The 288,358-nt window shown below is 39.9% G+C and overlaps 13 protein-coding genes, 2 long non-coding RNA genes and 10 other non-coding genes across 39 annotated transcripts in view; 15 read left to right on the top strand and 10 right to left on the bottom strand.

The window, feature by feature from the left end:
- mgat3b (beta-1,4-mannosyl-glycoprotein 4-beta-N-acetylglucosaminyltransferase b) overlaps positions 1–39,876 on the top strand; it is a 74,992-nt gene extending 35,116 nt beyond the window's left edge. For 3 of the 6 annotated variants that reach the window (XM_056372985.1, XM_056372984.1, XM_056372982.1), the window contains 4 exons: positions 22,012–22,462; positions 25,317–25,984; positions 27,610–27,892; positions 28,030–39,876. In XM_056372985.1, coding sequence (XP_056228960.1) covers positions 22,013–22,462; positions 25,317–25,984; positions 27,610–27,892; positions 28,030–28,527 — 1,899 coding nt within the window. In that variant the 5' untranslated portion in view covers position 22,012 and the 3' untranslated portion in view covers positions 28,528–39,876. Of the gene's footprint in view, positions 1–11,512; positions 11,673–15,622; positions 15,785–22,011; positions 22,463–25,316; positions 25,985–27,609; positions 27,893–28,029 lie in introns of those variants that run through there. The other 3 variants (XR_008827220.1, XM_056372979.1, XM_056372983.1) reach the window with 3 other exon arrangements.
- A 29,431-nt stretch (positions 39,877–69,307) lies between these two features.
- c1qtnf6b (C1q and TNF related 6b) lies at positions 69,308–83,088 on the bottom strand. 3 transcript variants are annotated; one of them, XM_056367032.1, is made up of 3 exons: positions 82,943–83,088; positions 79,176–79,368; positions 69,308–71,862 (listed from the first exon to the last, which is right to left on the bottom strand). In XM_056367032.1, the coding sequence occupies exons 2-3, from the start codon at positions 79,354–79,356 to the stop codon at positions 71,315–71,317; spliced, it is 729 nt and encodes a 242-aa protein (XP_056223007.1). In that variant the 5' UTR covers positions 79,357–79,368; positions 82,943–83,088; the 3' UTR covers positions 69,308–71,314. The 3 variants fall into 3 exon arrangements, with proteins under 3 accessions (XP_056223007.1, XP_056223023.1, XP_056223018.1); XM_056367048.1 differs by lacking the exon at positions 82,943–83,088 and adding an exon at positions 82,815–82,931; XM_056367043.1 differs by lacking the exon at positions 82,943–83,088 and adding an exon at positions 82,501–82,615.
- A 20,796-nt stretch (positions 83,089–103,884) lies between these two features.
- Positions 103,885–103,957, top strand: trnar-ccg (transfer RNA arginine (anticodon CCG)). The gene has a single exon. It is a non-coding gene; the product is annotated as a tRNA-Arg (tRNA).
- Positions 103,958–105,743: 1,786 nt separating this feature from the next.
- Positions 105,744–121,153, bottom strand: LOC130167062 (transmembrane protease serine 6). Its single transcript, XM_056373031.1, has 18 exons — positions 120,931–121,153; positions 119,850–119,982; positions 119,211–119,353; positions 118,938–119,005; positions 118,160–118,347; positions 117,919–117,960; positions 115,843–116,047; positions 115,513–115,649; positions 114,581–114,693; positions 114,312–114,421; positions 113,141–113,283; positions 112,907–113,005; positions 112,129–112,242; positions 111,859–111,975; positions 111,190–111,358; positions 110,462–110,739; positions 108,449–108,585; positions 105,744–106,409 (listed from the first exon to the last, which is right to left on the bottom strand). The coding sequence occupies exons 1-18, from the start codon at positions 121,024–121,026 to the stop codon at positions 106,245–106,247; spliced, it is 2,457 nt and encodes an 818-aa protein (XP_056229006.1). The 5' UTR covers positions 121,027–121,153; the 3' UTR covers positions 105,744–106,244.
- A 1,426-nt stretch (positions 121,154–122,579) lies between these two features.
- On the bottom strand, positions 122,580–137,540 carry LOC130166008 (interleukin-2 receptor subunit beta-like). 2 transcript variants are annotated; one of them, XM_056371266.1, is made up of 11 exons: positions 137,425–137,540; positions 130,558–130,616; positions 128,820–129,043; positions 128,567–128,678; positions 128,351–128,447; positions 128,106–128,193; positions 127,878–128,011; positions 126,680–126,899; positions 126,265–126,358; positions 126,091–126,163; positions 122,580–125,396 (listed from the first exon to the last, which is right to left on the bottom strand). In XM_056371266.1, the coding sequence occupies exons 3-11, from the start codon at positions 128,923–128,925 to the stop codon at positions 124,356–124,358; spliced, it is 1,965 nt and encodes a 654-aa protein (XP_056227241.1). In that variant the 5' UTR covers positions 128,926–129,043; positions 130,558–130,616; positions 137,425–137,540; the 3' UTR covers positions 122,580–124,355. The 2 variants fall into 2 exon arrangements, with proteins under 2 accessions (XP_056227241.1, XP_056227240.1); XM_056371265.1 differs by lacking the exon at positions 137,425–137,540 and adding an exon at positions 136,958–137,047.
- LOC130166014 (uncharacterized) lies at positions 126,274–126,801 on the top strand. Its single transcript, XR_008827092.1, has 3 exons — positions 126,274–126,402; positions 126,551–126,591; positions 126,716–126,801. It is a non-coding gene; the product is annotated as an uncharacterized LOC130166014 (long non-coding RNA).
- Positions 137,541–142,399: 4,859 nt separating the features above from the next.
- LOC130166013 (uncharacterized) lies at positions 142,400–156,223 on the top strand. The gene is made up of 4 exons (XR_008827091.1): positions 142,400–142,537; positions 143,277–143,453; positions 146,588–146,722; positions 156,091–156,223. It is a non-coding gene; the product is annotated as an uncharacterized LOC130166013 (long non-coding RNA).
- Positions 144,295–154,785, bottom strand: LOC130166009 (interleukin-2 receptor subunit beta-like). Its single transcript, XM_056371268.1, has 11 exons — positions 154,458–154,785; positions 149,679–149,737; positions 148,824–149,060; positions 148,190–148,301; positions 147,959–148,055; positions 147,564–147,651; positions 147,350–147,474; positions 147,000–147,207; positions 146,585–146,678; positions 146,411–146,483; positions 144,295–145,828 (listed from the first exon to the last, which is right to left on the bottom strand). The coding sequence occupies exons 3-11, from the start codon at positions 148,927–148,929 to the stop codon at positions 144,872–144,874; spliced, it is 1,860 nt and encodes a 619-aa protein (XP_056227243.1). The 5' UTR covers positions 148,930–149,060; positions 149,679–149,737; positions 154,458–154,785; the 3' UTR covers positions 144,295–144,871.
- LOC130166011 (3-mercaptopyruvate sulfurtransferase-like) lies at positions 155,395–160,933 on the bottom strand. Its single transcript, XM_056371270.1, has 2 exons — positions 160,226–160,933; positions 155,395–156,363 (listed from the first exon to the last, which is right to left on the bottom strand). The coding sequence occupies exons 1-2, from the start codon at positions 160,803–160,805 to the stop codon at positions 156,065–156,067; spliced, it is 879 nt and encodes a 292-aa protein (XP_056227245.1). The 5' UTR covers positions 160,806–160,933; the 3' UTR covers positions 155,395–156,064.
- Positions 160,934–162,404: 1,471 nt separating this feature from the next.
- On the top strand, positions 162,405–165,247 carry rps19bp1 (ribosomal protein S19 binding protein 1). The gene is made up of 4 exons (XM_056371271.1): positions 162,405–162,584; positions 162,871–163,050; positions 163,509–163,606; positions 163,791–165,247. Exons 1-4 carry the CDS (start codon positions 162,530–162,532, stop codon positions 163,938–163,940), a joined length of 483 nt encoding a protein of 160 aa, XP_056227246.1. The 5' UTR covers positions 162,405–162,529; the 3' UTR covers positions 163,941–165,247.
- LOC130166010 (apolipoprotein L3-like) lies at positions 164,956–170,887 on the top strand. Its single transcript, XM_056371269.1, has 9 exons — positions 164,956–165,030; positions 166,308–166,391; positions 166,816–166,917; positions 167,874–167,975; positions 168,076–168,115; positions 168,205–168,241; positions 168,834–168,963; positions 169,062–169,250; positions 169,987–170,887. Exons 1-9 carry the CDS (start codon positions 165,022–165,024, stop codon positions 170,416–170,418), a joined length of 1,125 nt encoding a protein of 374 aa, XP_056227244.1. The 5' UTR covers positions 164,956–165,021; the 3' UTR covers positions 170,419–170,887.
- Positions 170,888–171,797: 910 nt separating this feature from the next.
- atf4a (activating transcription factor 4a) lies at positions 171,798–176,567 on the top strand. Of its 2 annotated transcripts, none has more exons than XM_056372344.1 (4): positions 171,798–171,961; positions 173,002–173,181; positions 173,428–173,745; positions 174,716–176,567. In XM_056372344.1, the coding sequence occupies exons 2-4, from the start codon at positions 173,133–173,135 to the stop codon at positions 175,732–175,734; spliced, it is 1,386 nt and encodes a 461-aa protein (XP_056228319.1). In that variant the 5' UTR covers positions 171,798–171,961; positions 173,002–173,132; the 3' UTR covers positions 175,735–176,567. The 2 variants fall into 2 exon arrangements, with proteins under 2 accessions (XP_056228319.1, XP_056228318.1); XM_056372343.1 differs by having other exon boundaries at positions 174,713–176,567.
- Positions 176,568–184,665: 8,098 nt separating this feature from the next.
- LOC130166997 (uncharacterized) lies at positions 184,666–189,485 on the top strand. 3 transcript variants are annotated; one of them, XM_056372889.1, is made up of 3 exons: positions 184,666–185,115; positions 186,569–186,833; positions 187,622–189,485. In XM_056372889.1, exons 1-3 carry the CDS (start codon positions 185,015–185,017, stop codon positions 188,291–188,293), a joined length of 1,038 nt encoding a protein of 345 aa, XP_056228864.1. In that variant the 5' UTR covers positions 184,666–185,014; the 3' UTR covers positions 188,294–189,485. The 3 variants fall into 3 exon arrangements, with proteins under 3 accessions (XP_056228864.1, XP_056228865.1, XP_056228866.1); XM_056372890.1 differs by having other exon boundaries at positions 184,666–185,176; XM_056372891.1 differs by lacking the exon at positions 184,666–185,115 and adding an exon at positions 185,203–185,300.
- A 137-nt stretch (positions 189,486–189,622) lies between these two features.
- LOC130166998 (G-protein coupled receptor 4-like) lies at positions 189,623–196,803 on the bottom strand. Of its 2 annotated transcripts, XM_056372893.1 has the most exons (3): positions 192,261–196,803; positions 191,662–192,079; positions 189,623–191,196 (listed from the first exon to the last, which is right to left on the bottom strand). In XM_056372893.1, the coding sequence occupies exons 2-3, from the start codon at positions 192,040–192,042 to the stop codon at positions 190,666–190,668; spliced, it is 912 nt and encodes a 303-aa protein (XP_056228868.1). In that variant the 5' UTR covers positions 192,043–192,079; positions 192,261–196,803; the 3' UTR covers positions 189,623–190,665. The 2 variants fall into 2 exon arrangements, with proteins under 2 accessions (XP_056228868.1, XP_056228867.1); XM_056372892.1 differs by having other exon boundaries at positions 191,662–196,803.
- A 14,820-nt stretch (positions 196,804–211,623) lies between these two features.
- Positions 211,624–227,861, bottom strand: LOC130166685 (SUN domain-containing protein 1-like). 3 transcript variants are annotated; one of them, XM_056372392.1, is made up of 16 exons: positions 227,567–227,861; positions 220,763–220,871; positions 220,491–220,606; positions 219,311–219,688; positions 219,169–219,222; positions 218,868–218,939; positions 218,079–218,227; positions 217,682–217,732; positions 217,453–217,491; positions 216,785–216,979; positions 216,499–216,636; positions 216,149–216,245; positions 215,899–216,014; positions 215,596–215,769; positions 215,063–215,152; positions 211,624–214,801 (listed from the first exon to the last, which is right to left on the bottom strand). In XM_056372392.1, the coding sequence occupies exons 2-16, from the start codon at positions 220,867–220,869 to the stop codon at positions 214,685–214,687; spliced, it is 1,893 nt and encodes a 630-aa protein (XP_056228367.1). In that variant the 5' UTR covers positions 220,870–220,871; positions 227,567–227,861; the 3' UTR covers positions 211,624–214,684. The 3 variants fall into 3 exon arrangements, with proteins under 3 accessions (XP_056228367.1, XP_056228368.1, XP_056228369.1); XM_056372393.1 differs by lacking the exon at positions 227,567–227,861 and adding an exon at positions 223,023–223,279; XM_056372394.1 differs by lacking the exon at positions 219,169–219,222.
- A 20,739-nt stretch (positions 227,862–248,600) lies between these two features.
- trnac-gca (transfer RNA cysteine (anticodon GCA)) lies at positions 248,601–248,672 on the top strand. The gene has a single exon. It is a non-coding gene; the product is annotated as a tRNA-Cys (tRNA).
- A 409-nt stretch (positions 248,673–249,081) lies between these two features.
- On the top strand, positions 249,082–249,153 carry trnac-gca (transfer RNA cysteine (anticodon GCA)). Its single transcript has one exon. It is a non-coding gene; the product is annotated as a tRNA-Cys (tRNA).
- A 549-nt stretch (positions 249,154–249,702) lies between these two features.
- On the top strand, positions 249,703–249,774 carry trnac-gca (transfer RNA cysteine (anticodon GCA)). The gene has a single exon. It is a non-coding gene; the product is annotated as a tRNA-Cys (tRNA).
- Positions 249,775–250,457: 683 nt separating this feature from the next.
- trnac-gca (transfer RNA cysteine (anticodon GCA)) lies at positions 250,458–250,529 on the top strand. The gene has a single exon. It is a non-coding gene; the product is annotated as a tRNA-Cys (tRNA).
- A 260-nt stretch (positions 250,530–250,789) lies between these two features.
- On the top strand, positions 250,790–250,861 carry trnac-gca (transfer RNA cysteine (anticodon GCA)). Its single transcript has one exon. It is a non-coding gene; the product is annotated as a tRNA-Cys (tRNA).
- A 261-nt stretch (positions 250,862–251,122) lies between these two features.
- Positions 251,123–251,194, top strand: trnac-gca (transfer RNA cysteine (anticodon GCA)). Its single transcript has one exon. It is a non-coding gene; the product is annotated as a tRNA-Cys (tRNA).
- Positions 251,195–251,611: 417 nt separating this feature from the next.
- trnac-gca (transfer RNA cysteine (anticodon GCA)) lies at positions 251,612–251,683 on the bottom strand. Its single transcript has one exon. It is a non-coding gene; the product is annotated as a tRNA-Cys (tRNA).
- Positions 251,684–252,094: 411 nt separating this feature from the next.
- Positions 252,095–252,166, bottom strand: trnac-gca (transfer RNA cysteine (anticodon GCA)). The gene has a single exon. It is a non-coding gene; the product is annotated as a tRNA-Cys (tRNA).
- Positions 252,167–252,604: 438 nt separating this feature from the next.
- trnac-gca (transfer RNA cysteine (anticodon GCA)) lies at positions 252,605–252,676 on the bottom strand. Its single transcript has one exon. It is a non-coding gene; the product is annotated as a tRNA-Cys (tRNA).
- Positions 252,677–262,410: 9,734 nt separating this feature from the next.
- si:ch211-79m20.1 (bromodomain-containing protein 4B) lies at positions 262,411–279,429 on the top strand. Its single transcript, XM_056372537.1, has 7 exons — positions 262,411–263,320; positions 271,953–272,055; positions 273,985–274,050; positions 274,203–274,399; positions 275,570–276,674; positions 277,857–277,992; positions 278,343–279,429. The coding sequence occupies exons 1-6, from the start codon at positions 263,249–263,251 to the stop codon at positions 277,982–277,984; spliced, it is 1,671 nt and encodes a 556-aa protein (XP_056228512.1). The 5' UTR covers positions 262,411–263,248; the 3' UTR covers positions 277,985–277,992; positions 278,343–279,429.
- The last annotated feature ends 8,929 nt before the right edge of the window (positions 279,430–288,358 follow it).

Raw genomic sequence — 288,358 nt, 5'->3', positions numbered from 1 at the left:
CAACATGTACTTCTTACTGAAAGGACATGCATCGGCAGTGTATACAGATGATAATTTACCCTGAAATCATGCATGCACTATTCAGTTACTGTAATTATCTGCCTCTTTCTTTCACACCCCCTCTCTCTGCAGCCTTTTGGGTTATTATGTAACAGCGCTGAGGTCAAGGACATCAGCATCCTTTTTTTTTTTTCTGCACAGTTCTGCAATTAACTAAAGCTCTTCACCCAAACTGCAAAAAATCCACAGCTGTGCTCAGGTCAGTTCAGGCTGCACAGCTCTTACACCCCGACCAGGTGAAAGCTGTGAATCCCAAGTCTGTTTAAAATAGGGAACGGATGTACGTCATCGGCTGAATGGGAGGCTTCTATGGCAACACTGCAGGAAGCAGATCTGAGGCTTCATCTAAGTGGCACTTGAGCCGCATCACCACAGTGGATAATATTGCATGATCTTTCTCTGCATTTCACAAACTCTTTTTCACCCAGCTCGCACAATGGCAAGAGGTGTCTGAGCGGTGTGTTGTCAAACAGGGCATCTCCGGGTATTTGTGGATTTACTTTAATAGCATTTCCTCCAACTGTGCGTCTCAGTCTGCACAGAACGGTGCCTGACTGAAAAACACTGAAGAAGGTTATTTGAGTGGAAATAGGTTGGCGGTCAGTGCATTCCCAATTCTTTTTAGATCCACTTTTGATTCTCCAATATTAAGACCAGAGCTGACGCCTCATGGTGTATTGCTGTTGCTATTGGAAGCAACAAAAATTTATGTGGCCTTGAGCTAGTTCCCAAGCAGATGTCTTTAAAGTGACGCATCCATTTTTATCCTTCCGACGGGTCACAGGGAGGTTAAAGGAGGATTTTAAGCCGCAGGGGAGTCGTGGATCGTGGAAAAAGGGAGTGAAGTTCGGTTTTAAGAAGTTATATTTCCTGACATTTTTATTTGCTTTCCATCTGCTTTGCTTCCCTGTTCTGTTCTGTTCTGTTCTGTTCTGTGCTGCTGCTAAAATTAACTTCCTAAATGTCAAGCCTGAACGTGAGAGAGAGGGTGTGGTGTGCAGGCTCAGTGTTATGGTGATAACAGTAACACACACACACACACACACAAAAAGCTAGTCTCTTGTTCACTCTTGCAGCAAAAAGGCACACACAACACCCCCCCCCCCCCCCCCCCTTACACACACATACACACTTCACAAATGCACACAGTCAGAGCCAACAACTCTGAATTCCCAGCGTGCACGGCGCCTCCTGAACTGTGCCTGTAGCAGATAAGTGAGCAGTGTGGTGCAGAGACGAGCCTTGTGATCGCACAGTTGGCACAGTCCGGACAGCGCCACGGCAGCACAAATGTGCCAGACCCGATCGGACGTCTCCGCTCTCACACGTGCAGCAGCGACTACAGATCAATCTGTCACACGGCTTGAAAAAAAAACTCACCCTGAGACAGGAAAAGATCTGTGCAGGGGGCGGCGGGAAAAGGGGGAAGTTTGTGTGAAGGCCCCTCTGTGCTTGTGTCTGAACGTGTTTTTCGGGGGGTTATGTGAGGTGAGGTACGTGGTTGTGGTATGAGTCAACAAATGGGTCGCCTGGCCATTTGCAGCTTGGACAGTGTGTGTTGACTCAAAGTAACTCTGACGTGAGTTGACAACCAATAATATCACAAGAAATAAAAAAAGGACTTAACTTTAAACTAATTAAGTCACAATTACAAAGGCAGTTTCACAGGAGGGTTATTATGATTATGTAGCTGAATGTTAATCAGCAGCATGTGTCAACTTTCAGAACAGGATTCTTCATTAAATACTTTTTATGCGAGTTTTCAAAGCTGCGCACAGCAACTGAAAAGTTCAAAGCAGTCTGTGACTAAATTACAGGTGCAGAGACGGAGCCAAAAATGAGATGAAAATCATAAGAGAACTTGGCTTAAAGGAAGAGCTTCTTGATTTTCAAATTTCAAACAGCCAAAGCCTGAACCTTAGCAGAGCTGAAGTCTGGATTACACTCTTTTTTTTTTTTTTTTTTTTCTTTTTTTTCTTCCTGAATCAGCTGAAGAAAGCCAAAGATTCTTCAGCTGTTGCCAATTCTTTAATACCCTGTATTGGTTTGTGCAGCTATCTTAAGGCCACATCAACTCTAATTATTGCTCTGCATGGTCAACAATCAAGCAATGTTACAGGAATGGGTGTTCCCCTATGCCACGATAATGGTCCCGTTAAAAACAGAACACTTGAACAAGTTCAGACTTTCAGCCTTTAATTGGACCCACCAGTGGTTCATCACTTATATATCCAAAGTTTTCCTCTTCCTTTTATCCCACAATGAACTCCAGTATCTTTCCACGCACATTTCAGACCTTCAGACTCTGCTCTCATCGTGACTTTGGCCTTTGACCTCCATGGTTGCTTGAGCTTTTCTTCTCTTGCAGTTATTCTCAGTTGTTATAAATAAGGATGGCGCTAACGGCTAAATTATACATTCAGCACTGATGAGCAGAGAGACACCTGCCTGTCAAGTCAAGCAACAAACTCATTCACTTTCACTTTCATCCGAAACCTCCTCAGCTTCCTTCTGTTCTCACACAACTGCACTTTTCGTACTTCTTGTTTTCAGAGGCCTTTGTGTTATTTCCTGATTAAAAGAAATCGGCCTTAATCAGGACAGAAAAGTAAAATATGGTGATATGATCCAGATACAGTAGATATAGTTAGTGAAATATTAACTGCACATGTTTGTGAAGGCTCAAATATGAGGCTGTTGTTGCTGTTTTCAGGATTAAAGGTTAGATTTTAGGTTAGAGATCCTTCTGCATAACTTCTGAATTTTGACTCAAGTTCTACATACTGAGAGCTGTGTTATGTTGAAGTTGAAAATGAAGCTTGAAGCTTAAATGGGCCATTTTGTAAGTTTCCTCTGCTGCTGAATGTGGTTTTTTGCCTGGAGTGGGCGGTGGTGATCGAAGCTTCGTTGTCTTAGCAGCGCCACGTCTTACGGGCAGATTGTGAGTCGCTATCGGAAAGTGATGAGATGGGCCAGGGCTAGCTGTTTAGCATGCTAACTACAGTCGAAGAAAAGACGTGATATAAACAAGAGTTAACATTGCCGTTGCTCTCCACCTCTGGACACAGCTGTTGGTGAGTAAAGGAATTATGTTTGAGGCTGAATTCTCAAAGTTTCTGCTAGACTGGTAAGAAAACATCTGTTAATGCTAACGTTAGCTATGTAGCAGTAGCTAATTCTGGAATCTGACATTTTCATTAACATCTTTGACCTCTGATGCTAAGAATCAGAATGTTTGGCTTTCGGTTTGAGGTTGAGGCCATGATCACCGCTGTTGTGGTTTCTGTTTATTCCAAATAAATCAAATTTTCCCCTGAAACATAAAATGGAAACTAACTGAATCCCTAAAATGAAGAAATTGTGAATTACTGCACTGTTGTAAAGAGTTGGCTGATTGAAAGGAGCATATTATACATTTGTTTGGAGAAAAATATTGCAGATGACCTACATTCAGACCTCGTATCTCACCTCTCCCACCCCTCTACTCCCCGTGTCTCCCGCATGAAAACACAGATTTTGTGTGAACTTTTTGTCTGGAGAGCACATCGGAGGCGAAGGGGGAGACTGGTGGCGTGTGCCAAGTGCTCTCAGGCCTTCGACTGGTTGTCTTTTGCAGTAAGTGAAGAGAAGATGACAACGGAGCCCGGGAAGAGACGAGCTGAAAGCAGTTTTACCCCGGCTCCCTGCTTTTGCAAGATCACATAGCTGACAGGAATCACCTGATTCCTTCTTTCATCTCGCTTTGTGGGCGTCTGTTACTGCATCTCTCTCCAACTTCACTTCTGTAATGCGCCACTCTGCCTCCACCCTACCCTCACCCTCCATCTTTTACTCTGTCACTCTCTGTGTTTACATGCACTCGAATAATTTGATTAGAGCCAGCAGGGTAATATTGCAACTGTCAGATAAACCCCTTTAGAGTTATCTTACTCGCATTAAGGTTGTAATCGCAGAAGCAGAACTCGATTAACCCAGCTGGATTACTCAAATTCCTCTTGGCACCTATCAGCTTAGTGATTTCCTTCTCTTGAATAAAAAAAAAAATGTCATTGCTAGCAGCTAGCATTTTTTTTTAGCAGGTGACAGCAATAACAGCTTTAGTTTTTAACACTGTAAATAACTCGGCTTGTGCTAAGGTGCTATTTCGTCATCTATCTGCAGTGTACAGTGTATGTACAGTGTACTCTCCCACACATTAAACCAGCAGTCACCACCGGTGGATAGAACCAATATTATCAGCTGATTTTAGCTTATTATACACATAGTTTTTCAATGCACACGTCAGCTAATAAGAAACAAGAAACTGCAGTAGAAAAGATGGAAAACTTCCTATTAGCATCGCAGAAAGGCAAAAACAAGAGAATGAAGGCTTAATTATTATTAACTCATAATAATGATTATTTTCATTATCCATTAGTCCAACTGTCATTTCTTTATAAATGTCAGAATAATGTCTTTAGATGTTTGGATGTCCGTTTCTTGGACAAGCAATAAATTACAAAAGCAGCAAAACCTCACATTTAAGAAGCTGGAATCTTGCTAGTGATTATTCGATTAAATTTAATGTTTATGTTTAATGTTTAAAATGTAATCTTATGTAGGTCTTTATCAGTTGTAAGGGATCCATATCACGCACACTGCTCTTGTTTTACTTACAAAGTGATCTTAATGCTCCACCCATGTCGTGTCCCCAGGTGAGGAACAATTATTCTCTCGCGGGATCATTATCATTAACGGTGATTTGTGTGCACCCTGTCGTGTTGTATTCCACATATACATAATATAAAAGGAAGGGGAAAAAAAAACATAATCAAGTCTACTTTATTATTTTATTAATAAATTATTTACAGAAATTACCATGAATTCAAACATCAGTGATTAAAAAGCAACTGATGTCTCATTGGAGATAAATCGAGCTGCTAAGCCAGAGCAGTGTTCATGACCCCCCCCCCCCCCCCCCCCCCCTCTGGTTCCCCTCCTCTCTGTGATCCCGTCGACAGTCTCCATCACACACTCGCAGCTACACACACAGCGCTTCCACTGCGTCTCTCCCACACATCTCTCTCTCTCTCTATTCCTATTTCTTTCCCTTCCTCCCTCCTTCCTTCCCTCGCTCACATCTCCAGTCACACATCCCTCTGTTGCACCGGCGTTCGCACTGACGTTCCTCTTCTCTTCTCCCACTTCCCCTTTAAAACTGCCCTTTTTTGCCTCCTCTTCCTCCCTCTAGCCGTTCTTTTTTTTTTTTTTGATTTTTCATTCTCTACATTCCTCTCTCTAATCAGTGTCTATCCCCTCTCTTCCCTCCCTCTGATCACACTTTCTCCTCGAGTGCCTCCATCGACCTGTAATTAAAAACAGTTGCAGAGGCCGAATGAGCTGCGTTCAAGTGTAATGCCCGTCTCCTGTTGTCCTCCTGTTTCTCAGCGTGGAGCTGCAGAAAACATTACCAGCATCAAAATGCCTGTTTGCCACTGCAAGAATTCAATGTATGGTTGTCAATTTCACAACTGTGTGTTCATGTTTTTTTGTTTTTTTTCTCAACTTCTCAGTGTTCAATATCCTGTTATGCATAACACAGCAACAATACTGGACACAATGGCACCATTCTCCGGGTCCATCAGGCCTGATTCCACTCATTCAGCAATTACCGCCTGGCTGGTAGACTAATGCAAAGACCATAAGGCTTAACAAGAGCCAAAATGGAACCTTTCTAATGGCTTCCATCTTCCTGTTTCCGCAATAACAATGGTGGCCACACAGACAATAGGAATGTGTCAGCGAATCTCTGTGTTATTTGGGTGTTGGCCTACTTTAGCTAATCCCAGGACTGTGTGTATGCCTGTAGTTTTGTGTGTTGCTCGGTTTACAAGTAAACCATTGTGATTGGAGCGTCACTGACATGGACTATAGACTGGTGGCCTGACCTTGGTGATTGACCGGATCGTTAGCCGGCTGCCTGGTTTTGTGAAATGCAATGCTTTCAACTTGAGATGATGTAGTGGATTGAAGTGGGGGGGGGCAGCAGCAGAAAGAATAAAAAATAGATGAAAGGATGCTGCGAGTACAAGCAGGTGCGCTCCTCACAAAGGCCGGCTCGTGCTGGGGATGTGTGCTCATATGGACAAACAAACAGACACGGAGAAGCGGAGGTAAACTCCGCCACTGTCTGCTGCCATTTCGTTTTTTCTCCCGCACAGAGAGACACAGTGACGCCTGTCGAGCTCATACCCCCACAGATCCACTGCAGGAGACCACTGTCAACCCTCTAACATGCTCCCATCCTCTCTCTCACACACACACACACACACACACACACACGCACGCACGCAAACAAAACTAATGACTTCAATAGTTCAGGCACAAATAGAAGAGGTAGTCCTCGCAGCAAACAATTCTCAGTTCAGCAGGCACCCGAGAGGAAGAGAGGGAGGATGGGAAGGTTGGGAAAAAACAAAAAAAAACACAGAGAGAATTGGTGTTTTCATCCTGTCTTGAAAATAATGACACACCTGGGGAAAGCATTGCAACACAGAAAAGCATCTTTGTTTACTGTCAAGATGATCTGCGGAGCCCTGTCATTACCACTGATGTTACACAAACGCTAGCATGAGTCAGCTCGGGCCGCCGTACAGTCACCACGCAGAGCGATGACGAGCTAATCGTATAGCCGAGATGTAGCTGCTGGCCTTTTACCTTTCTAATGGAGTTCGAAGTGAGTGGGCGTGGCCAAAAGGAGGAGGATGGATGCTGCAATTGATTTAAAAAGAGAGTGAATCACCACAGTGAAGATTGCTCTTTAAGCGAGCTGTGTTCATTAGCCGAGCTGCACAGTGATGTACGACGGTGCAGGGGGATTGTCGGAAATTAGGAAGATCGATGTTGTAGCCTTTTGTAGCCGAGGGACGTGTTCCCTTCGGCCACAGATGTATAATTGGCTTATCTTTTTAATTTGGTGTTCAGTCAACATGGAGTGTGGCAGCTGAACCGGGATGAGCGGGGTGGGAGCTGCAGGGACTCGTGTCAGCTTTTCAGGACAGAGAATATTCTGGAGACGCAGGGTGGGAAGAAGAAGAAGGTGATGATGATGATGATGATGAAATTCACTGTATGGTGCGACTGGTTCTCTGTGGATGAGACGGTAACACTCTCAGTCTTAAACTGCAGGCCTCATTAGCTGTTTCTTCATGAGCCCTTTTAACTGAAAAATATCATTTCAGTCCTCGGCCTTTCAATCACGGCCGCCTTCATCAAATATGTAACATACCTTACATAAGTCCTCTAACATTAGCTGACAAGGCTGCACAAGTGAATTATGGGAAGTCCTGCTTTTCAAATTCAAAACACAGGAATGAAATCTGATTTTACCCTGTAGCTCATTCTAATTAAAGTATTAAACTTTAGTCACCGATGAACTAGTAGTTTGACAAAATAAGAGCATTTTCTAGAGCTTTCAACTACTTCCCATGGTCTTTATCAGCAGATGGTGGTTTGTACAGGGTAGTTAAAATTAAGGATTTTATATTATTAAAGGTTAAGTTTGTTAAAAATCTCTAATTGCTTTGTTCAGATACAATAAACAGTCTGATATTTTCAATTATGAGCATGATCTACAAGTGAAATGCTTCTGTTATATGTGAATAAACAGGTTACTGAAACCGTAAAATAGAGAAAATGGATTTCTCCTTTCACGACTGACTACAACTGATTAGAACTACAACTAGAAAAAATGCTTTATTTTGGCCACAGTTTGGCTTTTAACCAGTTTGTACAGTCACAGTCACACGTCAGCTTTTTTTCCCCACAACTTTTTTTTGTTTTTGCTGAGGTGGCCGTTATTTTGTATTTGTGAAAGACGTAGATTTGTGGATGTATTTGGAGAATGTTTCACAGTGAGAACAAAGTGATGTGACGAACAAAATGAAAGCACATAAAAAGTCACAAACTGCTGCCCACGCACGGAGTGGACCCACAACATCATCACCTGCAACAGCACAACATCTGCGCTGACTGACACAGTTACAACTATTATTGTTGCAGCTAAAAATAACAGGCTCGATGAGAAATCATAGCAGTAACGTGACAGGTTTCTGAGCTGCAGGTGAAGCGCTCAGTAAAAATAAGTGAAACTGTTGTGAGTGACTGAGAGCAGGAGAGGAGGAGGACAGTGTGCCATCACAGTAAGAGCCACATTCTCTACCACCGGTAGACACTGCAGAGAAAAAATTAAACTAATAACAGAGGAATTATTAGCGCGAAGCTGAGACGAGATGAGGATCTGAGCATGTGTTCACTGCGCCTGTGAGCTGCTGGTGTCAGAGCGTTTTCAGCAAGAGAGAGTTGGATTGAAAGAAAGGAAGGAAGGATGTGAATGAAGAGAAGAGCTGAATCAGCCTCGACAGAGGAAAAGAGAAAGTTCAGCTGAGCGAGGCTTTATTGTCCCTGAGGTACGCTGACTGTGCAGCTTTCACAGTTACAAACAAAAATATACAAGTACACAAAATCAAAACACCAGACCATCACTACTACTACAGCTGGAGCTCCATGTGCACCTCAGCTCCTGATACCAATGTAAGATAAACTGCTGCTGCTGATAATATTAATGGATTTATTTCTAATGATATGAATATGATGAGAGTGATAAGAACATGTTTTCTGTGATATTGTGATGTTGGGTTTAGTTTGGAGGCAATATTGTCTTAATAGGTGGAGATTGCTGATATCTGATGCTGATAAAGGTGCGTTCCACCAATTCTATGTCAAAGTGATTTATGTCAGCCTGTAAAAAAGCTGTTGTATTGTATGTAAAGTATTTTATGGCTCTGGTGGAGCTTTGTCAAGTCTGAGAGTCAACCAAGGATGCCAATGAGTTGCATTATGGGAAGTGTAGGATCCAGCGTTGTTGGAGCTTGAGCCATAAAACCAGAGAAAAATCTAGTTATTTGCTGCTTCAATTTTGACCTTTTTCCCCCTTAAATCTGTCTCTGAAATTATCCAGCCTTCCCAGTATAACATTTAAAATCAATATAAAAATGACCAGAATAGAGTGGTAATATTCATCATTTGCTTTCTTTAAAAAATTCCAAAAATGTGCGTTTTGTGACAGATAGAGGGATGAATGGATGAAAAGCTCATGGGCAAGATTCAAAGCTTAGTCATCATGGCATGTCAAGCTTAATTATATAACAGATTTTATTCAAAAACATGGTGCTTTACATAATGCATTAGTATTAAAATGAGAAATACAACATCAGACACCAAAAGTAGTTTAAATGACATGATTTTAGAAGAAATGAAAAAGATAAAACCAGTAATAAATGCACAGTACTTCAGGATTTAAGCAACATTAATGCTTGGGTCAAAAGCGATGGGCGATGTATATGTTTTAAACCTGGGTTTAAAGCTCTTGTTGCCCATTTCAACAGATTCTCTATGTTCACATCTTCATTCAGTGAAATTCTCTGAGCTGCTGCTCAAAGCTGCTCTGCCTCTGGAGAGGTAGCGGTAGATGTGGATGGACAGATTCGGAGAGACAATGAAATGTACCGTGGAACACTTGTCTCCAGCGTCAGTGCAGAGAGAGAGAACAGGGGGGGAACGAGAGAAAGACCTCACGGACCGCTACAGCTGAATTATAGATGAGGCCGAAGGAATGGAGGCACTCCACCGGCTTTTCCCGTCCTCCCACCTCAATCCATACACACACACACACACACACACACACACACACACACACACACACACACAGACCCAAATCACGCCTACTACACCCAAACAATATTCTTCGCACGCACCAAATCTCGAGGCAGAACACATTCTCACTGCAGCTCCAGCTCTCCACGTCTCATGTTCACCTAAACCCTGGTTCTGTCTTAACATACAGTTTCACACATGTGCACACACACACACACACACACACACACACACACACACACACACACACACACACACATTGTCTGAGGCCCTCACCATGGCTGCATTATTGAAACCCACTTAGCACGCTGGCTTTCTCCTGACATCTGACTCACCGAACCAGTGACCTGTGAGCCCAGAGAAGAAGAGCTTGAATTCCCCGAAACTGCCACAAAAGCGACAAGAGAAGAAGTGGTGCGTTTGATCTGATCTGGCCTCTGACGCTACAGTTGGAAGGAAAAGAAGGGATGAATTGCTATTTATGGTGAAATGAAAGAAGTCTTCAAATCTACTAATATCAGCTGAGTTTTAACACTCGTCAAGTGCCAAAAAACACCTGGTGTTTGCGTGAGATATCTAATGCCAACAATGCAACCACACAAAAAAATGTCCCCAATGGAAACTTTAGGCAAATAAGGGTTTGTGGCATGAATCCGTAAGCATCAGATGCATTCAAAAAACAGCTTGTGAAATTTTGAACTGATATAACAGGTGCAATGTGATTTAAAAGCTGCCAGTCAAGAGTGGCATGTGGCCAAGTGCAACTAGAGAGAGACGCTAATGGACTGACATTAAGGGCCTGAAAGTAAGAAAGCAATATAAAGTTGTTTTTTTTCAGTCATTGGCATGAACAAGCTGACATCTTATACTGTGTTAAACACACCCATGGAAGTTAATTACAGCTGCATAATAGAACATATTAAAACTGTCAGTGCATGCTAAAATCCACTTTTGAGTGTGATACTTATGGAAGCTTTTATCCCATAAATCAATCACCACAACAACAACAACAACAACAACAACAACAACAACAAAAAAAGGAGCTAACAAGCCTTTAGTTTGTGTGGTGGCTAAAGTGTTAGCTTCAGGTCACATGATGCACTCAGACCTAGAAAGGCTGTGCGGCATCCATCCAAACGCAGCAGCTCAACACATCACTTCTATTCAAAAACAGCTTGTCCAGATTTGAACCCATACAGTGCGTCCAATATGGCGCACAAGCCGCCAATCAAGCATGGCAGTCGGCCAAACAAACAAACAAAAACAAACTCTAATGCACATGCATGATGGGCACAGGGGCCAAGCAAACCTTTTCAGCATGTACATATTAAACCACCTGAGCACCTCAGCGTTACGCCATTCAATTTTTTTTTAACTATGCCAGTTCAAATTTAGCTCACTAACATAGGAAATGTAAACAAGTGTAAGGAAGGACAGAAGAAAAAGTGATGTAGTGAAACTCTTTGTCTGTAGTGAAGTGAAGGCAGCAGGAGGAACAGCAGAAGAGCCAGCAAGTGTAAAGCATTACTGGAAACTTTAAGTGAACTTCCTTAATAACTCAAGTGTGTATACACTACATGCATTTGGCACATTTGGGGGAAAGGAGGGGGTGAAACGCAAACGAGGAAGTGCAGGGATTCCAGTCAGAGTGAGCTGTGGAGTTTTCACGGTCTCACAATCTGTCTAGTGAAAAGTGTTTGTTTGCTAACGACGGGAACCACCTATGAGAGGTTTAGCCGAGTCGGCATTAAAAGCAGGAACCAGAGAGGAAACTGTGATTAGTGGGGCATGGTGAGAGATTTACTCTTATATTCTGGCACTGGAAGGATCAGGCCAATAAAACTTTATGGTTTCATTCTTAAACTCGTCCATCTCAGGAGGAAGTTGCAGCCTGATGCTCAAGATTTAATATAAAAAAAGTAAGTTTTTTTTTTTCATATTCAGTGAGCTTCAATTTAATGTCAGTGCTTGTTTATCAGATAAGAAGTTGCACTTTTCAAATAGATTTTGGAACAAGAACGGAATAAAGCCTGTATCAACATGTTAATGGGATTTTAGATTGTAGCCCGTATTTTTAATGAAATGCTTGTGGCTGCAGCTGCTGATTATTTTGATTATGGATTAGTCCATTAACTGAATTTTGTGTTTAAGAGAAATAATAATACCCCCTAAATGGATTATTGTGACTGACCAGTGGTCAAACCCTTTCATCACAAACAAAAGGAAGTATTGTAGAATAAATACAAGATTCGATTTTTCCAAGAAGTCCAGCACTTTGCTTCCAGTCATGTTCTGCATGGACTTTATCTGATTTGTCCTGAGATGAAGTGATGGACATTAAAGTGAGTTAAACTGTGGCCTCATCCCATCAACCTACCACCTTATATACTGTTGGTTTTCAATTACAGAGCGTGCTTTTCTCTTTCTGACCAACAGCATGTAAAGGCCTTTGAGACTACGGGCTGTGGCTGTGAATGTATACTCCCCCTTTGTGTCCATGTCAACCCATAATTCACCCCTGACCCCACCGCAGGGTGCTGACACTTCCCCTACCTTTCTGCATTTTCCAGTTTGTGTTTTACTCTGTGGTTCACAAGGGTGGCGAAGTGAAGACAATCGGGGGAAGTGCAAGGACAGTGTTTGAGGAGTTTGTGGCTGATTTTTTTTTTTTTTAGAGTTTCACTTGCTTTGCTGCTCGCATTGCAATTAAGAGTTTGTTTCGTTTGTCTGTGAGAGAAACACTTCTCCAGCTGAAAGTTCAGGGCCTTAACTAAAGGACGTTTTGATTAGGCTGCATCTTGTGATTGTTTGGTGGGAAGTTGGTCTCACTAACTGCTGCACCCAAGGTGCTTTGTTTTGTTTCGATATCCCCTCTGGGTGCTTGTTAGGTGAAATCAACAGACTGGTCAGAGACTGTGGGTGGTGCTGGAAAAGCAGAGAGACACTTTGTAGTCCAGATGAGACGATACCAAAACCTTTTCCCATGTGGAAAAATGTTTGTGAGTTTTCTTTGTGCTAAAGAAGAAGAAAGGGGGATTTAGAGCATCATCTCTTTCTCTCTCTCTCTCTCACTCTCTCTCACACACACACACACACACACACACACACATACACACATACATGCACACACAGAAAGACACACTGTGCAGAGCTTTACTGGAGTTCTTATAAAACAAAGGCCTTTAAGCACTTTGGAGAGGCAGTGCATCATTTATCATTCCACCTATGAAACACAGTTTAGCTGATGTGGCAAACTTTTTAGACCCACACACCACTCGGTGTGAGATTGTGTGTGCTGAAGTGTGTCTGCCCATGTTGGTGTGTATAAATGCTTGTACTTGTGCTCATATTAGGGTTGTGCAGTTTGTCTGTAAACTGGAACTGACCTCTGTTTATCTTACAGTACTGACACAGTTAAGGTCCGAGTGCGATTCCATCCGTCATGCATATAGTGCAGGTGCGGTGCCCGCTGTCGGTAGGTAAATCCCTCGGTAGCTGTGCAGCAGCGTCAGTGCATGAAGGAAAAGCCCGAGGCAGGTTGATGAGTTCAGAACTCAGCAAAAACGTAGGAGATTCGTGTTAATGTGTCCTCCGTGTGAACAAGTCAGCATTGTGAGTTATTCAAATGCTACTACAGTACAAGGCTGCACGAGTGGAGCCAATGCCTTCAACAGCGTTAAATTGTTCATATAACATGAAACGGCGCACTCGGTAACTAAGTGCTGTTCACTTCATGGGTGTCTGGCTGAGCTGATTTACATCAGCTCACATCTGTGACTCCAAATGTTTATATATTTATATAATACTTTTGTAAATTTGAGTGTGTGTGTGCCTGTACTAACACACACACACAAAACCAGATACAAGCATTATTAGGCCCTTGTGTATTAGCCCCAATAGACCTCCGCCGTGTCTTCCCACCGCTGCCATGACAACAGACAGACTGAACCCCCCCCCCCCGCCCCCCTCTGCCTGTCAGCCCCAAATAAGACCAACAAAGTTCAATGTAAAATTGGTTCAACAGGTCAGCTGTGGCTACACACACACACACACACACACACACACACAGATGAAATTAGGAGCAGCTAACTGGCAGAACCCCTCCTGCTGGCACGTACTCTGTCTCTAGTTGTTTATCACTCGGATCGGCCTCCGTGTCTCCAAACCAAATGTTTGTGCTGCGTTTGTCAACCAGCGGCTGGGGCTTTTCTAAACTCTCCAGGGGTTCATAAAAACTTAAAAAAATTCCCAGAGAGAGAGAGAGCGAAAGAGTGTGGGGGGAGTCGTATTCTGAAGGAGTGAAATCTACAAGTAATAGCAGTCTGATAAGGTAAACAAACTGTGTTAGGGCAGAGCAGCCATCTCTCTGCTCTCCACCTCCTCTGATAACGCTGTGCCCATAAATAAAAGCTTTCAGTTGTATAAACACAGGAACTCAAGTTGCCCTGAATTAACACACAAAAAGTAGATTTCAGAAAATATCCTCTTCCTTCGATTCAATGCATTCCAGTGCTGAACACATGCCCTGCTTTGATTGGCCGGCCTATCACCGTAGAAATGGGTGTTGCTCCCCATTGGCTGGCCAGATTTTAGAAGAGAGATTTTAGAAAGAGTTTTCACCAGACAGGTTTGTCCCACAGTGAAGTTAAAGAATGTGAATTTAGATTAGAATAAAGATAGGAAGAATAAAGGTAGAGAGGTGTGGCTCTGGTGTGTGTGTGTGTGTGTGTGTGTGTGTGTGTGTGTGTGTGTGTGTGTGTGTGTGTGTGTGTTTACTGTAATATTTTTGTGCCTTTGAGCTTCTCTCTATGTATTACAATAATAATCATACTGCAGTAAATGTCAAAACCACAATAATGCACTTAAAAAAACCAAAACTGTACATACACTGAAATGTTTTTACAATTAATAAAATTGAAATCATGCTAAGCAAAACATACAATTTAAAATTATATTGAAATAATAAAATACATAAAGAGCTACAGAAAACACCTCATAAAGAGTGACCGGACCACAACAAACCAAACCCTGAGTCTTCTGCCTAGACCCAGTTAAAAGGGTTCTAGTAGTGTGTGCTGTCATGTTATGTTATCACTTATTTAGCTTTGTCTTGCTTCACCAAAAAAAAAAAAAAAGATTAGCAGAAAATTAAATGACAAATAATGAATTAATCATTTAAGTAATCTTTTAAAGAAAATGTCACTGGTTCCAGCTTCTGAAATGTGAATATTCACTGGTTTTCCTCGTCTTCTGTGATAATAAAACTCAATATCTTTGGGTTCTGGTAGGTGGCTGATTAAAATGAGCAATAATGACCTTTTGTTTAGACATCCATGTGGTCTGATGCTGCCCCTCCGTCACATATTCATTAGGCAGTTGTTTGTTTCAACAGATAATCTACTTGTCATGGGCAGCAGCGCTCAGCCTGTAAAAACAGCTGTATAATGTCTACTGTTGTTTTAGAAGAAGTCTGCTTAGAAAGTTCCCTGATTATGTCACAGTGATGTCCTCAGGGTTATCTCAGCTGGGCTCGGACACGACAGAAAACCTTCGTAGTAAACTGAGCCACGAGTTTGAAAGAAGTGGTCGTGGTGTTTACAGACGGAAGAAGTCTAACAAAAGATGCTATTGTTTTTCATTATGGGAAAAACGCTTTTGAAACTTGACCAATGTTAAGCAATAAAAATCTTGGCCTGGTAAGAATCCAAACCAGAATTGTGCAAACATGCTAAAGTTGACTTAAACTTGAAAAACCAGAAAGACATGCTTCCCCCCACCTGTGTTACCCCCCAACCACCAGAGAGCTACAGTATGTGTAAAATTTCAGCTATTTGACCTTAAAAACTCCCTTATGTGCGTTACCTGACAGGCAGCGTCGCAGGCAAGAGGAAGGTTGCAACAGTAGACTGGCAACAACTGGTGACATGAGCACTGGAATAATTTCTACAAGCATGTCTTGGCTCAGAGGCACCTGGGTACCGGGGCACTTGGAAGAGAAAAGACCCACACGATGCCTGCAGTTTCTCTGTTTGTAAGTGCTTTTGTATTTGGATTGGTGGTGGGATGACTGGATTGGAGTTTGGTAGATTTAGTTGTAAATTTCCCACCTTTTACCCTTCCTGTGGTTTTTCTCTGTTTCTATATTCAAGACATTTTCAGCAGGAAATAAAAAATGTTCTTCAGAGCCTTAAATGGCAGGCAGGTAGGTACAGGCGACAAGCAAATGAACTGCAGGTAGCAGGTCAACAGAAAAAACAACAATGAAGAGAAAGATGAGCGGACGATCTGACAATCAAAAGAATCTCCTTTCCTCGCCTGTTTTCTTTGACCTCGAAAAGATGTGAAGGAGATTTCATAAAGACTTGGGAAAAGACAACTGCAGTGCTGAGAGAGTCTGAATGCACTTAGGCAAACTTATTTATAACACATGAAAGATAAACACATTGGCAAACTGAGTGTTGTTAGGTCAACAATTCAAGTAAGGTTTCCCGTCCAAAACAAAACATTCGCACCTCGCAAGAGACTAAAGGATGTTTTTCAGTTTATGCAAGATACATTCAACCATCAAATACTCGTAGGGCGTGACAACAAATTAGATGTTGAAAATAAAAAACAAACAGGATTGAAATGTTGAAACAACATCAATAAGTACACTTGAGCCATTAAAATAATAATTACATGAAAATAAGAGACTGAGCAAAGGACCAGAATGAATTGTAGTCAGACATTTAAATGTATAGAGTTTAGTGAAACAACATTTATGTATAGTATTTTGTCATGATGATATTTGTTCGTCAAGATGAATCTTAATTGGATTTAAAAGAAATCTGGAGCTCAGCCAATCAAGTTTCGTGTCTCAATCATAAAACAGGCGCTCTGCTGTTTCTACATTGACATGGGGGAGCAATGGTGAAACTGCAGCGGTGCGTCGCTTTAAATGTTGCTGCTGCAAAGACTCGTAGGACGGCGTTATCTCCTTTCCTTTAGTAAAGGAAGGTCCAGTGTATCCTCCGCTGAAGGAGATAAGATAGGAAGCATTGAAGCTCCTTTCCTCAGCGTTTAGAGAATTCAACCAGCTCTTATCACGGCTGACACTTAGATACCTCCAGGTCGTTTCACTCAGTTCAGCCACTGAGTGTGGACAAAGTGCTGGTAGAGAAAATGAGGAACTGGGAACAGGTGTGTGTGTGTGTGTGTGTGTGTGTGTGTGTGTGTGTGTGTGTGAGAGAGAGAGAGTGAGTGAGTGGGCGGGACATTCAGGTGAGTGAAGACAGGGAGGAAAGTCTGAGCATATCTAAAAAATATGTTTGTACACAACTAAACTGCAACAGCAAATACATTTTGTATGAAAAGTAACTGCGACCAGATGACATGTTTTTATTAACATAAGGATATGATGTTTATGTGGGGAAGCAGCAAATACATTTACACTGAACATATTTCAATCAGGAGAAGACAAATAACAGGAACAATAGTGTGAGAAAAGCGAAACAGAATAGAATTTATTGTGAGCAGAAGGAATAGACTTTGGCGCTTCGACCCCAGCAGGAAGCACGTCACCGTGGGAAACGGCCCATAGGAGGGAGGTGCTTCCTATTAGAGGAAAATTCCCCCGGAGCCAAGACACTGGTGGTGGTGATGAGGACTGCAGCTCGAGGACGGGAACGTCTTCATCAGACGGAGACTTCTGATTGGACTGGTTTGATTGGAGATGGGGTGAGAGGAACACTTTAGTTTGACAGCTTGCGGGTGATTGGCTTGAAGGCCACCGTGTAAGGCTGTGATTGGATGAGGACGAGACTGAGCTGGTAGCTTGTGAATTGAGAGGAGATTCTGTTCAAGGCTGAACTTTCGCTAAGCTTTGTTAGTAAAATGTTCACGGACAGTGTATTTGTTTTCCGCCGAAATATCCAACCTTGCAGTGCGACATCCTCTTCTAGTGACAACACTATTATTAAACTGTTTAATGGTTATGTTTAGACACTCACAGCACTTGGTTAAGGTTCACACTGACTTCAGATTTACATTTAACCAAATCCCGATCTTCTCCCTAACTTTAACCAAAGTCCTTTTGTTGCCTAAACATAACCACATATGAGACTCATAAAATCATAAAAATAAATGTACAAAAAAACAATTTATAGCATCTGATCATGATCCAGCCAAGGTTTCCTACAAGACGTATTTTCTGCTGCAGTTCATTTGTATAGAAACATAAAGGATTCTGCAGAAAAAGATGCTTCACCTGCACATATCTGATATCATCATGTGTTTTCTTTGAACTTTTGATCCAGTTATTTTCCATTTTGGCATCAAACACATGTGGGCTGAACTGTATGTCATTTATCATTTATAGGCAAGTGCAAATAGTTGTTTTACGGTCACATGTTTTCCTTGTACTTTTCCCTCATATATTTCCATGACTTGTCTCATTCAGCTAGGCAGTCCATGAAAATCAAATGTGTGATCTTTCGTTTTGCATATACTCTGTATATGCTCACACTGTACCTCAGTGCTCTCTCTGTCACTACCTGCTGCTTTTGCAAATGGACTTCCTCTTTCTGGTTTTGGGAGATTTCTTTGTGTGTTCACACTCTAAACGTTCATTCAAATATTATGTGTCTCAAGGGTTGTTCTTTGTCAAGCTCGCTCAGATTTATTACAGCACATCCCACAGAGCAGATCCATAGTGTCAAATTGAAAACCATATCATGTTTCCAGAGTGTTTTTATAAGGTCACACTGATTAATAAAAAAGCAGCCATTGAAAATTTAGCGGCCTCTAGAAGCTCCTTTGTCGCTGTATCCTGATTCCTCCTGAATCAGTGGTTCTCTAAGGTTTTCCCCCACTGTTGTGGCATCCCAAATCTGACTGATCTGATCTCCGAACATGCTTGAGTGAAATTTATTAAACTATTTTTAGGGAAGAAGAAAGTAAACCCCCTTTTTTTGCTTTCCCTCTCTGCAACAGTTTCTTTCCATTTCTCTTTGTGTCGGGGGAGAAAGAGAGACGAGTCTTTTATTCACCTCTCGCTTCCTCCTCTTTGTCTTCTGTGGCGAGCTGCGTGGGAGACGGAGAAGAGTGGAGTGAAGGAGTGAACGTGAAGGGGAATTAGAGATGACAGATGATAGTGGGGAACTGAGAGAATTGCAGAGAGGATGTGACAGTGGGAGATGAGGTGGCACAGTGCTCCAGTAATACACCAAACGCCACCAGCTTCCACCTCATCTCCCTTTTTCCTTTGACCTCTTATTCTCTCGTCTCTTTTCTCCCATTTATGATTGTGTTCACGTCAACGGAGGTATTGTGTGTGCTTCATTTGTATTCTGCAAGAGCAGCAAAGCATCTGAGTGAGGAGATGGAGTAACACAATATAACACATCTCTATCCGAAAATGTCTCTTATTTCCGCCCTAAGTGCAGTGTTAGCGCCTGTTGACTGAAGACGAGGAGAGTGTGGGACAGGTTACTTCCCACAACATGGCCAGAAACACCACTAACACATCATTTTGGATTGCTTCTATCTTCTTTTTCTTTTTCTTTTTTTTTATTCTAGGACTTTTTCAATTATTTTTTTTTCCCAGAATGAGATCTGGGGGAAAGTGGGCTCTGAAGGCAGCTCTGGTGTGTTATAGTGATAGATTTCAACCTAAGCTTCCCAAATATTTCACGTCAAGGTCCAAGCACCTGTGATGGCAATTTTATTCCAGTTCCAGACTGATTAGGCCTACCTTACCTCTGTCAGAGAGTTAAAGGTCCCATATTGTATAACATGTGATTTCCATGTCTTCTTTGATTAGAAATCAGATCTAGGTTCTATATTAACTCTGTGAGGAGAGAGAGGATCAGAGCCTCCTCTCTTCTGATTGGCTCACTGACCTGTTGTTACCAGAGCTCCAGAGAAACGCATGAGAGAGGAGATGTAAAACTACACTGAAATGGTTTTTGGTAATTAAACCCATAAATATATCTTCTTATGGATCAACACTTCAAATAAAACACTGGAAAATGTAAATTATGGGACCTTTAATGATTGTATTTGTCTGTGCTTCTGTCACTTATCAGGACATCTCTAAAACTTAATATCACGTCAGTTGAATTTGATGAAAGTTTAGGCAGATGGCAGTTTTTATATATTTTTTTTTGTTCATTAACTTAATGAGCGACAAAAGTTTGTTGCTTATCAGCCATTATTTTAGTTTCTTTAATTTGCCTTTTGAGGCAGATGTGAATACAGATGCAGATGAAACATTTCCGAACGTATTCTATTATTAAAGAAACAAAATTGCATACTGTAAGCCTTCTGAGATGCGGTAGTGTCAGTGAAATGTTTGTTGTTATCGATGCTTTCATGTAGTGAAACAGTCGCACCATGTGGCTGTTCCTCATTTAGCCTTAGGTTGAGCCCCCCTTGTGTAGAGATTAGTGTTTGTGAATGAGGAAAGTGGTGATGATTAGCAGAGGTGTGGAATCGTGTAACCGGACCTTGACTTCAGTCACATTCAATTCACAAATCTGGTGACTTTAGACTCAATAACAAAGTCAAAAAACACTCGCAACTTGACTTAGACTTAAACTTTATTTGGACTTTTATCAGGAGTTGGGATTACCCAATATTACCCAAGGGATTGGGATTGGTTTTGACCTGAAACTTACTTACTTTGTCGTACTAGGTTTAGGATTCAAGTGCAGACGACTGTGGTTACTCTGTTTAAAACCTCATCTATGTTAAGCTGTTAACACGAACCTTTCTCGAGCCTGTGGTCGAGTTTCACAACATGCCGTTGAAGCCGCACATGAATGTAAAATGTTTCATCCCCACAGAGGGACTCTCACTCTCCCTCCTCTCTTCTCATCTCTGCTTTCACATTCGCTCTCATGCCTCATTCATCCCTCTCCTCCTCCTTCCACTGGTCCACATCTCTCCATCATACCTCCTCTGAACCTCTCTCTTCCTCTTCCTCTTTCTCCTCCCCATCTTCAGATGGACCTCTCCCTCTCCTGCCCTTCTTCACACTCCTCTTCCCTCTTAACTGTTTGTTTCGTGTCCAGTAGCCGAGACTCTTACGGTTAGGCTTAGGTTCACGCGGTGCAACTCAGAATCATGCAGAGCATTGCTGGGAGGTCACTGGCAGGATTTTCCCCCTCACCTCAGTGTTTTGTTTTTTATTAGTGTGCTCAGATGTTTGTGAAGATGGACTAGAGCGCAAGAATAAATCTCGCTGCGTAAGCACCGAGTGTCCCCGTTCCTTGACCGTATACTGCCTGTGCTTAGCTAAAAAGGAAATCCCGCTCAAAAGCCAAGACAGATGCTCATATTCAGATGCTTTGAGTCCACTTTTATGCTTTATATCAATCCCTTTTTTATTGTAACTGAGAGAAAATGAAGATCAAAGGCATCCGGCAGATGTGTACAAATGGGACCAGATTAGGATTATCTGTGATTCGTCAGTGTCACGTTATATTTTTGAACATTATGATAATCCCTTAGTAATGAGTACATCTTATGTCATTTTTCTCATCTCGATGCAAATTTAGCAACTCTCTCAATGAGAAGCTAAAAGTCGGCATGAATCATGACATTGTACATTTTTCTCCTCCTCCAGTTCACTCTTTCCCGTATACATACATGCCTCCGTCTCGTCGTCTTTCATGTATCTTCCTTAATAAAAAGCTACAGGATGGAAATGAAATGAAATCATTTAATCAGCATGATCATCAGAATGAATTATATACACTTGGCTGGGCAGAGCCAGGCCATCGCACAGCCACAGAACAGGCCCTTGATTGTCAATGTGGCTAATTATGCTTGTAGGGGAGCTGCGGAGGGGAGCTGCAGAGTCCGGTGATCTCTGTTGGTTTGTCACTAAGAGCAACTCCTTTTATGTTACACAGAGTCATTTCATATCACATCATCATTAATATAAAGATGTTGACTTGTTGTGCCATACAATTTTACTCCTAACTGTCAAATAATTATAATCAAATCAAGCTAATTTCATTATCTTTGTACAAAGAATAAAAAGCCTGTTTCCCTGAGGTTCTTTACTTCTGAAAAATCTAATTAATTCAACGTCTTTATAGTTCTCCCTTTATTTCCTTTTAATAAATATTTCTTATAATTAAAGCAGAAAACAACAGACTTAGTGGAAAAACGGTGACCTGTGTACTTGAGGCAGTTTTTTGATCTTATTAGTCTGACTCATGTTTCGTCATATCTCTCCATCCCCCACCCGCCCCCTCCCTTCTCTTTTTCCAGGATGAAAATGCGGCGGCACAGGGTGTTCTTGCTGTGCACGGTGGGCCTGTGCGTCATCTCCTTCCTCCACTACTACAAGGCCCTCCACTATGTCTCCCTGCTGCGCGAGCTCTCCGCCCCCTACCCCAACATCAAGTCCTTCATTATGGTCACCGGCTTCTTCTGGAGGGAGAAGGGTGTGGCCGCCACCCCGCTCAGCCCCGCCTCCCCCGAAGAAGCCCCTCCCCTACCCGGTCTCCGCCAATCGGACAGCAAAGCTAGAAGCGTGGCGGGTGCGGTGGGAGGAGGAGGCGGAGGAGGCGGGATGGGTATGGGGATACAGGGGGTCGTGGTTGGAGGTCCTGGGATTGTTGGCAGTGCAGGGTTGGAGATGAGGCAGAGGGAGGATCCGGCAGCGCCTCACCCCTGGGAGAAACCAGAGGAGAATCAGCGGGGAGAGTCTCCGAATGAAGTAAGATGGGTAAACTTTTACTGTGACCTTAAGTTCTCAGTATGTTTGTTTAAATTCTATGGCGTGATTTTAAAGCTTTATGTTGTGGTGTTGTTTTGGACTTTTGCCTCCCAAGGACTCGCAAAGTCCAAATTGGTTTTGATCAGGTGCAGAGGAATCACAGTACTGCCGAACGAGGGTTCTTCTGCACCTGATGAAGAGCCAATTTCAACTCACAACATCGCAATATTTGTAAAATAGAAATTTTACATTGAGCATTCATCAGTGCTGGGACTCCTTGGGAAGCATAAATCACAATGACAGTCTTTATTTGGACTGAGCACCTGGACAAGAAAGATGTACGTGCATTTTTCACACTGATTGGTTGTACTGAACGGCAAATATAGCAAACAGTATTTTCATTGCATATACAATGAAATATATTAAACACTCCCCTGCAGGCATGCAGCTGGCCACCAGCTTGTGATGCCGGGTGACCAAAATTCAATGTCAGGACGTCTCGTGTTTAATGTTGGTTTCAAGATGTGTTTTTAAGTAACCAAAATCCAGTGTCTTCCAAATGGCTCATGCCAACTCCCATCTAGACGTGTAAGATGCCGACATTGTGGTCATGAGCAAAAACCCAACATATACTAAACGTCAGCGGTGTCAGTTAGCCACTGTTGGGTTCTGACGTCAACTCGGTTTTCATTTCCAACATCTGTTCGATGTTAGTCACTAAGAGTCAAACATTACATTGATGTTCAGTACCAGCTGGGTCTTAACAACACATTATCTGAATGGATTTTAGAGATGGAGAATGACAAAATATTACCACATGCATTCTATACATAGTGTAATTCACAGCATCTGAAATTCCTAAAGGAGCTACTTGAACATTTTAACTAAATCAAGTGGCATTTGTCTTTAAGACCATGTCTCAGTTGTATATGGTGATATAAAGGCCTTTAAAAAACAAAACGGCCTATAGCAGGACTGGATAATCAGCAGCTTATCTCAGTTACTGAATAAAACATGGTAGAGTAAAAACACAGATGTAAAATTCTTTTTCTAAACTTGGGTTGAAGCTGCTCCGTGTTGATGTCAAGATTCTGTGATTTAGTGGAGGCAAAATAAGTGATGCTTGAAAAAGAAACTGAGCCGACTGCATATGATCTACGTGAATTCAGCCTACATACCCTGGGGGGTCAGTGTAAACACTATTTCAGTTGTAAAAACCTTCCTACAGTATCCATTTACCTTCCAATGTACCACTGGCCCTTTTTGAGGTTTTGTGTTCCTGTCTTTTCCGTCATTCTCTGTCTGCTGGTGCATATCAAGGATCATTTTCCTCGACAACACTGAAAGCCTTGAGTTGAATAAGTCATCATAATAAACATTTTCTAGTGTCATACGTTGTTGTTTTAGTTAAAAGTGTTAACATAAGTGGGTTTTTTTTCACTGAACAAGACAATATTGTGTCCAGGTCCCACTCAGGTACTTTATGATCACATTAGGCTTTTGACTGTCGCTCACTTGGCTCCTGCAAAAAGAAAATTAATACGTCACAATCCCTGTGAGATCATTCATCTTAGTTGTTTATTCGGAAAACTATAAACTCCACACTTTATTCTGATGAATTAAAGTGTGTTAAAGCAACAAAAATATAGTTTCACACTCTTAAGCATTTATGAAATGTCAGGAGAAAATGTAAACAAGGAAGAGAAAGTAATAAATGGTGTCCTATTTGTGAAAAGATATTTCATAACCCTCTTGAGGTAATCCTAATGTAATATTACCTCACATAATTTATTGCATATTGTGTTTCATCTTTCCCTAAAATCATTGCATTTTATCCAAGTGTTTGTATTACTCTGTCACCTTTTGTTTAATCACTGTGCAAATAACCTCCAACATTCACCAAGTGCCCATGTGTTTTTTCATGGAGTCTTTGACGAGTGATTACAGAGCAGTTTTCTTTGTCTCAAAGGTCACAAGGCCGTACAATACAGTTTCCTGTCAACACTAAAGCTATTACTCAAGGAATAATGGCTTCTATATTGAAGGGAGCACACTTGTAGTTGCTGCACTTTTATTGGTTCAGATAAAGCTAACAAGCTTACCAGTTTGTCAAAGGTGTTATATCCAAAGTTAAGGTCTGCTATACATTAATATACACTTAGTATAAAAGGCCAATTATGAAGACAGACTTTGGTTTAGGCCATGATGTAATCAATAAAGGCCAAATTGTTTTCTGAAAGAGCTACAACCTGAATTTGGCCAGTCTTTACATAGTAGTTGGCTTGGGTTTACTAAGTTTCTAATTTCGTGGACCATAAATACAGGTACATCATCAAATTTTGATGTGATATTTCTGTTTCATGTAACCTCACTTTTATTATGCAGTTAATTAAAATTCTGCCCTTTGTTGGCTGTTGGTTGATTTTTGTATTTGAACAATTTTAAAGTGTAGGCATGTGGACCACGAACATGGAGCTCCTTCAGTTGTCAGACCAATAAAACTCAAGTGTATCCATAGCTTTGGTCTTTTGATCTAGGACACGGAGCTGTTGCTTCATCAACTTGTCTTTCAAACTGCTCAGTGTCAGTATCAGATTCATTGCAATAAGTGCAAGACACAACAGCTTGATATAAACTTTTGTTACATGATTACTTTTTATATGAACCTTTATAAGTCAAAAACGACCTCCCTCCTTCATTATGACCCTTTTTTTTGGCAGTTTGTAGCCCTAAATATCAAGTGGTTTCTTGGTGTGCACTTCAGTTAATTAATTACAATGAAATCTACAGTAGTAGGTGTGAATTTTAAGTGGAAGTTGACTCAACACTTTCAAATATCTGTCTCTTTTTCCAGGAGAGAGCCGAAGACCATTTAAAGCCACGGAACCCCAGCCACCAAGCTCAACCTGCTGGGCCTGACCTCCCAGAGGTCCCATTGAATGGGAAAGAACACCGGGTGGTGTTCCCCAAGGAACAATTGCCGGACCCCTTAGAATCCTTGGGAGACCACCACACTCGCACTCACCAGCTTCAAGATGACAAAACACCTTACTTTGTTCGAACCAAAGCTGGAGCTCTTTGCTTCAGGCAGGGGACTGAGGTGGCTACCCCAAAGGAGTACTCTGGGAAATCAGGGGGGGCTGCGGCCAATGGAGCTGGAGAAGGTGCTCGGGCTGGGGCTGCTGGGCAACGGAAACCTCTGCAAGTCCAGCAGCAGCCCTCAGTAGCGCCAAAAGCCAAGGCGAGGTCCAGGGGCAATGGGAAGCGGCTAGTCAAGTGTGTGTGTCGGCCAGGGTGGCACGGACCTTACTGTGGGGTTCCCACCATGGTGTACCACTCCAATCTGCCAACCAAGGAGAGGCTGACACCCAGAGAGACCCCACGTAGGGTGATCAATGCTATCAACGTCAACCACGAGTTTGACCTGTTGCACGTGCGCTTTCACGAGCTTGCCCAAGCCGTTGATCTGTTCCTTGTATGTGAATCCAACTTTACTGCCTATGGAGAGAAACGGCCTCTGAGGTAAGACCCACAATTCTGGACTGGTGTATGTGTGGAAAGGTCAAGGTGTATTTAAGCAAGATGTGTAATCCGCTGCTGAGCTGCTCTGTGGCCATCAGCAGATCACTCTCTTTGTGCCTTACAGAACCACATTGTAAAACAGCAGACATACTCAGCAACAACTGGATTAAAGACTATGACACTATGGTGGGACAACTTATTAGAGTTGTATAAATATTATAAAACCATGGTCAAATCATACCAATCCTTTAATACAGATAAGAGTTCATTTGAGGTTCCAGTGTACTCTTGGGATGTATTATTTTTCCTCATAAATATTTATGGTAGAAAATTCAAAAGTTAAGCAAAATCCCAACTTTTTGCCAAATTTCGACACTTCCGTATGCATTGAGTAGTTACCGTTTACAGCTCACAGTCTTTGTTTACCGCCAACCTTCACGGTTTCTGAATGCTGAATAACAATTACGATGAATTTCCTTTGGCATCAACATGAAATGCCTCCATAGCAATTTTACACCAGATTAGGACAAGAGCAACATGACTGACTCTGCGTGCAGCCTTGAAGGGAGAGATTGGTGTGTTCAATCATAGGATGTGACACTGCATGAAAGTAGATAAATTCAGTAGCTATACGTATCAACAGGTTAATTGAGTTGTTCTTCCAGTCGGTTTAGTGAGGGTTTGTGTACCGAAAGGAATCATTTCTCAGACAAGGATCTTTGTCAGCTGTTGTTCCTTATGATGTACTTTAACTTCCTGCCAATACATATGAAATGCATATGACTACACTTTGGATTTATTTTTCCTTACAGTTCGAGGCAACCTTTGGTTTTCATTCTGTTGTGTGCAGTAGGAAAATCAATTAACTTTTTAAACTAGCTTGAGTTGTGTAATCCATAACAATAACATCAAGTCTGCATTAATTTTTGTCACAGTCACATTATGGTCTCATTGCAATGGATTTTAAAGGTTCCATGGAGTTTTTCTGTAAACAAACACATTTTGCTCAGTGTTTTTCTCACCAAAAAATGTGCCGAATGTGTTGAATGCATATCTTACCTCACAATAACAATTTATTTTAGACATCTTAAAGCCTGCACTGTTTCCGGCGGCTTGCAGTCTCCGTCTTTCCTGCCTTTTGCAAGTGTATCGGCATGTTTCTTGGCACGTTACTGCCAAGTTCTGTCAATCAATGCAAGCCAATGAGATACAAATCAAAGTTGGTTCTACTCATCAAAGCAGTGCTCAATTTGAAAGACGAGTTGATGTCAGTGCCACCAGTGGTCTAAGCTTTAAGTACCTTTGAGTGCAGATTGATTTGAAGTATGAACTGTATTACCGTGTAAATAATGCAACATTAACAAAAATAATGCAAACTTAATTTTAACTCCCAAGTCCCAAGACTTTATACATTCAAGTTTCCACTATATGGAAAGGAATGGAATCCAATGGCTACCTGGAAGGGTAATGATGGCATGTCGTATATGTACTGGTAGTAAATGGGCTAAAACCTGCAAAACCATGGGTATTTTCCGTGAATATAACAACGCATGAACTAATGGCACTGTGAGGTTCTTATGAGATAATCCACTAAATAGCAAGTGTAACGTCTGAATTCTCCCCAGTTTCCTGCGGCTCCTCCTCAATGGCACGTACGACTACATACGTCACAAGATCCTGTACGTGTTCCTCGACCACTTCCCAGATGGTGGTCGGCAGGACGGCTGGATCGCTGATGACTACTTACGCACCTTCTTGACACGCAATGGCATGTCCAGGGTGGTGGGCGCCAGGTCAGATGATGTCTTTGTCATCAATGACGCAGATGAAATCCCAGCACACGAGGGCCTCCTTTTTCTCAAGCTATTTGATGGCTGGACAGAACCTTTCGCCATCCACATGCGCAAGGTAGCAGCAATATGTCAGCTTGTGTATTTTTTGTAGCAGCTTTCTCACTCACCTCTAAGATTTTGACAGCAGGAACAAATGAATCATGTTTCAAATTTTTATAATTCAGTTGTCTTCTCTCCTCTCTCCACATCCAGTCACTGTATGGATTTTTCTGGAAGCAGTTTGGCTCTCTAGAGGTGGTATCAGGCTGTACAGTGGGGATGCTCCGTGACGTGTACGACGGTGACGGTATCAAACTGCGTCGCCGCGAATACTACACCATGCCAGGTTTCCGCAAGTACGAGAACGACACAGGTCACATCCTGGTGCAGTGGTCGGTGGGCAGCCCCTTCCACTTCGCTGGGTGGCACTGCTCCTGGTGCTTCACGCCGGAGGGGATCTACTTCAAGCTGGTGTCGGCGCAGAACGGAGACTTCCCGCGTTGGGGTGACTACGAGGACAAGCGCGACCTCAACTACATCCGTGATCTGATCCGGACGGGGGGTTGGTTCGATGGCTCCCTGCAGGAATATCCTCCGGTGGAACCCAAAGAGCACATGTACGCCCCCAAGTACATGTTAGAGCACTATGACAGATACCGCTACCTCCTGGAGAACCCTTACAACAAAGTGTCCAGACTAAGTGAGGGCTAGGAGTTCAGCTGGGCACAAATAAGTGAAATAACTAGTAGGGCCCGACTAAGGCCTCAGCACTGAGTTGGGGGGGTGGAACGGTACTGATGAACTACATCTCTCATTCGGGTGATACTACATGTATCTCCACCAGGCAGCACTGATGTTGCAGGGATTTAAAATCTCTTAAAAATCATTATTTTGGGGTCAAAAAAGGGAACACTGAATCATATCCACCATGGATTTACAGAGAGGATACAACCACTGGATAAACAAAATCATAGTTTTCCTCATCCTTCCCTTTTTGGGGGAGAAGCCAAGCTATTTCTTTTTTTTGTCACCCCCACCCCTGTCCTCCCTGTCCTCACCCAAACCGATTTGATGCGCCTGCTGTCTGAAAGGAAGGGGTCGCTCAGAAGAAAACCAAGGGATATTTCGCAGGTATGTGAAACCTGTGGAGAGGAGAAACTTGGGAGTGAAGAACTGTTTGTTTTTGTTTTTTTGTTTCTGTCTGTGTTTACTAAAGTTTACGGACCGGCTGATGTTCCTGCTTCCCTCTCCGCCTTCAGATGTCTTCCTGTCATATTTGGTGACCTCCTTCCAGAGGCAGAAACACCTTCAGATATTATGTTTTTCCTGGGTGTCAGTAGAAAATTATAAATCGTATTTAAACCCTGCTGGAGTGCCCATCGCCAAATGAAAAAGGAATGACTCCATGGAGATGTTTCAGCTCATTCATGTACTCACACATCCACATGCACCTTAGACCTGTCTGTGTGTTTGTTACAAAGAAAAAAGTGTGTGTGGTCTGTCTTCGTATCATATTGTGTGGTTGTGGGCTGTGAAGGGGCGACAAGATCAGCGAGAGGAAAAAGAAAGCGAAAGAGAAACATCGGGGGGGGGGCAGCGAGATGGGAAAAGCAGCACGAGTGAGACAGGAGGCAGGAAAGAAAGGAGGATAATGAGGGAGGAAGAGAGCGGTGATGAAAAGGAGACTCTCTTGACATTCCCTTCCCCACAGCGTCTGCTGACGCACGAGGGGTGTTGCAGGGATGAGTGTGCAGAATGTGTGTGTGTGTGTGTGTGTGTCCCGAGCTTACAAATAGCTCTGAATAAATCACGCGCCTGTCAATGGCATCTGAGACAGATGAAACTCGCCATTAGTTTGTCAGATGAGAACAATCGAGACTAGTTGGGGAGACATCACTCTTCCGTTTTGTCTCACTGTCTATCCAGCAGCTGAGAAGACTTTGTTTCCTTGGAAACTAAAATATGTGAATATGGGAGACGGGATGGGTGTTGTTAAGATGAGTAGGTGGGTTCACATCAGGCGAGGAGCTGCAGCACTCAGACGAGGTCAGCGCCGACTCTAGGTCCCCCCAGGTTAAATATTCCTCTTTCTCCTGAGCCGTCACTCGCCCACTCTCTTCCAGACTTTCTCTCTTTCTCCTGGAGCCTCTTTCTTTTTCTGTTGCTGTATTTTTTGTTTCTGTCTTTTTTTGTGTGTGTGTGTGTGTGTGTGTGTGTGTGTGTGTGTGTGTGTCTGTGTCCTCTTAATCCTCATTAACAAGGCAAATTCTTTTTTTTTCAATTATTCTCTCTTTCACACATTCCCCTGTCTGTCAAAAACTTTGAAATCATTCTTCCTCTAACTTTCCTCCACCTACACACACACACACACACACACACACACATTTACACTGGCTCTCACACTCCATTTCGGGTGTGTATCTATTTCCTCTTAATCCTCACAAGAATTCGCCATTTCAACAATAGGGGTGTATTTATCTTCACTCTGCCTCAATCCCCACCCCCACCACCGCCCCTCGCAAGTCTCTACAGGACAGGGCAGCCGTTACCACGGCGATGCCTTCCCTCTGCCCACAGATCACTATCATCTCAACATTTAGGCATGAGCGCTCACGCCTCCTATCTTCTCCCCGTCGTGGACGGCTGTCGACATGGCTACGTGCCCAAATCCCTGCCCTGAATTGTCTACGACTTGGCGAGCATGCTTTTCTCTGTGGGTGCGTGTCATGTGGGCTGAGGTCAGTGGGGAGCTGGGTTACATTCTTGTCAAGGGCAAGGAAATCATAGCAGCAATATTTACAGTGCTAGGGAGCAGTTACGGAAGCTAAACATGTAGCAGACGAGCACTAATCAAAACCAGTAAACAAAATGGCTTTTTCTTTTTAAATCAGCCATCTGCTTCTGTATTGGCTTTACAGATACTGTTTACCTCAGCCTCACACTAGACGTTGTTTCAAGGTGAACGGCTCCTCAAGATGAATAACAAGTTTTGGGGAGGAAACTTGAGAAGTTGCTGAGAATATTTTAAAACCTAAAGGCAAAATGTTGTAGCTTGTAGCAATGCAGAAGGTTTCAAATCCTCTATTTTCCACCTGCTTCACGTTGCTTAAAGCATCGTTGAGTAAGACATTGAACCTCCTCACTTATCATTTGCATTACGTTGTTACAAAACCCCCCAAAACGCATAATGAAAGCTTCTAGATTATTGAATCAGTAGTGATACAGAGAATTAGCAAAACTGGCATTAGTGTGTGTGTGTGTGTGTGTGTGTGTGTGTGTGTGTGTGTGTGTGTGTGTGTGTACCTTGGTCCATCACCACACTGGCTCTTCATGGCTGTAAACTCATGGTGGGAAAATCAGATTAGCCAACAGGCCGCTGACAGTTGTGTTGGGTCTGCGCTGCTGCCTCGATGGCAGCGTGGTCTGCGGTGGCAGCTGTTACGGGTTTGGTACTGCTGTCGAGAGCCAAACCCCCCGATCCAAAACCCAGAGGGGGCTGCAGAGAAACGAGCTTTAAATAGGATTTGACATGAGACGGCAGAAGGGATGACAACAGTGCTCGATGTTTCCCTTTTTGTTCCTAAATTCGATGCTCTACCTTTTTTAAAAGGTAATGATTGATAGGACTACACGGAGGCGGAAGGCAATTTGACACTTAAAGAGTAGCTCTTTCATATTTTCGAGATGCTGAATCATGAATTCAGGCAGTTATCCAAAAAAGATGAATGTGGACCATTTAGCAGTAAATCACTTATCTGCTATTTTCTGGTGTTTGTTGGCAACTGTTCAAGCTGATTTAACTACAGTACTACTGCTGAGTGTTTTTCTGATCTCAGTAGAAATTGACCAAAGTATCTAATTTGATTTACAAAAAGAAAACTACATCCATCTGACTTCAGGGCGTGAAACCACATCCGTGCACAGATTCTCTCTGTCTGTCAGTGTGGTGAAAATTATGCTTATCTGCTCATTTATACACTGCTTTATGCAAAAAAAAAACAAACAAAAAAAAATGCTTTAGAGCTATACGTCATCTCAAAAATGTGACCAAAGGGGTGAAGGTTCAATCCCATCAGGGGTTGGGGTGTGAGTTTGTGTTTAAGCTCTGCCAAGAGGCGTTTAACCATTGATTACTCCCAACTCTCAGCCTGCTGCAGTCAGACTGCACATCTGGTGAACAGCCATTTGTGTGTGTGTGTGTGTGTGTGTGTGTGTGTGTGTGTTTGCATATCAGTATGTATGCTGTGCACTGTTAGAATCGTGTGTGTGTGAGAGAAAAAGAGAGAGAGAGAGAGAGTGAGTGACAGACAGTGACTCATAACAGATAAGGAAGTCTGGCCTGCCGAAAGACAGGTCAGGGTTGCTTCACTCGGCCTGTTGCCCTGTTATTGCCATGGCAACGATCCTCTTGATGAATTCCTGAGATCCCTAGCAGCCTGAGGTCATCAACCAAGATAGCGGACCAATAGAGGAAGAGAGCAGAGGGAGGATGATTAGAGGAATCAAAACTTGTTTCCACTTTTCTACTTGCATAACCTGGCTCAGGTTAAAAAAAAAAAAAAAAAAAACAACTGCAAAACTTGTCATTGCTCAGTCACTTTCTGTAAATGTCACACCACAGCAGAGCTGAGGATAGTGACACATACATGCTGCGTGCGCCATTACCGAACACACACCTCTTTTTTTTCTTTCTACAGTTTGTGTTTTTCATTGATTTGACTGACTCATTTGCATCAGGAGCAGAGCAGCAAGAAAAACACCTTTTTTTTTTTTAAACATAAGCCAGGAATAAAACATGAATGGAAAACATTTTTTGGTCTGAAGAAAGACAGGAAAACACACAAAAAAAAGAGATAGAGAGAGAGAGTCCTGGTTCAAACAAAGCCAAGGCTTGATGAATGGGGACTCAAATCCAAAAAGAGACGGTTCCGAAATAATCCCTCCACTGCCGTTCCCAGAGCCGGTCTTATTGGATGAAGCGTGGTCATGACACCGGGGAGAGGAGGGAGATAATAAGCTTGACCAAACAGCTTGGATTTTTCTCTTTGATGGGGGGGAAAGTCATCGCGGCAATGAAATGAAAATAGTCCAAATGAAGAGAGGGGCTCATCGTCCCTGTAAAAGAGGAAATCTATAAACCAGTGACAGCTTGAGTGGAAACGAGGCTGTGATGTTGAACGACTGAGGCGGGGTTTGTGCCACCTCGCTGCGCTTGTAATGGATTTAAAGCGTCTCATATCCATATGATATGATAGGATAGGAGGGGTTATGTCTTGCTCAAGGACACTTCAGCAGATTGTGGCTCGCAGACGTTATAAAACCTTCAACATTTATGTTAGTGGACAATCGATCTGGTGCATCAGTCACATAAAGTAATAAAGCAGTAACCTATGAGAAAGGAAATAAATGAAGTCTATAACCACAATGTAGCCTGACTGCAACGTGATCAGGTTTTCTGTCAACAAATGATCTGCAGTAAACATGACAGCACGCTTCAGGTGATTGGAACAGAGGGAATAAATTAGGTGTAAATTCAAAAACTGTAGACGAGATAGAGCGATGCCGCTGCAGACGGCGGTTTGGAGTTGTGTTGCTAGGATACAGCTCGTTGCCGTCTTTATTTCCTTTCAGTTATTGATATTGGCAATAGGAAACTAACCTGGGACCCATTTAGAAAGTTGGAAGTGCTGTCAAGGTGTTTTTACTAAAGAAATATTTGCATCGCTCTCTGTGGAGGTCGTCTGCTGCAGTATGCTTAGCTTTGGATGACTGTTGGATTTCAGCCAAGCACGCAGTTATTCCCTGACTTAACACAACACATGTTCTTTGCAGAAATTATCAATGTATTGAGTTGTTTAGGATTCTTGCACATGATTTATGTCCCTAAGGCTTAATGCGGCGCCTCCGACATGTCCTCCTTTGAAGATATTGAGTCAAAAAAAATCACATACATGTCTAAAATAATCACTATTAGCCTTTGAATCTCCCATTGTCCATCCCACCCTCCCCTCAGCACATTTGTAGCGTTCAGCACGTGTGTACTTCCTGTACAGATGTGTTTCTGCAGGGCTGAGTGCCCCCACCACCACCAGCATCACCCCCCAGCTGTTGTTGTGCTTGCAGAGCGGCTGACTGGCTGCCTGTCTACAGGGTTTACATGCCTTCACAACTCCGGCCCCCCGCCAGCCCTGTGGCTTCCACCGATTGATCTTTTCCAAGAAACATTAGCGGGAGGCAGGAAATCAAGGAGAGGAGGGTGCAGGGGTGCAGAGAAAAGAGTGTCATTTCACCGGTCATTTTCACACTATTGCTGAGGTCATTTTCTTTCTTTTCTTTTTTTTTTTTTTTGGGATGGAACATTACTGCGAAATCACACTGAACGCTTTAAAGCCTCATATCAAATCAAGAAATTAAGTTCTTAGGATGGAACCAGCACACGCCTCCTGTCAGGCCGCAGCAACAGAAAAGCTGCTGTTGTTGTCGTCTTGGCTGTAAACATGTTGTTATTCTCTGCGTATAAGCCACGGAAAGCATTCGCATTCCACAAGCTGAGCAATCACATTAACTCCGACAGCTGCAACGATGTGTCACCACTGATTGGAAAGTACTTGTGCTGCTAACCACAGGCATTGCCCAAACAAGTGCAAGTCTTTAACCTACTTTTTTTTGTGCTCAGTTTCTGATACTTTCAAGCAGTATTAAAGGGGACAGTCCACCCAAATAAAAAAAAAGAAAGATTTTCCCTTGAGTGCAACAGTATCTGGCCATGCAGTCATCACTAGAGGTAAATGTTTTTTCAGCTTGTAGGCCTGAAAGACCTTAAAGAGTTTTACTCCCTGCAATTCTGTGACAACCAGGAAAACTGCATATGCTGATGAGGAACATGTGATATGATCAAAAGTTCAGAACAGCTACTAAAATGGACCCTGTGGTTTTCCCAACTGTTGTTCCCAAGGTCAAGAATGAACCTATTTTGTTTTGAAATTTGATGATCCGACCCTTTAAAGCATTTAAGAGTGTTGAACAGGAAGCCTCACAATGTTGGATTCTTACACTGAGAACTAAAACCTCCCTTTTGTTTATGGGTCTTCTTAATGAGTGAATCAATTGGGTGCAGTTCTGTTCTGCTCAGAAAAGCAGCCAAGTCGTGTAAAAGTTGCACTGAACAAATATTTGCCCAATCAAACACTGAATTGAGCTTCAATCCTGCAAAGGAACACATCAAATCAAACAGGCAGTGAAGAATACGAAACAGCGGAGACATTCCTGATGATGATTGGAAAATTCCTCCTCCTGTAAACATGTCACACGTTTTGTCTGATGAACGCGTCTGGTATTTAAAACAGCATACAATAGGAGACACGTGTGTGTCTGTACGTCAGGAGTCATAACATGTCTGAATGCGTTTCAGGGCAGATTGTTGGCTTCGGGTTGGCTGTGGGACGAGTCCGTTCCATGAGTCCATATGTTGTGACACCGCAGATCAAAAAGATGAAAGTCGGTGTGGCACTGCACAGACAGATGGACTCAGTGACACGTACATACACAAAAAGTCGGGTAAGCAGACAGGCCAACACCTGGCAGCTTATCAAATGCCATCAGAAACTGGAGGGAAGGGACAAGTGTTGAATGAGTGTCTCTCTACTATGTGGCTGTTGTTTATGGTTTGGGGTAAACCACATTCCAATTACAGGCAATGAGGCCACTGAATAATTGGCTTTGAATTTTAAGTATTTCTCTGTGATATGTAACTGACTATCGGTAGACACTATAATTTACTGATGCTCCCTAAATGCCTAAACATGCAAGGTACTGCCTGTGTATGGGAAACGCCGTCATTGCAAATTATTGAAGCACTGACTCAGTTACTTTGGTTGCACCAGTTGAGGTCGGTGGTAACTGCGGTGTGTGAACGAGAAAGAGTTGAGAGGGATCTGCTTGTTTCACATTAGCTGTCGGCTTCTCCGTTAGCTGTACATCAAATTGGCATCTTGCTAAGTGCGCGCTGAGATTCCTTGCATTTCCTGAGTATTTGTTTTGGCATGGCACATCTTGCATCCAGCAGCTAGGTCTGCCGATGCTAACGCTAGGAGGGCACCCTTACGCTACTAAGAGTCAAATAGCTGAAGACAGATTGCAACACTGTCATCTAGTGGTCAGGGGTTTAAACAACACAAAATGATCCGCCGTCTGCCACAAATCTTTGCATGGAAACTGTTAATTAAAGATTGATAGTGTTTTTGAGGATTGATACATTATCTCAAAACCTACTCAAGTGTATTGGTATTTTCTTACACCCCTAACAGTTTGGGAAGGGCCTCTCTTGTTTCAACATGACAATGCACCCATTGGCCAGCGTCAGTGCCCCACCTCGCGAGCAAGTCCCGGCAGCCAGGTTCCAAAATCCTTTGAAAAGCCTTCCCAGAAAAAGGGAGGCTGTTACAGCAGCAAATCAATGCCCACAGTTCTGCAGTATCACATAAAAGACGTCCACATACTCTTGGCCATTCAGTGTGCGTGCATCTGTGTGTGACTTTGTAACTCAAGCCTATACCTGCAATTCCCAGAAACTTTCTGTCCCTAAGCCGCCCGACCTGAACTGAGACAGAGGCAGAGAAAGAGAGGGCGACGGGGTTAGAAAGAGGCAAATGAAGGGGAGGGAAGAGTGAGGGAAAGAGGGCGAGGGCGAGCCTCCAGAGGGGTTTGAATTCCCTGCAATCAGAAACAGAGACGGAGATGGAAAGAGGGAGCGACTGATCCTTACAATCACAGACTCCACACATTTGTAGTCTCTACCCATTTTTTTTAAATTTTGTTTTGTTTTGCACTCATACTTTTATGTGAAGTCAATCGATGTGTCTTTCCTTCTGGAGTTTTGTTTTAAAAGTTTTAATATTGTTTTTGGTGGAAGGTTGAGAAACAGAGAGTGCGGGGCGATGCGTGTCTCTGGCTCTCTGTTTTTCTATTTAACTTTGTTTTTGTACTTCTTTTTGTAACTTTATCCACTTGGCAGCTTGATATTTAATGTCTTTTTAAGGCGGCGTGCGTGTGTGTATGTGAGTGTGTGTGTGTATGTGTGTGTTAGCTCATAAGCACCATCTCAGCCTACTGCTAGAACAGACTTCCACTCCACCTCACGGATCTTTTACCTCCTTTGATGCCGCAAAGGGAGACTTCATACTGTGGCGGCCACCTTGTTTTCTCTCTTTGACTCTTTTGTTGTTTTGATGACATCATCTTTTCCTCGTGACCTTAACAGCATCACGTAACCTTTTGATTCATGGGTTAGTTTTTGTTTGAATTAATTTTTAATTTTTTGTTTTTCTTCATAACTCATTTCCAACCTTAACACATGGCAGATACACACACTGGTGACTTCAACACACACATATGCATACATGCACACTAAGACCCAACACACACACACACACACACACATAGTACAGCCTCTGTTTTTTCTGTTTTTTCGTTTTTTTTACTGTGGTGTCATTGTGGCCGTGTCCTCTACTGGTCAAACAGTCAGACTACTGTAGCCGCTCTGTTTGTGCCCTCGCTGTTATGTGATCGCTATGAAGGCTCGCCATTGTGTGACCAAAAACCATTTTTGTCATCGCTCAGCCACTCAGAACCAGTTTGGGCCAGAGCCCCAACCCGAGAGGAACCCAGGAAAAAAAAAAAAGAAAAAAAAAGAAATAAAATGTCCACTTTTGCCGTCATCTTTTATTCAATGTTCTGTGTCTGTCACTCAGCAGAGTGGTACTGCTTTAATGCTTTATGTGTCACCTTCCTTTTTTTTCTTCTCTTTTATCACTGATAACCCTGTTTCCTCCAAAAAAACAAAGATGTCAAAACACACACACACACAAAAGAAAGTTTTTTTTTAATTTTATTTTTTCCTTTGAGTTGAAAACTGAAACGCCAGACGGAACTTTCTTCTGCCTGTAAAACTATGAATCGCACCTTTATTGGAGGGATGTGTTTTTTTGTTTTGTCTTATTCATACATAAATATAAATGGGGGATGTATAATATTTTTGTTTATTTTTAATTTTGATGAAAGATGTAACTGTTGGGTGGTCAGGCAATGCATGTATCTTAAACAGGGTTATGATTGATTTTATTTTTTTTTTAACGCTTATAAACGCTGGGTTTCATCATAATTGGTTCAGTCACTGGTGTTTGTTTTGGGACGGCTTCATCAAGCAGCATCGGGAAATACGCCGGAGACTGGTGAGCTTGCAAAAGTCCAACAGATTTCCAAAAAGAGATTGTGACACTAAAATAAATGTGAGTCATAACTCCATATATATAACAAGACTTAACACCTCTTGTGTTCATTTGTGGTTTTCGCTTCAGTATTCTTCTCATCAAACACCCTTCAAGGGAGATGATCATGTAGGAAAACTGATCATAAATTCACATAAAATTGGCAGAAACATTTTCTCCCACTGGTCCAGACTGAGCAGATCTGCGATAAAGACAAGTGTGACGTGACTGCCTGGCTAATTGCTGCTGCTTAGTGAAGCCTTGTCTACAAATACACAGACGCACACACACTGGCCTGTCCTCACACAGTGACCACTAGGAGGTGTCCTGCCTTTCCTCTTGCATATCACACATAACAAAACCACTTCCTCTGCCTTCCGTCCATCTTGTCCTTGAAAAAGGACAAATGACTAACTGACACAAGACACCATGTTGCTCACACATTTTCTCACACAAACACAAACACAAACACACATATCAACAATAAGGCCTTGGCAGATGACTGGCACTAGGCATGGTGCAGCCACCCGGTCTCATGTCCCTAGGGCAAAGTGCTGTCTGCAGCAAATTAACCAGCAGGGCCGGTTGCCAGGTCCATATCCATCTAATCCTCTCTACCGTCCCGCCGGGTTGCCAGATTTAGCCCTTCACTCCTTACACAGACTTTGTTGTGTTTAAAAAAAAAAAAAAAAAAAAAAAGGATAAATAAAATAAGTTTTACAATGTGAGAGGGATAATGAAAGTAGGTTAGATGACTTGGTTCGGGTGTGTTTATTATTGGATTAAGTCCTTTTGAGAGTAAGCGGGTTGTAGCACTTTTTGGGTTTTTTTTAATTTTTTTTAGTTGACCTAAATGAGAATGGAGAGATTACAGGAAACCGGTCCATTTTGGTCTAACACACACAAACACCCCTACCTGATTAGCTTTCAGCCTCGTTCACATGTAGCCTGTAAAAAGTCAAAACCAGATGCTGTTTATGGAGCATTTGAAAAGTGTTTGCAGAGGCTGTCGGCAGAGGACAAAGGAAGGAAATTACATTTTTTCCTTTTCATTATTGACAAAATGGCTACATATGAGCATATCCCATTACATATTGTGACATTGTACATTAACACAACCTGTATCCCCCTGCCTCCCTCTGTCCCCATGCACTGATAATGATTGTATATGGTTGCATAGTTTTATTTTTTATATCATTGTTGGGGCTTCATTTTGTTTCCTGGGGTTGTTTTTATTATTTTGTGGTGTCATTTTGAAATTTTGTTTCGATGGGTCTCTGTAATCGGTGTGTGAAAAAGTGTGTGTGTGTGTGTGTGTGTGTGTGTGTGTGTGTGTGTGTGTATGCACTGTAGCTGAATGTGTGTGTGTGGGTGTGGGTGTGAGAAAGAGAGAAGAGAACGAGATTGGGTGTGTTGTTCTGTGGCTCTGTGTTCAGCTCCCAATGCACATCAGCCCTTTGCTTGTGTTCATCATTGTGCCAGTGTGTTCAGGTGTTCCCTCGCTTCATCCAAAATGAAAGAGAGAGAGAATGGGAGATGAGGACGAGGAGGAGGAAGCAGAGGGCCTTTTCCCTCAGGGGGGGAGGGAAACACAAATGAGAAAAGATACTTTTGAAAAAAGGATATTTTTCTCCTCTTCGGGTCACAAAGAAGAGTGTACATTTCTAAGTTAATTGAAAATGATGAATAAAAAAAACTCATTTGTTCTCTATATGAATGGCTGTATGTTAACCATGAACAAAAAGTAATGAGTTCTATGACAAAGACATATAATAAATTAATTTTAAAATTTTAACACTGCTGCCTGTTTGTTTCTCGTGTGTGTGTGTGTGTGTGTGTGTGTGTGTGTGTGTGTTTGTTTGTGTGTGCGCGCAGATGTTACTAGATTGCGGTGATTTGCATCATCCATCCCTCATCTCACTAGAGGGCAGCACTGCAGCACACATCATTACAGCTCATTAGGATGCATCGCTCTGCACACTTCACATTACTCTGGATTTATTTTAACAGCAGACTTAATGTCCAAAACTCCTAATGGAAAGGGAAGTGTTTTATTACACTAACAGCTGTACACACAAAATACCGCCATCACTCTAAAAAACAAACTGAAAGTGAAACATCCCTGCTGATCACTACTTTAATTCAACATTGCAGAATTAAGCATGTGTTTTCACCTACTTTGCACAGGTTAGTAGCCTAATAAACTAACAATTAATAAACTAATTGGCTCCATAGTGTGTCAATTCATTTGAGATAATTTGATGTAACGTGGGAATATGCAAAATATAAACTAAAATAATCTCTTAAAACTTTATTTTGACACTACCCTTCTAAAAGGCAAGGCCAGAAATATGGAGCTACAACCAGAAAATGGTTAGCTTAGCCTAGCATAAAGACTGGAAACGGGGAAACAGCATGCCTTGCTCTGTCAATAACCAAAGTGTAAAGAATTGTGGTTTTAATAGTTGTAGTTTCAGTTTTCTTTTTTTTCCAGAAGCAATGACCTCATGGAGTTAGGCAACCAGTGGATCACTGCACCTGCCCAAGAAACAGTTATTTTCCCTGAGAAAACCAACCATATGTATTTCTCTTAACCCGAATTAACCAAATGAGATACGACTCACTTCAGTGAGCTTTAGAGGTGTTCGTATGAGCATGTTTGAACTTTGGCCAAACCCCTGCTTCCTGACTTTGGTGCTAAGCTAAGCTAAAGCATTTGTCATAGCTTCATGCTTAACATACATGCTATTGCTTCTCATCTAACTCCCAGCAATGTGATTAAGCATATTTCCCATTATTCCTCAATGGTGCAAATTCCATTAACAATTTCTAATCAAGCAAAATAGCAAAACAAGGTTACATGCATGGAACCAATACTGTAGCTTTTTGGGTGGGGCCCCAGGACACTTGCCCATTTTGCTCTTTTTGCTTGTTTTGCCCAGTTGATAATCCAGCTTTACTTTTAGCAGCTAAAGTTCAGTTATAAAAATTGGCCCAAGGTGACTTCCAGGAACACATCAGCACCAGACCAAACCAGATGCTCAGGTCAGGAATTACCAACCAGCACTGAGAACAGGACGTGATATTACGGTCTGTGTAGTACAATGTAAGTACAATGTAAAAAAAATGAAAATAAAATAACACACTTACTACCCTCAAATATCTCGATATGCAACCACAAGTCCATCTGTGGAAAACCGAAAGAACAAAAGTGCCATTTGAGGCCACGACACCACTATGACACATCCAACTAGGAGGAGCGAACAACTGCATCTGAACATCCAGTTAATGTCCAGTTTAAGTGCCAAGATCAGCCACAGTGGACCAGGGTGTAACAGCTCCCAGCCCAGCTACACAGACCGAAGAATGCACTGCTGTTGTTTTTCTGAGTCTGTTGAGACAATGAGCCACTAACAAAAGGTCTTTAAATATCTGGAGACTCACACACATCCAGTAAATGGCAAACACCATGCACTGAACAGATATCAAATATACATAGATGCAGGCAGGCGGTGAGATAGATGTGCACACTGACAGAAACAGATGTGAATATTAGTGGCGCGTGGTACCCATGAAAAAACATGTAATTTAATGGATACACTGGTTGTATTTATGCCCCATTAGAGGCAAAGACTAAGACTAGCTGTTTTAATATCTCAGCAGATTGTCATAAAATCTGTTGTGAATATTCATGATTGCTAGAAGTTGCTTTTTGATAATTTTAGACAAATTCTTAGAAACACATAAGGCCAACATTTCTCCTTCACTGACTCTTCAATCTACAACAAAAGTGAAAATGGCTAACCAAATTGTAAAGACTGCTCCTAATGGGTTTAGTCCCTACCTCAACCTTAACCTTCGTGCCACCATCAGGCCAAAATTTCAACTTGACAGCAAGAGATAGCCACATCTAATTGTTCTTTGTTTTGGATTTTTAGACTTTCTTCACTCCGTACTGAGCCCTCAAGTAAGTACATGGATATTCTACTACCTCAAAGAAAACCTAAAAGAAATCAACATAATGTACACATACACCTGTCGTAAGACAATGATATTCTCTTTTGTACCACCCTCAGGCCAAAAGACTTTATTTATACATAGAATATGAAACATAATTCATGTATAATTCATTTATGTTCTTAAAGAGAAATACCCTTGTCATTTTAATGACCCCATTACTGGGGCTGAATTTACCCACCACTACCAACCCACTCACACACATTTCTGCCCAGACTTCCAGAAAGCAATAAGTATTTCCATGCAGGAATACTACCAAGTCCCTTGTTTGCTGTATGACAGAGAAATGGTGATCATTTGATTAAACCAAAACTGCTTTAAGGAAATGCATCTTAGGACACTCAGTTTTATTGTGTTTATTGTATTGCTTTTGCGGTGCATATTACCAAACAAATTTGTATTTAATTAAATTACCATAAAGAAATTACCACACAGACAAGTCTGAGGCATTTTACTTCTTTGCCGAATTGTTTATCCATCTTTCCGGTGACTTTGTAATCCATATTCTTTACAGAATGTTTAAGTAACTTAAATAATGGAGACTGGATTACCAAGTCTACAAGTTACTTTTTAAAGGAGCTATTTGTTTTGCTATTGCTACATAGCCAGCGAGTGTTAGCATAAACTGTTGTTTATTTACCAGTCTCTCCGAGAGGCATCATCAGCTATCGTTGTGTTTATAATACAAGAGATTATAAAAGCCATCTGAGCAGCTCTACTTCTTCGGGGCAGACTGGACGCTGACTCTGTATCGGAAAGTGACAGGATGGGCCAACCAGAGTGGGGCTAGCTGGTTAGCATGCTAACTTCAGTAGAAGAAAAGAAGTGATAGAAATAGAAGCAAAACAAGAGGGTTGCTTTCCACTGCTGGAGACAGCTCTTGGTGAGTAAAGGAATTAAGATTGATGCTGAACTAGCAACATTTCCTATAGACTGCTAATCAAGTAACGGTAGACAGGTAATCACCTGTTAATGCTAACGTTGGCTATGTAGCAATAGCAAAACTGACGAATAGCTCCTTTAAACTTACATTTTTCATCCAGTCCTGCTGTATGATCGAACACAACTCCTGGAGTCTTAATAAGACTTAAGAATAATGATTTAGTGCTGAACATGAACCAGAATCATTTTGATTTAGATTTGGAATATAATCAGAGGTCTTTAGTCGGGTCTTTCACATCATCAGACACACCATGTGCTTTTTCTGAGATCTTAGCAGCACCACTGTTAAGTTCACTCTGTACTTACACACCTATTAAAAGATCCCTTGTTTGTACAATATGTCATGAGGTGTACTGAATAAATCAAAGTTGCATTACTTTCTTTGAATTTTTAGGAGCCTGTTTAGTTTGAAAAGCTCTGTCAAACAGTCGGCTGACAGACGTCCTCATCGTTCCAGAGCTACAATCCCTCATGCAGAGCTGCTTTGTTCGTCGACACTTTGCTTTCCTTCTGGAGAATAACTGTGATAACTGACAGCAAGTTCCTTCGCAAGTAGCATTTGAATAATAGTCCAATGCAACAATAGTACATTATTAAAACTGATATTAGAGGCTGTTACAGTAGCTGATAATATGATAATATGATAACATATATATATATTTTCTGATGCACAATTGTAAATCCAGATGCTGTTTGCAATTATACATTTGTAAATCTGCAAGACTGAAAAATGTAAATGTAAAAAAAACAACACTTATTCAAGTCTTTTTATAGGCACAGTATATCCATTTTAACTTTATACCAGGTTTGTCCTCTTTTTAATTTATTCTCCAGTTTAAATCTGGAGTTTCTGTCCTAGAGCCTCGAGTTTCCAGTCAGCATTAATAAATAAAGTTAATCTCATCTCCTTGTAATATCCTCTTTGTGTTTTTTCCCCTAATTGCTGCTGACTTACACCACCATCTCAGCAGCTAATTACCATTCAATTAAAAAGCTTTTCTCTAAAATTACAGTAACGAAGCGATGTATGGGGAACGGAGATAGAAAATTAAGTGTACTGTGGTGCTGAATTGAATTATGAAGGAGGAAATGGCTCCAAAGTGGCAAGGAAACACAGATAATGTTCCCTACAGGAACTGGTAAACTGACTGGTAAATCACAGAGGAACAGTGTGTAATACTCTTGGTGTGAGTGAGTATGAGTATTGTCTGTAACACCAAATAATCTTCAGTCACAAACATTGATGTCTTTAAAGTAACAAAATGAACAATGCAAAGTGTAATGACACTCTATCTGTATTAGAATTTGATAAAAAAAAATTGCACACTCAATCCTTATCTTAAAAACGGAGTTGAGAAATGACCAAGACAGTTGGTGCTATAGACTACAGACTCCAATATGCATTTTGTACTAATTTGTCTAATCTGAGTGAGAAACCCATTGACATTGCTGCTGAGTATTGAATACACTTTACATTTGTATGCAAAGTAAGATGCTACGTGATTTGCAAAAAATGTTTCACTTATTGCTGGCTTTAAAAATGTGTCAACTTAATGTGATGCAAAGATGAGCTGCAAATAACTTTAACTATATTTTACATATATCAGGTGTTGGACAGTAATGTGCTACTTTTTCTTTTTCTGTAATAGAAGGGATTACAGTTTGAAATGTGGTACTTACATGACAGTTTTATTCATTTTAGAGGAGTTGGACTGTTTGCTTTTGCTGGAGGCGAGTAGAGACAGCTGGTTCCATAAAAAAGGAAGAATATTCCCTCCTCTGATAGCTTCTGATAGCACAGAGATCACTTTATTTATATGCCTTATCATCTTAGCTTGTCCTTCAACATACCTTTCTTCAGAGTTGATGGTTTGATGGTCAGTCAAGATGACCGATAATAATTTTTTTTAAAAAGTGTCACCTTGAAATTGCAATCCTATGATTGTCATGATGTGATTTTACTTCCTGTCTTTGTGGGGGGTTTTTTTCCCGCTGTTTTTCTGTTCCACCTGTGTCTCATCAGTTAATTAGTTCCCTGTGTGTTTATAGCCTTGTGTTGCACATCTTCAGTTGCCAGTATGTTATGTTCAGTTACTGCTTGAACAAATGAAGAAATTGCGCATCTGAAATCAAATCTCTGCTGCTTCTCGCTTGTTGCTGTGGGCCTGTCAACACTCTCAACCACAGGAAGTAGATTGCTCGTTATCAAGCACTGTGTAAACAAGCAACCCATTCCTTTCCCCAACAATTTATGTGACTGAGGCAGCACTTGGTTTTTGTATGCATCTGTAATCTTGGAGCCAAGGGTCATACAAATGCAACACCAGTGCAACACTAATGATCTTCAGACATTTTTTCAAAGGTGGAAAAGAAAGAAAATGAAATTTCCCATCTCTCACTACTGCATCTCTCACACTGCTGGTCAATCCCATGTTGCTTGCTATCCCACAGCGCCTTGAGAGGGAATTTACTCTTATCTCTTCGAAAATTAAGAGCGGAAATTCTAATATTCCACACAGCGTTCGCTTCCTCTCTTTCCTCCAGTACATGTCCCACAGATATCCACAGTTTGCTATCAAATTGAGCAGAAATGCCACAAAAAGGAAAGGAAATGCCCTCTGTGTGTCAGCATTAATGATAATAACTCATATAAACCTTCTGCAGATGGAAAACTCTGGATAACTGCTGCAGAGCTGGATGGCAGAGATTACAGAGGGCCCTCAGGCTGCATGGTTGGGTGTTGCTCCTGTATTGCATGGCGCTGTGTGTGTGTGTGTGTGTGTGTGTGCGTTGTGCGTGTGCATGTGCGAGTGCATGTGTGTGTCTGGTTGAGTCAAGCTGCCTCTAAGAAAAGCACGGAGTGGGTTTAGGCTAACTAGGGCAAACCACTCTGTAATTTGCAACCCAAAAAAAAAAAATGGAGCCAGACAGCCCATTATTTTCTGTGTGGATGTGAGTTTAAGTGTGAGCATGAGTAGTAAGTGAGTACCGGCACGTTGTACGTGTGTGTATATACTGTATGTGTGTGCGTCTTTGTTTATTGCGGACAATGCCATTCATGTGGGTGGTTCCACTTTGTAACTGCATCAACAGGACATTTGGGCAGCAGAGACAGAGCAGACTGAGCTACTCCTACCCACGAGATGGAGAAGGCACCAGAGGCCCAAACTGGCTGGATAACTGTTGTTGAGGCAAAGCTGAACTGGAAAAGCTAAGTTACATCTGAGGGCACTGTGGCCTCAACTCTGCCGGTCCTTGAGAGTGAACACTTAACATCTACGGGTAGGAATTCAAAAATGAAATCTGTAAATCTTTGCAAGCTGTTGACCTCTGTAGCAGCAAGAAGTCACTGAAAAATAATGAGAATAGAGATGTTTGTGAAAGCCTGCCATTTTTAGCCTCACTAGTGGCAAGACTCTGTGCGGATGGTAATGTCCCCGACTTGTTACAGACTGAAATATTTGGAAAACTATTTGATGTGTTGCCATGAAATTTTGTACAGACATCTATGTACCATACTGACTTTAGTGATCCCATTTCCCCTTTCTTCTAGCACCACCAGCAGTTTGACATCTTTGTTTTTCATCTAAGTATCTCAGTAACTATTGGATATAATGCCACAAAATCTTGTACAGAAATTCATGGTCCCAAGAGGATAAATTGTAAAAACTTAAATCCCCTGACCTTTAGTTTAGTGCCATTATCAGGTCAGAATTTCTGTTCAAAACTTGGGTTTGTGGCCAAACATCTGCAAAATGACGATTCCCATCAGCCTCAGCTGCACTTTGTGTTTCTGCAAAGCAGCGCACAGTATTCAGGTCAGTTGACACAACTGGCTGTGTGCATCTGAAGATGTGCTGTTAAAGGAGCTTTTTGAAAGTTTTGCTATTGCTACATAGCCAGCATTAGCATTAACACCTGTTTACTTACCAGTCAAGTTCAGTATCAAACGTTAGCACACTAGCCAGCTAGCCCCAGCCCGTCTCATTACTTTCTGATAGCGATTCGATGTAGCCTCCAATGAAAAAGTACTTAAACAGTTAACCTTACGCTTAACCTCTTGTCTTGTAAATGCAATGATGACTGAAGCTCCTCTTGAGTGACAATCACAATCACCACCACCTGCTCCCAGCAAGAAACCACATTTGCCTGCAGATAAAAGTTACGAATAGCCCCTTTAATCTGGTCATTGCGAAGATACAGTCAGCTTTTGATATATTTCATGTATGTATGTTACTGCAGAAAGAGGCAGAGGTTGAAACAGCAAGGATATATAGTTATAGACATATACTGTATATACTCTATGGATATTCAAAAGAAATCTATCCATCAGCACAGACTAAGTTTGGTCACAACACTGACATCAGTGTTGCTGTACTCTTACATCAGCTTCACCCTCTGCTTCTTCAGTGCCTATTGCCTCGCAGATAACAGTTACCTTCAGGCTAGATGCCATTTCTAAAGAGAAACCTAATCAAGATTAGTGACAAGCGTTGGATTGGAAAAGAAGGGAACTAGTGTGGGGAATAAACCATACTCTTCCTCTCAAGTTGAGTGTTTTGTGACAATTAGCTAGTGTAACGCACCTACAGTCAAGCCACACATTGTTTGGCATGAACAAAAACTTTTGCTTTGCCCCCATTTCCTAAATAAAATATTCCTTTCCAGCTGTGTGTCCTTATATTTATCACCACCTTTCACTCCTAAAGCAACAGCTCAGGGTGACAGTTTGCTAGATGTCTGTCATGGTCATAAATTGCCTGGCCATGACAGACTTGTAGCAAACTTTGTTGCCTCAAGGCCCAGATGGCTTTTCACCAGCTGAAGCTCACTGAGCTGCCCGAAGCAGAAAAGCTGCTTTCTGTAGCTTTACATGAATCTTTATTCGTAGCTTTTCATATACAGCATGTGGAAGAATGCATTCCCCTCTATAAAGCTAATATAGTTACAGAATAGCAACATCTGGAGGGGTATGACCTACTAGGTCAGTGGAAAGTAATAGTGTGTTAAGAGTTAAGCCAGAGCACGAAAGTCTGAATGCCAGCATTTGTTCCATTCATGCCAAACAGTCTCTGGCTCATTCATTAGCTGTTTTGCAATCAGCTGACCAGTAACATCAAATCATAATCATGCAGGTATACAGCATAGCCATTATAACCTGGTACTTCTCATTTTGACTTTTGAGAAATAGAAATAAGAAATGGGAAATAGATCAACAAAGGAGAAATGTAAAAATAAACAATTAAAAAGGAAGTGCAGCAGGATGGTCTTCTGTCTGTCCCTTCCCCCTCCTTCTTGCTTGATCCACATCAGGTGTGGGCCCTTTGCTGATTTCGGGGCGGAGCCGCCAGCACTATAGCTGTATAACTGTTCAGGTGTTTCTTTGTTCAGTTTGATCTCGTTCATGTGTGGTATGGCGCTGTGTGTGGTCTGAACCGTGTGACGGTTGGCCTGGGCTGATGTGCTGGATCTTCTCCACCGCTCCAACATTTGGTTTGGTCTGCTGGCTGTGAGGAACCGGAGTTGTCCGTGCTGTTGGCCCGTCCTGTTTGGTTCACTCTCCTCAGCGTTTAACCGCGGCCTGCTGCTCTCCCTCTCCTCTCTGGCGGGAGCTGTGTTGATGCTCCGTGGCACATTTGGGCCTGGCCGTGCGCGCGGCGCTCCATTCACCGCGCGCTGCGGTGCGCCATTCCCTGGCTCTACGCCCTGGTGCACCGGGACTTTACTGCTGTCTTGTCTGTGTCTTGTGAAGTTTGCTCCTATCTAGTCCACGGGTCTGTTTTATCCCCCTGTCTCGTTGATGATCACCTTCAGTGACGCGCTATGATTTGCTGTTTTTCATTGTCACTGTATACTCGAACAAGTTATCAATCATCTGTGCCAATCATATGTAGTTGTGGATTTTGATTTCCTTTTGATTGAGTTTGCATGTTTCTTTTCTTTTTTTGAGTGCATTACTAAATGATTTGCTTTTGTTTTCTTGTGTTGGTTTTGTTCTTTTGTTCACATATTTTGATTTGCTTGATTTATTTGATTAATATTTTGTTTTTTATTTGTTAAATATTTTTGCTTGCTTGTTTTATTTGATAGATATTTTGTTTTGATTGTTTTATTTTTTTTCTTTTTCAAAACGTCCACCACTCGTGCTAAAGTACCTGTTGTGAAGAGTATCTGTAGTTAAAGTGTTGCAGCATTGAAAAAGCTAACGTCATTGTTGAATTGCTTAATCGTTTTTAAATAATTGAATATAAAATAAAAAAAATTTTATATCTTAAATTTACGTTCTGAGTGCATTCGGACCTGCGTCCTTAACTAATTTCCTGGGGGTGGAATTCCCCCAGGTGGAGTTGTCCTGTAGCACTAAAAAGTAACTTATTAATTCATTCTATTCCTTACTAAACCCCTTTTGCCACAGAAGCAACAGAACAAACAATATATGGGAAAATGTTGGACATGATATGCTATGGACATGAATAGAAAATGTTTATAACAAGAAATCAGAATCAACGTCTGAACTTGTAAGATTTAAGAACCATTAAGATGATCAAGAATTTTTTAATTACAGGTGTGAGGCGTATCGGCCTGATGGTGAATCTCACAAAAGAGGCAACTTTAATTATGAGCTGGGATCATGCATCAAAGAAAGAGGCCGAAGTGTCTCTCCTTGACATGTCTCTGACTGAACTGTTTCATATCCTAAAATACATTTGCAGGAAAATGTTTGTGTATCACTCAGTTTACAAATTTATTGAGCTCAGGTGTCAAGAAAGAACTCAGTATAACTTCTGCTTCTTCACATTGAAAGGAGACAGATATTGTAATTCAGGCATTTGATCATGATGCCTCCCGGATGCCTCCCTGTGGAGGTATTCATGTCACATCCAACTGGAGGAGGCTTGAGGTGGGCCAAGAACATTCTGGAGGGATTACATATCCAATCTGGTGTGGGATGCCCCAGGAAGAAGACCTTTGTGCTATCTAGCTTAGCCTCTTGCCTTCATGGCCCACAGCCAGATAGAGAATGGAAACTGGATGGACTGATTTAATGTTCCTTCTATGAACGGGTTTCTATGCTGACAACCGAGATGAGCATTAAGTCTTTCCACTGCAGCTTCTATTATCCTCAACATCAAAAGATTAAGAAGAAAAGAAATCTTTGCACTGAATAGCCGAGCTGTAGATTCATAGAGGAATATAAGATGACCTCAGGTGGGTAATTTCCAATGGGACTTTCACAGGACAGATTACAGACATACAGGTTTACCCAGGATTTAGAACCATCCTGTGTAAAATAATCTTTTGGTGTTTGAGAGATTAGATTTTTATTATTTTCAGCATAAACCCACATATACTGTAGTGCTTTGGCAGCACACATATGCAGATTCTGACACAGAAGATGTCTTCAAGTATCGACCAGAGAATCAGCTTATTCTTTCCCAGCTCAACACCGCACCCTGTGCAGGGAGAAGATAAGAGCTCTGACCTGGGGCGTGTGTTTAGGAATCGGCATTTTGTTCTTTAGCCCACAGAGAGCATCAGGGCAGATCAGGGCCTAGATCAGAAGAGAAACCTTTTCCATCTCCTCAAGGATTGCCCTGTCAGCTGCTCTAGCTTAGAAAATCAAACGACTAAATTAGCCCCTGATAAAAAGATAAGTCACAGAGAAGAGTCTCTTTTTTCTGACTACACATCTGCCTGAGGAGAAACTTTAGTCCTCCAGAAAACCTTGGCCTTGTTTTCACTCAAGGGCGTAGGTTTAGTCTCAACATTGGCATGAATGCAAAAAACCCTGCCTACTCTCCAAAACAAAGAGATTGGCTTTTTAATGCCATCAACCAAAAGGTTTATTAACATATAGGATCTGAATTTACATTTAGGAACAAATAGAATATATGTACATGTGTTGACTTTCCATACATAAAATATATGTACATGTAAAGTAAAATTATATATATTTATTTAAAGTGAGGCCTATATGTGTAAAAATTACAAACGAAACCTTTTCGGAATTGGAACAATATCATGTATTGACATTTACGTCTAGCTACATAAAGTTAGATAAATATATATACATCCTAAAGCCTGTCAGTATATGTTCATATTATGTATGTAAATAATAACATAGACGTGTAGGTTTAAATTTGAGTGACATTTGAATGTCTTGAAAATGACATAGTATAGTATGGCATAAAATGTCATGAAGTAATTATAGTTTATAAGGGCATAAAAAACGTCATAGTATACTAAGGCATAAAATGTCATAAAAATGTCATTGTAGGATGTAAAAACGTCATAGTATAGTCAGACATAAAAATGTAAAAAAATGTTATTACACATCATAGTATAGTAAGGCATAAAAAAAATCCTAAACATATCAGAATATACTAAGGCATGAAAATGTCAAAAAATGTCACAATATACTAAGGCATGAAAAAGCCATAGTATAGTAACACAATAAAAATTTCAAAAACATCATGGTGTGTATGTCATAAAAATGTCAAAAAACGTCATAGTATAGTATGGCATAAAAATGTCAAAAAACGTCATAGTATAGTATGGCATAAAAATTTCAAAAAACGTCATGGAATAGTATGGCATAAAAATGTCAAAAAACTTCATATTATAGTATGGTATAAAATGTCAAAAAACGAAATGGAATAGTATGGCATGAAAATGTAAAAAAAATGTCATAGTATAGTATGGCCTAAAAATGTCAAAAAAAACGTCATAGTATAGTATGGTATAAAATGTCAAAAAACGACATGGAATAGTATGGCATGAAAATGTCAAAAAAACGTCATAGTATAGTAAGGCTCAATAAAAGTCATAGTATAGTATGGCATAAAATGTCAGAAAACGTCATGGAATAGTATTGCATAAAATTGTCAAAAAAACGTCATAGTATAGTATGACATAAAAGTGTCAAAAAAACATCATAGTAAAGTATGGCATAAAAATGTCAAAAATGTCATAGTATAGTAAGGGACAAAAAACATCATAGTATAGTAAGGCATAAAAATGTGAAAAAATGTCATAGTATAGTAAGGCATAAAATGTCCAAAAACGTAATAGTATAGTATGGCATAAAAATGTCAAAAAACATCATAGTATAGTAATGCACAAAAAACATCATAGTACTGTATAGAATAAAAATGCCAAAAAAGCATCATAGTATAGTAAGGCATAAAATGTCAAAAAATGTCATAGTATAGTAAGGCACAAAAAACATCATAGTATACTATGGCAGAAAAATGCCAAAAAACTTCATGGTATATTAAGGCAGGATTTGAACCTACAATCTTTGTAGTGTGAAGCAACTGCTTTAACCACTTAACTATGGCATCAGCGCTTTAACTCATGGTGTTCTAAGCTGTAAAATCATCATATTATCGTAAGGCATAAAAAATGTCATAGTATATTAAGGCATAAAAGGTAATATGAACGTCATAGCATGGCATTGCATGAGACGAAATAATATAAATAGACATAAAAGTGCCAAAAAACGTCGAAGTATACTATGGCAGAAAAATGCCGAAAAATGTCATAGTATACTATGGCATAAAATGTCAAAAAAACATCATAGTATATTAAGGCATAAAAGGTAATATGAACGTCATAGTATGGCCAGGCATGAGACGAAATAATATAAATAGACATAAAAATGCCAAAAAACGTCAAAATATACTATGGCAGAAAAATGCCAAAAAACGTCATAGTATAGTATGGCATAAACGTCAAAAAAACATCACAGTATATTAAGGCATAAAAGGTAATATGAACGTCATAGCATGGCATCGCATTAGACAAAATACGATAATTAGGCATAAAAATGCCAAAAAACGTCATATTATACTATGGCAGAAAAATGCCAAAAAACGTCATAGTATATTATGGCATAAAATGTCAAAAAAACGTCATGGTATATTAAGGCATAAAAGGTAATATGGACGTCATAACATGGCAATGCATTAGACGAAATACTATAATTAGGCATAAAAACGTCAAAGTATACTATGTCAGAAAAATGCCAAAAAACGTCATAGTATACTATGGCAAAAAACGTCAAAAAAACATCATAGTATTTTAAGGCATAAAAGGTCATAAAAACCTCATAGTATGGTCAGGCATGAGACGAAATAATTTAAATAGACATAAAAGTGCAAAAAAAGGTCAAAGTATAGTATGGCAGAAAAATGCCAAAAAACGTCATAGTATACTATGGCAAAAAACGTAAAAAAAACATCATAGTATTTTAAGGCATTAAAGGTAATATGAACGTCATAGCATGGCATCGCATTAGACAAAATACGATAATTAGGCATAAAAATGCCAAAAAACGTCATATTATACTATGGCAGAAAAATGCCAAAAAACGTCATAGTATATTATGGCATAAAATGTCAAAAAAACGTCATGGTATATTAAGGCATAAAAGGTAATATGGACATCATAACATGGCAATGCATTAGACGAAATACTATAATTAGGCATAAAAACGCCAAAAAACGTCAAAGTATACTATGTCAGAAAAATGCCAAAAAACGTCATAGTATACTATGGCAAAAAACGTCAAAAAAACATCATAGTATTTTAAGGCATAAAAGGTCATAAAAACCTCATAGTATGGTCAGGCATGAGACGAAATAATTTAAATAGACATAAAAGTGCAAAAAAAGGTCAAAGTATAGTATGGCAGAAAAATGCCAAAAAACGTCATAGTATACTATGGCAAAAAACATAAAAAAAACATCATAGTATTTTAAGGCATTAAAGGTAATATGAACGTCATAGCATGGTATCGCATTAGACAAAATACGATAATTAGGCATAAAAATGCCAAAAAACATCATAGTATATTATGACAAAAAACGTAAAAAAAACATCATAGTATTTCAAAGGCATAAAAGGTCATAAAAACCTCATAGTATGGTCAGGCATGAGAAAAAATGATATAATTACGCATAAAAGTGCCAAAAAACGTCATAGTATACTATGGCATAAAATGTCAAAAAAACGTCATGGTATATTAAGGCATAAAAGGTAATATGAACGTCATAGCATGGCATTGCATGAGACAAAATAATATAAATAGACATAAAAGTGCCAAAAAACGTCAAAGTATACTATGGCAGAAAAATGCCAAAAAACGTCATAGTATACTATGGTATAAAATGTCAAAAAAACGACATGGTATATTAAGGCATAAAAGGTAATATGAACGTCATAACATGGCAATGCATTAGACAAAATACTATAATTAGGCATAAAAATGCCAAAAAAACGTCATATAATACAATAGCAAAAAACGTAAAAAAATGTCATAGTATATTAAGGCATAAAATGTCAAAAAAACGTCATGGTATATTAAGGCATAAAAGGTAATATGAACGTCATAGCATGGCATTGCATGAGACCAAATAATATAAATAGACATAAAAGTGCCAAAAAATGTCATAGTATACTACGGCAGAAAAATGCCAAAAAACGTCATAGTATACAATGGCAAAAAACGTCAAAAAATGTCATTGTATATTAAGGCATGAAAGGTCATAAAAACCTCATAGTATGGTCAGGCATGAGACGAAATGATAAAATTAGGCATAAAAATGCCAAAAAACGTCAAAGTATACTATGGCATAAAACGTCAAAAAAACGTCATAGTATATTAAGGCATAAAAGGTAATATGAACGTCATAGCATGGCATTGCATTAGACAAAATACGATAATTAGGCATAAAAATGCCAAAAAACGTCATAGTATACTATGGCATAAAATGTCAAAAAAACGTCATAGTATTTTAAGGCATAAAAGGTCATAAAAACCTCATAGTATGGTCATACATGAGACGAAATAATATAAATAGACATAAAAGTGCCAAAAAACCTCAAAGTATACTATGTCAGAAAAATGCCAAAAAACGTCATAGTATACTATGGCAAAAAACGTCAAAAAACATCATAGTATTTTAAGGCATTAAAGGTAATATGAACATCATAGCATGGCATTGCATTACACAAAATACGATAATTAGGCATAAAAATGCAAAAAAACGTCATAGTATACTATAGAAGAAAAATGCCAAAAAACGTCATAGTATACTATGGCAAAAAACGTCAAAAAAACATCATAGTATTTTAAGGCATAAAAGGTAATATGAACGTCATAGCATGGCATTGCATTAGACAAAATACGACAATTAGGCATAAAATTGCCAAAAAACATCATAGTATACTATGGCAGAAAAATGCCAAAAAAAGGCCTTAGTATACTATGGCAAAAAACGTCAAAAAAACATCATAGTATTTTAAGGCATAAAAGGTCATAAAAACCTCATAGTATGGTCAGGCATGAGACGAAATAATATAAATAGACATAAAAGTGCCAAAAAACGTCAAAGTATACCATGACATAAAATGTCAAGAAAATGTCATGGTATATTAAGGCATAAAAAGTAATATGAACGTCATAGCATGGCAATGCATTAGACAAAATACTATGATTAGGCATAAAAAAGGCCAAAAAACATCATAGTATACTATGGCAGAAAAATGCCAAAAAACGTCAAAAAAACATTATAGTATTTTAAGGCATAAAAGGTCATAAAAACCTCATAGTATGGTCAGGAATGAGACAAAATGATATAATTACACATAAAAGTGTCAAAAAACGTCAAATTATACTATGGCAGAAAAATGCCAAAAAACGTCATAGTATAGGATGGCATTAAAAAGTCAGAGTAAAGCATGGCATAAAAAAAATATCATAAAAATGTCATAGTATAATAAACTATAAGAAGCCAGAAGCTAGAGTCCCCAGAGAGAACAGACGCAGGTGAAAGGAAAACATCCAAGTTTTATACAAAAAGTGTCAAAGGTAGGACTCGAACCTACAATCTTTGTAGTGTGAAGCTACGGCTTTAACCACTTAACTATGGCATCAGCTCTTCAACTCATGGTGTTCTAAGCTCTAAAACCATCATATTATCGTAAGGCATAAAAAATGTCATAGTATATTAAGGCATAAAAGGTCATAAAAACCTCATAGTATGGTCAGGCATGAGACGAAATGATATAAATAGACATAAAAGTGCCAAAAAACGTCAAAGTATACTATGGCAGAAAAATGCCAAAAAACGTCATAGTATACTATGGCATAAAATGTCAAAAAAACGTCATGATATATTAAGGCATAAAAAAAGCATGGCATTATAAAGTCAGAGTAAAGCATGGCATAAAAAATGTCATAAAAATGTCATAGTATAATAAACTATAAGAAGCCAGAAGCTAGAGTGCCCAGACAGAACAGACTCAGGTGAAAGGAAACCTCCAAGTTTTATACAAAAAGGGTCAAAGGAAGGATTTGAACCTACAATCTTTGTAGTGTTAAGCAAGTGCTTTAACCACTTAACTATGGCATCAGCTCTTCAATTTATGGTTTTCTAATCTCTAAAACCATCATATTATCGTAAGGCATAAAAAGTGTCATGGTATATGAAGGCATAAAAGGTCATAAAAACCTCATAGTATGGTCAGGCATGAGACGAAATGATATAATTAGGCAGAAAAATGCCAAAAAACGTCATAGTATATTAAGGCATAAAAGGTAATATGAACGTCATAGAATGGCAATGCATTAGACAAAATACTATAATTAGGCATAAAAATGCCAAAAAACGTCATGGTATACTATGGCAGAAAAATGCCAAAAAACGTCATAGTATACTATGGCAAAAAACGTCAAAAAAACATCATAGTATTTTAAGGCATAAAAGGTCATAAAAACCTCATAGTATGGTCAGGCATGAGACGAAATAATATAAATAGACATAAAAGTGCCAAAAAACGTCATAGTATAGCATGGCATTAAAAAGTCAGAGTAAAGCATTGAATAAAAAATGTCATAAAAATGTCATAGTATAATAAACTATAAGAAGCCAGAAGCTAGAGTGCCAAGAGAGAACAGACGCAGGTGAAAGGAAACCTCCAAGTTTTATACAAAAAGGGTCAAAGGCAGGTTTTGAACCAACAATCTTTGTAGTGTGAAGCAAGTGCTTTAACCACTTAACTATGGCATCAGCTGTTCAATTTATTGTGTTCTAAGCTGTAAAAGCATCATATTATTGTAAGGGATAAAAAATGTCATAGTATATGAAGGCATAAAAGGTCATAAAAACCTGATAGTATATTAAGGCATAAAAGGTAATATGAACGTCATAGCATGGCAATGCATTAGACAAAATACTATAATTAGGCATAAAAATGCCAAAAAACGTAATAGTATACTATGGCAAAAAACATCAAAAAAACATCATAGTATTTTATAGCATAAAATGTCAAAAAAATCGTCATGGTATATTAAGGCAGGATTTGAACCTACAATCTTTGTAGTGTGAAGCAACTGCTTTAACCACTTAACTATGGCATCAGCTCTTCGGTTCATGGTGTTCTAACCTGTAAAACCATCATATTATCGTAAGGCATAAAAAATGTCATAGTATATTTTGGCATAAAATGTCAAAAAACATCATAGTATAGTAAGGCACAAAAAACATCATAGTATAGTAAGGCATAAAATGTCAAAAAAACATCATGGGATAATATAGCATAAAAATGTGAAAAACATCATAGTATAGTAAGGCACAAAAAACATCATAGTATAGTATGGCATAAAATATCAGAAAACGTCATGGAATAGTATGGCATAAAAATGTCAAAAAACGTCATGGATTAGTATGGCATAAAAATGTCAAAAAAACATCATAGTATAGTAATGCTCAATAAAAGTCATAGTATAGTATGGCATAAAATGTCAGAAAACGTCATGGAATAGTATGGCATAAAAATGTCAGAAAACGGCATGGAATAGTATGGCATAAAAATGTCAAAAAACGTCATGGAATAGTACGGCATAAAAATGTCAAAAAACATCATAGTATAGTAAGGCACAAAAAACATCATAGTATAGTAAGGCATAAAATGTCAAAAAAAACATCATGGGATAATATAGCATAAAATGTCAAAAAAACATCATGGGATAATATAGCATAAAAATGTGAAAAACATCATAGTATAGTAAGGCATAAAATGTCAAAAAACATCATGGAATAATTAGACATAAAAATTTCAAAAATTTCATAGTATAATTAGACACAAAAATGTCAAAAAAATGTTATAGTATAGTATGGCATAAAAAAATATAATAAGGCATAAAATGTCAAAAAACGTCATGGAATAGTTAGACATAAAAATGTCAAAATATTTCATAGTATAATTAGACGTAAAAATGTCAAAAAAACATCATAGTATAGTATGGAATAATAATGTCAAAAAATGTGATAGTATAGTAAGGCACAAAAAACATCATAGTACAGTAAGGCATGAAAATGTCAAAAAACGTCATAGTATAGTAAGGTTACAAAAAAACATAATAGTATAGTAAGGCATAAAATGTCAAAAAACCTCATGGAATAGTATGGCATAAAAATGTCAAAAAATGTCATAGTATAGTAAGACACAAAAAACATCATAGTAAAGTAAGGCATAAAATGTCAAAAAATGTAATGGAATAATATGGCATAAAAATGCGAAAAAACGTCATAGTATAGTAAGCTACAAAAAACATCATAGTATAGTATGGCATAAAATGTCAAAAAACGTCATGGAATAGTATGGCATAAAAATGTAAAAAAAAACGTGATAGTACAGTATGGCAAAACGTGATAGTACAGTATGGCATAAAAATGTCAAAAAAATATAGTATAGTAAGGCAAAACGTCATAGTATAATAAGGCATAAAAATGTAAAAAAAACGTCAAAGTACAATTAGACATAAAAATGTAAAAAAATGTCAAAGTATAGTAAGGCATTAAACGTCATATTATAGTATGGCATAAAAATCTCAAAAAAGTCATAGCATAGTTTGGCATAAAATGTCAAAAAACGTCATAGTATAGTATGGCATAAAAATGTCATAACGGTCAAAGTATAATAAGACATAACAATGTCAAAAAACATCATAGTAACCTTCTGAATATGAGGCATCAGCTCTAACCATTGTACTACCAAACCACAACATAGGAACATCATAGTATGTAAGCCATAAGAATGTCCAACAACTTCATAGTATAGTAGGGCACACAAATTACAAATAATTTAATTTTAAAGTATGACATGAAAACGCCTAATTAACCCTTTACACATTTCCTTGAACTTTGCGAGGACATAGCAAACTTCGCACAGTAATGTACCTGGTCCGGGGTTCGAACCCACAACCATTAGACTGTGAGGCGTCAGCTGCAACCATTGTACTACCAAATAACCACATGATGTTTGAGTAGATTATAATATGGCATGAATATGTCAAAAAACATCATAGTAAAGTAATGCATAAAAACACCATACAAATTAAAATGTAACAAATAAAATTACTAATTAACCTAATGCACATTTCCTTGGACGGGGGGAAAAGGACACAGTAAGGTAACAGGAATGGGAGTCGAACCTATAACCTTCTGAATGTGAGGGTCCAGCTCTATCCATTGTACTACCAAACTACCACATAGTAGCTGCATCGTATGTAGGCAATAAAAATGTCAAAAACAGTCAAGGTATACTAAAACATAAAATGTCAAAAAGTGTCATAGAATAGTAAGGCATAAAATGCCATAAAATTGTTATAGTATAGTAAGGCGTAAAAACATCAAAAAACATCATAGTATAGTGAGGCATAAAAAACCCCCACAGCAACCAATCAGATAACTGTGATGTTACCACAGAGACTGTTTGACCCACTCATTTGTTGATGTCATCATGGTGAGACCAACTGACATCTGAGTTGAAAGTTTTGATATTTTACAAGACGATTGATCGATCAGCTGATCAGCTACCTCACTAACACACTTTTAGCCTGTTAGCCTGTATCTGACGGGCATGTCATGTTACTGTCTGCACATGCTAAGTGAAAACACAAACATGTTTGTGGCTGTTTGATAATAAAACAGAGAAGTTAAATCATCAGACATCTGAGTCTGTTTCAGCATGAACACAAATGCGACAGATACATGGTTTTCCCCTCACACTGATAGTCTGTAACACTGTCGTTCAAAGGTTTCCTATGGTCATTTCACATGTTAAAATTTGACTGAAGATGTTAAAGTAAATTCCACACTGATGGTTTTACATTTTATTCATACGTTCTTTATTAAAGACAACAGACGTTAAAGCAGTGACATGTCTGTGATGTTATCATGGTGTGGGAGGAGCCAGGTGATGTGGGTGTTTCCCTGCAGCATTTCAGTCGTCATGGCAGAGCAGCAGACAGAGATCAGTGCATTACAGTTTTACCTCCATCTGATAACTCCATGATGGACGAGCGGTAACAATGGAGGTCTGCAGAGTCCACACACCTGTCCACTGAGCACACCTTTACACTCACTCAAACTTCATAGAATAATGATAGTGATCATAGTATAATAAGGCGTAAAATGTCATAAAAACGTCATAGAATAGTAAGGCATAAAGAAAATTGCAGTATAATGAGGAATAAAATGTCAGAAAAATATCATATTGTAGTAAGGCATAAAACCATCATAGTAAAATAAGGCATAAAATGTCATTAAAAAATCATAGTATAGTGAAGCATAAAAACATCATCGTATAGTAAGGCATAAAAATGTCATAGTATAGTAAGACATAAAAATGTCAAGAAAACATCATAGACATAGTAAGACATAAAAAAATCAAAAAAACATCATAGTATAGCAAGGCATAAAACATCATAGTATAGTAAGGCATAAAAATTAAAAAAAAACGTCATAGTATAGTAAGGCATAAAAACATTATACTATAGTGTGGCATAAAAACTTTAAAAAACAGTATAGTATAGTAAGGCATAAAACATCATAATATTGTAAGGCATAAAAACAAAAAAAATCATAGTATAGTAAGGCATAAAAACTTCATAAAACATCATATTATAGTAAGGAATAAAAACTTTAAAAAAACATCATAGTATAGTATGGCATGAAAACGTTGAAAATCATCATAGTATAGTATGGCATAAAAATGTCAAAAAACATCATAGCATAATAAGGCATTAAAATGTTTAAAAAACATCATAATGTAGGAAGGTATAAAAATTTAAAAACAGTCAAAGTATAATGAGATGAAGAAATGTCACAAAATGTAATTGTATACTAACGCAAATAATGTAAAAAAAACATCATGGAATAGTATGTCATAAAATTTCAAAAAACGTCATAGTAAGATGTAAAAATGTCAAAAAGTATCATGGAATAGTAAGGCATACAAAACATCATCGTATACTATGGTATAAAATGTCATAGCGTAGTAAGGCACAAAAAACATCATAATATAAAAGGCATAAAAACGTTAAAAAACGTCATTGTATATTATGTCATAAAATGTCAAAAAACGTCATGGAATAGTAAGGTATAAAAAACATCAAAGTATAGTAAGGCATAAAACATGTTATAGTAAGGCATAAAAATGTTAAAAAAACATCATAGTATAGTAAGGCATAAAAATGTCAAAAAACACCATAGTATAGTAGGGCATAAAAATGTCAAAAAACATCATAGTATAGCAAGGCATAAAATGTCATAGTATAGTAAAGCACAAAAACGTTCAAAAACCTCATAGTGTAATTAGGCATAAAAATGTCAAAAAACATCATAGTATAGTAAGGCATAAAAACGTTGAAAAACATCATAGTATATTAAGACTTAAAAATTAAAAAAAAAAAAACATTATAGTATAGTACGGCATAAAAATGTCAGAAAAACCATCATAGTATAGCAAGGCATAAAAACGTTTAAAAACGTCATTGTATGCTATGCCATAAAAATGTCAAAAAATGTCATGGAATGATAGCAAGGCATAAAAATTTCAAAAACAGTCAAAGTATAATAAGACATAAAAATGTGAAAAAACATTTTAGTATAATAACTCGCAAAAAACATCATAGTATAGTGAGACATTAAAATATCAAAAAACATCATAATATAATAAGGCATAAAAATGTCATAAAACGTCAAAATATAGAAAAAAGCATAAAACCGTCATAGTATAGCAAGGCATACAAATGGCAAAACACGTCAAAGTATAATAAGACAAAAATTGTCAAAAAATGTCATAGTATAGTAAGGTCCCCGGACTGGGGTTCAAACAAACAACCTTATGAATGTGAGGCATCAGTTCTAACCATCGTACTACAAAATCTCCACATAGTAAGTTCGTAGTTGTAATGCATAAAAATGTTACAAGATGTTAAAAATCATAGTATAGTAAATTAAAAACATTTCCAGAAACCTCATAGTATACTAACGCATAAAAATGTCAGAGTACAGTAAGGCATTAAAATGTCAAATAACGTCATATTATAGTATGACATAATAATGTCAAAAACCATCACAGTATAGTAAGGTATAAAAAGATATAAAGAAGTCATAATACAGTCAGGCATAAAAATGCCTTTGTATAGTAAAGCAAAAAAATCAAAAAAAACTTTATTGTATAGTAAGTAGTAAAAAACGTCATAGTATAGTCAGGCATAGAAATATCATAAAAACGTCACAGTATGATATGGTAAGGCATAAAAAGTCATATAAAAGTCATAGTATATTTATGCATAAAAAGGCATAAATATGTCATAGTATAGTAAGGCATAAAAAAACGTCATGATACATTAAGGCATAAAAAGGTATAAAAATTGACAGTATATTAAGGCATAAAAGGTATATAGAACTCATAGTATAGTAAGGCTTAAAAAGTCACAAAATGTCATAAGAATATCATAATATAGTAAGGTATAAAATGTCATGAAAATGTCAAAGAAAGGCAAAAAAAAGTAATAAAACTTCATAGTATAGTAAGGCATAAAAACATCATAGTATAATAAGGCATAAAAAGTCATAGTATAGTAAGGCATTTGAAATGCCAACAAACCTAATGTGTATGTGTTTGGACTGCGGGAGGAAGACAGAGTACTAAGAGAGAACCCTCGCAGGCACAGGGAGAACATGCAAACTCCACACAGAAGGGCCCCAGGACAGGGGTTAGAACCCAGAATCTTTGCATTTCTAAAGCGACAGTTCTACCCACTGCAGCACCATGCCACCCCATAAATAAATCATAGTATAGTAAGGCAAGTATACTAAGGCATAAATAATCCTAGTATAGTAAGGCATAAAACACCATAGTATAGTAAGGCATAGGCATCGGAGGCATTGGAATTTTTCAGCAGAAATAAACTTTTTTCAACAGTTTTGGTGTCTATAGCTAATTTCAACCTGTACAACTGTATGCGCTTGGATTTTTTTATAACACACCCATTTCAATTTTATTAAGGCTTAAATGTATGTATAATTGAGGACATGGCTAGACGTGCTAACAATGCTAACAGGAGCACATGCTTGCCACATTTATTAAAAGGGCATGCATCAAAGTCTCGACTCCACCCACCTCTTTGCCCATTTTTGGATTAGCTGCGAGTTAGGCGGAGTCAGGCGCTGCCAAGATGGCTATGGCCATATAAACCTACAGGTGATGTCACAGAGGCTACGTCCATCTTTATATACAGTCTATGGTTTACACCTAGAAATGTCATGATTGTGATCCTCAGAAATGTATCCAACTTTTCAGCAATTGAGCTGTATGTAAGCATTACTGGAGATTCGGTCGTTAAAAGTTTAACTTATGCTCTGAACAACTCTCGCTGCCTCTGTCCTCCATTGACCTGCTCTGCTGGCTCAAGACAAGATTTCACCCTGTTTGCACAGAACTGAATCTGCTTGTCTTTGCTCGACTCATGACCTTCACTGCGAGATGAAATAAAGCCAACGGAGCGTGGAGCAGTGTCTGGCAGTGCCATGGACCTCATTCCCCTCCCTCAGATCTGACTCTCCCAACAGCGCTCTGGCAGTGCTCTCCTTAGAGCCATTACCCAATTATTAGGTAGTGAGGGTTTTACAAGGGAAACAGAAAAGAGTGACCGATGAAGGAAAGACAAAGAGACACTGTGATGGAAAATGTGAAAAGGCGACAGTGAGAAAGCAGTTGAAACATGTAGTTTCTGTGAAGGATTAAATTTGACTTATTGAATGTAAAAACTTGGCATAATTTAAAAAAAAAATGTAATGATTAATGCATGCAGTATGAAATGCACACTGACAGTTTCTGTAAGCCCACATAATGTATTGGGATGTCTGATCATTTTCAAGTATAATCGACAACCGTGACCGTAAACCTCTAAGCTCGAGAATCACTGTATCTTAAAATGACTTCATTCACTTTACATAAGAGGTTACGAGGTGGCTGAAGCATTGTGGTGCCTGAGCTGCCAGTTTGAATGTTATGATCTTTTAAGGCTCTGAATGTGGACTCTGCTATTAATATCAGCAAATGCTACGACTGCTGTATCCTCCCTCTATCAGAGCCCCACACTTTAATACCAACACACTCTTACTTTGAAGCCATTTTGGTGGTGGATAACAGGATGTGTTACAGTGAATAACGAGAGCGAATATGAACATTTGTTATTCTTGTCTAATTTATACAGATTGCAAACAAATAACACATATGTTGAATATATATACATTGAGCATAGGCTACAGCATGGAAAGGAATACAGAGAGATTCAGCGGTATAATAACACAACGAGCAGCCAGCAGCACAACACCTGCAAGCCTGCAGAAGCCATTAGTGCCAAAAAGTTATTGCCTGAACTCACGCTATGTTTCATTTTCCATAAATTACAGGACTCCTTTAAAAACTGCAACACCCCTACACTTTTTTGTGCATGCTGTGTTGCCTTTGTTTTTTGCAATCTCTCTTCGTGCACTTAAATTCACAAGTGGTGACACACTCTTTTCTAACCAAATGTTTGGTCAGAAATCCACTTCCATCCAACACGCCAAGAAAGATATCCCTCACTGTCAGTCGCAAAGCAAAGAAAAAAAGACAGCTGCAGACTGTTGCCAACATAAATGTCCTCGTTGTGTCTCCATTAGCTAACACACACACACATACACACACACACACACACACACACACACACACACACACACACACACGTTGCCACTGGTCACTTTTGGGAACATGTTACCACAACTATAAGCACTACTTGCATCACCCTAACCCTTATGCTAACCTTAACCCAACCTGTGCCTTTACACTGACCCAATAATCAGCTTTTTGTCTTTTTTAGCCATTTAAACTTTTGGGATCGGGCCTGCAAATATAGTAAAACAAGGCCACACACACACACACACACACACACACACACACACACACACACACACACACACACACACACACACACACACACACACTGCAGCTCACTGGTATGTACACACCATCTAAAAGGGGCATAACTCTCCAGCTGTAGAAATGATGTTGCTTACTTTGGAGGGTATATGAAAGGTTAGTTGGCTCCGTCTCAACCTTCCTGTCTGCTCTGCTTATGCAGCACTGGTAGATTGCAGATCCCATAACTGTAGATTTATATCTTGGGGTTTTCTGTTTTAAAGAGTTGTAATTTTGTGATTTCAAGAAACTGTCAGGAACCATGTTGTGCCCTTTGATCTGCCATACATATTTTTATTCAACTTCCACTTTCGTTATATTTTTTTCTTTCCATAAACCTCCTTTCATTTGCTCCAACCTGTTTTCCTTTTCCATCTTGACATACTCCTTTTTTTTTGTCTCCATCTTATCCCTCAAAAACCCTGTCTACCACTGACAGATGAGTGTGGTCAGAGGTCATGTGGTTGTAATTAGGGGAGCGCTGCCTCGGAGCTTGGCCCTGCTTCCTGTTTCTAATCTACGAGACAACAGGCCTCAATTCAGTCAGCCCTGAAAACAGCTGTTAGCTTCAAGGTTCGGCCTCCACTCTCCCCAACCTAAATAAAACAGTCTTTAACCTGTCTTTGTAGTCTCATAACATCTATCATAACCTCCCCCCACCACACCAGCTCCACCCTTCAATTTCCCTTCTGCTTCATCAGTTACATAACTGCAGAGAAGCAGGAATGCAGAAGGCCTCACAGTGCAATTGATATTTCAAACACTAAAACCGTCTAGATCTGCTGAATTGTAAATCTTTTAATTATTTTTAACAGAGAAATGGTATTAGTCTGTTAGTTTTGGATCACTGGAAAAGGACAGAGGTTATGCTGCCATTTTCCCTTTTATCACTGTATTCAACATCTACTGGTCTGTTTTCAACTTGCGACTACTTTGGTTTACAGGTGGCTCTAGTTACCCGGGTTTAGTCTAGGAAATCCTCCATCCTGCAGCCTCTCAGCCCTTTTTCCAGTAGGTCTCTCAGTAATAAGAGCACTGCGCTTTAGTCCTGTGTTAGCAATGCGAGAACAACCTTGAAGAAGACAGAAGCAGAAGTTAATTAAAAGATCTGATGTCAACGTTTTGTGTTACAAACAACTGCAAAATGGACGAGAAATTTATTGCATCATTCGAACATCAGCTCATTCGAACATATCAGACCGTTTCTTTGTTTCCACTGATGATAAGCACTTAGCCACTCAGGAGCTACAGTATGTTAGCTTGTCAAAACAACGTCATACAGAGCAGTTATATGAAGTCATGTGTTTAAATGCTAATGCTAATGCTAATACGGCTGCACAGACGCAGCTGCAGCCTCTAGTGTTGCCTACAACCTGTCAAACACAAAGATCCATCATCAGAATTGCTTGCAGGTGAGAGTGGGAAGAAGCGACAGAAGAGACCACCTATGTGCTTCAGCATTCTTGGGGGGGTCAGGACCCTGATTTGGATGTTGGGAAAGAATTACTACCATACAAACTGTCTCTTACTTTTATTGTTCTATAATGTTTGTTTTTCTTGTGACATACTGTGTTCGGATTAGACTTTCTCTCATTTGTTCCCTGTGCTTGTCTGTTCCTGGTTTTGTCTGTCTCCCTGCCTGTGTGTATATGTCTGTCTCTGCTGGTTGTGGTTTCCTGGTCCCGGCTCCTGCCAATTCACCTGAGCACTTGTGACTCATCAGCCAACCAAGCTAGAGCCAAGCTCTTTAACCTGCTGCAGTATTTAAACACCGGTTCTAGCCTTTGGTCTTATGTTGCCAGATGGTTCAGTCTCCCTTGTGGCACAGACGCTACGGCGACCTCTCAAGTCTGGTTTCCTAGTATTGCTTCCTGTTTGGTTACCCCTTGGTTTCCTTTCCAGATTTTTCGCTCCCAGCCTCACCCAACCAAGACGCCCTCGCCACTTTCCACTTGGGCCCTCAGTGCGCTTCCATGTTCCACTCCTTCAGCTTACCAGCCATCTTCTCCACGCAAGCCTCAGTCTGGACCCCAGCCCCTCACCCCCCCCTAATCTTACTTAAGTGTAAAATAAAACTACCTTGCAGCTGTTAACCTGCCTCCTGGTCTGCGTTCTGCGTTTTGGATCTGAAATACATGAATCTAATCCAGAGTTAAGTCTCAAGTTTTTGCAAGTGATTTGTCAGTCACAAAGCAGGTTTGTCCAGCCCAGTAGTTTAATGTGAGAAGGGAAGGTTTAAGTAATGGCTCACACACCATGACACTTTACGTGCTGTTATATTTAATAGTACATAAAGCCTGGGGTTTTAATCTTCATACACCACTGCTTCATCTGCCCTGCACACCAGTAAAAATCCTCCACAAAGTGATAAGACGGAGTCTATGATCTGTGTCTTTTTATTCCCGTGTCTCGGATAAGTCCCGTTGTCTTTTCTCTGATTTAATATTATTATATAAAAATATATATTATATGGAAACTTTGATGTGTCCACTTCAGCCGCTCCTCAGTATTTCTTATTTAGCTGCGTAACAAATGCTCTAATGATTAGGCAGCATGATGCATGAGGAATGAAACTTACAAATGATGCACTTGTGAAAAAATAAACAAAACTGGAAGTGTAATCAAATCAATCAATATATAAACTGAATGTAATAACTCCCAAAAGGGAAGATAATTCACTGGTTGAATGGTGTCCATAAAATTGTGAGAATAAAACAAGTCAAAAACCAGAAAAGCCGACAACACGAGCCCTGCAGTTTTTCTGGTTGGACATGATGCTTATAAGTGACTCATACTTGTTGAATCGTACTTATTGAATCGAAACTGCGACTCTCAGCTCTTATGCGACTCCTTTTGGCTGAATCTGTCCTTGTAAAAGTAAATTATACAAAACTTACAAATATCGCCAGTGTTAACACTCGGCAGGGGTAGTTAGAAGTTTTACGATTTTACACCACTTGATTGTTTATTGTTTAATAGGACTGAGTGAAACAGGCTCAACTGGCCGGTTGTGTTCGACAGTCTTGTAAAAGTTGAGTTAATTGGGCCGATTGCTGCGACCGACTGTGAGGGTATTTAACTGAAGTGCTGTGTGCAGATATTTTTACTGGGCAACAAAGTGAGCGCAAATATAGGTTCTTTAAAATCACATGTCCAGTGGGTAATTATTATCATGTTCGATTTTAATTGATGTATTCCTCCTACCTGGCCTTAATGAAGCTTTGCTGTTGTTCTGCACCATTTTTCGACTCCACTGTTGCAATTCATGGTTCTTAATGGGGTTTTTTTTTTTCTTTTTTAATCACTTGCGGATTCACATTATTTTATTTCATGTTCCCTCTTTTCAGTGTGTAAATATTCTGTTCAATGACAAAACTAAGTCAGACAAACCTAAACTAGGCCAAATGAAACGCTAAAGTGAACTAAATCAACCAGTGCTCATTTTAACTACCTCCTGTGCACATTGGATCAGCCTCCACTAGTCTGGGCTGCCGATCCAGGAAACTGTTCTGATGTCCTGCTTTGTTTCCCAATAGAGCTTTTCAGATCTCCACTCGGGGCTTAAAGTATTTATAACACTGCAGCCTGCTTTTCCTCTAGCAAAGCCTCCCTGAGGACAGCATTACAGCTAATGGGAGGGATATGGCCAAACAGATGGAGCTGGCAAGCTGCAGAGACCCATCCACTGTCTCTGAAAGTTTCAGATGAGTTTTTTTCCTTAGTATTTTTTTTTTTTTTGGTTTATTTTTGGCTAGTTTTGGGGGTTAAATTCAAAAACCATTCCCCTCGTAGGATTGAGTGGATTAATTGTGAGCCAAGTCTTAAACGGGATCCTGTCTAATGTAAAAAAATGAAAAAAGTAAGGAAAGCTCTGTAGAAATGTGATGATGTGCTTTGTACTTAAAATAAAGTGACATGTTAATGGAAGATACAGGCGCCTGACTTCATTTGGAATTATGAAAATTTTTAATTTCTTTATAATCAAGTGTCTTTTTGCTGTTCACTGATACAGAACAAAGAGAGACTTGGTTAGTGAAGGAGGAAATATTGTTTACAAATAAAAACATACAAAGTCCAGCCCCAACAGCACAACTGGTAGCACAGATATGAGCTATAAAGACAGCTATTATACAGATATTTACATAAACTGCTCTGCAGTAAGAAGACATGATATTTAATCATTAAAAATCCTAATGCATTCCTGCATTTGATAATAAAGCACCTTTGTTTATTATTATTATTTTGATATGTTGGGATATGTTCTTGTTTAAAGGGTCAGTTCAGAAATAAAAAAATTCTAATATTTATTTTTCCACTTAGCCCTAGCGATGCAGATAATTGCAGTTTTATTTAAAGTGATTTTTAGAGCTTCCATTCTGGACAGTTTTAAAATAGCCTCAATGTAAAATTATAACAGTGATAATCCTGATTAACCACATCACTGTTTCTGGAAAGAGACATTGCTGATGAGGAATCTACATGTCATTTTAAAAAACTTTGAGAGCCACAAACAAAATTCCACCTGTCTCTAAATTAAGTCCTTTAGTTTTATAGTTTAGTTGTTTTGTAGGAAGAGATTCAAGGGTCAGAACTGTCGACACACTGTAATTATCCACTGTGACACATCTGTGAGACGGCACAAGAGAGAGATGTTGAGGTGTGCCATGTCCAGATGATATGGAATTAGACGATTCTGATCTCTGCCATCCAGTTACCCTTAAAATGAAAGATGAACAGCCTACAGCACATCGAGAGAAGAGAGGGCGGGCCAGAGCCAGAAGACGCCTCTCACCACTGATCTTTCCAGAGGAGGTTCAATAGGTGAGACCCTAACCCCCCACCCCACAAAATGTCCAAAATGTTGGGCTGGATGTGAAACACACCCCTGGAAAACCTTCCCAAATCATGTATGAACTCATTTTCAGAGCAGATTCTCAGTGGCTTCACATCGACCAGAAGATAATTAGACCCCAACTAAAATATGGTCACCAACACCGGCAGAAGCGTGGTGTGTTACAAAGTAACCGTTGTCAAAAAGAGCAACAATCTTTTAATAATATCATAGAATCTAATTGCAAAAAAATAATTAGTTTCAAATGCTAATTTATACAAATAATTGAAAGTCCTATTTCACACCGTGGCATTAAAATGTGACCCTTTCACATGCGATTAGACTGAGTATAATTCAGACCGGGTCATGGACTCTACCAGCCTCTTGTTGCGGGCCTGTCGGTAGAGAGCGCTTTCAAATTTCCTGCAGCAGCTTAATGTATTATGATGTAACATCATTACATCAGGTTGAAGGAGCTCTTAACTTCAGCAAATACAATTTGAACTATCGGCATGGTTACACACCATCAGAGTAAGTGGCAAAATGTGTTTGTTTTGTTTTGTTTTTTTGAGTGTTGTGAACTGACCCTTTAAAGTGTTCTTCTGAAAGGCAAGAAGTGAAAGGTATGACAGCACTCTGCCCGTGTTAAGAAGCATCATGGCACAAATATATAAATGATTGCACAGATTTATGATTCCTGATAAGTGATAAAACTTTTTACACAAAGTCCCTGAAAGGAGAAACCCAAGAGGAAAAACTAGCACAGCACAAAAAGAAGAAAAAAAAAAAAGTCTGGCTTTGTACAAAAGTGTATTTCTAGTGCAAAGGAAGTAATTCAACATTCTTTCCTAATTGTGTGCTGTGATACCTTTTCCCCTTTTTTTTATTGTTCCTTTTGATTCTAATATTTTTGGCAGGTCCACATTTAAGAGGGCACAGTATGTTCCTCTCCAGGCTGAGAGGAATATTTCAAAAGCACCAAAACTTGTAAATGTCTTCTAGTTAGTTCTTCTTCCTCGGCACAAAGCAGTATCCACGGCAATAAAAAAAAAAAAAAAAAAAGAAAAATATTTGACCCAGAGATTCTGCCAATCCTCCCATTATTCCCTCTGTCCTGTTCTCACTGGATGCTTGGTGCCACCAGGTATCCATTGAAGGTGATGTAAACATCCACGTCGTCACTGTAAACGGCGTTCTCCCTCTCCCTCTTGTAGAGCCGGACCCACACCTCGTCGTTCAGAGCCAGATCCAGCATGACGCTCTGACTCTGCATGATGGACCTCTCGCTGGGCTGAGCGTACAGGATCACCTGCTCGTTGTCGTTGTGCATCAGGTGGAGGTAGGTCTCCTTGAAGTTCCAGGTGTGGATGTTGATGTTGAAGAAATAGATCCCCGGCACGTAGCAGTAGAACTTGCCCTTGAACATGTTGAAGTGCTCGTGGAGGTTGACGAACACCGTGTCGAACACCAGTGCCTGGTAGTAGTCCACGCTGTGCAGGGACTTTCGACGTCCCACTGAGAAGGAAGAGTGAGGGATCTTGCAGGCGTCCCCGGGGGCACCCGCCTGGCCTTTGCTGCCTTTAGGGCCCATGGGTCCTCGGTAGCCGGAAGGGCCCTCCAGACCAGGTTTTCCAGGTGTGCCTTTGTCACCTCTGTCTCCTTTATCACCTGGGGGGGGCAAGAAGAAACACAGGTGAGCAGGTCAGACAGAAACATCAGGAGCTTAATCTGAACTTCTTTCATTTTCAGTGTTTATGTGAAACAGAAAGATTTTAGCTCTTAATATGTTTTTTCCTTGGGAAAACATTAGATGCAGCTCATTGAGATAAGACAGCTATCTTTGAAATGGAAATTAGTCCTCATTGTACCCCCGCTGTACCAAAGAAGAACATGAACAATATCCCAGAATTAGAGAGGTCGTCTTATCATTGAGCAAAGTGCAGCTTTTAGAGAGAAAGACTTGATCTGAGCGCTTGCTCCACAACAGACCGTCCATTTAGTCATGCAAACGATGCCAATTAAGCTTTTATTCATCTTGTTCTTGTGTTCATAATGGCTACAAATCCACAAATGGCAACAAAACTTTCAAATCAAAACATTTGGAACCCTGTTTATAAATCTGAAGGAATTTGGTTAAATTCTTCTTTGACTATAACACAAGAAATGTGTGAGGAGGGAAACATGTAAACTGTGGTCAGAATATAAACGATTTACGAGCCACACTTTGAACTTCATTAAAGTGAACCCTGACCTTTATTTACCTCTAATGAAGACCAGTTGGAACTGCAATAAAGTCGATATGATTTATCTCTGCTTACACACATTGCTTACAGGGAGAATATTTTAATGCCGACACATGTTCAAAAAACTAAACCAGTGGTTAAAACGTGGGTGAAAGAAAGTGAAGGAAAGAAAGAGATCAACACCTGGCTGACAAAAAGAAAACAGATGTTTAAACGCACCTTCTATTAAGAGGCAATTCAACAACACATATGTTCACCTTATACAAGAGATGTAGCAGTTTAGTTTAAATGTCGAGGCGCCAACTCTGTAAGAGACAAACTAGCCGGTTCTACTTGTTAAAATAGAAAATATAATCCAAGTACAACACACTGGAAATATCAACTGTCCTGTGAAAACCATCTCTAAATTTGGTGATTTTGGATTCACAAAGCTAAAACCAGACCTTTCCTTAGATCATAAAACGGTGTTTTGGAGTCACATGGCAGCAACACATTTGTACAACAGATGCTGATCTCGGGCCTGGGAGCCATTTCATCACACGTGTAGCTACAGACCAGAGCTGACGTGTGTCTCCTCATAAGGTGACCACACGTCAGGGCTACAGTGGCAAAGGTGGTACCACATGGGGACTGCAAGTACGTGACTGGTCAGGATGGCCTTCTTGTGCTTTCCTCTACAAGTTTCCGATGCTGGTGGAAATTGTTGCGAGGCAAAACAAGATTACAGAAGTTGAAGAAAGGCTCTGTTACATTCAAACATGAAGGAAAGGTACCTGCTCCCAGAGAGCCACTCTAAGAGAATAAAAGAATGTAAATATAGCGATTGCACCGACTTCCGCCTCACAAGGTAAACACAGTTACTGTTGGGGAAAACTATAATTAATGCACAACACGTGTGATGCATCTGTCCAGGGTTAGAGTGGTGATATCGACAGGACAAATCCAACCTATAGGACTGTCCTCCAGTAAAAAACCAGCCCAAAGGTCGTTTGTGCAGCAGGTTATTATGAGCCACAGTTCGGCGACGTGGGATAAGATCGTCTAATGTTGAGGAAGCAGCGAAACACGATCTTTTCCTAAACCTATCCAAGCCGTGACTGTTATTTTAGTAACCGTGGCGACAAAGGTAGGAGGTACGCCGCTGTCGGTACAGTCCGCGTGTTTATTATTGTAACCATGACAATCGAGGTCGTGTTGGTGTCCTGTTGTACAGCTGGGCTCGATTAGCATCAACTTTAAATCAAACTTTACACACATACAAACAAACACAGATGGGTAAAAGGAAAACCAGTATTAAGTGTTAGTGGTTAGTAAAGTGTTGATTTCCAGCTGCTAGAACAGTTTAATTACTCTTGGACGTCGATTCAAACTTCACTGGAGAGATGAACGACATTGTTCCAAAACATATTCCCCCATTTGGTGCTTCGATAAAGGTGGAGGAGAGCGCTGCCTGACGTGTCGGTCTAAAATCTCCTACAGGTGCTCGACTGTGTTGTGATGTCGTGACTGTGAAGGCCATAGGTGTCACATTCTCATCAGTCACCTGTAACCATTCTTCCTTTAATTTGTCACCTTTCTGTTCACACAAATTAGACCTTGTCCAAACCATTTACTTCATAAAGCCACCTGTGCTAATGTTAAAAATGTTAGCTGGATGTTTTCATGGACCTTATTTGCTCTACTCTTGTTTACAGTATATGTTTGCTTCTCTGTTGTATCCTGTTTTTTTTTGCTTCCTAAACAACAAGACACCGTTTCTCTCAGGATTTTATATTCATATGCGACCTGTCAACAAGCTCTGAAAGTGATTAATGAGCTTATGTATATCCTCCTGTCACCGCTGCTGACTGAAATGTCTCGGGTTAAGTGGACATTTTGAGTGTTGCTATTGTTTCCAGTACACAAAAACCTCTTTTGCTCTGAAATCAAGTGACACTGCTTATGGCCCCTTTTAAACTTCATCCTCATATCACCACGAAGCAGCTGTGAATATAAAGGCCTCTGAGCTAAGAAAACACTCCCACGACAATAAACAGAGGCAAATAAACTGAGGAACAGCACAGCCTGTTGAAATTTTTGGATGAAAAGTTGGTGACAGTTTGTGATTTTCACATTCAGTTGAAGGATGACATGCTTCTTTACTGGCTCTGCTACAGAGACCTTTCAAGTCATCTTGGCAGATTCAAAACTACATGCTTTTCAAGCTTTGAAATGCTGATATTTAAATACATGTGGGTCTATGAGGCTCTGGAGCTTGGGTGACATAAAGACAACCTTTGTAAAATCTTGCTGTGCTGCCTGTAGGACGCTGCTCTGCAGACATTTAGGCAGGTCATGAGTTAAGCACCTCTGGGCTGGGTAAACCACACAGGAAGAAGCCACAGCACTGCCCTCGCTCACCATGACCAAAACTTCCTGAAGACCGGAGGTAAACACAGCTCATCCTCTCCACACATCCACAAAGATCTGTCTGGCTATGACCAGTGTCCACAAAAAAAAAAAAAGCCCTGAGGAGAGTTACAGTAGTTTCCACAAACAGCAGCTTAGCAGCCACCTCTGCACTTGGTAACCATATATGGGACTGATCCTTCATCCTGAAATCAAATAACAACACGGCTACTTGGAACCCTGCATGTCTTTCTTTTTCCTGCTCAGTGTCAACAACAATAAAATCCTAGTATCCACTTCTAGATGCTAAATTACAGCATTTAGATTTCAGAAGTATTGTAAGTTGATTCTCTGGTTCACCCCTTTCCCCTTATCTTGGCTCATCTGCCTCATAACGGAGCTGCTCCACCCTGGAAAAGTGAAGTTAATATGTTGTTAACATGCAAAACGGCTTGTCTAGAAAAAATCTACTGTATGTTCCAGTACCATTCAAATTCTTTCCTGATACCAATACAAATACTTAGAATTATGCTAACAAGTAAATAGCTTGAACTCAGGCAACATCTGCCCAGTTTAAATCCAAAGTATGGGAGTATTTAGGATCTCACTTTTTAAGACACGAAGCTCCATATGACTGAAGCTGTTTGTGAACTGTGTCATGGTGAAGTCATCCACTGCAGAAGTGTGACAAGACATTTTATTTGGTTGCACCTAGAATTAAATACTGAAGGAAGAAAAAAGGCGAGTATCTGTGCGCCAGAAGTCTCTGAATATATCTGCTCCGATTCAAAAACAATAATAATTCTGTGTATACATATTTTTACTCTTTAACCTTGAACATTACAATGGAAAAAGAGAATGGACCCTGGACAAGAGACTGAATGAACATGGGAAACAGACAACATGCCAATGTGAACACCAGACCAAGAGTGGATGCAGCGCTGACTGGGAAGCGGTCAAAGTCGTCAGACAGGAGTCAGTGGACGTGGAACGACACCTGAGCAATTCGTTCTAATAAAATGCCAGATGGAGCTGAAAGCTCGCCAAAAAGCTAGTAAGTTTACCTTTACATCAAACTAAGTATATCGTTTCCCAACTGGTGTAGGCTTGCACATCAGCTCACAGTCCACACATGCATCACATTAACACCATTTCAGTTCATTTCCATCCATCAACTCCACGTGTCAGTGGATTTGAACTGAGGACCAACTTGCTGTGAGAACAACAATGCTAACCAATGCTAACCAATGCTAATCAGAAAAGATTCAAAGTACAAATAGCTGGGACTCAAAAAATGAGAAGCATTGCAGCAATTAAGGCTCAAAAACCAACATTTAAACGAACATCAAACGCATTGCAACAGTAGTTACATTACACCATGTAACAAAGGCTCTGGAAAGACTGTTAAAGTCAACAGGCATGTTGATATGAGAGACTGTACTTTAGAAATAAAACACTTGTGGAAAGTCAATACCCACTTTCCCCACAACCCACTCAGAATGGGCCGGCAGCCCACACCAGCTGGGAACCACTGACACATAACACATACTGACATCTTACCTTCAATGTTGAAAGATGAACACGTTCTGCAAGGTCTACAACTAAAATGTGATCAGTATTTAAATTTTACAGCTGACACTTAGGAAATCTGTATAACTTGAGATCTGAGGGTCCCTACTGATTAACATATCTCGTGACTTTAGGCTTTCAGACTGCAAAGGCAACATCGCAAAAATTTGAGATTTACATTTCATGTTTTCACCGTAATTAAGCCACCCTGAACGTCCTGAATATTTTAACGCAGTGTAAGACATAATTTAATCCTGTGAATGTTGATGCAGAAATGTGTGGGTGCAGAATCGCCTTTGTCCATGACTGAGGGTTCTTTTGAGAAATTTGGCTGGATGCTCCCCCCCAATTGAGATTGGCTGAGGAACTGATTGTGGGTTACACTGTTTAAATTCGATAACAGCGGCTTTGTGGGGGCAAAGCCAGACACACACATTAGTGCAGACACACACACACACACACACACACACACACACACACACACTGAAAGTAGGCGTTATTGTTTTCCAGCGAGTCACTGAAACACACAGAAGAAAAAGGAGTGTTTGTCTGTGGGTATTGTTTGTGCATATTGCATGTGGGCAACTATAATTGTCCATGGCTAAGTGTGTGTCTTTATGCATGGTTGTGCGCCTGTGTGTGTGTGTTAGTGTGTGTGTGTGTGTGTGTGTGTGTGTGTGTGTGTGTGTGTGTGTGTGTGTGTGTGTGTTAGTGTGTGTGTGTGCTTTCTTCCACATAAGCAGGTTCAGTGCCAGGTGAAAGCGCCTGCCGAGACCTCCCTCGCTGCACAGCTGCAATTCAGTGACACGGTTTTATTGCCTCATTTGAACACAGGAGCAACACTTTGACACAAAACACAGATTCAGGATTTGACAAAAAATGACAGGAAAGGATTTGTTCAAGCCTATTTTTCTAAAGTGAAAACCCTTTTTCCATTAAAAGCATCATGTATCCATCCAGAACCTGAACTTAAAATCAATAAATGAAAGAGCTCCAAGAGCGTTTTGTTTCGGTTTGTTTGCGACAAAGACATGATCCCTCTACTGCTTCCCACCAGTGAACAATTGGATCTGAATGTCAAATAACAGCCTTTGTCATCAATCATGAACTTTTTTATAGTGCATAGTCCAGGGAGTTTGTGGCCCCAGTGGAAAGTACTGCTCCGCTCAGAGTTTTTAAAGCACCAACCTGGTCCAAGAAATTAAAATTGGACCTAAGTTCTTACAATGGAAAAGTTCACGAGTTCTTCTGTGGTACAAAAGGGGCTTTAATTGCCCAGAAAGTATGTATGTGCATGTGTGTGTTTGTGTATGTGAGACAAGAGAGTGAGAAAAAGAAGAAAAGGAAGATTTTTCTTTTTTCTTGCTTCAGCAGTTGGACTGGTTTGGGGGTTGATTGCGGGTCAGAACAGACTTGGCGTGTCCAGTTATCAAAGGAGCAGCAGATAAAACAACAAAGTGATGACACATCGTTTGGACTGCTCTGGTGGAGTTGGCAGCTATGTCTCTGATATTAGACACACATGTTCTCACAAATCCCTCTCCAGCTGTGACAGTGTAGCTCTTGGACATTTGAAAAATCTTGTATTTTTAATCTCTCTTGTCATATTTCTCCATTTCTCTCTGTTTCCCCTCAGGATTTAAACACTTGCAAATACAAACAAAGCCACAAACACACAATTAATCACAGACACGCACACATCTTCACAGTTGGCCTTCCTCACTGTCTGACCTATAATAATAAGTCATACAAGCTTTTACAGATCGGGCTGTGACAGGACTCACTGTAACCATAAGGATTTGAGTCAGTCATGTGCAAGCCCAGGGTTTGCTGTTGATACTTTGCGGGTTATTTAACGACACACAAATTCATTTAAGAATACACACCTGGTATTCATGATATCACCTGAAATATTTAAGGTGGCAAAACTGGATTTTAACATAGAGCCACAAGTGAAGGTGCGAACTTGATGACCTTCACATTCCAGTTTAAAATGCACTATTGGTACACACACATTACCTGAGACCTTGTGGGCCCCCTGAGGGTCTGCAGCCCTGGGGCAGCTGCTTGCTTTACCAAGCTGGTTATTCAATTCATGCTCCGTTTTATGATTGTGGGTAATTATGTTCAAGTCTTCTTCAGCCCGAGTCTAACTGTGCGCAGAAGTTCAAGAAGGTATTTATGTTAGATTCATGTCCAGATTCAAAGACCATTCTGGACCAAATCCAAATTTTTGGATCCATTAAGACCTCTAGTAAAAAGTCAAATAAAGTTAAAAGACAAGCTTGTTTTTCTGACTCCTGTAAATACAGTGTATCTAAGATAAACTGACAACACGATGTGGTTGTGTTTGTAAATATATTTTGCCTAGTAAAATGTCATTTCCTCACTAAATCAATTTCTTCACTTCATATATTACATCAAGTCACATGTTGATACACATTTCCTTTGACAGACGCTGTCAAAAGCCGTTAAAGTCACTGTTTCTTGGAAGTCTGCTACTTTAAAGTGGTTCCTGTTTGTTTTTCTATCTGTGGCGTGTCTAATGTCTTTTTGGAAATCAGTCTCGATTTGTGTCTCAAATCCACTGAACCGTCACTGCACGGTCACACCTGAGTAGCACTGTTCCATTATAACATACATGATTATGCCTCCTATTAAATAGGAAGCTTGACGGAGACATGGACATCTGGAAAAAGCAGTGATCTGATTGAGGAAGTGCAGCATGAAGCAGACTCATGACGGCAGACCTGTCACGTTAATTCATGAGTTCATTGATACCTTTGAGGATGGTCATGTTGATGACAGTGCGGACCTCTGGCATCTGGTATTGGGCTGTGGCTTGTGGCGGCTCCTGGTGGTCGCAGCATCGTCTGCAGAGCCTGACAGGTGGTCTAGAGGGGGAGGGGACACAGCAAACCAGGGGGAGGAGCAAAAGCAGCCTCAAACACATCGCCAACATGGTTGACACAACCTGAGAGTGGAAGGAAAGACAAAAAGGAAAGAGAGTGGAAAAGTTATAAGTTGCTTGCTTTTCCTTCTTCTACAGGGAAACTTCCTACAAACTAAAATCAAAGTAAACATTAAAAAACCATCAAACCAAAACCAACATTTTTTGGTAGATTTTGTTAGGTGGTTTATATTTTTCACATTCCTGTGGACAAGTGTCAAGTTATGCTGATGATGACCAAAGTATTTTTGAAGGTTATCTCATCTAAAGAGTCAAAAACACTGACAGTAATCCTCAGGAATTCCTGGAAGGCCTTGACAATCTTTCCAGTCTCACCATTTTACAGCGATGTTTAGTCAGGGAAGTTAGTCACACAGGGGAAAATCCACTGTAAAAGTAGCAGAGATGCAAATTTCTCCAGCAACAGCTTGTCTCAATATACCAGATTGCAACGCAGCCAAGACTTGCTGTGGTTTGAGCAAGGGCCACGACCAAAATCATGGATATATTCCAGTGTTCACGGACTATTTATCCAGCTGTCATCATCCTTAATACGCAAAAGTTCTCCACATTTATTCTCTGGCAGTACTTGAAAGTTTTGTGGAAAATGTCGGAAATCACTAATTAGACAAGTCAAGATTAACAGAAAGCAAAAAAAAAAAAAGTAAATCACAACACATCATCATTCAATAACTCCTGACATACGGTGAACATCACAGGCTGAACTGTATCTGAGGGAGGTAACTTTCCTTTAACTTTGAAGAAAATGAAAAAAACTGAGGTATTAAGGTCAAATCCAGAGGAGGCACTTCATCCTTGTGAGTATGGAGTTCTCATATGGGATCCAGAGGTTTCGGATTTAGAGATACAAGCCCCGGAGAAAAACTATACAGTTGATAAAAGGGAAAGGGGCGAGTCACATGGCCTTCCATACGTACAAACAAACACACACACACACACGCACACACACACACACACACCTGGACTGAATTGGATTTGAAAACATGAGCAGTGATTTGATTCCTCTCACAGACGTAAACATTCACACACATTTCCAAGGACAAAATGTTCTGCTGAACCTGTTGCCCTTGGAGCGCCTCATCTGTGCAACACAAATGCACCAATTTCCCTCGCTCTCTCTGAATTTCATGCCCACATTTTAGAAGTCAGGAATATAAACCTGTCCAAAACTGTAAAAGTTGGCACAATATTTTCTCATTTGGCTCATTCATGTCTCCCCCATCCTTCCTGTCATCCGTCCCCACTTCCAGCCTCTGAACTCCACACGTGTGAAGAGCAAAATATGGAGAAGACAAAAAGCAAAAACAAAAGGCAGATGACAGAGCTAAGCTAAAACAAACATGAAAAAATAAACAAGGGAGAGAAAGATGAGAGAGATAACAGAGAGATTCTCGGGGGTTTTTTTTTGCAGTGATGGATGAACGTAGACAGGATCTCAGATGACGAATGGAGCGTGAGTCTGAGAAAATGAAACGACGAGATCTATGCCTCGATATTTCTATCCCACAATGATTAAAAAATATTATCATAACAGTTATTATCTGAGAGCGCTTCACTGTCACGGCCAGGCCGATGTCAGAGGATACATTTCCGCTCACTTCCGCAACATGGTGGAAAAATTGGTTCAGATTTATCATTTCTGTCATTTACTTGATCCGCATACCCCTGATGATTTGCAAAAACTGCAGCAAGAGAATGGCTTCAGTCGCCCTAAAAAAAAAATACAAAAATACAAACTAAAGCTTAAAAACCATGAGAGCAGGATGGTTGGTGCTGCCTGGAAGTGCTCACAATGGAAGAAGGATTGTACTAGTTTTGCAGAGCTCTCAACAGTGGATTCACTACAGTGATGCAAAAAATTTGATTTTGGAGGCTAGTACAGATTTCCCCACGAGTGATTCATCTCAGCGCAGCATACAGGTCTCAAAGCGCTACATCGCATCAGCTCCACATCCTGGTGAGTGAAGCTGGACTACTTCCTCTGTCTGCCTGCTGGGGCCGGTGTGTGTGTTGTACTGAGCGCTGGGATGTAGAATTGAATGAACAGATACAACCTGCACAGTCTCACAGATGCAGCCAGTTTTTTAAAGATTGCCATTATCATCCACACTCCATCAGTGCAAGTTTCTTTATTTTATAGGGATGGCAACGTCCGTTTGTCAGTCCACCACTTTGAACCAGACTGTCTCAACAACTAGCCTATTGACTGATGGCCAGATTTCAGCAAAACACACTCAGCTACTTTGTGTTTAGCTCAAATTAGCATATGTTAGCATGCTAATATGATGAACGTTACACCTATTAAATAGGCTATGAGCATGTTAGAATTGTCATTGTGAGCATGTTAGCATGCTGAAATTAGCCTTTAGCTCACAGAATTGCAGTGCGCTACAGCCTCAGTTAGCTGCTAGCATGGCTGTGCTCTTAGTCTTGTTCACATAGACCAGTGTGAAGCCTCACTAAGAAGTTTACTGTTACATAAGTTCATATTCCTATCACCAAACTGACACTGAAGTTCATAAACCTTACATTACATAACATTAAATTATGGACATTAAACTGTTTCTCTTGCTGATACGCCAAGAAATATTTGGCACAAAGTTTTTACTCTTAATTTCTAATGCAACATGCTGACACAGTGATTTTTTTGACATCTGTTCAGTGTACATGCTTAGACACAATTTTTGCTGTGCTCTGACATCACACAACGTGCATGTGCAACACGTGATGCATCAACCTGTTGGTTAGTTTGCTTATTTCCCACACTGCCCTGTCCTGCATCAGCAGTAACTGCTCTTCTTTGGAAACGCTTCTTGCTGCATGTAGCTATGTGCATATTGTGCAGAAAAGTAATGAGGATGATAAATAAAACTACTGGCTTGACATTTGAATACCAATGTAAAAGAAAAAAAAGAAAATTTTACAGCAGATTTCATCAGCTAATCTGACATTTTCTCACACTTTAGAGGAACTAAATTAATCTATTACATCATGAACTCAATTTACCTCATCACCACCACCACCACCCCCCCCCCCCCCCCGACCCCCACCCCCCACCACGCCTCCACCATCAGGACACCAATGACCATGTTGACAGCATGATGAATAATGAACTAATGCTGCTGGATTACTCACCCAACCGCAACACTCACGCAACAGTCATAATGAATTAATTTAGGGAGCCACGTCTACAACAGCCAGAGCATCAGTTTGGCACGCGGCTGCAGGAAACTATAAACTCACAACTCAAAACGCTCACAACACACAACACAACCGCCCGTGCACTGAAAGACACGTGTCAGTGAGCCGGCGCTTGAGAGCGTGCACGGCGATGTTAGGGGGGTAACTTCCAAATAAAAAAAAAAAAAGTAAGAATTACTGCTGCTGAGTTGGCAACTTGTGAATAACTTCCTTCAATCGTGCACGTCTCTGCGAGCACGCAAACGCACCGCCGGGTGTTTCCTCTTCTTCTCTCCCTCTTTTTTTTTTTTTCATTTGAAACTTCGCAGGATTGTTCTGCAGAACCGCGAGACGGGTTGTCACATAAAGTGTCAGAGTGTCTGGTCGCTTTTCTTACCTGGTGGAGTTTCACCACAGCGGAGGAGAAAAAGCAGACTGCCGGTGTCAGGCGGAGAGGAGGAACAACTAAGGAGAAACTCACTCACTTACTCTCTCTCTCTCTCTCTCTCTCTCTCTCTATCCCATACACACTCTCTCCCTCCCTCTCTGTCTTTACACACACACACACACACACACACACACACACACACACACACACACACAAGAACATCAAAAGTCAGTCTCTCTCCCTCAGCTCCCCCACAGTGTCCCCCTCCCCTCCTCACTTCTCTTTCTTTTTTCCTCCTGTGATCATCTCCTGTACTTCCCCCCCTCCTTCCCCATCCACCCTCTCCTCAAAACTCCACATCCATCACTCTTACTTAAGAGAGTGCCGACTGCTGCACCTTCATCCCAGAAGTTTTATGACGGAGAGCTGCATACATGTGGCACAGAGGAGCTGTCGCCACCCAAACACAAATTTAGGTCGACTCTCGCTCTTTTCTCAGCTTGGTCCACATTTTTTTTTTTACTTCACAGTGTCCATGACTCAGATTCTGGAAGAGGAACTAACTCCTTTTCCTTTCATTTGTCCCATGCCTTCCAAATCCTGCATGCCAGAAATAACCACATTATATCACTTTCTCATAAACTCCCACTGTAGTTCTTAAATCACACCGTGGAAGCTGCTTTTATATCTGCTGTCATTCACATAAACCTGCCACATTTTCTCCGCTCTGTGTCTCTCTGTTGTAGTGTAAAAGCACAAGAAAAATCTGCTTGTTAAAGTTAATGTTTCACTCAAATATCTCATCTGTAAATTGAAGGAACAATCCACTCTGAAAAAAAAAGAAAAGGAGTACATGCTCTTCTCCAGACGTTCTCGCAATGAATTCAGCAGCTGCGGCTCTAACATCTGGGTGTCACGGGTGCCCAGAGGACCAGCCTGCCAGTGGGGACATACATGAAATCATGGCTCCATGAACAAGCATTATCATTCTTTGGCAAAGCCTAGTTACTAACTGGTGTGAATTATAAAAACCAGCAGCACAGAAAACTGCCTGCATGCTCATTTTAATTAGTATATAAAATTAAAACTGAACAACTTTTGCGAAAATGACAGCTGTGATTGATTTATTGGTTAGAGCCCAGGTGCAAAGAGAGGGTGTGTAAATTCAGGTTCAGTATGAGAGGAGGAAAAAAACAAAAAAACAACATCTACTGAGAGGGATCACACAGCTTACAAGCTGCATGTTTGGGCAACTTTAGGACTAAAAATAGAAGGGCACAGAGAGGTCTTACTAAAACAGGAAGCGCTAACCACTTTTCTCAATGGACCATAGTGCATCGTAGCATTAAATAATTATCTTTCCCGTCTTTTTGTTATTTCTGTCTCAGCCCAAAACAAGCCCCCAGGAGCAGTCGTGCTGGGCTGCGAGCCTTATTGTATTATCAGAATTTGATGCACGAAGACCAACAAAGTTTCAGAAGTTATTGCATGGCATTCGAGTGTGCAGGGAGTCAGCAGGATGTTTGCTCACATCGATATGTTAAGATAAGATAAGATAAGATAATGGGACGCCATATTCATTTTGGGGGTTTTTTTCTATCTATCTGTGACGTAAACCAAAAACCTCAAATATGTAGGTAACAACTTCCTCTGACAATCTGTTGAAAGGCAAACTGGGGAAATGCAGTAGAGAGTTCTGCTGCAGGAATCATCAAAGTAAAAATCTTCCTACCCTAAGGTATATTATAGTTTAAGATAAACCGAGGGGGATTTCCATTCCTTACATCCATAAGCAGACGTCTGTGATCTTATGTCAGTCTGGAACAAAGTCACTCACTGCTTTTTGGTTGCCTTGGCCTGGAGCCACCTTGTACTTAGCACTCTCATTGGTTGAAACCCACACAGAAGGCCGGCTGTGATGGTTAAAACTGCATCGTAAAAATCATTTGTTACCAGCTGCACTTTAGCTGCCTCAGAGAATTCCTGCAGCATGCTTCAGCCTGGATACAAGTCCTCCAAGTCCATCCGCCTAATGGACTAAAGGATGTTGTCGAGGGTTGTTTGTGGCAGGAACTAACCACATTTCTGTCGTCTGTCTCTTCTAGCCTAGAAACAGCAGCAAGAGAGCAACAGGTCTATACATTTGTGGTTAAACACAAGTTTGCATGTCTGCATATACTTACACTTCCTCTCCCAAATTTCCCACTTCACCCTGCTTCCACATCCCTCCCGCTCTCCAGTCTAGCTATCCATCACCTGGGCTTTCCTCCTTTCACTCAGGGCTTTGGCTGTGTCCTGGCTGTGTTCTGCTTGTTCTGTTTCCTGTCGGCCTGCTCAGCTCGGTGAGCAGTCAGCCAGCCAGCCAGACGCCACAGAGGTGAAAAGACAAAATAGAGCAAACACTTGAAGAATAACAATGAAATCCCTGTGTGTGGTAGGAGCTTGTATTTCTCTAGTGAGGACAAAATGTCCTCACGGCACTTGAATTATTAGGAAAAACATCCAAAGAGAGGATATTTGTCTTCGTCTGCTTCTCACTGCTTTTATGGATTAGTGTGGAAGAAGCTGCCCGAGGCCTATAACCATCAAGAGCCCTACAATTTCTGCAAATTACTTTCTATACTGATGCAATGGCCCTCATATTATATATGCTATTAGCAACCCTGTAGATATGAGGGCCTGTATTGATGTAATATATCTAAAGTGACACAGTATTATAGGAGTTTTATGCATTACAAGATTACATACTTAAACTATATCATAGGGTACTAATTGCCATGATTTTCTCTTCTTTTTTGCAAGAGTTTTAGGGTTAGAATTTATTCAAGTGTTTCATCACTTGAAGCTCAGACCAGGTCAATTTCCAGGTCAATAAGGGGCCCGTCATTTGTTAATCAGGTTGTGTTTGAGACTTGGATTGGTGTACGAGTGGTGTTTAATTTAATGTGTGTGTAATGAATGTGCAGATCGAGGTAAAGATGTGTACATGTTTTGCAGAGCTTCAGTAACTCTACTCCTGTCAGTCGAACAGCAGTAGATGAAAACAGATGGTTTATATTAGACACATACACACACAGCCTTGTTTTACTGTAGTTGTGGGGACCTGGCATTGACATACTATATTCTCTAGCCCCTTGCCTTTACCTTAACTGTCACAACTGAACGTCTGACCCTAACACTAACCCTAAAACCAAACAGCCATTTAAACTTGTAGGGTCCAGTCTCCCTGTTTCTGGAACCCATGAATATAGTAAAACATGTCCCCACACAAACACATGAACGAGCACACACAAACATGTACTATTGATCGACAGGATCTGTATCTCTCTCTATGGGGGGTAAACCATGGAGGAGACCACCTATGAACATGGCCTTCAGTGAAACTTAACAACACAATACAGCTGACATATGCAATGACTATATTGACTGTGTGTGTGTGTTTGTGTGTGTGTGTGTGTGTGTCTCTGAGTGCGCAAAAAGAGTAGAAGTTGCAATAATTCAGAAAAGACTTTGGTCTCTTTTGTAAAATGAAATATAAGACGTGTCAAATTTCACACAGCAAATCACTAGACCTCACACACACACACACACACACACACACACACACACACACACACACACACACACACACACACACACACACACACACACACACACACACACACACACACAGATAGATAGAGGAAGTTAAAATCCAATAAAAACAGTGAGATACATCAAACACTAAATATAAAGTGCAGACAAAAAGTGAGGGCATGACATTAAAAGTCTGTCCGTCTCAGCCGAGCAGGTTTACAGCGCTTGGAAATGTGATTTTCACACCATTTGTTTTAGTTTGTGGTTGTCTGGGCCTTTGATGTGAAGGGAGTGGCTCGTGTTCTCCTCACAAAGGATGACCAGGGGAGAAACTCTGAGCTCTGGCAGTGGTCTTTCACATATACACAGTTTCTGATTCACTTTACAACCACATGTCTGCAGCTGCAGGCCACTCAGCAGCTGCACTGGTGCAGTTAGGGCTTACGCAGCATTTTATATCAACAGGGTTTGACAGAAAACAACCCGGCTTCATCGTCATGCTTCAGCCCCACTGGCAAGATGGGTACTTGATGAATTTTAATTTTTTATTAATGGAGCATAAGAGTTACTTTTTACTTTTTTATTTTATAGTAATGAAAAAAAAGATTAAATATTCATTTGTAACCCCTTAAAAAAGGAATAAATTTGATTCATTTCTGACACAAACAGGAACATTCAGTTCAGGAATTCAACAGCAACTCAAAAGTCACAAAACTTCAGATGCTTTTTTCCCCCACTGATGATTCAAAATGACAGGAGACTAAAACATCAGAACAACCATAACACAGCGTGCACAGGGTGTATTACTTAAAGGCAGCTCGGTGCCTTTTGAGGGAAGGAAGGCTGCACTCACTCACTCCTGATTTAGCCATCTAACTCTGCAGTCACTAATCTATTGGCTCACTGACCTGTTGTTACTAGAGCTCCAGAGAGAAGCCTGAGAGAAGAGATGTAAAACTACATTGTAATGAGTTTTGGTTCTTAAAACCACAAATATATCTTCTTATGCATCAACACTTCAAATGTTACACTGTAAAAGTGTAACATATGAGACCTTTAATGCAACAAAATGATCAAATAAACTAATAATTTCATGGGTTGATGAAACCTGGTGTACTTCTCCTTTAACATCCTGTCTTGTGCAGCTGTCCAGCTACAGTAGTAAAAATCATTACTGAGAAATATTCAATATTCACGTTGTAATATCAAGTTTCAGAGTGATGTGAGTGAGGCTGAATGTGTGTTCCCCGGAGCAACTCCACATGTCAAAAGTATTCACAGTTCATCTGGTACCTTGTTGAAGGAATATAAAACTTTCATAGTGCTTCCTGTCCCTCTGTCACATTGTCTTTTGTTCTGCGTCTCTGTCTCTCTGCTTGTCTTTGTCTCTTAACATCTTTACCAGAGTTTTTCTTTTTTTTCTTCTCTTTTTTTTTTCTTAAGTAGTTGTGTCATCTCCCAGCTCGGCGTGACACCGTTGGGTCCCATCTGTCGAAACTCAACACGGAAGAAGATGAGACAGATGGCGGGAGAGACCTGAGAGTGAGCAGTGTGTGTGTGATGAATACAACTCAAATTGTGTCTGCAGCCTCTCTCTCACTTTGTCTCTCTTACACATCTCTCTTGCCTGCATGTGTTTGTGTGTGAGAGAGTGTGTGTGCATGGCTGAGAGCAATATACTTGTTAAAAGCTAAGAAGTAATTCTGTGAATCCGAAAGCAACAGAGGAGCAGCGAGAGTGTAGCTATAGGTCTAACTTAAATACACACAAACACACACTTTATTTATTTAATTTTTTGGTTCCGCTTGACTTTATACCAACTCTCTAAAATGGTCTGTTACTTAAATTACATTCACAAGCTGAATTGTACTTGTATTTTGTTTGGATGATTTTGCAGCACGCAGCTTGAGTCCAATGCCAGTGCTCATTGTCAGTGCAGGAGGAAGTTGTGCCCTCCATTTAGCGAGATCACCTGTACTAAGTTCAGTCATTTTTATGTGCGTTTGGTGCCTAAATCGAAACCACAGATGGGAGTCTGGATGTGAACCCTGGTGTGACATTTGTGCGCTTTGTACAACAGCCAATACCCCGACCACCTCCTGGCAACACCTGCTGTTAATAAATGTAGCGTCGCATTCATTAAAAAAGAAAACCTTCCCTCTGGACACAATCCAGCCAGCGATTATGTTTCCAGCATGTATTTGCTGTTGCAGCTTAGTTGTATAAAAATATAATTTCTAGGCGATAAAGTTGGACACGGTGAGCGGGTATGAATAAGTGAGCCAACCAAGAACAATATCAGGGTAGCACATTTATACGGTGGGACAGACAGAACGTAAGTACCGCTGGGATCAATGGGGTAAGGCAGTTTTTTATTCAGATGCTGGGGTCTGCCGTACAGCTTACACTGACAAAGGGAGTGATGAAATCAAGGGCTTTGAAAAGGAGGAGGTAGGAAGCAGTTCCAAGATGAGACCTGATTATCACCTGGTAGAGAGAGAAGTGTTACTCTGGGGTAGAAAGGATAAACCAAAGATCTGGATTGTTGTTATCAAGTCTGTGTTGATTAAAAATGTGTTGTGATTCTTCATCATATACCTGCAACCGGTTCTCCCAAGATCCCTTGGACCGGCTGTTCTGTTAATATTTAAATACCCCTCGACCTGACATTGTAAGTGCTGTATAGATGAGAACAGACGGCAGATGGAATGAGGTCGTTTTTGCAGTGGAGCCTCACAGAATCATTGACTGTAATCCAGGGTTTTGCAGAATTATCCAAACTCAAAGTTGTGTCGAACAGTAGGCTTTCTCTCCGTACCTCAAACAGGTTGTTTCACAGCTAGAGTTTCGGTTTGCCACCATGACGCAATGAATGACTCTGATTAACTGCTACAGTCTCAGATTCAGCCCTAACTGTGTACTGTATCGTCTCGGTGACTCTGTTGGTTCTCATCTGTCCTCTGTTTGCTTCAGCAGCTTTATTGGTTCACATACCTGTGGTTTTCTGCAAATAGCCTCTCTTAAGTTGAAGTACGGCAGGATCTGCGTGATCAATGCATGAAAAAAGTGTGTCCACCATGACTGATCAGATATGCAAAACCTGCTGATCTCACCTGCCACTTCACAGCATGGAATAAAGTCAAAGAATAAACCTTTACTCAGGACAAATCATTAATTGAGGGAGTTTTGTTGTGCAGAAAGGTTTTTTTTGTGAATTTTTAATCTTCATTTGTGAAATGTGCTTGAAGGACAACACAAATGCATTACTCTTAAATCTCGTGTTGTGCTTTAAAAGATCATGAACGTTCTGTAGACATCATCCACACATCCATACTAAATACCTTCTACTATTTGTGGCTTAGAAACAGACTTTTTGCATTAGATTCTGTGTCTCATTTCATGTAAGCTCTGTGTCAGTGTCTGTCTATGTCTTATTCATAACGCTTCTCTCTCCCTCTCCCTCTCCCTCTCTCTCTCTCGCTCTCCCTGACGAGTTTCCATTGCATTGAACACGTTCTGAGGAAAGGGAAGTGTTTTGTATCCCCCCCGTCTCCAATAACTCTGCGTTTATGAGTCAGACACATAAACCTTGGAGCAACCTTCTGTGCACCGCTCTGCTAAAACTCCATTAGCTCAGGCCAAATTTGGATAGATACATGAAATTAAAATTTTATATACTTCACTTTTGCCCTTTCACTTTAGTTTTAATTAAACTGTAAGTCATAGAGGAATATACACTGAACTGGGAAATGTGAAAAGGGGGTTGAAACCATGCATAACTGCCCTGGCAATCTTCCCTGGATGAGTAGAGGTGAGATAACTTGATCACTTTAAATTACAGTTCTCATTTTGACATGCAGTATTTTCATTATTTAGCTTTCTATTAGAATTATCTTTAAGTTAAAGGTAGAGAGTAATGTCGTGTAGTCGTGGTTTGTTTTGTTCCCCTTCCAAATAAAACCTGTTAAAAACAGATTGATCAGTTGCATTGTAAACGCCAAAACTACAACAATAAGAATGAGGTTGCAAAAAGAAACAGACTTCTTTTTATTTCTCGACTGTTCTGAGGTCTCACTCAACACTGTGTAGCATGTAGCACTCTCTCATCCGGTCTCTCTCTCTTTTCACTGTCTTTTTACACCCGGCATTTTCCTTCTTCCTTCTCGTTCTCACTCTATTATCTTCCTCACTCTTTCAATCCAATTTTCTCCTCTTCCTTCCGTCTGTCATCTCATGTCCTCCCTGCTCTCCATCCCCACTCCCTCACATCATTTAGGTCTTTTCATCTCCCGGTCATGCTGTCTATTTGATTGGAGCTTGCCTTGATGGACTTTTTCCCATTCTGTGGCTTTGGGGTCATTTTCAGTCTATCTGTTTCATTCCCATATCCTCCTCTTATATTCCTAATTTTCAGCTTTTTTTTCAAGTAACTTTGAATCCTCTTTCCTCTAGGTCACCCTCTTCCTCCTCTTTCTCTCGGTTTTCCTGCCTTTTATTCTTTTTTGTGCGCTGCTATCTACCTTCTCCCTCTTGCTGTGCTGTCACCGTTTCTTTCTTCTCTTATTCCGACTCATATTTCTGTTCCCACAGCTTTCTACACTTTTTTGTGCTTTTGCCTGTTTTTGTATTCCTCAGCCTCCCACTGCTATTCTCTCCCATGACCAAATGCTCATATGTCACTCTCCCACTCATGTTCATATAGCCTACTCTTTGCATTTTATAATAAGAGACTTGTCAGTCAGTCTGTTTCACAACCGATGGCATCATCACTCTTCTTAAAATTGCAAACTGAAGATAATTTTATGAGTCCTGCAAGGGTAGGCAAGAAGCATATGTTGCATTAGCTTTAATTAGTGTCAAAAGAAGTGAGGAAATGATCTCATGTTGCAGTATGCCCCCTGTCTGCTGGTCTAAGACTTTGGTCTGGAGTGACTCAGCAACAGTTCCAGGTAACGGCAGCTCAGAGTTTCCACTCGTCAAAAACGAAGCATTTTTATCATATTAACACGCTAAATAAAAACATGTTAATGGGCTACTAGTATGTATCAAGGCCAGGTCTCTGAGGAGCGGTTTTGAAGCTCAGAGCGGGCTGCCCCGCCGTTGCCATTTTGGCAGTACCTGACTGCATCTAACTCTTGGGTAATCCAAATAGGGGCAAAGAGGTAGAGAAAGCATACACTCACACATGTCAGGCAAATGGGCACACCCTAAATTATGCATAACTTTAGGCCAGTGAGTTAGTTTAACCCCCCCCCCCCCCATACATTCGTCATGCAGAGGGAAATTAGTTGTAGAGACCAAAAACAGTTTTTTCTACCAGGCTGTAAACATGTTTATTTCTGCTGTAAAGTTGGGCATTTTACCATGAAAGTCTGTGGGGATTTACTTGGTTTTGGAGCCAGCCTCAAGCGGTCATTCAAGGAACTAAAGTTTTTGGCACTTACATGTTGGCTTCAGTTTTCATCCCCATATTGCCACATGGTGGGAAACTCCTCTTCTCTCTCTGGATTGTGGGACAACAGTATCTATAAACACAACACACACACACACACACACACACACACACACACACACACACACACACACACACACACACACACAACACACACACACACACACACACACACACACACACACACACACACACACACACACACACACACACACAGAACTAAAATGTTGTATTAGAACAAGAAAATTCAGAAGACTTGCTCTATTTTGTTTCTGTATTCATGTATTAATACTTTGTCTAAAGCTCAGTTATTATGATGCAGCACAGAGCTGGTACTCAGACGTATTCTTCCTTTTTCTAACCATCTGCAGCCTCATCTGTATATCCCACATAAGCCTCCAGTTTCTCTAAAGCCACGTCCACTGATGATTAACCTGACAACTGTTTTTTACTCCATGTATTTTTGCCTCCCATCCACTGTATACAAAGCTGAGCAACTTCAAACCCTTTGGATTGCCATGTAATTACACATATGTGATTATCATAAGATTTAGGATGTAGGACCAGTAAACATTTCAATAAATCCATTGTTATTGCTTTTAGAAAAAGTCTGAAAATGCTGCAGCCAATGGGAAAATGTTTGCCATGTAAAGTTCACTTACTAATTGATCCAAATTAGTGTGTCCAACTCCAAAACATCAAGTCCCTTTGCTTTTCCTCCTCCACTTACTTCCTCTTTATAGTGGTAAACAGCAGGCAGTTACCATGAGCTGCGGCTCTTCAAAGCCTTGATTAAATGTCAGTTTCAGAGGGAGTGGATGTGGGTCAAGCTAATCAGAGCTCTTCATGCATTCGTAAGAAAATATAATGAGGTTTCTCCATCTTTGCCTGTCTCTTATTATCTCTCACTCCTTCTCTTTTGTCGGCTTCTCTCTCCTCTGATGTCTCTTTTCCCTCTTCGTCTTTGTTTTGTTTTTCTTGTTGCACCAATTGGAAAAGAAAACGCTTCCCTAAATATAAACATAACAAAAAAAATGTGTTTACTTCCTTCAAATTTCTGACTTTCACTGCTGCACACAAACAAAATTACAGTGCTCTTTTTATGAGTCACCCATGTGCCTGTGTTTCTGAGTGTGTTCAGTGTTAGACTGTGATTTTCCGCTGGCTAGTTTGGGTCATGTATTTGATTTTTGCATGTGTGTCTGTGCTGTGGTTTGCTCAGGGCATAAAGCCCACGCAAGTACTTTAAAGATCTCTGGCAAAGTATCCATTCCTTCTTTTCTGTCGTCATTGTTCTCTCTGCTCACTCGCTGTTTGCGCTTTTATTATATTGGCATGACATGCATACATCAATAAACTCCCCTTTTCTTTTTCTAGGCAGTACAGGAAATTCAATGGCATCATGGTCACCACGGTGGGTCTCCAGTGCCAGTGAGTAGACGGAGACAGCTTGGGCAACGACTCACACCTGATCTCCATTAACCTGGGTATAAATACACAAGCTGTGTCCCGTTTGGGGGGGCTAGGCCTCCTCCTCCTTCAAAGTCTTCATTTCAAGCTGAAAATGTCATAATTGCTTTACAAGGTTATTCCATACACAAGGGTCCTCCAAATGGTTCTGAGAAATGCAGCCTTGTTTTGAACTTGTAGGAGACACCCAGAAGAGGCGCAGATCCAACTTATACTGGCCCTGAAACGCAGCTACAGTCTTATGTCACTTACTATTTAGGAAAGTTTTTAAGCTTTTTTAAGAAAAATGCACAGAGCAGCTCATCAGAAAACCATCCACAAAAATACTAGGGACACTAAACCCTGATTAAAAGAGCTGTAGTGGCTGAAGGTTTATGGTTTCACTTTACTTTCCTATGGTTACGCCATGTTCAGACCAATCATAGTGAAACATGCCTTCACCAACACGGCCCCTTATACTGATTTCATGCTGGACTGTTTTCTTTCTGACTGCGTGCTTGGCTTGTATCTTGATCTATGCTGAATACTTAACCATCTGAACGGCCTTCACTGTCACCTTCACTAAGCTGTTAATGACGTGTCGCTTGTGCTGATGAAGTTTCTATCAAGATTTCCTGCTTCTTCACATTTTTGTAGCTAGCTACGAACTTCAGTAACTTCAATGGGTTTCACCGCTCAGGGTTCATTTCTACAGAGCTACAACAAGATAATAACATATAACTATCGTATAGACATGTAGATATATTTTGGGGTTGTAAGCTACAGCTTCTAAGGCGATGGTGGCTACAGCATAGACTGTGTAGCTTTGCAGTGACCCCTTAGTGGACACTTAGAAATCCCCCTTTAGCTATTGGGACACTGTAAAAGCCTCAGGGGAAATGCAGTTATTTATTGCCAACAAAATTAGTGTTTTATCTTTGTGTTAAAATCTTATTTAAATACATTTCAAATTTAGTCTCATATTTTAGCTTTTCAGGGAAACAAAACTTTCCACCAAAACTTCTGATGCGTTGCAGGAATTTGTTGGAGGCTAGCTGAGACAGAAGGCATGACTTCAGGTCTTTATGAGCACAGATATTGTTCATAGCCTGTGGGAAATGCGTGCTTCAAAGTCCTGCCTCTTTCCCCATCCTGTCTTTAGTAATACTTTTGTTTCTCCTTCTGTTTTCGTATTTCCTGCTGGACCTCTGCACACACTCAACACCCTCCTCCCACATCCTCCCTCTCTCCTAGTGTAACCACTTCTCCCAAGATAAATCTCAACCACAATGAAAACACACAGCCTTCAGCTGTTTAACCCATCATTGCAAAGCAGGAGTGGGAGAGGAGCCCAAGGGAGCAGTGGAGAGATGGAGGAGGGGAAGGAAAAAAAAAAAAAAAAGCAGAAAAGTTTTTTCCCCCTTTGAAGAATTATATTAAAAAAAAAAAAGCTTCTTGGCTGTTTTTTTTTTTGTCATGGCACCACAACAGGCATTACAGTAGTGAGTCAAAAGTAATGTGATTTGACAACAATGGTAAGTCCAGTGGCCTAAAATCACAACATGGAGGTTGCAGCTGTTGAAGGTCTCTTATTCCTGAGTACACACAATCTTACAACATTTCATCTTTGTCAAAGATCATCTCAGTGATTCAGATAAAATACATCTCATGTAATGGTAAATTCCAGAAATGAAAGAGCAAATGAAAACTACCCCTGCATGATGGTGTTTATCTTTTCATCGCAGTCAGATTTGACCCTTCAGTAGATGTGGACAAAACTGGGGTCAAAGCCAAAAGTTTCCAAAAAAAAAAAAAGAAAAAAAAATGCAAGTAAAGTACACATACATGAAAAACATATAAGTACACTACTAGTACTAAGTAAAAGTACTTAGTTACTGTGCACCCCCGCCCATCAGGTTGTTTGTGTTCCATTAAATTAATCGAACTGCTTGTGTGCGCCATTGATCTTGAACAAAGCTTTCCATTTGACGTACAGTCTCTGTGTATCCCTGACAGAGTTATTAGGTTGTATGAAAGACTTAATAAGGCGGAATAATATGCCGACACTGGAGTTTCACAGCTGTCAGTTTTGGAGAGGGCCATTAACCTTAATCAATCCAGCGAAAGTTAAATGTCTATCTACTCCATGGATGGCAACGTCAGCTGGTTAGTTTGTTTTTTCCATTGCTGCTGTCCACAGTGTTACATCTTCACAAGTATCCGATTGATTGCCATGAAATTTGGCTCACACATTCTTCCCCAGGAAATGAGTCCATGTAAACATCAGAGGCTCTGGATTGATGCTGACATAGCATAGCAACATGCTAAATGTTTGCATAAACAGAAAGGAGGCCAGCAGCTCATGTTTTGCCCCAGGTAAACCCTGCACAGGTCACCAGTCTATTACTGGGCTAAATGACAAAAACACTCCCATAAAACTATGACCTTCTTGTGAACACAGCTGTATGAGCTGCTTTGTTGTGACTATGAATAACAAACAGGAAGTTCCGAGACGACCACAAACACAATCACACAGAGAAACAAGTAGGCCTACAGCGCAAACTGTTGATGAGTGGAAGAGAAGAAGAGGCAGCAAAGACAGATTTGACCTTCACCACTTCAGCAGCAGTAGTGGAAAAGAATACTGCAGACAATTAAATGATGCTTGTAAAGTGCACTTTACAGGAATTCTCTGCTCAACACCACAAATCTAAAACAGAAGACTGGTAATTCAATAACAGTAGTACTTATCAACAGTGTTAGAGAGGGGAAGAGCCTAGTCAGCATTGTGCTGGCACAGCCTGTCGCTTTGTTATGAAGTGCCTGGCCAAAAATGAAAAAACAAATACTTTCTGTTTGTTTTTTGATGCTTCAATACAAATCAAATTTTACGCTGGCACCTCCGAAACCATATGCTCACATGACATGAGCTCTTGCCTTCTACCACCCAATATGTTACCAGACTAACTACCAGCCGTATAAATGGAAACATATACAATCTTAAATAGTATTGCAAATTTACTTGATTAAACTGCATTAAAAAGTTTAGTTTGCTTTAAGCTGTATATGTACATGCACTTGTTCAGCTCTGTGTGTTTTTGTTTACTTTCCAGAAAACACAACCCTATGTGTCATGTCATTTGACTCAGTTACTTAATGGAGATTTGTTAATTGTCTTTTCTTCCCAGATAGCAAAATGAAACCTCTGGCCCAACATACACCTGGGGCCTCGGCCCGAGTCTGGCCCATATACTTCCACATCTGGGCAGACTGGCTATTTCTCTGTGTGTGCCTCAGAATTCTTCCAGATGTGGAAGTAGCATCTTACAATCATGCTGTATATGGGCCAGATTTGGGCCGTGGTACCAGGTGTATACTGGGCCAGAAGAAAACAATCATGTGGCACAAGTATGGGCCGGATTTATTTTGCTATCTGGGTTACGTTTCTTAGATGAGGTAACATCTTTGCTATGAAAAAAAAAAAGGAAATGAGTGCTATCTGCAATAAAGACAGGAGCACACTGCTGTACTGCATAGTACTGTTCCTCTGCTTATTAGCAGTGCTTTGCAAATGGCTGCAGACATTCTAGTAGAGAAATGATCACAGAATGTTTTCTGTACGGGATGAATGAAATGTGCCCCATTTAACCTGATATAAATGACCAAGCCATTGTTTGTACCCAGTGTCAGAACCTCAGTGAACTTATTTTTAATAATATGAGCTTACTTATAATAGTCGACTTAAATCGTGTTTATTCCCCTTTCTTTAGAAAGCCCTAAAGTTGCTACAACATTAAAAGGCCAAGTAATGAGATGCCTCTTTTCCATGAGTTGGAAGGGATGCAGAGTTTTACAGTGTTTTAAAATGTATCCATCACATCCTGGGCACTTGAACATCTTCTTAGTAGTGCTGCAATATTTGCATCTCTGCTGCTGTTGTGATCACCTTCTTGTTTTACCATTTAAAAATGTCTCGTGTTGTGTTGTGCACGTGCTTAAATTAATTGGTGATACATGACATCTATTCAGAAAATCTATTCAGATATATATATATATTCTGTATCACTGTAAAGTGCAAATTGTATGGTCAGATTTATTATATTTATAGGTTACATGCAGCCATGTAGAATTATTATGGAAAACGCAGCACCAGGATCCTTTGTACCGCATGTGCAAAGGTGTGGTGAATGTTGATCTAGGAGGTTTAAATTCCCATTTTGTAAGACCGTGTACTTAGGACTAGAAATGTTGCATTTACCCAGTGAACCCAAGGCTCTATTACAGACAGACTCCTATTCGAATCATTTATATATCTGCTCTTTCTATCTTTCTCTGCTCTTTTATTCTTCTGTTACTAAAGAAATCCTTGAAAAAAATGTTCTTCTTAGCTAAGTTTTTGTATCAAGCTGCACTTCAACCAGAGCATGTTGTTGTAATTCCTATTTGATTAGTGAAGGTGATGAATTACTTGATAAGATAATAAAACAAAATTTCCAAATAATTTAACAATGAATGCAACTTGTGCCACTTTCTCAAAAGCTTATGGTCATGGTCAAGTAAACAACAGCCTCCCTTTACGCTCCCGTGTCTTTCTTCGAGTTATGATGATAAATGCACTACATCTTAGCCTGCATCCATGGCATGTACTTAGTTGTTCCATGACTGTGAAAAATTTGTCTGTAAATCCTATTGTGCATGAGGACACTGCTTTACACTACTGCAAGGCCAGTGTTCACGGTTCAGCAAGTGCAGTGAAGATGTTTTAATCTAGCAGCCCCGAGGACAGCAAGTAAACTACTGGATGGAGATTAAGTGGATTTCATTTTGCTGTGGACAAAGTTATTACCACACACAAACACTCGCACACCCACACAAGCCATAGCTGTATCTGCAGCGTTAAGACTGGGCAGAATGTATTCTGTGGTCTGACCGTGTTGATGAAGACGCATGCGATGGGGTTAACCTCCGACTGTTTCTGAGCAGGTATAAAATGCACGTCGAGGTCAACACAGTTTATGCACTGGGCATTATTATATTTTGTGTCAATGTTCATTTATTCAAACCAATTATAAAAAAAAAAAAAAAAAAAAAAAAATCAGATTTGAATTCTTCCCCAAAAGCACTTAAGTGTGTTTGTTTACTTTGGACCAGCTGTTAAGAGTTTGATATCGCTATTTCAGTTGTGCAATGCAAAATATGTTTCAGTGTCCAAGACCTACTTGGTCGAGGTTTTGAGGTCAGAGAGGCTGTTTAGAATCGCCAAATACTTGAGGGCGTCTTAGGGCGTTTTCAGACTTGGCCTAAAAACTTGAATGTTTTCTTGGAAACGAGAGGTTTGTTCTCCATGCTGATTGGAAATTAATGTTCAGTCGTCCCCTTATCGGCAGCTATGATTCATACTGGGCAGAGTTATGCGTGACACATTCAAACAATCATGCTACACAGCTATGTAGTGGTAGTGTAGTTTGATTTGGTAAATGGATTGCACTTACGTAGTGCTTTTCTGGTCTCACTGGATGTGGACCCACAAAGCCGTCTGAGGTGAGGGTCAGGTTCAGAGGTTTAATCAGTCCAAAATCGATACACGGGTGATCAGTCAATCTGGCATGCAAAAATCTATGGTTAAAAAGCAGGCAATATCACATAAACACGAGGGACTACACGAGAGAATGCTGGGACGCTCACACGGGGGTAAAGACGATCTGGCTACTAATGAGGGAAAGACAAGGACTAATATACTCTTAAGGCAGGTGAGACAATGAGACACAGGTGAAACACATTAGGGCGGGGCAGGTAATCACACAGGAGGGAAACTTGACAGGATGTGGGATCTGAAACGAGACAAGACAATGGTTACCAAAATAAAACAGGAAACACAGGGAAACATTAAAGACAAGGAACCATGAACTCAAGTCACTTGACGGGTCATGACAATCGACCACTCAAAGCGCTTTACAATGGCAGCCACAAGTTCTTTATATTCATTCAACATGTTAGGTCTGTTGTGTGTGTATATAATAAATATTAAGGATAGATATGAACATGCTAAAATAAATACAGTATTAGGCAATGGATCCTGAACCCGCTGGTTCTGGAAAGAAAAACACAATGACGGGGGCATTCATCCGTGTTTTGCTTCTTTGCCGTTGAATGCGGTTTCTTGTCGGAGAGGTTCTTCAGGATGGAGATAAACTTCGCTTTCTAGGCGCTTCAGACGTCTCTGCATTTCTTTTTTTCTTTTTTTAAGTCGGGAGCTGTAGCGTAACCTCAAGCTCAGGAGGAAGTTCTTCTTCTCTGTGGGACTGAGGGCAGACTAGACGCGCCACTGACTCACACAGCATCTAGTGTGTGTAGGTGGTATTACAATACGGTCCGGGGTGCGGCTAGTTGGTTAGCATGCTCATTTCAGTAGATACCTCTGAAATACAAGAGATGGTGGTCTTGGTCATGACATCATAACTGCGGCTCCTTCACATACTCTTGATGGTGTTCGTTCATTTTTTTTTAACATTTTAAACCAAAATTCTGGGCAAATCTTATACGTTGCACTTTTAAATTGAATGCTGCAGCCAGTTCGTTCAAACACGCAACCTTTACTTTGAAGACGAGCTGTTTCTGTTTCCGGCTCACGCAAAGTGTTAACAGCGTTGAAGCAGCATCGGCTAATGAAGAACGAGCTCACAAATGTCAACATACATTTACATGAAGCATAAGTAGGACAATGAAATTAGGCAATAACCCCCCAAGCTGGCATTTTTCATTATAAAACGTGCAACTGTAACTGGTGACTTGTGCCTAAAATTGAAACTTTCTTGGTTTCCAGTCAAGAATAAATCACCTTCGTTTTATTTTACAAGTCAAATTAATACATGACAACTCAGTCTGCAATAAACTTTTAAGAAGCAGTCTATGAAACAAAACTGTCCTGTGGAACACTTAAAAGAAACATATAATTTTGGTAATACCAGCAAGTGCTTTACTGCCTACAATCATTTTCCAATCAATTCCTTCAGGCTACAATAATAGGTTAGGTTAAAATCACTATTTAACTACTTACTTAAGAATGTGAAATGTCAGAATAATTGTAGAGAGAATGATTTATTTCAGCTTTCATACAATCCCAGGGAGCAAGAAGTTTACAGACACTTTGTGATTATGGCATAGCCTTTAAATTGTTTAACTTGGGTCAAATGTCTCAGGTAGCTTTCCACAAGCTTCTCAGAATAAGTTGCTGAATTTTGGCCCATTCCTTCTGACAGAACTGGTGAACTGAGTTTGGGTTGTAGGCCTCCTTGCTTGCATAGGCCTTTTCAATTCTGCACAATTTTCTATTGGAATGAAGTCAGGGCTTTCTGATGGCCACTCCATTGCCTCCTGTTGTTCTCAAGCCATTTTGCCACACCTTTGGAAGCACGCTTGGAGTGATTGTCCATTTGAAAGAACCATTTCCGACCGCGCATTAACTTCCTGGCTGATGTTTTGAAATGTTGCTTCAATATATCCACATAATTGTCCTTCCTCATGATGCCATCTATATTTATGAAGTACACCAGTCCCTCAAACAAACAATTGTTGGAAAAATTACTTGTGTCAAACTATATGCCCAAAAATAGATGCCCTTACAGATGTGGCAAAACTATAGATAACACGAAATCTTCCAAGTGGTTACAAACGAGTTTTAAGTTTATGCAAACGTCTGACTTCAACTGTACATGAGGGGTTGAGTGTTTGCAGAGTGCTCTTTGTTTGCTCTGTCTGAGCTTAGTGTGAGATTTATGAATTTGTGAAACTAAAGGCTGGGATTGGAATAGATTGGGTTTAGTGTTTAGAGAGAACTCTTTTCGATTTCTCTGCCTGAGATCAAAAAGAGGCACAGAAGTTGAGAAAATCTAAGAATTATTTCAGAGCTTGACAGGAAGTCATTTGAAATTTAAAAGGAGAGTAATTTTTTTTGTGAGTCTTTTTCTCCTGGAGAAATAAAACTGAGGACAGGAGAAATAAGCTATGGCCTCATTTTAGGTTTCTCTCAGATCTCATAGCTGTCTAGGAGAAATAAATGAAACACCTTTAAGATCTCTTTTCTGATTTTCCTTTCCTCTGGGCAGTCTCCCCTTGTTATAATGAATCCAGTATTTTGATATTAGATAAAAAAAAGGTCTTACTTTCTGGACTTTAAACACCAAATGTACCAAAATGATTGGCCTTGTGTTGAGAAATGTATGGGTGTAGCTCAGTGGTAGAGCATTTGACTGCAGTTCAATAGATTCCCAGTTCATTTTCTAAAAACACGCTGTATAAGGCTTTCGTGGTTCCGACCTCTTTGACTTTTCTTTGACTGGACACTGAATGCCATAATTGCTCCCAATCAAGTGTTCAGCAAAAATTGAATTGCTTCAGACAGTAGCCTCTGTGGCGTAGGTTTAGTAACAACATTTGCCAATTGTGAGTCAGAAGACAAAACAAGTCTAATAAAGGTTCTCAGTCAAGACGGGATAGAGCTAACTAAAAGGTCAAAGTCAAATCTGATATAATTTTGAGCGCAGCAGAGAGGTGTAAAATCCAAGCAGAGTGCAGCATCTCAAGGTAGCACTGCTATAAGGTCCATCGTCTTTGCTTTCTCTGTTGGAAAACGATGACTCATGCAAAGTGATACTGCAGCTCATCATGTGTAAAGAGATGCTTGCTCAGCAAAAAGTATAAATTCTTGGCTTGGCCTGTTCTTGGCTTGCTGATATTTTCTGGGTGTTTCTCTAAACATGACAGGATTGGCCCCTATGTCTATTGTCTCATGCTGCACCACAGTTATCAGAGGACCAGTGGCTCCAAAGCTATTTATCAAGTCTTATCTTACATGGATAATCACAGTGATACATTACGCCTTCACCAAATGTTTCTGTTTGATACGTCTCTCGCGACTATAAAGATATAGTGGCGTTTTCTTCATAATCAACCTTCAACTAGTAGGTCACCTCATGTCCATTCATTTCCCAAACAGCTGACTGACCAGAGAAAAAACATCTGTGGACAATCATCAGTGTCTCTGGCCGAGAAAAGTCGGTCACAGCTTGTTTTTTTGCAGCTGGCAGTCACTTCTCCACTCTCCATAGTTTCCCTACTGATATAATGTTGTTTTTCACATAAAAATTCTGCCAGTTTAAAATGGAAGAGAAGTAGATTCCAGACTTCCAAAGACATCCTCAGATTTTTTTTTTTACTTCACAGTAATAAACATCTCAAAAACAATGTATGGAGATGGTTTCTGCCCATTACTGTAGTCAGCTGCAAGCTTTTTAAAGGATTTTTCCTTAATTTAGATTATAGCTACTTGATTTGTGCCTGTAACAGTAGCTCATCATGTTAACAAAAAAATGAAATATTGTGAAATCCAATGCAAAAAAGTCCCTCCAGCATGAGTTTTACTGTTCTTTGGTTTCAAATCATGTCACTCACACAACAAAACAAAGAATGTGGGGAAATATTGCTCTGGAAGGGCTTTTAGATGGCGATGATGCTCCAATGTTTCGTGTTTGTTCATATCGATTGTAAATATTGAGGTCACTGTCTAAAAAGATTTGAGTAAAGACAAGACATTATTGTGTTCTGTTGGCTGGAATGAAGTCCGCTCCATCTGTCATACTTACTGTTTTCATAGGAAAAGCAAAACATAAGGGCAGCAAGATGGCCGACGTCCATAATTTAATCAACATCCCACGCCAAGTCTGCCGCCCTTATTCCTTCTGGCTCTCTCCTCTGCACGATTTTTGTAATCCCTTCCCTGCTTTGGACTGCACTCATTTTCCTGATAAATGTACTGACTGATGGCTTTACTGGTCCACAGTAGCCTATATGTGGATGGATTGCCGAATTGTTTGACTATAACTGATTAGCTGACTGGAGAAGAAGAGATTAAGGAGGCTGCGGACCATCCCTCTGTATACATCTTCTTTCTGGCTCTCTCCTCTGCGCTGTCACTGGCTGTCAGTCAGTGACCTGAAAACTCCTCCAAGGCAGTGTGCGGAGACTCAGCTCATGATGCAGGGAAACAAACCGAGATACTGCATCGTTTCCTTTTACCTCCAAGGGAAATAATGTTTACGATCTTGCAGAGTTGATAGTGACACGTTTTCAGAGAGGCGTCATACTTTAAGAGGGTAAACAGACGGCAGAACCTTTTTTTAAGAGCTCTGGGGATATGTGAGTGTTGTCGTCTGGGAGGCAGAGAAAGTCTGAATTTTCTTTTCTTTTTTCTGTTTTTAAATACATCCTACGACTTCAGCTCAGTGGCCCAGTTTGATACACTTGTCATCTCTTATAGACACGCTGGAAAACCACATACAACCGCTTCATTCTTTGTACATCTCTGTGGACTGGATTACATTTGCAGGAATCAAAATGGGGCAGTCCTTTGGCACTTTGAAATTCTTTGTCTGACAATGTTTTTGTATATAATTCATCATTTTGATTTATGATTTCTGACCCAGTGGCCTAATGGATAAGGCATCAGCCTCCGGAGCTGGGGATTGTGGGTTCAAGTCCCACCTGGGTTGAAAAGCATCACATTTAATGTTTCGATCTCACATTAATATCAAAAAGTTGCCTTACTTGTCACTTACCATTTGTGTTCACCGGCGCCCTCAGATGGTTGCCAAAGGGAAGAAACCATTTGAATTTCAAGACCGAGCAATTTCATTTAATCCTTTGGATGTTTAAGAAATGAACCTGCTATTTTGGAATCTAAAATGTCGCTCACAACATTCTCCGTATAAAACTGTGAAGGTCATAATAAGCATTGAACATTACTAGGTGGGCTACTGCCATGATGGATGGTCTCTGTGGCCCCCAGAGGCCAGTTTGAGCACTGTAGTTATGCTTCATAGAGCAGAACTGTCATTATGGTTTACAGCCTAATAAAATATCAATTACAGTGAAAATGGGAACTTCCAAATATTGAAGAATCCCCTGAGGATTTGGGCTCATTTCCAGAGTGAAAAAGATGAGCAGGAGAGAGGAGAAGTTAATGAGACGCAGAGGAGAACAGGGAAGATTGAAAGGAATACTAGATAGATAGATAGATAGATAGATGGATGGATGGATAGATAGATAGATAGATAGATAGATAGATAGATAGATAGATAGATAGATAGATAGATAGATAGATAGATAGATAGATAGATAGATAGATAGAGCTAGTTTGTAATCTAATAGACTTCTAAGAATAAACCCTCTTTGCCCCATTTTTGTTTACAGATCACAATGACTCATGAGCATCCAGCCACAGGGAGGGATGCCAAGCTCTGGCACCTGCTCCCAGTCCCTTTGAGAATATTGCTGTTGATAATAAAATCAGCTGAAAAGAAAAATTGCCTCTCCTCGGACGTGGTGATTCATAGACCCCAAAAATAACCAGTTACACTCTGAAAAGCGGCTTTTGAACAAGAACATTAAACCTTATACCTGCAAACCTGCGAAGGTGTCTCCTGAAATCAGGTGCCAGAGGACGCAGCGTTACCTCGGCTGCAGCTACTTATATTTCCACAAGAGGGAGCTGTCAGTTAGAGATTGATGCACTGTGTAAATGGAGCAGTTTTTAAACATGCTGGGATTAATGGCACTGGTGATACAGACTGAAATAGCTCAGCAACCATTGGATAAACTGCCATGAAAGTTTGTAGAGACATTTATTGTCCCCAGACGTGCATCCAATTTTCCTCTAGTGCTACCTGCAGGTCAACTTTATCCCTTGTCCTCAGAAATTTCTTAACATGTACTTAATTTACTGGCACAAAATTTGGTGCAGACATTCATGGTTCCCAGATGATGCATCCTACTGATTTTGGTGATCTCCGACATTTGCTCTTATGCCACCAGTAGGTTGATATTTGTGTTTTTTGCTACATATCTAAGCAATTATTAAATGGATTGCAGTGACATTTGGTACAGATATTCATGCCAGGAAAAACTGTAATAACTTGGATGATCCCTGAACGTTTCATGGTGTCATTACCATTACCTAGTATCGTTTCAATTACTATGTAAAAACTACAAAAACTAACGACGTTCCCATCAGCCTTAGCTGCAAAGTTTTTAGTGCTAATTAGCACTAACGTGTTGAACTAAGATGGGGAATACAGTAAACATATAACAACTGTGAGACATCAGCAAGTGGGCATTGTCATTTTGAACATGTTAGCAGACTGACATTAGCATTTAGCTCAAAGCACTGCTGTGCCTAAGTAAAGTCTCAGACAGCTGCTAACATGGCTGTAGACTGGTCTTGGTGTATTTCATACTCACTCCCTGCCAAACATGCCAACGAACACTGTACATTGCAAATTTGATTATTAAAACAAATGCATATTTTATTATGGGAAAGTGCTTCAAGTTCAGTATCTTCAAAATTTAGATGATTCAATTTGAAAAAGGGTGGATTACATTCATTTTGTGCAAAGTACCTCCTATCATTACATTTCAGTCAATTCTGAAAACGGAGCTTTTCTTAATAATTTCTTAGAACATTTGAGCTTAATTCTTTTACTTGAGTCCTGTTATCATTATGACTAATATTTCATTTTTTATTTGTTATTTTGGCATGTTTCCTGTTACTGTATGCTGTATATCACTTTATAAAATCAGTTATGAAAGGTGCCACATAAATATTATTTACTGTATCACTTTATGACTTTAGAATGAAGCCTTTCCAACTTTACCATTTTGCTGTACGGCTGAGAAGCAATCTCCAATCATCTTCCAGTGCCTTTTATCCTCATTTGGATAATGTCTTGAGTTTGCACCAGGGTGACGAGGATATTGATGTAGCAGAAGATCCTCAATGACTCAGGGGGTGCTGATGACGTGCTTGATCCAGTCGGTGAGTCTGGTGATGCGAGTGTAGACGCCATAGTAGTCTGGACGCCCACAGCCTTTGCCCCAGCTCACCACTCCGGCCAGGAACCAGCGACCCGACGGCTCCTGGCAAACCAAGGGGCCACCGGAGTCTCCCTGACAGAGACAATCAATGTTAAAGGAGCAGGGAGTGAGACTCTAATGGCTCCACAGCAGAAAATGACCATAATAATTGACAAGGCTGATGGTCAATAATGGTGACTCAGCTATGACATCACCTGGTGCTTGGATGTCTGGCTTTCAAACTCATTCATGACCTTTTTCTGGGGAACATAAATTCACATTTACATTTAAATGCAATACCTGCCAGGGTCTGTTGGATGGTTTAAAATGTTAATTTCTTTCATTAAATCAGTTTTAATTTTGCCTTCTGGCAGATTTAAATCCAAAAAGATAAAGCGGGACACATATACCCTGAGTAGATCATTCTACTCATCACACACACTGACATTTAAATTTCAGTGCATTCATTTACTTTTTTTGGACACTTGGTGGCAGCACAACAACCTCTAAACACAACACTGACAGACAGTATTGTCACCTTACGGAGGTGAATGTGTTAGCAAACAGCTGCCTTTTTTAGGCACCTATCAGATACAGAGCAACATTAGCATATGGAGTTGTGTTTGTTTTCACCCAACAAATACAAGTCCAACACTCTCCATCTATTCAGCTCTATTTTGACTCCCAACTCCTGATGGAAATATCTGGCTGTTCAGCAGCTAAATACTCCACTATGTTCACCAAATGGTCTCTAATTTTTCCTGCTGGGTGCTCGTTTTGACAAGTGACTTTTTAGAGCTTTTTCACTGAAAGCAGGTGTCTGCTTCAGCTCCTGAGACCCTGCATCCTCATATGAGGACATGCTTCACCTGCACATCGCTGCACCTTGTACTTCATTCTGCTTAACTTAGACCTGTTGTCCTCATTCATAGACACTTCTGCTACCAACTAGTGGTAGCAAAAGCACAATACACTTATCAGTGAAAAAACAAGATGGCGGCCATCTCAGCCAAGTCACGCTACAGCCGATCCCGAAACAAAAAGTGAACAGAGTACAAAACCTCATCAAATTTTATGGTTAAAACTTCATTATTTATACTCAGTAATGTCTTTAGTTTGATATGGCATGGGAATTTGACAAATCTTAGCAATAGTAAGAAACTACAACGCTGTTAAACATGAAGTACTCGTTTGAGGACATTGGTAATTTATTACTGATCATTCAGATCGTTAGATGTAAAAGTAAGGAAACATAGCTCAAGATTTGTGAAGAAACCAACAGTTTACAAGAGTATAAATAGTTCTTGCATGTCCTACAAATTAGTATGACATTGATTTGTATTTTTCTTTATCTAATGTGATACATTTCCAGGGTATTATTTCATATTGATTCATTCATATTTCATATGACAAGAGCAGGACAGTTGCTGAATGCAATATTAGGTGACAACTTTGAGGTGGAGGATTTGTCTGATGGTGATGCTGATGATTGTGTTGTGGATGAAGATTACATTCCACCTGAATATATTCACCCTGACCCAGAATCTGATCAGCAGATGACAGTGACGGTGAGGCACAACTCCGTCCACATGCACCTAAACATGTACAGAGATCTAAAGGACGTATTCTCAAAGGCTGGGGTTTGGGAGCCTTGGTCGGCAAACGTCTAGCTAAAACTCTGGTTGCTGGTATAAAAGTATACTGTGACTGGTTCTTTACAAGCATGAAAGCTGTGGATTCTATCCTGAAGAAGCAGGTGTACCTGACCTACTAGTGGTGAGTTTTCCTTGCTCCATACTCCACACTAGGAATGTGCTTTTGTCTGTTACACCTATTGACTGTATGAATACGTCGTATAGATCTCTGTAAATGTTTAGATGCATGTGGACAGAGTTATGTCTCACTGTCACTATCATCTGCTGATCAGATTCTGGGAAATTAACTATTTTATCATTTGCTACACATTGGTGATTTTACTGTATTATACAGTACAATCAGTAAAACCATAACAATAGATGTGCAGGCTGGAAAAACAAAAAAGTGAGTTTTATGATGCTTAAAAAAAATGGGATGGAATAAAAGAGCATTATATGTTTTGTTTGTTGTATGTATTGTATGTGTTTTTTCTGTACCTGACAGGCATCTTTCTCTCCACTGCGGTAACCGGCGCAAAGCATTCTGGGAGTGACCAAGTGGCCATAGGAGCGAACACAGGCTTCCTCGCTGACCAGGTGAACATCCACCTTCTGAAGCACGTTACTGGCACTGCCTGGAGGAGGTCAGAGGGGAAAGGTCAACAGGATCATCCTCTTTTCATCCTTTATTTGTACGTTAGAGACGATGCATTTACATAAAGCCTAAAGACTGCATTCATCTGCCCTGCATTCATTTGATTAGTCTACAACAAGCCAACACTGATGTCTTCACTGCTCAGTTCTGACTCACCTACTGAATGTCATTTCCATATTTCCACAGTGAAATGTCACAGACTGCAGTAATACAGAATTCACAGCTTTATCTGAACTCAGTCTGTAGTTAACCCAGAAAAACATCCTCTAAAAGTCATGTCAATTTCTACATGAAACTTTGGGTGCCCGAAGATATGATTTCAACACATGTTGGCCTAAAGCAGCCTTAACCATTAGGTTCGTCATGATACCAGATACCAGAAACCACAACCCACACACATCACTCTATCTTCTCCTGTCTGTACAATTTTAATTAGTTAATGTTAGCTCCGTTGTCATAATAGCATAACAGCACCCACTCTGCTCCACCATCTGTAACATCACAAAAACTCCCCACATATTCCTTTCAGAGTGACTCTGAATAAATTGGGCTTTTCAAAAACTGCACAAATCATATAAGGTCACTTCCTGTGAAAATAATGCAGTGGAAAAAAGGTTTTACACTCCCCCTAACTTTATATGATAACAACATTCTTTGTGAGTCAAAAGCACCAAATAAAAGGGCACTTTCAAATTGTAAAGACTTGTAAAGACTACATAGTTATTTTAAGTGTCTCTTTACGAGGCGTGATGTTGTGTTGCCTTATGCCTACACATACCAAAGCCTGAGGTTAAATGGAAATTATTATAATGCAGGGTTAAAAAAAAAACTAATTCCTTTACCTTTTGCAGATGCCAGCTTTGTAACATTGCAAGTCTTTGCAAATAGTTTGGGGATTTGTTGAAGTATTTACTGTGAGCATAGAAATATAAATTATCATGATGTAAATATTAGCATTTGAACTAAAAATTTAATTGTGCTGAAAAACCAAGCTAGTTTGTTTCTTCAGCTAAAGTGTTAAAAAAGAGTTCTGATAACTAACTTAATTACAGTGTTACTGTGCTGGTCACACTTAGCCTTGTGTTTCTTAATTGGAAACACTTTACACATCGCTAAATTTAAAGGGTTGGCACTACACAAAGTAGTTCTAACATAGAGATGTTATTAAATTAAATATTTACACCCACTAAATGGTAGTTGTAGCTGTGTGTAGCTAAATGAACTGACAAAACTTTAGCTTGCTAATACAGGCCTACATGTTACGATAGAAAAGTAAAAGTGCAAATATGCTTATAATCATGTTAAATCATGTTAATGGTTTTAAATATGATCTTACAAAACTAAGAGTTTAAAAAACTGCAAAAACATTATGCTAATAACATCAGACTATAACATCAAAATAAATAACTCAATAGCATAGGTTAGCATAATAAGATATTTGTGTCTTATTCTTAACAGCATGAATACTATTAACTCTGAAACACATATTTGTTCACGTCTGCCAATATAAATAAAATTGTAATTGGCTTTTAAGTCTAATAAATTGTTCAACCTCTAAAAGTCTTAATGTAATTTTGCTAGTTATGCTTCCGGTAGTGACGCTACAATGACTTTCTAATTACACAGTTGATTGCTTTTGATTGGACGGCACTAAAGACGTTTCCTAGCAACCGATTTAGATATTAAGACAGTCTTTAAGTTGTAATGGTGCGACCTGATCAAATAAATCACTAGTTTGAAGCTAGCTGGTAGATACTAGCATTGCTAGTAGTAATTGTGGTTTTAATACTAAGACCGCGTGTCTATCCTCTCTCCACATCACCCAAAGACCCCCATCTCTCTCTCTCCCTCCTCACCCCCCTCACGGAGAGCCCCCCAGCCAGTGACCCAGCAGAGCAGGCCCGGCTCCAGCTGGTGGGTAGGCGGGGGCAGGCAGGCGGGTCGGGCATGTCCAGCCAGCAGCACCGAGGCGGGCCGGTCCAGCTTCAACAGGGCGAGGTCGTAGTCGTGGGACTCGTCGTCGTAGTATTGGTGAAGATGGATCCGCTGAACTCGCGCCACCTCCTCTGTGGAGCCGCTGCGTCTGAGGAGGAGTTTACCCAGGTAGACTGTCCACATCGAGGGGGAGTAGAGACTGTAGGAGCAGGAAGAGAAAAAAGACCCACTCTCTATTTTACAATCAAAGGCCTCCTCATCCAAAATTGAAGATTCACTGAACGCTGCACAAGCTTTTAATCGCTGCACAGAAAAAATGAAGTAGAAAAGTCTTGTTAATCCTATACAGGATGTTGCAGTTATAGTTTTGGCCGGGATCCAGCCAACTGATTCTGGCTTTGAGCCAGACAGGCCTGGACAGCAAAGGCACAACAGCAGTACTGAACATAAAGGAGTTTTGGAGGAAAGAGAAAGGCATACATGATTTATAAAAAAAGTGCTAATGTGCTAAAACTGCTTAATCAGATTCAGTGAAGAGAATTAAAGGCTTTTAATTTTTGCTCGATTAAGTGCCTCAGCTTATGTTTGTTTTGGAAGCACTTCAGCCACAGTCATCCAACCACTTCCTCCTCTCTCTTCCTGCACCTACCGGTCGTCATAGAAACAGTGGGCGGCAGACACCACCCACTGGCTGGAGATCAGTGCCCCCCCACAGATGTGGGAACCCCGCACCTGCAGGCTGGCCTGCCATGGCCACTCCCCCTCTGAGGCGTTGGTCCCCCCGACAATACGACTGGAGAACTGCCTCAGGCCGCAGTCTGAACACACACACACAGAAATATTAAAACACACAGATGCTAATATGGACAGCGAGTATTTGCTAAATGCAGAATATGAACTGTAAATGAAATCAGCTTAGTTGTATTGAAATAAAATTAGAAAACAAGACCAAAATGCTTGCGAGGGTTACTGAAAAAAAGTTCACGTGTTATGTGTGTTGTTTTGTGTGTGTGTGCATATTTATCATTATTATAATTATATTATATCTAGTATGTCTAATTCTTCTTACACCCAGCGGGGATACAAAAGAAAAGTAAATAAAAACACGAGAGAAAGACTAATCTTATCAGATTTTGTTAAATTATTTAATTCCATTTTTATTAAAAAGCAGATTGACTTTGAATTTAAGAAAATCTCGAAAGAGAGCATGAAGGCATCTTAAAAATAAAAAAATGTAAAGTCAAAATACAGACAAAATTGAATGAAACCAGTATAAAAACAAAAACTCAGTGTGTGTGTGTGTGTGTGTGTGTCTCACCACACTGTTTTTCATCAGAGGCGTCCGGGCAGTCGGTGACAGAGTCACACTCTGGGTTTGGCTTCTTCAGACACGTTCCATCAGCACACACATAGGTCTTATCTGTGCACTGCACACCTGAACACACACACACAAATCATGAGACAAGATATATAGCTCTTCCATAAAAAGAAATCTGCTCCATTGCAGCTGTAACAGATGTCTTTGCTGCGTGTCCCAGAGCCATGACCTCTACAAAATATTCTGTACAGTAGATCGTGATAAAGTTACCATTAGTACAGTTCATCTCGTCTGAGGCTTCAGGGCAGTCCGGGTGTTGGTCACACACCTTGTAGTAGTCAACACATTGGCTGTCCTCTGGACACTGGTACTGAGCCGCACACACTGAAACACACACACGCACGCACACACACACACACACGGAAATGCATCAGATTTTACACATGTAATACATGTCCACATATTTGATAACATTTAGTCATATGAACCAAATTATTGGGGGAGTTGTCAGTGTATAAATGGGTAACCAGATACAGTGCATGCTAGCACATTAGCAAAGAATTCTGAGGTGTTTATATCACATGATAAATGTTTTTAATACATAGAAATAGGCCCATCAAATCAGATTAGCATCAGCATAAGGCAGCTTGTTTTCATGAGCAGCAGCACGGTGACAATCCTCATGTTACATGTTTAAACAGTTCAGCCCTTAGCCATTTCTGTTACATAAAACTGGATTAGGTGTCACAAGTGGTATCACAAGTGGTATCACAAGTGGCGTGGTGGAACACTGTGGTTTGGTTCACCCCTGAAAACCCTGTGTTGTTGAATCACAGTGGTCACAATTCATCCATTATGGAAAAATCTAAAATAAGCTCAGCATTATTTGACTGAGTAAATTGCTTTAACATATAAATGCACCAGGCGCCACTGACTTTAGGTGGCTGTCGTTCTACTGCACCACCATGTCTCAATTTTCTGTCTCAACAGAAAACAATGTACAACAAATTATGTGTAAATCAGTTAATTTAAAGCATAAAATAAATACCACAGTTTCTCTCATCAAGTCCATTGGGACAGTCCTTGATTCCATCACAGGCAGGAACACATAGGCCATTAATAGTGCACAGAAACTGGCCTGGGCAAGCTACGAAACACACAAACACACACGCAATTAAATAATATGCTCATGAACAGAAGTGAAACAAAGTAGAAACATTAACTTAACAGTTAATTTAGCCAAATGCCTTGGCTGTCTCTCTCTCCTGCATCCACATCTTACGATCTGTAAGGTTGAAGACGCTGAAGCGCAGCTGAAGGCCCGGCCCTGTGAGTGACACCTCGGACGTCATGACAACAGTTGCTGTCGTGGAGAGCAGGTAAAGGCGTTCGCTGTATGGCTGCAGACCCCTGGTACCACACAGTCTGAGAAAGGGACAGAGACGCTGAAATCAAATGGAAACTCCAGTTATGTTTCCCTGCAGGGGCAACAGGAAGGCTGTGGTGGAGGACCACAGGTGTCATAAGTGTTGTTTAAATAACTTAAGCAAAATATTGGACTCTCTGTTTGGTCAAGGCTGCCGTAACAAACCTTTCCTGAATAAACAGAGGTTAAAAAGCACAAATTTATCAGTTTGAAAAGAAATAAATAAGTAAAATGCCTCTATTGAATAAAGAAAATGGCCACATATGGAATGCTGCTGCCCCCTGTTGATCAGTATGGAATAGAACAACATGATCATATGAACTTAACATTTTGAACACAGTATTTTTTTTTTTTTTTACTGTTAATTAAGTCATTTTGTGTTTTTTTAAATATGATAAAACCAACTGAAATGTCTGCACATCATGACCTGAATTTTAATATGCACCAATTTTTCCTGTCAGACACCAAACCACATACAGGTGACATCTATAAATACACATTTATTTTGTCAACAATTTTGCAGTTGATCAATATCTTGTCTATATATTAAGTAAGTCGGCACATATTGAAGGATTTTTATATATAGTTTGTGTCGGTTGTTCTCTTTCAGAGGTTTAGCACCTGTGCGCTACACAGATAAAAATCCTCAAAAACATGTTTATCAGTGAGTCACACAATTATGTGCTGGTACAGAATTAAAATAACACTGGACAGATGTATTTTCTGGTGAACGTGTGCAACTGTGCAATTGATTAGGTTTTTTAATAATTGGAAATTTGACCAACTGGAGTCGAGAATCTACTGAGATAAAAATGTAGCTAAAATTGACTTCTAATCTGCTTTGCTTTTATTTTCTGCCCCCTTTTCCCATTTGGCTGTTGTCAGTGTTGCTCTCAGATTTCAGTCTCAGTGAGGCTCAGGATGCTGCTCAACCAAACAATTAGGATTAATCAGACTGGACCGAACAAAGATGCTCGACAGCCGACAGTTCCCACGGATCAGCAAGACTCATCATGGCAGAGCCTACCTGCGGTTATGGATGAGCCACTGTCCCTGGGTACAGGCTTGGTTGTAGCTGGCTCTGCTCAGTTCGTAGCCCTCAAACTCCAGAGACAGGCCCATCCCTACACTGGGCATCTGACCACACACACACACGACAGGAAATGAAAAATACAATGAGGAGCAAACACATGCAAACACCTTCACACACACAACTCTTATAACAGTTGTGCATCAATGCAACAATCATTGAATCAATCAGGAAGTGTAAGACATATGGATGACGGAGTGTATTACGATAAAGCTCCAGGTGCAGTTGGTGTCAGGGGGGTAGTAGCTGGGGAAAAAAGGCGTCCTCAGTGTCCCCTGGACCCCTGATACTGGCTTCAGCTCTATAGTGGAGTTACAGTCTGGGAAAGAAATAAGCAGAGAGAAATACTTCAATCCACAATACAAATCCATTCTACAGGATGGAAAATATAAGATACGAAATCAGAGGAAAATGTTAATCTTGAACTCTGTGGCATCGAGGCCTGGGATTGACCGATCTCCATTTGCTACTGAGAACAGAGCCTGCTTGTTTTGCTAACTAGGCTATATTGTGTTTTTTTTGACTAGGCTGTATTTATGGCTGAGTTTAGTTAAACCTAAGTGGGTGCAGCCACCGAATAAACACTAAATGGAAAGATTTACAGCTTTCCTCCAATCCAAAACAGAAATAACATGCATGACAGTGATGGAAGGTCAGCTCAGCTGGCTAGTTTGCAAGCTTCCTTACACAAGGAATGTCAGCTGGGTAAACTAATGGAGATATCTTGGTAGTCAATTGCAAGGTAATATGTTTAACCATGCTAGTGGCATGATCTCAGTGTTGGTCTTTTTCTCAGTCTACCACTTTGGTCCAGCCCGAGTTATCACAAAAACCATTGAAGTGTTTGGCACAAAATTTTGTTCAGATGTTTGTGTTTCCCAAATGATGTATCCCACAGAATTTTTTGATCCTGGGACTTTCCCTCGATTGCTTCCATGTGATATACATTTGTAGTTTTGTGGTTTTCCCTCTTACACCTTTTACTTGGCTTAAATCTAATAATAGAAAAAAATCTGTGGTCATATCCCACTGAGGTTGAATTTAACAAATTTTCTCTCTCCTTTCAGTCTGTTCATGCAACATCGAATGCAACGTTTTTGAACTAGTTAGGAAGGCCTGAGCGTTTAGGTGGTCTCACCCTGGCGGTCCCAGGCCTGTGCAGACAAAGAGAAGGGGTCCTTGTAGTTGTACAGACCCTGTTTCCAAACCACCGTCATCCACTCGCCTGAAGACAGGACATTGACCACACGCTCATGTCTGCTGCAGCCATACACACTGAAAGGACAGAAGGAACGATGGACAACAGGAGAGACAGTTGGTGTGTTTAATAAATAAAGAGGGTAAATTTATCCCTTACACAAGATGAGAACATTTCTTTAAAGGTGGACAATAGTGGCCCATCAATATTCAGCAGCGGGCAGGTATTGGACTTATATAGTAATTATCTAATTCTGTGTAGGAAACTCACGATGTGATGAGATGAGTATCAGTGGGGGTGAGGGAGTTGTACACCGCCAGCCTGTCTCGACATTCTGGCAGCAGCCACTCCATTTGAAGCTCCAGCTGGGAGCCGGGGGCAGCCTGGAGGTGCCACAGGCAGGAGGAACACTGTGTGTCCGGGCCACGGAGAGCCATGGGGCTTCTGGACACCACCTTCTGGTAGCGGTAACAGTCTTAGGGAAACAATGCCAAAGAAATTATTGTAAGCACTGAATTGGTCTTATGTAGGATCTGAGTTGAGGATTAATAGCATCACGTTACAGTACATTTTGCCATGATTTTATATATGTAGTTACTGAATTGTTCTTGCTTTCAAATTTATCTGTATGTTGAAGCAGTGTGCCAGGGCTGTAGTAAGAGAAATATTCAATATATCAAGAGTTTGGAGGGTGGTGTCTTTTTAGAATAAATTGCATTTGCTATATAAGAACACAAACAAAAGTACAAGGAATTTATTAAACAGTGCGTTTGTCTACTCAAGCTGTGAATTTTAGCATACTTGGCTAACTAGCTTATTCCCTGCAAACCTATATTTCTTTGAAGGCCAGGAGGTAGCTATCATTGCCTAGATTTTATTTTCTTTCATTCATTACGTTAGAGGGAGTCGTCACTATGAGGGAGCTAGTACCAAAGGTTTAAGCTAATGATAGCTTTGGTTTAAACTGATGATAGTGGCTCTGCTTTGCTGTGTATTTGATTTGGGTAAATTTGCAAATTATACTGAATTTAACTTTATGTAACTTTAATGTTTGTGGCTTAGTGATTCTAACTTTCTACCTATAAACGCCATCTACCATTACCCACATGGCCAAGAGTTAGCATATCTTAGCTACCTATGTCTTTTTGTAAGTTTTAGGTGACATTTCTAAAAAGCCTAGCTGAGGACTGACACATGCACCATATGGGAGCAAAGATGCTAGCATCGGAGGGCTTAAGCTATCACCTGTCCTGCTTTACCACACGCCAATAGTGTAGTCTACTTTATTTTAGTGGGTATACTGCAGCTTTGCTACCACCCAGTTTTGGTGCAGTTCTCACCTGGGAACTGATTCACCTGGTACCCTAAAGATTTTCTTTGATCCAATAGTTCAATCATATGTCATCAATATGTTTTACTCCTTCCGTTTTAAAAATGTAACACGTTTACTCAGAGTACATTTTCACTGACTTACTTGCTTTAGTGACTTTCTTCATTTCAGATGTTGTTTACATGCTATTCCGATCTGCTAGTTTCTTTAGCTTAGCAGTTAGCGCTAGCTTCTCTCTCTCGCGCGCGGTGTGTCTTGGACCAGCAGATTAACTTGTTCATCAGAGTGTGGTGTTGTTGTAACTTCATTGTAGAAGATTATGAAGTTTATTACAACTTCCTGGTGTCTGCTGTCTTACCGTCGACACACAGCTCGGCTAGCTAACCTGAGCTGCTCTAGTCTGCGACCGTCTGTGTACACAGCAGCCTTCAGTGTGATAGGCTATTATTCGTGACGTGGCACCAATCAGATGGTGCCGTGGGCGGGACGCCGCGAAACATGTTTGTTGAGTTTACTGTCCGATCTCCGACCCGTTTTTTACAGAAACGGAATGCAGAAGTGCAATTTCTGTCACAAAACTATGTTGTTTCGTATCCTTGGGCCTTTTTAAGTGATTAAACGGATATTCTGGAGCCTTCTTAGTGGGTATACGGCGTATCACGTAGACTACACCACTGCCACAAGCTGAAATTTTCATAGTGAATTTCACCAATAAGTGATATCCTATTTTGAAATGCAAGATAATGCCATTAATTAATATATAAATAACAGTTTTAAATGTCTCATATTGTATGAAAGTGCTGTCTAATGTATTTATTAGAGTTTCTCATCTATCATCTTATAATGAAATCAAACATAAATGCATTCTAGTTTCTGCAGTTGCTTCCATGCATTCAAGTTTTGTTCAGGGAAATATATATTGTGGTGCATGCTACAGTTTAATCAAGATGAAGAAATAAAAAAGAAAAAAAAGAGAACTCATGAACAAGAAAGAAAATGAAAATAAAGTGTGATACCAAATGAAGCTTTCAAAAGTTCTATAACTTTGGAGTCGGTTTCTGTGGGGAGAAGAACAAAAACACAGAAAAGATGAATCGAAGCAAAATAAATATCAAGCACTAAATCTCTCTTTGTATCTCACTGTTTTTCTTTTTTTCTTCCCCTTATTATTTAATTTCTGTCTTACACATATACATACATATACATATACATTACACACACACTGTCTCTCCCCCTGGTCTCTTCTATTTCTCTCACCACTGACAGACAGCGAAGGGAGGTGGAGGAGGTATCCATCAAAGCTGGCCAGCTCCTGCTTCTCTGACTCTCTGTACCCCCTAAGGTCCTCCTCCAGGCTCCTGGTGACCTTCTTCAGTGTGACTCTCCCCACATGGCTGCTTGGCACAGACATCACTATCCAGAAGTGAGCCACAACACTCCCCTCCCTGCAGAAGAAAAGGTCATGATGGAGGACCAACAATCACATTTTCAGTCTTATTGAGGCGATTTGGTGCTTTGGTGCTTTACTGGTCTGTTTGGTCAAAGTTATGACTGTTGCAGACTTGGATTTTACTTGAAAAAATACAGCCCACAAGCACAGACCTGAATATAGGGTACAAGCCTTCAACACAGAGTTTACTAAACTAAATTTTCAAGCATATCTTTTTCATTGATACAATACTCTAAGTAAGCTCAACCGAGTTCAAAATTATCTGCATGAATTTTTCAATCCAATCCGGTCAGAAAGTGAGTTCAAACTAAGTTTGAACCAGGGACCACTTGATAAGCTATACCCACTTATAGAACATGGTCATCACACTTATTAATTAGCAAAGCATTGATTACAGAGCATAATAAATTAAATGAATCATCAAAAAATATGAGAACAAGTGCATCTTACTCGTCTATCTCTGGCTAAAGGCATCCACTATCTGCCAAGATGTTAGCACACCTATGCAAGTTATGTCACTCCCACTTTGCCACTACTTCCCACAGTTACTATTCAACTGTACATGAAAAAGTTTGATCTGTGTACCCGAAAGCGAAGACGGTGGTGTAGTTGAAGTATCGAGAAAGACTTGAGCCTTTCATTATCTTCTCAACCTGAAAGATAGAAGAAAAAAAAACAATATCACCTTCCCTATCTTTTTGTTTTTGTGTTTTTCCAGGTAGTTTAATGTAATTTGTTTTCAGTGACATCTATCTGGAAGGATAGAAAACCTTCTCCACTCTGCAGTCCCTACAGGATGTGAGCCAAGTTATTTAGTGTACTGTACCAGTATCAAAGGAATTCATGTCCCGTGCTCACCATGGCCTTTACTCCCCTGGCCTCTTTCTTGAAGGCAGGGCTGTTGTGAGAGGACAAATCAGCAGAGAAGTTCCTGTTGAGGATGGTTACATGGGCTGTGTACTGCTGCTGGACACGAGGCTCCAGCATCCAAACCTTGTACTCTGTTGGAGAGAAAGGTGTAAAGATTAGCACAGCAGTAAGTAAGAAGACTAGTGGTTTACAGCCATCCTAGTCGCTCTGTGGGGCTAATGTCAATGTGCCAACAAGCTCACAATGTCAGTGGTAACATGCTGATATTTAGAACATAACATGTTCAACATCCTCTGTGTGTTAGCATGCTAACATTTACTAATAAGCACAAAACACTATTCAGCTGAGGGTGATGGGAATGCCATCAGTTAGGCAATATATTGGAAAAATTTTAACCTGATGATGGTGCTAGATGAAAAGTTATTACAATTCATCCTCAGTGGAACAAGAGTCCAAAACTTGTTGAGATGTTGAAAAAATTTTACAGTTGTTAAGCTTGTGGTGGCTCAAGTGGAAAAACTAACAAAACATCTAGTAAACATGAATGTCTGTAAAAAATTTCATAGTAATCCACTGAACAGTAATTGAGATAATGAAAGTGGCTGAGAACGAGAGAGAAGTGCTCACCCAGGAAGTACCAAGCCAGTGTGGCTCCTGCGACAATGAGGATAATGATGATGATGATGAGGAAGGCCAGGAGACACTTGCAGGACCGAGTCTTGCTAATGGGTGGAGCCACAGCTTGTGTACCAGCTTCTACCTGTGGAGAGAACAAACTAAAGCTCACTGCGGCCTCTAGAGAATTTCTGCTTTCAGTCAACACACAGTATGGCCTCTAAAGCTGCTTTTGAGCTAAACACACAGGTGACTTTTTAGGGTTAGGAGTGTTCAAATCTGCAGTATATAAAATCCAATCGGAGGTGTTTTCTTTCATGCAGTGTCTGAGTGAGGGCACATCAGGGCAAACAGGGCACTCAGTCGATGGTTTCCCAGTGGGTCATGTTTAGCCACAGGGTTGTCAGGCTGTACATTTTCTCTCCCAGGGTGAACTCTATCCTCAAACACAACAATATGCTCTAACAAGGAATTACATTTCTCATTTCCCACAATTAAGCAACCAATGATTTAGTTATGGTATATTTTATTCCTTATTCCTATTATTCTGGTGTCTGTCCTTGTATATGTTATGTTATACTATTTACAACTGGGATGGTCCAATACAAAACAGCATTTTAATGTAAAAGTATGAGTTTTGCAGAAGGGAGTCCCTACATACTGAACTATAAAAGACATTCTGAAATAATTTGAACCACCGAAGTCGATGACAGGGACAGATGTACAACAGATGTTGACAGATGTACTCTAACAAAGCAGACATTTTATAGCTGCAACCTTTAGCCTTGAGCTAACAACTTTGAGCTTGAATCAACTCTAGATACAGTACCTTTAGTTTTGGTTTATTTGTCATTCAGTCTGTGAAGCCATGATGAACCCAAAGCCGTATTATTGCAAATTCTGTACGGAGGTTTCAGTCTCTAGCGGAGTCTATAATTAACAGTCAATCAAAACAAGCACTCCATTTGGCCTGCTTACATAGAATTCTGTTAAATACTGGTTTGCCCTAAAAACTTGTTTTTTCATGGAGAAATCTAAATGTGCTTGGTGATAAATCAGACTGCAAATGCATTTCTGTATTAGCATTACTGACCCCATTCCTCAGAGAAGCACTTGTGACCTCCTGTCCCTGGTCACATGAAACTGACTTCTTAGAGCCGTGTCCGAGCGCCATTGGATCACTCCACATCCTTTGTTCCTTGAGAAACCATCTTCATGAATTTCCAACTTAATAGCTTTTATCAAGCATCTCTAGAAGTCACGCAACCCGACATGTTGCTCTGACAGACAGAGAACGGCTCCCTCTCTGTTTGTAAGTCCAAAGGTAAAAAGAAAAAAACAGTCAATATTTCCCAAAGCTCATTTGGATCTGCTCAGTAGTAGGTTAGGAGTTATCTCAGAATACATCCACAAACTCGCAACTGATGGTTTGATCATAAATGCCGTCGAGCACTTTCACGTCTGCAAGGAGCAGCACTGAGTCAGGTAGGCAGCAGGTACACTGATGTCACTAACCATCACCTAGCAACAGTGATGCTCCGAGTCAACTCCCCTGCACAGATAAATCTGATGGGAATAATGCGGGGTTTGGCTATTTACGTACCCAACTCATTTCCCAGAGTTCATCTCACTTTCCATGCAAACATGAAATCCCAATGGGCTATAAACAGAGAGAGAGAGAGAGAGAGAGAGAGAGAGAGCCTGACTTTGAGACAGAGATTTGGGTATTGTGTATGTTACCTGCAGGTTTTGAAAAGTCTTGTAAAGACCGTATACAGTTCCTTAAAAAATACTGTCTGTAACGAAGCGTGTCATTGTCACTTAATGGTAAATATTTTGAAGATTACCATAGAAGTAATTTTTAGATACTTTTCCTCTATAGCCTACTGTACATTTGATACGTTTACTGTCAGTTCAGAAAAAATAATCCCGATACTTCAACCATGAAGGTGATACGTGAAGATGTCAAGGCAGAACAATGGACTGTTAGCTCTTAGCTTTGACGTTAGCTGAACATCTCGTCTACCTGCCTCACTCCCATCAGTGGCTCCTGTCCTCAAGTCTCTTTGCCAGCGGTGACGCTGTAGATAAATGTAAGTAGCAGTAGCTAACTATCTAGCTTGTTCAATACACTTTACTTTTGTACCTTATGAGTTTCCTAATTAGACTGTGTCAAGTATCTACAGATGAATAATAATTAAACAGTGTTGGCTCGTTTCCAACTTTTGCCTTAAGTTACAGTTTCGCTAACAAACATTAGTTAGCTAAACTGTAAATTAAGGTAGCTAGCTGATAGCACTCCCTATCATTTCCAGTGTTGGCTTAATTGGCATTTCATTACCAATATAAACAAACACTGATGCTCATTAATGAGCATTGATACAATGGAGGGTTAGTTATTGTAGAAATACGTTTTCACGTCAATATAGAGTTTATTATTTCATTTTAATAGTCTTTTGTGTGGCTGTGGTGGTTTGGTTAGTCTTTTACCTTTTTGATATTAGCTTCTATAATAGGCACCCCTTTGTTTTCACTCAGGAATTCAGTAATTAAACAATATTAAAAATGTGTGCTGAAAGCTAATTAGCATTGGTGGAAAGTAATTAAGTACATTTATACAATGTCCATTTTATGCTACTTTGTACTTCTACTCCCCTACATATCAGAGGGAAATATTGTACTTTCTACTGAACTACATTCATTTGACAGCTAACGAGATACTGTAACACTTCAGTTCACTGATTGAAAGCAGGTAGATAGTTTATTTCCATTTTATGTTGAATTCAACTACAGACAATATTATAAGGATTATGGCTCACATTGAGCAAAGTTGTCTTCTTCAGCATGTACATTACATTACTGCATACAGTGTAGAGTGAAAACAGCAACAAATCAAGTGACATGGCAGGTGAGTGGCAAAAGGGAACTTTTTGACTGTTCATCCACAAAAACCTTTGTCCTTTTATTGACATTTGCTTTTATTAAGAAAGAAATAAAGGGTTAAAAAAGATTTTTTTTAAAAAAGACAATGTTTAATATAGCTGCCACACCAATATAAATCAGTAAAATTAATATTTATGGTGACCTTATAGCTCTCCTTTAGAGTTTCGGACCTTTAGTGGTGCAATGAAGTATGAGTAGGTCTTTGTATTGTTTATACATCTTGTTGAACACACACATGAGCCATGAGCACAGGAGAGACTCAATAAAACAATTCTGTTGACTGCAGCCTGTACTAACAGTCAGCCAGTGGGTACAGTATCAATGCACTGTTAAAAGAGGAGAAGAAGAATACTGCAAGCCTGAGTAAAAAGGTCTCTAAACATTCAAAAATAAATGCTTTGCAAAGGCTTTACGAGGTAGGAAATACATTCAACATGTTTGACAAGATACCTTAATGATTAAAAAACATAAAAAAATAACCTAGCTATTCTTGGTGGTCTAAGGTTAAGTAACAAATAACACTAACATTTTATGGTTCGGTATAGCTTTTTCCATCAGACACAATCCTCTTATATCTACAGTCATCAGTGAGTCTGACCTCTGACCTCTGACCCCCGATCCCGCTGATGGAATTTAAAAAAAACAGGAGCGGACACATAAACTAATGTTGGTCAAATCAGCATCATTGTACTTACAGAGCGGCCATTTTAATGTTCACCAGTGACATTTATGGATCCTTATAAAACAAGTAGAAAATGCCTCAAGAGCTACAGTAACAGTTGATCTTCACGATATTAATCATACAATATCATGGTCTCTACGGCTCTCGCAATGAGCAAAACGAAATACACATATTTTTCATTTTTTCCCCCAATGTTTAAAGGGGCTATTTGTCAGTTTTCTCTGCTGCCAAACGTGGTTTCTTGCCAGGAGCAGGTTGTGGTGATTGTCGCATGACAAGAGCTTCTGCCATTATTGTCTTTATAATAATATGAGTCATTCTCATTAAAAAATGAGATGGGCTGGGGGTAGCTGGTTAGCGTGCTAACTTCAGTAGAAGACATGATAGAGACAAGACAAGAGATAGAGGCAAGGTGTTGATTTCCACAGATAGAGAAAGCTCTTGGAGAGTAAAGTAAGTAGTAAATGAGGTTTGATGCTGAACTTGCAAATTTTCTTCTAGACTGGAAAGTAAACAGCTGTTAATGCTAAAACTGCATATGTAGCAATAGCAAAACTAGCTAACTAATTATGTAATATTGTCATTATTTTTGTTTACTTATGTTGTCTCATCAAGCTAAGGAACTCAGCATGCAGGTAAATAAATGATAACTATTCATCATAAATATGTTTTATGAGAGTACAGGGAAAAAATCTAATCATTAAATCAAACCTTCTTTCAGGGACATTGAACACTTAATAAATGTATAAAATGCTATGATGTTACGTACTGCTGAGAATGATTAACAAGCATGAGGTAACTGAATGAATCCAGCTGGTCAATAATCCTCCGTGTGCTTCATATCATATTCTACCTCATTTACCGTTTACTACATACTGCAGAGATATCTGTTTTTAACTCTCTTCCTGTCTCGCTGGCATATATCCATCACCAGAAGGTTCCATTGACCTGGACATTGTCATCAGAGCGATCCCCTCCAGTTTGTGACTTGGACTTGAAGGTTGTAGAGGTGGACTCATATCTGTTCCAGAGAACTTCAAAGGTAGTTGTGGGAAAGAAGACAAGGCGCATGGTAAAGTACAGGGAAGAGTCAGAGGAAACTGGAAGCTTGTGGATTCAATGGACTTATCAAAGTCCTCCAGGCTCTCCTCATGACTCACCTGCTCTTCGCTCCCACTACAAACCCCTGAATCCATGCTGGGCAGCTCAGGGCTGCAAGGAGGCATCCTCTGGACTTGCTCATAATCAGAACAAACCTGAATACACTGCTGGCCAAAAAGGCTTCCACTGCCTCCAAACAGCATCTTGAAACCTACTTTTCCATCCCCTCCCTCTCTCTCCTGCTTTTTGTCCTCTGACCCCTCATCATGGCTGTCAGTCGCACCAATGCTATCTGCTTCCAGACTCTCTTGACTAATGTCTTCGCCACTGCACATACCTGAGTCAAGACTCTCTTGACTAACGTCTTCGCCACTGAACATACCTGAGTCAAGACTCTGGAGCCTGAAGCGCTCGACCGGCGGTTTCTCATAGTCTGAAATGACCTGCACTGGCTCACTGTTGTTGTTGCCTTTGGAAAGCAACTGCTGGATCTCCAGTTCTTTCTTTCTTTCTTCCTCCCTAACCTCTTCTGCAGTTTTACCATCAACCTGACTACCAACAGACCCATTAGGTGTATCAGCGGTACAGGGCTCCACATTCCCTGTGGTGGACGAGGAGACCGGAGGAGTAGCACACAGGTGGGAGTAACTGGGATTGGAGAAGCTGGAACTGGTCGACTCATAGCCATTCTCGCTTTTCATCTTCTCCAGCAGTGCCGCCTCTTTCTTGCACCGTGTGACAGCATCCGCAGTGGAGGTTACCTCTACAGAGATGATATCCTCCGGTTTCAAGGAGAGAAAGAGTTTGCTGGTCGAGTGAGGGCTCAACCAATTCTGGAGGGGAAAAGATAAAAGGTGGGAGATGAAGAGCAGGAATTGGAAAGATTAAAAATAAAGAATAAATTAAATCTGCACTAGACAATAAGATTGTAAAACTGGGTAAATATTGTTCCTTTGGATTATAAATGTGCCTGATGATTAGTTTTTCTGTCTGGTTTCACATCTCACGTTGGCTGTAAATCTTGCTGTTTCATGTCATGATGTTCTCTAGTGTGCTACAGTGAAAACTGCACTAACTGATATTTTCATATTAACAGCAGATCAAATGATAATGTGTAATGTCAGAGCATGTGATGATAGTGACGAACCTGCAGAAGCACTGTACAGTTCCCCTCAGCTTTATGGAGCATTTTAACGCCTTTCAGCTCATTGTTTTGGTTTTCTGATTTGCAAATTTAGAGACAAATTTTGGTTCACTCTCATTGCTATTATTGCAGCTGTCAGGTGTTTTCATGATAGAAAACTCTGGTAAGCCTTAAAGAGCTGTTACCGACTGAACGGAGAAGAAAATTGAACATCTAGCTCAAGAGTCAGATGCTTTTCAAAGAAGGTCTACGTTAATGCTATTGATGCACTTTGTCTCCTAAATGCTGCTTGTGCCTACAACTTAGAGCAGCCTTAATATGTTGTAATTGGCAACACATTAAAACAAGTGATGAAAAATAAGAAAAATATTTCATAGGCTCACCTGGAAATTCATATTCTTCAGGGAGGATTTTCTTGGGTCTGGTATGGGCGAACCTTTGATCTTCTCGTAAACCCTAAAAGACAAAATAACATAAACTTTAATCAGAGCTGTCGGATAAAACATATTTTTCTTGAACACAAAAGATCAGAATAGAAATATATCTTGTCTTCTCACCAGGTGCCTTTGTCATTCCTCAAGAGTATGACAGCCAGAAAGAAGGCAAACCCTGCGCCTGCGATGATCATGCCCCATATCTTCGCGGCAACACCTGACAAACACAGGACAGAGCACATCACCCAGATTAGCTAAGAGGTAAACATTCTGTATTTATACCACTGTAAATGACAAATGTTGGTTTTATTCATTCAAAATGCAAATAAGCTTATTTTCCATGTGATATAAGATAAACATCTGTTCCTGTTTGAACATGTATTGTTCATCCAACTGGTTTCCTTCTCAGGAATTTAAAGCAGAGCCATGAACAAATCTCCAGATGTAAAAGTGTGTGGTATTGGTAAAATGTTGCTTTCCACTGATTACATTTGTAAAACTAAACCAATTAATTTTGTTCATATTTAACAACATTTACCTGATAGTGGTGGTGGTGGTTTTGGTCTACCTTCAGGTGACACCCATGATGCAGTGGGGCTCCAGTCACTCCAGATTGATCCGACCCGTTCTTCAGCCTTCACTCGAACACGTGCCTCGTACCTCTCTCCTTTTATAAGCAGGTCGGGGTCCAGCTCTATCTCGCACTCTGTCTTGTGCTCCAAATTGCAAAGGTTTTTTTTTTCCTGCACAGAGGGATCCTGACAAAGGAGACACAAATGTGGAGCTTTAACAGGCTGATTCACACAAGACACAGATTATGTGTATAAGTCATTTAACATACACAACACACACTCATTTCATGTTCAAATTGCATTCTTTGTATTTTTTCTGCACAGAGGGATCCTGACAAAGAAGACACAAATTTAATGGCTGATTGTCATGTCTGTTCTTTTACTGCTGCTTGTGTAAATCATTTAACATACATACACACTCATTTCATCAATTCATATATTTCATGTATTAAATTTGGGGTAGGCACATGGCAAAAATAAATCCGGCCCATACTTGGGTTCCAAGGCCCGAATATGGCCCATGTACAGCATGATTGTCTAATATTTCTGAGACCAGAGCATAACAGCTGGACTGTGCCCAGATGTGGAAGTATGTGGGCCAGACTCAGGCCTAAGACCAAGGCATATGTTGGGCCAGAAGTTTCATTTTGGTATCTGGGTTCCTTCAGCATATTGTAATTCAAGTGGTCTGAAAGCAAACTAGATGTCTGTACTTCCTCTCGATTTTTTTTTTTCAGGCTTTATTAAATCTAGCACGTGATGGACCAATCAGAGATCTTTTCAGAGAGAGAGAGCATTCATTGGCTGCTCCATAAATGTTTGTGCACATCCCCTCAGATGGAAGTGTGCGTCATTATTGGGGAAGCGTTTCATTGAAGGAGAGAAATGGCTGTACCTCTTCCGTACAGGTAACAGGCTGCTATCATCATTCTCCTCTTATAAATAATTATGTTGTAGTAGTTGGTTGTGTTGATAGATTAAAAGCAGGTGATGAGTGGCGATGTTGAATGTTGTTAATAGTTTAGCCTTCTGCTAACCGTAGCCAGAGGCTCACAGCTATGGCTGTGTTGCTTCTTTTCTTTTCTTTTCTTTTCTTTTCTTTTCTTTTCTTTTCTAGATTTCTGTGTAGCCCAGTTTGAACACACACACAAAATGTATACACACACTCCATGACTGATCCTCTGTTTTCCACTGCAGCTGCGAGGCGTAAACGTTGAGTCTCGAATAGGGTGCAACTTGGGGAAACCAGGAAATGGTGGTAAAGTTGATATCTGGTTTTACTGGAGGGTTCAGCTTTACTGCAGGATCACACAAACATAGTTTGTTTAAGTTCAAAATGAATATCTCACAAGTTATGTCACAAAAGGTCAATATATCATTCAGTATACTCACTGTGGCAAACTGGCTTGTAGGAAATTGTATAAATTTTCTTCACATCCTCACAGATCAGATCAATGGACAATACATGGAACCACTGAAACTGAGAAAATATGAAGAAAACAATATTGCACTTAGAAAACATTCATAAAACAATACAAAATAAAGTAAGATATATAGCCAATGATAATGCTTGATTTAAGACTAGAGATAAGAGAGTTACATAGAGTTTGTTTTTCTACAGAACTTCTCAGACTCACAATGTTATCTTTGTGGAAGTACAGGGAGCACTTCTTTAGCGCTGGTCTGGAGATGTCAACAGGCTCTAGCTTACAGCAAGTGTAATATTCACGTTTCCTGAAAAAAAAAAAAAAAGTCATGTTCAATTTCATTTTACTACTTTTGTGCACATACAGTATATTTGCATCTGCTGTAAGTACATGACTAGTTTTTCTTTTACTGACTGCTGTCCTTACTTGTTCGAAATATTCCTTTTAGCGTGTAGTGTGCACACAGCATCCGTGTGGTCGTATGCACTGTTCCACACACAAGTGATGTTACGATCGTAGTCATTGTAGCAGGTGAGATCTGTGAGAAATAATAAGACAGAGGTGAAATGCCAAGTTAGAGCTGCGACAGTGTGTGACTGTCATTTTTCAGAAGATGTTGAAATCAATTATGCAACACAAAATAACGATATAAATCAAGTTATCAAAAAAGATCACAAACTTTTATCTGGGTGGCTCGGACAGTCTGCAACCTCCATTCTGACAGTGCAGACATGAAGCAGAGCTAGAAGTAGAAACAGGAGAAGGCTTTTCTTGTTTCTCTCCATTTATCGTGTCATAAGTTGTTTTTCTTTTCTGGGAGAAATCAAATCTTCAGGATAGTTGGTTTCCAAAGCCGGTTGACTGCTTCAAGGTGTAACTCATTGCTTTCCCCCTCTTCTCATCCTGGGCAGATGGAAAGATGCAGTTGTCGACAAAATGTAGAGGAATGACATACAATATGGCTCTGCTTCTTTATTTAGTATCAATGGCCTGTTGTTTGTCAGTTTTTATCTGCACAGCCCAAAAATACCCCTGACCACAAATATGCCGAGAAACAGTAGTGACACCAACAGGTGATGGCAAAAGCAGAAATAGAAATGTTTCACATCCTGTGTGCTCTGGTTCCATATACACAGACTGAAAAACACCTGTTAGGATGTGACAGATTAATAATAAAATGTTATGCAATACTTTGGAGGGAAATTCTCTGTTAACTCAGGTTAGACCCATGTTGGAGTCAACACACATTTAATTAAATCTTTTTATCTGTAACTTTTATCTGATTTTATTTATTTCATTTCATTGACATATAGATTGAAAACAGCATCTACCTAGGTGAGATCCGGAGCCCTGCTTCACAGCACTTTGATCCACTGTGCTTAGATTTATAAAGTGTGTTTTGCTGCCCTCCATACTTAGGTTTGTCCAACCTGCTTGACCCAGCATCCCTAATTGTTACAATGTGAGAAGTTGAACCACTGGATGTCATCAAAACAGGATTAGATTCTCAGCGGGTATGTAGTTATTCCCAGATCACTGGAAGTCTATTCTTGACTTTTGGCAGCAGTAGACATACTAAAGTAATCACTTTATATCATCTTAACTAACTGCATGGCTTTAAGTGGGGCAAAATTCCACTCTTCGTTCCATACTAACCACCTACCCTGACATACCTACTACGCTTTACTTAATGTGCATGTATCCTGTCACCTCCACGCTTCTGCTATTACAGGATCTGACTGGAAACAAGGGCAGTTAATCAAATTACTTTTTTACTTTTTTTTTCAAAATTCAATTTTTGTCTCCCTAATATCTCTGTGAACACTGTCCTGTTGCTGTCAGCTGCTGAAATCAAGAAGAGAGAAGATCTAAGATGATAAAAAAAAAAGTTGATTTGCTCAAAGCAATAAGCTTAAACAGCATGTAATTTAATCTAGACTTTTTGCCCTGGGTTTTGCCTCTCAGGCTACACAGAGGTTTCCCTGCCGAGTAAAGGCTGTTGGCGCTGTACACAGCCTAAAGGAAAGACTACTTTCATCTCCTCCAATCCACAAAGAAAACTAAACAAAACTAAAAACTAAACATACGGTATGGTGAGTCCCAGCAGTTGACAACTGAAGAATGCCACAGTTAATGAATGACATCATATATCTATTAGATGTGGGTATAGAGCTCTGCTGATGACTAAGTGATGAAACTGAACAACCTAATGTAAAACAAACAGAAAAAAACAGGAAAATTCCCCCATGTTTAAACAGAGCAGCCCACCTGTTTAGGTATCACATCTTATCTTAGCACCTAGTGACATGAAACAGTGTGTGATATGTCGCCGCTTGCATGTTTTGACATTGACACACTTAATCTAAGAAATAAATATGAAATATGAAGTCAACAAAGACCTCGCTTTAGTATCTTACCTGTTGGCGAAGCTGTTCAGGATCTGCTTCAAAGCACTGGTTTCATTCCACTTGATGCCCTGTAAGAGAATATCTGGTAAATAAAGTTTTTCCTCAGAGGAAATGGCCAACAGCCACCCCCATAAAACAAAGAAATATAGAAGATAATATTCATACTCTGAAGGTAACTACTAAGAAAGTGAATCATTCAAGATCAGTCTTTCATAGGTTTGCATCCGCCCCCACACTTAAACTTGATGGTGTAAAATTACGTTTTTGTGGTAAGCATTTTAACCCTTCAGAGCAGTTTCCTCTTTTATTTGCCTTTGACTAATACATTCTGTATTTATACAACTGTAAATGACAATTGTGGGTTTTGTTCATTCAAAAAGCAAATAAGCTTATTTTCCATTTCATATAAGATAAACATCTGTTCCTGTTTGAACATGTATTGTTCATCCAACTGGTTTCCTTCTCAGGAATTTAAAGCAGAGCCATGAACAAATCTCCAGATGTAAAAGCGTGTGGTATTGGTAAAATGTTGCTTTTCACTGATTACATTTGTAAAAATAACCAATTAATTTTGTTCTTCAGAGCAGTTTCCTCTTTTATTTGCCTTTGACTAATAAATTGCATATCTTAATGGCTTTACTTGTTGTGCAGCTGTTTCTATAACTAGAAACAAAGGGGAAAAATAATAAATCCACAATGCAGTCTCGACACAGGTAGATACTTGCTACTTTGGTGTGAATACAGTCTGATGTGTGTCTCTTGTCTTTCCCAGTAGCTATCTATCTATGTACACCACAATGACATTTAAACACTGTCAAAAACAGGATGAAAAATAACTCTCTGTGTGTGTGTGTGTGTGTGTGTGTGTGTGTGTGTGTGTGTGTTTCATGTAGGATTCGTGGTACGTGGTTATCGCAGCCCACTGCAAACTAAACCACAAACAGCCACAGACCCACTTACAAAAACTGTCACTCTGCACAATAACAATAACACCACAATATCTTATCTTAATATATTTATCTTTTTAAAGATCTTTAGCATTTAATAGAATATATTTCTATTAAAGCAAAGATTTCTTTTTTTTACATCGTGCATACAACATTTATGTTAACAAAATTTTTTTCTTTTTCCATTTCCGTGCACGGGCGAACGTGCAAGTTTTTACTGACTCCCCCGGTCACCTGTTTATGCAATTAAATAAAGGTCAGAGTGTTTTTTCTGAGAACCAAAATGTTCCATTATTCTGACAGGTGCACTTCCTGTTCTCAAAATGACATTAATCAGATTGCAAGTCATGACCTCCTTATAATCGTTAACTTGTGTACCTTCCCAGTTGTAAACTTTATAGGAAGCAAGCAAATGTGTCAGTAGCCAGGAAGACATATTTAACAAGTCCACTTTTATCTTTGCTATGGATAAGTGTTAAAAAAGTTCTCTCTTGTTAAAAAGGTGAGAAAAGGGAAGATGAATTGAATAGATCCTCTTAAAGTCACAGTACGTATTAGATTCAGGCCTCTCTCTATTGTAAATGCTGCTTATAAGGGTCAAAATACTTAGTCCAGTCCAGTATCAATAAAAGTAGTTCTTTGTAGTTTCTGTAAGAGAAAGTGTAAACTGTAATATCAAGTCCATCCTATTGTACAGTTCTGGGTGTCTCAGATGTTCCTCAGTGGGTGCTTGAGAAAGCAATGTGGCATCTTGTGGCAGAACAAGATCAAAACCCTGAAATTTTAAAGACAAAATGGCAGTTCACACCCCAAAGGTTGCATTTAGATGGAATCCTCAGACAATCTAGCCAAGATATACATACAAGGATAATGAAAAATGGAGTAATGTTATTGTGGTGACAAGGATTACTAACTGCCTCGATAATAACAGATTACATATGATTGGATTATATTGAAAGTTATACAGGCATCACTGCCACCAGATGTTGACCAGCATCTCAAAACCAAAACAAGTGCTTCGTCTGCCACACCTCCGGCCTCAGTTCTAGTATAAGCGGCCATGAAACACAGCAAAAAGACCAACTGAATAAAGTTACCCGGCATACATGAGAGCAAACAATAAACAATTTAGCCACAACCAGTCCACGGTTGCGTTGCCGTGATATGCTCCTCAGCAATGCTAGCCGGTTCAAAAGCCAGTTCCGAGTCAAGCTAGAGCTCCTTAGCAGCTTGTAGGAATCTCCATCTTGGGAAATCCAGACCAGTATTGGCTCCACAGTCAGACTGGGAAAGAAATTCATCCTTACTTATCCGCTGGGACTGGCCTCATGAATGACACTGACGGAGCTGGCAAAGACACTGATAGAGCAGGTAGAAACCTTATGGATTTTTTGACTGGCCACCAGCCGACTGGGCCTTTTCAGCCAAAAAAAAGTGGTTTCTTCAGTGGAGAAAAATTTGGAAGGTCGCTTTTACCTCAACGCTGCTTACGGCACTGTGCCATGTTACATGTGGGTGCTGCCTGTGTGTCTATAAATGTGGGGACGACCAACAGTTTAACAGGGGGGACTAACACATACACACTGCTGCACCAGCGACCAAAACAAAAAACAGAGAGACCCACATTACCACACAAACAGGGGGTGTGCCTTCGTTCTCTGTTCGAGACGCCATTACTCCACTAAATCTTTGCATAGAAAATAGTTGTTTGCTGTTATATTATTGTTTAAAATCTCATTTACAAAACTTTTAATATTATTACAAGATCTTTGATGTGAGTGTATTCATCATGCTATGGTTGAGCAACAGTTTCATATACCTTGTGAACTGGTTCACAGCAGTGGTTAAAACTTAGTGGAAGCTTCTTTGAGGTTTCCTGTTGCACAATTTCTAATGATACATGCCTTTGCATCAGACATTAGTATTTTCCCCAGCAATGCATAGTCTAAAAGAAATTTCTGTGTAACTTGAAAACCGATTGATGATGCTAATTTAAGATGTAGCTTAAACATGTGCATGTCCTGAAATCCACTGAAATTTGTTCCAACTTGTAAATTACAATTAAATCTCAAGTGTCCACAGTCACATCCAAAGTCACTTTGTTGACCAACAAAAAAAAATCTTATCTCAAAGGAGCAATGCACCACTTGTGTCAAAAAGTCAATATACTAGCCGGAGAGCACTGCTACAATGCCCTGGAGGAGCTTTGCATAGACAAACAAATCAAACCGGGCACATGGAGTTTGAGGTGTACAGAAAGAGTCTTGACAAAAGACACAATCAAGTACCATAATGGGAAGTGCAGGATCCTAGATCCAAACCCAGGACTAAAAATCTCAGCTCCTACTTTGTCAGTTTTGACTATTCGTTTATGAATCTCCTTTTTGCAATTTCATTGGACCTTAATGGTGGTGCAATTCTAAATTGCTCAATTTCGCCTTTAACGTCATTTCAAAGTGGTAGCCTCCTGTTTTGGGGCAGTTTCTGTGCTCTGAATCAGATGGCTAAATGCTAATGCTGCAAGCTCTCTATTCTAATCGGATATCTGCCGAGACATGTTGACTATAACTTACCAACTTGTCAGTAAGCTTTTGCTCAGTCTCATAATATGATGCTGACTATAGTCAGAATTGTTCTGCTTTGGTGAGAATATGTAGCTGTTGTATAGTCAAATCAAGTCTGATGTCATGAGATTAATGACACCATTCAAAGTCATTCTGTGGAGTCCACCACCTACCTTTCCTGCATTTCTTAAGTGACCATTAGAAATTTGAGTGACTCAGTTCAGTTGACCACATCATGTAACTAGCAACTTCATAGTGGGAAAAACCTCACTGCTAGTTCTTGGCAGAACTAAAGAATTAAGATGTCTTGTCTCAGTTTGTCAGATACTATCTGCTCGATGGTTCTTTCTATTTGTAAACTCTTATCACTAAGGTGCATTTTGGTTCAGTTTATATTTATCTGTTTTCTTCTGACATTTGGACTTCCCCAAACCTAGTCCAACAGCGAAATGAAAAAGCTAACACTGTTCTCGGCCTCTCTCTTTCTGTCTTTCTTCTCTCCTTTTCATAGAGATAGAAGCAAACAACCACACAAATGAACACACACACAATAAGCACACACACAAACCACTTCCTAACCCCCTTCTCTTCCCAGAAAGCTACTGTTGTTTCTAATAAGAAGGGAAAAAAACATTTACTATCCAGTAAGTATGGTCCTCTTATCTCTTATCTTATGCTTTTCTTGGTGGTCCTGGTGCAAAGATTTCTAAAGTCACAGCCTCTAACAGCTGCCATATTGCCAGGCTAGTGTCAGTCCTTTAGATGCATTTACTTGATGCATTATGTAAGACTGGCTGCTGAGGGTGGTAGTTTTTACATGTCATACAAACATTTCAATTCATTCAACTCTTTTCTTTTTGAAAGCTACTCATGTTAGTTGAAATCATAGAATCAGCTGGAGTTTATTGACCTTCCTATCTTAATCAGTCCCTAATGACGCTTATAAGAATAAAACTAACCCACAATCATGTTTGAGTTAAATGTAGTCTGCAGGATGCAATGTTCAGAACAGCCTCAGCGTGGGAATTTGGGCATGATTGTTAACTGGGTCACCAGATCTAGACCACACAACCCAACCTTAGTCCTTTGTGATAAAGCCGAGATCCTCACTGTATGATACTAATGAACACAGTAGACTGTCTTGTTATATGGTGCTGCGAATGTAATGCATGCCAACACACATCCCTGGCAATTTACCTTGTAAGGTGAATGTTGAATTTACCTTGTCATGACCGCTACATCAAAGTTTCTACCGTAACAACAAATAACAACAGATTTGTAAAATCCTGTCACAGAGTATTATAACCCACTGTGCAGTGTTTTGGCTTCTGGTAAGTCTCATCAGTCTGCTATTCCTACTGGACTTCCTCGATCATATTTTATATCTCACAAATACCTGAGGCAACATGCTGCTACCAACGCAGCCACCTGCATCGTTAATGTGCAGGGCGGTTTTTGGTGTGAACACCCACTTGTCTATCACCAAGCAAGTTAGCTAAGGTTTCAAGCAGGTATGTGAAAGTCAAAGGGCAAGAAATTTTGTTGCTCATTTAGTTATAACGCTATAACTGAATCAGTGTGGGTTGTCTGTTAAGAAATGTACATCTACTGCAACAGCAGCACGTAGCATGTAGGAGTAAGCAACATAGTCTGAAACAACAGCAGGGACAGGGCTGATCATCAGAGAAACCGTGTGGGTTTGTCAGATTGTTTAGTCAACATGTACTAGGTAGACTGCTGCAAAACTTTGGTGCAGATGTTTATGGATCAGACGTTGTATCCCAATAAATGTGGTGATTGCCTCATTATTTTACTCCAACGCTACCAGTAAGTTGACATGTTTGGAGTGAAAACTGTTGGATGGACTGTCTTGAAATTTGGTGAAAACGTTTACGGTCCCCACAGAATGAAACATACTGACCCATGACTTTTCCTCTATTGCCACCAGGTCAAAATTTCATTTTGTGCATTGCATTTAAGTGCCATTGTGAGCATGTGAGTATGCTGACATTAGCATTCAGCTCAAAGCACAGCCTCACAGAGCTGCTAGTTTTACTGTATAGACTCTTTTTTATTTAGCAAAAAACATTTCATTTGACCTTTTAATGCCTCATGAAGTCTCTTTTGTTCTCCTCACTCCTCTGCTGTGTGACTTCTCTCAGCCTCTTACTTCCTCCATCTTCTCATAACTGCCCACACAAACCACATCTCTCATTTTCAAACAGCTTGTTGCCCACATTTCTCCGTCTCTTTGTTAACTGTTTGTTATCTTTTCCATGGGCCAGTAGTTCAAAAACACAAAAGTAGACGGTTTTAAATGGTTACTGAAATGAAACTTCTCAAATGGTATGACTATATCTCACCCTGTGAAATGTTTCTTATTGAAATTTGGCTGACATTATAAAATACAAGGTTATCTTCTGGGTTTAATATCAATCATGAGAGGTCTAAAAAGTTTGTTTTCACAATGATATACTTGTGTTTAGGGTACGTTTACAATAACAGGAATTTAATCAAACATCCAAAATATTTCATGTCTTGTTTCAATGGAAGACTTGATGATGTGACGTACAGTGACAGCTTCAGAAAAAGCTTTTAAGTTTACTTCGTAACTTCGATGTAATCATTCTACTCAGAAAAAAACTATGGCTGTGTCCTCACCACCATCACTGATGTCATCATTATCAGTTTCATTGTAAGACACGCACACATGTGTAATCTGTCTTCAAAAATACATCATGAAGAAACCGAACTCGACATTATCATCCTCTAAATCTTCAGTGTCACACCGTAGCACCATTTCCCGCCACAGACTCATTGATTCATTATTCCGGAAAAAAAGTTTGACCTGCATTAGAAAATAGCTCTTGACGAGAATTAATTCATATAAGAACCTACCTGGCTCCCGTTTCTTTGGTTCTGTCCATTTACGTTAAAAATGATTGATAAGTTGTTTCCATGTCTGTAGCCTGAGATTGTACTGAAAGGTTTTTGTTTCATGGCTTCTGTCATGATCTAAAGTGACGTATAGGGAAGCTTTCTACATGAAAAAAAAAGGTCTGTGGTTTGTGTGGTTCCCCTAAAGGTAGTATCTGGGTGTCATGTTATCCGTGTTTCAAGAAGTATGAATCAACAGGATGAAAAAACCCTTGTTAGTGTCGGTTTGTTACTTTCCGTTCTCTTTTTCCTGCTGTTCCTGTTACTCTACATTTACATATTCTCTTTAGTTACAGGCACTCCGAGTTAATCATTGCCTCTCAAATTGTTACAATCACATTTGTTGAGAAGTAACAGAAGTGTGTGCTTTCCCAAACTAGTCCTTAAAATGCCCGTAAAAATAACTCTTAAAACACCCTAACACAAACCTCTGCCTCTGCCATGTAGGGATCTTGGAGTAGAGCCAGTTGAGGTGGTTCGGGCATCTGATCAGGATCCTTCCTCGAAGCCTTTCGTTGGAGGTCTTCCAGGCATGTCCAAGTGGTAGGTGGCCCCAGGATAGACCCAGAACACAATGGACTGATTATATATCTCATCAGCCCTGGGAACGCCCCCAGGAGGAACTGGAAACATTGCTCAGGAGAAGGATGTCTCGATTACTTGACCAGACCTGCCACCAGGACCCAACCCTGCATTAGCAGCAGAAAATGGATTGATCCTTGATTTCATGCATCCATTTCCCCTTAGTTTTCAAACTTACAGGATAGCTTAAAGGTTAAGTCTATTTTAAAAGGAATTTAAAAGTGTAATTTAAAGGAAGCTCACCAATAAACACATTATATCTTGTTTGTTTGACAGGGGCCATGTGTCATGAGGAACTATTTCTTGGCCTGGAGTTTTTTTTTTTTTTATTCATGAGAAGTTGCCAGACAACCAACTAATCCTTTCTCCTCCCATCACAACTATACAATGTGAGAAATGGGACATCAAATCCAGTCCACAGTGTTTCATGCTAAAATTACAAGCAGAGTAAATCATAAACTTTGTATATAAAGAAGTTATGTTGGACTTTACAAAGATGATGAACTCATAACAGTTGGACACAAACCAGCAGGAAGCAAAGACGCACACACAGGGAAAGGCAGGGAGAGAATTATGTACTAAAAAGACCTTTGGAAGACCAACTTGTTTTGTCTAAGGCAGACTATTGAAACATCGTACTGACTTAGGCTGAACTTTAGAATTAATTGTTGCACAGAATGAGTCCTGTGGATTGTGTCCGCCGTCACTTACAGTGGAGTTGTGCTATAGGAAGGGATCACTTCGCAGCCAATGTGGACAGGAGAAATTATTACAATGGCTAATAAATCTTTCACCATACATATGGGTATGTGAATGTTGTCTTAAGGTAGACTTGAAAGAATCCAAGCCCTTCCTTTTAGAAACGGGTTACGTTAACATACCTTCAATGCAATGATTAGCCCTCAGGTTGCACTTTCAACAGACTATCTTGTTGTACTGCATTAAGTTAGCCTATTAAAAGTTAAAGCGATTGTTAATAGAAAATTGGTCTAACTTCTGGTTTAATCTAAGATCCTACATGTAGTATCAGATTTTTAAATTTGCTGCCTCCTAGTGGCAGTATAAATGACAGACAGCAATGCACACTGCTGAGCCAAAATTAACCATGTTGCTGTTATGCATGCTCGTGTTCACTGATAATTTGTTTTCCAGAGTTGATTCTGTGGTTAAAAAATGTGTGAACTGCGTAGTATCACATTATATATGTACCTCATGCCACAACACATTTAACTTTTTGTACACCAACATATGCAAATGGAACTTCTGCTCCAGCAACAGTAGTGCTCACATTGTGTGCAGCTGCAGCATGGATTGATTTACTGAATGGGTCTACTGCACCCAGAGCCTCTGTATGAAGTGACTTTATTTCTTTTTTGAAAGTCATAGTGCTCAAATAAAAGACATAAAATGACCAAAAATGCGAAATGATTATAAAGAGACAAGAAAATTAACTTAAAGAAGTGACCACAAGTCAGTCAGTCCATTGGTCTTTTCGTACATGAATGTTCGAAATATTTCTCAACACCCTGATTTGTATTTATATACGATATGTTGTAGTTTGACCTAATTTCCAGACAGTAAAAAGTAAATAAAGCATTTGTTATTCCGTAGGCAGGGCAATATAAATGAGATTAACTGGCAGTGTTCAAGACAGACCAGCATCTTAAGTAACTTAAATATTGAAGTTGAAGAGAAACTAACTACACATGTTGTCAGACTAGATGTCATAGAGTTCATACTACAGTTGTACTGTATGCTATGGTTAGAAAAACCGCTCTGAAACTTCACTGCCCTCAAGTGGAAAATGTTTGAATTTACCATCAACAACATTACATTGGTGCCTTTTTATCAGCTGAAAATCAGTCATTAATTGAATTTGTAGTGATAGAATAGAAATACCTTAATACAACAAGGAAAAATAAAATGCGTATAAATTAAGTTATTCTCAATGTTCTTTTTACAGTTAATTAAAAAAAATATATAAATAAAAATTTGAGACTAAATAACAAAACTGACAGTGCACTGCCCCCGTATGCTACCTCCAACTGCTCCAGTGCACTTTATGTTCACAGTCAGATAACAGAAATAATTTACGTGTCGGGTAAGAACACTAACCAGCTAGGCCAGGTCAAGACAGTTATTCCTTCTGACTGGAACAGCAGAGAGAAAAAAAACCAAAAAAAAAAACCAAGTTAACTTGTCAAAACTACACAGTAAAGACCTTTACTAAATAAATGGCTGCTTTATTAAAAAGAGGAAGGCAGGAATTTCAGCAGTGTCACTTCCCTTTTACTTTAAGATACGTCAAACAGCTGGTGGTAAAATAGTCACTTGACTTTGTGTGTCTATGTTTCGAGCAGCAAAAGTAAATAATACAGCAACTATCTTTCACTTTCAAAGGAATCAAGTTGTTTTTACGTGTTGAAATGCATGTTGATACTTCAGAAACATATCTCAGCAAAATGACTAGGTGCGAAAGTGGGTGTAGTTTTGGTTTAAAAAAAAAAACCAAATGTGAAGAGTGTTTCTCTGTTGCTGATTACCTGTTTCCTTAATTGGCTGTTTAGCTGCTCTCGATCTTCTATGTTTGTTTGAATCAACAACAAAAATGATAGAAATGTTTCAATGTGGCTGTCCTTCAGTGACAATACAGGATCTAGAGATAGATACTAGAGTTTGTGCTTTTCTAATTTGTCTTATGTACTTACCAATTTTAATGACAATGAAAACAATAATTCATCAAAGTGACCTGTTATATTCATCATGAGGCAGATGGGGTAAATGGCCCCTGCTCTGCCACAGCAACTTCGGGCCACCTTCCTCTTCCTGTAAGCTCTGGTGCTGGGTACACGTAGTCCAGGCAGAGGAGGTGGTTGAACAGAAGTGGGGGGTGGCGTATGAGCGAGGGGAGGACCAACAGCACTGGATGAGGGTCCAGGCTGCTCCTCCGGGACATTGAAGTTTAAGAGCTGTCCTTGTCCCACCTGTACCAATGATAGACCCTTTGCTGAAGGGAGAGTCTGGCCAGCACCTGGAACACACAGACAAACACAGACTGTTTTAGGATTTTTAGCTTTCATTAAAAGATAAATTACAGAACAGATTACAACACACCAACAGCTTTATGACAAACTCTTACCACTGAGTCCTCAATTTAATTCAAAGAGCTGGATGTGAATGAATGACCACCGAGTCCTCATGGTCCCTCTGGACCACATGGCCACCGGATGAGGACGGCAGAGCTGGTTGCAAATGGCCTCCACCAGGCGGCTAACACTGGCCAAGTTTGCAGGGCCCAAGTTCAGTCCAAGAAGACAACTGAAAGATAATCAGAGAGCAGTGTGTTAATACAGATCTGATATTCATTAGAGGAAACAGTGATATTTGAAGTGAATCTCACCTCTGGAGACTCTCCTTCCCAGGACAGGAGGTGTTGTTCCCCGTCGCTGCCTTGAACTGTCACCTGGGCTGCCTCTCCTGGTATCTGGTAGGGAAGACAACTCGCTATTCCTCCTGCTCTGTCTGGCAGGTGTTGCCAGGAGCTTGGAAGTACTTGGCACTGGAGCTTGAGGACAAAGGTCAAAATGGATCAAAAATTAATTTTATGTTTGCATGAAATGATAATACACAATATACTTAACCACAAGCTACGGGACACACGCATGTACCTGGGATGAACTGGTTAAGGTGGAAACCAGAAGGCTGACTCCCGCCCTTTGTCAGTCTACCAGTCTCTGTGTACAGCTGCACACGTGGTGGGTCCTGAATGCAGCTGAGGTGGCACCTCTGTGTACTCCATATGTCCTGGATGCAGAAAGAATCCAGCAAAGGAACTTCCGGGGTGACATGGAGATCCTGGACGAGGAGGGCCGTCTCCTGTTTCCTCCTCCAACAGTGGCGCCTCCACTCCTCCCAGGAGATCCTCAGGATCACCTTGGCAACAGTCAGGCTGAGCATCCTGTGCTTCCCCTCCACATTGCAAACTACCTTACAGTTTTGACACTTAAGTTAAAACAAAGACATTGAGCTTAACTTGACCGATATTGAAACATTTGATACATACAACACAGTTGCTTTGACAGTATATATGTTTATATATGCGTCCATTTTTATAAACAGTCTATGGATTCAGGTCTTTACCACAGGGCGTCACTGGCAGACATTCAAGGTAGGAACTTATCTTCGACTGTTGCCCAGCCGGCTGCTTTCAATCGGTGCACACACGAGGCGCTCACCGGATGTTGATGGACTCTCATGTTACTGTTCAGCTGTAATGGCAACTTCTGATTGATGTAGCTTGTAGATAATTAAACAAAAGTTCTTATTATTAAATCGAAAGGCCAGTGTCGTTGGTTAGGAGAGGACCGGAGCTGCTTAGCCATGATTTTAAAGGTCAGTTTAGCCGCTTAGCTCGCTAGCTAAACAACATTAGCACTGGACATAAGTGCCCTCCGACCAATGTTAGTGATTCTGCGTGTTGTTCCTAATTTCCCTCCTAGGGCCTAAACCTTCAGCCCTCAGACTTAATTGACATCAACTGCTAAGTGTTAGAGGCTCAAAATGGTCTGCAGAGAAATGGGACTGTTTTACATGTCACGTTACTTTGAAGACAGCGGTTAATGGCGGTTGTTTACCCCTTTTTTACGCTTCCGGGCGTCCCATGGTAACCACGGAAACCCCTCACAGCGTTATGAACTTTGAATAATTCCCTCAGGGAAAATCAGCAGAAATGCGGATATACGGAAAGTGTGCATAAAGGGTCCAAATGGTCCGCTAGAGATCCCTCATGCCGTTGATGGTTTTACAGTGGGAACTCGCCTCAAAGTCCGTGAGTCCGTGAGGGGGGACATTGAGACTGGACCATGGCACTTCCTCGCTGCTGCGCTCTTAAAATAGGAAACTGGTGACCTGTTGCTCATTTTGCCTTGAGAGGAAATTTCAACGGATTCACATCGTCAAGTAATTAAGTTTTATAATTACCTTAATTTAACTTAAGTTAATTCATTTTGTAATTAACAAGTTAATCGAGTATTTATTACTTTATTCTTAAGAAACAGAGCAAAATCTATCTGACAATTTTATGATACACTAACTTTGATTCAAATTACAGTAATGATTAATTTATTATCTAAATTACATTGTTCATTACATGTTTTAGAGCATTGGCACCCATAGAGAAATATTCTAGGGGCTATTTACTAGTTTGTTGATTTTTCTAATATTTATTCATTTGTGATCACTTCAATTATTTTGTTGTTATTTCTTGGTAATAATCTCTTTTGTTAAGTATTAGCTAAATATATTATTTGCTTGTTTAGCGTAATTAGTATTTTGTTCATTTGGGTAACACTATGGGTACTTGGGGTTATTTAGGTAGACAGACAGGTTTAGGACCAGCATGCACCTGGGTTGGCCTTTTTTTTTTTTTTTTTATCAAAGTAGCAGAGGCAGCAAGAAACATGGTCCCTTTGCTATTCTGTTTGCTTGCTTGTTTGGATAAATAAATTAAAAGAAAAATGCAATGGCCTTATTTGGACAATGGATTCTTTTGCCTGTGTAAACCACATCCTCATGGTGCATCAGTGACCTTTTGATTTTTATGTTGTAATTAAATTAGTTTGAAGACAAATCGGCACTACAAATATATTTCCTTGTTTGAATTAGTTTGAATTTTGCTATGTACTGTTCTCCCTGCCAGATGTCAGTAAAGTGAAGAAGAAGAAGCAGCAGCAGACCCCCAGCTCAGCCACTGTGATGGAGCTGGTGAGCACCAAGCAACACGGACTCACCAAGCAGGTCAGTCGGCTGCAGGGTCGCCTGGGTCCCGGCAAAAACAAAGCCATTGTCAAAGACAAGAGGATCAAGTCTGCAGTGGGTCAGTCTACTCGTAGTCCTGCACAGCATCAGGGTTCAGAAGGAAATACATCCAAAAGTAGAATTCACAAACAGTGCTCACCTTTGCACTGTTTTATATCCATCCATGCACATGTGCTTCACAGAGACAGCACTATTTCTATGAGCTTCACATTTACAAAGACATTTTGCACTACCTCTATGAATGGTAACACTTACAGTAGTAGTATTTGATCATTTATGCCTATTTTACTCTGTTCCGTACCTTCTTATTTTTTTTCTATTGTATGTGTTAGTGGGTTTTATATATGTGGTGTAATCTACTGGATATCTGAATTTCCCCGCGGGATTAATAAAGTATCTATCAAACATTATTGAAGTAGTGTGCGGCTCAGTTTTATTGCACTTTATTAAGACTGTCGCCTCACAGCAAGAAGGTTCTGGGTCCGAGCCTGTTGGCCGGCCCCCTGTGTGTGGAAATTGCATGTTCTCCGTGGGTTCGCTCTGGGTACTCCAGCTTCCTCCCACAGTCCAAAGACATGCAGATGACTCTGAATTGCCCATAGCTGTGAATGTGAGTGTGAATTGTTGTTTGTCTCTATATATCAGCCCGGTGATAGACTGACGTGTCCAGGGTGTACCACGCCTCGGACCTTTTCACTTTTTCTTTTCAAAACCAGGGTTGTAAGCAGGTAAATAGTTTAGTTCCATTTCTGTTAAATTCAGCCTCAGACAATATTATCAGGATTATGTCGAATAATGAATATGTTGAATAAAGTTGGCTTTTTCAGCATTTACATTACATCATTGTGTGTCATCAGTGTACAGTGAAAACAATGCCCATCAATGGGGCATCCACAAAAACTTTCTGCCCTTTATTAATATTTGTATTTACATTTATATTTGCTCATTATCCAAAGCAACTTACAAGTGAGGGACATCACTAAAGCTTCAGTGCAGTACGAGGCGTTGGTGTAAGTATAAATACTAGTGCAAGAGCAAGTGTTTCTTAAGAAAAAATAAAGAGATAAGAAACAATTTACTTATTCATCTTCACAGTCAGTGCATTTTAATATAGCTGCCATACATATATAAATGAATAAAATGTATAAATATATATATATAAATTAAATATGATACATCATGACACTGAAGTTCTCCTTTGGATTTTTTGACCTTTAGTGGTGCAATCATGAATGATTGAATCACCGTATTGTTCATATGTCTTGTTGAACACACACATGAGCCATGACCACAGGAGAGAATAAAACAATTCTGTTGACTGCAGACTGCACTAAGTCGGCCAGTGGATACCAGTGCACCAGTAAAAGAGAATAAGAATACTGCAAGCTGATCAACAATGCTGCGTGTGCTTCATATTATATTCTACGACATTGACCGTTTACTACATACTGCAAAGATTTCTGTCTTTTTTTTTTTTTAACTCTCTTCCTGTCTCGCTGGCATATATCCATCACCAGAAGGTTCCATTGACCTGGACATTGTCATCAGAGCGATCCCCTCCAGTTTGTGACTTGGACTTGAAGGTTGTAGAGGTGGACTCATATCTGTTCCAGAGAACTTCAAAGGTAGTTGTGGGAAAGAAGACAAGGCGCATGGTAAAGTACAGGGAAGAGTCAGAGGAAACTGGAAGCTTGTGGATTCAATGGACTTATCAAAGTCCTCCAGGCTCTCCTCATGACTCACCTGCTCTTCGCTCCCACTACAAACCCCTGAATCCATGCTCGGCAGCTCAGGGCTGCAAGGAGGCATCCTCTGGACTTGCTCATAATCAGAACAAACCTGAATGGACCCTTTGCCAAAAAGGCTTCCACTGCCTCCAAACAGCATCTTGAAATCTACTTTTCCATCCCCTCCCTCTCTCTCCTGCTTTTTGTCCTCTGACCCCTCATCATGGCTGTCAGTTGCACCAATGCTATCTGCTTCCAGACTCTCTTGACTAACCTCTTCGCCTCTGCTCTGGTGCTCGACCAGGGGTTTCTCATAGTCTGAAATGACCTGCACTGGCTCACTGTTGTTGTTGCCTTTGGAAAGCAACTGCTGGATCTCCATTTTTTTCTTTCTTTCTTCCTCCCTAACCTCTTCTGCAGTTTTACCATTACCCTGACTACCAACAGACCCATTAGGTGTATCAGCGGCACAGGGCTCCACATTCCCTGTGGTGGACGAGGAGACCAGAGGCTGGGAGTAACTGGGGTTGGAGAAGCTGGAACTGGTCGACTCATAGCCATTCTCGCTTTTCATCTTCTCCAGCAGTGCCGCCTCTTTCTTGCAACGTGTGACAGCATCCGCAGTGGAGGTTACCTCTACAGAGATGATATCCTCCGGTTTCAAGGAGAAAAAGAGTTCGCTGGTCGAGTGGGGGCTCAACCAATTCTGGAGGGGAAAAGATAAAAGGTGGGAGAGGAAGAGCAGGAATTGGAAAGATTAGAAAGGCAGAAGCCCCTTTTACACTGGAAAAAAAGTCTCCCTAACATCTGGCTTTTGTAGTCAATGTGAACGGGTACAATCGGCATTCAGTCCCAGGTCAAATGACTCCGCAATAGTCGCTGGGATTTATCGGCTGCGGCTCCGATCAGCCGTGATGTCTACATGACCCTCAGTTGAACACGCTAGTTTTCGCCCCTTTTCCATACAGTGACGTCTGTCGGAGCTCACAAACACTGTAGACAGACTTGTCACTTTCCCACCACAGCTACACTGTGCTACTGATGCTCTTTGCTTAATGTATAAATAAGCAGTTTTCTGGCAACATGTTCACCACAATAATACCACATTTAAAATGTCAACGGCGTGCTTACATCTTGTTCTAATGTTTTGAAGATGACCAACAATATTGACTAATGCAGCTTTAATACGTTGTAATTTTGCTCTAACGCATTTTTACAAAAAGCAATAATCAAGTCTATCTTTTTGAATCAAGTGATGAACAACAAGAAAAAGATTTCATAGGCTCACCTGGAAATCCATATCCTTCAGGGAGGATTTTCCTGGGTCTGGAAGGGGCGAACCTTTGATCTTCTTGTAAACCCTAAAAGACAGAATGACATAATCTTTGAAAACATGTTTTTGTGGAACACAACAGACCAGATCTGACGACAAAAGTGACACAAATATCTCTTGTCTTCTCACCAGGTGCCTTTGTCATTCCTCAAGAGTATGACAGCCAGAAAGAAGGCAAACCCTGCGCCTGCGATGATCATGCCCCATATCTTCGCGGCAACACCTGACAAACACAGGACAGAGCACGTCACCCAGATTAGCTAAGAGGTAAACATTCTGTATTTATACCACTGTAAATGACAAATGTGGGTTTTATTCATTCAAAATGCAAATAAGCTTATTTTCCATGTGATATAAGATAAACATCTGTTCCTGTTTGAACATGTATTGTTCATCCAACTGGTTTCCTTCTCAGGAATTTAAAACAGAGCCATGAACAAATCTCCAGATGTAAAAGCGTATGGTATTGGTAAAATGTTGCTTTTCACTGATTACGTTTGTTAAACTAAACCAATTAATTTTGTTCATATTTAACAACATTTACCTGATAGTGGTGGTGGTTTTGGTCTACCTTCAGGTGACACCCATGATGCAGTGGGGCTCCAGTCACTCCAGGTTGACTTGACCCAGTTTACATCAGCCTTCACTCGAACGCGTGCCTCGTACCTCTCTCCTTTTATAAGCAGGTCGGGGTCCAGCTCTGTCTCGCACTTCAAATTGCATTCTTTGTATTTTTTCTGCACAGAGGGATCCTGACAAAGGAGACACAAATGTTGATCTTTAACAGGCTGATTCACACAAGACACAGATTATGTGTATAAGTCATTTAACATACACAACACACACTCATTTCATGTATTTATGTATTAAGACGGACACAAAATGTATACACACATTCCATGACTGATCCCCTTCTTTCCACTGCAGTTCGGAGATAAAAGATTTTATTTTTCCACGGGTTATAACCCAAGAAATGGTGGTGGAGTTGATATCTGGTTTTCCTGGATGATTCAGCTTTACTGCAGGATCACACAAACATAGTTTGCTTTAGGTCACCACACATAGCTGACAAGCCACAAAAGGTCAATATATCATTCAGTATACTCACCGTGGCAAACCGGTATGTAAGAAATTGTCAAAATTTGCTTGGCAGGTTTACAGGTCAGATTAATGGAATATACATTGTCCTCGGAAAACTGAGAAATTATTGAGAAAAGAAAATTGCAATTAGAAAACATTCATGACACAATATGGAAGTAAAGATTAGAACAGGTAACTGGTTTAATGATGTGGCAGCTGATTGGTATAAATATATATATATATGTGTGTCTGTGTGTGAGTGTGTGTGTGTGCATATAGTTTATAAATATATATAAAAACTTAAAGATCAACTGATAGTACTTGAATATCACTCTAATTTGATGAATCCTGATATTAGGTTTTTCTGAACAGGGTCTAGTAGCAGTTTTAGTGTTTGTTTTGTACAGAGCTCTTCAGACTCACAGTGGCTCTTCTATTGAAGTCCAGGGAGCACTTCTTTAGCGCTGGTCTGGAGATGTCAACAGGCTCTAGGTTACAGGAAGTGTAATATTCAAGTGTCCTGAAGAAAAAAAAAGAAAAAAGTCATGTTCATTTCATTTTACTACACTCAGCGTTACTTGTGCACATACAGTATATTTGCATCTGCTGTAAGTTGTAAGCACTAGTTTTTCTTTTACTGACTGCTGTCCTTACTTGATTGAAATATTCCTTTTAGCGTGTAGTGTGCACACAGCATCCGTGTGGTCGTATGCACTGTTCCACACACAAGTGATGCTACTATTGTAGTCATTGTAGCAGGTGAGATCTGTGAGAAATAATAAGACAGAGGTGAAATGCCAAGTTAGAGCTGCGACAGTGTGTGAACTTTTTCATTGTTGTTTTGTGTAACAGAAGATGTTGAAACCAATTATATTACAGTGAATCCGGAAAGTATTCACACCCCTTCACTTTCCCCACATTTTGTTATGTTACAGCCTACCACCCTTAGACAGGTGTGTGCCTTTCTAAATCATGTCCAATCAATTGAATTTACTACAGGTCGACTCCAATCAAGTCACTTTTGCGTGTCATAGCAAAGGGAATGAATATTTACAGTGTGTACATGCGATATTTCAGTTTTTATTTCTAACAAATTTGCAAGAATTTCTAAAAAACCTTTTTCACTTTGTCATTATGGGGTATTGTGTGTAGATTGATGAGGGAAAAAAAGGAATTTAACCCATTTTGGAATAAGGCTGTAACATAACAAAATGTGGGGAAAGTGAAGGGGTGTGAATACTTTCCAGATCCACTGTATATAAAGCAGGTTATCAAAAAAATCACAAACTTTTCTCTGGGTGGCTCGGACAGTCTGCAACGTCCATTCTGACAGCGCAGACATGAAGCAGAGCTAGAAGTAGAAACAGCAGAAGGCTTTTCTTGTTTCTCTCCATTTATCGTGTCATCAGTCTTTTGTTTTCTGGGAGAAATGAAATTATCAGGATGGTTGGTTTCCAAAGCCGGTTGACTGCTTCAAGGTGTAACTCATTGCTTCCCCCCTCGCTGCTTTTTCCTCCCTCTCATCCTGTGCAGATGGAAAGATGCAGCTGTTGACAAGTTGCAAAGGGATGACAAACTCTTGCCCTGGGTTTTGCCTCTCAGGCTACACACAGGTTTCCTGAGGCTGTTGAGGTTGTAGACAGCCTCAGATAAAGACTACTTTCACCCCCTCCCTTCCTCTGAAAGCAAAGCAGTTTCTTTTTTATCTGGCGCATCAGAAACGTTTCGTGGACGCTACCTAGGTTTTTTTGCACCCAACAGACAGCTGCATGTTGTTTCGCCTCTACTGTGTCCCCCATGTAACACAGTACAACATGCTGAAGGTGCTGTACAGTGTTGCCGGGGGACACATACCACTGTAAAAGTCCAAGAATAATGCAGCTGTCTGTGGTTGCTTAAATGAGCCTCCAGTTATGTTTACAATATACATATAGACGACAGAACACACTCTTTAGCTTTAACAAACTTGCCGGTTGACTCAAAACTCACTGTTACAGCTGTTGCCACAGATGGATTTAAAACTCTGATATACTGCTGAATACAGAGAGATATACCTGGCGCTGATAGGCTTAATCAGCACTCTACCGTTAATCTAAGAAACATGAAATATGAAGTCAACAAGGACCTCGCTTTAGCGTCTTACCTGTTGGTGAAGCTGTTCAGGATCTGCCTCAAAGCTCTGGTTTCGTTCCACTTGATGTCCTGTAAGAGAGCATCTGATAAATAAAGTTTTTCCTCTCAGAGGAAATGGTAAACAGCCACCCCCATGAATCAAATATATAGAAGATAATGGTCGTACTCTGAAGGTAACTTCTAGGAAAATGAATCATCATTCAAGTGGAGTCTTGTGGTCAAGTATGTTAACACATCAGAGCAGTTTCCTCTTTTATTTGCCTTCGACCAAGAAAAAACGGGACATTTATGGCCTTTTTTTTGTTGTGCAGCTGTTTCTATGACTAGAAACTTCTCAATAGGGAAAAACAATAAATCCTCAAGCATTTAATAGAATACATTTCTATTAAAGCAAACATTTCTTTTTTTAAAACCTGCATACAAAATTTATGTTTTTTTTTTGTATGTGTTATGTATATATTTCCATGCACAGGCGAGGTTTTTCTGAATCCCCTGGTCACCTGTTTATCAGTTTAATAAAGGTCAGAGTGTGTTTTTCTGAGAACTGAAATGTTCCATTATTTGGACGTGTGCACTTCCTGCTAACGACACTTCCTGTTCTCAAAAAGACATTAATCAGATTGAAACATGACCTCGTTATAATCATTAACTTGTGTACCTTCCCAGTTGTAAACTTTATATGAAGCAAGTAAATGTGTCAGTAGTCAGGAAGTTGACATATTTAACAAGTCCAATTTTATCTTTGCTGTGGGTAAGTGTTAAAAAAGTTGTTAAAAAGGTAAAAAAAGGGAAGATGAATTGAATAGATCCTCTTAAAGTCACAGTATGTATTAGATTCAGGCCTTTCTCTATTGTAAATGCTGCTTATAAGGGTCAAAATACTTAAGTCCAGTATCAATAACAGTAGTTCTTTGTAGTTTCTGTAACAGAAAGTTTAACTCTAACATCAAGTCCATCCTATTGTATAGTTCTGGGTGTCAAGGCTGATAGGAAAAGGACTGAGAGAGAAAGCAATAGGTCACCTTGTGGCCAAACAAGAGCTCTTATCACCAAGGTGCGTTTTGGTTCAGTTTAGATTTGTCTGTCTTCCTCTGACATGTGGGCTTCCCCTAACCAGGTCCAACGACAAAATGAAAAAGCTGACACTGTTGTCTGCCACTCTCTTTCCTCTCTTTCCTCCCCATCTTCTCTCTTTTTCATAGAGATACAAGCAAACCACGCAAACTAAACAAGCACACACAAACCACTTCCGAACCCCGTACTCTTCCCAGAAAGCTACTGTTGTTTCTAATAAAAAAAAAAAAGCCCTGTCTACTATCATCCTCCTATCTCACGCTCTCTCACACACATTTATCTTGATGATATAGGTGCAAAGATCTCCAAAGCCGCAGCTGTCCTGCAAGCATTTACATACACTATGTAGACGTGGTACATCATCATTCGTTTGTAAGGTGAACCCTGAGTTTATCTTGTGATCAGCACCACATCAAAGTTGTTCCTGTAAAATCAGATAACAACAGATTTGTCAAATCCTGTCTCAGAGTATTATAACCCACTGTGCAGTGTTTTGGCTTCTGATTAGTGTCATGGGTCTGCTACTCCTACTGGACTTCCTGGATTACATTTTATATCTCACCGATACCTGAAGCAACACATCACTACCAACGCAGCCGCCTGCGTCGTGAAAGTGCAGGGCTGTTTTTGGTGTGAACACCCACTTGTTTGTCACCAATCGAGTTAGCTAAGGTTGCATTTAAGTAAAAGGGCAAGAAATGTTGTTGGTTTTGGTAATAACACGTCAATTTTAGCTTTTTGATGTTTCATTACAGAAAGTGTTTGAAACCCATGACCAAAACATACAGCCACAGTCATACATTCTGTCATTGGATGACATGGACAGAATTTTAGTGAAAACAAATTATTCCCATTTTTGCTGGGGACCCCAGGTTACCTCTTCAAGGTCCCCTGGTCCACTTTGAGAACCACTGGTTTAGTCAACATGTACTGGATGTAGATTTAGAGAAAATGTAGCGCTACCATGTATGGAGCTGCTAGTTTGGCTGTAGACTTTATTTAGCAAAAAAAAAAAAAAAAACATGTTAAAATGTTGATAGCTTATGATCTTTTATAACCCCATTAAGTGTTATCTACTTCCCATTTTTTCGCCCTGTGCTTCTCTCTCTATCTCTCTCCCTCTGTCTCTTTCAGTCAACCCAACCTTTTCTAAACCTCCCCCACAAACCACATCATTTTCAAACACTTTTTCCACACATTTCTCTGTCTCCTTCTTGTTAACATTGATATCTGTTTGAATGAAAACCTGACTGAGCATGTATGACTGTACAGTCTTTATGAGCGCATTGCCATTTTGGGTTAGTTTACCATACAAGGACTTTTATTACCTGTCCAAAACACCCAAAGTGTTTCATAACTGTCTTGTTTTAGAGGAAGACTTGAAGACGTGACGTGTAGTGACAGCTTCTCAATAAGCCTGTAAGTTTACCTCGAAACCCAAACGTAATAATTTTAATCAGAAGTATGTCGTCAACACATGTTTCTTCGATGTCATAGTGGTCATCAGTGTTGCTGTAGGACACACACGTCTACAGCTATCTAATCTGTCGCATCATGAACAAACCAAACTCGACTTTATCATCCTCTAAATCATCGTTGTCATGTCTGCTGTGGCAATATTTACCACCACGGACCCGTTCACAGAAGTTTGATCAACATCAGGTTAATTCATATGAGAACCTACCCGTCTAGCGTTGTCCTGTGGAGAACTCTTTCCATTTCTCAGCGTGTACTGATAGGGTTTGTTTCAAGACTTTTAGTCAGGATCTAAAATGACGTATAGGAAAGTTTGTCTTAGTGTGAAAGTCTGAGTAAAAAAAAAAAAACGTGGTTTCTGTGGTTTCTCAGACGGGAGTGTGAAAGTCGAGTGTGTTATCTACATTTCATGAAGTTTGAAACAAGATGAAAACCCCTTTAGTGTTGGCTCTTTTTTTTGTTGTTGGCCTGTTCTGTTACTTTACATGAAGTGCTTTAGTTTCAAGCATAATAGGAACTCTGAATTAATCACACCGTCTTAAAGAAAACGCATGGTTGGTAACTATAATCTCCCCTCCTCTTACCACAGCTACACAGCATAAGAAATGGGAGACCAAGTCCACTCCCTAAATTTCAGCTTAATCTAATATGAGGATCAAGCAGGGTATAGTCAAAACTTAAAGAGTCTTAAAACAGATGGTCTAAGCAGGTCCTCTATTGCTGGAAAAGGCTTAGTACTCAAAACATACAAGCCGAGTGAATCTTAAACTACTTTTATGTTGGACTTTACAAAGATGAGGAACTCACAACAGTTCAATCCTTTTAGAAACAGGGGGCTTTAACATACTTTAAATGCAGTGATTTGTCAGTAATTAAAGCACAGGTGCAAATTTTAGGACTATACTTTGTTCAACAAATGATGTTTTTCTACTGCATGAAGTTACTTTTCCATGTATCTTTATGTCTTAAAACTAGTATTGAAAAATAAAGGAAGTGAATTGTACAATATCTGATTTAATCTAACCTGTAGTGTGAGATTTTTTTGTTTTTACTTTGGCTCCCCCTAGTGGGAACGTAAAAAAAAACACACACACACACACACACACACACACACACACACACACACACACACAATAGCAGGCAACAATGCACACCTCTGAGCTAAAAGTTGTAATCTGAAATTTCAAGTTAGATTGCAAAATGAACAGTTACCCTTCACAGTGTGGTAAAAGATATATATAAATAAACAGGTTTCTGTTGCAGACTGACCATCATAAGCTGTTATGTATTTAACAAAGTTAATTAAACTCTCATTTTCATTGAACATTTTTTTCCGGAGTTGATTCTGTGAAACATCAGTGGGTGAAAAGGTGTGAAATGCATAGTATCACGTTATGCACGTACCTCATGCCACAGCACATTTCACTTTTTGTAAACCAACATGCACAAATGAAACTTGTGCTCCTGCAACAGCAGCGCTCACATTTCTGTTTGTGTGCAGCTGCAGCTACACTGATTATACAAGACGACCACAAAGAGATGCAAAATGACCATACATCAGTCTGTCCACGGGTTTTGATTTATTATTTTTTTTACATGAATGTTCAAAATATTTCCCAACACCCTGATTCATATTTACCTACACTTGAGTTTAACCTAATTTCCAGTGAGGAAAAAGTAAATTAAGCATTTGTTAATCTGTAGGCAGAGCACAAATTAATGCAAATGAGATTAACTGGAAGTGTTCAAGACAGACCAGCATCTTAAGTAACTTAAATATTGAAGTTGAAGAAAAACTAACTACACATGTTGCCAGACTAGATGTGATAGAGTTCATACTACAGCTGTACTGAATGCTATGTTAAAAACCGCTCTGAAACTTCACTGCCCTCAGTCGGAAACTGTTTGAATTTACCATCAACAACATTACGTTGGTGTCTTTTTATCGGCTGAAAATCAGTCATTAATTGAATTTGTAGTAATAAAATAGAAAAACCTTGATACAATGATGAAAAAAAATACTAAGTACACGTTACTAGTTCCCCAACATATATTGTCAATCTTGAAACAAGACTGTGGGAAACTGAACTTGACGGGATTCTCAATGTTCTTTTTACAGTTGATTTAAGGAGATAAGTGATATTGATTTTTGACAGTGCACTGCCCCCTGTATGTTACATACAACAACAGTTCCAGTGAGATAACAGAAAATATTTCCTTGTCGGATCAGCACACTCACCAGTTAGGGCCAGGTCAAGACGGCTACTCCCTCTGGCTGGAACAGCAGAGATAAAGAATCAGGTCGACTCCTTTTTGTGTTGTTTGTACAACATCTGTAAAAGAGAATATCTGGGGAAAACAACTCAGCAAAGACCCTTACTAAATGAACTGCCACTTTATATAAAAAGAGGAAGGCAGGAACTTAAGAGGTCTCACTTCCCATTTGTTGGGGCTGGTGGCATTTGACAAGTCATAGTCACTTGACTTTGTGTATCTACAGCAATATATGTGTGAATTTCCCAGTTGTGGGATAAATAAAGTTAATCTAATCTAATCTAATAACAACTAGCAATACAGCAACTCCCTTTACAAATTGGGTTGTTTAATTATTTATGTGTGTTGATACTTCAAAATGTGTCACAGCAAAATAACTTTTGCTGTCAAGCGGGTTGTTGCTTATTGCTTTAAAAGCAATTCAAGACTATCATGTCTAAGATGTGTTCAATGACCTAAAATATAAGAGGAATAACAAAAGGTATCATTACAAATAACATTGTTGACGGTTTGTTTTAGTTTATTTATTTATTTATTGGGTACGAATCATTTCTTTCACTGGCGGATATCTTATTTTGAAAGGAAAAGAAACACTCTTGAGGCTGTGTGTGTGTGTTTGTGTGTGTGTGTGTGTGTGTGTGTGTGTGATCAGCATTGTGAATACTCAGTTTACAAGTCTGAAGTCTAATAGTCAAACTCAAAGTGCATTTTTCTACTAGCCTGCCAAATTAGACTCTGCTCTCAGATCAGTTTCAGGTCCCATTTATCAAGCCTCAAGTCTTGACAAATATACTCACATATATTTCATATTTTTTTGTATGAGACATTTCAGCAACTTTCAACTCATAGTGAATCGAAAGTGCAGCTGTGTTTTATTGCAAATGTAAACAAACCTTTTCCAGTTTCAGAACTGATTAAAAAGTCAAGTTTATTGTTCTCGTATTGCTTGCACTTCTGCTGAGTCATCTATTGTGTGTTTGGAAGAAAGAAAAAAAACGTCCCTCAGTGATCTGTGTTTGGATTATGCATTGCTTTTTTTATGTTAAAGGAATAGTTTGACATTTTGGGAACATATCGGAAGCTAGTTTGTTTTCTTGTGGAGAATTACAGTAGATGAAAATACCACTACCACTCTTTTCTGTGACGTAAATATCAAGCAAGAGCAAACCACTGCAACACATCATTCATATGTCTGCGTGTGCAGCGTGTTTAAACGAGATATAACACGCTAATTAGAGATCCTGGTAGGTGGATTTTATCGCTCTTGGACAGTCAGGCTAGCTGTTTTCCCCTGTTCCCAGTCTTTGTGCTAAGCTAAGCTAACCAGCTGCTGGCTGTAGCTTCACATTTAGCGTACAGGCATGACAGCGATATCACTCTTCTAATGTAACCATGGCAAGAAAGAAAATAAGTAGTAAGTATTCCCCAGAATGTCAAACCATTCCTTTAAACCTTAACACACTTTCCCCAACAACAACAAGCTAAGAACAAACATCCTTCTTCTCTTGTCGACCAGTCCCAGTCTCATCCGGTCTTAATCAATCAAACACACTTCCTGTAATCCTCAGCCAATCACAAATGTTTCCCTCGTCCTTCAGATATGACGTGCTCGGGGGCAGCGCGGGTGTACCACTCTGACCACCCGCCGTCGTACACCGACACCCCCGGGTGCCCGCACTCGTGGGCCGCCAGCGCCACGTGACACGCAGTCACAGCCGAGCCGCATGAGACACAAAGCGGGCGACTGAGGTCCACACCCGCCCGGGCGAACAAAGCCTGGAGTTGCTCCTTGGGCAGGAAGTGACCTGATGGGGACAGGAAGGAGTGGAAGGGCAGGCTGATGGAGCCGGGGATGTGTCCGGGCTCCGTGTCTGTCAATTAGAGAGAGAGAGAAACCAGTTAGAAATGTTTAGAGGGTATTTTTTATAATTAAGGTCACTTAGCTGCCAATTATTTAGAAAGTTATTTGTGGACAAAGAGAATCTTAAGGTCTTTGACGTGCAGTTTGTGATTTTTAGATAAATGTTGATATAGCCAGGAAAGAGTCTCACTGAAATTACAGTTTGTTTCTTTGTTTGTTTTTTTGTTTGTTTGTTTTTGCAACTGCTAACTCACATTTCTCTGTGCTTTTTCACAACTCTCCATACATTCACATTGTGGACTAATCTGCAGATCACTCTTCATTACTATTACATAGAAAATGCACACAACTGCCACATCTTTCAAAAATTCACAAACTGTTTTCTCACTCAAACTCAACCACATCCAAACTTCTGTGTATTTACAGTCCATTTTTCTACATTTACAAACTATGAAAACAGTGAAAACTGTTCAATTTACATTCTAAACCCAAAATAACAAAATTACTGTAAATTAGACTGATTTGCTGCATTCTGCTGCATCTATATCTAAAAAGGAAAAAGAATAAAATGCATAAACCCCTAAATGGGACTGAGCACCTGTTTTCAGTCCCTGATGACCTCTATGAAGGACTTGTGCCAGATGAGTAAAGGGGGCGGGTACAGGCAGAATCCACAGGGTTTTGTGAATGAATGGGGCGATTCACCACAACACATGAATTCATTTCCTCACTGAAGTAGAAGGTTTATGATCAGAAATCCCTCTTGGTCACAACGAATGCTGAATGTCAGGACATTTCTGCAGAAGCTCAGGCATGCAAAAATATTCTTTCCTAGGGTTATTGCAAGAAAGGGTGAGATGTAGATAATGACATATGAATGTTTTGTGTTTTGGTTGCATTAATGCATTTTGGATGTGAGATTAGCTGTTGAGCTAAGCTGCATGCTGGTAAAGAAAACAGTGCAAAGGTTTTTACAGAAGTGTCCTGGTCATGATAGCAGCACCACACCCCAGCATCGCTCATAGTTTCTCTCTCGCACTGTCTCCTAAAATAGATCAATTGTCATCCTACTTCCCATTTCAATCTGACAGTAAACTCGTGCATTGAAACACAACTTGCAGCTGCGAGCGCTGCATGTACCAGAGCGTGCAAGAGGTCGGAGGGCATGAGAAGTGTTACATCATTCCAGCTGCAGCTCATACTCAGTCCGAGTGAACCTGTAGAAAGGGATAAGACTATGTTGAATATAAACAGAGAAAGCATGTGTTTCTGAAGTTGCATTGCGTTGAGCTTTCAGGCCCAACGTGAGATACTTACTTACTGGGACAGACACCACATCTGGCTCTTAATGTATTACTCTGTCATATGTTGACTATATTCTACCTTCAGTGAGTGGGGCTGAGCCTCATTTGAAATGTAGCGTGAGTTTTAGTACCAACACTAAAATAGTTTTTTAGTACTTTACTTTACAGAAAACTTTTTATTTAACGAAAGAAGACAAACAGAAAACATTTCTATTCAGTGGCAACAGCCAGTCTGCCAGAGGTCAAAGTTCACTGCTGACGCTGTGTTCACATGTGGACGGGCACTGTACCAGCACATCAAAGCTTTTCACTAGGTGTGTTATTGTGTATGTATGTGCAGCATGTGGGTGTGTGTACATGTGTGTGTGTGTGAGTGTGTGTGCGAAGTCTATGGATGATGAAGATAAGGTACACATGTATTATAGGTGTCTTATCACTGCATGCAGATGATTATCTACACAAATCAACATATCTAAGGGTCTAAATTCTAGACCACTCAATCCCTGCTACTGTCCGTGTGTGTGTGTGTGTGTGTGTGTGTGTGTGTGGGTGGGTGTGTGTGTGTGTGTGGGTGTGTGTGTGTGGGTGTGTGTGTGTGTGAAAGCATATGGGTCAGTGACTGGAGATTAAATGCATGGTTATGCAAGCATGTTCTGTCTGCTCGCTCTCCTTATGTTTGTGTTGTTCAGTGATTCAGGCCCAGCCCTTTGCCCGTGTGTTTGTCCAGAGTAAACTAGAAGCCATATACAAGGAAGTCATGTACTAAGTGGCTCATTATGGTTTTTCCATTGCATGCCAGTCCTGTGCTGAGCTGTCAGCATACTGCATATATACACATATATATATATATAGAATAGTATACAACATACTGTCTATAAGAATGGCAATGGCAATCTTTTTGTTTCGATATTTTCATGGGCGATACAATAATTCCATTTCTGTCTCATTTGTTTGTTAAACCACCCGTCTGTCTTTGATGTGTGAAATTTCAGACAACATCGATTTTAATACATTTTAATAAAGGTTGATCTAAATACTGTAATTACATTTTTTATAATGACACTAAAGGAGGGGCCACAAGAGATGCAATAACTACAATAAATGAAGATGTAATTATCTCCTGTGGCTCCTTTCCATCAAGTTCCTGTTAAAATAAAGTGACTAGTCTAATAAATGATTTGATCTCTTTCGCTAATGTGAATTTATAGATATTTATTATATGATGATATGATATATAGCTTGTTTTTAGAAACAAATATTGGACAGAAAATTAAAAGGCGACTTTTTTGATTCGTTTAAGTAATTTTTTAAGCCAAAATGTCAAAATGCCCTTTAAAAATACTTCTGGCTTATTGTGATAATGTGCTTTTCTTTGTCTCGTGAGAATAAATGACACATCTTTGGGAATTTACGAGTGCCGGTTGCACAAAATGAGCAATTTGATGACTAACTAGACAATGGGTCATGAACCTTTAACCAAACATGGAAGGTGAGTGTGGAATAAAATTAAGTTTCTTACCTCTAAACTTAAAAAAAAATTCTTCTCTCATTTCTTAGCAGATATGGGGCCCTCAGCCTGGGGCCCCAGACTGATGAGACACATTGATGTGTAGGCTATAACAACAACCCAGGCTGCAGTTAGCACAGGCCCCTAAACACATAAGCACTGAGGATGACGGCAATGACGAAGATAACCTGAGAAATTAGGTCTATTTCTCCCATCAGTGCTGGGAAACAGTCAGAGCATGACGCTGGATTCTGTCATGGTTTAATATCTGATTCATACACTTGTGGTACTTCCTGTCACAATATTTAGGATCGCCCCCAAGTGAGCTCATGCAGTCATGTGGTGATAGGCAGAAGGAAAAGAAGGAGTGATTTTGTTTGTAAAGCTTTTATCTCTGTCATTCCAGCAGAAAACAAGCTGAGCTGAATCTTCCAGCTGAAGTTTTTGGGTTTTGTCCATGTAATTTAGCGGTTGCCCTAAGAAGAATGAATCCAGCCTTATTGATTCCATTGATCAAGTGACATGTGCTCACTGATCACACTGTTCATTCACTAATCACATCAGAGGACGTGATATAAGAGCAGAGATGATGTCATCATACAGTGAATCAGAGAAGAAAACTGTCCGACCTTAAGTGAACCCAGTGGATGTTGTGACACGTGAGTCTGCTGGTTTTCGATGCACACAAACGCCACTGCAGCTGAATTCCTGAAAGTTGATTAGATTTAAAGGAAACCTGACAGCAACCTGGAAAATGGTTGGAATGAATATCACTAGTAATTTTTTTTTTATCTATAAAATTTCAGAATAAACTGAAAAAGCCTTTAAAATCCAAAAGGTTAATGTTCAATTTTTATTTGACTAATTTGTAGGGATCAAGACAGTTTTTGCTGGATAGGTCTCGATAAAGTGGAACATACAGGACTAAAATTGGGTTTAAGAGCCTGTATTTTTTTATTCTGATTTGATATTATAAGCCTATATACTATTATATATTATAGTTGAATCGAGGTTGCAAAAAACCTAAACAGAACATCAAGGACTTTATGGTAAACACTTACTGTCTCTGGGTTCAGGGTCCAGTCCTCTGAACCTGCCTGCCGGTCTAGCATCGACCACCTGGAACTTCTTGGTGTCCAGGTTATCCAGGATATCCTCATAGCTCTTGATCCAGGAGCGGTTCAGCGATGCCTTGAACTCGGTCGGTGCTGGTCTGACGTACTTGTCACTCACAGGTCGACCCTCCAGCTCCCAGTTCCTGAGCCCCCCGTTGAGCAGCGTGACCGCGCTGTGCCCGAACACCCGGAACATCCACCACACTCGGGGCGCTGAGAACGCGCCGAACTCGCTCGCGTCGTACACCACCACGTGCGTGTCACTGCTTATTCCCAAATTTCCAACATAATCTGAGAAAATCTTCTGTGATGGCAGCATGTGGTCCAGGGGAGAGGTTTTATCACAGCACTGGCCTATGTCAAAGAAAGCAGCACCTGGTATGTGTCTTTTTTTGAACTCACTCTTGGCGTTGCGCCGCAGTTTGGGCAAATACCAAGAGGTGTCCAAGATGCGCATTTTCCCCTGCACCTTCACGGCCTCTGCAAGCAATTTAGAGGTGACCAGAGCCCTCGCTTGAAGCGACATGGCTGATTCTGAAGAGAAAGGCAGACCTCAAAGTTTACGCTACTGTAGTTTAACTAGAGAGACCAAGTCCTGTGCCAAAGGTTGGAAACGGTAGAGAGAGCAAGGGCATTAATGGTGGAGAGAGGGAGCTAAGGAGAGCGACAAGCAACACGCCCCCTGTTCAGCCTGCAACAGCTGTATGTGAAGGGAGGCGGTGACCGTTTATAGTAATGCGATTATTCTGAAACAATCATTTAGAAATAGACCTACAGGTGAACCCATCATGCCACATTAAACTTTACTGCAGACAGGAATTATTAGTCATTAGCCTTCTAGTTTCAATTTAACAGACAAAGGAGAATCCTCTCAGTGCATTCATTCTGCTGCCACATACAGTACCATGCAAACTCGTTTCACCTTGGTCGTGACACTGCAGGTCTGAGGCCCAATTTCAATTCAATTTTATTTGTATTGCACCCAATTATAACATGCATCATCTCATAGCCGAACTGCCAAAGTTTGCCCTACTATGCAGATGTTTTGCACTGCTTATGATGCAATCCGGGTTTTTGAATCTAATAAAAAAAAACTGTATCGTATTTTTTTTAATTATTATTATTATTATCATTATTATTATTATTACTATGTGCCTGCAATGCAATAGCTTTGAAGAGAGTATGAGAGCAACTCCAAGGTAAATCAACAAAGTGTATTTGCGTGTATTTGTGTACGTGTGCTGTTGTTTGATTCTTTGTGTGTGTGTGTGTGTGTGTGTGTGTGTGTGTGTGTGTGTGTGTACATGTCTTTCTATAATTGTGAGGACAAATTAGGTTTAAAAAACATTTTTGCGAGGTCATTTTGGCCGGTCCTGACAACTTCAAAGGGCTGTGTGAAGGTTAGGCTTTGGCAGTTTCTAACACACGCACACACATTACATCTCCACCGTATAGATATTAACTGTTAAAGTGGTAAACTGGTAACACAAGCTTTTTGGAGGGTCTGTGTTAGACAGCTCTACTGCCACACACAACAATACACACACGCACATTGACAGACACACACAATCAGCTGCTGCCTGAACTTTCACACAACTGACTGTGATTGGCTAATTAGACTAATTCACTTTTTTTTTTTTTTTTTTTTTTACTGTTGTGCACGTTGTTCTTTTTCTAGCAAGAGAAATCACAGCAGCTTCATTGCAGATCATCTTCTGTTAGGACATGTACATGTGTGTATACATGTCTTGCTATGGTTGTGAGGACAAATTTAGGTTCAAACCATCATTGTGAGGTCACTTTGGCCAGAGTTTCAAAGAGCTTTTTGAGGGATACCAGCAGTGACTGAGGTCAGAGTCAGGATAATTCTCTACAACATGAATGAAACTCAAAGTAAAGTAAGTCCTCTGTAGAGATTGAAACGTGTGTGATGGACACGCACCAAGCAGCAGGCACATTCAACATTTTTCTAGTTATTATTATTATTATTATTATTATTATTATTATTGGTAGTAGCAGTAACAGCAGTGACAGCCGTTAAAAAGTAGTCGGCTCAGCGGTTAACGGCTAATAATAGCTAGGTAGGAACTTTTCTTCGACTGTTGTCCAGCCGGCTGCTTTCAATCGGTGCACACACGAGGAGCTCACCGGATGTTGATGCACTCACATGTTGCTGTTCGTCTGTTAAGGCCGCTTCTCATCGATGTAGCTTGTGGATAATTAGAAAAAAAAACTTATTATTAAATCAGGATGTCAGCGTCGTTGCTCAGGAAAGGACTGGAGCTACTTAGCGATGACATTAAAGGTCAGTTTAGCCTCTTAGCTTGCTAGCTAAGTAACGTTAGCATTGGATGTAAGTGCTCTCTGACCACTGTTCGTGACTCGTGTGGTTACATCGTTACACTTTGGTTCTAACTGTCTTAAAATAGGAAACTGGTGACCTGATGCTCATTTTGCTTTAAATTATTATCAGAATTACACTCAAAAAGTTTTAGCTCATTGGCTAACAGTTAACCAGTCACATAGTGGAATATATTGTCCTGTTTAAATTAGGTTTTCTGCCTTTCTCTATGTACTTTGCACCCTGCCAGATGTCAGTAAAGGGAAGAAGAAGAAGCAGCAACAGCAGACCCCCAGCTCAGCCACTGTGATGGAGCTGGTGAGCACCAAGCGGCAGGGAGTCACCAAGCAGGTCAAACGGCTGCAGGGTCGCCTGGGTCCGGGCAAGAGCAAAGCTACCGTCAAAGACAAGAGGATCAAGTCTGCAGTGGGTCAGTCTGCTCGTAGTCCTGCACAGCATTAGAGTTTAGAGGGAAAAACACCCAAAAGTAGTATTCACAAATGTAATAAGCCAATTATAACTAATGTTTAAGGTGTATTTTGCACTTAATGGATGACACATGCTGTATTAAAACACCGTAAAGCTTCTCAAGATTGTAGAATACCGTTGACTCTGTGTGTGTTCTTGCTCTCTCTTTGCAGGTGTACATCAAAACCACAAGGTGCTTGTATTATAAAGCTAACAATCTTGCAGTGGCTGAGCAGCACATCCCTTTTAAAATAATAGTATAGTAAAGAAAACATTGCCATAAGACTAATTTCATCTGACAGTATTCATAGTTGATGTGATTGGAGTACTAGTGTACCTCTGGTGTTTTTTTATTATATTACAGCATCTGTTGTACCGTCTTGCACTAAACTTCCTCATCTCCTTTGGTGTTTATTGTAGAGGAGTTCAGGAAGAAGCAAGGGAAGAGCCAGATGAGTGCAAACCTCAAATACTTTATGGCTACAGGCTACAAAGCAACAGATTCTGACACTTTGAAGGTAAGAAAGGTGTCTCTGGCTTTTTAAGCAGTGTCATTTTAAATCAGAAATTGTCAATTGGTCAAAAGTCTTATACTACAAAACCATGGTTGTTTTACTTTACTTTTACTTTATATTTTTTCTGCTCTTCTTCACTGTCACTTTGTTCATTTGAGTTTGTTGACCTGCTCCTTTTCTCACCTAGATCCTGAGTCACAATTCAGGGAGACAGTCCAGGAATCGCCCTGAACGACTTGCCAAGAAGCCCAAGGAGCCGAAGTCGTTGTTCACAGAGAAGGAGTTCCAGCAGTTCCAGAAGGAATACTTCGGCAGGACTGTGGAGGAGAAGAAATAAAGTGCACACACAAAAACAAAGACACTGCAGCATCAGAGGAAACACCATGGCTGCATTTTGTGGCTCAAAGTGGATTTCTGGACCAGGTTGTGTTCTGGAGGTTGGTTTCACTTCACGTCTGAATGGAACAATAAACTTTGAGGAGAAATGCTCCTATAGGCTGAATCTATGCTGGTTGTAGGACTTTGAACACACACAGGGAATATTGGATTTACCTACCTGGGTGATAAAATGCTGTAATTTAAAACTTAAATTAGATTTCTCAAGAAAAGATACAGACACACGCAAAGTTCATTGAATTTGTTCAGTTTCTTCTCCATAATTGTAATAAATACAGATATACTGATTATTCTTCTTATTGTTAAGATGGTCTCCTCCAGTCACAATTCCAATCAGCACAGTCTATTTAATTGTTTTTTTTTTTTTTATCTTTATGTTGACATTTAAAAACACTGTATTTTTGTAAATTCACGTGTTTCTTCTGTTACTCACATCTTCATTCTGGTTGTAGTAGCAATAAACTAACTTACAAAAAGGGTTTTTGAAAATGTTTGACTTTGTATGAGTTTAGCTATGGCCACGACTCAACACGCTATTTCCAGAAAAACACTGTACACGAAGACTCTGGATGAAGTTTCAGTGGTTGAAGTTAAAGTATTTCAGCTCCCCCTCACTTCTGTTTGTCATGACAATAACACAGTGTTGTGTAGTGCAGCAGAAAATAGTGAATGAATGAACCGTAGATGCCTTTTCCCACAAATTCAAATTAATTTGTTATTTGTTACATGTAAGCAGATGATCACATTGTCCGTTCACTGTGTGTTTGTGTGCATGATGTATGTATGCGTATGTATCAGCTTTGTTGACTTTGGAAAATATTTTTTCATTCAGCAGAACCTGTTAGAGGCGTGTTAATAACAAAAATGCAGATGCTTGACTGACCAAAAATGAATACCAGTTATGTCATAAGATGTTGATGGCTTTTGCATCTAACTGGTTCAGTATTTAAGATCAGCATTCACACCTCGATTGTGAGCGTCAGTGTGAGTGCAGCAAAGCAGAGAGACTGCAGGGTTACACGATGTCACGGGTAAGAAATTACATATTGTCATATATGTCACTTGCTTTTTCAGAGATTATGAAAGTAGCATGTGTAATACTGCTTATCTTTTTGGAGCCATGTTTATCTATATGGTCCCTGTTTCTGCTTGTAGTATAAAATGTGCAAGATATTTTTGGTGTGTTCTGAGATTTGATCAAAACTTTAAAATTAAAAAGTCAACAGCAACATGTTTTTCCAGAAACAATGCCCCTGGTCGCTTATTCATTCAAAACAAGCCATTGAAATCAGGGTGGTGCGGTGGTTAGCGCTGTCGCAGCAACAGAGTTCTGGGTTCAAACCCCGGTTGGGGCCTTTCTGTGTGGATATTGCATGTTCTCCCTGTGCCTGCGTGGATTCTCTCTGGGTACTCCGGCTTCCTCCCACAGTCCAAAAACATGCACATTAGGTTAATTGGCAACTCTGAAAAGTGCCCATAGGTGTGAATGAGAGTGTGAGTGCTTGATTTCTCTATATGTCTGCCCCGGGATAGACTGGCGACCTGTCCTGGGTGTACGCCGCCCTCGCCCAATGTCAGCTGGGAATGTCTCCAGGTCTCCCTGCGACCCTAAAAGGATAAGGGGTATAGATGATGGATGGATGGAAGCCATTGAAATCACAGTCCTATCCCTACCCATCCTACTATATACACTGATGTGCTTGGATATTGAATGTTTTTGACTATGTTGCTTTAGCAGATTAATTGAATGGTTTCCGTTGCTGTTGTTTAATTTTTCTAATGTTTTTTCTACTGTCTAGTTATTGTGCAGAGTGAAAGTGAAAGGAGATGTGAGTGTGCAAAGATGTGATCCGGCTTGTCCGACAAGCTCGGCAAGATTATTTGAAATCAACCTCAGCAGACAGTGTTTACCATGATAGATACTGTAATATGGATGACTGCTCAGATTACGAATGCAGATTAATAATGTTTTGTCTTGGTCATATTTGTGCTTCTCTAAAAACACTACAATTAAATTGATAAGAATCTACAAAGTAGTTGAAACTTTTTTCTGATACAAAGTCAGGCTGGGAACTGGACTCCAGTCTGGACTAAGTTTAATTACATAATGTATAGGCTTATCTGGGAAAATACTCATTACAGTTGTAAACTGCAGTTTTATAATCTGGATAAATGTCAAAAAAGGAATTATGAATATGGAATAAAGTCCTCTGATTGGTTAAACATTTTATAATATATGTTACGGAATGTGTCATCAGATACTCCAACAGCTTCAGTGTGTAGATGAATTATGCCTCTTCTTTTTCAGGATTCAAAGCAACCAGTTCCAATGCCAAGGAACAAACTTGACAATGAGGCATCCACTCCTCAGTCTCCCACAAGATATATAAAGGTTGGTGCTCAGTAATCTATACTCTGCAAAGAGATCAAACCCACAAGTCAACTCTGTCATGTAAAGGCACATTTGTAAATCAGGATTCAACAAACTATATGGTTGAAATCTAATGATTTCTATTTATCTGATACTTCTGGATGGAATAAAACTATATCTGAAATTTGATTTCTTTAAATTTGACCAAGATTTCCTAATTAAGATTCTAACAAAAAAAATTGCATAAATAACTCATTATCTATGGTCCTGGCACATACATGTATCTTCATTACAATACTTATTGTATTTTTAAATTCCATGCGGTACATCACAGTTTCAAACCGACATCTACAGATGTAGAGATTCAAATTGAGCAATGAAGTGTGTCTTTTACATTTCAACAGTCAGCTACTGTGACTGATGACGTATTTTGTTTTTCACTCAGGGAGGTTCAGTGTCCTCAACTCCTCCACCAGTGTTGCCAAAGAAGTGGACTGTTAAAAAGAGTCCGGGAGGAAGTGAAACTGAAAATGGCGGCCCGAAAATAGTAAAGTGTTGTTTTATTTCAAAGCATGATGTGGGACAAAATGTACACATAAAGTAAAACAAGTAAAAGTTAATGAAACATCTTCACATCTGAATTTGTCAGAATGCGCAGTAGTGACCCAAAATCCTAAAGGTTCGCCCTTAATGAACGAGGATAATTTTAGGGTATTTGGGGGAATCCCAATTTGGGGAATTCTTGTGGGAAGTTGGAGAAACTTTGTACTTAGTCATTCAGATATTGTAGCCAAAATCAGAAGACCATGAACTTCCACCCACAGTCAAAAAAAAAAAAGTAAAAGAAAGTATGTACAAGATCAAATTTCTTCAAACTGGCTGGTCAAGGTAATGTAGAAAAACAACCGTTAATGTTTCTGTAGTGTGTGTGAGCATAGCAGCTAGCTAGCTGGTAAAATACACATCTACAAAATACTCTGGATTATGGATTATACTTCTAAATGTCCATTTTGGGAAAAACTCTTACTCTTCTGGAATAAAGAAAATAGTCTAATCTTCTTATTGATGTGTGTTTAAAAAATATATTTAAATGGGTAAACAAATTACTCAAATATACCCCTATTATTATGCAATAAAATCTATTCAGATGTTATAAAAAGACCAAAATCCTTAATCACATAATGGAATCATGCCCCACCAACGCCATCAAAACTGAAGGCCCTGAATTTAGATTTAAAACTACACCAGAAAAAAGGGGGAAAATTAACCATCATGTCTGTAAATGTGAGGTAGAACAAAGACCTGTAGATTTGTAATAATAAAAATCTTCTGAAGCTCATGAGATGAGGCAGAAACGTCATGTAAGGCATGAAAAGAATGAAAATAATCCATCAGACTGCCTCTATCAGATAACTGATATGGGAAGAAAAAAAAGATCACACAGATCTAAAAACATGTTTTTGTCCTTTCACTTGGTATGCCTGGATTGTCATTTATTCTCAGGTGATTGCTGATCAATCAAATACTAATATCCATCAAGCAAAACAGTTCCGGCTGCCTCCCATACTTCCAAGACGAGACCCTGACCATGGAGATGAAATCTTGGTAACTTTCTTTTACAACAATTATTTCACTAAAACATTATCCAGGAATACGCTGTCTTTTTAGCTGCATTGTTAATAAATGACTTCTCATCTTCTAACAGGATTCCAGCTCTCTGTTGGTATGCTGGAAGGAAAAGAAATGTGAGTAAGAGAACCAGTTTGAAAATATTAATGTTCCCAGTGAGCGTGGCATTTTTATGTTGCTAAGGCACAGTTTTATTGACTTGCAGCCTGGGATTCCCTGTGCAAAGACATCCCTCCAGGGAGGTAAGTGCACCTCTTCAAAACACCAGATTACACCTTTTCTGTTTCTATCCTTGATATATAGCAGTGCATTGAGCTAAATGCTAACATCATAAATGCTAACATGTTCAAAATGAGAATTCTGACGTGCTGGGGTGTAGCAGAAATAATGTTTGCCATGTTCATGATCTCTGTATAGCGTGTTAGCATGCTAATATATTGTAATTGGCACCGAGGCTGATGGGAATATTATTAGCTTTGCAGGTATTTTGGTTATAAACTCAAAGTTAAGGGGTTTCCAAGGTGATAACAATTCATCCTGAGGGTAACATGAGTGTGTGTATCAAATTTCATGAAAATCCAAACAATCAACCAAGTCATCCCAAGAGCCTCTCTGCTAGCATGACCAAAACACACATCAGCTGTGACCTGCTCTCTCAAACCTTCACACTTATTGCTCGGGTCAAAATTTTATACATGAAAGGTCATTTAAAAGCCTCAATACTATCCCAGTCTGGACACAAACTCAGTCTGGCTTTAGATTCAACTGGATGGGTTCCTCTAATTAAAGCTCAGTTGTAATGATCCAATACAATGTTCTTATAATACTTCTCAGGACCATCAAAATTAAAGCTGAACACCTCTATAAAGCTATCAAGACTTACATCCGTCTGGTGACTGAACGCGCTGCCACCCTGAAGGAGTACACTTCGGAGCTGCAGTGCATCGCTGACAACTTAAACAAGGTAACAAGACTGATTAAATTACTACCAGTTAATTTTAGGTATGTTTGACACACAATTCAGTTGAAGTATATCAAATTAATTCCCTTTTCACTCTAAAGTATTCAAAAGGGACCAAGATCGCTGCTATTACCGGAGGAACTACAACTGTACTGGGAGGTGTGGCAGCAGCAGCCGGAGTGATACTATCTCCTGTGACACTGGGAGCCTCACTGGCCCTGACTGTAGTCGGCGTGGGTGTGGCTGCAGCCGGTGGCGTCACTGGTGCAACAGCAGCCATCACTGACAAGGTGACAACAACAAGGTTATTTAAAGTTTGTGGTGTGGATTTTCTTTTTGAAATAATTGCTCTGCACCCATCTATTTGAACTCGATCATACAGCCTTATGCTCATTCTCTGCAACTGCATTCCTCTAAGGAATGTCGTCTGACATTGACATTGCTGCACACAAAGCGATCTCAGTCCAGACTGTACTGGTCTGTGGTTCCCTGATGGTGGAACAAGCTACCAAATGCTATCAGAGCAGGGGCGTCTCCAAGGATCTCTTGAAGACTGATCTCTTCTGAGAGAACCTCCTCTCCTAACACTTCAAACACCCTGACCTGCCTAACTAATACTTACTATGCCTTTTCAGTGCGTTCACTTCCTTTCTTGATCTCCGCGCACTTATTAAATAGATGTATTACTTAGTACTTACGCTAAAGTTTCCTACTGCACTGACGCTTTAGTGATGTCCCTAACTGGTAAATTGCTTTGGATAAAAGCATCTGCCAGATGAGTAAATGTATATGTCATTTAAAGCCACTAAGTGTCAAACTTTCTCTACTTTAACGCCCCCTAAAGGTATTATTAAAAAAACACACACTGGCAAACAGCAGGCCGTAGGATAAATATGCTCAGTTAATTTCCCTCAAACACAATTTTATGCGATCAGAATAATGAAAAGGTGCTATAAGCAAACACAAAAAAATAAACACAAAGTAGTTCTAACTTTTTTTAACAGATTATGAATTCTGTTCTAACAGGTGAGCACCTCTCTCGACAAGAAGAAAATGAAAAAGATACTCCAAGAGTACATGGACCTCATGAAGGACATTATCAGCTCCTTGGAGTTTGTCAATAAGGGCATGGAGCAGCTAAAGCAGCACGATCTGTCCCTTCTCTGTGAAGCCAGGAGGGATTCGGCGAGGGTAGCCAAAATGGTAAACCTTTCTACTACAGGAGGTGGAAGTGCCAGGGCCTTAGAGGCTAACACTCAGGCATGTGGGATGATTGAAGGGTTTAATCTTGCCATGGATTCCTACTACACCCAAGGAAAACATGGGGAGAAGATGAAAAAGGGCCTTGAGTCGAAGCTTGCAACTAAAATCCGCAAGCTAGCAGAAGGGCTCAATAATGGATTAGATGAGCTAATCCACATCAAGGGCTTGTTCAGTAAGCATTGTCAAGGGGTGTGAATGTTTTTTAACTGGTAGACCGTCCCCTACCTGCTTTCATGTATGGGTTACGGTTTGATGTGATTTTTGGTTGATTATTCCAAGGGGAAAAAAAAAGGTGAAAATGATTAATTAATGATTAATGATTAATTTTGTTAATTTTGTTTACGTGTTTATTTTAAAGACATGTTATATACTTTACAGCCCACCTTTTTTCCAGCTTTACTGCTTGTAGCTTCAGACTGTTTACTTTGACTAGATATAACTGAGATTGTGTGTATCTCTGTGGCTTTTAAATATTTGTTACTCTTTGTCACTTTGCATGATGCTCTTGCTAAGAATTTTTTCTTGAACTAATTAGTAGTAAAGTATCATATATTCACACACTAGCCTCAATGCTATGTTCATCATTTGTTCATGTTTATACAAGGAAATGTGTGCAAGATTGTAAAAAATAAAACTTTTAATAGCTGAAGATAACCACCAGATGGCAGTCCAGTTCTTGGCCCTGTGAGCTATAGCCGGGTTCATTAAGTTTGTCCACAAGCTGCTATGAATTCACAAGAGACTGCATGTTGCTTAGGCTATACGCGGACAGATCAACAAGTAATATAGCACTATGGTGCAGGGACAGCGCCCACAAAACGAGAAAGACTGAAAATACAGTGTAACTAACTAATCTGATTATGATTTTCTTACTAGTGAAGGTTGTTTGTTAGGAACTCCATTGTCCGCAATATGGAAACTTACTTTTGCCTCACTACACAGTATTAAAAACATGACAACAGATGAGTTCCAGACAACAACGTGATTGTATGACATGATTAAAAATTACATTTTGATAAACAATTGTAAAAAAAAAAAAAAAAAAAAAAAAAAAATCACTAGAATTAGGGTCAGGATGCAGGATAAGGTCGGCCTAAAAGTCAACACGGATTAAAATAATTGTTTTGTTTTCTTTAAGTAAGTGAGTTATGTATTACGTAATATATGTTTGAAGTTGGTATTTGCCTTCAACAGGCGCGTAAAAGACCCACAATAGTGTTCCCTTACTCAATGTTTACATTTTGCATTTGACCTATATTTGACGTAGGGAGGAAGTCGTGCTTAAGGCTCCATATGGATCTATCTTGTCAACTGTCGGGTGTAGATATGCATCTAGCCAATCAAAAACAAGACTCGAGCGGAGTAATCGCAGCGGTATGCGCGTTTGGCTACTACTACTACTACTGCTCGGCTGAAATGGGCGTTCATTATTGTTTGGAAATTCATTCTTTGAAACGGAAACTCCTCTCACTCGCGCTGCTACTTACACCGCAAGGAAACGCCCCCGTGGAGTGACACAGCGGAGGGATACACTCGGTGGTTCTTCGGCTCTGTATAAACCAGTGTGACTCCCTCCGCTCGTTCTTCGTTTCCACAACAGATCAAGTGACTATCAGCTCTCAGTAGTAGCTATCACGCGCTAAAATGGCATTGTGAAGGCGTGCGGCGGCTATCCTTGCAGTGGCAACAACCTGGCAGTGCAACGGCTAAGTGCACTGGCTATTTCTGGCAAAATGGCGTAAGTATTTTTTCCGATATTTTCCATACCCGTTCATGTCTGGTTTCTGTCGGCGTAAATATAAGCTCGACCGGCTAGTCTTGATGAAGTTAACATACCTGTTGAGTAACGGTTAGGCGCGCTCAAAATGGTTTATTCTTGAAAACAATGGGCGAATCTATAAGTCGATCCCGAGATGAGGGTTTACAGTTGGTGTGTCAGTGTCGAATTACAGTGTCAGCTGAGGTAGTCCCAGCCGGCCAACAGCCTGTGTTGTGAGCCGTTTTTGTTTTTAAATCATCGAGGCCTATCAACGGCTGTTACAGTTGTGAGAGAAACGTTTTGTAGGCAGCTCGGTTAAAGTTAACGTGTATTTCACAACAACAGTCAGGCTGTTAAATGTCTTTCAACATTGGTTGTGTTTGTGTATATTAAACTCTTGACAACGTGGCGTGTCCAAAATGGCGCGCACCGTCCTTCCCACTCAGCCCTGGGACAGATGGCTCTGTTGTGAAAATGGCGGTTGCCCTCCCACATCTCCTCTGAGGAGGGCGGAGTTACGAACCAAAGCATGACCAAATTAGGAAATGTTATCCCCCGGTGGAGGGCGGGTGTTAACCATCAACGGCGCTGTGACACTTCAGTGGAACGGATTAGCCAAAATTAGCCTCCCCTCCCCCATATGAGAGGAGTAGAAAGTCTTCACAGCGCAAGCGCACACCAACAAGAAAGTTGTACTGTTTGCATGAGGGTTGTTATAATCTGGAATTGTGTTGTTGTTTCAAGAAATGTGTATATACACTATGGGGATCTTTCATGCACACATAAGGTTGACCCACTCAGTGTTGTGAACCACGTGGCATAATAGTACTTTGGTCCCAGCTCTTTATTTGTGATTAAAGCTTGTTTGTTGTGGTGTTTTCCTTTTTAGCTGTGGACATTCAGCTCCCAAAATGTTTCCACCAATATTTAACCTCTTAATAAAGTAACACTCAAACTGAGTTGATTCCTCATTCTCTCCCCATGACATTGTTTGCATGTCTGTTATCTCCTTCATCCAGGTCTCTCTCGGCAACCACCCTCAGCTTTGCTGCCGTCGACAGCAGTACCGAACCCCTCGACTTGCTAACGTCATCGGACTCGCCTTTGTTTTTATTCACCCGTTCACGGCTACCACTGACCAGCAGCAGCCATGACACTTTCCCAGCTGGCCTTGGGGGACGTGGAGGCCCTGTACTTAGGTTGGTGTTGTGATGACAGATGTTTCCAAAGCACTACCACAAATATTAGTCAATACAGGGAATGCACAGTATGAATAAACAACTGCAAAGTTTGGCTTCATGGACTTTAAGTATGGCTTTAGATGCCTATACTTAGCAGGGATGTGATCTGAAAAACGCTTTTGGTTAATCAGTCTTGCATAAATAGAATAATTGTGTATTTTGTGCATAAAGTTAGATACTTATTGAGGAAGTCCTTGTCCACAGGGCCCTCGTTTCTGATGGCTGACCCCATGGGGCCCCTTCTGGACCAAGATGAAGAAGAAGCTCTTTCTCCCTCCTCCTCTCTAGAGGGGAAGGCGCCAGCTTCGCCCCCCCTCTCTTTATCTTCCTACGTATCCTCCCTGTCTCCCTTTCAGACCTTGTCATCCTCCCCACTCTCTTCTGCTTCCCCACCTCCCTCTCCTCCTCCCACACATCCCTCCTTGTTTCTGGGAACCAAGGCTGGAGCGGACTCGCTGTCCCTCCCCTGGCTGGGTGCCAGCGATTTGCTCCATGCCCACATTGGAGCAGATGATGGCAAAGGTGAGAGTGACTTTAAATTTTAATTTCTCACATATATGAAGAAGATAATTCTTAACAAATGTCTCAAAAAGGAACAAAAGATTGGAAGCACAGTTGAGTTGAATTAAAAAATCTATGAAAAGATGAAGAAGGGAAATTGGTGACTGAAAGAAAAGTGACTAACTAAAATAGCAGGTGAAGTAAGAAGCACATTCTTGGCATCAATCAGTTGTTCAATGAAAGAAATTGAGGGCTAGAAATGTTTCCACAGTTAGAGGTGATTGTTGGAGGGAATGTTAACTGCTCTAAGGCTCCCAGTAAATGTTTCATATGGGCGGTTTTGTGTCAGTAAAGCATTTACGGCTGCCCTGCAGGCAGCGTGTCCTAGATGCTACAATTCTGTGGTACTGGGTCACAACACAATTCCACATTACATTTCTACAGTAAAAATGGAAGTTGCCCAAAACATTTAGGACTAAAGTGTTAGTGAACATGCAAACCAAAATGTGCAAAGTCTTTGTTAAGACACTCTACACACATCCAGCACCAAAATTAAACACGTGAGTCAGTAAGTGGTAGGTGTGGTGGCCAGTGATGAACATTTATTGGTTTGCAGCCCAGGTGTGGCTCTAAGTGTGTATTTGAGCATTTTTTCACAATGACTATCCTCATTCATGTGTATAGAATTCATTGCAGGTCTTGGCATCAGTTGAAAGAATCAAGTTCCTCCCTTACTGAATGTATTATCAAGTGTTTATGCGTCACAAACCTTACTAATACAGGGTAGGATTTGGAAAGATTAAGTTGTGCTTGGGGTCATTATTCAATAAATATTATAAAGACACTGAGTATGATGTTAAAAACATGTTTTTGTATTTACTGGCAATCTGATTACCATAAAGCACCTGAAGTTATTGTTTGTATTTGTATCCCAGTTGCTATTTCATTGTGATGTTGATGAAATATTAATAAGTAAATCCTTTGTCAGCAGGTGATGCCTTCACAGGCATGGATTGGATGTCAGAGAAAATTGACCTGAGTGAATTTGACTTGGATTCCCTCATTGGCTCCTGCTCATCTGAAGATTCTCCCAGCTCCCCCGAGGATCTCCTGGCCTCGCTCGACTCCCACATGGATCTGGATCTAGAGTCCTTCGACACAACCATCCCCACCTCACCTGACAGCCTGGAGCTGGGCCTGTCACTGGCCGGTATCCCCTCCCTCCCTCTGGATCTCCCTCCTCCTGGGACAGCTGAGGCCAAGAAGACAGAGATGGTTCCTGATCAGGAGGTTGATATGAAGTCTGAGCCTCCCTCCCCAGCTCCCGCTCTGTCTCCCCCCTCTCCTCAAGCCTACACATTGGAGCTAGGAAGTGAAGTGGATGTGCTGGATGCAGAGAAAACGGCTGCATCTCTCACCAACACCACCACCACCATCATCCCAGAACCCAGTGGAAACATTCAGACAACTACCCCCATCGTGCTGTCCATTCCCACATCTCACATTGTAGTGGTGCTCGCCAACAAAGACGAGCCTTCCCTCGTATCTCTTGCGGACCCGTCCATTAAAACCTCTCCTCGATCAAGCGACTGCGAAGACGACTCTGGAATCGAGTCAGTTGCTGGCTCACCAGCTCGCCTCCCATCTCCTCCTCCCACCCCCTCCCATACAGCTGGTTCCTCCAGGACCAAACCCTACTCCAAGCCGGAGCCCTCTACCGCTTCCTCCCCCTCGGCCAAGGTCCCCAGGGTCAAATCGGTGTCTGGTGCTCCTAAAGTGGTGGAGAAGAAACTGAAGAAGATGGAGCAGAACAAGACGGCAGCCACTCGCTACCGACAGAAGAAGAGGGTCGAGCAGGAGCTGCTGAACTCAGAGTGCGAAGAGCTGGAGAAGAAGAACAATGAGTTGGCAGAGAAGGCAGAGTCCATCAGCCGAGAGATCCAGTATCTCAAGGACCTGATGGAGGAAGTTCGTAAGCACCGCCGCGGCAAGACCAGCTCGGTGGCTTAAACACCAGGATGCTTATGTGGTACAGTCTCGCTGTTGCAGAGTAGTGATGGGGTTGTGTTTCTTGCTCCAGTGCTCACATGCTATCGCAAAGAAATGTGTTCTAGTGTTAGAATTGTATGTTTTAAGAGATTATTAGGCAAATGGCATGTGAGGGTGGATGTATGAAACGCAGCATTGAACAGAGAGAAGGGAATAGCTGAAGGAAAAGTGAAGAGCCTCTGAAAGTTGAGATTATTAGTTTAGAGCAGGGGGCTGGGAGGTAGTCAGGTGAAGCATCTGTACATGCTTGTCTCTCAGTCCCCTGTTAGATCCCCATGTGTACTCCCTGCCTCACTAGCAGTACTTGTACAGGCAGGGTGTATATTTGTCTTTGTAGATTAGGCATGCAAAACACAAGTCACCATAGCTCCCGGTAGTGTTGTAGACTTTCAAACCCATTGACGAGAGATTTCCCTCACACTCCCAGCATCAGACAATAGCTCGATCCCAGCCCAGCTTCAAGAAAATAACTCCTGTATCAGTAAAGTGAGAAACCACTTCAACCTTGTTACCCACCCACTCCTTTTTAATCCAGTCTCACCCCATTTTGATCTTCCTCTTAACAGCTTCAAGTCCAGAAAGGGGCCTCATGAATTCTTGATGTAACACTGTTTTCTTTTTTTTTTTTTAATGTGTATATAGTTTTCTTCTCCTTTGCTTGCCGATCGTGGCTTTTGTTATTTAATGCTGGATAAAACTTGATAATGTCTCAAGTAGCTCAGTCTCTTAGCGCAGGTGTTTGGCTTGTAAAAATGCATTGCTCTTTTTTCTAATAAATATCTATCAGTACCCAAGTGATATGTGTAATGTTCTTTTTCCAACGACAATAGTTTTCTTTAAGTAGCAGAAAAGTAATGATTAGTGCTTAAACTTTTTTTTTTTTTTTTTTAATCTGTTAATGTGCTGACAGTACTTTAGACCTTCTACCCTGATAGTTTGACATGCTGCTGTAAGAAAAGCACAGGTGTAAATCAAATTCATGATGGTTGAATTCCATTTAGTTGCTTTGAAATGTCTTTTGAGAATATTGAAAAATGTATCCCAAATGACGTCTTTAAAACTGTCCAAAATCCAACTACACTCAGGTTACATTGATGTAAAACAGAAACACTGCAAATCTTCATGGGGGAAACAGGAATTTGTGTCATTTCTGCCTGGGGAAAAAAAACAAGATTAATTTTCTGTCTATTAACTAATTGTCTCAGCAAAAGCAAAGTCTCATCACCGTCACTAATATTTTCAGGTTTTGAAAACCACCAGCCATCACTTTTTAAATAAATAGGGTTCCTAGGTTTGGGTGAAGTAAATCTACAGGGTAGCACTGCCACCAACATTCAAAATGCTCACGTAGCCTAATTTATTATCAATACAAACATCAGTAAAAAAGGAAAGAAAGTGGTGTATCATGTTGCAATAGTTTCACAGTGCTCAGCAGAGTTGTATGAGTCACTCAGCTCCTGTCTCTTAGCTTTGTTTGATGTGTCATAGAAATTAAACACACAAGTTAAGCTGGTCTGTCAGTCACAGGGAAAGGGTGTGATCAGAAACCTGATAGTTGAGAAATGTTTCAAAAACACCTACAAACATATTTGGAGTGATTTATACTTGTATCTTATTTATTTCCAAATGCTCTAAGCAGGTGTATAAATCCACACACTGTCACTGACAGAGTTTACGTTGATGTGCTCAGCATTTCCCCAGACTTAACCTGCCAAACGAGTTCAAACTGGTCCACGCTCAGCTGCAAGAAGCTGGTGGGAGGTCGCTTGTTACCACCTGGAGCAAAAACTACAGCTCTCTGTCAGGAAGTGAGAGACGAGGGGGAAGAAAGCAAGAAAACAGCTGGGCAAATGTTTTATGAGAAGGTCATTGCAATTGTGAAACCAGACTCCAGTCTCGGGCCTGTGACAGACAGAGAGGGTGGAGGGACGGGAAGTTTTAGCGACAGATGTCTGTACGGTTTGGTCTGAGGCTCGAGTGCCACACGTGTTAACATCAACTGCCCTGTGTGTGTGACACATATTTTGGACATCAGAGCAGTTGATTGCCTCTACAACTGGTTTGAAAACTGGTTCATGAGGCATGACTGAACATAGTTTCTGTCTAAACTGTGAGGACACTCAGGCGAGTATTGGTTAATAGGATTAAAATGATGCCTGCTGGGATTGATGGGGTGGTGGGTGTGTGTTGTTCGGAGGCAGCTCAATATGATGACTAGTGTCAAGCAGCTGTGTAAATTTAGTCCTGGCAGTAAAACCACTTAAACACACACACACACACACGCACACATACCGACAAACACCCCTCCCTGACAGTTTCCTCAGTAGTGAGGCCTTGCCCTCCTGAGAAGACAGATAAGAAGAGCAGCCTGAGCTGTAGACTTAAAGGCAGATGATAAAGGCTTTTTCATTATGACTTTTATAATGGTTGCTGCAAATTAATTGCTTGGAAAATTCATTGTTATATTGAAAGTAATTGTCGATTATTAATAGCGTGCACGTAATTTCTGCTCTCTTTAATTATATATTCAAAATTTCTTCAGAATTTTCTCGTTACAGATGTACGATGCTATTTTTGATTTTTTGGTTATTTTATTTCTTAGATACGTGTCTGGACAAAAAGGGTAGATATATGAGATATGTGTTAAAGTGCCACACACTTCTCAGTGTTGAAACCTGCATTTTCACTTTGCATGAAAAGCTCAGGTGTCACTCGGCTTTATTTCATCTAAATGACTCAGGAAGACTGTGTCCCAAATCCATATTACATAGTGTGAGCTACAAACAATATACTGTTTTAGCAGGGAGTTCTTTTCAATGTGCCTTCCAATTAAATTTTACATGTCTTTCTTTGAATTTAATACTATTTTTTTGTTTTCATAAAGTACATTTAGTTTTAGTTTTTTCTAGCCTCTCAAAAATCAAGGTTTTGACTGTTTTGAATCAACCTTTCTGTTAGCTTTCGACTGTGGACACCCTGCGACTACTTCCTCAAAACCTGCACAGCATTAGTTTGTAGTATGCATTTGGATTTATGAATAAGTACTGGTGCACATACTGTTAGTATGAAGAACAACAAAGCTAAACTGGTTGCAGCCATAAATAATGTGACTGATTACACCACTTGCCATGACATGTCATAATGTCTGTGCAAAATTTCAGCTCTGTGCTTTAATTACAACCTGTGAAAAGTGAGTGTTTCTCTTTGGTAGTAAAAAACGAAGGTAAGCATTTTCCTTGACTGTGTATGGATTTCTGAGACTTGATATCACCTGTGGCCATGGTTACAGCTTAAATTGTCTTTTCCACTTCCTCTGCTCAGCTAATATTTTAAATATTATGACATTATTGACCCTGGTGTGTGTGATGTGCAGTATATGTGCAGTGGGGTCTGAGGAGCCCCAGACGTCCTTGAGGATGTTCCGGGGGGGGGGGGTCCCCAGCAAAAATGGGATTCATTTATTTTCACTATAATTCCACTCATTCGTAATTCAATAATAGAATATAGGACTATTTTCGTCATGGGTTTCATGGGGGGGGACACACACCACTGGTCTAGGAGTAGGGAGAACATATTTTAAAAATATGTTTGATCGCCACGTGAGATATGACCTCAAGAGTCCAGGTTAGTGCTGAGGTTTACACGCATGTGGAGTCCGGTTTCTGCAAGCGACACCTCGAACATGTTATACACACACACACACACACACACACACACAGGTTGTTACGGAGGCTGAGAAATCTGTTTAAAAGCACTGACAACTTTTAAAAAAAAAAATTTTGACAGGCGAGATTCTCTCTCACATGAGTGAATTATGGGTGTGGTGGCTCCGAGCGAAGCAGCACAGATTATTCTTGTCACATTCTTCCGTGCTCCATAGTAATCAGGATCACGGCAGTTTCATTTACTTCATTTATTCACAGCACAGTGGTGGTGAGTCATTTTGTCCCAATTAGACAAAGACAGTGTAAGACCAGAATCTGTGCATGTTCGTGTGCAGTCATGTGTCTCACTCCATGAGGGTTTTCATGACTGAGTTGGTCTGAACTAAAGCCTTGTTTTACGCACAGCACACAACAGGCTGCTTTGTGGCTGTGAAACTTAAAAGAGGAGGTCTGTGTGCTTAGGAATGCCGGAGGGGTAACACTCTTGACACTCACACCACCATGCCTGATTTTGGGTGTTGCACTCATATTTTGAAAAGAGCAAATCACTTTATTTTCAATTGAACCAGATGACTTTGTGTACTAAGCTGTTAACTAGACGTACCTTCAGACCAGCAGCCAAGTGTAGACTGTATGGTTTCCTCTAATTTCGTTTCCTGTTCTGTAAAATCACATCTGTGCGGACGACTGCCTGGAGCCAGTCCAGTAAAACCGGTTTGACAAGGCTACGAATTGACTTGTATCCTTGTACAGTCTGCAGGTCAGTGCTCCTGAGACAGTCCTCAACTCTATTTCACACGGTACATTATAAGACTTGATGGCATTTGGCTCACCAAAGCGATGAAACCTAGTAAGGCTGTAAGGCTATTCATAGTTTGTCTACTGTAAGTCAGTAATAGCCAAGCAATCTGACACGTTCAGATATTCTGACCTCAGCCTGTTGCTAGTCTATCTCTGGCTGATATTATATAACACAACTATAACACATATACATCACGTGATGTGCATTCTTGTATAAATTAGACCTGCGGACACTGTCACATTGATGTGATACATTATGGTCAAAAGTTGCAGTTGTTCAAGTGTGTAAATGATTTTTAATTTGAATGTAAAGTCAAGCATAAAGAGCTGGACTGTGGGATTTATTATTGCGTGCAAATGGCTACCGCACGTGTTGACACACCCACGCTGCAAAGCAACAAAGTGTGCAGAGCTGCTGATTCCACGTTTCGTGTTGATGACAACCTTGACATTAAAACAACAAGGAAACACGCCACAGTCCCGGACATTGTAACAAAACAACACAGAAACACATTAAAATACACGTTCTTGATTGTTTTAAAAGCACTTCAGACTGATTTTGTCCAGGATGTCACCTTCCTACAGATCAGTTGTTTCGGGAATACACACCGTTGCAGTTTACAGTAAATGGATTTGTGTTTGGGGGTGAAGACATTTCACAAAAAGCTTAAAGTGAAAAAAAAACTGCTGAACCTCATAATTTTTTGCCTTTAACTTATGAACCATTGTCTGTATGGTTTTGATGCTACAGGTGATTAAACATTTTAGCCAATAACATTGTGAACAGTATGGCAAAGATAAATATAGTAGGTAATAGATTAAAAAAAAAAGATTTTAGTTATGTACACTGAAAAAAAGTGCTGGGTTGTGTCTGTAAACACAGAGTTGGGATGATTATACTGAGTCGTAATTCTGTTATTTCACTAACATTAGCTGCTAATGTTTGTGTCAGTTACACCGCAACACTGGCATCATTTTTCTGATGAGATGACGACGTGCCAGGCCGTCTTCGTTATTTCAGGCCACACGGTTGAAACCGACCCTTCTGTAAGTGGCTGTAGATGTTTGCTTCAAGGCTTTTCTTCGTGTTACACCAAGCGCTGTGTCCCCGCCTGGGAGTTTCTCCAACAGTTGTATTCATGCATAATAACAAGCAAATGAGTAAAATGGCATTACAGTGGCATCTTTTCTGTATATGTGTGTGCCTCTATGATTATGGGAAATTAGTACACAACAATATCAATCATTATAAAATACCTTATAGTAACCCAGTATTTTTCAGTGTAAGTTAAAAGGAATACAATATAAGAAACACTGTATATAAAAAAACTCAAATAAAACAGCTCATCTCTTCAATAAGATTATGTTTTCAGAAGATATTTAAAGGATACTGCTGACTTTGAACATTACAGCAGCTGCTACTTGAATGTGTGATTCTGAAATGTTTGATTGTACAACCAGGAACTGAAGCAGAAGATTTATATGCATAAACCTAATTAGGCTACACTGAACATAAAAGTTTGGATTAGCGCCTCTGTTTTTACTGTAAGATCAACACCAAGAATATTACTCATCTGGTGTTGAGTGGGTCTTAGACTTTTGTGAGCATTCAAGTAATGATTCAGAAGCTTTCCCACTCATGACATCATTTCTCTCTGCAGCAAATGACTGGGTCTGAATGAATATTGTATAAAAAAAAACATGGTAGTCCGTCAGACTAGTTTAAGATTAGCAGATTTGTTTCCTTTGGGGGAAATTGGTGACAGCAAAACTAATGGAAATCAAAAAGAAAATGAGTTGATATAGAAACGATGTATGCGGCAGCTCTGTCAGGCTCTGTTTGCTGACTGTGTCGGAGAAAAGGTGAAGGATGGGTTACAGGAGCTGAACTCTTTATGACACATATGCTGCCTTTTGTTAACATAACCCAGTGGAGTAAACTCATAAACGACATGTGGTTAAAGCATTAAACATATGTGGGTTTTGAGGTTAGTTATTTACAGTCAAACTAAACGAAAGGAAAAGCCCAGTCCCTTAAGATTATTTCTTTAATCCTTTCATGAACCAAGAAGCAGCTTGGGGTCTGTCTGTGGCCAGTTTTGGTTTCATCCACATCTAAGAACCTGATTCTTCCTACAGTCAGAATTTGTGTGTCAGTTTGTCATCGTTTACACGTCTTGGCTGAATTATTCCTCAGAGGTTTGTTACATCACATCCTGCATTAGTAAATGCTTTTATCACCAGTGTGTTTCTCTTCACACTTCTGTCTGGCACCAGTAAATGACACTAAATTTGGAAAACCTGAGGCAAGACTCATTTTCCCGACTGAATACACGTGTGGGTGGAGTATTTTTTTGTTTCACTGTCTTTTTTGGACATTCATTTTTATTAATTTACATAAGCTACGTCATCTCAAGTAGATTTTTACACCAGAAACACTACCTGTGCTTCGTTAAAACTGTATAAGATCACTTCCATGCCATCTAAGGAAAGATATTTTGGTATTTTTGGTACTCCACTCCTGAATTTCACCCAGTCTGACCCTCTGGCCCTGAGTGAATCATCGTGCTGGTCTTCAGCTGATATCCTCCACAGAGGATCTTTGAGCAGCTGAGCTCATTACTGAGGTCACGGGCTGCAGATTAGGAAGACAGATTTACTCCCAGAAAGTGGGACGACACATTTTCTTTCACTGAACCTCACTGTCTTTCATGTGAGACCACATACAAACCAAAGTGAAATGAATATCTAATTTTTGCCAGGTTACTGTAAATCATTTGACTAAAGAAAAGATCTATATTTTGCAGTGATGTTCCTTCTCTCTTTCTCTTAGTTCCTCAATGAGCCAATGACATTAATGAAGATTAGGTTTACGAAGGCAGTGAAAGCTTTTGGCAGCTTGGCGTACATAGTAGTAGTAGTGTGTGTCAGCTTATATGTCTATTTTTGTGGGGACCAATGCAAGTTATTTTAGAAAGTGAGGACATTTTGTCTGGTCCTCATTTCCTCAAAGTGCTGTTGACGGTTACTACTTGGTTTGAATGTTAAAGTTAGAATTATGGATAAGTTCAGGTTAAGTGTTGAGTTAGACGGTAGTTATAATGAATGGTTAAAGATAACATTAATGAGGGTCCTCACAAGTACAAAAGTTCAGATGTATGTGTGTTTGTTTCGAGTCATTTCAAGCGATAGTAAGTGGAGAAAAGGGTGGAGATAGAGGAGAAATTGTCTGGGGGTTTTTATATAGACATTCTGCTGAAAGAGGAAGTAGCTCCTCTTCTGAGAACAAGCCAAAGATAAGAGGAATTCACACTGCTGACACAGAAAGTCTGATTACTTTGCGTAGATGAAAGATGTGTTCAACAGATATTTATGAGTCAAAAGGTTTTATTTTATCGATGGTGGTTAATTTGTGTCTGAACTTTTTCTTTTTCTACCAGTGAATGATTCACTGCACTTTTGTCTGCAGCTCAAGGGCGCCCTCTGATGTCACTTCTTAAAACTGCAAAACTGCACAGATTTTGTAATTATTATATGTATATATATATATATATGTCACATTAAGAGTTTGTGGACCCAAAGCCAGAAAAACTGTTGAAAGTTATTGTTATTGACATTTCTTATTGAAGGGTGAAAATGTTGCCTGTGAAGATGTCAGAACCTTTTATCAGAATGTTATTGCACCTGTGTCAGCAGGTCAGGCGTCCTGACACAGGTCAAAATAACCCTGCAATAAGTGACGAGTCCTGTCAGGTCTTATTGATTTGTTGTGTTTTTCAAAGCATTCACACTGATATCCTTGGTCAGGGGTTTCCATTAATTCTCTCATGGTTTTAGAAAAATATTTTGACCACCAAAATACCTGTTTTGTTTTTAAGTAATGTTATTGTCATGTGATTACCACTGCAGTGCAGATTTTTCAATCAAATTTCACTTCAGTACAAACACTATCATTGTCACACAATGAAAGTGTAACTTTGACAAAAATGTAATAGACACAAATGTCACTGCTACTGAAGGGGACGCAATGGATATCCACTGTAATATAATTTTTTTATGGTATCATATTTTAGTTGCTAAATTACAAAAAATGCAGTGACTCACTTCATTATTCACTTGCATTGATTGAAATCCATTGTGTTTTATAGTCTGAGATGGTGAATCATGTCTTGTCACGTTTGCAGGCTCCTTACCACTACTCAAACAAAAAGCTGCACAGCAGTCTCAGTATGAATCATGTGTTATTATTGAACTCAGTGCATGGATCAAAATATAGAGACAGATTTAGACAAATGTATTTAATGGACCCTGGGGCATACAAGTTCTATGATCCCCAATACCTGTTACTGTAGGTCTGTGTATCAATTAATGTTTTCTTTTTTTTTTTTCTATCTTTTGTATTATGTTTAGACTATATAGGCTATTCTAGGCTATCAAGTTAGAGATAATTAGGTAAATGATCTTAGCTATTCGGCTTAGGAGGCCATCAAACTGTTGTTTCAATCAAACATTTATCAGCCAGAGGGCTAGTGCACCACTCTAGACTGCAGAAGAAGAAGAAGAAGAAGAAGAAGAAGAAGAAGAAGAAGAAGAAGAAGAAGAAGAAAAAAAAGAAAAAGAAAGGAGGAAGGAGGAAGTAGAAAGAAATGGAAAGTTGTCAGGCTGGATATGGGAGGCATTAGCTAACAGATAACACACCCATGACACATTCACGAGTGTTTTCTGTCAGCCCATACTTTAAAATGTGGCAGTTTGGTATCTGTCAGCAGTGACGTATGTGGCGAACCGGTAACACCGGAACCGCTGTCACTGTTTTCATTGCTGTTTGTGCTTATTACGCGAAACTTTACTACGAGCCGAGGGAAGCAGAAAACAGGTCCGTCTTCCTCCCACTTTCTACGTTACTTTATGCTGTTCACAAGGTTCATTATTAGAAGGTAGGTCAGCTCAGTATATCTGAATTCATAACATTAACTTTAGGTTAAAACAAAAACAAAAAACAACCCTGCACCCGGCAGTTTCTTGGGTGGGTTGGCTTTCGTGCCAAACTCCATTCAAAAAGTAGGTATTTTTAAGGTAGCGCCATTGTTTTCATGGTAAAACATTTGAGTTTCTTCATTAATCTGACTTTTCTCTGCGTCGTTTGAATCCACACTGTCCTTCGGGATACATAGGTTTGACTTAGTGGCTCGTATTTCACTGCAATGTCACCTTTTGATGAAGTTGGTCAACGTATGAACACAATACAACCGCATTAGCTTACTTTAATTTTTATTTTGGACTGACTTAAACAGACCATGAATTTAAGGCAAACAGCGTGTACCAAACTGTCCAACGTAGAACAGAAAAACGTAGTTAGTAACTGAGGTTAAATTTGAAGACTGCCTGAAACCGATCAGTTTAGTTATTGTGACTAAAGGAAGCTTTTACCCATTGTCACGTGCCTGAGTCAGATGTGTGATATCAACCAGTGGAGATATCAATCCTGAACTCACTCTCTAAAACACCATAATTGTCACTAAAGCTGGAATGATTAGTCAATCTACAAAGAATTTTAATCATTTAATAATTGATTTAGTCATTGTTAAGCTCTCTCAGATATGAGGAATTGATACCTTTCTTTGCCACACATGATAATAAGATGAATATGTTTGGGCTTTGGGATGTTGGTGTGTTTAAATAATTTTCTGGCATTTTATATACAAAATAAATGGTCAATAAAAAAATAATCTGCATATTAATCGATAATGAAAATAACCATTAGTAGCAGCCCTAATTTTCAATAGATGTTCTTGTGCATGTGCAAGATAAACTCTGCCTCATGTTGCACAGGTTTTGCAGAGAAGTTTGAGAATCTGCAGATTTGACAGATGAAGCTGTGGACCGTCTCAAAAGTGCAAAAGGATGCAATTTAAAATTACATCACATCTATATTTTCTGTAATACAACCAACAGTATTTTTTTTTCATTATAGAAACACTTGAAGAGAAGTGTCACATGATTTTTACTCAGTAGTTCCCTGTTTCTGTAAACATGGACGTGCAGTCCATCAGATTAAAGTTTTAATAAGAGATGAACAAGAAAGGCTTTTTTATCAAGCCTTGAAACTGAAGGTGTAGAGATTCTACTTATTGTGCTAATACAGTTGTACGTCTTATAATATTAATTAAACTTCAAATTCATAGATTACACACAAGAGGTTATTGTAAAAACATAGACTTTTAAAGCCTGAATACTAAAATCAAAACAGATATGTGTTGTTATTTCCCTAAATAATTGAACTGTTATCTTACTTCTATCTCTCATGGTCTTCTCTCCTGGCTTCACAGAATGTCTTCCACTCTTTCCCGTCACGTCATCTGGGAGTCCGAGGGGCTGGTGGCGTACCTTCACCCGCGGCCCTGGACCCCTGGCTCTGTTATCCTGGAGAGCAGCACCGCTGGCAGCCCAGGAGGAAGCATCTTCCACCTGCAGGAGCCGGAGTATTTATCCTGGCTGCTGGGGGCGAGAGCTGTCGCTGAGCTGCTGTGTGACAGGTTGGGGGTTCGGAGGTGTGCGCTGGTCAGCAGACCCCACAAAGACAAACCTGCCCAGGTGAGGGCTTCTTTGACTTGTTGACAGTGCAGTGGAATCAGAGCAACTTTTTGAAGGTTTATAATGATATTTTAGGATTAAAGCTACTTTTTGCCAGTATTGATCTATGTACATTTCTGAAGCTTAGAAGTCAAGCGTTGCCGTAGAGTTTTACCCCTGTCATTTAGAGATTTTCCCTGGTGAATCATCAATAATGTTCTCACTAGGAATTACAGCTCCCATGAATCTTAGGTAGGGGTGCCCGCTCAAAGCCTTAAGGCAGATGCAGTTGTTAAAAACATTCATCCTTGTGAGAATAAGAAATGCACATATGTACTTATGAATTGTCCTATTAATTAAAAAAAAATATATATAAAGTTTATTTAAAGGAGAATTATGTGGGAAAATGTTTTGATGCTTTGATCATTTTTATAGTTTGTTCATCATTTAAATTGTTCAACTTTCTGAGTAGTAAACTGCGAGCAAGAAAATAAAATAAAAAAAGTTTTGATATTTTACCACTTGCTAAGGTAAGTTTAATCAAGGCTTTAACAGACTAGACTTTAACAGAGTCCATTATTAATTGCTGCACTTCAGAAACACCCAGTGTAGCTGCTTTTGACAGAGCAACCACAGTGAATTTAGCTTACAGCTGAGTCCGACTCTGGAAAGCACCCATTTACTGAAACTGTACCACAGCCAAGATGGTCTTCAGCCCACAACAGTTTAAAACAGTGAATGTGAAAGCGTTGATGACTCCTGTGTTCATGTAAATATGAGTTTCAGTTGCGAAATACACATTTCCACAGATCAGTGTCCTCCCCCTTCATGGTCTGGATGCAGAGTGGCGTCCTCACCTGGCAGGAGAGGAGGAGCACAACGCCCACGACCCAGGGTACTGCACCTCCAAGACTGCCCCCCGATGGAGCGACTCTAGCCTAACTGACACCCAAACCAAGATTCGAGCCAAACTCCCGTTACCTGACGCCCCTCCCAATCTGACCTTCCTCGGGGACGATCCGACTCACCCTGGCTTGTTCTCGCGCATAGTTCGAGGGGAAGAGCAGCAGTGGCGGGTGTGGGAGGACGAGGGTCATGTGGCCTTTCTCACGCCTTTCCCCAACTCCCCTGGCTTTACTGTGCTGGTCCCTCGCCGACCTTTGACCTCTGATATATTCAGACTAGAAAAAGCGGACTACGAAGGACTGGTGCTGGCAACCAGGAAGGTGTCGCAGCTTCTTGAGGAGGGGTTGGGTGCCTGCGGGGTGGGGCTTATTTTTGAGGGTTTTGAGATTGATTATGCTCATGCCAAGCTGATACCACTATTTCAACCTTCATCATCTGGGGCAGGAGATGATGTCGCTAAACCCAGATCACCCCAGTTTTACCCCACTTACCCTGGATATGTGACCTCAGAAGACGGACCTGAGGCCAGCCTGGAAAGTCTGAAGGAGATTCTCACCAAAATCACTCGGATTTAAAACTAATAACCAAAGTTTGATTCCTACTTGTGTGCCTGTGTGAATCATGAAAGGAATTCCTCTGTGCTTAAGTTGAGCGAGAATAACAAAAACACAACTTAAAATGTGGCGGTCATTTTACGACGGGATCACGCGACGCAGTCATTGCTACATTATTGACGAGCGTCACAGCTGGTGTAATCAATCACAAGATGGTCTGTAGTTTTACCTCATGTCTTAGAGTGGACGGGAATGATTTAAACTGGGATACAGTGATCCGTGACTTAAATGAATGTGAGCCAGGAGCGTAAACTGGATGGCAAATGGGTTGTTCCCTAATTCCAACCTCTCTATTTCCAACCCCCCTTGCTCGGACCACACCCGTCTACGGACTTGTCCTTCATTTTGATTCCAACTACGCACCTGTAAATTTTCATGACTGTATCTTTCACGGTTGAAACGCTATATCAGTAACATCTGTCCACAGATGGACAGATAAACACCTGCCAAAGGACTCAAAACCACCTCTGTGGTAGTTCCTACTGCAGTAGGTGTATCCAGCATTTTTGTTGCCAATACTGGCTGTACTGGATAACCTGTTTTTTTAAGTGGACGTCTTATAAGTCGTGTCTTCAGACAGTCACCGAGCACAGTGATGCTGCTTGGCAGTGTATAATCAGCCGAGTAAAACGATGCCAAGTGAAGTGATTTGTTGCCAGTCGAGTGGAACATCACATTAAGAAATCAAGCGTCTGATTAAAGAATTAAATCAAAGCGGAGGCTGCAAAACCAGCAGTGTGCTTCTATCAGTTGTGCAGGAAACTGAATACGATCTCAGTCGTAAAAAGCTGCATGTGATAAACTGATTGAACCAAAATGTAAAAGTGAAGTACAGCTGATGGTTTGTACAAATGAGAAACTCTGTCCAAAATAATACAAGATGCCATATCATCAAAAATAAGTCCTGTCAGCTCATACATATTTTGAAATGTAATTTATATGATATGAGACTCATTAGTATGTGTATTTTTAAATAGTAAGCCTTTTTTATTTTAAGTATCTGTGTAAAATTTACTTTCTGAAATCAAAATATGAAATGCAAAGACAACTCTGCACCTAAGATTCTGTCACACATGTACTGTGAGATGAACACTTGTACAATTGTACTATGTATAATGAAGTTTTTTGTTAAAATAAAGACTTTTTTATATCATTCACCATATGTTGACATTTTAATAAACCACAAAAATCATCCAAAAGTATCTCAAGAAAGAGAAAACGTCAACCACAGACAAGTAATTTTATATTTTTACGAATTACCACAACACATCATTTAAATCAACAGTTTAAATCCTATTTGTCAGTATGTAAATTCTTCTTAAAATGGGAGTTGTTACTTCACAGTCATTATGCTGCATATTTGTCTTCCTTTACTAATTACAGTGTGTTATGTATTAAGTTTGTTAACCACTTATATAATCTGCCTGCCCACTCATTACATAGCTGCTAATTGGTCCCATAGCGTGTCTCTGATTATGAGGCTTAATTACTGTCTGGCTTAGTGTTTAATCAATGCTCTGTGAACCAGGCACTGCTCCAGGCTGTCATTAAAGTGGACAAAAAGATGTATGGGTGCGTTAATGAGAGGAGGTTTTATACCGGTTTCCATAGGAACAAACTCGGCTCGTCAAGGAATAATCTACATTGGTACAAATTATTTGTATTTGATCTTTTGGAGTACCCTCCAGCCTTATCTACTGTTACTGTAGTTAATGATTTTTTTTTCCTCTGGGGATGTTGTGTGAACTTAATGGAAACCAGTTGCTGGTTGCACAATAGTAAATCTTCCTGGTCAAGGTAAAAAAAAAAAGAGAGTTGCTCCTTACGTTTTATCTAACAGGCTGCCCAGCAAACTGTGTAAGAGATAGAAAGCTTGCAATACCCTCAATTTATGCATTTTATGATGATTATTTTCACTGTCACACCTCCCTAATGATAAAAAATAATCAGATGCTGTGTTCTGTTTTCAGATAATCTACCAACAAAATATGTTTCAGCTTTCTGGTAAATTTTTACTGTTTGTAACGTAATAAATTAATTAACTTAAATATGTGTTTAAACATAGTGTAAATCACCTGAATTCCACAACCAGTTACTGCTACACTTTTACTACACTTTTGCTACACTTAGTTGCAGTTAGCGTTAGCGTTGGGCCAGAAGTTTCACTTTGCTATCCAGGGTGTGCGCTCTCAGTCATGACGAGATTTAACCTCAATTAGTATGTTATATTGGTGAAAATAAAATTATGCATAATAATCTTCTGCATAATAAAAACAGATGCTAAAAAATCAGATGTCAGTCAGTTAACATTTTTGGAGATATAGGTGGCTTGATTACACCTTGGCATCATGTGGCTGCTTAGACAAACTCCGCCCACAGCAACTGCCGTCCACACGCTCCATCTTTGTAATGTAGAGAAGAGGCTCGATGCTGCAGCTCAGGTCCATGATGGAGAACACGCTGATGCTGATCTGGCAGCGAAACGCCACAAACGAGTAGTACGACACAAAGGGCATGAGCGCCACAGGCGGCAGGTAGTTGACCACGATGATGGCCAGGATGATCAGCACCATCTTAAAGGCCTTCTTCTTCACCGGATGCATCTCCTCCTTTCCCGCCACAGAGCGGCGGAGAACCCAGATGACTGAGATGTTGCAGAAGACCATGACCGCAAAGGCGAAGAGAATCACACCGCTGAAGACCTCGTTGACACTCATGACTCCCAGGGTGCACTTGGTGAGGCCATAAGCCAGGACGAGACCCCAGACCACCACAGAAATGCCAATGCGGATCTTGTTGTCACGGATACCAGTGAACAATACTGGATGGACCACTGCAATGTAGCGGTCCAGGCAAATACACACCTGGGGCAGGAGACCAGTGAAAAAATTTAATCTTACAGTGAACTTCAGTTAATTTTTAAAAGTAGTTTTAATAGAACGGAAACCTGCTTGAAGGAGTTGAATCAAAATTACTGAACTTGAATTTTAACTGATAAAAAACCGAAGAAGACTTTTTGATAAATGTCAGAACACGTTTTCCAGACATTGATCCAAGTCAAAAAATTGTACTAAATTAAGATTTAAATATCCAAATCTCTAATTCTGCCTTGAGACAAAATACCTTTAAGAGATTTCTGTGTAAAGTTTTTTTTTTAATCTTTAAAAAAAAAGATGTTATGATCTGATAATGGTGCAATTTGGATCAATTTCATATGATTTACCATTATGTATGAAACTTATGTTGACAGTCTTATCAGCTGTATTACATTTAAAATAGTGCAGCAAAAACATGTCCATATTAGTTAAGTATTAGACATAGTAACTCACCAGAAAGAGTGGTGCTACATCTTTGATCCCGTATGCGAACCTCTGAAAGTACCAGATACGACTGTCACCCAGCAGCAGCCGGTTGGCCATCTCTATGGGTGTCATCAGGCAGAAGTAGGCGTCCAGGATGGCCAGGTTGAAGATGAAGATGTCAGAGGTGGAGGCGTCACTCTTCTTAGTGGCGATCTGCCAGATGACCAGGACGTTACAGGGAGTCCCCAGAGCCAGATTGAACACCTTGACCCCAAAGTAGAAAATGAAGCCATAAGGGGCCACGGCACACACTGGGAACTGGTACCATGGTGGAGTTATATGGTGGCCACTGACAGTAGTAGAGTTCACATAGAGGTTGGTGGGCGGATTCTGCGTAGTGTTGAACATTGCGGGGGAAAAGGTTGATGCTGGACGAAGAGGCTAGCTGCGAACGAGAAAAAAATTATGTGGAGTAAAGGGTTACTTTAAAGAAACCATATTTTATTTCTGCACAGTTTGACCTCTAAAGAATGCCAGTTAAATGGTTTAGTCCAAACGCTACCATCGAAATCATGACAATTACAGTATGTCTTTGCTTGTGATCTAAAAATCGCAGCTTATCTTACCTTAAATGATTCACAGTGTCGAACAGTTCTGGTGTGCTTCACCAACTGCAAAACTCCTCTGCATGTAGCACCAGATCATCAGGACTAAGGGCTTTTAAAAACGATCCACAAGGACTAATGCCATTTTTGGATTGGGCCAGTCTCAAGGATGTCGGTTATCGCTCAACAACATGGTGACTGACTGAAGCTGTGATTGGGCAGTAATGCAAAGATGCCAAGATGTCTTCAGTGATTGGATGCATACAAAGGGGCGTGTTTAGGTTGAAACTGAGTCCATGTAGAGTTATACATGCTGCCAGGGCAAATAATAATGACTTTCTTGCCTTAGTCTTTGAGTAATTAATGTGTGTAGGGGACTCTGTCTTTGCCTTCAGGGCAGAACAACCCACGTGCAGAATATAGTACTGCCAAGGCTGTAGTGTTCATTAAATTGCCTTTTAAATCCACATTTGGGAAGAATGCATGAATGTGTTTCACATGCACAAAGCAATATTCTGAGTTGTTGTTGTTGTTGTTGTTGTTGTTGTTGTTGTTACTTTTCATTTTCCCTCAATTATGACTCATGTTAGGGTGTAAAAGGGTAAACTGATCCCAGGTCTGGTCCTATGGGTACTTTAACTACAGCAGCACTTCATCTCACTGATGCAACTGTACACTGTTCAGTAAACAAGTGATGCAAGTTAAGCATTTATGAGAAATCTAATGCAAGGTGTTACTAATGTGCCCGGACTGAGAAATAAAAATAAAACCCTATTGGGAATACAAGCGACAAACACCCACTTACAGAAATTGTGCTGTGTGTTTTGTAACATTTTTCAATTACCCAATTTTACACATGATCACTTTATTTGTCAACACTACTCAACCTGTAAAACATTTGTAAAATGTCTTGACTGTGGAGGAACTTATCTATGAATAAGTAACCCAGAGCTCATTGGGGGTATTTATGTTTTCTTAGATTTGATGTCAAATATAATGTTAGCCTGCACTACAAACTTAGGGCAAAGGCACTTAACATAGAGGGTCTATTGAAAGATTATATCAAGTTGCATTATGGGAAATTAATGATCCAGTGTTATCAAGGCCTCCATAGGTGAAACCACTGAAATTCTATATATATTATTTACTGAGGGGATTAAGTTAAACGGTACAGACAGCAAGTTGAGACCCAAGAAACCAGATTCAATATTTCTCAATGGTTGACTATGTCAACTCTCTCCAGTTGCAGTGAATATGCTGTTTAGAGCTTCAGAACTCTCCACAATACAGACGGAGATGATAATGATACACTAACTTAAAACATCCAGCTTTATATCAAATGTAACAGGCAAATAAATCAGGAGCAAAGTCACAATGGTGATTAAATATAGACATATATAAGACTGTTGCTTTCTATTGTAGTTTGTGGTTTGGGATTACTGCTACTTGCTACTTGGTATCAAGTCAAATCAAGGCTAAGTTGGTTATGAGAAGGTGACTGTGGCTATTCAAATGCAGGACATGGTCTGGTTTCTGTCAGGTGGTTGTGTGTGGCCATCCATATCCATCACTATCTGTATTCATCTCTGAATGCTGGGACTCCTGGTGAAGAACACTGTTTGACTTGACTGTTAAATGTGTCTTTTCACTTAAATTACCCACAGATTCATGAAATTATCTTTTGAATATTTGGAGAAAAACACAATTTGCCAATTTTGGGGAAGGAAGGTACATAACCACTGTAAAGAAGTATTTCCACAGTAAAGACATCCATGTCACATGTAGAGATATCTTTGATCATATCTGGACCAAGTCATTGATTTTGGAGATAACCTAAAACATAACTATAGTAATAACAAGCAAGAACTGTGCATATTTTCTGATTACAATGCCTGTACCTCCTGTTGATTAGCTTATCATAATGACTTGATGAATTAAAATGAATGTATGGGCATATCTACTCTTTGATGTAATCTGCAAATAAAATCTGCAAATAAAATAGAACTTATTAAAACATGTAAAAAAAATATCAAATACAGTGTTTTCTCAGTCTTTCTCTGAGTTAAGCAACAAGTTGTTCTAAAAGGCTGTTGAAAGTAACAGTTTTTCCCCCAAATGGATAAATGTTTGACATCAATATTGGAAATAAGGTGATACATGGCAGCATCCCTTATACCTTAAGTTATTCAGGCTCGTGCTGTACAGTCAGACATTATTCAAACTTACAGAAGGTTTATTTTACATTCTAGTGGAGATCCCAAAGTTGGGCTGATGCACAAGACATTTAAATTATGTTCGTTTGCTGGAATGGTGCTGACATAAAGAAGAGAGTCTTGGGTTTGAATATATCAGTAACTGTAAACATTATACAGGTGCAATGAAGATTAACATGCTGATCAACATTGTACTGTATGTGTGATATAGAATGTGAAATTAAATGAGTGTTTCTGATGCCTACTTAAAAGTAAATATGAAGAGAAACTGGACAGGTTAATGTTAGAAGACGCGAGTCAAAGACAAAACAAATTGTGATTATTCTATACGTCTCACTGGAGATTGTGTAACTTGAGCAAATGAGAAGCTGGGCCTCTCAGGCACATTATGCATTCTTGAAATAAAAACATTCTGTGCACAACCACGAGTCTGACAGAACAAACTTCACCAAAGCTATGACAACAGAACGATAATGATTTTAATGGGTACCATTAGAGTGAAACAGACTTTGCAGAAGAACACCTGGCGTGAGATAAATTTAAATGAAATGCAAATAAAGATGTAATATTTGTGGATACTGGTCAAAATGTTTTATTCTGAAAATATAAAACAGGATTTAGTTTTTTTGGATGTGAAGGGAGCCTCATGAGGATGTGTAGGAAACCTGAGGTTTTTATGCCTTCCTATGCTATGACATTCTCCTGCCTTGGTATACTGTGCCATTTTTGTTATATTTTATGCCTTACTATACTATAACATTTTTAATAAATTTTATGCCTTAGTATACTATGACTTTTTTTGAGGTTTTTATGCCTTACTAATCTATGCCGTCTTTATGACATTTCATACTTTACTATGAGGTTTTTTGAGATTTTTAAGCCTTACTATACTATGATGTTTTTTGAAGTTTTTATGCCTTATTATAGTATGATGTTTTATGACATTTTATGCCTTATGACATTGATATATTTTTTGAGGTACTATACTATTATTATACTAACATTTTTGTGACATTTTATGCCTTATTATACGTGATGTTTTCCTTAGTATACTATGCTGTTTTTATGACAATTTATGCCTTACTATACCATAATGTTTCTTGAGGTCTTTATGCCTTAGTACACTATGATGTTTTTATGGCTTAATATACTATGACATTTGTATGTCATTTTATGCATCATTATATGGTGATGATTTTTGAGGGTTTTTTGTCCCTTGATACACTATGACATTTTAAGCCTTACAATACTATGATGTTTTTATCACATTTTATGCCTTACTATACTATGACGTTTTTTGAGGTTTTTATGCCTTCCTATGCTATGACGTACTTATGCCTTAGTATACTATGCCGTTTTTATTATATCCTATGCCTTGCTATACTATAACGTTTTTAATTAATTTTATACCTTAAGGTACTATGACGTTTTTTGAGGTTTTCATGACTTAATATATTATGACATTTTATGCCTTACTATACTATGACATTTTTATAACTTTTTATGCCTTACTATACTATGACTTTTTATGCCTAACTATAGTATGACTTTTTATGACTTACTATACAATGACTTTTTATGACTTACTATACAATGACTTTTTAATGACTTTTTATGCCTTACTATACTGTGACTTTTTATGCCTTACTATACTTTGATGTTTTTATGACGTTTTTATGCCTTACTATACTATGTCGTTTTTATGACTTTTTATGCCTTGCTATACTATGACTTTTTATGCCTTACTATACTATGTCGTATTTATGACTTTTTATGCCTTATTATACTATGACGTTTTTATGACTTTTTATGCCATACTATACTATGACGTTTTTTGAGGTTTTTATGCCTTACTATACTATGTAGTTTTTATGACTTTTTATGCCTTATTATACTATGATGTTTTTATGACGTTTTTATGCCTTACTATACTATGTCCTTTTTATGACTTTTTATGCCTTACTATACTATGACTTTTTATGACTTACTATACTATGACTTTTTTTATGACTTTTTATGCCTTACTATACTATGACTTTTAATGCCTTACTATAGTATGACTTTTTATGCCTTACTATACAATGACTTTTTATGCCTTACTATACTTTGTCATTTTTATGACTTTTTATGCCTTATTATACTATGACGTTTTTATGACTTTTTATGCCATACTATACTATGACGTTTTTTGAGGTTTTTATGCCTTACTATACTATGTCGTTTTTATGACTTTTTATGCCTTACTATGCTATGACTTTTTATGCATACGATACTATGACTTTTTATGCCATACTATACTATGACGTTTTTTGAGGTTTTTATGCCTTACTATATTAAGGTATAAAAAGTCATAAAAACGATATAGTATCGTAAGGCATAAAAACGACATAGTATAATAAGGCATAAAAAGTCATAAAAACGTCATAGTATAATAAGGCATAAAAAGTCATAAAAGTGACGTAATATAATAAGGCTTAAATTTAATTTTTTTTTTTTAGGTTTTTATCCACTCTATACTATGATGTTTTTATGACTTTTTATGCCTTATTATACTATGACTTTTTATGCCTTACTATAGTATGACTTTTTATGACTTACTATACAATGACTTTTTGATGACTTTTTATGCCTTACTATACTGTGACTTTTTATGCCTTACTATACTATGACGTTTTTATGACGTTTTTATGCCTTACTATACTATGACGTTTTTATGACTTTTTATGCCTTACTATACTATGTCGTTTTTATGACTTTTTATGCCTTACTATACTATGTCGTTTTTATGACTTTTTATGCCTTACTATACTATGACTTTTTATGCATACTATACTATGACTTTTTATGCCTTACTATACTTTGTCGTTTTTATGACTTTTTATGCCTTACTATACTATGACTTTTTATGCCTTACTATACTTTGTCGTTTTTATGACATTTTATGCCTTACTATAGTATGACATTTTAAGCCTTACTATACTACGTCATTTTTATGACTTTTTATGCCTTATTATACTATGACGTTTTTATGACTTTTTATGCCATACTATACTATGACATTTTTTGAGGTTTTTATGCCTTACTATACTATGTCGTTTTTATGACTTTTTATGCCTTACTATATTAAGGTATAAAAAGTCATAAAAACGATATAGTATCGTAAGGCATAAAAACGACATAGTATAATAAGGCATAAAAAGTCATAAAAACGTCATAGTATAATAAGGCATAAAAAGTCATAAAAATTACGTAGTATAATAAGGCTTAAATTTAATTTTTTTTTTTTAGGTTTTTATCCCCTCTATACTATGATGTTTTTATGACTTTTTATGCCTTACTATACTATGACTTTTTATGCCTTACTATAGTATGACTTTTTATGACTTACTATACAATGACTTTTTGATGACTTTTTATGCCTTACTATACTGTAACTTTTTATGCCTTACTATACTATGATGTTTTTATGACGTTTTTATGCCTTACTATACTATGAGGTTTTTATGACGTTTTTATGCCTTACTATACTATGACGTTTTTATAACTTTTTATGCCTTACTATACTATGACTTTTTATGCATACTATACTATGACTTTTTATGCCTTACTATACTTTGTCGTTTTTATGACTTTTTATGCCTTACTATACTATGACTTTTTATGCATACTATACTATGACTTTTTATGCCTTACTATAGTATGACATTTTAAGCCTTACTATACTACGTCATTTTTATGACTTTTTATGCCTTATTATACTATGACGTTTTTATGACTTTTTATGCCATACTATACTATGACATTTTTTGAGGTTTTTATGCCTTACTATACTATGTCGTTTTTATGACTTTTTATGCCTTACTATATTAAGGTATAAAAAGTCATAAAAACGATATAGTATCGTAAGGCATAAAAACGACATAGTATAATAAGGCATAAAAAGTCATAAAAACGTCATAGTATAATAAGGCATAAAAAGTCATAAAAATTACGTAGTATAATAAGGCTTAAATTTATTTTTTTTTTTTTAGGTTTTTATCCCCTCTATACTATGATGTTTTTATGACTTTTTATGCCTTACTATACTATGACTTTTTATGCCTTACTATAGTATGACTTTTTATGACTTACTATATAATGACTTTTTGATGACTTTTTATGCCTTACTATACTGTGACTTTTTATGCCTTACTATACTATGATGTTTTTATGACGTTTTTATGCCTTACTATACTATGTCGTTTTTATGACTTTTTATGCCTTACTATACTATGACTTTTTATGCCTTACTATACTATGTCGTATTCATGCCTTACAATACTATGTAATTTTTATGACTTTTTATGCCTTACTATACTATGACGTTTTTTGAGGTTTTTATGCCTTACTATACTATGTCGTTTTTATTACTTTTTATGCCTAACTATATTAAGGTATAAAAAGTCATAAAAACGATATAGTATCGTAAGGCATAAAAACGACATAGTATAATAAGGCATAAAAAGTCAAAAAAACGTCATAGTATAATAAGGCATAAAAAGTCATAAAAATTACGTAGTATAATAAGGCTTAAATTTAATTTTTTTTTTTTAGTATTTTATCCCCTCTATACTATGATGTTTTTATGACTTTTTATGCCTTACTATACTATGACTTTTTATGCCTTACTATAGTATGACTTTTTATGACTTACTATACAATGAATTTTTGATGACTTTTTATGCCTTACTATACTGTGACTTTTTATGCCTTACTATACTATGATGTTTTTATGACGTTTTTATGCCTTACTATACTATGTCGTTTTTATGACTTTTTATGCCTTACTATACTATGTCGTATTCATGCCTTACAATACTATGTAATTTTTATGACTTTTTATGCCTTACTATACTATGTCGTTTTTATGACTTTTTATGCCTTACTATACTATGATGTTTTTATGACGTTTTTATGCCTTACTATACTGTCGTTTTTATGACTTTTTATTCCTTACTATACTATGACTTTTTATGACTTACTATACTTTGTCGTTTTTATGACATTTTATGCCTTACTATAGTATGACATTTTAAGCCTTACTATACTACGTCATTTTTATGACTTTTTATGCCTTACTATACTATGTCGTTTTTATGACTTTTTATGCCATACTATATTATGACGGTTTTTATGCCTTACTATACTATGACTTTTTATGCATACTATACTATGACTTTTTATGCCTTACTATACTTTGTCATTTTTATGACTTTTTATGCCTTATTATACTATGACGTTTTTATGACTTTTTATGCCATACTATACTATGACGTTTTCTGAGGTTTTTATGCCTTACTATATTAAGGTATAAAAAGTCATAAAAACGATATAGTATCGTAAGGCATAAAAACGACATAGTATAATAAGGCATAAAAAGTCAGAAAAACGTCATAGTATAATAAGGCATAAAAAGTCATAAAAATGACGTAGTATAATAAGGCTTAAATTTAATTTTTTTTTTTACGTTTTTATCCCCTCTATACTATGATGTTTTTATGACTTTTTATGCCTTACTATACTATGACTTTTTATGCCTTACTATACTATGATGTTTTTATGAACTTTTTATGCCTTACTATACTATGACGTTTTTATGACTTTTTATGACTTTTTATGCCTTACTATACTATGTCGTTTTTATGACTTTTTATGCCTTACTACACTATGATGTTTTTTTTTAAAGTATATTTGTTTTGGGCTTTTATGCCTTTAATGGACAGCACAGTGGAGAGTGACAGGAAACAGGGAGGCAGAGAGAGGGGAAATGACATGCAGTGAAAGGCCGTCCGATGCGGGATTCGAACCGGGGCCAACTGCAGCGAGGACTGTAGCCTCTACACATGGGGCGCCTGCTTAAACCACTACGCTACACGACGCCCCTACTATGATGTTTTAATGACGTTTTTATGCCTTACTATACTATGTCGTTTTTATGACTTTTTATTCCTTACTATACTATGACTTTTTATGACTTACTATACTTTGTCGTTTTTATGACATTTTATGCCTTACTATAGTATGACATTTTAAGCCTTACTATACTACGTCATTTTTATGACTTTTTATGCCTTATTATACTATGATGTTTTTATGACGTTTTTATGCCTTACTATACTATGTCGTTTTTATGACTTTTTATGCCTTACTATACTATGAATTTTTATGACTTACTATACTATGACTTTTTTATGACATTTTATGTCTTACTATACTATGACTTTTAATGCCTTACTATAGTATGACTTTTTATGCCTTACTATACTTTGTCATTTTTATGGCTTTTTATGCCTTACTATACTATGATGTTTTTATGACGTTTTATGCCTTACTATACTATGATGTTTTTATGACGTTTTTATGCCTTACTATACTATGTCGTTTTTATGACTTTTTATGCCTTACTATACTATGACTTTTTATGCCTTACTATACTATGTCGTATTTATGACTTTTTATGCCTTATTATACTATGACATTTTTATGACTTTTTATACCATACTATACTATGACGTTTTTTGAGGTTTTTATGCCTTACTATACTATGTAGTTTTTATGACTTTTTATGACTTTTTATGCCTTACTATACTATGATGTTTTCATGACGTTTTTATGCCTTACTATACTATGTCGTTTTTATGACTTTTTATGCCTTACTATACTATGACTTTTTATGCCTTACTATACTATGTCGTATTTATGACTTTTTATGCCTTATTATACTATGACGTTTTTATGACTTTTTATGACTTTTTATACCATACTATACTATGACGTTTTTTGAGGTTTTTATGCCTTACTATACTATGTAGTTTTTATGACTTTTTATGCCTTATTATACTATGATGTTTTTATGACGTTTTTATGCCTTACTATACTATGTCGTTTTTATGACTTTTTATGCCTTACTATACTATGACTTTTTATGACTTTTTATGCCTTACTATACTATGACTTTTTATGACTTACTATACTATGACTTTTTTATGACTTTTTATGCCTTACTATACTATGACTTTTAATGCCTTACTATAGTATGACTTTTTATGCCTTACTATACAATGACTTTTTATGCCTTACTATACTATGTCGTTTTTATGACTTTTTATGCCTTATTATACTATGACGTTTTTATGACTTTTTATGCCATACTATACTATGATGTTTTTATGACGTTTTTATGACTTTTTATGCTTACTATACTATTTCGTTTTTTATGACTTTTTATGCCTTACTATACTATGACTTTTTATGCATACGATACTATGACTTTTTATGCCATACTATACTATGACGTTTTTTGAGGTTTTTATGCCTTACTATATTAAGGTATAAAAAGTCATAGTATAATAAGGCATAAAAACGACATAGTATAATAAGGCATAAAAACGACATAGTATAATAAGGCATAAAAAGTCATAAAAAGTCATAGTATAATAAGGCATAAAAAGTCATAAAAGTGACGTAATATAATAAGGCTTAAATTTAATTTTTTTTTTTTAGGTTTTTATCCCCTCTATACTATGATGTTTTTATGACTTTTTATGCCTTATTATACTATGACTTTTTATGCCTTACTATAGTATGACTTTTTATGCTTACTATACTATGACATTTTTATGACTTTTTATGACTTTTTTTGCCTTACTATACTATGACTTTTTATGCCTTACTATACTATGACGTTTTTATGACGCTTTTATGCCTTACTATACTATGACGTTTTTATGACTTTTTATGCCTTACTATACTATGTCGTTTTTATGACTTTTTATGCCTTACTATACTATGACTTTTTATGCATACTATACTATGACTTTTTATGCCTTACTATACTATGACGTTTTTATGACTTTTTATGCTTACTATACTATGTCGTTTTTATGACTTTTTATGCCTACTATACTATGACTTTTTATGACTTTTTATTCCTTACTATACTATGACTTTTTATGACTTACTATACTATGACTTTTTTATGACTTTTTATGCCTTATTATACTATGACTTTTAATGCCTTACTATACTATGACTTTTTATGACTTTTTATGCCTTACTATAGTATGACTTTTTATGCCTTACTATACTATGTCGTTTTTATGACTTTTTATGCCTTATTATACTATGACGTTTTTATGACTTTTTATGCCATACTATACTATGACGTTTTTTGAGGTTTTTATGCCTTACTATACTATGTCGTTTTTATGACTTTTTATGCCTTACTATACTATGTCGTTTTTATGACTTTTTATACCATACTATACTATGACTTTTTATGCCATACTATACTATGACGTTTTTTGAGGTTTTTATGCCTTACTATACTATGTCGTTTTTATGACTTTTTATGCCTTACTATACTATGACTTTTTATGCATACGATACTATGACTTTTTATGCCATACTATACTATGACGTTTTTTGAGGTTTTTATGCCTTACTATATTAAGGTATAAAAAGTCATAAAAACGATATAGTATCGTAAGGCATAAAAACGACATAGTATAATAAGGCATAAAAAGTCATAAAAACGTCATAGTATAATAAGGCATAAAAAGTCATAAAAGTGACGTAATATAATAAGGCTTAAATTTAATTTTTTTTTTTTAGGTTTTTATCCCCTCTATACTATGATGTTTTTATGACTTTTTATGCCTTATTATACTATGACTTTTTATGCCTTACTATAGTATGACTTTTTATGACTTACTATACAATGACTTTTTGATGACTTTTTATGCCTTACTATACTGTGACTTTTTATGCCTTACTATACTATGACGTTTTTATGACGCTTTTATGCCTTACTATACTATGACGTTTTTATGACTTTTTATGCCTTACTATACTATGTCGTTTTTATGACTTTTTATGCCTTACTATACTATGACTTTTTATGCATACTATACTATGACTTTTTATGCCTTACTATACTTTGTCGTTTTTATGACTTTTTATGCCTTACTATACTATGACTTTTTATGCATACTATACTATGACTTTTTATGCCTTACTATACTTTGTCGTTTTTATGACATTTTATGCCTTACTATAGTATGACATTTTAAGCCTTACTATACTACGTCATTTTTATGACTTTTTATGCCTTATTATACTATGACGTTTTATGACTTACTATACTATGACTTTTTTATGACATTTTATGTCTTACTATACTATGACTTTTAATGCCTTACTATAGTATGACTTTTTATGCCTTACTATACTATGTCGTTTTTATGACTTTTTTTGCCTTACTATACTATGTCCTTTTTATGACTTTTTATGCCTTACTATACTATGTCGTTTTTATGACTTTTTATGCCTTACTATACTATGTCCTTTTTATGCCTTACTATACTATGTCCTTTTTATGCCTTACTATACTATGACTTTTTACGCATACTATACTATGACTTTTTATGCCTTACTATACTTTGTCGTTTTTATGACTTTTTATGCCTTACTATACTATGACTTTTTATGCCTTACTATACTTTGTCGTTTTTATGACTTTTTATGCCTTACTATACTATGTCGTTTTTATGACTTTTTATGCCTTACTATACTATGTCATTTTCATGACATTTTTTGCCTTACTATACCATGTCCTTTTTATGCCTTACTATACTATGTCCTTTTTATGCCTTACTATATTATGTCGTTTTTATGACTTTTTATGCCTTACTATACTATGTCCTTTTTATGACTTTTTATGCCTTACTATACTATGACTTTTTATGCCTTACTATAGTATGACATTTTAAGCCTTACTATACTTTGTGGTTTTTATGACATTTTATGCCATACTATACTATGTCGTTTTCATGACTTTTTTTGCCTTACTATACCATGTCCTTTTTATGCCTTACTATACTATGTCCTTTTTATGCCTTACTATATTATGTCGTTTTTATGACTTTTTATGCCTTACTATACTATGTCCTTTTTATGCCTTACTATACTATGTCCTTTTTATGCCTTACTATACTTTGTCGTTTTTATGACTTTTTATGCCTTACTATACTATGACTTTTTATGCCTTACTATACTTTGTCGTTTTTATGACTTTTTATGCCTTACTATACTATGTCGTTTTTATGACTTTTTATGCCTTACTATACTATGTCATTTTCATGACATTTTTTGCCTTACTATACCATGTCCTTTTTATGCCTTACTATACTATGTCCTTTTTATGCCTTACTATATTATGTCGTTTTCATGACTTTTTATGCCTTACTATACTATGACTTTTTATGCCTTACTATACTTTGTCGTTTTTATGACTTTTTATGCCTTACTATACTATGTCGTTTTTATGACTTTTTATGCCTTACTATACTATGTCATTTTTATGACTTTTTATGCCTTACTAAACTATGTCGTTTTTATGACTTTTTATGCCTTACTATACTATGTCGTTTTCATGACTTTTTTTGCCTTACTATACTATGTCCTCTTTATGCCTTACTATATTATGTCGTTTTTATGACTTTTTATGCCTTACTATACTATGTCGTTTTTATGACTTTTTATGACTTTTTATGCCTTACTATACTATGACTTTTTATTCCTTATTATACTATGACTTTTTATGCCTTACTAAACTATGTCGTTTTTATGACTTTTTATGCCTTACTATACTATGTCGTTTTCATGACTTTTTTTGCCTTACTATACTATGTCCTCTTTATGCCTTACTATATTATGTCGTTTTTATGACTTTTTATGCCTTACTATAGTATGACATTTTAAGCCTTACTATACTACGTCATTTTAATGACTTTTTACTCCTTATTATACTATGAAGTTTTTATGACTCTTTATGCCATACTATACTATGAAGTTTTTTGAGGTTTTTATGCCTTACTATATTATGTCGTTTTTATGACTTTTTATGCCTTACTATACTATGACCTTTTATGAATACTATACAATGACTTTTTATGCCTTACTATACTATGACGTTTTTTGAGGTTTTTATGCCTTACTATGCTATGTTGTTTTTATGACTTTTTATGCCTTATTGTACTATGATGTTTTTATGACTTTTTATGCCATACTATACTATGATGTTTTTTTGAGGTTTTTATGCCTTACTATATTAAGGTATAAAAAGTCATAAAAACGATATAGTATCGTAAGGCATAAAAACGACATAGTATAATAAGGCATAAAAAGTCATAAAAACGTCATAGTATAATAAGGCATAAAAAGTCATAAAAATGACATAGTATAATAAGGCTTAAATTGTATTTTTTTTTTTTAGGTTTTTATCCCCTCTATACTATGATGTTTTTATGACTTTTTATGCCTTACTATACTATGACTTTTTATGCCTTACTATACTATGTCATTTTTATGACTTTTTATGCCTTACTATACTATGACCTTTTATGCCTTACTATACTTTATCGTTTTTATGACATTTTTTGCCTTACTATACTATGTCCTTTTTATGACTTTTTATGCCTTACTATACTATGTCGTTTTTATGACTTTTTATGCCTTACTATACTATGTCGTTTTCATGACTTTTTTTGCCTTACTATACTATGTCCTTTTTATGCCTTACTATATTATGTCGTTTTTATGACTTTTTATGCCTTACTATAGTATGACATTTTAAGCCTTACTATACTACGTCATTTTAATGATTTTTTATTCCTTATTATACTATGAAGTTTTTATGACTCTTTATGCCATACTATACTATGACGTTTTTTGAGGTTTTTATGCCTTACTATGCTATGTCGTTTTTATGACTTTTTATGCCTTACTATAGTATGACATTTTAAGCCTTACTATACTACGTCATTTTTATGACTTTTTATGCCTTATTATACTATGATGTTTTTATGACTTTTTATGCCTTACTATATTAAGGTATAAAAAGTCATAAAAACGATATAGTATCGTAAGGCATAAAAACGACATAGTATAATAAGGCATAAAAAGTCATAAAAACGTCATAGTATAATAAGGCATAAAAAGTCATAAAAATGACATAGTATAATAAGGCTTAAATTGTATTTTTTTTTTAGGTTTTTATCCCCTCTATACTATGATGTTTTTATGACTTTTTATGCCTTACTATACATTGTCGTTTTTATGACATTTTATGCCATACTATACTATGTCGTTTTTATGACTTTTATGCCTTACTATACTATGACGTTTTCTGAGGTTTTTATGGCATACTATACTGTGACCTTTTATGCCTTATTATAGTATGACATTTAAAACCTTACTATACTATGACTTTTTATGCCTTACTATACTATGACGTTTTTATGACTTTTTATGCCTTACTATACTATGACGTTTTCTGAGGTTTTTATGCCAGACTATACTATGTCGTTTTCATGACTTTTTTTGCCTTACTATACCATGTCCTTTTTATGCCTTACTATACTATGTCCTTTTTATGCCTTACTATATTATGTCGTTTTTATGACTTTTTATGCCTTACTATACTATGACTTTTTATGCCTTACTATACTTTGTCGTTTTTATGACTTTTTATGCCTTACTATACTATGACCTTTTATGAATACTATACTATGACTTTTTATGCCTTACTATACTTTGTCGTTTTTATGACATTTTATGCCATACTGTACTATGACATTTTTTGAGGTTTTTATGCCTTACTATAGTATGACATTTTAAGCCTTACTATACTATGACGTTTTCTGAGGTTTTTATGCCATACAATGCTGTGACTTTTTATGCCTTATTATAGTATGACATTTAAAACCTTACTATACTATGAGTTTTTATGACTTTTTATGCTTTACTATACTATGACGTTTTCTGAGGTTTTTATGCCATACTATACTGTGACATTTTAAGCCTTAATATACTATAACATTTTTTTAAGTTTTTATCCCCTCTATACTATGACGTTTTTATGACATTTTTATGCCTTACTCTACTATGACTTTTTATGCCTTACTATACTATGTCGTTTTTATGACTTTTATGCCTCACTATACTATTTCGTTTTTATGACTTTTTATGCCTTATTATACTATGACGTTTTTAAGCCTTAATATACTATGACATTTTTTGAGGTTTTTATGCCTTACTATACTATGTCGTTTTTATGACTTTTTATGCCTCACAATACTATGACGTTTTCTGAGGTTTTTATGCCATACTATACTGTGACTTTTTATGCCTTATTATAGTATGACATTTAAAACCTTACTATACTATGACTTTATATGACTTTTTATGCCTTACTATACTATGACGTTTTTATGACTTTTTATGCCTTACTATACTATGACATTTTCTGAGGTTTTAATGCCATACTATGCTGTGACTTTTTATGACTTTTCATGCCTTACTATACTATGACGTTTTCTGAGGTTTTTATGCCATACTATACTGTGACTTTTTATGCCTTATTATAGTATGACATTTAAAACCTTACTATACTATGACGTTTTTATGACTTTTTATGCCTTACTATACTATGACGTTTTCTGAGGTTTTTATGCCATACTATACTGTGACATTTTAAGCCTTAATATACTATAACATTTTTTTAGGTTTTTATCCCCTCTATACTACGACGTTTTTATGACATTTTATGCCTTACTATACTATGACGTTTTTATGACTTTTTATGACTTTTTTTGCCTTACTATACTATTTCGTTTTTATGACTTTTTATGCCTTACTATACTATGACCTTTTATGAATACTATACTATGACTTTTTATGCCTTACTATACTTTGTCGTTTTTATGACTTTTTATGCCATACTGTACTATGACATTTTTTGAGGTTTTTATGCCTTACTATAGTATGACATTTTAAGCCTTACTATACTATGACGTTTTCTGAGGTTTTTATGCCATACAATGCTGTGACTTTTTATGCTTACTATACTATGACTTTTTATGCCTTACTATACTTTGTCGTTTTTATGACTTTTTATGCCTTACTATACTATGACCTTTTATGAATACTATACTATGACTTTTTATGCCTTACTATACTTTGTCGTTTTTATGACTTTTTATGCCATACTGTACTATGACATTTTTTGAGGTTTTTATGCCTTACTATAGTATGACATTTTAAGCCTTACTATACTATGACGTTTTCTGAGGTTTTTATGCCATACAATGCTGTGACTTTTTATGCCTTATTATAGTATGACATTTAAAACCTTACTATACTATGAGTTTTTATGACTTTTTATGCTTTACTATACTATGACGTTTTCTGAGGTTTTTATGCCATACTATACTGTGACATTTTAAGCCTTAATATACTATAACATTTTTTTAAGTTTTTATCCCCTCTATACTATGACGTTTTTATGACATTTTTATGCCTTACTCTACTATGACTTTTTATGCCTTACTATACTATGTCGTTTTTATGACTTTTATGCCTCACTATACTATTTCGTTTTTATGACTTTTTATGCCTTATTATACTATGACGTTTTTAAGCCTTAATATACTATGACATTTTTTGAGGTTTTTATGCCTTACTATACTATGTCGTTTTTATGACTTTTTATGCCTCACAATACTATGACGTTTTCTGAGGTTTTTATGCCATACTATACTGTGACTTTTTATGCCTTATTATAGTATGACATTTAAAACCTTACTATACTATGACTTTATATGACTTTTTATGCCTTACTATACTATGACGTTTTTATGACTTTTTATGCCTTACTATACTATGACATTTTCTGAGGTTTTAATGCCATACTATGCTGTGACTTTTTATGACTTTTCATGCCTTACTATACTATGACATTTTCTGAGGTTTTTATGCCATACTATACTGTGACTTTTTATGCCTTATTATAGTATGACATTTAAAACCTTACTATACTATGACGTTTTTATGACTTTTTATGCCTTACTATACTATGACGTTTTCTGAGGTTTTTATGCCATACTATACTGTGACATTTTAAGCCTTAATATACTATAACATTTTTTTAGGTTTTATCCCCTCTATACTACGACGTTTTTATGACATTTTTATACCTTACTATACTATGACGTTTTTATGATTATTTTATTTCTTACTATACTATTTCGTTTTTTATGACTTTTTATGCCTTACTATACTATGTCGTTTTTATGACTTTTTTTGCCTTACTATACTATGTAGTTTTTATGACTTTTTTTGCCTTACTATACTGTCCTTTTTATGACTTTTTATGCCATACTGTACTATGTCGTTTTTATGACATACTATAATATGACGTTTTTATGACATTTAATGCCGTACTATACTATGACGTTTTTATGACATTTTAACCATTTTTATACATGACCTTTTTTTGCCTTAATACATTGTAATGTTTTTGTGTCTTAGTATACTATGACATTTTTATAAAATTTTTGGCTTACTGTTCTATGACTTTTTTTGACATTTTTTGGCTTACTATACAATGATGTTTTTTTAGGTTTTAACCCATTTATACCGGATTCTGTGTAGTGCAACATTGCCCCTCCCGCCGGTTACTGCGTAGCGCAGCATTGAGTCTCCTGTCGGCTGCTGCGTAGCGCAGCATTGTTGATTCCTCATCATTTTCATGATATATTTATACATATTTTACATATTTATATGCTGCATGCATCCAAATTAATTCTAATGTTGCTCCATATCAGCTGACTGATATATATTATTTACAAAATAAATTTAAAAAAATCATTGCGGATTTAAAATAAAAATAAGAAATGTAAAAAAAAAAGTTGCATGTTGTCAAACTATCCTCTCTTTTGACAGATATTTAACTCAGAAAATCAACACACACAGTGAATCAACCACAGTGATAGAAAACTCCGAATGTAACGGAACCATCAACCCCAACAACACAGGACGAATGATCATGAACAATAGCTGGTAACTTCGTAGCTTGGAGTTTAAATCTAGCAGGAGGGCCAATGTTCCTCTGCATTTTGAGTTTGGACAACTACGTGGCAGTCTGCCACCCGCTGGTATTCCTCCAGCTCAAGGATCCCAAGCTGAGGCCGTCACTGTGCCTGATGGTGAATGCTGTAACTCCTTCTTGTTGCTATCTGATGAAAGTCTCCAGGGTGTTCAAGTGGACAGTGGTATCTGTGGTCCTAAGTAGTGCCACAGCGATCATATCAGCCTGCAGCATCCTCAGGTCCCTCCGCAAAGGCCCCAGCAAGAAGGAAGTTCATCCAGTGAAAAAACGAGCTTTCAGGATAGTGCTCACTTCATTTGTGCTGGTCAACATCTACTACCTGCCCTCATTCACAGAATACCTGCTGAGGCAGTTTGCTCCCTGTCATAGTCCCTTCTCTGCCCTCACCTGTGTGACCTACACAGCTCTCTCCATGATCTGTTTTGTTCAGCCTCTGTGTTATCTCACATGCACCAAGCAGCTGCCCAAGATGAGATGTCACAGCGGCTCTACAGAGCCAAAAGCTGTGGCTACAGTTTAGAGCAGCCTGACCTTCATGACATGTACAACATAGCCAAATGTAATAAAAGAGCTGGATTCTAATCTGGATGGGGGATGGAAATACACTCACGTCTCATATTAAAATTACATGATGTTGTCAATTTATAGTGCACACAGATGATTTTAATTACATCGAGAACACTGAAAAGTAAAAATAAAAAAATGAAGGGGTAGTTAAAGTGGAAGATTTTCATTTAAATAAGTATCTTTTAAATCACTATCGCTAAATGAGGTAATGCAATCATAACTGAGCCTATGTCTGGTATGACTCACCTGCAAATCACAAGGAACTGGAGTCAGTAACACAAAGATAGTGCCAGGAGTGTGGTTCAAAAACAAACGTGCAATTACCATTCATGGCCATAGTGGTCGCCAAAGCTATCGGAACAGATCACTGAGATTGCTACTTCAAATTGAAACTTCTGGATATCTTTATATGTATCTTTGATTCTTAAATATGGGAAACTGGATGATATTTTGTGATAAAAACAATATATTAAAGAAACTAAGATTAAACATGAATCATGGTCCAGAACAAGCACCCAGATTTTGATTATTTAGAAATGTAGTAGTTTTTAACTATACTGTCATAGTGTTCACTGTACACTGAAAATAGGACTCATAAAACAAGAAACACAAGAAATATTTAACAATGTTTTATTTAATAAATCAGATAAACATCAAAGTTTGGCTTGCAAATAGGCATTGATTGTCAAATACTCAGGAGGTATCTGACAAATGACAGTTTAATTAAAGGAAAAAACAATTGTCAGTACTAGCAATAAACTTCTTAAAAATATCACTTGTCACTTGGGTTTTTTTTTTTTTAAATTGAGAACAATTACCCATATATCATTAGAACTGTGTGGAGAAGACTGATCTAAATGACTCCGATTAACATTAGCATTTTTCTCCACATTGTTCATATGGCTTTACACACAAGAATTACATTGTTTGCATTGTGTGTTAGGAAAGAGCACATGTACACAAAGATGCTGCACAGGCTGTTCAACAGCTTTAAAATATGATGATACATTTTTTTTTAGCTAATATAATTGAAAGAAAAATCTTTAAAAAAATGTTTAAATCACATTATATATTGTATTGTGTATAATAATGCACATTTGAAATGATATGCATCTCAACAGCCAATTAATATTAAATTTAATGTATTAAGTAAAAGTGCTTCAACCAGGAGGAAGTCCTACAGATTTTTAAGCAAATCATGATTCATGGTCATACATAATCAAGATATTCAAGCAGTAATTGTAAATAAAAACAATAAAACTGTACAGAAATCCTTGTATGAAATACAATCACCAATTTAAATACAAAACACAATGCACTACAATGATTAATTCATGTTACCAGCACAAATCATATCAAAATGTTTTTGTCCACTCTTCAAAGAAAAGTTAAAAATACCACCAATGTACACTCAGTTGGAAGTTTACTTGGCACACCTAGCTGAAACTGATGCAGTCTAATACAACAGTCCTGCAATAAATCCTCCTTCATGAAGGTCAGAATGTTCAGTTTTGTTTCAGAGGCTGATTGTTCATTTTGGAGGATGTAGTCTCTGATGCAGTGTAATTGTATTGGGTTAAAATACCAGGTTTTCATTTTATCAACAAATTCTATATCAATGAGGGCAGGCTAAATAACAGAACAGCTCAACGCCTCTCTGTACAATGCACTACTGTTTAACAACCTCTGAAATGATCACACGGTTGAATCAACAGCTCTGAAACAAAACTGAACATTATAAACTTCATGAAGGAGGATCTATTGCAGGGCTGTTGGGTTAGACCACACCAGTTTCAGCTAGGTGTAAATGCCAACTGAGTGTATATCCTATATAAAATACTGTAACTAATATATAATTCCTGATACTGGGTTGTAATTCCCCATGTAATGATCCAAATGACAATTATTTGGACTCGTCCTCTATCATCCATCTCTCTTTTCTACACCTCCTTTTAAGAAATGAGTGAGAAATGATGGATTTTACCTGGATTCACCTCTAGTGCACTTCATAAGAAGAACTGTCTAATATTTTCTCCACCAAACAACAACAAAGAATACATGAGTAATGACTGAATGACAATGACGTACACACTCTCATGTGCAGTTGTGTCATTACGTGAGCAGATATTTTAAATGGTAGACTGATGATTGTACACGTGTCTAGCATGTTGGAAAGTAATTAAACAGTCTTGACAAGCCGATCCTACAAAACAGACATAACACATGAATTAAAAAATTCATATTCTCATTTTACAAATAAATAACACTTTTTCTTTCCTGGTTGAGAAGCTCATACAAAATGCAAAAGTATTATGTACAAGAAAGCAGAAAGACAGACATCATGGAATCAACATGACGCCTTTCGAAGAGGTTTTCAAGTATTCAAGTACTAGTAATAAAATCAAAACTGATGAGTCCAAACTGGCTAAAAGAGAAAACAAATGAAATTTTACCAAGCTGCATATTTTCCTTTCTGTAGGATCATTACATTTAACTTGCCAATAAGAAACAAAACTGATTAAAAACATTCACTGCTGCCTCCTGTATAAATAATCAGCAACATCTATAAATCAGAAGAAAGATGAAAGATGACGCTGTTTCAGCCAGTTCAGGTAACAGGCAACCGACTGGGAACTTTATTAACCAGATCTTAAAATTGTAAAAAATATTAAATATTGAGGTTAGAGCTGCAACGATTAGTTGATTAGTTCATCAACAGGAAATTCATAGGCAACTATTCAGATAATCAAATAATCATTTTTTTTAAGCAAAAAATTTGACGGTTTCTGCTTCTCAAATGTCAAGATTTAATACTTTTCTTTGTTGTCATGAGAATAAACTGAATATCTTTGTATTTTAGACTGATGGTCGGACAAAAATAACACCTGAGGACGCCAGCTAGGGCTCTGGGATATTTTATGGGCATTTTAACTATTTTTTTGAAATTCTATAGACAAAATGGTTCATCTATTAATTTAGAATATAACTGGTAGATTAGTCGATAATGAAAATAATTGTTAATTACAGCTCTAATTGAAATTCTTTGTGTCGAAAAATGGACAGAGAAATTTAGACAGAAGCTTTTTTAACTTCACTTGTGTGCTGTGACAGGAAGCCTTGACATGCGTGATTACAACCAGTTGCTGTTGGTTCAAATCCCAGGACCATGTGTGCAGATCTGGTCAGGAAAGTGAAAGAGAAATTCCTTCGCTCTTTCATTTGTTTGGATACCACTGACGACTGTGTTTAACACTCTGCAGCTTCTCATTGGCAAAATGTGAAGAAATGTGTTTTACCCGGTGGGACTGTGCGCTGTACAGATGTGAAGCAGGAAATACCTTATAAATAGCAATAATAATTAAAACAACAAAAAGTTTCAAAATTATTTTGTGGCACGCTCATAAGACTGAAAGCATAAAGTTTCCAGAACTCTCTGCTCCCAAATGATTTTACTAGGTAGATTTTTGGTTTTTTGAAACACTTCATTCTGTACACTTATTCAAAGCCAAGTGTGCACTTCAACTTGTGCATAAAAATACTCCGATGATTTCTGTCACTTTAACATTAAGCAGTCCAAAACACAGCAAAACCAGCTGACACACAGGAGTCAGGGCCAAACATTACACATGAACTTTCGGATGTGATGGAATGAGACGTCGCGTCGCGCTCAGTGGGTCTCATGTGGCAGCGATCTTTCCGTGCACACGGAAGCGGTAAAGACACGTGTATTTGACATGACCCCAGTTACTGAGGACACGCAGCTCCACAACTCTATAAACCTGGTCACTGGGGTCCTTCAGGAGGGTGGTGGGGGCACGGGACAAGAGAGGGAACAAGAAAATACAGAGACATAAAATTCAAGAGTGCACGCATAAAGAGAAAACAGATGTCAAAATGAGCGCATGCTGACATTCAAGACTCAACAAGAGCAAAAACACTTTATGTGACCTCACACTTTTTATATAGAACAGGAAGTAAGTGGGTCATGCTCTGTCTTTCTCTAAATATCATGGTGTCATATCATTGTCTATTTAGATTTGATCATTTGAACTTACAGGCAGCTTAAAGGTCTGCGTCGGCTCTCCGTCCTCATCGTAGGTGAATGACCCCAGCAGCGTTCCTTCTTCCGTGTCGTTTTTCATTCCCTGAGAAAGAGAGAGAAATCACAGCGTCAGACTGGTGTCTACTCGAGTCAGAAGTGACTTTACATTTCAATCACAAATATTTAGACGAAAACAAAAAGCAGTAAGCCTGGAGCCAAATTCAATATGATGCTGAAAGTCTATGAAAACTTGTCAAATTTCAATTATGCATTAATAACAACAATAAAATGCATCTGTATTCAGCAGGCAGTCAATCTTTTACAAGATGTTAGATATTAAATGATATACTCCGAGAAATAAAGGTCATAAGAACTCAAATTACAACGTTTGCTGGCAGTTGTGGTTGGAATTTTTTAAAGCTGCTTAATCTGATGTGGGTATTATTACAACCGCTCAATGTATCTGTAAATTGAACAGTTCAGGCAGCTTGGTTAGCAAAAAGGTCATGAAATGCCATACTGCATTTCTGTAACGGGAGCACTCACGTAGACTTCAAAGTCTTTGGGCGCGGAGTCGATACGGCCGGTGGGGGAGTTGTAGCGTGGCAGGTGGTCCAGCGTCACATGAGTTATTCTTATGGGGTGAGAGAGAGAGATGACAAGAGTTCCCTGGACGCCGTGGAACGCCCAACATTTCCCTGGGAGCATCACTGGGTAACCCTGGGAGGGAGGGAGGAGACGCAATCAGGAAAAATGAAACTGGGTAATAATGTTTACCTACTGAGTTGATTATGACAAAGAAAATAGTGAAGGAGGGGATGATGATGATGATGATGATGATGATGATACCTGGATAACAGTGCGTGGGCTTTCAGACGGATACCACAGGGGGAAACCGAACAGGGTCACACACGCTGAACGAATACGATACGTCTCCGAACACCTGGTGCTGATCACACTGGCACCTGCACACAGACACACAATGTCAAATAGGCAACAATCATTTTGAAGATTTACCAGTGGACAAATTAACTGCTGCTGTACTGCCGTTTTATTTGCTTTAATTAAACCTGCAGCACAGTATTTGTGATGTTCTGACCTTGAGTCTCCAAGGCGAAGTCGGCCATTTTGTCAGCCACGGGACGTCCAAAGTCTGTGATGCTGCCTTTGTCACCGAGCCTGAGTGCATCCTGCTCCTGATTCACATTCACACACAGCACATACCATAAGTACTGATTTGTACTGACATAAATAAACATAAAATATACACGAACACAAACACATTAAAATGAAATTGGGTCATATAAAACACATTATTCAGAAGTCTAATCCAAAAGCAATAGAGACCACCACATGACACAGGAAATCAGGGTCACAATAAAAGACATCTATGTACTGTGATTATGTTTGGGTCGTCATAGAGACCATCCACAGGGTCTCTGCACTGACCTTGATGCGGTCAGTGAGCCATTTCTCCATAGCCTGTTGCAGCTCTGGGGTTAGATGGTTCTGGACAGGGGCAGTGCTGGGGTCAGGACAGGGGGCTGGAGGAGGCACCAGCTGGATAGATGACAGTTCCTGGGCCAGCTACAAGACAGAGGCAGTCACATTATAGTCACACAGTCTCAAGGAATCAGGTCAGCCGAAGAAGATAACAAGAACAAAAGGGAGGATTAAGGCATGTCTCTGTCTTTCCTTTCAAAAAATCTTGAGTCATCTCTACCAGAACTTTTACCTTAGCATTTTGGGCCTCCAAAGCTTGGATCCTGAGGCCGAGGCTGGCAGCAGAAGAGCGGCTGTCAGTCTGATATTCCGCCATCTGTCGGCCCAGTCCGGCAACCTCCTGCTCCAGGCGCAGCCGACTGTCCGAGTCCATGACGTCTAGCCTCGCTTTCACACCGTGCATGTCCTGCTTTACTCGCTCCTGCACCTGAGAGAGAAAGATGTGGTGGTGTCAGGACGGAATGGGGGTCACAGGGAAAAGTTGAGTCCTATTTAAGTTCCTTGATATTAAATTACATGGACAGATTTAATGGGAACCACGGGCCGATGATACTTTTTACCATGGATACAATTTTTGCTCAAATTCAAAGGTTTATAAGAACATCAAACCAATTTAACTAAGGAAGTGAGATTTAAAGTATGTAACAAAAAGTTTGAAAAGATTGTTGAGTACTGGCAGTGGTGTGCACCTATGTGCTTTTAATTGAGGAATATTTATGAAATTATAAAGTTAAACAGAACAAAACACAGATGGTAATAAAATCTCTGCAGTTCTCCATCACCACCACTAGATGCTACTGTAGCACAGCTTAATTTTCATCCTCACCACCGTCCTGAATTCACCAGACAGGACATTTCACAACACATTTGCTGGGGGGGAACAGAGAGAGATTCTCTCACCTGGGAGAGAAGCTGGTCTTGCTTCAGCTGCAGCTCCGTCTGCAACCAAACACACACATCTGGGTTACAGTTGCAAAAAACAGATCAACATTATCTGCCATTTTTGTTATATTAAGCTGCCTCATATTTGATTTAAAAAAAAAAAAAAAACTGTTCTAGTGAATTTGGAAAATTCAGAACACCGCTATAAAATTTGACTTTGCAAAATTGCTGATGATCTTGTTCTTACCAAAACATGCTGCATCTTCGCTTCTACAGCAGCAGAAACAACAGCAGGATCCTGGTGGGACAAAAGGACTCGTTACTATTGAGGTCACCAACAATCTCACAGCAACAATCTCCAAATAAAAAGGTGTTTGACAGAAGAATCTCTGCATGAAACATTATAGTTGTTATTGTAGTCTTTCTTTTGTCTTCTGTCTGTTTGCAATTGCTGATTTAATGTTGTCTCAAATGTGGACTAAGGACCAGTCTAAATACAGGATGGTTCTGAATTCATCAGTAGCTAAGATGAAATCATTTGATGACACTACGAAACGTATGCAGACACACACACACACACACACACACACACACACACACACACACAACCAGTGCCACACAGATGATCTGCAGTCGAGCCCTACCACCACAGGTGCATGATGCACGATGTTGGGTTGAGGAGGGGGGGGGGCAGGGACAACAGGTCGAGTCTTGGGTTTTGTCTGTGGCGGGGTCTTTGTGACACTCATGCGGGAGATGAAAGAGGTCAACAAGGGAAGGAGGAACCAAATACCTGGAGAAAACAGGAGGAATGGCGCCTTAAGAACAGCAGACACAGTCTACACAAAGCTAACATCACCTGACTCCCTCTACCTCCTAACATCAAAAGCCCCGTCATGTGAAACTTGTAATGACATTTTCAGTGACTCATTCAATCACTCTGCAACGGGATTGGGTGAGGAAAAACTGGGCACGCGAGCAGAGGCAGCCAAGCAGTGCTGCTGTGAGTCAGACGCTACCATCTATTCTAACCATCTTCCTGGGGGAAACCCCAGGTGCTACTAATGTAAGATGCATTCAGGACGGTGGGTGTGGTAGGACTTTCATTAGCGCTCTACAAAAACACATTTAAAATATAAAATATACACAAATATAAACAAAACTAGAGAGGAGCAATCAAAGCTCAAGAAATCTTGCTTTGAGTTTGTGAATGTCACGTCAAACATAGTCTGGTCATTGAATTCTCCAAAGTGATCATTAAATATTCAGGTATATTTCCTTTAAATTGTTCTTTCTGACAAAGAAACATGGAAAACAAGACTTTAACAATGAAAGCAAAGTATAACCAAACACTCCACACGTCCGAGGGGATAATGAGTTGTCTCCTGAATGTGAAAATGTGTTGAATCTGTTAAAAAGTTTATGCCACTTACATAGAAGTAGGAGGAGGAGGAGGAGAAACAGACCACAAGCTTTCTTCATGCGACTGCTGAATGACGTATTAGCTGTATGGACAGGAAGAAAAGTCGTTTTGCAGGGATTTCGAAAGCTGGAGCCAAGTCATATGCAGCGATTGTGAAAACACAGACCTACTGGCATGTGGAAGCTGTATGTATGTGAACATGTACTGTACAAATCCACTTAAAACAACCATAAGCATGAGTGTACTATACATCCTCATATGCATGCAAGTATACACAAAGACAAACTTAAACACATACAACAACAACATACCTAAAGCTGTCATTATTTTTGACTCTGCTGCCACAGCCGTCGATGAGGCAGAGTCTGCAGAAATATATGAAACAATGAGATGATGATGAGTCATGCAAAGACACATTAAAACACACACACACCAATACACTTTAGTACTCACCCTTCAAACTAAAGAAGGCACTGCTGATTCTGCTTCTGTATCCAGGACTGGGAGCCCCATTGTTACTGCTCATTCTGCTGTTAGCGCTGGTGGCAACTGTGGGCTTCTTGTAAGTCCCCTCAGAGGACGAGTACCCGGAGCTGTCCACTCCACTCTGAGTCAGCTCCTTGTGGTTGGGCCTCAGGTGTAATCCTGGCCTGCTGGAGCTGTAGAGCCCAGTGAAAGAGCTCTTCTCCGGAGGCGCTAAGGGGCAGCATGTGGGCGTCTGACTCCGGCTCGATGATGGGGTCAGGGCGGGCCGAGGGGTGGCTGTGGTGGAGACATAGGGTACGGTCCTCATGATCGGCTGAGTCTGGGTGCTCGAGGGAGGAATCAGGCCTGAGAGGCGGAAAAAGACGAGGACAGAGAGAAACAAAAATAAACAGTCAGCTGTGAATAAATACTTTTTTTTTTTTTTTTTTTTTTTTAACACTAAAAGGAGTAAGACCTCCTCTCTGAAAGCAAATACATATTCTATTTTGATTTTAATGGTGTATCATTAAGCAAAGACTAGCAGGTCCAATTCTCAATTATATTATTAGACTCTTTCATCCTCTGGAAAAGGGCTGCAACAAATGATTATTTGAATTTTAATTAAACCTCAATAATCTTTTTTATTCAATTATTAATCATTTAGTCCAGTTGTTCCCAATGTGGGGTCCTGAGAAAACCCAGGGTGTCGTAAGATAATTCTGATGCACTGCAAGATTTTTTCAGGCTTTTTAAGACTTTCCTCCAAACTCTGCATTTTCCTGTGAATTACAGATAACTTTACCTCTTCAAGCCTCTTAATAGTATTCAAATTAAAACAAGTAAAAAAAAAAAAATCTTTCGTTGAACTGGTCACAACCAGCAAACGTACTGTATCCAACAAGTGACGCAGGGTTACAAATAGGTTCTGCTTTGTTAAGAGCAATCGTGGCCAAAACACACAAAATCTTCAAACTGGTCGTTTTTGCAAAACCAACAGTCCAATACTCAAAATGTACAACAGTATAAAACAGAGAAAAGCAGCTTTCAGCTCTGCTCTGCTCTGTCCCTGAAACACATGCTACATGCTATTATTATTACTTTTGTGTTGACAGGAAATGATCTCATCAGTACTCTTGAGCAGATGTTGTGATGTTGTGCTTGTTTTTACCATCAGATATGCCTTCAGTGACGGGCGTCTCGGGGCTGGGTGAACTAGCATTGCTGTCGGCTCTGCTGGAGGTACGGGAGCCAGCCTTACGGGTCCCTGCCTTTTTCTTGAAAACCCTTAAGAAAATCAACAGCACACACACACAAACACACAAAGGAGGAGAGAGGGGCATTAGAGGAAAGATGAAGATTGCTTAACATTATAGTTTGCAAATCAGACTCGCTGACCAGTATCCAAGATTCAGACACATGAGCACACACACAATTACGTACTTGACAGGGTTTTCACGGTAGGATATGTTTGTCACGCTACTCGAGTCAGATTCTTCATCTGAGTTGTAGTAGCCACCGGACACCAGGCGAGAACTCCTACGGGACATGACTGAAAGACACAGAGAGAAAAACAATAAGATATTATTTATCAGTATTTTAATAAGCTCCTTAAACTGCACAAAGTCTCTGGTCAGTACATGCTGGCAGGAAGGGGTCTATACAATACCAGAAGACACACATCATGATTTCAGATATATGGAGTGAAGTCTTGCAGGTCCAGAAACTTCACCTGTCAGCCAACAGGATGCCCAACACACCATCACCAACTAGGAAGGCTAACATAAGCATAATGATAATAAATAGTTGTGGATTTTGTGTAAAATGGTTAGGAGGTGGGTCAGCAGAATAATATATTTCTGTAGCAGAGGCTAATGCTGCAACTAATGCTTACTTTTGTGATCAACTGATCTGCCGATTACTTTCTTAATTAATCGTCTGGTCTGTAAAACTTTAGAAAAACTGAAAAAGACCATCACAATGCCCTAGAGCCCAGGTGGTTCATCAAATGGTTTGTTTTGTCTGATCAACAAACCAAATAATATTCGAGCCACTATAATTGTTGCAAATTAATTTTCTTTTGATTGTTGCAGTCTGACAGAGACACTGTTTAGTAGCAACATCTAGCACACTAGTGCTACTGGTAACAGCAGTGACAGGCTGAATTGTAGCACAAGCAACAGTGGGTAGTAATATCTTAGCATTAGAAGCAGTAGGTAAAGCAACAGTAAATGATAACATTATATGCAGTAGTAGCTGTAGATGCAGTAGCTAATAGAGTAGCAGTACCAGTAGCATCGTAAAAGCAGCACAATTAACCAAGTGTTGAAGTAATAACAGTAACAGAAACAGTGGAATCAGGAGCAGCTGCAGTAACAGTAATTATATTTTACTTTAAGCAGTTACAGTATTAGTAGTAGCTAGTAGTTAGAAGTGGTACCAGGAAAGAGAGTGGCAGTGACAGTGGTGGTGGCAGTTGATAGAGTGTAGTAATAAAAGCAGTAAGTCTTTGACAGACACTCTCTTGGTTAATCTCAGCCACCTGTAATCCAACTAATCTACAGCAGCTGCCCTGCTGCTCAGACACTCACTGAGATTTACAGAGCATAAATTGAAAAAAAAAAAAAAAACAAAGCACCCAAACACACAAAGCAATGCATTTGAACACACAAGCTTAACGAACAAAAGACAGACCCTGTTAGCATGCTATGGCGCAGACACATTCAGAGCACAGATGGTACAAAACAATACTACAGAGTGACAAAAACACACACAAAAGCAACATACCTGAACTGACCCAGCATTGTCAAAGTGAAGAAAAATATCACAGTTTAACAGCAGGTGATGTAGATGACGAGAGCGGAGAGAACAGCCTCATTTCATCGGCTTTATCTCGTGGTCATGTTTGTTAGAAAGTCTCCAGCAGTTTAACTTTCGGAAACTGCCATCACAAAGATTATGTAAGAGGCATCTTAAACTGAGCAATCTGATTGGTCAGAGATGTGCTCTTACAGTGCAGATAATCAGCGTAAACCACAGCTCACAAGCTTAACTACTTTTGGTGCTAAGTCCGCTGGCAAGTAATGTTTCATGTTTATACCTCTATGAAGGCATCATTTACTGGGAGATTTATCACTATGACAATGTTTCCAAAATATTTGTTATATGCTGTTTATTTTCTCTCATTGAAAATAAAATTCTTATGAAGTCTGCCAAGCACCGCTTTGCCCAAAATTACAGTAAACGTAATGTGGTTTCAGCCTGAAGACAACAGGTGCTTCTAACTAATCAATGTTTGTGTTACTATAAGATCCTGTCTTACTGAATGCCACCGATCACTTCAATTTTCACCTTACATCTGACTTCCATGTGAGAACAAACAGGTGAAGAAAAAAAAAGACGAGAAATTGATTTGAAGTACTTTCCAATGTGTTGGCTGGCGAGGGCGCATGTCATGACATTGTGACATCAAGGAGCACACACAGATTCATCACCAGGAAGAAATGTAACATTTCATTTCTTTAGTTCTTCAGTTATGCAACGAGAGTTACTAGACAAAAGTGGACATTGAAGGTAAGATTTTAGAAAGTGGTAGGATTTTATAAATGATTAGTCTATTCACCGCATGGGTTAAGTGAGTTAATCTGTTCTATGACAACAACAACCTCCGCTAGAGTCTCCACACATCAGAAAGTGCACCAACCTTTAGCTTCTGCTCTGTGATCCGGTCTTGTAACTTTACAGTATATCCTGAATCCTCCTGTGCCTGGTCTTGCATGAAAAAAATACTTGCAGTTTGTAACCCGGTGAAAGTTTGAATTAGTCTTCCGATGTAGTTGGCCAGGGACAGGACTACAGTGGTGTAGTTACTAATTAATGCGACTGAAAAGTGCAGCAGGAGATGACAGAAAGGGAAGCTGTGGCTGTATGTACTCAACAGACAGGAAGTTGGCGTGACAGCAGACATGCACATAGAAACCTCCCCTCGTAAAAAGGGCGTGAGGTCTTCATATTTAGAAATTTGTAAGTTTTCTTACATGTGCACAGGTCAGATGTTTTCCCACTAAGGCTTTCCTCAGTTAACATGTTCAACATTACTACGTTAATTCTCTACATCTTATTCTTTCATTTCATCTTCCACCTCGGGCTGTGCGCAACCTACTGTCAGAGTTAAATGATTTTTAGTTTGGGGCTGACAGACTGAGAAGAGTATAAACAGGCAATAATAGCAACGACACAAATGATTGCGCATAACAGCAGCCCATGGCTCTGGTTGCCCATGCCAGCAGACAAGCCTTCTCTGTTTACTGCAAATATGAACAACACACAGTCATACTGAAACTGGTGTATCTGCAGCAGCTGAAGACAATTTCCAAAGCTTTACATTACAGTTGTGTCTGCATTTAATTAATGTTTACATTATGCTGCACTGGAGCAGTAATAAGAGTTATGTTAGCAGCTAGCTCTCTGCTGTCAGTCTGTTGTAATCTTCACTTTCGTGTCTATCCAATCATTAGACTGTGCATGTAAATGGGTTCTCGCATTTCAATTTGCATATTAGCCTCTGACACTCGTATCCTAGGAGATTTTCAATACAGGCCATGGTAGAATTATCTTAAATTGCTTGATAAGTGAAATTACAGGCAGCCGATATCAAGAAAGCTCACTCACGGATTTAACTATCTCTCTTTTCTTGGGACAAGGATTAAAAAAAGAGGATGTGGCTACTGAACTGTGGACACAGAGATGTTTATCACTGCTATCAGACACAACCCTGACATCCTATAGATAGTTTTTTTTTTTTTTTTTTAAACTGAGAACATTTGACAACATGCTTTGAAACCACTTTGTAGACCCTGTTATTAGTAAAAAACAAACAAACAGCAACAAGGACCACAAATATTTTGACTCCACAGCAACAACAGCCAGTATCTGTGACTAAGCAAACAAACGCCTCCCTTTCACACTATTACAGTAGCATTTCTTTCCTCATAGCACGTCAAGAGGCTTTAGCTAAGAGCGTAGAGAAGGGAACAGTTTGCACTTTAATTCCCTCAAATCCTCCCTTCCACTTTAAATGGCATTTCAGTGAAGCCTAGCGCAGCACTTTTCCCCCTCCTGAACATACCAACCCCCACCTTATTCAAGCAGAGGACACCCATGCACAAAGCTATCTCTCCTCCTTTGCTTTCCTTGACAATTATTCCCACTGAAAGACTGTAGAAATATCTGATAGCACCACACACATTCTTCTATAGCTGTGCCTTCTACATTTCTAGCTAATAATCCTATCCACTTAATCTTAAAAAAAAACAAAAAACAAAAAAAAAAAACTACATCTTACAATTGCCCATTCATACTATAAATTTGGAAAGCGGGTTTTGCCTTGGAATAGGTTGCAAGATCATTTTAAGCCTTTCAATTTCAAGAGCCTTGTTGTTCCACTGAAGGCTGAGAAAGCATGTTTAGCCTTGGCCATTATGGCATTGCACTATCCTATGTATTCTTGAGGTATGATCTCCCCATGTGAATCTGAGTGACCTGTACAGCCACGAATAGGCAAATCTCTGCAAGATGGGAACATCCCCCAATAGATAGAAGGAAACCTCCTTCTGATCCTGTGGGAATCATGTGCAGGAAGAGACAGAAAAGTGCTGTTCATTCAGCACAGGAAGCACTAACCCTCTAGAATCTCATCTGAACCGTCATGTGACATCTTACCAGCCCCAACCCTGAATGACAGCAGAAGAGAAGCACATCACATCTGGCACAAGCTTTGCGTGTCAGGTATTGTCAGTGATCTGCCCACAGGATGTGAATTAGAAGCAAAACTCGAGAGTGAAACATGTCTCCTGAACAGCAGTGAGGTGCCTTAGTTATCCCTTTGGTATCTCACATCCTCTTAACCTCCATTTATGGGTAATGAGTTATTATATAAACAAATACAAGTGAAATTCTTTTGGCTGTATCCGGGTGACTCCATAGCGGTAAGCAGCGGTAAACACACACAAACAGGCAAATGTAAAAGCATGTGTAAGCTAGAGCTGAAGCTTACAATTATTTTCATGAACAATCAATCTGTCAATTATTTGTTTGTGTATCGCAGAGTGCAATAAGACAAAGATGTCCCAACAATCAGTACAAAAAAACCCCAAAAAACAACTATGTAAAATCAGAGAAAAGCAGTAAATCCTCACATCGGAGAAGTTGGGACCATCACATTTAGGTTATTATGGCTTCCAAAACTCATCAAATGAATGATCAAAATTGTTGAGTAATTTTCTGTTGATCGACCAATCAAGTAATCAGCTAATCGCTTCAGCTGTAGTGTGAGCCCGATAAGCTGCTCGCAGTGATCTAAACTGGATCAAACTCTGAGGGAGCAGAGATTGGGATGTAGTGGTGGTGTTTGCTAAGGGCGGGGCGGGGCAGGGCAGGGCAGGGCGGGGAGCTGTATCAGGTCCAGTATCCTGACCACTGACACTGGCAGAGCACAGACAAAGACGGAAAATGACATGGGAGCATAAGAGCAGAGTGGTAATGAGAGAAATAGCTAGAGCAGATAGACTGTGACAAAAGGCACTGGGAGGGTGCAGAGAAAGGTAGAGAAAGACAGCGGGTAGCACAACAAAGATCAAAGCCTGAATGGTGGACAAAGGGATAAAATGACAAAGGGGAGGAAAGATGACACAGGAATGTGTGTGAGATATTTTAGTGTGAAAATGTGTGTATAACACTGTTGCGGGTTTAAAAGCCAGCAAGGGAGTTTGACTTTTCCAGTGAGTAGAAAAAAAAAGGCAGAAAAAGAGGGAGAGAAAAAAAGTGCAGGAATGAAAGGGGGGAAAATAAAAAATGAAACCAGTGGGAAGGAGCGGGCAAAGAAAGGAATGCCACCGAGAATCAGTCTTCATCAAACCAAAACTAACTGGCAAACGATCTAATACTGTGGCTAACTTTAGGACAGTGCCTGTGTAATATGACTCAGACATAAAGAGCGGCTGAGTCATCTGTGGGCTCTGGCTTTAGATAAATTACCCCAAAGCCTTCGTAAAGTAGAGGGGGAAAACACAAACTACACTCATTTAAGCTAAGCAGCTACCTAATAGGGTCTGTATCAACATGAACCAGATGCTTGCATTGCGTTCACAGTCTCTGTTTCTTCTTCTCTATTCCTTCAATGCCTTCCTGCATGTTAGCTTTCAGTTAGGCTTAAAGTAGTGCTGGGGAATATGACCAAGACTGATATCCTCTGGAGCAAAGTTGTGCCTGAAGATCTCAGACAGGCAAAATGTAATGCTCCATTGTAAATCTTTAAATAATCAAATGAAACTCATATCAAACAATATGGAAATTAATACAAATGAAAATTTGCTTATAAGCTAACACTGGCACAGTAATCCACAACAAGCAAATAAAATAACTTAATAAAGACAAACTAACTTGTGCTGTTAAATACTTATTTCCCACAAACTTGCTGTACTGAAAATGAGAAGCCATAAACCCTCAAACAATCCAATCCTACGTTTAGCTACACTTCACTTTTTCAGGAAACACCCTCTGAAGCCCCAAGATGACCCCTGATTTGGGATCTCATTACAAAGGAATAATTGTCCATTGTAGTTTAGCTACTACCCTGGTTTCTCCTAGCAGTGAATCTTCACTAGTTACAAGATGATGACGTTAATACTACATGCTCTAATGACACAGCATGGTCTTGTTTTGCTCTCACAAACATTATAACATAGTTCGTGCAGTAAATATAAAAATAAAATAATCTTGAGTACTGTTATAGGAAGAAACATCACAACAATTAATATTTGTTTTGTTACATAAATGAACGCTAGCTGCACAATGATCCGGCTGGTTAACCACTTCTTAGTCAAACTTGTTTAAAGTAGTTGTTTACAAACCTAGTTTTGAAAATATACAAAAACCCGTCTACACAATACACTTAACGTTAATGCCTCCATTAACTGGTAATTGGTGTATTTAACATTAATTTTTAACATTTAAGCAGCACAGATATCGGGTATGTTTTAAAAGTATTGCTGAAATGAAACTAGCTAGGCTACATAAACAAATTAACGGTAGTCCATCAACGCAGCAATTAGCAGACAACAGCATCCTAAAGTCTAACATGAAGCTACTGGACAACGACACACGAAAAGTCAGCGTTTTTTCTACGTAACGCCATGTGACCCTTACTGAACATAAACTGGACTCGTCCACTCAGTGTCCTTAACTTACCTCTTTATGTTGTGAGGTCTGTCGCAGTTGAACAAAAACACCACGCCAACAGCCGGGCGGTACAACTAACTGTCAAATTCTCAGCCAGGAAACGATAATCTTCTCTTCAGCCCGCACGACCACCAAGAGCCGAGCAATTTAAAGAGACATCTCGCCTCCGTTCAACTCTGACAAAGTCCCAAAACAGCAATTTAATTATTGATGAATTTCCATAAGTTAAGTATGGAGCTGGATGGCATGACAGTAAGCTGAGGTACCGAGACAGACGGACGCTCGTCGTGACAGCTCGGAGGTTTTCGCCGCTACAAATATTGACAGTAGCAAGCTGACAGAATGAAGAGACGGACTTCCGGTGCTTGTTTACAAAATAAAAGCTCTGTTTTATGATTCCGAACCGGTGAATTATTATTACAATTTTATATGATTAAATATGCATTATATTAACATTAATAATAACAACAACAACAAATAATAATAACAATAACAATTATCATTATTATTATTATATAATGATTATTATTATTATCATTGTCATTATTATCATTATTACTGTTATTATTATTATAAGTAGTAGTTAGTAGTATTCCAGTCCAAAAAGGTGAAGGCTGAACCTACAGCCTACTGTGCATACCCTGTTTACAAAATGTTTAACATAATAAGCTAACATCAAGAAAAAATAAAATAAAATAAAATAAATATATATATTAAACAAAGGTAATAATTGATGTAACTCTAACTATTTTTTTAATCATCAAAAGATAATTTATTACGACCAAAAAGACATTTTCACCAGGAAATAGCACAAAGCTGAGAGCCCCCCCCCCCCCCCCCCAAACACCTCAATTCATTTTTGTACACGACCATAGGAATGATGTTGTACACTTTGAAACTGTTTCCGGTCTCCTTGTAGCGGTTGAAGCAACAGTAAATCTGACAACACAAACATGGTGCCCCCTCTAGTGGTGATATATGTGCCCTCTCTAAAACAAATTGCCCTTTGGATTGCTGCTATTCAGGTATTCTGACACACAGTGGAGCTATCTGGCCATGAATAACTATGTCCTCAACAGCTGAACACTGCTGTTACACTGTATAAAGCTCCTCAAGCACAATTGAACTGGCAATTTAATGACTAGGAACAAAGTCAAATCAAAAGTGTAAAAACATTACTCTATTTGCAGTGATGTTTGGAAAGCAAAATTATATTATTTATCAAATTACATAATAAAAAAGCTGACTTTAACCCAAACTGCCAATCAAGTCACATACTGTTGTCATCAAATGTCGTCAGTTGAGCAGAATGTGAATTTGTTTTGCAAAATGTACAAAAAAAGCCTTTGGGGTAGAAATCTTCCTCACAGATTATTCATCATCATGGCGCATCTTGATACATTACATCCTTGCATCAATGCAATATTATTTATTTGTTGGCTGTCCGTATTGTCACAGGAGCTTCAGTTGCAGGGTAGTTGTAACATATTGGATATACACTCAGCTGCCAGTTTATTAAGCAGAGCTAGCTGCAACTAATGCAGTCTAATACAACATTACAATAAATTGTACCTGATGTGTTTTTTTTATGTTGTCCATAGCAAAATGAAATAATAATAAACCATAATAATAAGCCATATTGACTGTATAATAGAGTATCATGGATATAATGAGTTGATTGCACATGAGAACCTTATTGATAAACAATAACACTTTTAGAGAGACTATGAGGCACTGCACTGATTATCTATTTTCAAGAAATGTACTGTATGTAAAACCTTTTGATATATTTTGATTGACTGAAGAAAAGAATCACCAGTAGCAGGTAATGAAGCCAGCCAAGGTCAAATCTCTCAGAAAGAAAGGACAGGTTTTTGGAATTGTTCCTTCAGCCTGTTCACCACTTGAGACGGACAGAAACCCCCCCAAAACACAACAAAATGCTTTTAAGGGAAAACCCTTAGGGCTTTGGTACTCTTTGCAGTATTGCAAGTAGCCCAAAATAAACCCAATCTGACCTTATCACTAGGCAGACAAGGTCCGGGCAGGAGGAGGGAAGGAGGGAGAGGGATAATTCTTTATTCCAACAGGTCATTTTGAGGGGGGGGGAAAGAGCTCAGAAATGCGGCTGGTATGTCCGGATTGTTCCATATTTGATAAATAATTTCAGAAGGTCTGGAGACTATCAGCAGCACAGGCAGGACCCCTGACCCCCAAGCTTCACCAACACAACGTGTGTGTATGTATTGTGCGTGAACATGCGTGTGTTTGTGCATGTGTATTTACGCCCGTTGAACCCATTGTCTCCGAGTCTGTTATCATTATGCAGCAGTTTCCTCTGGCTGGGGTGAGAGAGAGAGAGAGAGAGAGAGAGAGAGAGAGAGAGAGAGAGAGAGAAAGACGGACAGAGAAACAGGAATACACTCAATTATCAGTTGCTCAACAATGAAGAGTCTATGAAGTTGACAAGCTCATCGTTCCCAAGGCCATTCCACTGACTTTCAACAGAACATTTTTTATGCTCTCTTTCATGTCTGGCATGTCCGTCCTCTCTCACTTCAACACCCACAATCCACACACACACACACACACACACACACACACACACACACACACACACACACACACACGCACACGCACGCATAAACACACACATAAACACACCACACACACACTCCCACCCTGCTTATCTGCCAAGTTGGTGCCCCAGACACAACCACAGTATGTAAACAAACAGCTGACATCATGGGGGCGCGCACACACACACACACAACACACACACACACACACACACACACTTTCCCATTTCTGGTCTGAAGTCACTGGGTTGGAATGTGATCAAAAATAGAGTGAGAGTAAAATGTGTGTATGTGGAGGATATTTGTTTAGTTTTTTTGAGACCAAGAGTGTGACGGGGGGGGGGGCGGGTAAAAGGGGCACGAAGAAGGAGGGAAAATGGGGGCACACAGCGTGGGTTGGGGGGGTGGGGGGGGTAAGAGAGAGTGAAATCTCTAAACAGACGGGGGGACACACCTATAGACAGTGACACACACTGCCCACACTCACAGACATGCACACACACACACAGTCTGAGTCATCACCAGCAATGTCTTATCAAGGCAGCACATAGTAAAAACCAGTCATAACACTGAATGCACACACTGTACTGCAGGTGTGTACACTGTATCAGGTTAACATTACGTAAGGCAGGTTGTTTACAGATGATAACTTTTATTTACACAACAAATCTGACAAGACACAGATTTGTTTGTTTTGTTCCTGGATGAACAAGAAAGGTCATTCATCCGGCTCATGAGCAAACATTAAGTAGTCCCATGTTTATAGCTGATGTTTGGCATCGAGGCTCCTACTCATCACTTCCATTAAACATACATCAAAGTCAGCGCAGCAGAGACTGGGGAAGGATGATAAATGATAAAATAAACTTCCCCCCTGAGGAGAAATCAAGCGCTTTCCCTAATTCATATTCCATTCTCATGGTATAGCTATATAGCATATACTAATTATCATACATATATATACATATATCAGCTAAACATCAACATGCTAGCATTATCATAGTGAGCATGTTAGCATGTTGACGTGAGCATTTACCTCGCGGTAACACTGTGCCGAGGTCACCTAAAACCTGCTTACAAGGAACTGGGACGTAGTTTTCGAGACAGAGCCTAAAGGTGGATCAATGAGGGACTGAGCAGCAGCGGTAGCGGTTAATATTGTCAGCAGTGTTGCACGAGTGTAGACAGAGTACTGACAGATTCAATAGAAAGCCAAGGTGTGTTTGATATACGTATGTTGCAGTGACAGTGCAGAGCGTCTGCCTGACTGTCTGCTTGAACTGCCTCACAGGCTTCGCTCCATTTATTCTAGGTCACATACACTAAATATTTTATGGTGCGAGTCTGGTGAGAAGCTTAAATTTAGATGGTTAAATCTGGGATGGAGTCCGGACATCTTTTGGTTATCACCTGGCCTACCACCTTTACAGTGCACAGCGAAACTGGTACACAAAATACCCCCACAGCAATCCGGTGTCTTCGTCAGGTGTCCTTGAGCTAGAACCTACAAATGGGAACACACACCAACACACTGGAAGTGAAAAGGCAGGTTCTGACATCCCATCCATTTTAAAATGAAAGGAGACACACATTCCCATCACAGACTCCATCTACTAAGTGGTGCACAGATCAGCCAAACAATGATTTTCCTTTTTAGGTTCCATTTGGTTAATTATCAGAGATCGTCAAGCTGAAAACTTCTAGGAAAACAATCAGAAGCAAACATGATGATAGCACTATTTTCTTTCCTGTCCAATCAGCCATCTTATGTCTTGCAAAAACAACCTCTCACCCCTTGTGTTGTCGCCATGGTGACAACCATAAAGCGTCCATGGGGTTTCCCTAATAGAAATAACAATGAAAAAAAAAATTCCAATGAATTGTTGATAAAGTTTCCATGTTAGCAGTTGCTTTTGTTGTTTTTCTCACAAAGAATGCCCACATGCACAGACTTTCATGAGAAAGCTCACGGTCATTTCCACCTTCAAATCTGTTTTCCTGCGAGAAAGATGACAAAGTATGACCTTTGTAATTTTTGGAATGTGCTGGATGGAATAAACAGGATGGATTTTCCTTCCATAGCAGCCAACAAGCACTTTCCGCAAAACAGTGTACTTAAAGGGACAGGTCTTTGCCTGAGGGGGTTTTACTGCACAGCACACGATACCCCCTACTCTTACACCCCTTGAACAAAACCACAAATAAAGTCCCATTCATCTCTATTAAATTCAGTGTATTCATAGCAAAATCTAGACAAATGACACATATGTTTTTTCCATTATTTGTGAACTGACCCTGTAACAGACAGTATATTCTGAAGTCCATGTGAAAAGCAAAGAAAGACTGATGATACCCAATATAGGTCATGTGCAGAGCTCGACTCAACTTCATGACATCACCCGCACCATGGCACACATTTTAATCTGCTGAGCCACATAGAGTTGCCCCGCGCGGTCAAGCTTAAGCTACCCTGAGGCCAGTGTGACAGCGACGTACCGCAGGTTTAATCCGCTCCCAGTCAAGCAGGACACTGACCTCACTGCGGTGACTTCATCAAGGTGAGTCAGAGATGTCTGTGAGGGAGTGAAGGCTGGGGAGGACGTACACATGTGGCATGTTGCAATACCACAGTGTGTTTTTGTTAACTTTAATCCTGCACTAATGATTATTTCTACACGAACAATGGATCAAAATGACACGTCTAACGCAGCTGCTGTCACCCACAGTGAGAAACCCACAGAGAATTATTACCCAGCTCTTCAGTTCCTGAGCACAGAATTTTAGTGTATTTTAGCTTATTGTTTTGGTTCTACGGCATGCATATTAATTTGTGTGATTGAATGTTTTCATCACACTCATTTCCAGCAGTTGCAAGCAGCTGTTTTCAGAGAAAATAAATTTACAGTATGTTACCTATCCAACACCAAATGCACAAAGACAAAGCTAGTGAACATAGCAGAGCATTTAGCAGCTAAAGAGCCAGATATTTCCATCAGGAGTTGATGGAGACCAAAAACAGAGCTAAAAGAAGAGTAAATACTGAACTTAGATTCATCATGTGTCCGGAAACACGACTCCAGGTGGTAATAATGCTCTGCGTCTGAAACAGGCAAATGTAACATCTTCACCATAACGACTGACTGCATGAAGAGATAATTTGACAGTGTCATGTTTACATCTTGTGGACTTTTCGGTTATGCAATGACAAAAATTTGTGTGTGTGTGAGAGAGAGAGAGGGAGCGAGAGAGAGAGATGGTAAAATAGGCAACAGGACAAACAGAGCATACATCACATTTTATGTCCCTGTCAGTGTGTGTGTGCTTGTGTGGCTATCTTTCTGAGGACCAGTTTGAGGTTTTTGACCTATGGGGACATTTGGGGAAAGTAAGGACATTTAGGTCTGTCTTTCTAACACACCTTCAAAGGGCTGCTCTAAGACCAAGACTTTGTTTCATGGTCACAGGTTTATGTTAGGGTTGGGGTTGGGCATTTTGTTGTGAAGGCTGAGGTGAGGGTAAAGGGCTGGAGAATGCAGTATGTCCTCACAAAGACAGAAGTATAAACATGTGTGTGTGTCCGTGTGGGACAGACTGAAGAGAAAAACACACATGAGACGAGACAGAGTGTGTGTGTGTGTGTGTGTGTGTGTGTGTGTGTGGTACAGGGGCCAATAAGTCCGTGTTAGATATTGTCACTTATTAACCAAAGCCTCCCTGCAGTCTCGCCGGTGGGAAATTCTTTATCAGTGACATCACAGCTAGTGGACAGAGAGAGAGGGAGGAGACGCAGCCACAGTTTCATGCAGCCACAGCCTCCTTAAAAGGCGACCTGTGTTGTTTTTCGTTTCGGTCCACATCATCTGCACTTCCTCAGATTGTCCTGAGGATGAGTAGACCGGTGCACGGGTGACACTCACCTCAATGTTATTCCAAAGCCACTGAGAAGATTAAACTACCTCGGTGTTATATTTTTACTCGGTGAGTGGGTGTCAATGCTTTGTCCAAGTTTGACTTCTTTCACAAGCCACTGCATGTATACAGTATTTATCCCCAAGCTAAACTGTCAGGAATACTAAAGCTTAACCATTAAATTAGTTACAGCTTCCATGTAACTGTAAATCATTTTACAACTCATGAAGTTTTTTTGGCATTCAACCTCACTGTCACTGTCACTAATTATATGAATACTGCTGTTTGAAGGCTAATCTTGTTTTCAAGAGTTGTTAGCTTGTGAGAACTAAAAAAATATGTAACTTTTTCAGATGGTCAGATGGAGGGACAGACGGTTTAAATAATGGGAGAGAGTGAGGAATATCGTAAACTTTTAATTATGTAACTTTCCCATCGTATAGATGAATGTGTCTTAGAAATCACATTTATATTCTATTAATTTGCAGCATATGTTTTGAGAGAATTGTAATGCCACTTTAATTGTTTTTTTTATCAGCATAATGAGGAATGAAGTTAATGATTGACAATATCCTCTCAACTAAAGCATGATAACATTTTATATGGTTATGTTTAGACACTTGGTTTACTGTTATAATAAAAATTTCAACACTGACTTGAAGCACATGTCAATTTTATTGACATTTAACCGAAACCATGATCTTTCCCTAACATTAACTTAAAATGACTCCACAGACACAGTGCATTGAGGTTGTTACACATCTGCACCTTTATGATCAATTAAGCTTAAATTCCCATTCTCTCTCAGTTATCTTTGTTTTGTTTTTTGTTTTTTGGGTTTATTTTTTCCTCAGACATTATTGCTGCTGTTGTTTTCTAAGATTTGGTCAATGCCAGTGTTTTTAATGCAAGTTTTGCTTTGTTTTAAAAATACTGTCACCCAAATGGGTGTTTTACAAAAAAAAAAAACACTTTTTAGACTACAAATTATTAAAGCATCTCTGAAACTATTGGTTGTCGTGTATAATTTAGTTAAAATATATACATACATTTGACAGACAGTATGAGTATGAGTGAAAGCTCCAGTGAGTTCGACATGTCTGTTACTGTCATAAATATTTCATAGTTTTATCTCTATGGGTGAATCACTGCAGACAATGACAGGCTGTGAACCAGGGATGGATCACAATAAGACAGTTTTAGCCTATAAATAGTGAGAGGGCTGTAAAGTGTGTAACGATGGATACAACCACATCAATAGACGTACACACAGACAGTGATTTCGACATCGGAAGGAGAACAGTGGGTCGTAAAAAGTGAGTTTAGACAATACGGAGGGAAAATGTGACACGATATGTCTGATGTTTGTATATGTGTGTGTGTGTGTGTGTGTGTGTGTGTGTGTGTGTGTGTGTGTGTGTGTGTATGTCATTCAACCAGACAAGCTGAGTAAGCAAAGATTCTTCTTTTCTTTTCTTTTTCTTTTTTTTTTACAGTAATGACCCAAGGGAGGAGATGAATTGCATTCCTGGATTGTTCCAGATAAAACCGCAGTGTCTGCTGTTGGCCACTGGGCAGCTGCACTGGAGCCGCTGCAGGATTTGGTGCCTTGCTTAATGGCAGCTTGAGTCTTTAAATAAGCAGCAGTTACTCCTTATTGACTCTTATCTCCACTTGTTTAACCTTACAAGGGATTTGAAGCATCAACCCTCCAGTGACACGTCTGCCTCTCAAACGTTCACGCACTGTTCCTTTGTACGTGCGGGTTACATGTGTGCACATTAAGTATTTATTTGCGGATGAATGCACATGTGCAAGTGTGTGCATGCAAAAATGTGGGTGGGTGTGTTTCTGAGCACAGTAGGTATGATGCTATACTCATTTAAAAAAACATGCATCCCCACCTGGTGGGTGCTGCAGACACCACAGATCTTCACCCCTCACCTCCTCACCACACCAAAGGGAGTCTCCCGGTGAGCTCACGTCTGGAGCTCTGCCCACAGCCAGTCTGAAACAGGATAACACAGAAATATCTTTATCTATATGTCGGTAGCATCTCCTAAATAAACTCACTATATAAGATTGATTAAGTTTTAGACTGGAGTTACTTAGCTAAATCTAAATGAATTTAGAGTAAAGGTCAAGTTCAGGTTAATATGGGTGATCATGCTCTTGCTGTTCTGGCTTCTCGGATCTGGAGCAGCCTCCCAACCAGCATCAGGTCAGGGAACTCTGTCTCTCTACTTGAATGTCAACTTAAAACCTATTTTTACACAAAGCCCTTTCTCAGCAACTGATTTATTATCTTTATTATGATTATTGTGACAATAATAATTTCTATTATTATTATTAGTGTTCTATTATCCTTTATTTTCTATCTGTCCTTCCTTCCTTTCTTCTTTATGTTTCTATCTAGACTTGCCAGTGATAGTGTGATACTGGAAAAGTGCAGCAAATGCTACACAGCACCAAACAAGCGCCCATCCCTCTGAGTTAGAATCAGTAACATCAGCTGCGACTTGATAAACAGCCATTTTAAACTCCAAGTTAATCTACATGAAAAATCAAAACTCTGCATCTAACACTTACTATAACACATGCTGCAAATGTGCTCAAGGCTATTTCTGACCTCTGACCTCTGAATTCATTAAGGGTACTTCACAGATTTAACATTGCACTTCTATAACATTGATGGACTCACTATCGACAAAATTCATGCAGCAGATATATGGTATTTTTTATTCTACATTTCCCACAATGCAACTCAACCACTAAAAGTTCTGTCTGAGATACTGTTGCAATATGCTAACAGTGGCTAATGTAACCTGGAGCCTCAAGCTGAAGATGAAGAGCGACCTACAGATGTCTGGCTCACGTCTTTGTAACTCCACAACCCCAGATTATTTTTTTTTTTAATTTTCAAATGTGTAGTCTTTAGTCCCAGGCAGATGCTGACTTCCCTAACAGACTTTGCACAGCTTAAAAAAAGGCCTTTCTGTGCTGTACAACCTTTTCTCGTGTGCAATAGTAGACCTACTCTCCAAGCCCTTTAAACAGACTTTGATGTTGGAGTTATTTATTCCCAGGTTGACAAAGATAAAGCAGTGCAAACACACAGCTTAAACTATAAGAGCATATTGCCACATATTTGGATAACTGGCCATAGTATAAGCAGAATAATCCCCTCCCACCCATACATATTTGAAAAATAGCATATTCTGTGGAGGCAAATATCCTCTCACTCAAGAGCAAAATTAATCTCTGCATTGTAACTTCTTGATACAGTAACTGCACAACAGATTGTGTAACATCCTAGCCTAGCAGGTAGAGTAACCTCACATCACCTACATGGCTAAAATGGCTATATACAATTTATTTATTTATAACGATTGATTTATTAGTATTTTTGTATCCGTGCATGTGTAAGTATGTGTGTGTGTGTGTGTGTGTGTGTGTGTGTGTGTGTGTGTGCGGAAATTTAGGGTCAGGATGTCTAATGGAGGGCTAAACCCTAAAAGCAGGATCCACCCAGAGAGACTCACGCAGGCCTATCAATGGAGCCATTGATACATGAAAGGCCACGATGGATGGAGGGAGTGTGTGAGAGAGCACGAGTGTCTGACTATGTTGGAGTGAGTGTGTGTCTGAGTAGGCAAGGGGAAAGAGATTTACGAGAACAAATCCGCCAGATGAAGAGTGTGAAGCAAACTTCAGACATCCATGTTTGCCTAGATCACGACCTCAGAGAGAGTTTGATTTTTCCATGACCTGCAGATATTAGACATATGTTTTCCTGCTGCCAAAACCTTTTGACTGACTTCCTGGTCCTTGAACCTTCTTGTAACTTTCATGCTTTTAGTCTTCAGTCATTTAAAAAGAGTCGCAAGTCATGTTATATTGATTTATTTGCAACTCAATACTATACTAGACTAATATTGTGAAAGTATCAAAGCGCTCAGTCCACAAAAATGCATACAGCGTTTATTCAGACACTGAGCCTGAGAACAAGCTGTCAGGACTTCCTGTAACTTTGTGATGTCACAACAAAGCACTCACCGCTCCCAGCCATGTACCAAGCCCCGCCCACTCGCACCCACCATCCAACCTTGCAGGATTTGATTTTTTACCTGAAATCTGCTAGATTTTTATTTGATCACTGAGAAAACAGTTACCCAATCAGAAGAGAGGCTTGGAGCCTCCTCTCCTCTGATTGGCTCACCGACTTGTTGTTACTAGAGCTACTAGATGTAAAACTACATTAAGATTGTTTTTGGTTCTTAAACAACAAATTTATCTTCTTATGGATCAAGACTTCAAATAAAAAACAGGAAAAGTGTCAAATATGGGACATTTCAGTCCAAGTGTCTATACAACTAAACTGAAACAGAAAATACCAATTGTGGGAAACAGAATTACTGGCTGTGTTATGTTTTGAGGCAACTTATTTTCTGAATGAATGAAGCGCTACATTTATTACTGCAGTCATCAATGGGTGGTGGTGGTGGGGGGGGGGGGGGGTTGGCGGGCGTACAAAGTGCATCTAGAGTCCCATCTGTGGTTAGGGTTTGGCAACAAAAGCACTTTGTTTAAAAGAACGTGGTTTTGATCAGCATGTGGGCGTTCATGCACAGCGCTAGTGATGATCATTAGAATCTGTCAATTGACTCTTGCCTCACATCAGTCGCTACGATCAATAAAATCCATCAAGATTAAAGTGGCTATGAATTCTTTTTTATCCTTCCCGCTCCTTCCTGCCCTGTCTTTCACATCTTCATATCTGCCTCATCTGTGTTGCCTTTCGGTCTCTATTTGTCTGTGTCCTCCACGGTAAACTCTCCACTCTGTGTGTGGGTAGCAGCTGTCTGTGTTTTGATTTTCACTTGTTGCTCTGTGTGTCAGTGCTACCTGAACTGTGGCTAACACTCCATTTTCATCCGGCAACCGCACCCACACACACACACACACACACCCACACACACACACACACACACACACACACACACACACCTTATGTGGATACACGGAGGTGAAAATGCTGCTAGCGATCATAAACATCACCGACATGTCACATAAAAGAAAAGACGATATGATAAATGTCAGCTCTGCAGAGAAGCGGACTTCTCTGTATACGTCTGAGCGTGTTTTATCGTCTTTTAAATCTTGAATATCAAGAGTACTTGAGTAACTTTCTGTATAGTGTGTATTGTGCAGTGTTCTTAGAAAGTGTCCTCACAGTGCAGATAATTGGAGAGTGACAGAAAGAGAGAGTTTGTTCTCATTCTCAAACAAACTTCTTGAAAAGTATTTTTCTACAAATTGACTTATATTTATATTCAGATTCTTACTTGTAATTAAAACAAGGTGTCATCTAATAGAGTAGATAAGAAGTTGGAGTTATATCACGGTAACCAGAGCTCTACTCATGTATTCAATCCATGGAGAAATTGGCCATTCAAGCATTTTCAACACCTGGCTGGACGTGCAACTCTCCTGGATGAATCATCAGAACAAACAGACACTGCGTGCAAGGTGCAAGAATGTGTAAATAAAAAAGTCAAGAGAGTCGTCAACTAGTACTTGCATTTACTTGCATACATCCATTCACAAAGCTTTCAGTGATCTTTATCTTTCCACTTTTCTCCAAATACATTCAGTTATTTAATTCAATTCATAAGCTTCTGGGCAATTCTTTGGATAAATTCAGAAACTCGATATTAGTGTTTTGGTCCTGTTCGTCCAACAAATCATTCTGCCTTTGTTACAACTCAAATGCAAAAACTTAAATCAACGTATGACGAGGACCTCTTGCAGTCATGATGGTAATTACTGTCCTCTCAGACTAACAAAAGCAGGAGGAGTGAAACATCCTGTTCCCCGCGCCTGCATCAGGAACTTTCCCTAAGCTTGGCCAAGTGGTTTTAATTGCCTAAAGTTATAGAGGTGACAGATCAGAAAATACACAATAATAAATCATATGGTGACATTATCTATGTCGCTTCGTCACGGAAATTTCCACACATCACTTTTCTACTGATGGACACAATAAGAGAAGGACAGAAGAGGAGCACACCTGGTTTGCAAAACATGAACAGCCAGGAAGGAAGCAGGCGGGAAGGAAGGGGTTAATCCTCAACCTGAAGGCAGTGGTCCAGAAGTGTGTGAGGTTTGTTTGTGTGTGTGTCACTGATCACACTGTTCCTTCGGCCCCAGGAATGAAAAGGAAGCGGATATTACTTCTTTGCCCATATCTGTATTTGTATGAGGAATAATAGTAGAGTCTTGTTCTACATCAAACAGCAGGGACGTTGGCCGCCACAGCAAACTACATAATCATCTTTAAAGCCTTTATTCACGACATTAGAGGTAAGATGAAGCTCTAATGATTCCCATAAGGAAATTAGGCTGGTGCAACTGCAAACAGAAACAGGCTACATCAAAGTGAATTCAAATATCACGCCGTATACTGTAAGACCACAACAAGAGAAGGTAATTTCAACATATACCAGTTTCAACACTACAGCAGATTAACAACACAATCCTTCCTTTCTTCCTTTCTTTTGAAGTCACATGACGATGCAACATAGGCTGTATTAATTCTACAAGGCTAAACTAGATGTAACTAAAAATCCAGCTTTAAAACAAAGCCTTGTGTGGTTCATGTGTCTACATAAGGAAGGTAATTTTAAAAATTGTCTAATTTAGTTGTTCATTCAATAATCTCAAACTGTGTCCCGTAAGCAACAAGTCGTTGTCGATGTAAAAGGCCATGTAGATCGTTTGTTCCTACACTCTGATTTGAATATGGTGGCGGGATGTATGACACAGATAAAGTTTTACAAAATAAAGAACTAGACTGGCACCACCACCAAAATGTAATCAGGTCATCCTTGAGTCCAAGTGGATATTTGTGCCAAATTTGAAGAATTTCCCTCTAGCGGTTACTGAGATATCACGTTCACGAGAATGGGAAAGACGGCCGGACGGCCTCACAACATAATACCTCCGGCCCTGGATGTCGCCGGCGCAGAGGCAGAGAAATGGTACAGCAACATTAGAGAAGAGTTCTGGTGAGTTTTCTGGATAAGGAAATCAGGTTAGGAGTAGATGTAAGAACCACCCGACGATATAAAGTCAAATCACTCTGAAGAAGTTACTGACTGCAAACCGGGATGTTGTGAATTTTTTTTTCAATGGAGAAGTACGGTATTATGAAACAGCAATTCAGCTTCCTCAGTTTTAAACTCAATGTCGTAATATTCAACAAGCAGAATGAGTCACAGTAACCAAAGCGAACGCAGCATGAAAGGTCATCTTAGATCTACGGCTGCTTCACGTCCACGAGCGTTCGGTGCAACGGTGAAATCTTGGCGCTTTGTGAGTGGACTGGGTGGTAAGAGCGGCGCACTGTTTACATAATATCCAACTCAATGCAGACGGGTTTAAAACGTTAAAAATGACCACATCCTTTTGTAATGTAATTTCGAGTCAGACCAAACAGCTCAGTGAAGAAACGAGAATTTTCCAAGAAGTGTCGGATTAATGTTCTGTGCTGGGCGAGCATGGGAATGGAGTGAGAGATGGATGCATGGATGGTGTAATGTAAGCAGAGGTCAGGGATTAGGTAAGCAAAGTGAAGGATTTCCAGACGAGAGAGTAATCTAGACGTGTCGATATCCATCCTCCGGGGGGGGGGGATACCGGGCCAAGGAGATTATCCTGATGGCGATTGCGTAATCTCGGTGTGTGTGCATGTTTGCATGTGTGTGTGTGTGTGTGTGTGTTATGGCGAGCAGACAGCACAATTAGTCACTCACTCAGTCGTGCCCTCGGGCCGCGACCAGACACATACGCACACGTCACATCAGGCATGCAGCTACAGAGCAGCTTTACACACAGCAACACACGCCGATGAAAGAGATGCCCAGTTACTTTTTCAACTGTGGTTTGATGGCGAACTTGGATTTTCCCCTTTCTCTCTCCCTCCCTCTCTCCTTGGCCCCCTTTTTCTTTACTCCCTCCCTTTTTTATAGCCTCTTTCCTTCCCTTTCTTTCTTTCCTTTCCCTAGTTGCTCCTTCTCCTCTTTCAACTTCTTTTCTTCTTTTTCATCATTCCACATAATTGTTCCCTCGCTACTTTCGTATCCTCTTCTTTCATCCATCCCCTCATCTTTTTTCCCTCAGTCCTTCCTTGTAATCTCCCCTCTATTCTTCCCTTCCTCCTCCCTTGTCCATCTGCCTCTGTTCTTCGTCCACTACCTTCTTTGCTGCTCCTTTCCTTTGGTCCTTTGCAGCTTGTCTTCCCATCATCGTCTGTATCTGTATCTTTGCCTAGTTCTTTATTCCTTTTACTGGATCCTTCCTTACTTTTGTATCAGCAGCCCTTCCCTCTCCTCTCCCTTTCTTCTTCCCTCCTTTCCCTCCCCAGTCCTACTGTCTCCTGGCCTGTTTTTCCATCTGTCTTTTTTCAGTCAATCCTTTTCCCTCACCTTCTTTGATCATTCCTCAGTTCTTCCATCTCTGTCCTCCCTGTTTCCATAATTCCCAAACCACCTCAGCCGCTATAATCCAATTAAAGGGAATTATCAAATTACACTGCTAAACTTATGATGTCATTCTTCATCATCATCTATTTTCCAGCATCCCTCTTAACCTTTTCTATCCCTCTCTCTTTCACACGATCATAAACTTCTCCGAGGTCATGTCAGTGTATTAGATTCCCTCCTTTTCTTCCATTGTCTCAGTGCTGTAAATCCCCCCCATCTGTGTGTGTGTGTGTGTGTGTGTGGGTGTGTGTGTGTGTGTGTGTGTGTGTGTGTGTGTGCTATTCAACAGTAGTCCTGCCCATTGTTGCACACTCATCAAAAGTGTACCACTGAGCCAACAAGGGATATTTTGGGAGGCCCACTGCCTTGAATCATGAATGCAAACTCATGCAAAAAAAAATTTTCTTTTTATAAAAACATATGCGCACGATGCGTGACCAATGAAGGTCTGAGCCTGCAGTATAAATAAGGTGTTGCTTGGGCCAGGATTCAAACCAGACACTGCACCTCTGGCACCTTACCATGGTGAACAAACCCAGCACACCACCTTTTTTGGTGAGTAAAGACGTCCTCTTCTGAAAGGGCCTGCCGCCAAGTTTGACATTAGCATCAACATCTTAATGGTAAATTGCCAGAAAAGCAAATTGTTGTATAACAGAAACCAAATTACCCAAAAGTTAAAAAGACAACGGGGACAAAAAAGATCTCCAAATCTCTTACTGGACTAATTGGTACAAATACAATGTGTATTACTTTATACGAGTGTGTTTGTGTAAAGTCGTGTGTACCTGTCTGTTAATCCGTAAACACACACCATACAGCTGCTCCATTGATCTACTTGGGCTCATATGAAGATCAGGATTGCTATTATTATTGGATTTAGAAGATTAGCACACACCTGCATGGCAGGACATTAGAGAGCTCTCAGAACGGTGAGCATGTGTGCCTGTGTTTAAATGTGTGTGTTTGTGTGTGTTGCGCAGTAAACCATCTTGAAAGGAAAGAGAGATGAAAGAAAATTTGGCCATTTGAGCCGCTTTAACTTTCAGCTTCCTGCTATTACTCTCCACCATTGATCAGTTCCTTTGGAGGGACAAAAGAGTAGAAGGGCCAGTGATACTTTATTCATCCCCCCTCTGGTATTGTTTATGGATTTATCTGTACAGAGAGAGAGAGAGAGAGAGAGAGAGGACAGATTTGTGGCTCTTTGGTGTGAAGTCTCCGTAAGTTCAGAGGAAGTCTTCTCGTGTAAACAGGAAACAGTAAGGACAGTGGATGTGACAGCAACAGGGAGAACTGAAGTCAAACCAACGTCAAGCACACACTCACACTCGTCCAAACAGAAAACACGACATTTAGGTTTTAAAGTTTTAAATATGAATTCTTCACCATTTTTTTGTATAAAGAAATATAAACGAAAATAATACCTTACGGTGCGCAGAATTTTCCAAAATGGTTCATCTTGGAGGGTGTTGCCATGGCAGTGTTTGACTGACATCTGAGGACCATTGTTGCTAGAAGATGAGCGGCAGTTTTAATGTCACACAGCCTACAACTGTCAATACAGAACATTTCAATAAACATACACAGCTCTTTTTAGGGTTTTTACTGTGTTTTTAGATCTGTCTCTTTACAACATTAAACCTGTGGGTCTCTTGTGGGGCCTTCACTTAATCCCTACGAGACCCCTGTCACGTTGCTTTCACGTTGTCATTTGCTGGATTATTATTAAAAACTATCAATAGGAGGTGTTTTAAACATTTGGGGGTCCATCGTATTTCACTCAAAAAGTGGATGCTAGTTAGTGAAGCTAGCTAGCTAGCGTTAGCACTGATTCCTGCTCGTCTTTATTTTCGGTTCATGTCATTCCAACACCTGCAGAGTCACCTGCCGCTCACGCACTCACTGTCATGCTCATCCTGCATTATATATGCTGTCTCTGTTTGTATGTGTGTTAAATGTGTATTTTCGAACATTATGTTGATGTGAAGCTCTTTGTAACCTGTGTTAAAAAAAGGTGCCATATTAATAAAGTTTTACTCACTTACAAAGCAGCCGAGGTGTGTAAGAGAGAAATGTACAGAGAGACCGAATCAGGTTTAGTTACGTAGTTCATTAGTTTTTCTTTCTGTGTGCTGTTCATGTGGTGCATCTGTACAATATATAACACCAAAAATACAACTAAACATAGAAAACTCAACATCAGCAGTCTTTACATTATATATAGTTCTGATAAAATACTACATTTTAAATATATTATGCACCAAGTAACAGATGAAAGAAATAAATGCAAACACACTCACACTGACACACCCCTCTGCAGGATTGACATTTATAAGGTGTATATAGTTTCTGGCATGTGTACACACACATGAAGCAGCACGCACGGTGAAGTATTAATATCAAAGAATGCAGGAAGTCCCCTAAATCAGATAGTGTTTGTGGAGAAAGAATGGAAACCCAATGCCCTCATTAGCTTATCATATACTGTAGAAACAGGTTAGGTTGTCACAGTGTGTGTGTGTGTGTGTGTGTGTGTTGCCTGGTTAGACTTTAAGTGAAGGTGCATTCCAGAAATAGTTGTACCTCACAGTCATTTCTCCTGCAGTCTCTCTCTCTCTCTCTCTCTCTCTCTCTCTCTCTCTCTCTCTCTCTCTCTCTCTCTTCATTTCAACCTTTCCTTCCTCCATCCCCTCTTACTTCTTCATTAAACCCCTCACCTGCCCTCCACTTCTGCCCCATTTTTTTTCTTCCCTTCCTTTCTAGGAATTATAAGACTTCTGATTATTGTGACAGTGTCTAGTGGAAACCATATACATCCAAGTTCATTTATTCATTCATTTATCAGCTATACAGCTTATCCTTTTAGGGTCGTGGGAGGGGCTGGAGCCAATCCCAGTTATATCCACGTACAAGGATTTAAATTTTCCGGCCATTAGACTTTATAAAACAATTTAAAAAGACATTGAATATCCAAATACAAGGTTGTTTGTCTTAATTTTGGAAAAGTTAAAATTTAAAAGTATATGATAACAGTTGTTTTGTCCAATAGCAATATGGATGAAATCATTATGCTGTGAGTGAGGGTATTGATCCATGATAGATACACATCAAAATGAGGCAAAATCACATATAAAATAATCAAACAGGTGTTGAGAACAATGAACTGTGATCCACTGTCATGCATCAGGTGAATCCAAACCTACTGGCTGACTTACCTCAGTCTGGGGTCACATATCAAGACATTTGAGACACACCCAAGTCCAATCTCAAGTCCTTTCCCTCAAGTCCAAATCAGGCAAACCAAGATGCAGGTCTTCAGGTCTGAAAGGCAGACAATCACAAGGTGGTAACTAACTGGAATTTTACTTTACCAGGAACAATCTTTATACATAAATGCATCAAAGCCAATCTTTAGGGAGTCTGGTCTCCACCACAAGTCTCAGGTCCAGAGCTGTTGCAGGCATCAGCAGTACAGTGCAAATATTTGGTGCACCAGGTTACTGCAGGGTCACACAGAGGACTTAAGAGTGAGAGAGATGTTCAAATATTATGGTCAGTTGCTTCTGGACAAACAGAAAATTAGATTTTTCAACGTAAAAAGATCATTTCATAGACAACCTACTTTAGCAGCTTTTCAGTATTCACCTGTTTACCCAGTCTGAACTACATTCAAGACCATGACCCTGACCATACAGGGTCATACACACCCTTAAACACAAACCAAGTAGGGTGTAATGTGTGTGTGTGAATGGATGAATTTGTCCTCAGAGGTGAATGTTCCTCCTCTACTGACGCATTTCCACTGCTCCACATATCCGTACAGACTTTTCTTAGCAGCTCTGTAAAAACCACAACTGTGTAAATTTACACAGACAAACCACCAAAATGTCCCCAGATGGCAAAATTTAGGGAAGTTGCTTTCCTTCGAGCGTGTGTGATATGTGTATTTGTGTCTGGTGTACGTGCATCCTGAGTCACGGTTGTGTGCGCACACACACACATGCGTGTACGCTCATCATTCGCACTGGCGTGTTGCTTTTTCTGAGACACTTATGACGCTTTGTTCCAAAATTAAGAACTGGAGTCCGAGTTTGTTTTTGTCTGTTTGCCCTCATGTTGGGAAAATAACCTCGGCTGGAAAGAGCTGCGGTCGCTCTTCACTGAAAGTTGTTCATCTCGAAATAAAAAGGTCAACTGCTGGAGTCGGAGAGATGGGAGACACAGGTGCAGGATGGTTTTGAGTCATTTCAGATCCGTCAGCCCTGCAGCTTTTTCTTTTTGATTTTGAAGCTGTGCTCCAGTTGAGAATGAGGAGGGGAAAGAAACTCAGTTGCATCAGGCCTCTGTCACAGACATTTAAGATGCACTACAGTCTGTCTTCCTTTGAACATGTTTGGTAAGATGTTCTCCAGGAAATTAGTATAATCAAAATATGCGAATTGAATTTCCAAAATGCATCTTTGCACCATTAATGACCAAAGTTAATATGAACTAATAGTTAAAATGTGCTTTTTAAAACTGGTTTTTAGTTGCACATTGATTTTACCTAAAAAGATGGAACCCCTAATGTGTGCACATTCTTTCAAAAGTGGCTTTATTTTCCTAAATCTATTTTTTTTTTTGCTGCCTTGTGTATCGTCCAGTCCATATTTTGGTGTCTCAAACCACAGCAGGGGTGGGGGGCAAAGAGGTGGAGGGCCTGAAGGAGGTGCTTCCCTGTTTCAAGGCCATTATTTGTTTTTACAACGGAAAATCCTGCCGAAGCTTCGCTGCACTAATTTGCACACAAGGTAGGCCAACACTGCTCCACGCTGAAATGAACGTCTCATTCATTACTTCTTCAGTTTTTCTCCTTTATACTCTTAATAGGTCACTTGAAAGATGGAGGCGAAAGACAGGGACCCTCATTCACTCTCCGTCTTCCTATAAGCTTCTGTCAGCAACACAGTGAACATGTTATGAAAGTGCATGAAGGGGCTGTTTGATGTATGACACAAGACCTTATAGGAAACCTATGGAAAACACTTGGTGGCCTGGTTGTGAAAGGATCACAGGGCGATGAACAACGGGAGGATTGAGTGTGGCTGAAAGAGGAGGAGGAAGAGGAAGAGAAAAAAAGGGAGTGAGGAAGATGAGTAGGAGGAGTGTGCAGGGCTCCGAGCCCCAAAGGGCAATCCTCATGAAGCTTCAGAAGTCTTGGAGGAAAAAGAAATAGAAGACTTTTTTCTTATTGGAAGGTAGAGGAAGGCGACCCTCCTACAGCGATACAAGTGGAAATTCCCACCAATTCAACAAACCACCCTTCAGATCAAAGTGTGTGTGTGTGCATGTGTGCGTGAAGACAGTGCTACACCTGTGAACGGAGCCACCCGCACCTTAAGAGGTGAGGAAAAGAGTAGCTTAAAGGTGCGGAGGAATGCAGGCATTAAAAACTGCTGAGAAATGTTATTTTAGATTCAACCATTAGAAATCTTGGTGTCACCTCATTCTTATTCATGTATTATAATTATCCCAGCTGCAAAAGCTTTTATGAAAATCCAAAGATGTGGGAGGATATAACCTTGATGCTGTCCTCACTTTTCTCTATTTCCTCTAACTCAGACTTCAAACTAAGCATAAAACTCTTCATGATTACCTCTGGACCAGGCATTCTGTAACACTTGAGACCTTATATTCCCCAAAAATGTGCTCAGCTCGCAGGATACAGGCTCATCTCAACATACCAAAGATTATTTAGCAATTAATTGGAGGCAGAGCATTTTCATCCTGCTTTATACTGTATATATTTGCAACTCATTGTATAAAATCAACCATGTACGCTTTGGTATGGTATAACTTTGCATCACAACATAAAATATTCATCATATATTGCACCACATTGCATTTCAAACCTATGGGAGGTGAATTTTTGATGCTGATCAATAAACATACTGACTATGAAAGTAGCTTCGATCACTGAATACCTCTTACTCAGGTACTTGATAATCCAAACTGGGCCAGTTTGTGTGAGGGGGTATAGCTCAGTGGTAGAGCATTTGACTGCAGATCAAGAGGTCCCCAGTTCAACTCTGGGTGCCCCCTACATTGGGAGTATAAGTACAAGACCTTTAAATTTAAATGTATGAACTACAGGTCTTCCTTCATAGTGCAGAACTTCATAGCATGTGGTACAGATGTTCAAGTTCTCAGACCTTTGGTTGCCACTGTATGTACAGTAATTAAGTCAAATCTGGCCAGAGGGGTTTAGGACCATGTTGAACTTGATCAGTTATAAAATGAAAATTTAAACAGTTTTTCTGTCATCATAGTTTTGATGCTTCTTTTGGATGATGAGAATAACTCGGTGGCACCACATTTGACTGCAGATCAAGCGTTCACCTCGTCAAATGTCAAGGTCCCTTTAGTGTGGTGGAGATTTTGGGTTGATTTAGCTTCGTCAAAAAGGTAGTTTTCATCTCTAGATAGCTCTAAGCTGAAGCTGTTCATGTGAGGGGGTATAGCTCAGTGGTAGAGCATTTGACTGCAGATCAAGAGGTCCCCAGTTCAACTCTGGGTGCCCCCTACATCAAGTGTAGGCACCAGACCTTTAAATTTAAGGGCCCAAACCCAACAAATGAGCCATATCAGTCTATTACTTTAAAGCTGGGACCCGAACCCGTGTGGAGCTGACAAATGTTGGACCTGACCACAGATGAGCGACACAGACCTGATCTGAACCAATTTCACAGCTAATTGCTGTGAACAAGTTAACGTTCATTTATGAGTTATCACAACAAAACTTCTGTCTCACCTAATAAACTTAGTAGCCTTCTCTCCTGTGCCTGCTTGTGGTGCATATAATCCATCCTCCTCGCCAAGAAAGTTGGTAAAGTACATCCATGGTCAGAGCTGTCTGATGATGGCCAGGTCTCCTGAAAATTGAAACAGTTTTTCTGTCATCATAGTTTTGATGCCTCTTTTGCATGAGGGGAATAACTCAGCGTTACCACATTGGACGGCAGATTGAGAATTCCCCAGGTCAAATCTGGGTGGTCCCTAGTGTCGCTAAAATTTTAGGTAGCGTAGTAGCTTTCATCTCTACATATCTTTTAAAGTGGGCCATTCAGTGTGAGGGGGTATAGTTCAGTGGTAGAGCATTTGACTGCAGATCAAGAGGTCCCCAGTTCAACTCTGGGTGCCCCCTACATTGGCAATAGTTTCCACTTTACCTTCAAGTACAGTTTTGGTGAAATGTATGAACTAGAGATCTTCATGGATCCATATGGGCCTGAACCCACAATGTCCTGGAAATGTACTTCCTAGAAGCAGACCAAAGTACTACTTTTAAGCTGGACTTGTACCTATGCAGATGCAAGAAATGCCAGATCCAGCTCACCATCAATGATGGATAGGCATTTGATGGATCTTCATAACATTTGGTACACATGTTCATGTTCTCAGACCTTTGGGTGCCCCCTACATTGAGCATAGGCACCAGACCTTTAAATTTAAATGTATGAACTACAGGTCTTCCCAACCTTCATAGTGCAGAACTTCATAGCATTTGGTACAGATGTTCATGTTCTCAGACCTTTGGCCACCACTGTATGTACAGTAATTAAGTCAAATCTGGCCACAAGTGTTTAGGACCATGTTGAAGTTGATCTGTTAAAAAATGAAAATTGAAACAGTTTTTATGTCATCGTAGTTTTGATGGTTTTGCATGATGAGAATAACTCGGTGGCACCACATTTGACTGCAGATCAAGCGTTCACTTCGTCAAATCTCAATATCCCTCTAGTGTGGTGGAGATTTTGGGTTGATTTAGCTTCGTCAAAAAGGTAGTTTTCATCTCTAGATAGCTCTAAGCTGAAGATGTTCATGTGAGGGGGTATAGCTCAGTGGTAGAGCATTTGACTGCAGATCAAGAGGTCCCCAGTTCAAATCTGGGTGCCCCCTACATTGAGCGTAGGCACCAGACCTTTAAATTTAAGGGCCCAAACCCAACAAATGAGCTGTATCAGTCTATTACTTTAAAGCTGGGACCCGGACCTGTGTGGAACTGACAAATGTTGGACCTGACCACAGATAAGCAACACAGACCCGATTTGAACCGATTTCACAGCTAACTGCAAAGTTAACATTAATTTATGAGTTATCAAAACAAAACTTCTGTCTCACCTTCTCTAAATAGCTCTAAACTGGATTGCTTCATGTGAGGGGGTATAGCTCAGTGGTAGAGCATTTGACTGCAGATCAAGAGGTCCCCAGTTCAACTCTGGGTGCCCCCTACATTGGGCATAGGCACCAGACCCTTAAATTTACGGGCCCAAAAATCAACAAATGAGTCGTATCAGTCTATTACTTTAAAGCTGGGACTCGGACCCGTGTGGAACTGACAAATGTTGGACCCGACCACAGATGGGTGACACGGACCCGATTTGAACCGATTTCACAGCTAACTGCAAAGTTAGCACTCATTTATAAGTTATCAAAACAAAACTTCTGTCTCACCTTCTCTAAATAGCTCTAAACTGGATTTGTTCACGTGAGGGGGTATAGCTCAGTGGTAGAGCATTTGACTGCAGATCAAGAGGTCCCCAGTTCAAATCTGGGTGCCCCCTACATTGGGAGTGTAGGCATGAAATGTTTTAATTTAACATTAACAAACAGGACCTGACCTGTCTCAGGTCTCAGGGTCCGGATGGACCCCTAAAAATCTCTAGTGTGAACTGTAACTAACAGGAGAGTCTGTAACAGGCTAGACTGACTGCACTGTTAAGAGTTGATTTCATAATAACCAGCTGTCAGCAGCTGTCGTTTTCCCATAAAGGAAAAAAACCAGAAACCTTTTACAGCCACCTATCAACCCTGTATGGGCTGTAACTGGTAGAAATGGGTAGAGTATTAGTTCAACTAGTAGAGTTTGTTTCTCAGCTCAACATTGTGCCTGTACAGTATATCCACTTGTGTTTTTGTGAAACCAAAGAGGCTGGAGGTCTATAGGCAACATAAAAGCTATTGAACCAAAGAAGAAAGAGAGGGGGCACCCAGATTTGAACTGGGGACCTCTTGATCTGCAGTCAAATGCTCTACCACTGAGCTATACCCCCTGTCTATAGTGCAGGTTAAGAGCTATGTACAGATCAAAGCTGCTTTTTTGACGGAGATAAATTAACCCAAAATGTGCACCACACTAGAGGGACATTGAGACTTGACGAGGGAAACACTTGATCTGCAGTCAAATGTGGTGCCACTGAGTTATTCTCCTCACACAAAGGAAATGGCAAAACTATAATGGCAGAAAAACTGTTTCAATTTTGATTTTATATATGATCAACTTCAACATGGTCCTAAACACTTGTGACCAGATTTGACTTAATTACTGTACATACAGTGGCAACCAAAGGTCTGAGAACATGAACATCTGTACCAAATGCTATGAAGTTCTGCACTATGAAGGTTGGGAAGACCCGTAGTTCATACATTTAAATTTAAAGGTTTGGTGCTTATACTGCCAATGTAGGGGGCACCCAGAGTTGAACTGGGGACCTCTTGATCTGCAGTCAAATGCTCTACCACTGAGCTATACCCCCTGTCTGTTAGCCAAAACTTTAAACGACACTAGGGACCATCCAAATTTGACCTGGGGACCACTTGACCTATAGTCCAATGTGGTACCACTGAGTTATTCCCCTCATGCAAAAGAAGCATCAAAACTATGATGACAGATGAATTGTTTAAATTTTCAGGAGACCTAGCCGTCAACAGACAGCACTGATCATGGAGGCATGACACAAGTTTTGTTTTGATAACTCACAAATTAAAATTAGACTGGTCGGTGTCAGGTCTGACATCTGTTAGTTGCATGGGTACAGGTGCTAGCTTTAAAGTGATAGACTGCCCTGATTAAGTTTGAGCCTTCGAGGGAGAACATGTGTTGGATTCAGGCATGAATTTTTGGATGGGTGAAGACCTGTAGTTTTTATTTTAACATACTTTAAATTCAAAGCTCTGATGCCTACACTCAGTGTAGGGGGCACCCAGAGTTGAACTGGGGACCTCTTGATCTGCAGTCAAATGCTCTACCACTGAGCTATACCCCCTCACATGAAATGATCCAGTTTAGAGCAATCTAGAGATGAAAGCTTATTTTTTGCCAACGCTAAATCAACCCAAAATCTCCACCACACTAGGCGGATATCGAGATTTGACGAGGTGAACATTTGATCTGCAGTCAAATGTGGTGCCACTGAGTTATTCTCCTCACGCAAAAGAAACAGCAAAACTATAATGACAGTAAAACAGTTTCAATTTTCATTTTATTACTGATAAATATCAACATTTTCCTAAACACTTCTGGCCAGATTTGACTTAATTACTGTACATACAGTGGCGTCCGAAGGTCTGAGAACATGAACATGAACATTTGTACCAAATGTAATGAAAATCCATCAAATGCCTATCCATCATTGATGTTGAGGTATTTCTCTGGGAAGGGAAAAGTAACACTTGCTGGTGGCACTTAGAAGAAAAGTCAAGGGATCAATAAAGTCAATAGACTTCATTATATAACAATGAAAATGGGGATAGCTGGTGTGTGAAGATTAGCACAGTAGCTCATTAGTCCAGCACAGTGGAAACATCAGTGAACAAATTAAATGGCCACTGGTGTCCACTGATTGCCCTGAGAGCAGTTTGGCGACAGAGCAGACTGTGATTTGTTTCAGAAACAGCATGAGTGTTTTGGTTGTCATAAGGAGCAAGAAGAGAGAAGACTGCACATTAGACAAGCTATCATCACTGGACGTTTTAGGCTGGACTCCAGTTAAAACCTGTCATCTCATGGTTGTTCTGAGCCCATTGACATTGGGGAAGGAAGCTGAAGTGGAATATACATGTGGGATGATGAGAGGAAAAGCAGGATGAAAAGAGGGGGGAAGCAAGCAGCAAGTGGTGCGGAAGAGGAGGAGGATGGAGAGGGAAGAGGTAGAGTACAGGAAAATAATAAACAAAGGTAGTGAAGGAGGATGATGGTGGTGGTGGTGACGTGAACCCGCACTGCTCAGCCTCCTGTGATGGAAACTGTACGTACTCATGCTGCGGTCAGGTGCTGTGGATAAAATCGTCCTTTAAATGGCACATATAAGTCTATACGGATCAAGCAGATGTTGTCCAGTCACGCTGTCATGTGTTCATAACTAATCAAGTCACGCAACATGTCCATATAAAGCCAAAACAACTGCATCCGCTGTTGCTACAGTAATAAGGAAAAAACGTCTGCTGCTATTCTTCCTGTTTTTTCCCCGTGGCCAAGAGGTCCAGTCACCACATGACCTGGACATGGGGGAAACCAGGCACAAACACATCGAGAATATACCAGTGCTTTGTCATGTCACATTAGCTTAGGTACCGTACATGAGGTCTAGATGTCTCCAGCTATTCTGGGTTACAAGGCATCGTTGACGGGTTCCATCCCTGAGGCTCTTTGCTCTTTTGCAATTGTAGATCGTAGTGTATCAAAACACACAAATTCATGTTTTCATGTGAAATGTCAAAAACAATTTGTGCCTGTATTATGTGATGTTTTTCTTACATGTTAAATGTCCAAATATCACCTATGTTTTTATGTGAAACTGTGATATGAAATGTTCATTTCACGTGTCTTACATTTCATTGTCCAGCAAGTCTAGCGAACTGGAGTCCCTCACACTGGCTGTCTCACGAAACCAGCTCGTCCAATTTATCTGGACTCACCAATTCACTTTATTCTTTTTTATCATTTTGTGTCCACTGGGTGTGACTCCATCATAACTAGTGGTTGTTGCATATAAGTACATTTACTCAAATACCACAGTTCATTTGAGTATTTCCATTTCATGCTACTTTAAACCTCTCTACTACAATACAGAGGGAAATATTAAACTTTTTACCCAACTACATTATGACAACTATAGTTATCAGTTTATAAAAATATATAATGATCTTATAATATAGACTCGACAACATTTTACAATAGTGAAATGCTATGCACTAGTTATGATAATCAAATGATGTAGTGGTAATATAATACTCGTTATAAAACTCGTTTTCTCATGCTTTTACTTTTGATACTTTAAGTACATTTTGCTTATTATATTATATACACACTATGGTAATGCCAATTTTACATAAGTAAAGGATTTCACAAATACCTTTTAAATGTTGTTTTTTAGAGCTTAATGAATAAATAAAGAAGCTTTTATAATAATGGCACTTGCATTACCACATAATTATAATGTAGTTTTTCCAAAATTATGAATAAATGAATAAATAAAACTGAGTATATGTTCACTCATACATGGATGGATGATGTGTAATAGATAATGCATGCATGTCTAAGGATGTATGTAGCCTGAAATGAACACAAAGCGATTAGTTCCTTTTAGTTTCAACACTGAAACGACTGGCTGTTGATAGGTGAGTAGGTGAGAATAAGTGTCTTGCAGTATCATGTAAAGCTGACTGCGGTCGTGTGGTGAGGCTCAGAGGTGTGACTGTGCGTGAGCCTGCGGTGACCGTCTGGATGTGGGGTTGTATCTGTAACCCGGCGTGTACGCTCAGTCTGCTCTTCTTGTATAAATAAAAGATGGTTCTGTGTTCCACACTCCTGAATCTGGTGACAGCCATGTTCCACAGCTGCTCCACGCTCGCTGCCTCATTGTGCTGTTTGTATATTTAGCTGCTCTGTTCCACTTCCTCTGCTGTTTACGTTGGGAAAACACACAACAATACAGTCGTGATTCTGCCCTTCCTCCCTCCCTCTCTCTCCCTCTCCTTTCCTCTCCTCTCAGCATCCCCCCCCCCCCTTTTCCTCCCTCACGTCTTCCCCTCTTGACTCAGTGCTCCCTCATTTGCTTTCCATCTCATCAAAGCTTTCTTTGAGAAACAAACTGTGAGGTGAGGTCACAGAGCCACGACAATGCCAATGGGAGGCCATGTTTTTCCGGGTCACACATAAAATTTGATGAACACCAGTTCCAATACAATATGACGCCGAAAATGGAATATGAGCCTGTAAAATCTAAATCAAGACCTGGGAGGGAAACTACCACATATTATTCATACTCACAGTTTGGCAAAGTTTCTTGCTTGTACTTTACTATTGTTGGTTCCAGACTGATTATTCTATTGTGTACCTCAGGGTGCAGTACAACTCATTTTTCCAATGATCACATTAGCTGTTTTGATTCCAAAATGTAGGTTGATTAAACTTGCTGATGCACAGGTTAAACATCACATGAACTCTTCAGAACAGCCCATATGGGATTAATCATTCCCCTATGAGGGATAAAGTTGAAGTAAAACGTCTTTGATCCATGTTTACCAAGCTTATACTTATATAACTTTATGGGGTACATTATTAATACATAGATACGTAATTATTGATGTCTCACCTCGAAGAAATCAGTCAGTGTCACACTTTGCTGATATGATGATGATGATAATGTTCCTCCCAGGGCTACAGCTGCAGAATTTAATTGTCCTTGCCTGGCTACTCATTTCATCATACAATTACGTTTTCCTCATGAATTTATTACCCTTTCACTGTAAAGGCCAGCTGTATCTCAGACACCGGCTGTTCAGTGTTTGTGTCTCCAAACAGTGAATCGGCGGGGGTGTCTGCATTTTGCAGCTGGTAATCGTCAAAGAATTTCATCAGTGTAGTGTCTTGTGTTCGTCTAAATGCTGTTTCAGATTCCCAACAAGAATAAAGCGAATACAAAAAAGGTTCAATTGCAATCCGAACCAAAATCATTTCCCTGTGACTGTGATCTGCAAATGATGGAGAGGCAGCCTCCAAATGCCTTACTGGTGGAAATAATATTATTTGGAAATTGCAGGAAGATCGTGACGGACAATTTCTTTTTTCGTTGCACAAATGTCTGAGTCTTTTAATGACTACATCAACAGCACAAAAAAATGGCATTGCCCAAAACCAAGACAAGAGTAAATAGTTATTCACCCCGTAAAAGCTTCTCACTTCAGCTATTTGCAAGTTTTGCTATTGCTACATAGCCAACGTTAGCATTAACAGCAGTTTACTTAACAGTCTAGAAGAAACATTGTGAGTTCAGCATCAAACTTCAATCCTTTCCTCACCAACAGCTGGCTGGAAAGCAACACCAATGTTAACTCTTCTACCAGATCTTTTCTTCTACTGAAGTTAGCACGCTAACCAGCTAGCCCCGGCCCGACTCCTCACTTTCCAATAGCGACTCACTTTAGGCTTCAATCCGCCCTGAAGACGTGGCGCTGCTCAGGGGACGCATTGTAACCTCTTGTATTATAAAGACAACAATGGCCGAAGCTCTTGTCAAGCAACAATCACCACGAGACCATGTCACCCTGTCCACAGAGCTAACACAGAAAGACACACAGAATAACAGCGTGTAGAGAACATACAGCACAGTTATGGTGAATTATGTCGCTAGAGTCTGCTACAACACATCACATGAAGCAGTATCAAAGCAATGCAATGTAAATACAGCCTATGAATGGATGTTAATGGCCATTGGTAATTCAGACAATCCACTGTTAATACTCAGCTTACTCTACCCAGTCATGGAGCCAGACAATTTGGACGCCACTTTGAGGGGCAGCATAACATAAACTGTCATTCCAGTCATACGGTAAACAGTAACTCACAACAACTGCATTCACCACCTCCACAGGAACAAGAGCTAGATGTCAAGAAAAATTATTACTGGGCTCTTTCATTACATTTTATTGGTCTAAGTTATAATATGGTTTTTAAGATAATTGGGATAAGAAATTTCAAAATAAAGGTTTTTATGAAAAACAAATAATATGATTGTCTGAAAACATTATTGATATTAAGTAGTAGTAAAAGTTATAAATCATGTACTATACTATGTTTTTATTATTTATTATTACACCACTGGCCTCATTATATTGTATATCCTACTTGTTGGTGTAAACAAAGTAGAATTTTAAAATAACTGTTTCTCTGTCAAAGTGGTAAATAAACCAAGCAGCCAACCAGAGATTTTCTGCTATTGATCCTGTGGGATTTATTGGAGATAATCTTTGCTGGAAGATTCAGTCCATATCTAATACAGACTGGCTAGACACCAGCAGAATGAGTTGTAGATGTTGCGCGTTGAGTCTGTGACCCAAGTTTGAACCCTGGTGCGAGAGCAGCGGCTGTTTGCCTCATCCTGCGACAGGCTGCGGTGACAGAGGAAGTTGGCAAGGGGACAGGAGGAAAAGAAATCCAGTCTATTAATTAGATCAGGATATTGGACAGGAAGTTAATTAACACTCTCACACAGAAGCACACGCACAGTGAGGTTTAAAAAGGGAAGTAGTGTAGTCAGAGGAAAGAAGAGTGAAAAGAGCAGACAAAAAAAAAAAAGACTGGTGAGACGCAGCCCTCAGAGGATCTGAAACAGACAGATACTCCGACTTTAACTCACCCAACATGAGCCACTCCTCATTTTAACTAAACGTGACTGTCTGATTACTTTAATTACTTCTGAACTGGCTGTCTAGTCAGGGGAAAATAGTTTGGATTCTGCATCACATTAAAACCATTATCTCTGCTCTTCACCTTGACACACTAACTAAGTCAGAAAATCTGTCTGAACACACACGCTGGGCCAAATTCAAAGAGACATACAGTCGGACGCAGACAGACGAACACACGCATTTGTCCATCCTTGCTTATTGAAGGCCCAGGTTTTGGTTAAAGAGGAAAAACACCAAACATTTTGAATGGCTTTCAAAACCAGAAGTGCCAGGTGGAGCTGGGTTTGATTACAGGTCAGAGCACTGGATTTCCTGCAGCCGAAGTAAAACTCAACAATAGACAGTTGAGTTCCTCCTCTGGAGGTTTGGTAAATGTTTTCTTAAAACTCCTGTTGAAGCTACACACGAATGTCCGTGTGTCATCTTCTAAAAGCTTTTAAAGGGGAACTTGCCTGTTGACGTCATCTGGGGTTTGGCACAGATAGTACACATTTACATTTTTAAATAAATACTGGTTCACTGAACAGGTGGCATCAAGTTTAAACCATGTGGGTGTTTAGGTTGCCAACTTTGATGTGTGAAAAACCAGGACACTCATTTTTTTTATTTATTTTTTTTCTGGCTGAATTCACAGTTGCTAGGTAATAAGGTAAACTTTTGTATTTCTGCTACCAATCAAATCAAAGTGTGGGATGCGGCCATTGGCCAATCGTCACTGTTGTAGATGTTTTCATACGTTTACAGACACAGGATTGAATATAACCAGGAAGAAAACCGAAAAGAAGTAAAAGGAAACAAATGAGGTTTTATTTGAAATAATGAAATTCAAAATTAGAAGTACTGGTAATATACAATACTGGTTTGCTGGAATTTCCCTTTGAATAGTTATTGGACAACAATGCAGTCTGTTGGCAGGAAGGTGTAAGATTTATCAGGATGTAGCCACTCAAAAAAAAAAAAAAAAAAAGAAGCTAAAAATAAAGCCAGCATATTACTTTATTCACATGCACAAAAAACGTGGGTGGACTGACTTCTGTGATATGATTTGTATTTAGTCCAACAGCTGATGTTTGTGTTCTCCCTGTTTAGTTTCGTGACTTTTCACGGGGAAAATGAATTACCTGAAGAAAATGACGTCGCAGTTACGTTGCCTCCGTGCTACACCTGGCTCTGCAATGACACACAAATAGAGACCATGATATCACACACCTGTGACTCGCAGTGTCACACACACACACACACACACACACACACACACACACACACACACACAGAGAGAGATACACACACACAGAGATACATGCACAGTACATCTCCTTCCTATCTGACATACTGGGAATTCCATGTTAAGGACTGAGAGCAAGCAACACTGTAAACCTGATACGCTTTCAAGTTGTCACACACACACACACACACACACACACACACACACACACACACACACACACACACACACACACAGTACATGTACACTGCGGTCATTATTGAGATGAGGGCTCGTACTTCATCCTGTCAGTGTGAGAGCAGTGTATCCCCACAGTCTGTCAGTCACCCTGCACGCTGCACACGTAGGTAAAAGGTCAATATTTAGCAGTGTATATACATGGCTGTGTGTGTGTGTGTGTGTGTGTGTGTAGTCCAGGAATAGCCACACAGGGATGCATGCTTCCTCTGTCTTCCCTCTGCAGGGAGGAAGAATCTACCATGACCCCTGACTTCCATGGCGATCCATCCAACCGTGACCCCGAAATGAAACACTGAGCTTCCTGGAAAACAGTGCCTGTCTCCTCTGGAAATGTGAGCAGATCTGTCCTGTGGTCAGCGAACTTCTCAGGTCAGAACAAAACATATCTACGAGCCACAGAGCAGGACGAACCCTTTACAGACCAGCAAAGTACATATCGTTGCAACGTCTGCCCGATAAGAGACACGTTTCCCTTCCACTGTGTGTAGTTTGGCGCTCCAGACTGGGCTGTTTTCACATTCCTTTGCTAATTTAGCTCGAGACACTTGTCTTAATGTCACATATTTAAGATGTTATGGATAAAACGTCCAAAAAAAAAAAAAAAATCCTTTGAGCCTCACAAGCGTTTCTGGAAAGTCTAATGATACCATCAACACTTTTTAAATATCCAAAGGTTTGATATCTTATCCCGCCTTCTCAGCGTGATGACCGTAATTTGCTTCCAACATCAGTCATGCCCTTTGCGATCCAAATGACTCCCGAGCGCAGATGTGAAACAAACATGATAAGATTCAACTTGTCCTGATTAGCATTCATACTGTACTGTAGATTCTGAAATTCTCAATGAAGCACGAGGGTTGTTACATGTCTTAAGTGTGCCTGTAGGGAATCTTTTATGACTTTCAAAGCATATTTTTCAGTTTAATCTTTGGATTTACTTCTGTACGGCCGCCTGCTTGTGACTTTGAGTTTTGAAAAGACAAAAAGGATTTTTTTCTTGTCGAGTTCGCTCCTGCCTGAACAACTGAAGCAGTAAATGGTCATTGAGTGTGATTTTGAAAAGCATCCGTGGGACTGTCCAAACTTTCTGGTCCTCTTTGTTTTGTTCTGTTTGCCAACCCGCACCCTTCAATCCACACAATAATCCGAGAAGATTACAACAAATGCTTAAAGGTTTTGCGGAAAACCATTTGCCCCAGCTCTGACTCATAACTTCACAAGCCGAGCTGAATTTGCTGATGATGTAATGCACTTTCTGCGTTTTGCATTAGAGGGAGAGAAACAGACAAAATGCATTTTCACAAATAGCATCCATTTGGAGTTCTTAATATTCCTCTTAATATTATAATCCAATAAAAAATGCTTTTGTTTTTGTTTGTTTATGGTGACCTCATTACATTTCTAAAAGGTGCAATCCCTGAGTCAAATATAAATAAGAGGGTGGTCCCAATACTTAATATCACCATCTGCTATAAACAATGTCTTTAAATACACAGACTAACACAGTTGGATTAATGTTGTCTGATTAACTTCATCACTGTCTGTAAATTCTGTCAAGTTTTTAACCTTGTTAACATCCATATGATGTTTTATAGAAAACATGTCATGAGTGAAATAATCAGTCAATAATCAGTCGACCTCGCAACTGCAGTGAACCAATGACAGTCTCATAAAAACAGATTCAGACGGACAGGGTTTCATATGTCACAAAAACTAAGGAACCAATCCTGTCGACTTGTGGGGACGAGGGGGCGGGAAAAATAAACCCGAAACCTTGTCAGTACAGAGAGCCACAGTTTGCATTAGCACAACCGCTAACACAGTGTCAGCCACTGGCAGTCACAAGCTAACAAAGAACATAAACAAATAAAAGATGCTAACTATGCTAACCGTTCTGAAAGGTCTGCGAGTACGTCTGCCAGATTTCTCAATGAGGAAGTAAGTGTATTTCTGCTTACAGCCCCAGTTTTCCTTTTGTCTTTTATGTGGGAAGACAATGTTGACAAAATATAAAAAATTGAAAAACTAAAGATGTCTAGAGGAATTTAAATATTATATTCACCTTAGAAAACACCTTATTTCCCCTGGGAAAAAGAAAAAAAGAAAACATTATGTTTGTTACATGACACATATGTTATTATAATGCACATAGGAATTAATAATTCGTGTCGTGGCTCCAAACTTCCCCTTTAAGAGCACCCATGGGCCCTAAAGTCTCCTTGCTCCTAATAAGGAGGTGGTAAGCCCTGCCTTCAAGATGAGAGGAACGAGGCCCCTGGAGCAAAGTTGAGGACCACAGTCAAGTTAGACACCTGAGGATTTAGACTTCCGGTCAGGAACCTTCAAAATAAATCCTCATGACTACTGGAGTTGTCAATAGAGGCATTGCTGAAATTAAAATACTACACCAGAAATACTATTAAATATTAATATATAGTGGATAAATGAAAAGTTAAGTGCTTTTGTTGCCTTTACCACCAACAAGTTTCACCGCATAAACTCATACATGCTTCTGATGGCAATCTTTAACATGCAATTGCTGTGTATGAATTTCACCTACTTTGCAGCACTTCTTCATTCCTATGAGCCATATATCCATCTTGTGAAATTATATGTTATTATCATCATTGCTGGTCTTTTATCATACACATTCATTTCTCTGCCGGTGCTGTGGAGACCCACTTTCAGCGCCGAGATCATGAATTTTCCATGAAAAGCTCAATCTATTCATTTACTTTGAAAGCAAAATCGCCCCGTTTCCGGTATGCTTCGGCGTTTCTTAGTCTGACTTGATGCTTAAAACTTGAGGGAGGCCCTGTTTCTATTTGGAAAAGCTGCTCACCGCCCAAAACGCAACCAGAGAGGAGAAGCGCAAGAGCCGAGAGGAACATGATCCTGCGGCGCCGGTGAAAGGAGCAACACTGGAAGACTGAACAGAGACACGGAGAGGCAAAGTGTCAGGGAACCGCAATCGCTGAGAGAGAGGCTTAGATTAGACAGATGCAATTTGCAGTCAAGTGAATCGCGCTGGGATGAGAATAATCTGACTTTTGCAGCGGAGCCTTCCAGAGAATTACGCACGAAGCGCTATTCCAAGGTGACCAACTTTTACGCACGGTGCTCTGGAGTTGTGGGTTTTTGCTTATGACCAGAATCTTGCATTCATTTTACATTTAACCCAGATTTTGGAGCGGGAGCTCGTTATCTGATATTTTTTAAACTGGAGTCTTGACAGGAAAGTGGACGCATCGAGCACTTGTTAACGACTCATTTTTATAAATCACACATTTGGAGACATTTTTTGGATTGACAGCGGGGGCTCACTGGGACTCACTCTAACGCTGCAGACTGATATATTGGGAATTGTGCTGCTGTAGCTTTCGTCAATCATAGCACCCTGCATTACGCACCTGTCCCACAGCACCCCACACGTCTCCGTTTGTGAGTTTTCAAAACAGCGATATGGACAGAGTCAGACGTCTAGCCTGCGTGTGAGTCACCGTGAGCAAATATTTGGACAAGCGGCGCTTGCAGGCAGTGACACATTTTGGGGGATATTTAACAGCGCGTGCCTCGCACAAGCACACGACACCGGGACGAGGCTCGGTGCAGCCGGGGGATTGGACGCCGCGGTGCTAAATGCCCAGCCGGTCGCTTGCGGCTCCTCAGGCTGGGCGGCAACATGAGGTCCTGGGTCCTGCTGCTGCTGCTGGCTGCGCTCTCAGCGGCCCGTCTGCGGCTCGGCAGCGCTGAGGTAAGACCGGGATGTGCCGGTAAACACACCGCATGACCTCTAGTCGGTGAGGGGAAACTAACAGACATGGATTAAAAATGCACATAGTCGTACTTATTGACATGTCTATAAAGTCTTGATTTAAAGGTAAAACCATCAATGAGGTAGTAATTAATACAAATGTGGTGATGATTATAAGGCAACCAACCACCAAGACAGATAGTTAAATATCAGAAAAACATTATTATTCTTTAAGGAAACTTTGGTCCATTTTAATTTCATGACTCAAATATTTATGTCTCTGTCTAAACCATTTGGTAATAATAGCCTGGTTGTGCCTCCACTACACTACCTGGGTGAGCTGGAGGAAAGATGCCAGTGTGCCTCAGACACTAGTTTGGGCTCTTTACCATCTAAACGCTCTTGATGGGGGTGGTGCTGATGCTTCCTTCTCTGTGCCTGGATCTTTTGCCAACCTGAAAATACCAAGTAGTCTGGAGGAAGCTCTGTGAAGATTGAATTTCAACGAAGATAATAGTTCATGTTCTGACTCAGATACTGTGTGTCACAAAGACAGTGACAGTCATGAGAGGACGTGTTATCTCGGCGGTTGAGAATTTCCTTCACTTATAAAGAGCGCGTGACATTCATGGTCCCCTGAGATGATTCTACAACCTGTGCGGTGTGAATGTTTTCTACAGTTTAAGTGCGAGGCAAAAAGAACAGTGCAGCGTTGTGCGTGTTTGACAGCCCTACACATCAGTGTGTGTAGCTCTCCCTCTGTGACTCTGCAGCTTGTGCTGTGTCTGCCTCTCTCTGCGCTTCCTTTTCATGTTTCATGGCTGTGAAGTGTTGCATGGAAGAGTCACAGTGTCACAAAGAGGGAGGGAGAGAGAGAGAGGAGGGAGGGAGGGGGGTGAGGCAGGGTCTTGGCTGGAGGCCCAACAGCAGGAGTTAACCTGTCGTACACAGCTGGAGCTAAAATCCACCCATCATCAGCCCAGCTGCTGTTTTCACTGTCACACCACAGCATCGAGGTCCTATTGTCACTCCACCAATGAAATCATCTTTCTCTCTAACACAATCTTATCTCGTGTTTCCAGCAGACACCTGTTTCTTTAGCGAGCAGCCAGTGAACACAAACTCTCAGGAGGCCAAATACACTGTAGTGTAGAAGAGAGAAAAGGCTGCACATCGATATCCGAGCTAAACGTCATTTGTCGACAAAAATGTTGGTCCAAATGCACGGAGGTCTTACGCATTTGCTTTTGCTCTTTCTTTTCCACTCGAGCGCCTCGTCTTAATATAAATATATTTAAACAGTATTTACTGACTTCTTCTTATGAGATTGCAAACACACGTGTCTCCTATGTCCCTGTCGTTCACACTCTCATTTGGTCATGTCCCCGCTCTAACACTTGTGGGTCATGTGGATGAGCTGTCAGGTGACCTCTGTCAAACGTTGTTGTGTAGGAAGCATTTACAAAAACCCATATGAGCATTTTCAATGAACCACCTCGGTGATCAAGTTTCATCTACTAAAACGACTTGGTTGTGTTTAGTAAAATCTCTTATTAATAGTTGTTAGAAACCGAAGTGCACTGTTGGTAGGAGCCAGGACGTGAAGTGTGGTCTCCGGTGTCTCACACTCAGCAGGCTACACCCGACTATCCACCTACATCTAAGCGCACGAGCTGTGGCTCAGGAGGAAGAGCGGGTTGTCTGCTAATCAGAAGGTCGGTGGGTCAAACCCTTCTCCGGTCCACATGTCTAAGTGTCCTTGAGCAAGATACTGAACCCAAAATGATTGCCCTCGATGGGTGTGATGTATGTACGGGTGAATCAGGCAAGCTATTTACTAACTTAACGTTTTTGTATTGAGGATAGTCTAAGCATCCTACGTAGTTAGCAGTTAACATCTATGTTCTCAGCTCCGTTGTCCCTTGAAGATGATGCCGGTGTGGAGAAGGCAGAGCTCAATCTGCGTTTTTGGAGAGGTTTCGTCTTTTGGACATTTTAACTTTGTCATACGTTTGTTTCTCTTCGTCGAATGCACAACATCCTGAAACTGTTAGAACCGATGAACGAAGCACTTCTCGACATTCATAAAAAATTACAATTCACACAGTGGAAACAGGATGGTAAAAACACTTCGCCCAGCCCTGTGAGCTGCAGCCAAAGAGGACCGGCGCCTTGCACAGGTCACTGAGCTGAAACTGGCTGATATTGGTGATCCTGTGAACTATTAGCACCCTCGACGTCTCGTGCGTGTTAGGATCAGCTGCAGCTTAAGGTAGCACTGTGGAGGTCTGAAACGTTTTTATACTTAAACAAACACTGACCTGACATGTGACCTGTGAGTGAGACAGCGTCAGGTCGATGTGTGAGTCCGGCTGACACTCTGTGACACGCTAATCCTCATCTTGTCACAACGTTCAGTCCAGTGATGGGAAAAATGGAGACATCTTTGACGTCTTAGTTCTGCCACATCTGTCTTTGGAAAAGACTTCACATGCACAGACACACACACAGACACACACACACACAATTCAGCAATGTCACTACAGGTTCACTAAGGATGATCCAGAAAATATTATCACAATTTAGAGGGAAAGATCATTTTCTTTTTACTGTGCAGCTGCTGCGAGTCTGTGAATAATCCAGTCAAAACTTAACGCTTATACAATATGGTGTTAAACACAGAATACACTAGGATGAATGCACACATGCACACACACTCACACACACTGAGAGTTGTTACGGTTCATTTTTTAAATCCATTTAAAACAACTGGAGTCAAAAGCACTCACACATTAGGTCAGACCTCAAGTCTTTCATCATCTGCTGTTCAAATCACTATTGTTACAACTACACACGCTCACGATGACCCACCCCGCACATGGATTTTTGAACAGGTTGTTGTCAGACTATTGTCTCTCCGGGCGAGCTGGGACGATTTGCTGCTGCCCGGCTTGATCCATTTTACATAAGAACAACAACTAATCTGCCGGGGATTTCACGGACTTTGTGTGCCGCGTAGCAGTGTGTGTATTTGTGTGTGTGCGCACATCTGGGTGCATGGGCGGGTGGTAGCTGCATTATGTGTTAGTGGACATATGTGCATGTGTTTTGGTGTGTGTGCAGCACGGGGGCTATGCCTCTGTGCGTGCATGTGTCAGATAGAAAAGCGCAGTGGCTCATAAGATTATTTGTTTGTAAGCTCTGTGCGCTGCAGCATTAGGGGAAAATCTAGTCACAGGGTCCAGTGGATAGTTTGAAATAATAGGAATAGTAATGAGGATTGAAGATAACTTCTATTAGATAAAATGGTGAGAAATATAGAAATAAAGAATATTTAAAGGTCCCATATTTTACACTTTTTCAATGTTTCATTCAATATATATTTGTGGTTTTAAGAACCAAAAACCATCTCATTGCAGTTTTACATCTCCTATCTCAGGCTTTTTTGTGGAGCTCTAAAAACAACAGATCGATGAGCTAATCAGAAGACAGGAGGCTCTGATCCCCTCTTCTGATTGGCTGAATGTTTTCTGAGTGATCAAATAAATATATAGCGGTTTTCAGGTAAAACCCTCAGAGAGACCAAATCCTGCAAGGTTGGATGGTGAGTCCAGGTGGGCGGGGCTTGTGGCATGGCTGAGAGCAGTGACTGCTTTGTTGTGACATCACAAAGTTACAAAAGTCCTGACGGCTGGTTTTGAGGCTCAGTTTCTGAATACAGACTGTGCATTTCTCTGTGGACTGAGGCTTTGATACTTTCACAGTATTAATACAGAAACTAGACCTGATCTATAATCAAAAAACAAATGGACATTTACCTTTATACAATATGGGACCATTGAAATGGCCGATTCTAAAATTATTGCTGGAATCAATAACGAAAGATAAAAAGATGTGGCGGCATCACAGTAAAAGCCCTCCAGCGATGCCTCCTTGCCTTCAGTCAGACTCCCAGTCGCTGGAGGGCTTTTACTTTGAAGGCAGCTACGGGCATGAAGCTAATGGTATCAGTTAGCCTGGAATGCTAACTATTCACTCAAAATGGCTGGTGTTCATTTACCTTTTTTGATATGGAATCAGTTTGAAGGTTTCGACAGGACGAAGAGGCCTGGTCTTATAGCACAGCCGTGTGAGGGCCACAACTGACAGTTACTTTCAGTGTCAGTTAATCAGCTCAATACATTTCAGATTCATTGATCAATCATTTGGTTTTTTAAAATGTCAGAAAATAGTCAAAAAATGTGACTGAAGTGCTTGTTCTATTTTCAAAATAAGGTCAATTGATCCGTTATTTCAAGTCTAGAGTCGCGTCTATTGAGGAAATTCATCTTGCTGTTATGTACCTGCGCAGAATTGAGCCGGTGGACGTGCTTACTGCCTTGCTCAGAGACACAGCTCCTCTTCCTTCACCTCTTTTCATTTCTCCTCTACCCTCCTTTCAGCTCCTGTCCTCTTCCTCTGTCGTCTTTCCATCCATCATCTGAACCATCATCTCTGCTGCTGTCTGTGCATGTGCGTGCGTGTGTGTGTGTGTGTGTGTGGGACAGTGAGTGCCCATGCACCGAGCTCTGTGAGTATCAAGTTTATGCGACAGTATTTTGGCCATCTGCCATATCTCTGATAAAAGAAGGCATGTGTTGTGACAGCGTGGTGTGATTGTGAGTCACACACTCTTGTTCTGTGTTTTTGTGTGTGTTTACTTTTTCTCACAGAGTCTACGCCTCTGTTTGATTGCATGTTTGTGTGTGTGTGTGTGTGTGTGTGTGTGTGTGTGTGTGTGCACTCAGCTGGCCCCATAATTACATTCCATTACACTTCACCTTTCTCCCCAAACATTCCATACAATCTCTTTGCCTTCCAGGCTTTCTCCAAGGCCCCATGCAGTGTGTGTGTGTGTGTGTGTGTGTGTGTGTGTGTATGACCTGTTTGTAGATCATGACATCCTGTCAGACAGTCTTCTCAACCCAACAGCTTAGCTACACATGACAAACGACCAAAGTTTCCATAACAGTGTTGAGCAGAAAAGGTGTTTACAGGCTTTTCAGAGACTAAAAACAACAACAACAACAACAACAACAACTGAGGCCTATTTTTGTGTCTTTGCATGTGTGTTACACAGCAAATAAGGAACTTGGTGACAGATTTGTTCTGGTTAATTTAGCTGTTCTGCTCAAACCACTATTATTAGCTTGTTGTACAATTGTTATATTTTAACCAGCGGTTTGTTGTTTGTCCATGTGAGGAACTATTTCCTCTGTGTTCCACTCTCTAATTTGTGTGTGTGTGTGTGTGTGTGTGTGTGTGTGTGTGTGTGTGTGTGCAATTTGCACTGGGACTGTAATGATAGCTTGTTGCCGAGTGAAAACTGCCTCAGTGTGTGTGTGTGTGTGTGAGAGAGAATAAGTGTGTGAGCCTCTCTGGACAAATTGGGCTGACAGTTAAGTGGTTAAGCATCTGTATGTGAACTGGAAAAGAGGGGGCGAGTGTGTTTGTGTGTGTGTGTGTGTGTGTGTGTGTGTGTGTGTGTGTGTGTGTGTGTGTTTGCTTAACTAGGTCAGCCAATGGCTCGTGAAAGTCATCCAGGTGTCCTGAGCCACTGCCGCCCACAAAGCAGACAGAGACAGAAAGACTGAAGAGTGAAGAGAGAGATAGAAAATTAACATAAAAGAGGGACATAAAATGATAAAACGATGAGATTCAGTAATTAAATAAAAAGGTTGGATCTCTAGCTGGTGATATTTTGTAGGAAAAAAATCCAAAAATATGAACAAAAATAGAATAATAATCTTAAAAATATAAATTTTTTCCCATTTTCGTCCATTGAAGACTTCATTCTCTGGACTGTCAGGCAGAACTGGGCAATTCTTTCGCAATAAATGTAACTGTATAATGCAATTACTGCCTTAAAGGAGCTATTTGCAAGTTTTGTTATCGCTAAATGAACGTTAGCATTAACATCCTTTCACTTATCAGTCTAAGACAAACGTTGCGAGGTCAGCGTCAAACTTCATTCCTTCACTCACCAACAGCTGTCTCCAGAGGTGGGAAGCAACGCCAATGTTAACTCTTGTCTCAATCACGTCTTTTCTTCTACTGAAGTCAGCACGCTAACTAGCTAGCCCCGGCCCGTCTCGTCACTTTCCGATAGCGAGTCGCTGTAGCCTCTTCCCTGAAGGCATAGCGCCGCTCTGTGGACGTGTTATTACCTCTTGTCTTGTAAACGCAGCGATGGCTGAAGCTCTTGTCCTGTGACCATCACCACCGCCCGCTCCTGGCAGGAATCCACGTTCGGCTGCAGAGAAATCTTTACACATAGCTCCTTTAAAGCAGACTCAACCTAATACAACCACAGATGTTACAGGGATAGCTGCCTGTCTATAAACAGTTTGGCACTTTACATAATATCATATTATATGGTCACATCACCTGACGCCACTGTGTGATATTCTTGATACTTGTCTCTTGGAAACTGTCTTCTAAACACTTTACGAAGATGTTGACTATTTAAAAAAAAAAAAACCCTCTTAAAACCTTAAACCGGTTGCTATGCTGAGGTGAGGTTAACGATCAGTGCAACTCTGGATAAACAGTAACTACATTTAGTCTCATCACATCACGAAGGGGTTAAAGTTAGAAGAATTACTGTTCTGTTTGGGTTAATATTAGGAGTTTTTTTTTCTTTGTTGAATAAGGTTAAAAGTTTTATGTTCAACGAAACGAATCACAAACAGGTGAAAGACTTTACCGAAAGCAGAAAGTGTACAGACTCTTGATGCTACTGATAGTTTCATGTCACTTTGTCATGTCAGTTTTTTATTTTAAGCTATACATCAGACTTTACCAGTAAAATGGGAATCATTTGGAGCCTGCGCATTTGCATTTACGAGTAAAGTTCATAAAACATCAGGACAGTGCGAGCCCTTACAAATATAACTTATAATATACAAGACATTTCTAACAGCAGGGAAATTATTCTGCATTTAAATGTATAAATCTATCTGACTCTCTGTGTTTGTCAGTCGGGAGATTAAGATGAACTGATCTTTGGGGAGCGAGCGCAGCCTCCATCCTTAGAGGAGCGACATGTTTACTCGGAAGATACTGTAAACATGTTATATAGCTATAGTCATTAATTTTGTATCATGATGGAAGCCTTTACTTCTACTCTCAAGGCATTTCAGAGAGTTCACCAAAATATTTTCCTCTTATATTCTTAACACTCCTTAATTTGTTTTGGCATCTTCCTGGCATGTGACTCCATCAAATGTTGCTCCAACTGCGCTGAGATAGTATCACCTTACAGCCAAGCAAAGCAAAATGTGACACAGAACACTGAGTAATCTGCCTTTGATCTCCATAAAGAAACCGCAGGAGTTCAGCCAGACTGAATCCATAATGAAGTCCTGCAACGGCATACATTAAAAGTTCATTAAATATCACATTCCTTCTCTTCTCTCAGGTGACGCATAAATTACTTACACAACTCTGTTAGATTAAAGTATATTTCACAAAGTTTTGTGTTCTATAACATGCAGATGTTTTCTTATTTTTTTTTTTTTAAAGTAAGAACTGAATTGAACACAAAACATTGGTCTTTTTCTTGATGCTTTGGATAAGATGAAGTGAAAGAACAAATATGGGCGAGATACATAGAGAGTGAGAAAGTAAAAGTGAGAGAGAGAGAGAGTGCGACAGGGAGCAAGAGGCTAATTTCCTGTTTTACACCGGGAGCAACTGCGGTGTTTGTGGGTAAACAGGGAGAGAGTGACAACAGCAGCAACAAACACCAATCACAACCATCATTTCCTCTGCAGGAGGAAGTGAAACTGGAGCAAGAGTTGACTGGAGATGGAAGACTGAGATATTTACACATCAGCTCTCTCTCTGTGTATGTCACTGTCTGTTGTTCCATTTCGGTTGAATCCTAATAACTTTTTGGCACCACAATAAAAAAAAATTTTAAAAGTAGGTGACGATACAAATTATCAAAAGGCACAAGAAGCCCATGTGTTGTATTGTATACGTGTGGTAGGATTTAGTGCACTTTACGGCTTTCTTCCCCCCATGAATTCATTCTTTCCCCGGCAAAGAGGCCACTTCCAGCCTCTGTGTGGAATAATAATAAATAATAATGTCACAGTTCAGGGCCGGGCGCCTCTAAAGGACGCAGTCCACAAAGGATAAATCCTTCAGGGGACTTGAAGCCTTTAATGAACCTGCACCACCTCCAAAAAGATGTCTATAATAAAGCTTCACCAAGTCTTTTTCTTTTGTGTTTTCTGGGTTTTTTGTGACTGATATTTAAATGCAAATACCTGCTAAACACTACTTGATGACATGATATGTTTCTGACTTTATAAGTCAGCTGCAATCACCTGAATGCCCCATTTTACAACTGATGATTGTGCATAAGGATTATGGGATATTGAGGGCTTCGGATACACTGGTTGTGTCATCTGAAGTCGGGCAAATCTAGGCTGCGTTCCTCAGCTAAGAACCAGAACTGGGACATATCTGCGGATTTACAAATGTTTACTGTAATTCAATCCAAAGCAGAGTTGATATTCCTGGCAAAAACTGTGTTTCCAAAGTGCGTAACAAGAGTTATAAGAGTCTGTGTCTGTCTCCACAGAGCGACCCTCTCCCTCCGTCGCTGGTCGACCTGGTGAGGAACTCTCCCATCTCCTCTGTGGACGACCTGAAGCTGCTGCTGCAGCAGGAGACCAATGTAATAGGTACTAATGAGCACCACACACACACACACACACACACACACACACACACACACTAATAACACAGACGTGGAGGAGGTGAATGTGTGTGTGTGTCTACAGACGCCTGAGGAGATAGGAATGCAGTAAGAGAGAGTATCAGCATACATGCCAAGCACCATGTTAAGGCAATATTTATCCGAGACAGCCGCAAGACTGATGAAGCAGCTTGATCCATGTATGTGTGTGTGTGAGAGAGTGAGTGAGTGAGTGAGAGAGAGAGAAAGAAAGAGAGTAGCTGTGACCTTGGTGTGGGTCGGACAAACTGAGACAGAGACAGAGAGAGAGAAACTTCCAGCACAAGGTCACAGCATTGTTCTCCTGCTCTGGATTCCTCTCCACGTTCTGAAATATGGATGTGTGTGTTTGTGTGACAGAAAGAGACACCCCCCCCCCCCATGCCCCCTCCCAAAAAAACAAAGTCCAAACAAACTCATGAACGCAGTCAGACACGCATGCAGCTCGGCGGGTGATTAAAAAATTCATTATGATCTTATCCTTCTGAGAAACCAAGTCACACATACATATATTAATAGATGGTCCTTTGATCATTTCATAATGCATAAATAACATGGTGACATAACAGCGACCAGAGAGAGGAACCATCACAGGCACAAGGAAGTGACTCAAAGTCTATGTTTTTATATGGAATAATTTTGAAACTGCCCTGAGAGTTTGGGAGTTTTAGCAAGTTTCTCAATGACCGAGTTCAGTTGTTGTTCAAGTTCTGTCTGTGATCAGATGCTGTTGCTTGTCGTCTTAAGTTTTGTGTTTTTAGCCACAGTAACGTGGGTCAGTCCACCACTTTTTTAGACTGAAACGTCTCAAAAAAAATTTGATGGATTGCCATGAGCTTTGTTACAGATATTTTAAAGCGCTCAGAGGAAAAATCCCCCGACTTTTCACTCAGCGACCATCAGACTCAGCAGGGATTTGTAGCAATTAGCAAGTGTTAGCATGCCAACACACTAAATTAAGATGGTGGAGCATGATAAACATTACACCTGCTTAGTATAAATACATTAGCATTGTGAGCCTGTTAGCATGTTGGTGTTAGCTATAAATGCTGATAAAGAGATGACCATTTTATCTTTAAGCACTAGTTTGAAAAAAGACAAGATTTTAAGTTACAGCTTCATCAGAATCGGCAGAACCAGTAGGACGATTCTGATTGGTCGGCTGGTTTTTACAGAATTAAACATATCATGTGTTGATACATGAAAGAGGAAGAACGGGATCAGTCTTACAAAACATTTGGATACAGATAAATGCACAGATAAAATTAGAAAAGCAGCTTCTGAGAACAATAAGAAACTGTTCTCTTTCTGTACCAGGCAGTTAATTAGAGGCAACTAAATAACATCTTGTGCATCTGTGTATCACACATGCACACACATGCACATGCACACACACACACGCACGCACGCACGCACGCACGCACGCACACACAGAGTGACCAAAAGCAACCTACACCAGGCATATAATTAGGACTAAGGGGCAACACTATGAAATGACGACATGTGCAAAAACACACACACACAAACACACACACACTCACAGATCTGCACAAGAGTTATATTTAACAACTCATATCTCTCCTCAACAGTTTTCTTGACATCGACAAGACAAATTGCGGTAGAAAATAGCCTAATTGTTTTAGTGAGAGAAGAAAAAAATGGCTTCCTTTGTGCAGTGAACAATGAGCTCGGCTAAAAACTGCCCCAAAAGCCTCGTGTTTTATAAGTTTCCGTCGTGGCTTGTAAAAGTGTCAGTTCAATGTTGCCCAGTTTTAAGATAAAAGCAGGAAAATATGTAATTATCTCTAATTCTGTTTTTGTCTCCCTTTATCTCTCTCCTTCCCAATCTCCCCTCCTCCCCCATCTCTTTCTGTAGATGAGGAAGAAGATGAGCATGATATTCTCACAAACCACACCCATGGCCGATACACTAGAAGTCTTGGTATGTTTCCACATCTATTTGCGTCCCTTCCGGTCTATTTATGTCTTTTTCAATCAGTCTGTTTCTTCCATCTGTGTCTTATCACTTTGCTATGCCCTTCCTGCCAATAATCCAATCTTATTCTCTCCTCTCGCCCTCTCCTCCTCCAACAGTGGAGGCGCAGCCGGCCCAGCAGGCGGCCTGTAAAGTTCGGACGGAGGTGATGGAGGTGACGAGGTCCATGCTGGACCGCCGCAACGCCAACTTCATGCTGTGGCCGCCCTGCGTGGAGGTGCAGAGGTGTTCGGGCTGCTGCAACACCAGGCTCCTGCAGTGCGTCCCCACCGTCACCTCCAGCAGATACCTGCAGGTACACAGCACACACAGCTGCCATGGAAACATGAGCTCATGATTTCAAATAGGTACAGTAACTATGGAGAAGTTCATCACCATGACACTGAGTGCTTTTGCCAAATAAGTAGATAAAATATTACTGTTTGTTGACTTTCACTAGAATATCACATGATCATTTTATTTAATCACTTTACAGAGTTCTTCTTTCCAAATTAAAGGATTAGTTGTTTTTAATACACTGATTTGTTTTCTTGCCAAGAGAGCACTCTCACATCACTGCAGCCAGCAGCCAATTAGCTTAGCTTAGCATGAAGACTGCAAACAGGGCTCCCGTCCAAGAGTATAATTCAAATCCATCTGACAGCACCTCTAACGCTCCCTGATTAACACATGATATGTCATGTTACTGCTCCTGGCCTGTTCTCTTCGTTTGTTGTTATACGAATTAAAATAAATAAGATATAAAGTATTGATTATTTAGCCTCTGAGGGTGAAGTTTGTTTCCACAGGTCAGAGTCAGAGTCAGGCTTGAGGTTCCCCTCGTTGCCAGTCTTTATGCGACATATCAATAAACTTACTGCACAGAGAGACAACTGTCCCAATCTTCTCATCTAAATATAAAGAAAGAAAATATATTCCTTTATTGATTACAAGCAAATTATGAATAAAAATTAAAAGAGTATATTAATAGAAGACAAATGTTTTTTTATTATAGGCTAATTGCAATAGTACAGACATTTTTTCCGCCAGGTCAAACCAACACGATGCCTCAGGAAGCTCTGTGCTGATGGTTTCATTTTATTTCTTCTGGTGATATATACGCTGTGGTAGACGTTACAAGTTAACCTGCAGGATCTGATTTTATACCCGATATAACTTTGAGAACAGGAGCATCTACATAATTAGAAAATTACATGGTAAAGGCAGAAAGGCTTTGGCAGAGAGCCGCCACATTTCAGGGAATTATCAGCTTGTCTGGAAATGTCGGCAACCAATCAGATGTCTTCGCTACTTGTTTCAAGACACGCCTCGCTGCACATGCACGGCTATATGTTCAGTCAAGTGAAAGGAAACAGTCAGAAAGATTGGCTGCAGTTCTGTTTGAATGGTTTGTTGTTGGATTTGTCTGGACCTCAAACCTCACTAATGATTTATACTGTTGTGTTCCTCTCCATCTCTTCTCCAGGTGATAAAGATCCAGTACATCAACAGGAAAGCCCGCTACGACAAAGCCATCATCTCAGTGGAAGATCACGTCAGCTGCAGGTGCCAACCCGCCACGTCTTCTTCGTCCTCTTCATCCTCCCCATCCCTTCCCATTACGCACTCTTCCATTCAGAGCAACCCCAACCCCCCTGCACCTGCGCCACAGCAGCCTCCTCCATCCTCCCACCATCCCCGATCCGTTCACCCAGCCCCGCCCAAGACTCACGCCTCCAAGGCCGACCTCCATCGCCACGATGACCTGAAGCACAACCAGCAGCACTACAGTCCTGAGGAGCGTGAGCCGGTGGCAAGGCAGTGGCAGCAGGGCAGCTACACCCAGCTGGTGCACTGGACACAGCCCAGGGTGCACCAGCCGATCATCGGGGTGCTCGGGTCCGTCAGCAGCGGGCCGTCGGAGGCAAGGGCGGAGCACAGTGTCATGGGAAGTACGCAGCAGGTCGGGCACGGGAGCGGGTATGACGGGAGCAGGGAGGAAGGCAGCGTGCACGTAGCACACAGTGGCGGTGAAGCACATCATCCTGATCACGCTCAGAGGCAGCAGCAGGTGCTGCAGCATCAGCAGTATCAGCAGCAATATCATCACCAGCCACATTCTCCACAGCAGTTCAACCACGGAGGAGTGGAGGACCAAGAGCTGGGGGCGCAGTATCGACTCAACGCCCCCCAGTCGGACGGCGCCTCCCCACCCGTCAGCCCAACCCAGCCATCCATATTAGAACAAAACCCCACCCCTCCTCTAACCACCAACCAGAAAGACTCAGTGACCAGCCAAAAGAATACAGAGGTCACAAGCCACAAACAGACTGAGGCTGAAACAGTCAGTCAGAAAGAAGGGAAGGAGAGGGAGGACAGTGGGTCAGCCAGTAGCGGGGACTCGGCTGGTGCGAAGCTGGCCAATCAGGGGAAGGAAAAAGACTCTAATGTGACCAGAGGAGACGGTCATTTGACAGAGGAGGAGAGGAGGCAGAAACTTCTGGAGATGGTACAGAGGGAACCGGATAGACAGACTCCTCTTCATCCTCATCATCCACAGCAAAGACCAAAGCCCACCGCATTTAAAACAGGTACTGCTCAGCTGCATGAGAATGTGTGTGTGTGTGTGTGTGTGTGTGTCAAAGTAGCCTGTTGGAGTGGGTTTGTGATTAAAAACAGGCCAAGTTGGTTTTTAAAATACAAATGAAATGTTGCGGCACACAGGAGAGCAGAGCCACAAGCTGCACCTCCACCTTGGGTCATCCCATCAGCAAATACAAATAATTGATTGGCAGGTCATTGAAATCACAGACATACACTTGCAGCTACATCTAACTTATTATGGTTTCATAATGCAGTTAAAGGGTTTGTACTAATAAACAAGTATAGTTGTAATTCATAAGGTCAAAAGATTAAAATTGGGCCTGTGTTTATTCAGTAGACATGCACTGAGTGATTTTGCAGACGTACATCTTTGCACAGCTCTCCACTGTTGCTTCAAGCCAAAAGGAGTTGTTTGGAAAAAATTTGGAAAATGCAGGATACACCGATAAAGGCTGGAGGACTTATTATTACAATTGCAGCCCTTGTCAAATGTGGTGCAGGACAGATTTATGGGGCAGGGGTAACCACCATTACTACTACTATACTCCAGTAGTTGCCTCTGCGGTAGGAGTGTTTTGTAATTTTAGCACTGAATGGATGAGAGAATCAGTGTGAGAGTTTCCCCGAGCCGGAAGCAGCTCACTGTAGATGTATGACTAAACACCGCGGCCACATGTGTCCTGCTATTCTTCCTCAACCCCCTGAGAGCTCTGCCGTCAGAGAGCTGCACTTCCCACCGCTTCGCGTTTGACTCAAACCTGCAGGCAGTCACAGGCTTTGTTGTGCAGGCCTCAAGGTTATCAGGTGCCCTTCGGAGTGCAGTTAGAGCCACTACAGGAGCTCCACGCCCTGTGTTTATTCTTCACTGGTGCTGCACGCTGCTACTGAAACCAAGATGAAACTGTTGTTGCTGTTATTCATCTCTCACTTGGTTTCCTTTTTCTTTTATTTGTTCACATCATGTTATGCTTTTTTCTACAAGTTACTTTTTGTCACTTCTTCTCTGTGTTTGTTCTTGGTTGATGGTCTGCCAGTGACAGTGATGAGTCTGCACTTTACTGATTTGGAGAAAGATGTGAGCTGTGTTGAAAGTCGGTCCTGAAGAGACAAAACAGTCCATTACTTTACTTTTGTATTTACTGTGTTTTCTTTTATTTTATCTCTGCCAGCCCTCTATACCGTGGCTCCCATCTCCGCCTCTGCACGTCAGGCCCCGTTCCGTCCGGCCTCGCCTCGGCGCAGGAGGAAACATCGCAAACGCATCAGCAAAGCAGCCATCAGAGCCATGATCATGTAGAGCTGCAGGTAAATAGGAAAAAGCAACATCATTAATTCTTGCAAGAGTATTTTTGATGCTTTGAATCCCAATCAGCTGCAGGGATGTTGTGCTGTAGCTGAGCTTGACCTCTGGTCTCCCTGAAGGGCAGGAAATGATAAATGACAAATATATTTCCTCCTGCTGTCAAACTGTGATGCCAAGGAAAAGCAATATGGGAATCTGTGAATATTTACGGTGCAGATTCATTTTTTTTTTTGTGGCATAATTTCCCGCTGCTTCAGCTCTTCGCTCAAAAGATCAAAAAGGAAGAAACGATACAAAGACAAGAAATTCAAAACAACACATTTATCTTATAAAATCTTTTTTCCTCTTACAGGTAATGGTAAAGCAAAACCAAAAGCTTTTGGCCAGACACGTTGCTCCAAAGCCACACAGAGGAGGACGAGGAGCATGGGATTCTTGAATGTGGGACAGCTGACTCAGTGGACGGACGCTGAGGAACCAACGGAGGTGACGGACACTGCTGCTGTTTTTCGACGGACAGCGTCAGAGAAAGTTACCTTTCCTGCTCCAGAGCTGCCGCAGAGCGTCCAGCTTCGTGGATTTGACAGAAGTGCAATCTTATGAACTCCTTGGACTGGAAGATATTTGTCACACTAAACACTGGATTTCATTTGTGTGAACCCTAAATCCCATTAACGTGGATCTATGGAAGCTCATCAGATGCCTAAAGCTAGACTGGCGGTCTGTTCTTGCAGTTGGCAGCCATTGATTGGCTGCTTGTACACTTTGGACTTCCAGCTCAACTACTGATTGGTGAACCTGACTATGACTTGGACTAAGAATGAAGTCATTATTTGGGGTTGAATGTGGAGCTCAAGTTGAAACTGGAGACGTGGAGAACTGGATTTCTACACTGGGACGATAACTGGAAACTGGAGTGCGCAGCTCAGGCCTCAATGCCAAACATTACTGTTATCTTACAATGTCTGAATCTAACTTTATCTAACACTGGAGTAGCCATACACTGATCATACCACACTGACTTTAGAGAAGTGCTCTGCCGTGTACTGTAGCTTGATGTACTGGAAAATATCGATAACCTGCTCATTTTGTACTACTGCCAGATCAAAATGGAATAACAACCAAATGCCTGCCTAGATAACATGCTATGAATATCCACATTAAAGCAAGTCTTAAAAGACCTGGCTTCTAGAGATTGCTGTGAGCCAGTTATTAGCCAACACTGTATGTATAAATGCTTTTAGAAAATGATATCTGGGGGAAAAAGAAAAACTTTATTACTTAACTTATTTAAAAAAAAAAAAAAAAGGAGGATATGAATTCCTCCCACTCTCAAGTGTAATTATTGTTGCAAACATTTCAGATTATTATTATTGGTTGTACAACTGTTACTGTTATGAATGTTATTTTTAATATAAAATAAAAATGTTCAACAAATATACAGTTCATTTATAGTCGTCCTTTTGGTTCAGTTTTTATTTCCCTGATTTTATGTGTTTGAGTGTGCACACAGTGCATGTGTGTATCTGTGTGATTAAGTGTTAAGTGGACATGTACTTGCATGCATATGAGTGCATGTGCATGCGCGCACATATCCATTTAACACTAAAGTGTGTGTTTAGCTGTGCACACGCACTCTTACACTCTGCTAATGTTTGCCCTATGACTGAACGTCCTGCAGCTCCGACATGCAAAGCAAGGTAGGGGTCAGCAGAAATGTCCGGTTGCTATAGCAACTCCCAGACGGACACGTCAACAGAGGAGTATCGTATGGTGAAAGAGAGACGAGGGTGGCGAGGGAGGGAGGGGGCGGGTGTCAGACCAGGAATGGACAGAAGATGAACGACAGAGTGGGAGAGGGAGAAAGAGGGAGAAGGCCCAGTTCAGGGGTGGAGAGGGATGAAACATCACAGCAGAGTGAGAAGAAGAAAAAGGCAGCCGAGAATAAATAGTAATAATTAAATAGTAATAATAATAAAATGGCAAAAAGATTAAAACAAGAAATTGGGGCATAAAAACTACATATGATGGAGAAAATATAGAACTAAAGAGAGCAAGACAAGACGTGTCATAAAGAAAGAGAGGCAGTCTAAATGTCATTCTGTTGTGTAACGGGGTTTCCCCTGCAGAGCTAATTCGGTCAGCAGATTCTTTTCTTTAAGAATGATGACTCAGCGTGTACTTTACCAAGCCCCAAGGTACATAAACACATATAAACACACAAACACACACACTTTAAGACTGTGTCATGGCAGTCTAAGTGGATAGACACTGTTTTCAATCCAGTGATAGGACTACTGTGAAGCTATTTTATAGTAATATAGCAATATCACACTGTTTTCCAAGAATTTGAAAACACAAGAAAGTGTTGCTAAAGAACCTTTCCGTTTTCTGGCAGTCACAGCGAAGTAGATGGCAAGCAGAAAAATCTGAATTGCAAAATCGAAGTGAACAAAGATGCCGCAAGATGTCCGAAAGTGGCAGCTATTAATAAGGAGGAGGAAGAGACAACAGGAAGAAGAAGAAGAAATCAAGGATGATTTATATCCGTTTTTAAAGCAATAAAACTTCACACAAAGCGATGGTATGTTTGTTCCTCAAATGAAACAAGGAAACAGGATGGAGAGATCAGTGGTTCTGAGCCACAGTTTTCCCATAATCCATAATGTTCAAAAAGCAAAGCTTCACACTGGAGAAAACAAAAACAGTGCGGAAACCATTTACCTGTTATTTCATTCATTTTGATGATACTTTATTCTTTACTTAACTTACGACAAAACATAAACATGGCATTAGTTTGATTCGTTGATTCAAAGATAAATCCTGGGATGAACTGCGACACATCCTCAGTGAGGTCACAGAGGTCATCGGGTGTTTCCCAGACCAAGTCATGACAACTCGATTGAGGCCAGACGTGGAGCTCTCGTCAGCCTCTTGTCAAATTGATGAAGATGTTTTGCAGCACGTCTTGTGTATTTGCATGTGTTTTCGTACGTTTCTTAAGTTCTTAAGTTAACAGAGTTGAGTTGAGCTCTCAGGGCCACCTCAGTTTTACGGTCTTTCAGCATCATACACCCTCGCTCAGGGGACCCAGCCAGGGTTGATCGGACCTTGCCCCAGCAGCGTTGGCCCACAGGTCAAGTCCATCTGGAGGCCCTCTCTGCAGCCTCCATGGTGGACTCGACGGCATCCTTTTTGCAGCCCCAGTGATGCCAAGTGGAGTTTAGACCTAACGCAGCGGCCAGCGAAGCCTCTACACCTGGACTCACGTCATGACGTGGTCAGGGAACTAGAGCTGCCTCTAGTCGACTCATAGCTAACATAAGATTTTATTGATCTCTGGGGGAAAGGTCATGAACTAAACAACTTCACCAGCTGCAACATTACAATGATGAACATGTCATTAATGAAATGGGAATTCTTCTCAAATACATCATTCTGCATAATAAGCATTTGTACTTTTAGTATATGCTAATACTTCCACCCTTTTTTTTTTTCGTGGTCAGAAACCAGATATATTGTAGGGTTAACCCAAACCCGAATGAGAATAAAACCCATATTATAATAAACAGACACTGATTGGCTGTTCCCACTCCCGTCCTGAGATGCTCTTTTGTGGGTTGAGAAAATTCTCTCAGCACTTTTGCTGACCAAACCCTTTCAACACCCACTGGACAGTATCAAAAACACATTGTCATCAAGATAAAATCTGCATTTTTCTTGGTTCCTCTAAAGATGACTTTTTTAAGGTTTCCACCAAACAGCAGTGCAACGTGATTCTTTATCCTTCTCATTTCTTCTTCATAATGTCATAATCTTCCTTGTTGGGATTAGTATTGTTCTCTCTTCTCTTCTCCTGTAAGTCATGACCCTACGGTTTGGTCCAGCAGCCAACAGGCATCTAGGTGTGAGGCTGTGTGGTGTAATCAACCAATGAGGGTGAGCCAAAGTTCAGCCGGGTCACAGGGGCCAGACAGACTCTCTGCTTCCACGATGTGTGTGCGCACACGCAGCGGCGGGCATGTGCACATGGCTGCCTGCCATACCTGCAGTGTCCCTCTGGCGAGTGTGTGTGACTTTATCCGTGTGTTGTGAAACAAATGGAGAGTGTGTCTGCTGGCACGGTGTCCCCGTGTGAGTGGCTTAATGAGCTGGTAGCTGGCAGCCAATCACGGCCACCGGCAACCTCCGAGGTCACACTGAGGCGTTGTGTGTAAACAGTGTGGTTGGCCCGCCTACATTTGACACACACCCGAGAAGATGCACACACACTTGGAGGTGAGGTCACAGTGGTTAGGGCACAGTTTTAGCAGATAAACACACAGATGTTTACATGCATATATGGAGACAAGTTATATACATACACACACACACACACACACACACACAGAGACACACACAGACACACCTTGCTGACTCACCGTGTGTTTATGTTTATGTGTGTGTGAGATCTCATCCCTTTCACCTGAGGGGAGACATGACATTATTCCCCAGAAAATGACTCATTTTGCTGACACAGGCACTCACAACATGGACACACACACACACACACACACACACACACACACACACACACACACACACACACACCCACACACTGTTCTGTGTCTCATCTTAATTGCATTTTTTTCAGATATCTCAAACATTCCTGTAAAATCAGTGTGACTACCTGAGGTTTCAAAAGCAGTCCGAACAAGCAAAGTTGAAGAGATGGAGCTCACTTGGTGTTTACATGAGAAAAAAAAGTATAAAAATAAGCCATGGATGCCACTCTTGAAAAACTTGAAAAAATTATTAGTTAGTATTAACTAATTGGTTTGACTTGACAGCAATTCTGTGTTTGCATGTTTAGTGTAAAATCCGTGTAACTCAGCTAACCAGACCTCCTCGAGCAGGGAGTCTCAGAGCCTCAGGTCCCTGAAAGTAAAGGCTCAGTAAATCCCAGCCTGGTTCGTCACAGTTTACCAGAGAAAGGTATCTAGCATCTAGTTGCTTCTATGTCCACTAGACAGTCCTACAGACAGCCCCACATACCAGCCAGTAGGTATGTGGTGGCTGTCAGGTTTCTTTGGGAAAGAATAGAAGGGTATCATCAGCGTATGATGGTAACAATTGCTGCATCCCGTCATCTGACATGAATCTATGTGAGAGGGAGACCACACCTATGGTTTGTTTCTTTGCTCTGAATCACAGTGGAAAAAGTTTAATTTGATGCATTTGGATTGATCATTTGTTTCTTTCTCAATTTCAAGAAAAACACATCTTGTGATTGAAAAATCTCTTGAACTCAGATTTAATTTGTTTGTTGGACAGACTCTCGGTGCAGCCTTCGGCCTGGGGCTGGAGATTTTGGCTCAGTCTGCCTCTTATTGTGACAGACTGTGTCAATATTATCTGTCTGTCCCAATGGGGAAGTGAATCTCCCTCACTCCGTTTGTTTCACTCTCTGGAGGAAACCCAGATCACCACCCCACCCCACTGACAACACACACACACACACACACACACACACACACACACACACACACACACACACACACACAGTCTCCCTCTACCACAATAGTGTTGTCATGTGGTGAGAGTGTGTTTGTATGGGCTGGGCTGGTAGTTTGGTCTCCCTCTTGTTTGCTGTGGGGGTGTTGTGGCTCCATGTGCGGCCTCGTCTAGCCCTCCCACACTTTGTCCTCAGTCCACCCTCTGTCTCAGGACACGCACATGCACACCCGCGTGCACATTATTCTGAACACTCATTTGCAAGTTTGACTCTCAAACTTTACTGGCTTTACTATAGACACCAGCTGCGGAGCTGGATTTGACTGTGGGGAGCCCCCTGACATAACGTTTCAACTATCCCCAAAACTGTTAACTACAAGCCTCCAACACTCACCTTAAACTTGAGATGTTTTTACGTCTTCGGGGACTAGTGAAAGTCAAGTTTCAGGTTTTGTCAAAGAAGGTGTCAAGTCAAAGTTGCAGAGTTCAAATAAAGTCACATGTATTTGTAAGCAAACTGTAAGTCCGCTACAAATCTTCCAGGTCTCTGAATACTGATTACACTAACATGACAGTGGTTTGACACGTTGCTGAGACCAAGTCCTTACAATGCAAAGGCCTAAAATTAGATGTGTGGCCACGAAAGGCTCGTCTCACTTTCTCTCTTTTGTGCTGTTCTGGGATTTCACCAGGTCGAAACTTTTTTTTTTTTTTTTGCTTTCAGGTCTTTCGGGGTGAGGTCAAGTAAAGTCTCACAGAGGTCAAGTTCAAGTCAAGAATCAAGTCATTTATTTTCATAGCTCAAGTCTGATGAGAGTCCAAGTCGCAAGTCTCATTCTAACCTTTACCCTTAAACAGCCCACCGCATGTGCTCTCTGACAAACGCCAGACATCTGGTTCCTTAGTGTATTCTCTTTGCCCCAGACTATCTCATAATGTACTGTAATGTATTGTAACAGCTTTGGCAACATGCCAGAAAACAATAAAGTTGCATACCATTGAAAAAACTCAAAGAAGAAAAAGTCCAATTCAAGGCTCAAGTCTTTCATTTATATGGCTTGGTTATGATATGATGAGGTCAAAAGTCAAACCTCAAGTCTAAATCTGACCTTTTACACTAAAACCAGGTCTAAGCCCCTCAAACTTTCCCTTGGAGAAGTGAAGACCACCCAAAATTACCTCACTTTCCAAAAATGTCTAAACTCGCATGATCGGATCCTCCCAAAGATTGTGTAAATACGTACAAAAGCACACACACAAAGTACTTCAGCTGTCACTCCTGCTCCATATTTGTCATCATTCTACTTCTACACACAATAGCTTGGTACTCAGCCTTCCCGCACATCATCCTGCACAATTTCCTGTTATTATCTTACAAGAAGCTGGAGTCATAATTACTGGACTGTATGTGTGTGAGAGACAAAATCGATAGAGAAAGACAGATCATTTTCTCTTGCGTTTATCTGTCGCACTCAAAATCAATGTTGCCTCCCACAATGAGAGGTTCAACTTTCTTGCTACATGTCTGCACACAGTTGGATGTCATCATAGTATGACATTAAAACCATTTATGAATTTTATTTTTTACTTGTCTTTTTCAATGTGCAAGGTGTCATAATGAATAAAGTTTTTGTCCTTAGGGAAATTAATTTTCCTGCACAGGGTCTGAACAGGGTGTTGACCATGTCCTCATGCTTGGTCTGAAAATACTTGAAGAGTTTATTTGCTCTGGGACCCTAAGTCAGTTGTTCATTAACCCTGATCTTCAGTCCCTGGAAGGAAAGAAAAAAAAAAAAAAGCTGGAGTGTGCGCTGGAGCCAGCAGATCCCCAGGACAGCCTGTAGTATTTTAAGAACACGTTTATTTGTCCCAGGGCTCTTGGTTACGGTAACTAGGTATTAGCTCATTTCCAGATATCCAATGAGGTTTACAGAAGTGAAACAAGAAGTGCATGTTCGTTCATTTCTTCTCCCTGTCCTGTTTTTCACACAGAACTGCTAAGATCCAGATTTTTTCCCCCTCATATAGTCCTCACATTTTTCATCATACTCTCCTCATCACATCGCTCTGCATTTTTCCTTCACACGAAAACAGTAGGGAATAGAAAGAGGAACGGTCCTTTCCTTCGAACCAGAACTATATTTGTCTCTGGTTTCTTGGGGGATGTGGTGTAATGTGGTACCCGTGTTGCAACATTTTGCATGTACTCACATCCTCAAAATACACACACACACACACTTTCCTGATGATCTGCTGTGCAGAAATCTCACCATTGAAAATTTTATGTGACAAAATAACCTCAAATCATGGTGATACCACAGTGATGGTCAGTTTATATAGACCTTTGATCTATTTTTGTCAGTGTGCATTTTAAAAATCTGAAAAGAAATGTGAACGATACTGAATGGGAACTTAAAAACAATTAAATATTAATCATAATTGTGTAATATTGTCACAAATTCCTCCTGTTGGGGGAGTGAGGACTTCGTCAGTTAAGTTTTCAAGGTATAAATTCATACAAATTGTCTTCCAACTGCATCTATCAATACCAAAAGAACAATGTTTCAATAAACACAACAGAGAAGCTGGAAAGGGATGTGAGTCTCTACTCTTCTGCAGCCGCCTTGTGATTTAAACTAATACTGCATTTTTTTCCCCCCACAATAAATACATAAATGTTTTCCATTTGCAGTATTAACTGCTTTTAATTTCCTATGACAATTAAGACCTGGAACATACGAGTGTTCTCACATATTTATATACACAATACGGACACTTATGCTTACAGCCGGGCTGGTTCCAGAGCTACAGCGAACGATTGTATTCTAGAGAAGAGCGTGTTTTTTAGCTTTGCGCAGCAGTTTGAGGAAGGCTATTTCCCGTTTCAACACGACAACGTTCATGTGCACATTTTCGTTTTTCCGGTCTGGGTTTGTGAGTTCGGTGTAGAGGAACGTGACTGGACAGATTGCACAGAGTCCTGACCTCGACCACGTCCAACACATCTGGGATGAAGTGGATTGCCAACTGCGGGCCAGGCCTTTTTCGCCCCAGCATCGGTGTTCAACCTCACTAATAATGCAAAGCTGATGCAGAGTTCACATGCTCTTCCTACAACGACATCAATGCAACATCTTGATCACAGCAATGTTCTTAAGCCATCAGTGCTCTGCTTACTCTTTTGCTGCCATGCCCACCAGATCTCTCACCTGACAGCTATGCTGACAATTTCTGCCCCTGCTGCTGTTGCTTCTGTTCATAAAGCATTTGATAAGCCCTGCCTCCACCCCAGCATCCACCCGCAGGTTCCCTAGGCTTAAGTTATCGTCTCTCCCCGCTCCCTGCTGCAGTTTCCTTGCAGGGAGTGATAAGGACAGAGCCTTCATGCAAAACATCCACACTGTTCATAGTCTACATTCAAATAATAATCTATTCCACTCACTATGAGAAGGCTGACTGAAATGCTCCTGTAGCCAAAATGGAGCAAATCCCTGCAGCCAGGCTCCAAAATATGGTGGAACGCTTCCCAGAAGAGTGGAGCCATTATAGCAGCAGAATAATGGAATAAGACATTCAACAATCGTATTTATGTGGTGTAATGGTCACATGTCCACATACTTTTGGCCGCATTATCGTATATTATCTTCATCAGTGAGAATCACATGCTTGATTTCTTCCTTCCTTACATTTCTTTCCCTCTTCTTCTAACCCACTCACCTCCTCATCACTCACTCTTTGGTCTGTTATCAGGCCTACCTACTGCTCAGCACTCTCACTCTGTAATGACCCTGATCTCTCTCCCGCACCCTCTGTCACTCTCTAATCCGCTGTTGTCCTCGCTGGCCCAGTGGTTATTATGTTGTAGCTCAGTCGCCCTGTCATACCCTTCCCTTATAGGACGTGTGTGTGCATGCGGTGTCCCATTTTCTGAGAGAGAGTGAGTGTGAGTGTGTGTGTGTCTGTGTGTTTTCTCTTTGATTAAAAAGTGTTCAGTGCTGATTCAGCATGTCTAGTTAGTTAAACCATCAACTGTAGAGTCACACAAGATTAAACACATGAACCCACATCCAAAAACAGACTGTAGCTTTATGTACAGAGAGCTTGTATATAATGTGACTGTATAAAAACAAAACATTTACATGTTAATGTTTTTGCTTCCTGAATTACGGCATGTGTGTGTGTCCATGTGTATATACGGTATGTCTGTGCACGATTTTGTGCCCAGTTGTGTGTGTACTGCATCTCTACTGTCTGTGTGCATGTTTGTTTGAATGTTTGTGCACTGCATACTATATTTGCATATGTGTGTATCCTTGTGTGTGTGTGTGTGTGTGTGTGTGTGTGTGTGTGTGTGTGTATGTGTGTATGTGTATCTGCATGTGCCTGCATATCATCAGCATGAAGTCAGTGCAGTGGAAACTCTTACAGTGGAGGTGTGCCGCAGCCTTGGAGGCTTTAGATTATGCAAGAAGCCAGGTGTATCTGTTTATTACACAAACCCAATGCACACACACACACACACACACACAGGCGCATACACACACACACACACACAGGCGCACGCACACACACCCACACACACACACAGGCATACACACGCACGTGCGCACACACACACACACACACGCACACGGGCACACACACACACACACACACACACACACACACACAGGCACACACAGGCACACACAGGCACACACACACACACACACACACACACACACACAGGCACACACAGGCACACACAGGCACACACACACACACACACACACACACACACACACACACAGGCACACGCACACGCACACACACACAAATCAATGGGATTAACACACATTACATGTGAAGCCAAAGACATTTGGTCACACTGGGTGA

This window comes from Seriola aureovittata, chromosome 3 (genome assembly GCF_021018895.1).
Source record: "Seriola aureovittata isolate HTS-2021-v1 ecotype China chromosome 3, ASM2101889v1, whole genome shotgun sequence".
Classification (NCBI taxonomy): domain Eukaryota; kingdom Metazoa; phylum Chordata; class Actinopteri; order Carangiformes; family Carangidae; genus Seriola; species Seriola aureovittata.
This window is presented reverse-complemented; position numbering and strand designations above follow the sequence as displayed.

Coding starts and splice junctions, on each gene's coding strand:
- LOC130166010 (XM_056371269.1), top strand. Junction 168,116..168,204: donor ATGCTGGAAGGAAAAGAAAT/GTGAGTAAGAGA, acceptor ATTGACTTGCAG/CCTGGGATTCCCTGTGCAAA. Junction 168,242..168,833: donor AAAGACATCCCTCCAGGGAG/GTAAGTGCACCT, acceptor AATACTTCTCAG/GACCATCAAAATTAAAGCTG.
- LOC130166997 (XM_056372889.1), top strand. CDS start 185,015: ATGTGGCGAACCGGTAACACCGGAACCGCTGTCACTGTTTTCATTGCT. Junction 185,116..186,568: donor CCGAGGGAAGCAGAAAACAG/GTCCGTCTTCCT, acceptor CTGGCTTCACAG/AATGTCTTCCACTCTTTCCC. Junction 186,834..187,621: donor ACAAAGACAAACCTGCCCAG/GTGAGGGCTTCT, acceptor ACATTTCCACAG/ATCAGTGTCCTCCCCCTTCA.
- LOC130166009 (XM_056371268.1), bottom strand. CDS start 148,929: ATGGAGAGAAACAAGAAAAGCCTTCTGCTGTTTCTACTTCTAGCTCTG. Junction 148,056..148,189: donor AAAAGGAATATTTCAATCAA/GTAAGGACAGCA, acceptor TTTTTTCTTCAG/GACACTTGAATATTACACTT. Junction 146,484..146,584: donor AGGAATGACAAAGGCACCTG/GTGAGAAGACAA, acceptor TCTGTCTTTTAG/GGTTTACAAGAAGATCAAAG.
- si:ch211-79m20.1 (XM_056372537.1), top strand. CDS start 263,249: ATGAGGTCCTGGGTCCTGCTGCTGCTGCTGGCTGCGCTCTCAGCGGCC. Junction 263,321..271,952: donor TGCGGCTCGGCAGCGCTGAG/GTAAGACCGGGA, acceptor CTGTCTCCACAG/AGCGACCCTCTCCCTCCGTC. Junction 274,400..275,569: donor CCTCCAGCAGATACCTGCAG/GTACACAGCACA, acceptor TCTCTTCTCCAG/GTGATAAAGATCCAGTACAT.
- LOC130166685 (XM_056372392.1), bottom strand. CDS start 220,869: ATGTCCCGTAGGAGTTCTCGCCTGGTGTCCGGTGGCTACTACAACTCA. Junction 217,733..218,078: donor TGCATCATGCACCTGTGGTG/GTAGGGCTCGAC, acceptor TTGTCCCACCAG/GATCCTGCTGTTGTTTCTGC. Junction 216,246..216,498: donor GGCTCACTGACCGCATCAAG/GTCAGTGCAGAG, acceptor AATGTGAATCAG/GAGCAGGATGCACTCAGGCT.
- rps19bp1 (XM_056371271.1), top strand. CDS start 162,530: ATGTCAGCGTCGTTGCTCAGGAAAGGACTGGAGCTACTTAGCGATGAC. Junction 162,585..162,870: donor ACTTAGCGATGACATTAAAG/GTCAGTTTAGCC, acceptor GCACCCTGCCAG/ATGTCAGTAAAGGGAAGAAG. Junction 163,051..163,508: donor GAGGATCAAGTCTGCAGTGG/GTCAGTCTGCTC, acceptor TGTTTATTGTAG/AGGAGTTCAGGAAGAAGCAA.
- LOC130166998 (XM_056372892.1), bottom strand. CDS start 192,042: ATGTTCAACACTACGCAGAATCCGCCCACCAACCTCTATGTGAACTCT. Junction 191,197..191,661: donor ATGTAGCACCACTCTTTCTG/GTGAGTTACTAT, acceptor CTCCTGCCCCAG/GTGTGTATTTGCCTGGACCG.
- LOC130166008 (XM_056371266.1), bottom strand. CDS start 128,925: ATGGAGAGAAACAAGAAAAGCCTTCTCCTGTTTCTACTTCTAGCTCTG. Junction 128,679..128,819: donor TCCGAGCCACCCAGATAAAA/GTTTGTGATCTT, acceptor TATTTCTCACAG/ATCTCACCTGCTACAATGAC. Junction 128,448..128,566: donor AAAAGGAATATTTCGAACAA/GTAAGGACAGCA, acceptor TTTTTTTTTCAG/GAAACGTGAATATTACACTT.
- atf4a (XM_056372343.1), top strand. CDS start 173,133: ATGACACTTTCCCAGCTGGCCTTGGGGGACGTGGAGGCCCTGTACTTA. Junction 173,182..173,427: donor CGTGGAGGCCCTGTACTTAG/GTTGGTGTTGTG, acceptor CCTTGTCCACAG/GGCCCTCGTTTCTGATGGCT. Junction 173,746..174,712: donor TGGAGCAGATGATGGCAAAG/GTGAGAGTGACT, acceptor ATCCTTTGTCAG/CAGGTGATGCCTTCACAGGC.
- LOC130167062 (XM_056373031.1), bottom strand. CDS start 121,026: ATGTGGAGTGATCCAATGGCGCTCGGACACGGCTCTAAGAAGTCAGTT. Junction 117,961..118,159: donor CCCTTCGCTGTCTGTCAGTG/GTGAGAGAAATA, acceptor TTCTCCCCACAG/AAACCGACTCCAAAGTTATA. Junction 108,586..110,461: donor GGGGGCTCTCCGTGAGGGGG/GTGAGGAGGGAG, acceptor GACCTCCTCCAG/GCAGTGCCAGTAACGTGCTT.
- LOC130166011 (XM_056371270.1), bottom strand. CDS start 160,805: ATGTCGCTTCAAGCGAGGGCTCTGGTCACCTCTAAATTGCTTGCAGAG. Junction 156,364..160,225: donor GGACCCTGAACCCAGAGACA/GTAAGTGTTTAC, acceptor TCTAATTGACAG/ACACGGAGCCCGGACACATC.
- c1qtnf6b (XM_056367032.1), bottom strand. CDS start 79,356: ATGTTGGCGATGTGTTTGAGGCTGCTTTTGCTCCTCCCCCTGGTTTGC. Junction 71,863..79,175: donor CAACATGACCATCCTCAAAG/GTATCAATGAAC, acceptor TGCCCCCCCCAG/GTGATAAAGGAGACAGAGGT.